At 41.1% G+C, this 206,973-nt stretch overlaps 2 protein-coding genes, 1 long non-coding RNA gene and 1 other non-coding gene across 7 annotated transcripts in view; 3 read left to right on the plus strand and 1 right to left on the minus strand.

Annotated features, from left to right (window-relative positions):
• LOC114570597 (uncharacterized) overlaps positions 1-914 on the plus strand; it is a 1,916-nt gene extending 1,002 nt beyond the window's left edge. The window contains exon 3 of the long non-coding RNA XR_003694549.1: positions 819-914. This is a non-coding gene — a long non-coding RNA (uncharacterized LOC114570597). The remainder of the gene's footprint in view (positions 1-818) is intronic.
• An 18,389-nt stretch (positions 915-19,303) lies between these two features.
• LOC114571599 (U4 spliceosomal RNA) lies at positions 19,304-19,440 on the plus strand. Its single transcript, XR_003694669.1, has one exon. It is a non-coding gene; the product is annotated as a U4 spliceosomal RNA (small nuclear RNA).
• Positions 19,441-48,674: 29,234 nt separating this feature from the next.
• Positions 48,675-195,184, plus strand: LOC114570600 (ras-specific guanine nucleotide-releasing factor RalGPS1). Of its 4 annotated transcripts, XM_028600933.1 has the most exons (20): positions 48,675-48,989; positions 62,371-62,495; positions 66,404-66,508; positions 67,700-67,750; positions 75,178-75,261; positions 82,799-82,888; positions 88,753-88,845; positions 89,186-89,312; positions 131,716-131,853; positions 132,216-132,309; positions 133,647-133,714; positions 164,548-164,674; positions 166,068-166,219; positions 166,641-166,689; positions 181,242-181,322; positions 190,085-190,190; positions 190,319-190,411; positions 191,443-191,548; positions 191,638-191,729; positions 192,617-195,184. In XM_028600933.1, the coding sequence occupies exons 2-20, from the start codon at positions 62,439-62,441 to the stop codon at positions 192,644-192,646; spliced, it is 1,743 nt and encodes a 580-aa protein (XP_028456734.1). In that variant the 5' UTR covers positions 48,675-48,989; positions 62,371-62,438; the 3' UTR covers positions 192,647-195,184. The 4 variants fall into 4 exon arrangements, with proteins under 4 accessions (XP_028456734.1, XP_028456735.1, XP_028456737.1 ...); XM_028600934.1 differs by lacking the exon at positions 82,799-82,888; XM_028600936.1 differs by lacking the exons at positions 190,085-190,190; positions 190,319-190,411; positions 191,443-191,548; positions 191,638-191,729; positions 192,617-195,184 and adding exons at positions 184,894-184,961; positions 185,711-185,788.
• Positions 91,582-111,612, minus strand: LOC114570601 (angiopoietin-related protein 2). The gene is made up of 5 exons (XM_028600937.1): positions 111,294-111,612; positions 103,930-104,859; positions 101,455-101,648; positions 97,564-97,834; positions 91,582-93,556 (listed from the first exon to the last, which is right to left on the minus strand). Exons 2-5 carry the CDS (start codon positions 104,822-104,824, stop codon positions 93,357-93,359), a joined length of 1,560 nt encoding a protein of 519 aa, XP_028456738.1. The 5' UTR covers positions 104,825-104,859; positions 111,294-111,612; the 3' UTR covers positions 91,582-93,356.
• Positions 195,185-206,973: the final 11,789 nt, after the last annotated feature.

Raw genomic sequence — 206,973 nt, forward strand, 5'->3', positions numbered from 1 at the left:
CACTTCCCCGTCAGTCAGGACCAAGATCTTACCATAATTACACTGTGCTTTCCATAAACTGCTTTAGACTATTATTTTAGTTGCAACCCCAACAGTGGTAAGATATCGTGAGAGCAAATAAATTATATAACAACATAATTCAAACCGCAACACACGGCTCAAGAAGCCGACAAATATCCCTGTACGTAATTACCTCCACTGAAAATCTATATCTTTCATAACAAGTGATCCACAGTCGTGATACACAAAACCCTGGGTTGAACCTGAAGTTACCTTGTTAATGCCAAATCTTCCGTCGTATTGCTATTGTTTTTATTAGTCATATTTATATTATTATATCTTCCTTTCTTGTTGATGAAAGTTTCTCTCTGCAAAATAATTAATTCATATGTTACACTTAAAATGATTTTACATTAAACATTTATTTCTGTAAAAATACAGATACAGTTCAGGTCAGGATCCCTCGTTCATCACGTACTGGCGATTACTTCTACTGTCAGCATTAGCTATTGATGCCCAGTGTATTGTAAAGCCTAGAGCGCCCTCTGCTGACATGCTGAGCTTAGCAGGAACAACCTCACCCATTCAAACACATGTACTCAAATGACCCTGTGACCAGACAGAGATACAGAGAAGTAATAAAATAGTTTATTTATGTTTTGATTCCTTGGGTTCTAATCAGTTCAATTATTAAAACGGGGGCTAATATTTGTCTGTCTTGTACAACACACCGGGTCACACATACATTTAGTAAATTGCTATTAAACCTTACATGTTAATAAATAAATAAATTAAAACATAATTCTTTCATTCCACAGGCTATGTGTTGTCCCTGACCCAGCAACTGCAGAAGATCACCATTCCAGAGGATCTTAGCGCTGAGCCAGTCAGAGCTCAGGTTGTTGCAACTGTTCTTATCAGACTATTTTTACTACAGTTCATATAACTACTGAACAGTAGGTTCTGTCTGAGGTTTCTGCATGTTAAAAGGAAGTTTTTACTCGCCACTGTCACACCAAATGCTTGTTCTTGGGGGAATTGTTGGGTCTCTTTAAATAAAATTGAATTTGTAAGCTTCTGTTGCCAATTGTTTCTCTGCTGTGGCCCTCACACGTCTTGGTGTTGTAAAACAGGAATTCAACTTCGGGCGGCATCCGCTCACAATGTCCACATGTGCACCTGTAGTAACAATAAACCTCAACTGAAGCATGAAACAGGAAAAGCACATCAATTGGTTTAATTCAATGAAAACAATTTGAATGCATTTGTAAACAAAAATTCACTTTAATACTTGATCTAGTGATTTCCTTCATATTCGTAAATTCTGGTACATTTTATGAAACTACAAATAAGGTCGTACTATTCGCCTTATTTTTGAACGCGGAAGTAAATATGGGTCGAACTTCTGGTTTTTGTGCGGGACTTCCGTTTCATCGCTTCCCTGGGCAACACTAACACAAAACATTACCTTAACTAAATTGGTTAACTATGTCGTGGGAACATTTCCAAAAATCGCTTAATAATCCAAATGGCAGGTCAGTGCCACACCCTCAAACTATTCATGAGTGGGAGGATGACATGAAGAAGTGGCCTCAGATCACGTATGAGGACATATTTAATTATTTTGTGTTGTCACTTGGTGCGGATGGGTCTACAATGCGCAATTATAAAAGTACAGAGGCGTATCAGTACCTTCACAGTGTAAAAGTTGGGAAGGTGTTAATCAATAACCGCATCATCAATGACCTGGTATTTATGAAGGCTGATGTTCAATCAAGCCAAAGCAAGTCTGACGTTCACTCTGCATGGATCCTGACTACATCTACCGGCACTGTTGAGACGGCCGGGTGCTCCTGTGTCGCGGGACAGGGGAAGTCCTGCAGTCACGCAGCGGCGATCTTATGGAAGGTAGGTTAATGAATTGCCTGTTAAGTTGTCTGTTTTATATACAGTGTATGGTTCAGTGTCAAAATATACTAACTTTAGCTGTTGCCTCGTTGTGATTAGATTGTCAGTTTATTTTACACAGATAGCAGTACTAAATGTTTGGGATTGAACTAACATTACAATTTGATATCAACTGAACTGTTGCCTACCTCATAATGTTTAGGTTTGAAGTTTGACACAACATTGTACCAATCTGATGTGTACTCACCGAGCTCTTGATGCAAGTTTGTCACATTAAAATAAGCTAGATTTTAGATTAGATTAAAATAGATTTACATTGAAGCTTCGAGTTTATTTCTATTTGATACCCAAACAATACAAATAAGTGCTAAAGAGCTGATGAAAACATTGGCTTCTAAAGCATTTGTTAAATAAAATTTAGTATATGACTAACATTTTTATTTTTTAATTAACAGATCGTGCACCTTTTCCAGATAAGTAAAAGTCTAATCTCTTGTTCATTGATGCTCCTTGGGTTAAGGTAAGGTCATTCAAGTTTGGGTAAATGGTATATTCTGTCAGCACACCACATTTTGGTGAACCACTTCTTCTGTGTAGGTAAGTAAGTTTCTATTTTCACCAATTCTAATTCATACCAGTCTAATTTCGAATGGCAATTTGTTTAAGTACATCATCAAGGTAAGTTGAAAAATATATTATTATATTTTCTATATAAGTATTGTGACACCAAGGACTGTAATACATTAAAAATATGCAACTGTTCTATTTAAACTTTGTTAAAGGTGCAGTTTGCAGTCTCCAAAGGTCTGACTGGATTGTCCTGCACAGATGAGCAGCGCCACTGGAACTCAGGGACACGGCGTAATTTAGTCTCCAAAAGGTTGAGCAATATATGTTTCAGGCACCACAAAGAAAGTTCTGATGTCTCTGAGAACATCCTGCCCATCTCTCCATCTCTACCGCCAACTCCTGCCTACAGCTCACATGAAGCACTGAAGATGAACTTAGAAGTCGCAAATGTTCCAGTGGGCAGCCTTCTGCACAAATGCATATCTGCTGAACCAGAGCAAATTCCAGCAGCTCCCACACAGCTCCAGCAGCCTCATAGTGAACATGGCACGGACATACAGTGCCAGAAATGCATGTCATTTCATGATATGTACATTAAATTAGATGGGGATAAATGTGCCAGTTTGGAGGGGTCCACTAAAATGCAGAGTGCCTCCCACTTGTGGTTTGATGCTGGTAAATTAAGAGTAACTGACCCTTTGTTAGGCTAGTTCCTTGGTGTTTTACTTTTTATAGCTAGTGCTCGTTTTCGTTTTACACGGGAAGGTGATGTTTTACCATTTTAATAGTAATTGTGATTATAATTAATATGTATAAAATTAAATGGCCTACAAATAATGCCATAAGTGAAATGTTTAAATTTAGTTGTTTTACCATTTTTCAGAGGTGTCAATTCCAGGTTCAGAAAGTAAAAGTCCTGCCATGTGTTTATTCCACCAATGAACTCAGCCAGCTGATTTCACTAACTAATTAGTGAAATCAGCTGGCTGAGTTCATTTTTAAAGTGAATAATTGTAATTACATTCAATGTAAACAAATGACATGAGTTAATAAATTCCATTAGTGAAATACTGTATCTTTTTGCCAGTTTATGTACATAAAATACACTTCTTTAGTTATTTACATGTGGTTAGGGCAACATCCAAAAAGGCACTGAGAGAAAGGCCTGTGTACAACACACAGCTAGTGTCATTCTTCAGGATGGCAAGGGCAAGGGGTTCTTCTCCACCATATTGTGTTTCTCTGTCGCATACATGATTCTTCTTTTGTCCTAATATGTAGGTGTGATCCATCAGTGCCTGAACCTCCCACTGAGTGTCAGCATCTTTATGCATAGGTGACTCTGACTGTGGAACGGCCTGGTCAGCTTCCTCAACACAGTGGCTGTCATCTGCCAAACAAAAGACCACATAAGCCCACAACCAGTTTAGCAAACAACATAAAGCATACCTGGACTACTTACAACTATGTTAACACCAAGCTAATAGAGCAACACCTGTATTGTGCTCATTCAAATAATCATATTGCATTACATTGCTTCCAATTTTTACAAATGCCCTGGGATAGCAGGGATGAAAAAAATACAGATATATCAATAAATATACAGAGAGAACAAACTTAAAAGACAGTTGGCTTTATGTGAGAGCATAAAGGTGAAACTCGAAATATAAGAATATGGTGCAAAAGTTCATTTATTTCAGTAATTAAACTTAAAAGGTGAAAATAATATATTATATAATGCATGTAATGAATCTATATAATATATTAGTTTCACCTTTTAAGTTTAATTACTGAAATAAATGAACTTTTGCACCATATTCTATAATTAAACATTCGTTAACTTACCTGTGTCTGCTAACCTCCTGACACGTCTCCTTGGAGTTTTTATTGGGACTTCGTAGCCCAGCCACTTTTCTGGTATCGGGTGGTCTTCTGTAGGTCTTGTGTTCACGAAATGAAAAGAACAAACATACGGTCGCTTCGGTGGTTTCTTCAAATTTAAAGCTTTTAACAACAGGCAAAGGGATTCCTCATTCTTCGGCGGCGGGTAAAGGTTGAAGGGCGCATCGCATCCACATTCAGCTCTCGTAAAACACTCCTGCTCCAAGTAAATTTTTCTTTTGTACCAGTTATTATGACACCCTCTAACTGCACAAACAATCCCGGTCTTCCTCGAAGCCATAACGATTTGTTAACTTAGTTGTTACAAAGGATTAACCGCTACGGTGAAAAGTGAGTTTAGCTAGCCAGTGAGCGGAAGCGCTTGACCGGAAGTCTCGCACAAAAATCCATCAACTGGCTGCGTTCGTATTTCCGTTAAAAATAAGGTAAATATTGTCTACCGGCGGTCCCAGGGGACCTTCATGCTGCTGACACCGCTGCCTTTTCCAGGCAACAGCGGTGCACAGAGAGCCGGGGATAAGAGTAAGTGGGCGTGTGTCAGGTAACGTTATGTGCCGTGTACTGGAACATAAACACAGACACATCACGACAGTATAATAATCACATGAAAACACATAATTCACTCTAAGTGGTTTCTGTGACTTTCAAAGGTTTAAAACCCAAAAGACGCCAAAAATACACAGCCACCATACGTTAGCCTTAGCCCTGAATAGCAACATCACTGAAGAAACACTTGTCTAACGTTAGCTGACTATGTCTAAAGCATTACATACTAAAATAAAAACACAATCAACTTACCACTCTGAAACGTCTTGCTGACCTCTTCTAAAAGAAATGAATTGGTCTTCTTCGCCTGAATCCTCTGAACTTGAGTATTCAGGCTCTAACTGGTAAGGTCTTGCAGATCTCACTGCCATGTTTATAGTAGGATTCTGATTCCAGGCCGCATTCTATGTAGATCTGTGCTTAGCCAATCAGAGCGTTCCATGTTTATCTGTGCTTAGCCAATCACAGCGTTCTGCTCTTTAGTTGTGGGCTGAACATTCCATCCAGCAGCGAATCCAAGCGTGTGTGAGAGGGGAGAAAAAGGGCTCTCAGAAAAGTTTGGGAAAATCAACCCAACTCTTTTTTTATGGGTAACACTATTAAATTAGTGTTTAATAGACACATATAAACGGTACAAATATAAGCTTAAGTGTCACCATATGGGACCTTTAACATCTTAAGATAACACAGACCGAGTTTGAAGTTGATCGGATGAAATCTCTAGGAGGAGTTCGTTAAAGTACGACATGTGGAAATGGCCAAAATCGCACTAATTTCGAACATTTAATTCAAAATGGCGGACTTCCTGTTGGGTTAAGGGTATGGCTCTAATGAAGTTTTTTGTACATCTTGACATGTTACATATGTATACCAAGTTTCGTGAGTCTACGTTAAACGCACTGCAGGGGCTCAATTTTCTTAACTTTCTAGGGGGCGCTAGCAAGCCATTTTTGTGCGCCTATTCCCGAAACCCTTAAAATACGTAAAGTTTCACCAGACTTGATGCGACCGCCAAATTTTGTGAGTTTTTGAATATATTAAGCCCCTCAAAAAGCCAATTCATTTGACAGGAAAATAATAGAATAATTCCTTCAGTTTCAATAGGGCCTTCGCCGCTGTCGGCGCTTGGGCCCTAAAAATTAACAAAACACACAAATGGTATGACCTTATCCACCTTTGAGGTCTTTTTCTTTTCTCCTTTTTTCCCCCTCTTTTTTTCCCTTCTTCCATTCCCTTCCTCTTCTTCCCCCTTTTCTTCCCTCCTTCCCTTTCCTTCCCTTTCCTGTAAATCCCTGCTCACCTCAAAGCAATATCAAATATTTTAAATGAAACAGTTATAAGAAATAAGATCATATCATAATCAAAACTTAATTATCTTCAATCATAATTCCACATGATTCACATTAATACCTCAAGTACCATACAGTGCATTCATACCTCAAGTTCACACCTCATACCTTTTTCTCTCTGTTGTCTGTGCAGTGGAGTTTAGGGCCATTAATCATTTATGTACCTGTTGTCCCAACAAATGTTCATCTTTGCTGTTGTCCAATAGGCTAGACTGCCTCTTAATGGGCCTTTTCAGAGTCTCATTATTTAGTTACAAACAAAAAAAAAGAGAGAGAGAAAGAGAAGAAAGAGAAAATTGTACAAAATGTTTGAGCTGTCAAATGAAGAGTGGAGCAAAAGTAGACTATTTCCTCTGAAATGTGGTGAAGTAAGTATCTCAAATTTCCACCAATGAACTATGCATATGTTTGTACAGTAATTGTGAGAAACTGATTTAAGCTCAGTTGTAGATGAATAAATTCCAAGTTTGTTCAGATGTCTGCATATTTTTTTTAATGTGAAAAAATGTGAGAAAATCTTGTATAACAAGTAGAAAATCTTGTAAGCCTTATATAAGTGCCACAATTACAAGCTAAGTTTCCATCCACTTGTCAATCGAATTATCTGCAGTTCGGTAAAAAAACGCATGCGAATAAAGCAGGTGAAAGTGTTTCCATCCAACAGCTTTAAAGCGAATAAAAACCTGTGCGTAATGACGTCACGTGCTGTTTTGCAATTAAATTGGTATATCGAATTGATTTGAGACATTTTAAGGTGTTTAAGGTGAAATTTGGTGATGATTGATCATTGTTTAGGTACATTAAACCACGTTAAGCTTTTTCCTCGCCATACGGCCACTGATGAAGAAAATATTAACGTGAGATAACTTCTATAATCGTTGGATTTCGATTTTGTTTTTTTGACAGGCTTAAGTGTTCATGACAAGATATGACCATGATAAATCTGGTGATAATTGATCATTGTTTAGATACATTAAACCACGTTAAGCTTTTTCACGTTAAGCGTTTTAGAATGTCCCTGTCGTAACCTTTGTTGGTCATTTCCTTCGCGAGCTCCTGATAAATGATGGTGTTTCTTAGATTTTTGCTATCTAAAATAGCTGTTATATTTTTCTGGTAAATCTCGTCTCGTTGTTTGTCCACTTACATCTGTTTTTGTTTTGCGGAAATACTGGGCGGAAATGAACTGAAACTTCTTCTTCTTTGTTTTATTGCGGGTTGCAACCATAAAATGACCTAAAACTTAATCGCAATTCATTATTTATTTGGCAAATAACGTTTCCATCAGCGTTTATCGCATAAGCCGTATATCGATCAAGAGAAAATCCGATGAGACCGAACGTATTTTCTTTGAGTCGATATTCATGAAATTCAATCGGATTTTACTGTTTCCATAAGGCATTTTTCATTCGATATCACTTAATTTGGATAAAAACGGGTCGATGGAAACATAGCTACAGATGTCAATAATACTGTTAACATTAGACATTGTTACTCTATAAAAACAAGGTTCTGAAGAGCTGTATAAACATATTTGTTGCCACCATAGCAACATACTAAAGGAATAACTTCTCCAGTGGTGCGAGCGCCTCAGAGAGTCCAGCCACTTCATGAACGCTGTTCTCCAAATCTATAGTGCGACACTTCGGGCCGTAACTGTGGCTGCTGTTCCACTCCACAACACATGTCTTACACCCGATTAGGGTTCTGCAGCATGTTGACAACATTGGCTTGTCTAAAAAAAATATGCATCCATCCATCCATCCATCTTCGTCCGCTTATCCGGTGTCAGGTCGCGGGGGGAGCAGCTCCAGCAGGGGACCCCAAACTTCCCTTTCCCGAGCAACATTAACCAGCTCCGACTGGGGGATCCCGAGGCGTTCCCAGGCCAGGTTGGAGATATAATCCCTCCACCTAGTCCTGGGTCTTCCCCGAGGCCTCCTCCCAGCTGGGCGTGCCTGGAACACCTCCCTAGGGAGGCGCCCAGGGGCATCCTTACCAGATGCCCGAACCACCTCAACTGGCTCCTTTCGACGCAAAGGAGCAGCGGCTCTCTCGAGCTCCTCACGGATGACTGAGCTTCTCACCCTATCTCTAAGGGAGACGCCAGCCACCCTCCTGAGGAAACCCATTTCGGCCGCTTGTACCCTGGATCTCGTTCTTTCGGTCATGACCCAGCCTTCATGACCATAGGTGAGGGTAGGAACGAAAACTGACCGGTAGATCGAGAGCTTTGCCTTCTGGCTCAGCTCTCTTTTCGTCACAACGGTGCGATAGATGGAATGCAATACCGCACCCGCTGCGCCGATTCTCCGACCAATCTCCCCGCTCCATTGTCCCTCACTCGCGAACAAAACCCCAAGGTACTTGAACTCCTTCACTTGGGGTAAGGACTCATTCCCTACCTGGAGAAGGCATTCCATCGGTTTCCTGCTGAGAACCATGGCCTCCGATTTAGAGGTGCTGATCCTCATCCCAACCGCTTCACACTCGGTTTGCGAACTGATCCAGTGAGTGCTGAAGGTCGCAGGCCGATGATGCCATCAGGACCACATCATCTGCAAAGAGCAGCGATGAGATCCCCAGCCCACCAAACTGCAACCCCTCCCCACCCCGACTACGCCTCGATATCCTGTCCATAAATATTACAAACAGGATTGGTGACAAAGCGCAGCCCTGGCGGAGGCCAACCCTCACCTGAAACGAGTCCGACTTACTACCGAGAACCCGGACACAGCTCTCACTTTGGTCATACAGAGATTGGATGGCCCTGAGTAGAACCCCCTCACCCCATACTCCCGCAGCACCTCCCACAGTATCTCCCGGGGGACCCGGTCATACGCCTTCTCCAAATCCACAAAACACATGTAGACCCGGTTGGGCATACTCCCAGGCTCCCTCCAGGATCCTTGCGAGAGAAGAGCTGGTCCGTTGTTCCACGACCAGGACGGAATCCGCATTGTTCCTCCTCAACCCGAGGTTCGACTATCGGCCGAACCCTCCTTTCCAGCACCTTGGAGTAGACTTTACCAGGGAGGCTGAGAAGTGTGATACCCCTATAATTGGCACACACCCTCTGGTCCCCCTTTTTAAAAAGAGGAACCACCACCCCAGTCTGCCACTCCTTTGGCACCGTCCCAGACTTCCACGCAATGTTGAAGAGGCGTGTCAACCAGGACAACCCCTCCACACCCAGAGCCTTGAGCATTTCTGGACGGATCTCATCAATCCCGGGGCTTTGCCACTGTGTAGTTGTTTGACTACATCAGTGACTTCCGCCTGGGAAATCGACGACAATCCCCGTTATCCTCCAGCTCTGCCTCTAACATAGAGGGCGTATTAGTCGGATTCAGGAGTTCCTCAAAGTGCTCCCTCCACCGCCCTATTACCTCCTCAGTGGAGGTCAACAGTGTCCCATCCTTACTGTACACAGCTTGGATGGTTCCCCGCCCCCCCTCCTGAGGTGGCGAACAGTTTTCCAGAAACACTTTGGTGCCGACCGAAAGTCCTTCTCCATGTCTTCTCCAAACTTCTCCCACACCCGCTGCTTTGCCTCTTTCACGGCAGAGGCTGCAGCCCTTCGGGCCCTTCGGTACCCTGCAACTGCCTCCGGAGTCCTCCGAGATAACATATCCCGGAAGGACTCCTTCTTCAGTCGGACGGCTTCCCTGACCACTGGTGTCCACCACGGTGTTCGTGGGTTACCGCCCCTTGAGGCACCTAAGATCCTAAGACCACAGCTCCTCCAAGCAGCTTCAGCAATGGAAACTTTGAACATTGTCCACTCGGGTTCAATGCCCCAGCCTCCACAGGGATGCACGAAAAGCTCCGCCCGAGGTGTGAGTTGAAAGTCTGTCGGACAGGGGCCTCCTCCAGACGTTCCCAATTTACCCGCACTACACGTTTGGGCTTACCAGGTCTGTCCAGAGTCTTCCCCACCCCCTGACCCAACTCACCACCAGATGGTGATCGGTTGACAGCTCTGCCCCTCTCTTCACCCGAGTGTCCAAAACATACGGCCTCAGATCAGATGAAACGATTATGAAATCGATCATTGACCTTCGGCCTAGGGTGCTCTGGTACCAGGTACACTTATGAGCATCCCTATGTTCGAACATGGTGTTCGTTATAGACAATCCATGACTAGCACAGAAGTCCAACAACAAACAACCACTCTGGTTTAGATCAGGGAGGCCGTTCCTCCCAATCACGCCTCCAGGTGTCTCCATCATTGCCCACGTGTGCGTTGAAGTCCCCAGCAGAACAATGGAGTCCCCCACTGGAGCCCCATGCAGGACTCCAGTCAAGGTCTCCAAGAAGGCCGAATACTCCGAACTCCTGTTTGGTGCATATGCACAAACAACAGTCAGAGTTTTCCCCCCCACAACCCGCAGGCGTAGGGAGGCGACCCTCTCGTCCACCGGGGTAAACTCCAACACAGCGGCGCCAGCCGGGGGCTTGTGAGTATCCCCACACCCGCCCGGCGCCTCACACCCTGGGCAACTCCGGAGAAGAAAAGAGTCCAACCCCTATCCAGGAGTATGGTTCCAGAACCGAGACTGTGCGTAGAGGTAAGCCCCACCAGATCTAACCGGTAGCGCTCCACCTCCCGCACCAGTTCCGGCTCCTTCCCCCACAGAGAGGTGACGCCCACGTCCCCAGAGCCAGCGTCTGCCGCCCGGGTCTGGTCCGTCGAGGCCCCTGACCTTCACTGCCACCCATGTGGCATCGCACCCGACCCCAACGGTTCCTCCCACAGGTGGTGGGCCCATGGGCTGGAGAGATGGGAGCCACGTAGCTTGTTCGGGCTGTGCCCGGCCGGGCTCCGTGGCAAACCCGGCCACCAGGCGCTCGCCGACGAGCCCGCCGTCTGGGCCTGGCTCCAGACGGGGGCCCCGGGCTTCCTCCGGGCAGGGTCACTCCATCTCTACCTTGCTTCTTCATTGGGGTTTTTGAACCATTCTTTGTCTGGCCCCTCACCTGAGACCACTTTGCCTTGGGAGACCCTACCAGGAGCACAAAGCTCCAGACAACACAGCCCTCAGGTTCACAGAGACACACAAACCTCTCCACCACGATAAGGTGATGGTTCACGGAGAAGAAAAAAAAAAAATGCACTTCATTTATTTTCAGTACGTAGGCCAAACCCAAACTACAATGACCAAATATAAAGTAAATCCACACAGCATGTCAAATCTAGTAAAACACAAACAAACAGAAGTGAAGTGATTTTGATCTTTCATTCCATCTTCCTAATGACCCATTGTAAAACAATAGTGACCTTTGCAGACAAGACAGGTAAAAACCATTCTTAAATAAGCTACTTCAGCCACTGAAAGAGACAGGGTATTACTGTGGAATGTGCAAATCCACTCAAATCCTTAATCATCTTCGACACTTCTTTTAGTCCCTGGGCTGCTTCGACAAACTCTTGAATGTCTGCCATAACATATTGAAGGCCGGTATCTTCTCTTCGACTGAAAAACATGACAAATGTACAATGTAACATTTAATTAGACCTTAATAATTTGTTTTTTCACACACAGCATCATGTCATCCAAAAGAAATCACATGAATGGTGTGGAAAAAATTTAAAATAAAATAATTTTCAGTTACCTCAACCTCTTCCTTTTATTGACTTGAAGCAGTTCAATCTGTGGTTCAGGCACTGTAAATACTTTCCTGGATTTTTGTGTCCAGTATGCTGACCCTGCAATTAAAAAAATAGGACATTTTATTGTTTTAACCAAATATTTGCATATTGTTTTTGATAACTTACACTACTGGTAAAATGTTTTAGAACACCCCAATTTTTTTAGTTTGTTATTGACATTTTAGCAGTTCAAGTCCAATGAATAGCTTGAAATGGTACAAAGGTAAGTGGTGAACTGCCTGAGGTTAAAAAAGTCTAGGTTACCCAAAACTGAAAAATAATGTACATTTCAGTATTTTACAAAAAGGCCTTTTTCAGGGAACAAGAAATGGGTAAACAATGTAAAGCTGTTCTGCAGCAATGGAGGTTGATCAAGCTTTGAAAGTTGGTGCTACCAATTCCTACAGGTGTTCCAACTTGTCTGGATTACTTACAACCCCCTCTGTTTGTATAAAAGTATTGTTGGAACACACTGTGGTACCGTACCCTCTTGAGCATTATTTGAACAGTATTGTACTGCAGAAAGTAGTGTGTTGCCATAAAAATGGCGGGAAAAGGGCAATTAACAATGGAAGAGAGACAGACCATCATAACACTTAAGAACGTTGGTCTTTCCTACAGAGAAATTGCGAAAGAAAGTCAAGGTGTCAGTGAATACAGTATTCTTCACCATCAAAAGGCACTTAGAAACTGGGGCAAACTCTGACAGGAAGAGGTCTGGCAGACTCAAAGCCACAACAGAATCAGAAGACAAGTTTCTGAGAGTCAACAGCTTGCGTGATAGGTGGCTCACAGGACAACAGCTTCAAGCACAGCTTAATAGTGGTCATAATAGGAAGTCTCAGTTTCAACTGTAAAGAGAAGATTACGAGCTGCAGGTTTGATAGGTCGAGTTGCAGCAAGAAAGCCATTGCTAAGACGTCAGAATAAGAAAAAGAGGCTTGCCTGGGCTAAGAAACATCATCAATGGACTACTGAAGACTGGAAGAAGGTGCTATGGACAGATGAATCAAAATTTGAAATCTTTGGTTCATCACGCAGGATTTTTGTACGCCGTCGAGTAGGTGAAAGGATGGTTCCTCAGTGTGTGACATCAACTGTCAAACATGGAGGAGGAAGCGTGATGGTCTGGGGCTGTTTTGCTGGATCCAGGGTCGGTGATATGTACAGAGTGAAAGGCAAACTGAACCAAAACGGCTACCACAGCATTTTGCAGCGTCATGCACTACCCTCTGGTAGGAGCCTAGCTGGTCAGGGGTTCATCCTACAGCAAGATAATGACCCAAAACATAAGTCCAAGCTTAGCCAGAACTACCTTAGCAAAAAAGAACAAGATGGTAAGCTTAAAAATATGGAGTGGCCAGCACAGTCACCAGACTTAAAGTGATGGTTCGGAGTAATTTCACCCTAGGGTCCTTTGCACCATGACCTAGAGCCAAACACCCCCCTAGAAGCTTTTTTCACCTGGGTCTAACATTGGGAGAGTTAGCATAGAGTAGTGTTATCAGCTGAATAGCTTATTAGCGCAGGGGCTAATGGACCCACGTTTGTATCTCGTAAATGACCCCACTAATAATAATGATACCAAACTTCTACACTAGTACAAATAGGTTATGTACTCATAAAACGATGGATTGGAAAGTTTTTCACTCTTCTTACAGCAGCAACAACAACAGCAGAGAGCAGAAGCCAGCAGGCAAGTGTTATTTACATAAACTTCTGGTGTACTTACAAACTTTCCAATCCATCGTTTTATGAGTGCATACACAAACGTGGGTCCATTAGCCCCTGCGCTAAGCTATTCAGCGGATAACGCTACTCTACGCTAATTCTCCCAATGTTAGACCCAGGTGAAAAAAGCTTCTGGGGGGGTGTTTGGCTCGAGGTCATGGTGCAAAGGACCCTAGGGTTAAATTACTCCGAACCATCACTTTAAACCCCATTGAGCTGGTTTGGGATAAACTGGACAGAAAAGTGAAAGCAAAGCAACCTACAAGTGCCACACATTTATGGGAACTTCAGCAACAGAGTTGGGAAGAACTTTCTGAAGAATATTTGATTTCCATTGTAGAAAGAATGCCACGAGTGTGTTCAGCTGTTATATATGCCAAACAAAAATGTGCGTTTGATGAGTCAAACATTTAGAATACATTTTGGTTTATAAATTGATTCCATTTCTTTTTAACTTAACCCTCAATCTCTCCTCGGTCATTTTTGTACATTTTTCTCAAGTTTTTTTTTTCATTTTGTCATAATTTTTGCTGTGTTATTGCTTATGGCATGACATTTTGTAGGAACCTTTCTTTTCAGTCAATTTTTTTAAATCCAGTGTTGTTTACTCTTACATGTCTTTTATACTTAAATGATTCATTTTGTACCCTCTGGACACATTTGTGTTATTAAATCATCATATATCAATATTTTTTTCAGTTTTTTTTCATAAATCACTTAAACAACTTCTAACTTAATCAAAACCACCAAACCTTCAATCATTTTCAGGATTTTAACCCTTTAAATGCCAGTTTATGTATTTGAAGTATGTCAGTATTTATAAAAAAAAAAATATTCATATAATGAATAATATGTAGATGGGGCTTTGGTGGTGATTAGAGGCTTGGATATGTCAAAGATAAGCAACAAAATTGATTTGATTGCCTTAGTATTTTTTATGTAGTTCCAGATACTCCCTTTGGACACCTTCGAGGCAAAAATGGCCCCATTGACTTCCATTATAACCATATGTTTTGATCTCACTGCCTTTACAGTATAAAACCATGCATTCTGTAATGTCAGCATTTCATGGTCATATTTGACATTTTTACACTATTTCACCAGATTCAACCATTTTGCCCTTGTAGGCCGATGCATGAAATCATTGTATTTTTTCTAGTTATATTATGGAGCTGTGTGTGTGTGTGTGTGTGTGTGTGTGTGTGTGTGTGTGTGTGTATATGTGTGTATGTGTGTGTGTGTGTGTGTGTGTATGTATATGTATGTGTGGGTGGGTGGGTGGGTGTATGTGTGTATGTGTGTGTGTGTGTGTGTGTGTGTAAATCTTTTAACAAACAATGATCATTTTAGTGGTGAAAAAAGCGCACCTTACTTTTGACAGTTATATTATGGAGCCGTGTGTGTGTGTGTCTGTGTGTGTGTGTGTGTGTGAGAGTGTGTGAGTGTGTGCATGCGTGCATGCATGCGTGCGTGCGTGCGTGCGTGTGTGCATGCATGCGTGTCTGTATGAGAGAGAGTTTGTGTAAATCTGTAAACAAACGATGATAATTTTAGGGTTGAAAAAAGCGCACCTTACAGTTATATTATGGAGCCATGTGTGTTTGTGTGTCTGTGTGTCTGTGTGTGTGTGCATGCGTGCGTGCGTGCATGTATGCGTGTCTGTGTGTGAGAGACAGTTTGTGTAAATCTGGGTAAAAAAAGGGCTTCTTTTGAAGGATGCATTTCATGTGTCTTTGAAGACATGCTTGAATAAAAACATTGTCTCCTGCATTTGTTGTAAACAAAACCAACTATTAGTGTGTTCATGCACCTGACTCTAGAGAAGGAGAAAGACCTGGAGCAAAGAGAAGGAGCCTTTATCTTCCAGCAAACTGCAGGACTCATCTGAAGATGACACAAGTTCCTGGAGTGTGCATCTCTGGGAACTCGCGTTATCAAAAAAAGCAAAGGGTGGCTACTTTGAGGAATCTAAAATATAAGACATGTTTTCAGTTATTTCACACTTTTTTGTTAAGTACATAATTCCATATGTGTTCATTCATAGTTTTGATGCCTTCAGGGAGAATTTACAATGTAAATAGTCATGAAAATAAAGGAAACGCATTGAATGTGTCCAAACTTTTGGCCTGTACTGTATATGTGGGTTATGAATTTTAAGAATAGGACACTATAAACAGATTTGAAGCACCCAAGAAAGCTATCAATGCAAAATGTACTTTAATATGAGAATATTTAGGTGTACTAATTCAAATGTTAAATGTGTGAACTGTTTGTGCACTAAAGTTCCTAATGTGGCTGCAGAAAAAATCATCTACACAGCAATGATTTAACACATACCCCTAGTTCCATCAGAGTCAATTATTTCGTTACCCTGACTATCTGTCAAAATAAATGACTCCTGCTGTCCAAGGGCATCTTTCACCTTACTGGTGATTGTTGCCATACAAGCCTCAAACTCTGAGAAGCGGACTGGAACCATCTTGGTGGTCTCTAGCTTTCCATTCAGGACTTCAGCAATGAAGACATTCCTGAATATTGATGGGAACAAATAATTAAAATAATTGCAGTTCCTGTAATTTGGATAGTGCACTTGGCAATATTGCAATTACGATAATATTTGTATTAATTGTTGAACCCTAATATACAGTGATAGCAATAAGCACTTAATGTAGGGCTAATAAGTTGCAGGTGCAGCAGGAACAGATGGTAAATATGCAGGATAAGGGATTACCAGTAAACAGAGTTGGACACACCTGCTCAAATAATGTAGCAAAAGAAAGTAGTAACAGTAGTGACAGCAAGATGTAGATGTTCTTTTTTCACTCACCTCAAGAAGGTTTTGATGGTGCTCCTTCACCTCAGGCCAGCCTGGCCTGAGGGAAGTGCCCCTGCAGATTTTTCCACAGTGGTGTTGTCGCCATGCACTTCATAATGACCTCTGGTGATGAGGTCAAAGCACTTGAAGTCACCATCAGGTCGGGGAAATATAGCCACGTTGGTGTCGTCCGTAAACGGTTTCCTTTTGGACCTATGACAGGAGTTCAGGATAGAACAGAAGCACCAAAATGTATATAGTCCAGCCAACTACACCGCTTTTTGTGCTTTTATTACAAAATAATATACAGTGGTGTGAAAAAGTGTTTGCCCCCTTCCTCATTTCCTGTTCCTTTGCATGTGTGTCACACTTAAGTGTTTCGGAACATCAAACCAATTTAAACAAAAGTCAAGGACAACACAAGTAAACACAAAATGCAATTTGTAAATGAAGGTGTTTATTATTAAAGGAGAAAAAAAATCCAAACCATCATGGCCCTGTGTGAAAAAGTGATTGCCCCCCTTGTTAAAACATACTATAACTGTGGTTGTCCACACCTGAGTTCAATTTCTCTAGCCACACCCAGGCCTGATTATTGCCACACCTGTTCACAATCAAGGCATCACTTAAATAGGAGCTGCTTGACACAGTAAGGTCCACCAGAAGATCCTTAAAAGCTACACATCATGCCGAGACCCAAAGAAATTCAGGAACAATTGAGAAAGAAAGTAATTGAGATCTATCAGTCTGGAAAGGGTTATAAAGCCATTTCCAAAGCTTTGGGAATCCAGCGAACCACAGTGAGAGCCATTATCCACAAATGGCGAAGACATGGAACAGTGGTGAACCTTCCCAGGAGTGGCCGGCCGCCCAAAATTACCCCAAGAGCGCAGCGACGACTCATCAAGAGGTCACAAAAGACCCCACAACAACGTCCAAAGAACTGCAGGCCTCACTTGCCTCAGTTAAGGTCAGCGTTCATGCCTCCACCATCAGGAAAAGACTGGGCAAAAAATGGCCTGCATGGCAGAGTTCCAAGGAGAAAACCACTGCTGAGCAAAAAGAACATCAAAGCTCGTCTCAATTTCTCCAGAACACATCTTGATGATCCCCAAGACTTTTGGGACAACATTCTGTGGACCGATGAGACAAAAGTGGAACTCTTTGGAAGGTGTGTGTCCAAGTATATCTGGCGTAGAAGGAACACTGCATTTCATAAAAAGAACATTATACCAACTGTAAAAAATATGGTGGTGGCAGTGTGATGGTCTGGGGCTGTTTTGCTGCTTCAGGACCTGGAAGACTTGCCGTGATAAAAGGAACTATGAATTCTGCTGTCTACCAAGAGATCCTGAAGGAGAATGTCCGACCATCTGTTCGTGTACTCAAGCTGAAACGAACTTGGGTTCTGCAGCAGGACAATGATCCTAAACACACCAGCAAGTCCACCACCGAATGGCTGAAGAAAAACAAAATGAAGACTTTGGAGTGGCCTAGCCAAAGTCCTGACCTGAATCCTATTGAGATGTTGTGGTATGACCTTAAAAAGGCCGTTCATGCTCGAAAACCCTCTAATGTAACTGAATTAGGACAATTCTGCAAAGATGAGTGGGCCAAAATTCCTCCAGGACGCTGTAAAAGCCTCATTGCACGTTATCGCAAACGCTTGGTTGCAGTTGTTGCTGCTAAGGGTGGCCCAACCAGTTATTAGGTTTAGGGGCAATCACTTTTTCACACAGGGCCATGATGGTTTGGATTTTTTTTCTTTTAATGATAAACACCTTCATTTACAAATTGCATTTTGTGTTTACTTGTGTTGTCCTTGACTATTGTTTAAATTGGTTTGATGTTCCGAAACACTTAAGTGTGACAAACATGCAAAGGAACAGGAAATGAGGAAGGGGGCAAACACTTTTTCACACCACTGTATGTATTCACATTGTAGTCACCAACATTTTCATTAGTAACTGTTATTTAATGACATATTCTCAGTGACTGCTACAAAAGCTAAAGTATAAAATAACGTTACAGCTAAAGCAGAGAACATCTTTTAGTTCAGAGCTGTTGTTTTTTTTAATCCAAAACGAGTGTGGCATGGAAATCAATGTTAACCTAAAACAAAGCAAAATAAAAACATAAAAACATCACACCAGAATCCATTCAAACACACTAATAACTTTGAAAGTTCATAAATGATAGCCGTTGGATAGATTATTACGTGCGCGCCCACGACTATTTAAACACCATAACGTTATATTATGTTGCTTTATTGCTTTAAATAAAATACATACCTGGAAAATAACTGATATCTTCTCTGAGGTCATGTCTTCAGGCTTCAGAGTAACCTCTTACTTCCACTAAAAAGCACAAAAATTTCCATTTCTGTTGCTGATTGCTACATGCTACAACATAGGCTGTTCTTGGTCATGTCAGTGTCGTTGTCCCACAAGTTAAGGTCACATCCGGGTCATGCATCTCGCGCCAAATAAAAATATAAAAATTGGATGAAACAGGGTGAAACGCTCGTTATCCATTTTTTCCATTTTTATTTTGAGTACAAAATTGTAAATGGGAAAAACAACTTGTTATCCATTCTTTCATTCTGGTTTTGGAAACGAATATTAAGGAAACAAGTCATTTATTTGTTTTTTGAGTTTTGGTTTTATTTTGAAAAACGAAAGAACGAATGGTACACAGACTTTAAGGCATTCTTTCGCAGCGGCAATTTCTGGTCCGGCTTGAGTGACAGGTGGATGCATCATGGAGACTGTGGCAAACATAGACTGAGGGCTTCATTTGCCCCACAATAGCCCCAAATTATTTTAAGGCATCCATTCGCAGTGGCAATTTCATAGTCTATGAAGTTGTACTGAGACGTGATTATTGCTGTTTGAAAACTTAACCCATATACCCCGCCGAGATGACTTGAAATATAGTCAGACAATTTTTGTTAGTCTCATGGGAGACTTTACGTTCTGTACAAATAATAAAACTAATGGCTACAAGTAACAAGTTCTTATGAATTTTTAATACCTTGATTAAATGTAATTTTCCAGTGCTCTTCAAGTTCACCACTGTACTCTCATAAGTTAACCAAATGATATAGTACTTCCAGTCATTGTGTAAGTGCCTAAACTGCAGTTCCTCGAATGGCCGCTCGAGGATGGCTCCAAAAGTGAGTCAGTCACCACTGACCTCTATGCTGAAATGCCCAAATTTACAAGGAGCATCTCGCTGCAGCCTGCGGGAAGGCGGGGCTTGACATCAAGCAACAACAGTGAAGTTTTCATGTAGTTAGCCTACTGTAGTTGGGCCCGTGTACATTTTTGTTCATTTGATTTCCGATTTTGAAACGATATCCAAATTTGGAAAATTGGTCATTTTAAAGCTTGTTAATATTGATGACAATGTGTTGTAATGGAAAACGAGCCATATTTCATGTAATTTTGCCCTCAAAAGTAGAATAGTGTGTTGTTTTGTTATCACAGACTTTCATATTAACAGCAAGAATTCAGTCTCCATTACAACCAAATGCACAAAGGGGTGAATTTGCTTTATTAACAATTAACAACAGGTGAAGCAGAAGCATACAGGTGAACCTTGAAAAATTTGAATATTGTGCAAAGTTCATTTATTTCAGTAATTCAACTTAAAAGGTGAAACTGATATATAGACTCATTACATGCAAAGAGAGATATTTCAAGCCTTTATTTGTTATAATTTTGATGATTATGGCTTACAGGTTATTAAAACCCCAAATTCAAAATCTCAGAAAATTTGAATATTGTGACAGGGTTCAATATTGTAGGCTCAAAGTGTCGCACTCTAATCCGCTAATTAATCCAATACACCTACAAAGGGTTCCTGAGCCTTTAAATGGTCTCTCAGTCTGGTTCAGTAGATCTAAGGATTTCAAAAGGTCGAACACACATACGGATGTCTATACAGTAAAATCGCTACGTGATTACCGTTATATCCGAGGGTTGAAGTTGCATTGTAACGGGCCAGTGCAAGTTGTGGCTGTGGTTCAGCTGAAGCTAACGCCGCTCTGAGCTTTTACGTTACAACAGGGGTGATTCTAGGATCTGACCTTTGGGGGTGCTCAGCCCCTAATGAAAAGTTTATAGCAGTTAAGCTAGGGGGGTTTGGGGGCATGCTCCTGTAAGATTTTTTTTTTTTTAAACCCTTAAATCATGACTTCTTGTGAGTTTTGGGGAAAGAAATCGACAGATTGAGATATGCAATTATGACAAACTATCAACAGATTCAAGGCATCTGCTGTGAAAAAAGATGGAAACTACAAAGCATGATTATTGCAGTACACATACCCAGGGGTGTTGGACTGGGGGGGGAAGGGGACTGAGTGCCCAGGGCCCTCATGTGAGGAGGGCCCAAAAATATGCTAGAATTCATAGCTTTGGCTGCAGGGAGGGGCCCATACAAAATGCCTTTCACAGGGCCCAGAATTTGGAGCTACACCCCTGCACATACCTTGAATGGTAAAATAAGCCTTAACATATTTTTTAGAAAAGATTATTCATGTTTTTTTCTGCTGTTGATTTTCAACTTTTTCATCTAATCTAATAATGCCTCTGAACCAGATGGAAAAAACACATCTCTTTTTCTTAAGAGCCTAGTCCTCCATGAAATGCATATGTAAATATAATGTCCACTTTCTCACCTGGTTCTTCCAGGTCCCTCTCTTTGTCCACTCTCTCTCAATCCTTCTCTCTCTCTCCCCATCCTCCTCTCTCCCTCTGTCTCCTTCCCTCCGTCATATCACTGACAATCACATACAAAACATTTTGTAATCAACTAGAAAATAATCTTCAAATAAAAGAGAAAATAAAACACAGTGGTCCTACCATATACATGTCTTATAGGCTACCTAGCCATTTTCTCACCTTGTTCATCTTGCTCTCTCTGCCCTTCTCCCTCTCTATTCTCCTCGCTCCTTTGTGCTGTCAACCAGAAAGCAAATGTTATCAACTAATCAACAGAGAATGCATTGTGTAGGCTACCAAAGTAGAGCTGATGAAGGTCCTGCTACTCCCGAAAAAAATGTCTTTTTTCTTTTTTTCTTTTATTTGAGCCGCTTGGGTAACTTTTTTTCATTTTGCCGTTTAGACCATTGACATAACAGAAAAGTTTAGACCGTTTAGACTCGTCTTTCTCCGTCTCTGTGTACTTCCCATTTCTCCTGTCACCGTTTGTTTATCTTTGGCGGCGCACTGTGGGACGGACTAGTCCATTTCATTGTAAAAGTAGGGGGTGCTGACCTCTCTCAGCAAGCAGGGCGCCTGCAGCTGCTGGGGGTGCTGATCTGCCAATTCCCCACACAGTGAAATGATAGAAAACAGGAAAACGCTTCGCAGCACAGAGGATTATTTATATATTTTTTTAAGTTAAGTGGCTGCCCGGTTCGCCCGTGCCAAAAACCGCCACTACTTTGAGCACTAAACGATCTCACATTATCACAATAAGGACTTTATTTTCAGGGGTGCTGAGATGATATTTAGGGGTGCTTCAGCACCCCTAAAAATAGCCTAGCGCCAACTATGCGTTACAATATAAAAGGTGTTGACCATTGACTTAGCTAGCACGCAAACAGTTAATTGATATGTCTACGAGCATGTTAGCAAACTACACCAAGAGACAAATACCGAGGAATATCGATAGAAAGCAGGGGAAACTAGTACTTTCATGCTTTTTAGCAATGGCTAATTAGCAACCTGCCTGCCATTAGATGTTAGCTTCCGAGCTAGTTAGAAACTAGCCCCAGAAGCTCATGAAAACAAGGCTTTCACCGGAGCAGTCTTACATTATTTCCGAACCACTTTTTTCGTTTCAAAATCGGAAATCAAATGAACGAAAACGTACACGGGCCCAATTACTGTAACTACATGAAAACTTCACTGTTGTTGCATGAAATGTTTGTGTTTAGTTCTATCATCTAATGTAAAACAAGAGCTTCACTACCAGGCTGCCTATGTCTGTTCGAGCGTATGGGGAGTGACGTAAGCAAAAATAAAATGACTTGAGGTCAAGCCCCGCCTTCCCGCAGACTGCAGCGAGATATACTTGAAATTTACAGCAGATGTAACTATGTTTACAGCTTAGTATAAAAAAAGGGTTTGATATCTATAGCCAATTTTCCTGTTCATGACAATGACATAGTGAGTGAACTAACCCGTTTCCAATTATTTTAAGGATTAAAGTTCTGTGTAATTGAGGGCTGGTCTGTTGTGGTTGTGGACATTTCTGTTGCTGTTTGTATCTTTATTCTGTATATTTCTATTCTCTGTTGTGCATATTTCTGTTCCTTATTCCCCTGTTCATTGTGTGTTTCGGTTTATCCTGCTTCAACTGTGTATTCTTGTTTGTATTGTGTATTCCTGTTCGTTGGTAATTATTTCTGGTTCCTGTTTTATTTTGATAGTCTGGTTTTCTGTCTTGTCTAGTTTTACTTCCTGTGTTTTCCGCCTGTCTGATTGTCCTGCCCCGCCCTGATGTGTTTCACCTGTTGTCTCACCTGTTCCTGGTTTACTCATTACCTCATGTATTTAGCCTCTGTGTTCCCTTTGCCTCTTGTCAGATTGTTTTGCGTCCTTGTGCTTTGTGACTTTGTCACAAACTGACGTTTTGTTTTGTGCCCTGGTTTTTTTAAAATCTTCCCAGCGTTCTTTTGTTCCAGTAAGTTATTCCCTGTGTGTGTATGTTTTTTTTTTTTAGTTCTAACCTTCCGCCTGCCTTCTCCCTGCATTTGGGTCCTCTTTCGCCTGTTCACAATAACATGGTCCGGTTTGAGTGACAGGTGGGTGCATCACGGAGACTGTGGCCAACATAGACTGAGGGCTTCTCGCCACACAATAACTCTAGAGAAACTATGGACCGTGTTTCATAGAGTACATGGTATTTCGCCATTCAGCCGTGACCTCATAGTGGTTATTGCTGGTTGAAAACGTAACCAATACCCCGTCGAGATGATCAAAATATAGGCCGCTGTCAAAAAATCTAAAATGACCTTCTAAGTCCTTTCCTAACAACTTATCTTTAAACCCGATGGTAGACGTCATGAAGTAAAGGAAAGATATGAAGGAGAATTTGAAAGCATCTAAAAAGAGAAGCGTGGTGTGAGGAGAATCTGACTGGCCTTACACTCGTCTGTGTAATCATGCGACAGTGGATGTTATTGACGAAAGTCTGCCAGTGAAACTACACTGTTCTGAAGGTGGACTACAGAAAGCACATCTGGATACTTCCCACCCCGTGGGTTCTTACCATTTTGTTTTATGCTCGCTCTATAAACGTGGACAACCCCATGGAAAATATTAATTCAAACACCCAGAGCTGTATTGTAACGAAGTAAAACTACTTCACTACTCTACTTAAGAACTAAAAGGCTGTATCTATTCAATTAAATTTTATTTATAGTATCAAATCATAACAAAAGTTATCTCGAGACACTTTACAGATAGAGTAGGTCTAGACCACACTCTATAAATTCCAAAACCCCAACAATTACAGTAATTCCCTCAAGAGCAAGCATTAGCAGTGGCTATGGCGACAGTGGCAAGAAAAAACTCCCTTTTAGGAAGAAACCTCGGCAGACCCAGACTCTTGGTAGGCGGTGTCTGACGGGCCGGTTGGGGGCGTGATGAACAGTGGTGATAATAGTCACATTAGAAGTCACAGTGACTTCGAAGGTTATCGTGGAAGTTCATGTCATAGCAGGGCACATCGTGTCATACTGAGTAGTGCAGTCTCCTATACCGGATCCTGACTACTCTGTGCATAGGAACATCACAGCAGGGCGTTGCGGGATGTAACGTGGCACTGGAGAGCATGGGTGGATGCTGCGGATACAGCAGGACGCAGCAGGATGCGGCCGGGAAATGCAGAGAATCATAGGGACTCCAGGGAGTAAACTCCCCAGAGCTAGATTAGTAACAAGCATTTCTGGGACAGGATGCATACAAAAGTAACAAGTAGAGATGAGAGAGCAGCTCAGTGTGTCTTAGGGAGGAACAGCCTCCCCAGCAGTCTAGAATTGTAATAGCATAACTTAAGAGAGGCAGGTTAAAGAGAGGTGCCTGGTCGGGCTAGAACTCTCCCCAACCGGATTGGGCTGTACTGGCCTGCCTCCCTCTACTCTCGCTAGATTAATTATACAGTATATAAAACTGATGACTACGAGGAGAAGCAGTGGGCCGGGTTAGGTGGACACTTCAACTCAATTTCAATTTCACTGGAAGCCAATGCAGAGAAGCTAATACAGGAGAAATATGATCTCTTCTCTTAGTTCTCGTCAGAACACGTGCTGCAGCATTCTGGATCAGTTGGAGAGTCTTAAGGGACTTATTTGGGCAACCTGATAATAAGGAATTGCAGTAATCTAGTCTAGAAGTAACGAATGCATGGACTAGTTTTTCAGCATCGTTTTGAGACAGGATATTCCTAATTTTGGCAATGTTACGAAGATGGAAAAAGGCTATTCTTGAGGTTTGTTTTAAGGGCGTTGAAGGATATATCCTGATCAAAAATAACTCCTAAATTTCTGAAAGCAGTGCTGGAGGCCAGGGTAATACCATCTAGAGTAACTATATCTTTCGAAAACAAAGTTCGGCGGTGCATTGGTCCTATCACAATAACTTCAGTTTTCTGAGTTTAACATCAGAAAATTGTGGGTCATCCAGGATTTTATATCCTGAATACACGTTTGAAGTCTTGCTAACTGACCACTTTCATCTGGCTTAATTGACAGATATAATTGGGTATCGTCTGCGTAACAGTGATAGTTAATTGAGTGTTTCCTAATAATATTACCTAGAGGAAGCATCCATCCATCCATCCATCTTCGTCCGCTTATCCGGTGTCGGGTCGCGGGGGGAGCAGCTCCAGCAGGGGACCCCAAACTTCCCTTTCCCGAGCAACATTAACCAGCTCCGACTGGGGGATCCCGAGGCGTTCCCAGGCCAGGTTGGAGATATAATCCCTCCACCTAGTCCTGGGTCTTCCCCGAGGCCTCCTCCCAGCTGGACGTGCCTGGAACACCTCCCTAGGGAGGCGCCCAGCGGGCATCCTTACCAGATGCCCAAACCACCTCAACTGGCTCCTTTCGACGCGAAGGAGCAGCGGCTCTACTCCGAGCTCCTCACGGATGACTGAGCTTCTCACCCTATCTCTAAGGGAGACGCCAGCCACCCTCCTGAGGAAACCCATTTTGGCCGCTTGTACCCTGGATCTCGTTCTTTCAGTCATGACCCAGCCTTCATGACCATAGGTGAGGGTAGGAATGAAAACTGACCAGTAGATCGAGAGCTTTGCCTTCTGGCTCAGCTCTCTTTTCGTCACAACAGTGCGATAGATTGAATGTAATACCGCACCCGCTGCGCCGATTCTCAGACCAATCTCCCGCTCCATTGTCCCCTCACTCGTGAACAAAACCCCAAGGTACTTGAACTCCTTCACTTGGGGTAAGGACTCATTCCCTACCTGGAAAAGGCATTCCATCGGTTTCCTGCTGAGAACTATGGCCTCCGATTTAGAGGTGCTCATCCTCATCCCAACCGCTTCACACTCGGCTGCGAACCGATCCAGTGAGTGCTGAAGGTCACAGACCGATGATGCCATCAGGACCACATCATCTGCAAAGAGCAGCGATGAGATCCCCAGCCCACCGAACTGCAACCCCTCCCCACCCCGACTACGCCTCGATATCCTGGCCATAAATATTACAAACAGGATTGGTGACAAAGCGCAGCCCTGGCGGAGGCCAACCCTCACCTGAAACGAGTCTGACTTACTGCCGAGAACCCCCAGCTCTCACTTTGGTCGTACAGAGATTGGATGGCCCTGAGTAGAGACCCCCTCACCCCATACTCCCGCAGCACCTCCCAAAGTATCTCCCGGGGGACCCGGTCATACGCCTTCTCCAAATCCACAAAACACATGTAGACCGGTTGGGCATACTCCCAGGCTCCCTCCAGGATCCTTGCGAGATTGAAGAGCTGGTCCGTTGTTCCACAACCAGAACGGAATCCGCATTGTTCCTCCTCAACCCGAGGTTTGACTATTGGCCGAACTCTCCTTTCCAGCACCTTGGAGTAGACTTTACCAGGGAGGCTGAGATGTGTGATACCCCTGTAATTGGCACACACCCTCTGGTCCCCCTTTTTAAAAAGGGGAACCACCACCCCAGTCTGCCACTCCTTTGGCACTGTTCCAGACTTCCACGCAATGTTGAAGAGTCGTGTCAACCAGGACAGCCCCTCCACACCCAGAGCCTTGAGCCTTTCTGGACGGATCTCATCAATCCCCGGGGCTTTGCCACTGTGGAGTTGTTTGACTACATCAGTGACTTCCGCCTGGGAAATCGACGACAATCCCCCGTTATCCTCCAGCTCTGCCTCTAACATAGAGGGCGTATTAGTCGGATTCAGGAGTTCCTCAAAGTGCTCCTTCCACCGCCCTATTACCTCTTCAGTTGAGGTCAACAGTGTCCCATCCTTACTGTACACAGCTTGGATGGTTCCCCGCTTCCCCCTCCTGAGGTGGCAAACAGTTTTCCAGAAGCACTTTGGTGCCGACCGAAAGTCCTTCTCCATGTCTTCTCCAAACTTCTCCCACACCCGCTGCTTTGCCTCTTTCACGGCAGAGGCTGCGGCCCTTCGGGCCCTTCGGGCCCTTCAGTACCCTGCAACTGCCTCCGGGATAACATATCCCGGAAAGACTCCTTCTTCAGTAGGACGGCTTCCCTGACCACCGGTGTCCACCACGGTGTTCGTGGGTTACCGCCCCTTGAGGCACCTAAGACCCTAAGACCAAAGCTCCTCGCCGCAGCTTCAGCAATGGAAACTTTGAACATTGTCCACTCGGGTTCAATGCCCCCAGCCTCCACAGGGATGCACGAAAAGCTCCGCCGGAGGTGTGAGTTGAAAGTCTGTCGGACAGGGGCTTCCTCCAGCCGTTCCCAATTTACCCGCACTACACGTTTGGGCTTACCAGGTCTGTCCAGAGTCTTCCCCCACCCCCTGACCCAACTCACCACCAGATGGTGATCGGTTGACAGCTCTGCCCCTCTCTTCACCCGAGTGTCCAAAACACACGGCCTCAGATCAGATGAAACAATTATAAAATCGATCATTGACCTTTGGCCTAGGGTGCTCTGGTACCAGGTACACTTATGAGCATCCCTATGTTTGAACATGGTGTTCGTTATAGACAGTTCATGACTAGCACAGAAGTCCAACAACAAACAACCACTCTGGTTTAGATCAGGGAGGCCGTTCCTCCCAATCACGCCTCTCCAGGTGTCTCCATCATTGCCCATGTGTGCGTTGAAGTCCCCCAGCAGAACAATGGAGTCCCCCACTGGAGCCCCATGCAGGACTCCAGTCAAGGTCTCCAAGAAGGCCGAATACTCCGAACTCCTGTTTGGTGCATATGCACAAACAACAGTCAGAGTTTTCCCCCCCACAACCCGCAGGCGTAGGGAGGCGACCCTCTCGTCCACCGGGGTAAACTCCAACGTAGCGGCGCTCAGCCGGGGGCTTGTGAGTATCCCCACACCCGCCCGGCGCCTCACACCCTGGGCAACTCCGGAGAAGAAAAGAGTCCAACCCCTATCCAGGAGTACGGTTCCAGAACCGAGACTGTGTGTAGAGGTAAGCCCCACCAGATCTAACCGGTAGTGCTCCACCTCCCGCACCAGTTCCGGCTCCTTCCCCCACAGAGAGGTGACGTTCCACGTCCCCAGAGCCAGCGTCTGCTGCCCGGGTCTGGTCCGTCGAGGCCCCTGACCTTCACTGCCACCCATGTGGCAGCGCACCCGACCCCAGCGGTTCCTCCCACAGGTGGTGGGCCCATGGGCTGGAGAGATGGGAGCCACGTAGCTTGTTCGGGCTGTGCCCGGCCGGACTCCGTGGCAAACCCGGCCACCAGGCGCTCGCCAACGAGCCCGCCGTCTGGGCCTGGCTCCAGACAGGGGCCCCGGGCTTCCTCCGGGCAGGGTCACTCCATCTCTACCTCGTTTATTCATTGGGGTTTTTGAACCATTCTTTGTCTGGCCCCTCACCTGAGACCACTTTGCCTTGGGAGACCCTACCAGGAGCACAAAGCTCCAGACAACACAGTCCTCAGGTTCACAGAGACACACAAACCTCTCCACCACGATAAGGTGATGGTTCACGGAGAAGTAGAGGAAGCATATATAAGGAAAATAGAATTGGTCCAAGCACTGAGCCTTGAGGAACGCCATGGCTAACTTTAGCGTGCTTGGAGGGTTTATCATTAACATTAACAAATTGGAATCGTTCAGAGAAATAGGACTTAAACCAGCTTAGTGCGATTCCTTTAATGCCAACTAAGTGTTCCAGTCTCTGTAACAGGATGGTATGGTCAATAGTGTCAAATGCAGCACTAAGATCTAGTAGAACAAGAATGGAGACAAATCCTTTGTCTGCAGCTGTTAGAAGGTCGTTAGTAGTTTTCACCAGTGCCGTCTCTGTGCTATGATTCTTTCTAAATCCTGATTGAAAATCATCAAATAGACTGTTGCTATGTAGAAAATCACATAACTGATTAGCAACCACCTTTTCAAGGATCTTGGATAGAAAGGGAAGGTTAGATATAGGTCTATAGTTTGCTAAGACCTCAGGATCTAGGGTGGGTTTTTTCAGAAGAGGTTTTATCACAGCAATTTTAAATGACTGCGGTACATAACCTGTTAATAAGGACATATTGATCATATCTAGTAGTGAAGTGTTTACCACGGGTAACGCTTCTTTGAGTAGCCTCGTTGGGATGGGGTCTAAGAGACAGGTAGATGGCTTAGCTGAGGATAGCTTTAACATTAATTGTTGAAGGTCTATAGGATAAAAGCAGTCTAAGTATATGTCGGGACTCGTCGTTCTTTCTAGCGGTCCTGCATTTAAAGATGAACTGTTAGAAGTTAAGGGCAAAAGATGATGAATCTTATCTCTAATTGTTATAATTTTATCATTAAAGAAGCTCATGAAGTCATCACTACTCAGTGCTAGAGGAATAGATGGCTCAGTAGAGCTGTGACTATCTGTCAGCCTGGCTACAGTGCTGAAAAGAAACCTTGGGTGTTTCTTGTTTTCTTCTATTAATGATGAGTAATAGTCTGATCTGGCTTTTCTTAGGGCCTTCCTATAGGTTTTGAGACTTTCTTGCCATTCCAAACGGGATTCTTCCACTTTGGTGGAGCACCACTTACTTTCGAGGTTTCGCGAGATTTGTTTTAATTTGCGAGTTTGGGAGTTATACCAAGGAGCTATTTTCCTTTGCTTTATCGTCTTCTTTTTGAGAGGAGCGACAGAGTCTAAGGTCGTCCGTAGGCAAGTTGTAGCACCGTCTACAAATGTATCAATTTGAGAGGGACTGAGGTTAACATAGAGGTCCTCTGTAATTTTAAGGCATGACATAGACTGGAATGCTGTAGGAATATTTTCCTTAAATTTAGCTATAGCACTGTCAGATAGGCATCTAGTGTAGAAGCTATGATCTGGTTTAGTATGGTCAGGTAGCAAGAATTCAAAAGTAATTAAAAAATGATCTGATAATACCAGATTCTGCGGAAATATTATTAAATACTCAATTTCAATACCATATGCCAGCACAAGGTCGAGGGTGTGGTTAAAACAGTGCGTCGCCTTGTGCACACTCTGACTGAAACCGATTGAATCCAGTAATGAGTTGAAAGCAGTAGTAAGGCTATTGCTGTCAATGTCCACATGGATACTAAAATCACCTACAATAAGTACTTTGTCTGATTTAAGGACTACACATGATAAAAACTTTGAGAATTCAGATAAAAATACAGAATACGGACCTGGAGCTCGGTAGACAACAACAAATATAATTGGCTGTTCTGATTTCCGTGTTGGATGTTGAAGATTAAGAACAAGGCTTTCAAAAGAGTTATAATTTAGTTTGGGTTTAGGGTTAATTAACAGGCTTGAATCAAATATGGCTTCATTTAGACTAACATATTCTTCATGGCCCAGCCAGGTTTCAGTAAGACAGAATAGATCAATTTGATTATCAGATATCAATTCATTTACTAGTACTGCTTTAGAAGACAAAGATCTGATATTTAGTAATCCACATCTAATTTTCCTATCCTTTTCTATCATTGCAGTGGTAGTTTTAATTCCAATTAGGTTGTTAAGTATTGCCCCTCTATTCACCACTTTGTGTGGTCTGTTGTTGATTATAATTGGAATAGTAGTAGTACTACATGTTACTGGAATAGTACTAGTACTACACGTTACTGGAATAATACTAGTACTACATGTTATCCTACAGAAAACATTTTCAGATTCATCCACTTGTATAGTGCTATCAGGATCAATACCTGGGGGACATGAATCTGTGATATTTTCAACATAATGTCAATACTTGCCTTTCAGTGTGGTCGTTATGTTGTCAGATAGCATCCTGGCTCCGTATCGGTTTGGGTGGAGACCATCACGCTTCAGCAGGTTGAGCATCTCCCAGAACAAGTTGAAGTTGTCGACATAGGGAATGCCCAGGGAAGTGCAGAGTGGTTCCAGCCAGGTGTGGAGCCAGAACAGTCTGGACCATCTCTCCGCACCCTTCCTGTAGGTAGGTAGAGGCCCAGAGATGACAATCCGCTTACCTGTGCCCATTAGGGTGGAGAGGAGAGTGGTGCAATCTTCCTGGAGTGCTATCGACCGTCTCTCTCTGATGTCGTTTGTGCCAACATGCACGATGACGTTGTCGACCTTGGCGTGGCGGGCGAGGATGCCGGGAAGTTTGTGCTGGATGTCACGGACCTTGGCACCAGGGAAGCAGTAGACCTTGGAGGGACCGCTAGGTAAAGGGGGAATGTGGAGGTCCCTTACCATGGAGCTTCCGATGACCAGCGTGGAGGTTGATGACTCCGAGGGGGGAGAGTCCGCCCTCAATGGGCGCGTCGACTGTGTGGATGGACCAGGATGAGCTGCGTGGGGACGTGGCAGAGAAGGGAACTCCTCGTCGTTTGTCAGAATGCTGTAGCGGTTTTCTAGTTGTAGGGGTTGGGCTGGGGCTGAGCGTTGTCTTGACTGCCTGCTCTGGTGCTTGCTTACACGCCATGGCTCAGGCTGGTGTGGAGTGGAGCTGGTCAGCAGAGCTGGCTGGGTCCTCGGCAGAAGCCGAGGAGAGACAACAGGGACAGAGGTTGTATTAGTGCGTGGTGGGGTGAGAGTATTGCAGGGCACAGTGGAATCAAAACATCCGTCAGTGTGTGTGTGGGGGGAACTTCCAATGATAATGGAGTCGAGGAACTCTTCACTTGCCTTGATCTGGTGGAGAGTCGATATTCTGGCTTCAAGTTCCACTATCTTCTGGCTGAACAGGAGGCACGAGTCACAGCCAGGTGAACAGCTGAGGGGGGGCATCGTGTAGCTTGCTAGTTTAGCTAGTAGCAACGTTGATGGAGGCCTTCTCCTAAAACCTAAAAACCTTCACAAGTCAAAATACAATGCAAGTGCTCCTGCTTGTGTTAGCAAGCTGTGGATAGCCCGTTACTGCTACCAAAATATAGAATAGATTTCCCAGGAGGCAAAATCCTGAGTGGTTCGCTTTAACTCCCGCTAGCAGGCAGGCTAACTAGCCGTTAGCACAACAAATACCTAGACGTTAGCTAACGGAGCGGAGGAAAGTTTTGCAAACAACGGAGAAACTGCGGCCAGACAGGTCCGGTTAAAATACACGGTGTAATTAGTGACTGTATTTCATTGTGGAGGACTTTAAATCGCAAGACGTTAAGCGTTAAGCGTTAAGCGTCTGTCGTTGTCGTCTGAAACAATAAACAGGAAGTACTCTACTGGAGTATTATTTTTTTCTCCTACTTCCACTTTTAATTGAGTACATATTTTCGATGAGTTTAATACTTTTTCACCGATATATTTTTTATGTGATGCATCATTACTTGTTACTGTTGTGAATTCCTCACACTATGGAGACTGTGGAGGTTACGGTGTGTGTAGTTACAAATGTTATTGATGCCATTGCTCCCACTAAAGTCAAAGCTGTCTCTGGTAAGAAAAGATCTCCATGCAGAAATGTCATATTGGTAAGAACAGAAAAAAGAGTGTCGAAAAGCAGAACGCAGGTGGCGAAAAACTAATCTCCAGGTCCACTACAACACTTAAAAAAGAGAGACTTCGCATTTATAATTTGGAACTGAGGAATGCAAGGCGGTCCTTCTTCTCTGACATTATTGCCAAAAACAATAATAACGTCACGTGCTTTGTTTGCTAAGGTCGATAGGTTAACAAACCCTCCAGTACCAGTAGCATCTGAACTTTTATCCACCAAGGCCTGCAATGATTTTGCCACTTTCTTCAAAGACAAAATTCAGAAAATTAGACAAACAGTCAGTGCTTCCATATCGAGTATAGGGTACGTGTTGTCACAGTGTCCAGGCAAAACAAATTCCAATATGACCCAATTCCATGTGATTAACCGTAAAAACCTGGAGGACATTATACAACATCTGAAAACCACCTCATGTTGCCTTGATATTCTACCAACGGGCCTTTTCAAAAATGTTTCGAATTGTTTGGCTACAGATCTTCTACAGATTATAAACACATTTCTTCTTTCAGGTATCTTCCCACAGGCCCTGAAAACTGCAGTCATCAAGCCACTCCTAAAAAAGAACAATCTAGACACGTCACTAATGAGCAACTATAGGCCGATATCAAACCTTCCATTTTTAAGTAAAATCATTGAAAAAACGTTTTTTCAACAACTCAACCTTTTCTTGTCACTAAACAACAGTTTTGATGCCTTCCAGTCGGGTTTTCGACCACACCACAGCACTGAGACAGCTCTTGTTAAAGTCTTTAATGACATCCACTTAAACACAGATAGTGGCAAAATTTCAGTCTTAGTATTACTTGATCTCAGTGCTGCATTTGATACGGTCGACCATGACATATTACTAGACCAATTGGAAAACTGGTTTGGCATTTTTGGCTCATTACTAAAGTGGTTTGAGTCTTATTTAAAGAATAGGGAATACTTTGAGTCTATAGGGAATTATACATCTGAGCATACAAATATGACGTGTGGAGTTCCCCAAGGCTCAGTTCTGGGGCCTCTCCTGTTTAACATCTACATGCTTCCACTGGCTCAAATTATGGAAAACAATAAAATAAGTTACCATAGTTATGCGGATGACACACAAATTTATATAACTTTATTGCCAGGGGACCATAGTCCAATACAACAACTGACTTAGTGCATTGAACAAATTAACAACTGGATGTGCCAGAATTTTCTTAAATTAAATGACGAAAAAACTGAGGTGGTTGTTTTTGGAGCAAAAGAGGAACGATTGAAAGTCAGCACTCAACTTCAAACAACAATGTTAAAAACAACAGACAAAGCCAGAAATCTTGGTGCAGTCACGAACTCATACCTGAATTTTAACAGCCACGTTAAGACAATTACAAAGTCAGCCTATTTCCACCTTAAAAATATATCAAGGGTTAAAGGACTTATGTCTCAGCAGGAAAAGAAAATCTTGTCCATGCTTTTATCTTCAGTAGACTTGACTACTGTAACGGTGTCTTTACAAGTCTCCCTAAAAAATCAATCAGACAGCTGCAGCAGATACAGAACGCTGCTGCTCGAGTCCTCATTAAGACCAAGAAAGTGGATCACATCACTCCAGTACTGAAGTCTCTTGAGTCTCTACACTGGCTTCCAATGTCTCAAAGAATTGATTTAAAAAAACATTTGCTGGTTTATAAATTAGTAAATGGTTTAGGGCCAAAATACATTTCTGATCTGCTGCTACACTATGACCCATCCAGACCTCTCAGGTTGTCTGGGACAGGTCTACGTGTTGTCCCCAGAGTCAGAACTAAACAGGGGGAAGCAGCATTCAGTTTTTATGCTCAACATATCTGGAACAAACTCCCAGAAAACTGCAGGTCTGCAGCAACTCTGTTCTTTTAAATCAAAGCTAAAGACCTATCTTTTTGATGTTGCCTTTCTTTAAATAACTGTTCATTTGTTATACTGAAGTTGCATTGATGACACTGTATGACACTCGATAACTGCTCTTTAATGTTTAATTTCTGCTCCTTAATGTTTAATTTCTTATATATAATATAATAATTTTATTCTTGTCTTTTATCTAGTGGTATTTTTGAACAGATAACAGACATATTTCTGAGAATTTCTCCAACGCGGATGTGACATAGATTAGAACTCAAAAAACACGGGTGTGACAATAGATTATCCATACAAGGACCACGTCTGTGAACTGGTCAGATTTAGTCTGTGAACTAGGTCAATATTTTTATTTTTATTTTATTTTTTATTTAACCTTTATTTAACCAGGAGAAATCCCATTAAGATTCAGAATCTCTTTTTCAAGGGAGTACTGGCCAAGACAGCAGTACATAAGTTCCATATTTAAAATATACAACAAAAACATACAACAGAGAACCGAAAAAGAAAACAGTCGGCAAAATAACATCATCTCCACATAATCACCAGCAGCGCTCAGTAGCAGCACATGTGCATTTAGTAGTCAAAAGGTCCTTTATCCTAATTTTAAACTGTATCAATGTTGGTAGGTAGACTAATTTAAGATGCTTCTGCAGTTGGATGAGGGTGCAAAAAATTTAAAAGCACTTTCACCGAAAACAGTTCGCATTCAGGGAACGTCATACATGATTTGCCCATATGATCGAAGATTACATTTCCCAGTGGTGACTTTAGAAGTCAAGAGAGAACATAGGTACGGAGGCAGTTTACACAATATGGCCTTAAAAAGAAAAATGTACCAACCTTTGATTGTGCAAAGAAGGCCAACTAACACTCTCATACAAGCTACAGTGATGAGTACAAAAACTAGAATTAGTTACAAATCTTAATGCTGCATGGTATACAGAGTCCAGCATTTTCAGAGAAGATTGATTTGCATGCATGTATAAAATATCCCCATAATCCAGCATTGACAGAAATGTTGCTTGTATAAGTGTTTTTCTCAGACTAAAAGAAAAACAACATTTGTTTCTATAATAGAAACCTAACTTCACTCTAAGTTTTTTTGTTAGACACTCTATATGATGCTTGAAGGACAAACTTTCTTCTAAGAAGAAGCCAAGATATTTATAGACTGTCACTCGTTCAATTACTCGCTCATCTAGAGTAATAATCTGACAAGCATCATCGGAGTTCCTTGAATTGGAGAAGCACATCATTTTAGTTTTGTCAGAGTTTAATACAAGTCTCAATTTTTGAAGATTCTTCTGAATAATGTTAAAAGCAGATTGCAGGTCCTCTGAGGCCCTTGTTAAGGGTGAGGCCGAACAATACAAAATAGTGTCATCCGGATAAAAATGACACTTTGCATTTTTTACATTCTGACACAAGTCATTTATGTAAATAGTAAATAAAATGGGCCCCAAAATGGACCCCTGAGGGACACCATTTTGTATAAGTAATAACTTTGAGGACACACCATCAACTTGCACACTTTGTGTTCGGCCACTCAAGTAGTTGCTAAACCATTTTCCAGCTTGTAAAGACATTCCAATATCCACCAATCTCTGAGACAGGACAGAGTGGTCAACTGTGTCAAACGCCTTTGACAAATCCAAAAACAACGCAGCACAATATTCTTTAGAATCAATAGCACTTATCAAATCATTTAACACTTTCATAGTGGCAGTGACAGTGCTGTGTTCTTTACGAAAACCAGACTGCACATCATTTAAAATGTTTTTTTTCTAAAACCTTGGCTAAAACAGATAACTTAGATATTGGCCTATAATTATTTGGATTTGATCGGTCACCACCCTTTAAGAAAGGAGTGACATATGCTGACTTCCATACATTAGGTATTAATCCAGTTCCAATAGTCAGGTTGAAAATGTGTGTCAAAGGTTCTGCATTATGTTCAGCAGCAATATTTAAAAAATATGGATCCAACCCATCAGGACCAAAGGATTTCTTAACATTTAACCTTCCAAGAGCATCATATACCTCCTGTGTTGCAATAGGAACAAGATCAAAATTGAAAGGTACATTTTCCCTAGACAAAGGGTAATCCTCTTGTGCCAATTGTTGTTGTGTTGCATGTTCAAACAACAACCCAGAAGCTATAAAGTGCTGGTTTAGGGAATCTAGCATCTTTTTATTATCTGTAATAAGTTTATCATTCAACTTCAATGCATTTGGCAACATAGAATCCCTAGAGTCTGAAGACAGTGATTTTATAACTTTCCAAAATATAGAAGGGTTAGCTGAACTTTCACATAATTCATTTACATAAAAATCAGATTTAGCTCTACGTATTTGAGAGACACATTTGTTTCTCAGATGCCTAAAATGTTGCCAGTCTGAGCTGCTTTTAGAGTTCTTTACTGTTGCCCAAGCAAGATCAGGGTTAGGGGGTTCCTAAGAGGAGAATGCTTATTTATAATATCCCAAAAAAGCGATTTAAAAAATTTGAATGCTATCTCGGGCTCTGGGATCAAATTTACCCTGCTCCAGTCACAAAGATTAAGATCAACTGAAAAAGCTTGTTCACAGAATGACTTAAGATTCCTCTTAATTATAATACGCGGTTTACATTTTGGTATCCTGGTATCTCTCACTCCCGCAATAACGCAGTGATCGCTCAAATCATTTGCAAAAACAGCAGTAGCTTTGAATTTCTGTGGCATATTGGTTAAAAGCAAATCAAGTGGCGTAAACTTTTCAGGATGTTTAGGATTTGGCCTAGTAGGCCAGTCTATCATTTGGGTCAAATTCGCTGAGTCACAGAAGCTTTTAAATAAATCAGATGCTGAAGTTAACCAGTCCCAATTTAAGTCACCCATTAAAACCAATTCGGTATATTTTATAGATGACAAGCAATCAGACAATAAGGACAATGTATCCTTTGGTGCAGAAGGAGGTCTATAACATCCCGCAACTGTTAAAACACAATTCTTTGATAATTTAATTTTCAATACTAGCAATTCAAATTGTTTAGGCACAGATTTAGATAATTGTACTGTTGCCTGCAAACTATACTGTTGCCTGCAAACTATTTTTTACATAGATCACCACTCCTCCACCTTTAGCACGGTGGTCAGTACGAAATATATTATACCCCTCCATATAAATATAACTATCAGGAGTGGATTTACCCAGCCATGTCTCAGATAACATCATGATTTGTCGATGTGGCCCAAATTCTAACCATGTCAATTTTTGGCAGTAGACTTCTAACATTTATGTGCACAAAACCCATACCAGACCTATTTAGAAAATCAGCAGGAGTTTGCAGCAATATCATATCGGTCACAGGACCTGGGTTAAGTTGCACATTTCCTGACATCAGTAACATAAGTGTAATAATACATTTCAATATGCGTGCATTAAGACAGTGCTTCATACAATTTTTAGCATCTCCACTCATTGTGATTTCAGGCCAAGAGTTTTTTGATGGAATAAAACAGTCACTTAGGAGGAGCAGGCTTAAAAGATGTTTAAAGTTTGCATGTTGAAAACTCATGCTCATGCCATACATCCAGCCCCCCTGACTGCCAATCAAGTCTTGTGCACAGTCAGTAACCTTTGATCGTGGTGACATGTAAAGTGCCTTTAAGGAAACATCATAGTCACTCACTAGGACCTCCCGGTGCTCCTCATTTTGCACACCACAGAACAGGATAGCTGAAGTGTCACAACGGTTAATGGTTAATGGTGGAGCAGAGGGACTCAGGCTGTAGCTGTTGGAAGCCCAGGCTATAGCTGGTAGCTAGTGGAGAGACCCAGGCTGTAGGTGGTAGCTAGTGAAGTGTAGGCCAGGCAGTAGATGGAACCCAGCGTGTAGCTGGTAGAAACCCAGGCTATAGCTGGAGTAGGAGGCCAGGCTGTAGCAGGTGGAGACCCAGGCTACAGCCGGTGCAGACAGAGCGATGCAGGTCCACCCAAAAAGTAGACGGACAAAAAGATCCAGGCAAACTCCACACTCCCAGTCCAAAAAAGATCAATAGGCCTGTGCTGCTGTTTCAGGCCAAAAACAAACCCCACAGCAGAAGATGGTTTGCAGCAGAATGGCCAAACTGATTAGGTAGAGCACATGGAGCAGGCCAACAAATCATGTAAAAATAGTTCATAAGTTGAGTAGTAGACCACAATTTTTCAAATGGCTCACACCAAGCTTTGTTGAGAGGCAAACAATATGTTAGAGAAGATGTTAAAATCCATTAAAAAACATGTTAAAACATGTTGAAACAGACAAACACTAAACAGAACAAAGGACAGGCTGCCATCTTGGATTGGGGGCGGTGTGATTGGAGGGTTTGAAGACAACGTCTGTGAACTTGTCAGATAGCCCTTTCCCTCGTAGTGTTTTGTTATATTCCGGTTTTGATCTGGGGCCTGTTTCACAAAACCAAGATAATGGATTAAGCCGGGATTTCCTGGTTATCCTGGATAAATTTAGCCTTGACTCGGTTTTACGAAAGCAGAGGCACATAAATCACCATGGAGATTTATTCTGTGCAGCTAGCCTGGTCCTGACCAGGCTAACAGCCACGATTTATTTAATCCTGGAACCTTTTCTGTTCACTCAGCAGTGGTTTTACCCTTTTCTTATCAGCCTGGATTAAAATACAACAGGTGCATATTGCTGTTCAATTAAGTACTGTTATTATTTAAAGTTGTGACCATTATTTTTTTTATAATTATAAATTTGTCATTGTTACTGTTATATTGCTGTATGAAGACTGCTGTTCTACTATCTAGTGATGTAGGCTACTGTACATTCATGTAACAACAGGGAGAGGACACCTTAATGGTTTTTGACCTTATATTTTGCCTGGGGGGAAATAAATGATGAATATACTCTGTTCCATTCATGTTTATAGTGTGCATGGAATTTATCACTTTATTATCTTTATAGTTTCTAGATTTTACAGTGCAATTTCTTCAGTGTCTTTATTTTCTATGTCCATATAATACCATAGAGCAAGGCATATAATATGTAGAGAAGGAAACTCGTCCTCTATAAAAAAATAAAAAAATGCAAGATAATAGCGGACAGACTAAATTATAGTCTAAAAATATACATTTATGAACTACTGCTCTTAAATGAAACCATTCAATGTGTCACTTGTCATTTGCAAAAACGAACACCTGTACACTTTGCATTAAAAGCGAGTAGTGGAAGTTAATATGACTTAGAAAATTAATATTTTAGCCAATGAGAGAGAGGGAGGAACAGAGTGAAAGAGATATTTACGCTTCATATTCTAGCGTTATAGAAAATGGATCTTCATGGTAAATTTCCTGAGTAACATCATCTTCTGCTTACTTTTAAGGCAAAGAGTACAATTGTTAATTTGTGCAAATGATTAGTAGCCTAATCATTGAATGGTATGATTATGATGGTTTCCATTCAGAGCAGAGGTCAGTTAATGTTTATATTTAGGCTGCTTACACATTCAGTCGGTCCGTGATCGTCTGCTGCTTTCTCTCTGTTTCAGTACAGCGGCCGTGTTATTTTCTTTTTATTCAAATAAAGTGTTTCACGTCATCATACTTCCACAAGAAGCTGCTGCTCACTCTGTATAAAGTATGTTCAATGCGTATTCTCCATTTTGGCATCAGTAAATCTGTGATCAACCTCGCGGTCTTTTGAGGAAATCCGTGGACGCGCATCTATCTGAATTAGTTCAGCCTGGCTCGACCTAGTCGCTCCTCCTCAGCCTGGCTTGGCCTTCGTGAAACGCACCAAGCCAGGATTAGACTAGGTCAAGCCTCGCTTTATCAGTTATCCTGGATTTATATATTTTGCTTTTGTGAAACAGGCCCCGGGTTGACCAAAAACGGTTCAACAACTCACTTCAGCATTTGTTTTTCCCCTCGTCGCCATCTTGCCAGTCAAGCAGCGACTTTTTGAAAACTTTTTCTTTTTGGTAAACTCTTTGTGCACAAACAATGTTCTCTGGTGAGACTTTGTGCAAAGTTTCATGTTGTGTCGAGCCTTCTTAGTGTTTTAAATATTATAGTATATAAAAGTGGTGTTTCCGTCCTAATTATGCTTACGAAAGTTTGACTCAGGTACATTCACAAAAAGATCCTAGGTGGCATTGTGGCGAGAGTTACGCTTTAAATGGACTGAATATATATTGCGCTTTGCATATTTATTGCGCTTTGTTTGCTGCTGTGCACGACGTGTATGCTTTGCCGCATTGTATGTTTTGTGTCATCGTGTTAACCTGCTTGATTTGTTGTTGTTACAAATAAGACATACCAGCTCTTTCAATTACTTTTAGTGTACAGTACATACATGATAGCCAGTACAATCAGTCATTTTAGGCAAGTCACTTGGCGGCCACCTTGCAACGTACTTTGGGCAGTTATCGGCAAGCTATTTTCCTATTTAAGTGAATGGGGAAGCATACAGGAAGAGACGGAATATGTGTAGGCTACACAGCTGCCATACTGGCTTTACAAACTAACCCCATGCATTTCTATGGATGCTGTGTCTCCCCATTAGAAAGTATCTGGGCTACAATGCAAAATTCCTGAGAAATACTGTCACATACAATGTTTATGTTGTAATGTTTATGTTTACAATGTATACATTCAAATATTATTTTTGCAATCAGTACAAATTGTATGGTCTTTTATTTCAGATGACTCCGGTCCACAAGCAAGAAAGCATTCCAGGACGGAGCATGTGTGTGGAAGCCCTGTCTGTAAGTTAACATTTATACATGCATTTAAGAAATCTGAGTTTTTTTTTTTTTTTTTTTTTTGCAATTTTCTAATGTAAGTAGTTATGCAATGGCATTTGCAAGAAACCTACCATAAATGAACTGACCAATATTCATATCTACTTTCTTTTTAGATGAGTTAAGGTACAGTGGCTTTTGCATAACTTAAATTATAACAGAACTGACTTCTCTTACAAAATGAGATTGTACAAGCTCTCCACTTTGTTCCACGTGTATAATTTGTGTTTCTATATGTTTTACAGCAACTTTTCCTGACAAGCCCGGAGGTTCGACCGGAGGTACTGCCATCCGTCGCATGCTACGGCGAGTGTCAACCAATGATGTTCTAAAACTGTATATCCTGCGGGGCAAAAAGGCAAAGAAGGTATCAGTATTATGCCTAGCTTGGCTGATAAGAGGTTTTAATTTGACTTATAACTTTACTTCATTTTGACTTCTACTCTAGCGATCTCCCAGAAAAACATCCCCGCGCTGACTGCAGCAGACGCGGAGGAATTGATTGGGCAAGGGCTGAAGTTTGCCCCACACAGACAGTAAATTGTTCTGTCAAAAATTCTTCTGTGATGTTAATTATAATCATAATAATCAAAAACTATCAATATTTGTGATCAGAATAAAAACAGGGTTGTTAGTCAGGCAATTTGTCTTGCTTTTGTTAATGTGTTTATTCTTAGTATGACATATCAAACTTTTGTTTCTTTCTTTTTAGGTCAGCTGAGAAGGACTGAGCCTTCAAAACCAGAGCTCTATTTTTTTTTTTTTTTTTGCGGAAGCAAGAGCTGTTGGCCATCTTCTACACTGCTGCCATCCTCCTGCCTCCTCTCCTCCTCCTGCCTCCTCCCCTCCTCCCATCCTACTGCCTCCTCCCCTCTGGCTACAGATCCCTGCACACAAAAACAACCAGACACAAGAACGGCTTCTTTCCCTCTGCCATCGCTCTCCTGAACTGCTGATAAGTGGGCTCATCCCCACTTTGGCCATTCATCTACACATTACATACTTTATCATTCCAATATGCATCTTGCACAATACATTTGCACTATTACTTTACACTCTACATCCTTATCTATTTTGTATTTTGTTTATTCTTCTTTGTAAATTAAAGTTTTAAATCCCATCAAGTTTGCCTGTTCATTCCTTCCTGCTAATATATAATAATTCATTCCTGCTCATGCAGACGGTTTAAAGTAATAATAAAATTAGTATCATTGTTAAAGTTTGTTAAAGGTTAGGGGAATGTAAAAAAGAACGTTAAGGGAACGTTCCCTGAAGGTTGCAACGTTAGGGGAACGTTCCATAAAGGTTACAACGTTAGGGGAATGTTAGGGGAACGTTCCATAAAGGTTACAACGTTAGGGGAATGTTAGGGGAACGTTCCATAAAGGTTACAACGTTAGGGGAACGTTCTCTAAAGGTTGCAACGTTAGGGGAACGTTCTCTAAAGGTTGTTCGATGTAACCAAAAACGAACGTTCCCAGAACGTTTAACCAACTTTCCATAATAACCAAAACACAACCAAATCTAACCTTCAGGGAACGTTCGTGCAACCAAAAACGAACGTTCCCAGAACGTTCAGGGAACCAAAAATTGTTAGCTGGGGATCTAGTTTATCTGGATGTTGCTAGCTTGCTAACTTTCCTGTACGTCACATGTTACTAGCTAGTGTGTGATAAGTTTTTTTGGGCTTTCATCGTTACTGTGCTGGAGAGGATGTTCATTTTACTTGCACAGTGTGATAATTGTACATTTTATTTCAGTATTTGTTAAAATGTGTTATTTTAAATATAATATATTTAGCTAATATTTGTTAATTCCTCTGGCTACAGACATTATTCCAAATGTATAGCCTAAAGGACATCCTTTAGGCTATACATTTGAAATAATATAAACAATATGATATTCAAACTTTTGACTGCTTTCTTTAATAACTAAATAACACAATACTTGTACTTTTACTTTCAGTACTTGAGTATCCATCCATCTTCGTCCGCTTATCCGGTGTCGGGTCGCGGGGGGAGCAGCTCCAGCAGGGGACCCCAAACTTCCCTTTCCAGTGCAACATTAACTGTAACATCCTGACTGTATGGCCCTAAAGGGACACCGTAGCAACTGGGCAATATCCCTGTACTATCGCGAGAGTCAGTGTGTGATCCAAGATGGTGGAATAAACAACACGTAGTAATGTCCAGTGTCCGTCCCAGTTTATTAAATATACTAGTTTAGCCAGTGTGCAAACCAGCAAATATTACATGGTGTCAGAAGTGGGATGTCCTTTCCGGGGCGGTGGATGATGTGGATGTTGTACTTCTGGAGCTGTAGTATCATCCTCTGTAGCCGCGGTGGTGCTGCAGCCAACGGTTTTCGAAGGATTGCTTCCAGAGGTTTGTGGTCAGACTCTACAATCACTCTCCGGCCGTACATGTACTCGTGGAAGCGCTTGCAGCCGAATAAAACTGCATACAGTTCCTTTTCTATCTAAGCGTAGTTCACTTCGGTGCTGCTGAGGGACTTGGAAGCGTAGGCAATGGGCCATGCTACAACACCGCCGCTTTGCAGATGCGTGGGACTTCACCCACACCACCACAAGCCCGCGTTACCCACAGGGCAACGGCCTTGTCGAAAAGACTGTGCAGACAGCAAAGCGCATCCTGGACAAGGCGAAAGCTGGAAACACAGACCCCTACCTCGCCCTGCTGGAGTATAGGAACACTCCAGTGGACAGTCTCGAGTCACCTGCCCAGCTTCTGATGAGCCGACGATTACGCTCCATACTCCCAGGGACCAGCAGACATCTGCAGCCACAAGTAGTACCCCAGCAAGCTGTCCAAGATAGGCGAAAAGCATGCCAACACCGCCAACAAACATATTTCAACAGAGGCACTGTCTCACCTACCTGTTGGCACACCTATCCATTTCCGTCAGGAAGATGGATCCTGGAGACCTGCAACGGTGACGCAACACGCACACACACACATAGGAGTTACCACATCCAGACAGGAGATGGACAGACTCTCCGACGCAACCGCTGGCACCTCCGCAGGAACAGAGATGCTCCAGGCACCAGAGAGACACAACAAGCAGACACACAACATGCAGACACAAAGACCAACAACACAAACACACAGCCCCCACACCCTGAACCTGCGGACCACCCGCCACCAGCAAATCCACAGCAGCCCAGCTACACAACAAGATTTGGCCGCATATCCAGGCCAAGACAAGTCCTTGACTTGTAACGTAATGTAAAGGGTGTAGGCGGATTGCTGCCCTAAAAAAAAAAAAAAAGAAAAAAAATTGTAATTCAAATATTGTTTTGTTCCTAATCACTTGCCTCTTGCCTTGAAATATGACAAAGAAGGAAAGTAAGAAAATAGAGGTGAAAGAGAAAATAAGTACTTACCTGTTATTTACCTGTTTTGAAACATAAAGTAAGTTGGTTTGCTTACCTGTTACCTACATGTCACTCGACTTGTGCAAGAAATGAGAACCTTGCTCTCTATCTTGAGCACTATTGAATCGTTTTGCACTCATGTCCCAGGCCATTTAACTGCTGCCCTTATCTGTTTACATTTATTAACTACACTAATAACCAAAGAATGTATTTTGCAGATTCCTTATATGTGCCTTCAAGCACAAGTGTTAGGTTCAAGGAATTAATATTGTGTGTGTTCGCATAATGCCATTTTCTCTTAAGAAGGGAGATGTAACATCCTGACTGTATGTCCCTAAAGGGACACCGTAGCCCCAGGGCAATATCCCTGTACTATCGCGAGAGTCGGTGTGTGATCCAAGATGGTGGAATAAACAACACGTAGTAATGTCCACTAGTTTAGCAAACCAGCAAATATTACAGCTCCGACTGGGGGATCCCGAGGCGTTCCCAGGCCAGGTTGGAGATATAATCCCTCCACCTAGTCCTGGGTCTTCCCCGAGGCCTCCCCCCAGCTGGACGTGCCTGGAACACCTCCCTAGGGAGGCACCCAGGGGGCATCCTTACCAGATGCCCGAACCACCTCAACTGGCTCCTTTCGACGCGAAGGAGCAGCGGCTCTACTCCGAGCTCCTCACGGATGACTGAGCTTCTCACCCTATCTCTAAGGGAGACGCCAGCCACCCTCCTGAGGAAACCCATTTCGGCCGCTTGTACCCTGGATCTCGTTCTTTCGGTCATGACCCAGCCTTCATGACCATAGGTGAGGGTAGGAACGAAAACTGACCGGTAGATCGAGAGCTTTGCCTTCTGGCTCAGCTCTCTTTTTTCGTCCTGGCGGTGCGATAAATTGAATGTAATACCGCACCCGCTGCGCCGATTCTCCGACCAATCTCCCGCTCCATTGTCCCCTCACTCGCGAACAAAACCCCAAGGTACTTGAACTCCTTCACTTGGGGTAAGGACTCATTCCCTACCTGGAGAAGGCATTCCATCGGTTTCCTGCTGAGAACCATGGCCTCAGATTTAGAGGTGCTGATCCTCATCCCCGCCGCTTCACTCTCTGCTGCGAACCGATCCAGTGAGTGCTGAAGGTCACAGGCCGATGATGCCATCAGGACCACATCATCTGCAAAGAGCAGCGATGAGATCCCCAGCCCACCGAACCGCAACCCCTCCCCACCCGACTACGCCTTGATATCCTGTCAATAAATATTACAAACAGGATTGGTGACAAAGCGCAGCCCTGGCGGAGGCCAACACAGCTCTCACTTTGGTCGTACAGAGATTGGATGGCCCTGAGAAGAGACCCCCCTCACCCCATACTCCCGCAGCACCTCCCACAGTATCTCCCGGGGAACCCGGTCATACGCCTTTTCCAGATCCACAAAACACATGTAGACCGGTTGGGCATACTCCCAGGCTCCCTCCAGGATCCTTGCGAGAGTGAAGAGCTGATCCGTTGTTCCACGACCAGGACGGAATCCGCATTAGTACTTGAGTAGTACATTTTAAAATAAACTACTTGCAACACTTAAGTACAAAAATTTTTGAATACTTTAGTACTTCTACTTAAGTGTTGTGCTTAAAGAGCACTTCAACTTCTACTCCAGTCACTTTTTTGATAGAGCACTTGTACTTTTACTCAAGTATGGGTCTCTAGTACTTTTATACGTGTCTACAAACACCATTAGCACAATCTTTTCACATTTGGATCACAGACGATGGAATCTGACATCCCTCTACATTACTTTACTGGAAAGAAGCCCATCATTGAAAAGGCCAGGGCATGAACTGCAGGTTGTCATGCGGCTTGCACTGACATGTTTCCCTGTCAGCTTTAGTTGGTGCTACAACCCAAAATGGCCATTGACTGCAGAAAAAGGAGTATGACACGTACTTTCAGAAACACTCTTCTGCATTTTCCTTGTCTATAGAGTGATGGTTTGTCTGCCAGTTGTCATTTTACTAATATTGTCTCTGCTCAGCTAAGCCCTGGAGCCTGTATTTCTTTATGATGTTACCCACAGTTGCTCTAGCAAGCACCTGCTTGTCTTTTTGTTCTCTTGTATTGTGGTACTTCTTTCTTAACTCTTCAACCACGGATGCATGAAGCAGCAGTTTTCTGGCCAACGGGTTTAGTTGTGTGCGAGGGGACTGGGTTTTGTCCATTAGTTTTCTTTTCACTTCTTGTATTTATCTTTTGTAGTTTTTACTTTCACCAAGGCACCTTTGAGTACTTTTATTTTTTATTTCAAGCTTCTTTCTCTGTTTAGTTTGATTGCATTGACCTTGTTGTCTGCCTAAAACACAATAAACACACATTTATATTGATTTCACTAACACTGTAACATACAACTGACAATTATTTGACATATGATCATCCATAGACCCAACCTAACCCATTATCTGAAACTCAACTTTGACATATGGTATATTATATTATATAATATTTGACTAAGAAATGTTGCCCCTACGGGAAAATAATTCACCTGTTGATTACATCCAAAGTAAGATTTCAGAGCTATAAACAACCACTTATTGCCACAAACAAATTCCATGTTTTGTGAAGGCTTTTCTATGTGATCACTTATATTTCTCATGTTTAAATATGATTTACTCCGTTTTGCTTTTTGTGAGGTAGGTTTTAGAATCTCTTTGGTTTTTATTATTTCCATTTCAGTATCACTGTTATTGTGCAAATATAAGAGTATTCTGCTCAGTCAATCAGAAGTGAGTATTCAACAGTGATACCTGGTAACTATGTCATTTTTACACTTCTGACCTTAAGGACTTTGCCACTGGTTGCAATATAAGAGGTTTTGTAGGTGAAGATGCTAGAGCTGCCCTGGCCTTTTCCATGAGCTTTGCTTCCCTCTTTTTCTTTCTCCATTTCTTCCTCTGTGCTCGCTGCTCACGCTCACTGAGGTCAGCAACTCTTTTTCTTTTCCACTTGCTGGAGTAAAGTATCTTCAGAAAAATACTTTGCTTGTCTCTCTGGATCTGCATCTCAGTTTTCTCTCCCCCCCAGCTAGCTGTTATTAAACACATTCAACTGCCAGGTAGTGAACAGCCTCAGATGTATAAGCACCAAATGTCTGGATCTGCATGTAGCCCGGAAAAAACAGGATGCATTTGTGATCTCACCAATGGAGACGCACATACGTAGATATACAGCATAAAGCAATGGCTTCAACTTGGTGAATGTGTTCTTACATGTCTGACCATGTGGTCTCACACACAAACTCACCAGGACTAAAAAGAAGCATTAACAACTCCACCTCAGTTCCCTATCGGTCTAACGGCGAGAAAGCCGCAGACCATACAGCAGCTAAGATTATAACAGCTGTTATGTGGCATCCATGACTAGTTAAATTTATACCATGGCAACTTGCAGACCAGAACACAGGCAGTGTCAAGTCAGCGTCCTGCAATTGTCTGGGGCCTACAAGGAGATGAAAATTATAAAGTGCAAAGGCTAAAATAAAATGATTAGTTTTTTCTAATTGAGATTTAAATTTAAGTATTTCCATTTAAGCTTTTCCATTTCACATTGTCAAGTTTCATATTTGATGTTTATCTTTTCTTATTACCATTGCGATTTACAATGTAATCTTTCAATTTAAGATTTCAGTTTGAGCATTTATATTTAATATGATTAGTAAAATAATATCTTTTTAATTTTCTCTTTTTATTTTCTCTTTGGACTTTCAATTTGAATTATGAATTATATATCCTTCATAGATCTAAAGGATCACCCAGTCAAACCTTGCTGGAGGACATTTTAGGAACGGACCACGGAGGAGCTGTGATGTACGAGCCTACAGGAAGCTAATGAAGGCGTCACAGATGCACCTGCGTCTGAAGGATGCTGCGCTCTGATTGGCCGGCTGATCTTAGAGGCGGGAGCTGTCTGTGGAGCCCAGCGATGATTAGGCAATACACCTGGCTGTCAACATAAGTGCGCCTACCTGTCACTTCCTGCTGTCGGGATTTATTCATTTTCACTTTTATGTTGCGACTAGAGACAATTTGGTTCGTCACAGCCATGTTTGTATGATTCCGACTAATGTATCCCGCACGGTTTGTGGACCCTGCGGACCAAACGTTGCGACCTTGGCTTCATGTTCGACTCAAAGGAGGAGTACCCCCCGGACACTGCTGTGGTTTAGTACCCCCCGGACACTGCTGTGGTTTAATCACCTCGACTCGGCTCGTGTTAAAGTGGACGCAGACTGTCGCTTGTTTGAATAAAACAGCAGCAGCGGCAGGGACGGTATCTGGCGGAGAGGTAGGCACCGCAGAGCGTTAGCATGCTGTAGCCTAATGTGTGCGGGGGGGGTGAGGCTGTTGCGGGGGGGTGAGGCTGTGCTGCGCGGACACACAGCCAGCAGCAGCAGCCGCAGCAGCAGCAGAAGGCCGGGCTCTGTGTGCTCGGGGCCGGGCTGTAGACGCCGTGTCATAGCGTGTCGTAGCTGCTTTCGTGACAGGACACTGGATGCTGACCGATACACTTTGATTCATGGCCATGGCTGCTGTGGTCACATGTGTTGTTCACGTGCACAGATGTGTGTCTGTCTGCGACACTGGACGGGGATCTCGGCTGTCGGAGCATGTTGGTGTATGGCGCAGGGCCGGCTACAGCATTTATTGGGACCTAAGTAGAAAACGCCCCCACCCCCTTCTTTCACATGTTGCCATAACCTATAGTGTTCTATAATATTATAAATTATCCTGAAAGATCAAAGACCATAGGCCTACACAATATAAATCCTATTTCTGGTATCTGTAGTAGGGCTGAACGATTTTGGAAAATTATCTAATTGCGATTTAATTTTATTTTTTTCACCAGTATTGCGGTTGCGATTTAATATGCAATTTTTTTTTTAAGCTCTTTGTCTTCTGTATTATTCAAGACAAGCAATAAATCATTGTATAGTATGAACAACACAAGATTAGATGGATTAAACAAACCGTTCTTTCCTGGAGACCAGGCCTGGATGTGATGAAAAAATTAGGTGATGCATGAATTTGTAGAGAGAGAGAGAGAGAGAGAGAAAAAAGACGTGTTGTATGCAACCAGAGCAGAGTTGGTGGAATAAGTTTTAAGTTTAAATTCAATTTCAAATTTTTCATTGAGTTTGACCAGCCAATACTGATTTTAGCCGATACCGATTTCATATTTTCTAATCACTTTACAGCACACACAAATATTTATTTTCTATCTTTTCTTTAATAGAACATTTAACATTTTGAATAGAACATAGACATTTTTTTATAGATAATCGATCGCTATAAAATAGAACTATATAAATTACTACTGGTGTGGGAAATTCACACACCTCTAAAGTGCAATGTCATGAAAGAACCATTTCCTTCTTTTCACATCCAATATCCAACAAATTTTTTTTTTTTTTTTATATTTAGCAAACTAAACTTCTGTATGTATGAAACAGGTAATTGCAATACAAAAATATATAAGTAACAAATAAAAATGGCCTTCCAGTATAAAGATATTTCTCAAAACTACACCCAGGCCTGTTTGAACGTTAACAGTAACGTTACCTGAAAACAGCGTGTAGTTCCTTTTTTTTTTAGCAAGTTTTCTTTATTTGTCATTGTGCATAAATATGAACAATACTGTTGAAGATTACTAAGTTTTTAATGTTGGTTTGGAGTAGGGCTGAAACGATTCCTCAAATAATTCGATTACAAAAAACCCTAAATGCAAAATGACTTGCCTCGAAGCTTCGTTAAATCAATGTTACCAACGTTGTATGCTGACGGACGGTATTTCCACACGGATCATTATTACTGTCGCACACCAGACGCTGCTCAGTCTGCTGCTGGCGACACATGCTCAAGGAGGTAAGCTTCGCTTCAGAACTCGAACCTCCTATGGTGCCATTTTGATCCTACAAAGAGATCACCTCCTGTTAGCATTCCATTGACTGCCATTCATTTTGACGTCACTTTGACAGCGAATAACTTTACATCTGAAGCGTTTAAAGACTATTTGTCCATTGTTTATTTCTAAAGAAACATGACAATGTATAAAAGGCTCCATTACCTTGTACTTCACGTTATGGCTCCGTAGCAGACGGTTTTGTAAAAATAGGCTAACGATTGTGTCATAACCAAGCGACTTACTGTCGCATAGTAGAGGAATTACCGTACAGTACAGGAGAAGCTTGCAGGCAGTTTAGACTTACATTAGCTGTTTAGGTTTAATTACTAATGTTAACTATCATTTTAGTTAGCAATAATTAGCCTGTGCCTATGTTATCTCCTTACATATACCTACACTCTCCGTCTCTGTAAGACTGGAAATGATTGAGATTTCTCTTGGCACAGCTACCAGAAGACTTACAACTTTCAGACAGGTTGCTCACGTCACATTTACGTTGTCTCTGTCAGTTGGAGGCTGCTCAGTAACGCTCAGCGCTCACTGGAAAAGTGCTTCTAAATCCTTCGCTGGTCTCCGTCCAGAGACACGGGTTCTGTTGGTCCATTATATACTGTCTATGCACATGCTAGAGCGTAAATAGCGAGGGGCTAAGAGAAGAGACAGACTGGAGAAAACTACAGAAAGTGTCCGAAGTTTGGAATCAGTTCAAACGTAATTGAAATGAAAACTCTGTACAGTATGTCTACTGCAAAATCAAACTAGCTTAGCATAATAATAGCACGACGTCAGTGCTTCAGCATCTTGACAGAAAACATTGAGTCTAACTTAATCCTCCATTCCATGAAGTGGACCCGACAAAAGTAAATAACAGAATCGTATGTACGATGAAACTACACCAAACACAATAACTACCAAAATCAAAGACAAGAAAATACGTAGTGGTGACCACGATCTGATCTAAAGAGCTGACGCGTTGACTATCCCTTCGGGAAAAACAGCTGATTGTTGTGCACCACGGAGAAACGGCTGATCTAATAGCATAAGTGTAACAGAGCTGTTTAGCATTGTAATCAAATATAAAAATGAAAATAGGTTTAGTATAACTAATATTTACATATAGGCCTACATACAGATCAGTCTCAGGTTGAAACTGAAAGTTAAGTTGCACAACTTAATGTAATGTTTATCTATGTTTAATGTATGAGGTTGATATTATTTGAAAAAATGTTTTCTTTAAAGAAAAAAAACAATGTAATATATAGGGCTGCCGCTATTGATTATTTTAGTAATCGAGTATTCTACCGATTATTCCATCGATTAATCGCGTAATCGGATAAGAAATACTTACGGGAAAATACGGGAAAAGCTACATTTTTATTGCCTACATTGCTTAAAATCAAATCAAATCAAAAAAGTAAACATTAAGTGCATTCAAGTGCCATTTTTAAAGAAAACATGTTTTCAAATAATATCAACCTCAAACTAAGGCATAGGCATACATTAAACATTACCTTAAGTTGTGCAACTTAACTTTCAGTTTCAACCTGAGTCTGATCTGTATATAGGCCTATATGTAAATATTAGTTATCCTAAACCTATTTTAATTTATATATTTGATTACAATGCTGAACAGCTCTGTTACACTTATGCTAGTAGATCGTTGACCAGCTGTTTCTCCGTGGAGAGAGAGAGAGAAAGTGGTGCACAACAATCAGCTGTTTTTCCGAAGGGATAGTCAACGCGTCAGCTCTTTAGATCAGATCGTGGTCACCACTACGTATTTTCTTGTCTTTGATTTTGGTAGTTATTGTGTTTGGTGTAGTTTCATCGTCCATATGACTGTGATTTACTTTTGTTGGGTCCTCTTCGTGGAATGGAGGATTAAGTTAGACTCAATGTTTTCTGTTGAGATGCTGAAGCACTGACATCGTGCTATTATCGTGCTAAGCTAGTTTGATTTTGCAGTAGACATACTGTACAGAGTTTTCGTTTCAATTACGTTTGAACAGATTGCAAACTTTGGACACTTTCTGTTGTTTTCTCCAGCCTGTCTCTTCTCTTAGCCCCTCGCTATTTACGCTCTAGCATGTGTCGCTAGCAGCAGAAATGTCTGGTTTGCGACAGTAATAATGATCCGTGCGGAAACACCGTCCGTCAGCAATACAACGTTGGTAACATTGATTTAACGAAGCTTCGAGGCAAGTCATTTTGCATCGAGGATTTTTTTTTTTGTAAAAAAATTTATTCAGGTTATTCGAGGAATTGTTTCAGCCCTAGTAATATGGCACTTGAATGCATTTAATATGTTTAGTTTTTTGAGATATGATATTGTAAGCAATGTAGGCAATAAAAATGTAGCTTTTTTCGAAAATGTAACCAAACTATTGTTTATTATTGCTCTTCAATAAAACAAGTGTTTTTTTTTTTTTTTTTTTTTTTTATCCGATCAATTGATGGAATAATCGGTAGAATACTCTATTACTAAAATAATCGAAGCTGCAGCCCTAGTTTGGAGCGGTATGCATCCCCACTAACCTGGATAGGGTTTTAAACCGTAACATTAATACAGCGGGTCGGAGGAATACAGCGTCTCCTTCAGCGGGACGTCGGCAGAGGGACGGCAGCGTTCGCTAACGTTAGCTTCTTGTCTCATCTGGGGTCTGATAAACAGTAAATGCATCAAAGTCAGTGTGCCCAACGCTATTTTTGGATAAACTATAGCTGTCATATTTCACGGAACCCGCATGAGTGCGGTTTTCATGTTCGAGTTGTTCAGCCTCAGAGGGGAGAGAGAGAGCGGCTGACTGTTCACCTGAGATCAGTAGAGCAGACGGCTCTGCAGAGCCGTGTATAATTACGACTTTATGACATTTCATAAACGGCTGAAGCTGCACATCTTCTTTTTTAAAACCAAAATAGTCCCACACAAGTGACATACTGTTTCTATTTGGGACTAAAGTTTCTGTCGAGCCTGAGGCCATTGTACAGCGGGTCAAGTTACGGCGTAGCGTTAGCGTGCCAAGTTGATGCTTTCTCTGCGTAGTGCAGACTGATTTGCTCTTGCGAGTCACGTGACCAAATCGCAGCCTTTGCGATTAGGAAATTGCATTTTAAAATATCGCAATATTATTGCAAATGCGATTAATCGTTCAGCCCTAATCTGTAGAGATTTTATCAACACAGAAAGCTGCAAAAAATACCACAGTATGATTTAAAAACTTCCTATAACAATCATAGTCTAACAAAAATAATTAGATATGCTTTATGAACTGCTGTAGGCCTATTGTGCAGAGGAACCATCTGATAAGTGACCTGATTATATAGGCCTGGACCTAAATGATAGATGATATAGTGTTTGCCTCTTTCGGGCAACTAACAGATATATATATATATATATATATATATATATATATATATATATATATAAAATAAAAATAAGCAATTTATGAAACAATTGATGGGGAAAAACAGTTCCGGAACCAGAACCGTTAAAAAAGTGGGCGGTCACTGTTGAGCTCAAATAAAGGAAAAATGACCCAAATACATTTCTTGGAAAAACAACAGCAAACTTATCGATGGGTTAATCTGGTGACTTTATAAGGGTGAGTACTCACAAGAGACAGCTTCTAAGGTGGAGAAACTGAGATACCCTGATTTTTGGTCCCTAGAATACGAACATGTGATCATACATTTCCCAAAATGCATCTCAATAGTATATTTTATTTAGACCCTCCCTGCCTGTTAAACACCCACATATTAAAGCATTTCAGACATACAAAAGCTCCTCCAGAGACACAGGCTGAGTTCTCTGTGTAAAACCAGCAGTTCAAACACTACCCTACTGTAGAGCTGGAGCAATTCCAAATGTTGCTGTACAATTAATTGTCTCAGAAATAATTGTGATTAACAATATAATTGCCTCTTTCAGTAAAACTAAAAAAATATGTATTTATTATTTAAACAAATAATGAATCCCAGGATATATCTTTTGGTTATATCACTGGTATGTGACCCAGCTAATGTAATGACACCGTGTTGTATGCATGTAGTGGACTGTGGCTGATGTGATGTGTAAGAGGGCATCTACTTTTCTCAGTAGTGGTCCTCCACACATGCAGCATTTCAGTTGCACATTAGAGGCTGTCTTAGCAATGAAAACAGCCACTCTGCTTGTAATGCTGTTCTCACAATCTCTGCCTTCTGTCCGGATTGTGTACACTGTCCGCTTGCATGTGGAACGTCTTGTGGTAGGTTCTGTACTTCAGAATATCTGAGCCAGTCTAAATTGATCACAGTTTTTCTGAATAGCTAAAACACTAAACTCCATTCTCTGAACCAAATGCTCAGTGGCCTAAACCCAATTGTTGAATCAATCGCTCTTTTGGCAAAACCCTAAACACATTCTCACTTGCTGAAACACATTTCACACTGAGATGCACTTGTGTTGCAGAATGGTTAACACGGGCTGCAAAAGTTTTTAATTGTTGTAACATCTTAAAATTGTACACACATATTTTAATGAGGTGATTAAACCAATCATAGAGAATATCAGCCAGTTCAGTGTGCACAGGAGCGTTGAATGTTAATGTCTGATTTTGCGGTTTCACCATGTTTGTTAGTGGACTGTCATGTGCTTTTCATTTAGTTTTCTTTGTTCTTTGGCCTTTTGCAGTTGGATTACTGTATTGTTCTACAAGTGCCTAATATACAGACATTCAGTATTGGAGTACTTGCACTACCTGCAGTTGTGATATACTTTTTGTTTTTATTGCAAAATGTGTTAACTATATGAATCACAGTAACACTGTTTTTTTGAGGTAATATAATAATGAATGCTCTGTAGTGTGTAGTTATTGACTGGCTGTGTGTATGATCTGAAAGCATTGTTTGATTATGCTAGCAGAGTCAGGTGTTTTGTGAATATAGTTTGATAATTTGGTTTTGTGTTTACAGTTTTGAGAAAATGGGTGAGGGTTTCAAGAAATGTATCTTAGCAATCGAGAAAACCCGTAACAGGTGTGCAGACCTTGCAGAAAACATGTGATTCAATTTTATTTATAGTATCTAATCATAATACGAGTTATCTTGAGACACTTTACAGATAGAGTAGGTCTCTCCTCAAAGTCCTCAACGACCTCCTCACCTCTGCTGGCGCCGGTTCCCTCAACATCCTCATCCTCCTCGACCTGAGTGCAGCCTTCGATACCGTGAGCCATAACATCCTGCTCACCAGACTCAAAGACCTCGGTATCGAAGGTACTGCACTCAGCTGGCTCCACTCCTACCTAGCCAACAGATCCCATTTCATCTCTCTCCACAACCACACCTCTGCCACAGCCACAGTTACTCAAAGGCGTTCCCCAAGGCTCCGTGCTCGGCCCCTCCTCTTCATCATCTACATCCTCCCTCTTGGTCAGATACTCCGCCACTTCAACCTGGACTTCCACTGCTATGCTGATGACACCCAGATCTACCTCAGCACCAAATCCCCCACAATCCTCCCTCTCCCCCATCAACTCCTGTCTGTCAGCTATTAAAACCTGGATGCAACACCACTTCCTCAAACTCAACAGCGACAAAACAGAATTCCTTCTGATCGGCTCCAAATCCACACTTAGCAAAACCAATAACCCCACTCTCACCATCGACGGCACCATTGTCTCCCCATCTCCCCAGGCCCGCAACCTTGGCGTTATCTTTGATTCCACCCTCTCCCTTGAGCCTCACATCCGTCAAGTCATTAAAGCCTCCTTCTTTCACCTCCGCAACATCGCCAAAATCAGACCCTCTCTCACCCCCCCGCTGCTGAAAGACTCATTCACGCCTTCATCTCCTCCCGACTGGACTACTGCAACTCACTTCTCCTCGGCATCAGCTCTACCAACATCAACCGACTCCAACTGGTCCAGAACTCAGCCGCCCGCCTCATTACCCGCTCCAAATCCTGGCACCACATCACTCCAGTCCTAAAACAACTCCACTGGCTTCCTATCTCCCAACGGATCACCTACAAAATCCTGGTCCTCACCTACAAAGCTCTCCACCATCTGGCCCCCTCATACCTTACTGACCTCCTCTCCCCCTACCAACCCTCACGGTCCCTCAGATCCACCTCAGCCGGTCTCCTCTCCATCCAAAAGTCCAAACTCCGCAGTTTTGGGGACAGAGCATTCTCCAGAGCAGCTCCCAGGCTCTGGAACTCCCTCCCCCAAGAGATCCGCACCTCTGAGTCCCTCACCATCTTCCAGTCCCGCCTCAAGACCCATCTCTTCAACTCTGCCTACCCATAGCCCCCCTGCCCCCCCTCCATTTTTCATCTGAATCTTGTTTTTGTTCTACTTGTTTTGTTTTGTTCTACTTGTTTTGTTATGTTTTTAATCTACCCTGCCCTGTAAAGCGACTTTGAGTCCATGAAAAGCGCTATATAAATTCAATTTATTATTATTATTATTATTAGACTAGGGCTGGGCGATATGGTTGAAAACTGTATCACGATATAAGTTTTTCATATCGGTCGATATCGATAATTATTGATATTTTTTATGACCTATTTAAAATAAGGACCAGGAGAAAAATATATTAAATTTTAAACATTTTTATTTTAAACTTAACCCTGCTCTGATTATAATCCCCTCAGTTATAAAAGCAGAAATGTCAACACAACCATGGAAAACACTCAAATAATTAAAATGTAAACAGGTCTAAAATCACAATGAACACTTAACAATTATCTCTTAACATTAAGGTGCAAAATTAAAGAATAAGTAAGAAATGCTTAATGAAGTGTCATAAAATAGTGCAAAATCTTAGCTAAATATAAGAAACCTGAGAAGGAACTATTTTCTGCAGGTTTAGTGCTAGGTTGGTAACCTGGCTTCTGGACAGTGCTCAGCATGTCTGCCTCCGTTATTTCTTTGTAGTGTTTAGTAAGGTGCTGATGCAGAGTACCTCTCCATGGTGGTCTGCTGCTTGTAGTGTTTAGTAAGGTGCTGATGCAGAGTAACTCTCCATGGTGGTCTGCTGCTTGTAGTGTTTAGTAAGGTGCTGATGCAGAGTACCTCTCCATGGTGGTCTGCTGCTTGTAGTGTTTAGTAAGGCGCTGATGCAGAGTACCTCTCCATGGTGGTCTGCTGCTTGTAGTGTTTAGTAAGGTGCTGATGCAGAGTACCTCTCCATGGTGGTCTGCTGCTTGTAGTGTTTAGTAAGGCGCTGATGCAGAGTACCTCTCCATGGTGGTCTGCTGCTTGTAGTGTTTAGTAAGGTGCTGATGCAGAGTAACTCTCCATGGTGGTCTGCTGCTTGTAGTGTTTAGTAAGGTGCTGATGCAGAGTACCTCTCCATGGTGGTCTGCTGCTTGTAGTGTTTAGTAAGGCGCTGATGCAGAGTACCTCTCCATGGTGGTCTGCTGCTTGTGCCGTGTTGCAGCTGCAAATGTTGTTGGACGTTGATGGCGAATACGGCTGTGCTCGAAAGTGTGAGCGCGGCTAAAGTGGTAAAACAAGTTTGTGGTAGTACCAGTGTTGGTGGGGACGACGGTCTGACGACATTGGTCAGACTTATAAAATCCCCAAAACTGCCATACTGACTTTTCCTGTTTAATCAATGATTTCCTCGCTCGCTGCGGCACTCACTTTCCACTCCACGCCGGTTCTGTTATTGAAGAACACGAGACAGCGATGTGGCGCAACCAAACATGATACTGTTACATGATTGGCTGTTAGAGTGTCACTCCCCACGTTGCTAGGTTGCCAGAGAGTGAGGGCCTTTGTTCATGCAACCAAACTTGATTCACAACCTCTGGTTTCTTCTGATGAAGAAAAACAAGTTATCGAACGTTTTATCGACCGCATTTTCTATTGATATTGATTGTGTCTATCGCGATACATATCGTTATCGTTTTTTCGCCCAGCCCTAGTCTAGACCACACTCTATAATTTACAAAGCCCCAACAATTACAGTAATTCCCTCAAGAGCAAGCAGCGTGACAGTGGTGAGGAAAAACTCCCTCTTGGGAAGAAACCTGGGACAGACCCAGGCTCTTGGTAGGCGGTGTCTGACGGGCCGGTTGGGGATATGATGAACAGTGGCAGTAATAGTCACGTTAATAATGGAACAGTGACTTCAAATGGTAGTCGTAGTAGTTCATGTCCTATCAGGGCGCTGCAGGGCGTTACAGGATGTAGCGTGGCCCAGCAGAGCATGGATGGACGTAGCAGGAAGCTGCAGGGTTCAGCAGGAAGTAGCAGGGTTCAGCAGGAAGCTGCAGGGTTCAGCAGGACGCAGCATGACACTGCAGGGCACCGCTGAGCTCAGCAGGGAGTGCATCAGGACCACGGCAACGGCTGCAACCAAGATCTTGGTGCAAACACTCCAAGGAAATACGCTGGGTGAAAAAACAGAGGACTCTGGGGAGTAAACTCCCCAGAAGCTAGGATTAGTAACAAGCATTTCTGGGATGTGATGCACACAAATGGTAATAGAAAGGGAGAAGAGAGAGCAGGTCAGTGTGTCAAAGGAAGGAAGGATGTCCCCCGGCAGTCTAAAACTATAACAGCGTAACTAAGAGAGACAGGTCATAGAGGAGGACAGGTAGCCTGTTTGGGCTCTCCCCTGCCGGATCGGGCTGTGCTGGCCTGCCTCCCTCTACTTTGTTATGTATTATTAATCTAACGACTATGAAGAGAAGCATGTGGGCCTGGTTAGGCGGACGCTGCAACTCCTCACTCCCTAACTATAAGCTTTATCAATAGAAGAGTTTTAAGTTCATTCTTGAATGAGGTGACAGTTTCTGCCCCCCGAACCCAGATTGGGAGCTGGTTCCATAAGAGAGGAGCCTGATAACTGAAGGCTCTGGCTCCCATTCTACTTTTAGAGACTCTAGGTACCACAAGTAACTCTGCATTCTGGGAGCGCAGTGCTCTAGTGGGACAAAAGGGTATTAGGAGCTCTTCTAGATATAATGGTGCTAGACCATTTAGAGCTTTGTAGATCAGGAGAAGGATTTTAAATTCAATCCTGGATTTTACAGGAAGCCAATGCAGAGAAGCTAATCCAGGAGAAATATGATCTCTTTTCTTAGTTCTTGTGAGAACACACGCTGCAGCATTCTGGATTTGCTGGAGAGTCTTAAGGGACTTATTTGAGCAACCTGACAGTAGGGAATTACAATAGTCCAGCCTGGAAGTAACAAATGCATGGACTAGTTTTTCAGCATAGTTTTGAGACAGGATATTCCTAATTTTGGCAATGTTACGAAGATGAAAAAAGGCTGTTCTTGAGGTTTGTTTTAGATGGGTGTTAAATGATATATCCTGATCAAAAATAACCCCTAGATTTCTGACCGTAGTGCTCCCTTCTCAAGGATCTTGGAGAGAAAGGGAAGGTTAGATATAGGTCTATAGTTTGCTAAGACCTCAGGATCGAGGGTGGGTTTTTTCAGAAGAGGTTTTATCACAGCTATTTTAAATGACTGCGGTACATAACCTGTTAATAAGGACATATTGATCATATCTAGTAATGAAGTGTTAACCACGGGTAACGCTTCTTTGAGTAGTCTCGTTGGGATGGGGTCTAAGACGGGTAGATGGCTTAGCTGAGGATATCTTTAACATTAATTGTTGAAGGTCTATAGGATAAAAGCAGTCTAAGTATATGTCGGGAATAGTTGTTCTTTCTAGCGTTCCTGCGTTTAAAGGTGAATCGTTAGAAGTGAAAACAAAGGTGATAGATTTTAGATTTTATTCAGTATGTAAGCCCAACAGGATACATTCAACATAGGAAGTGTTCTTTCATAAAGGCCAGGCCTATGTTTTAAGATAAAATGGGATCAATTAATCCATGAACGAATGATATAAATAACTTTTCTTTATTTAGCTATTGAACTGTAAAAACCTTAAATTCCAGTAGAATAGTATGACTTGTAACTTTAAGACTTGCATAAGAAAATATAATTATCATAACTTAACTTAAAGTCTGAGTAAAGACCAGCTAAGCACAGCAGAACAACAGGCCTGGAGTGAACATTATCACCACTTGATTACTGGTCAAATACTATAGTTACTTTTGGTGATGAATGAATAAATGTGTTGTTATCATTAGGGATGCACCGATCCGACTTTTTCAGTCCAGATACCGATACCGATGCCAGGGCTTTGTGTATCTGTTGATACCCGATACCGATCCGATACCGTCGCTGAATTAATAATAAACTGTATACCTTCCACCTTATACCTTCCTTCCACCATATGGAAGAGACTAAAGGCACCAGACCTTCCTAACTAAACATTACTTTCCTAACTAAGACAAAATAACATAGATGTAATGTATTGAATTCTTATTTATTTGTTATTTAAAAAACAACTGTGCATTCAAATCGGAAATATAATGTAATCAAACTTCTTAAAATAAATTTAAATAAATAATAATGGGCCATCAGTAATGGGCCACCTTTTATATAGGTTTATAATGGCTTTATTCTACTGTCAGGAGTACATAGAATATCTCAAAAACATGTTAATTTCATCATGTTCACTAAAAGCTTTTATTACTAAAGAGTTTGGCTCCACGACATTATACAATAACTTTATATGAAGGGGAATCCATGAAACAGTTACAGAAGCTAAACTATTTGTATTGTACAAACTGCAAAGTAGTAAAATAAACTCCAATAGAATGAATACACATACAAACAACTTTAACATCGTTTCCCTTTCAAAACAAAATAGTTGTAAGCTAGTTGTATAACCACTACCTTGGCCACAGGTAAGGTAGGTTGTAGTGTGGTTGTAGTGGGGGACTGAACGGAGCTCCGCTGTCAGCCTCCTTCACTGTTTGAATAACGTTAGCAGGTTGGCGGACGTATTTTAGCGAGGCGAGACATCTTTAATCCAGAGTTTTAATCATTGCTCTGAACCCGTCTTTCTCAACGGTCTGTAGCGGGACCGGAGGTGGATTGCGTTCATAATGTTGCTCCGCTGCATGCTTGAAGTGACACGTCTTTAACGTTAGCACGGCCAAGTAACGTTAGAGCGACGGGCAACAACAGTGGCTAAATTATGTCTGATTTGTTAGAAACAAAAAACTTGGGATCAACAGACGGCTCCTCTCTTGAGCACACGTTGTTCTGGTGTATCTCCGGTCTTTCTTCATCATCTAGCTAACTCTCTTCTCGGTTCTTGAATGTGCAGTAGCGACCGGAGCCTCTCCCAGCTTAACAGACTGTTATGCTACCTGGCTAGCTAGGCTAGCAGCTGTAATGTTACCCAGCATGCCATTTGGCGGTGTAGCTACATTTGTAAATGTAAAATTAGTAGTGTTAGAAACTGTTTAAGTCTCAAATTGTTATATGCTTTGGTGTTTTATCCTTTTAAAGCGAGTTAGTTGTGGGTTATTAATTGTTGTGTTATAAAGTTACTACCATGAGTGAGAAGGGTAAAAAATATAAATAAAAAACTTGGCCCGTGGATCTGTTAACTTTTCCGATCCAGCTATTTTGTCAATATCGGGGTCAATACCCGATCCAAATATCGGATCGGTGCACCCCTAGTTATCATTGGATGTATCTGTAGGTGATGAATGTTCTTCACCCCTGAACAATAATCCCCTGCGGTTCAGTATTTGTTTATATAGTATTTACTAGATTTCAGTGGAATCATTCTACTAAACTGTCCATTATATACTCACAAAAACATGTGAAAAACATTTAAAGCTAACTAAGGGAAAATGTAATGAAAACATTTTATAACCTTGTGTCTTCTGTGTCCAGGCATGGATGAGAGGTTATGTGCTCCTCTGGCACCCTGACCTGTGCATCCCAGCAGTCCCTCTGTGAGCATGTATCGCAGGAACGGGCTTTCAGATGGCACCAGCATCAATTCATTCACATCAGAGGTAAGGACAACGCATGACCGGGACCGACAGATAATTACACTGCATGTTTTACTGCTCCTTGTAGACTTACTTTAAGATAACTTTGCTTGTTGCTTTGCTCCTTGGGCGTTCTTTGTACTGCTTTGATTTAACAGACTAAGTAAAAGCAGAATAATAATTGTGATTTTTTTTTTACTCATACTGTTGAGTTGCAAAGTCGGCACGTATAGAAAATGTGAAGTTGTGTAGTTCCCTTCACCATTAGATTTGAGCATTTTTAAAGAACTTTTTAGCTTTACTTTTAAGCAGGTAAATACCATGGCATGCACAGTTCAACACAGCGTGTCATTACAAATTTAATACAACCTGACACACTACAAAGCAGTCAAACTGACCTGATACTGTACAGCTAGACCAGCTGCTGCAAAACAACAAGAAAAACGTTTATTGGCCAATATGGCTTATCCACAATCTGTGTTAAAGAACATGATTGGGGCATCTCTGTCTGGAACAGATTTTGACCTGATGATGATGCTGCATTCACATCATTAGAAATGGGATGTCCATCTGACCAGTAGTTGAGGACAAATCCTGCTCTAGAACAAAGTGTTAGATGGATGGATCAGCTTTTCTCTCCAGCTAAGGCCGGTTACACACTGCCTGCGTGGCGTGAGCGTGGCGTTTCTGTTCCGTGTCAGCTGCGTGGATTTTTCTGTCTTTACACACCAGAAACGTGTCTGACGCGGTGATGCTGCTAGCCTTGTCTGGACACATGTATGTTTCCCATTGATGAAATGAAATACCATGTTAAACATAAATATATAGCCTACTGATTTGATTACAACAAAAACGTCGGCGGTATTGACGGCAAGATAGGCTACAGAATATTTCCTTCTGTATTGACAGGTGCAATATTAGAAAATCGATTTTCTTTTTTTTTATTACGTTTATATCTGCATTTATATCAAAACCTAGAGACTTTCAAACATCAACATGTCATTTATTAATATGTATTTGTGTCTAAACGACATATAAACATCTTTTCCTATTCTATTTTGTCTGGAAACGCTGCCAACACGCTTGCATGTCGCGTGAAAAATAGGCGTCTGTTCTATTTCTAGCACGCACGCGTTTTCTGAGATGTGCGTGTCACGCAGGCAGTGTGTAAGCTCTTACCTGTTAACATGGGAGCTGAAATATAAACGGACACGCCACGCAGCTGACACGCCATCCAGTGTGTAACCGGCCTAACTCAGGGAGGCTGTGGCTCAGGTTGTAGACATAGACTGTATAATATGAATGGACAGAGCATGTGTGACGTCGTTGAGTTTGCCGTTACGGGCGCAGCCATCCTGGTTGCGGATGTGACGATTTTAGACGAGAGGGAGGAGAGAGGGAGGAGCCCTTACACTCTGACGTAACACACTTTCACTGGCAATCCCATCATAGCCCTGCCCTAAAACTTTAGATAGAATGTAGGTTTTAGGAGTTTCCACCTGCTGGAATTCAGATAGAATGCAGCTTTCATAGATATATACATGCAGCTTTAAGGAGTCTCCCCCTGCTGGTAGTAGTACTTGGTAGTAAAAACCAACTCCTGTTTTCCCCTTAATAACCCAGTGAATGACATGCAAGTCCTTTTTATTTGAAGTGTCTGCGGTTGTGGTAAAATGGTTTCAGTATTTGTATTTTGGGTCATAGTGTACATCACTAGACTGATAAACGGTGCCCTGGGGAGTTTTCTCCAAAACAGATTAGGACAGCATCCTCTCCTCAAAAGCTGACATCAACTCTGAAATCAGCCATGGCCAGACAGAGAACTATTGGCCCAACAAAACACCTGGTCTACAGAGTAGTGCTCCTCCCTATCCTGCTATATGGGTGTGAGTCATGGACCAATTACAGCAGGCACCTGAGAGCCCTGGAACAACATCACCAAAGACACCTAAGGAAAATTCTGAATATCAACTGGGAGGACAGAAATACCAACGTCAGCGTTTTGGAGAAAGCCCACAAGTTCAGTATTACCACCACAATAATGCAGCACCAACTTCGACCTGGCCATGTAATTCAAACACACTTCTCTCCAAATAGATCCTATACTCCCAGTTTAAGGAAGGTTGGCCTGCCCCTGCCGGTCCAAAGAAACACTTTTAAGGACAATGGGCCTCATTCACCAACCGTTCTTACGAAGAAATGTGTTCTTGAACCCTTCTTACGAACTTTTTACGAAGATTCTGGCATTCACTAATGTTTTCTTAACTTGGATTTGTTCTTAGCTAAGAACAAAATCTACGAACACTGAAAAGCACTCTTACGCACATTTGAGTGATGACCATTTGCTCCAAATTATTGCTTACTGCATTTTATTTAATTCTACAGTCGTTTACAATGATAGTATTGTACTGTAATGTATTTCTGATCATTTGTTGAAAAAGAAATCATATTATGCAAAAAAAACACTAACACTGCAATTTACATCAGCAATTAAACTGATTAAATCCTGCGTTATTTGGTGACTGATCGCTATTTATAGGGCCAAAATGCAGTGGTAGAATGTAACAAAGTATAAATTCGTCATAACTGTACTTGAGTACATTTTTCACGTATCTGTACTTTACTTAAGTAGACTCAATAGTGCATAGCCTACTTTTGACTTTTACTTTGTTACATTTTGCAGCAATTATCTATACTTTCTACTCCACTACATTTCTACAATGTTCCGTTACATTTTCTGATCAGTTTCCCCCCCGCCAAAACGTCTTCCTGACCGTCACACGTCTGTCTCACCAGTAAAGTTTGGTTGCCATAGATACTGTATATATGGGTTGCCATATATACTGTATATATGGGGCACCGCTGATCCAAGCCGGCTCCGGTGCTGAAGAGCCTGAGCGCAGCGCCGCTGACCCTCGGTAATACAGCCTCAGATAAAAGTGAAAATGAAAACGTTTGTTTTTATTATTCCCATTTTTAAATCATAGTTGCTATATCTATTTCTCTCCACAGCGTCGTTTACTCCTCCGCCTGGGTGTGTAAGACGCGTTCATATCTTATTTATTTGGCTGGACCTCTTCACATCTCCCCATTTGCGCTGCTTCACACACTTTATTTGCTTACTTGCATGGTTAAAGAAAATAAAACTGCCTTAAAATACATCCATGAATAAAACCAATCGCATTCCGATTCTAACAACACATTTACGTTTTATGCTGGTTAGGATAGGAACTTTTTTTAAAAGCCAGGCCTTGTTTGTGGTAATGGACGCCTTATACTTTTACTAAAGTAAATATGTCTCTGGTTATTTGTACTTTTATTTAAGTGCTGAGATTCAGTACTTCCTCCACCGCGGCTCCGACAATCTCTGAAAACCTGTCTCCCAGGAGGTGCACAGGAAGTGTCATGTCCTTATATGGGAATTTGCGGGGCGTTTCTTTATGCTAATTAGGAACAACTGGCACGCGCTTTCAGTTACGAAGACGTGGAATTCATCAATCCTAAGAACACAGATGTGAACAAATCTGCTGTTTTAAGAACACGTCATGAATCCGACGTTGACTTTTCTTCTTTCCTTCTTAAGAACATATTTAAGAGAAAACTTAGGAAGATATTGGTGAATGAGGCCCAATGTTAAGAACAGCCTAAAGAAGATGGTGATTATACTCTGGACCAAAGCGCTGAGCAGGTAGACAGACAAATCAAAGCAGCAGCACTGCCATCAGCATCATGAAGGCCTGACAGTAGCAGGGTAAAAAGACAAATTTAGGAATCTGAAGAACTGAATAAATTATGTTATGACGCACTACATTTTGCCAACTTTATTAAGACAAGGCACAGTACACAGTTAGATGTCAAATGCTCACCCTGTGGTTCCTGGCAGCTGGTTCCATAGGTATGGAGCAGTTATATGAATAATGTGTGTCTCTCAGGCCAGCAGCAGCTCGGACTCTCTGGAGGAGCCTTGCGTTGACTACGCCAAGAGCTATGATGCAGTCGTCTTTGATGTGCTGAAGGTGACGCCTGAGGAGTTTGCTGTGAGTACACTCAGTATTTGTGCAGCATACAAGACAGATCAGATCTTACCTGGAAGACCTAAGCATACTATTAGAATACGTACTCTGCAAGGCTTTCACGTGTTGAGGACAGGGAAGTTGATATTGGCTCTCTAAAGTTCACTCTTCGTGTGACAGCAGCGTTTGCCCTGTAATGCATTTTAAGAATAAATACAAAGTTGAAAAGGATGCTGTGGTGCACAGACGTTTGAACCTAAACCGCAGAATACCAAGCAGTCTGGTGTGTGTGGATATTAACTGTATGTCTTTTGCTTTGTAGCAGTCTGGTGTTGTTAACATGTATTCTAAGGGGGAGGGGAACAGTGTGTGGCACTGCAGATTATCAACATGGGTCCTGATGCCTTCAGATGTCTGCAGACATTTAATGAACTGAAGGAGAAGCTTCTCATACCGTATAAAGCAGCTGTGGACAAAAGAAGAACCACTCTGATTGTAACATTAAATGTGATCTTTTGATGCCAAATTAAATACATCTACTGGCTGGAAGGTGTTTAATTGTAATAGTTTAATTACATTTTAAGTATTTTATTATTGCTACATATTTGCTTCAAATATTTAGTCTGCTCTTGACAAAATCAGTGCCAGGTGGCATCAGAGTGAATTTGATCTAGAAACAAATCTGAGATGTCTATTATCTGCTCATCTAAGACTCAGTTTCCACCACCATAGCAAGAACTGGCTATGAACTGCCTCATTTTAATGAACCTCCCACCTCTTTGTTTCTCCTCTTCAACCTGTGTACCGGCCGTTAAAATACCACACAAATTGGCAGAGTGCACAGAATGCTGCTTGCGCTGCTTGTTGCGTTGCCATGACAATAAAGCTTTTTCCCTCTTTCTTTAGTCAATATATTTAAGTAGAAAAGTCAGAGTTGTCTTCAAGGTGGGATTTAGTATCAGTACTACTAGAACTACAGGAACTACAACTTAAGGCATTCAACCAAGGTTGTTGCCACTCAAACACTACTTGTATCCTGCAGCCTCAGACACACAACAGTCTATTGTGTTCATTGGGCCTGTGTTTGTATTCTCCCATCATTGTAATTTCATTATGTCATTCAGCTGTTGTATGCAGTGCACTATACATATACGTACCATTTGTTAATCTCCTGCATATTGACAGATAATATGGATTTCTTTCTTGTGATATTAGAGCCAAATCACCCTGATGGATGCCCCAGTCTTCAAAGCAATTCATCCAGAGGTAAGAGAGATGCATGTTGTCAGGTGGTTGGTTTCCTGAGCCTCAATTCCACTTCAAACTTTTAACACCACATTCTCACCTTGTAGGAAAGCCAGTTTCAGCTGTGGTACACTCTTAACCTCTCAGTAATGTGTTGGTGGTGTCTGTGTTATAATAATACAATAATCTTACAGTGATTGACCTCAAACTGTTTCTGAGTCATTTGCATCAGATTCCATGTACAGCGGACCCTAATCAAATCCAAAATGTTATGCAAGAAGCCCTCACAGAAGATTTCTGTTTCAAATACTTCTTATGCTGCCATTATGGCCTTTGCAACCATTGCCACTGAATGAACCCAGACTGGCCTTAGTGGTTAAACTCTTCACTGGAAACCCTGCTTACCCTCTGCTAGTCAATGCAATTCCAGTCACTGCTGTGCCCTGGAGGATTCCAACCAGAATGTAAGCAGGGAAGAGAACCAGGCAGAGATGGTAGAGACATTAGGGACTGATAATTAGATATTACCTTGATGAAGCTGTCAGAAAGTACATGGTATACAGTCCAGTTCACTCATTCAACATGGTCTCCCATATTTCTAACAACGGCTATGCTTGTCAGTGGTGAGCATTTTTTTTGTCTGTGTGACATAGTCCAGTCTCAACGTCCATGTCCAGGAGCCGTAATCCCAAAGGATCTTTTCCACCAGGGGGAGCCCCCCTACTGTAAATGTCTCTAAAGCTTCCAGATAATTCTAGTTTTCCATATCTTCTTGATGAAACCAACATACTATGTTCCATGAATGAGCCAATCTCCACTCATTGGTTGACAGAAGACCGGTAGATGGAAAAAAAGTAAAAATAAAAATATCAACTTGTCATCTGCCATCTAACACCATCTGCATGTTAATACAATTTATTTTTTTCTTTGGTTTCCCCTGCATTTTTCCATTCTATAAACCTCATGTCACTCCTGTGACAAACTGGGCTCTGGGGATATTCCCAGTTCATCAGCGCTGCAACTGCACATTTCCAAGAAGCAAAGAGTTGCACTGTATACAGACTGTAATATTCACACTTTACCTTAACTCACAATAGGCCTTAAATTAATTCATTCAAATTTTTTGTTGCGGGCGATTTAAATGAAAATAAGTAAATCGAGTTTTTGTGTAATGGCGCATTTTTGGCTCCCCAGAGCTTCCGTAGCGTTAGTTTCACATAGCAGTATGGCAAGCGACAACAACAACATCATAGCACTGTTGGGGACCAAGAAGCTGGTTAAACAGTGATTTGGCTCAGATTGAGTTGACTGGTGAGACACAGGGGAGGCAAGACAAAGGATCTTGGCCTACATGTGGATCCCAAAGCCAGTTTCACCAAACTCCTACAAGCCGCCACTTCACAAGATGGAGAAAGTGCATTCAAACACGAGGACGGCAAGGCAGACTGGTGGTGAGACAAAGAACTGCTTCACACCTGTGGCCAGGTTGCAGTTTTCCCATTGGTCGTCGGGTCCTTGAATGCACCACCCGCCACTAGGAGGCGGAGGAAGGATAAAAGCTGTCCGCGTTTGTGTTTCTTTGCTTTTCACGGTAACCCCCGGTTGCTGAAAGGAGGCACTGGTCCGGGCTAGTTAGCCAGCATCACCTCGCTGGTCGAGATTTGAGCTGGGACAACTTTATATCGGTCTGATATAAAGGGGATCCGAGGAAATACTGGCCGAAGTATTCCCTCATCTGCAGCGGGTTTAATCAGCCTGGATTCAAGAAAAGGACGGCGTTCTGCTTCTTGTTGGTCGACCTGGATTGCGTCTTGTCCCCTCTGCTTCGGGACGAAACGGATCGTTAAACTCTGGCAAGAGTTTTAACTGACAAACAACGCACACAGTAAGAGGCTTACACAGTTCTGGGCAGATATTAGAACTAGTGCGTTTTGTTTTGTTATTAATGTGCAAAGGGTTCGCTACCATTGTTGCCATTAATGTGATCTGATTTAATCATCTACTGGTCCATATGTGATTATTAATCTGTGCTGTGAATGTATAAATTGATCACTATACTCGTTGATTTATGTTGTGTTAAGTAGCTGGGTATAACTGTAATCGCTACCTGCTTAAATCACTCCTTTCACGGAGTTACTAGTTACTGTCTGCGATAGAATCGCGAAAATCAGCTGTTAGTCACTGAATTAGTTATAATGACAAAAGTTTCCCTCAGTAAGTCAAAAGTCTCAGTCTGTCCTAAACCACACGTTAGCCCAGACCTGAGTGGCTGAGGGGAACTGGGTCATTATCGATAACTAAAGATCAGAGTGCCCTTTTTTTTTCCTTTATTCTTCTTCTCTTTCTTCTCTCTCTAACACACACACACACGACACAGGCTAGCCGCGTAGCTCCCGAGCTAACGCTGTAGGCTAGTTTCACACGTGGAATCAGCTTACGTTCGGACAGAGCTAACACAGGAACTAGCTACCATACCGACTAAGCGTGCGCGTTGCCTAGCAACCCCTGGCTTCTTCAGCCCCTCCTCGTGCACGCAGCACCACTACCGCCCTCTTGAGGCCAAATAGTTTTGTGCAGCTCACAGGAGTAGCCATTTTGGGTAGTTTTGTGTTAGAAATACATGTCGACATGCCCCTCCTCTCTCACACACACACACACCCACAGACGTGTCCATTACACATGCTGCTTGGTTTTGCTTTGTTTTTGGTTGTGATATTGTAAAAAGGTATATGAGTTTATTAGTGAAGGATTATTGATTAGCCACTGATAATTGTGACGTTAATAAATCTTATTATGCTTAATTAGCAGTTGCTTGTGATTATTTGTGTACTTGTTGTAATAATTGTTGGTCAATCAGGTCCGTGTTTGGATTCACCCCTTCCTTTAATTCCTTTTTAAAGGATTACCACAGAATGAGACTGTTCCACAGTTTGATTATTGGTCCCTGACTTGCAGGGTGCCCCGTTTTTGATTGTTTGTCGATTTGATAAAGTTATTAATAACCACATTCATAACTTTATTAATATTGATAAAACCTCTTTGATAATTTGCCAATGATCAAATCTGTACCCTATAACGATCCTACAGCACACACAAAACGGCAACAGCAAGTGACAACATGGCTACCGGTGAGAGTGGGAAGTTTGTTCCCAAGAAAGGAATAAAATCATCTGTTGTTTGGAACTGGTATGGGTTTGCTGTGACCGACGTGGAGCAAGAGACCCCATGCTGCAACATTTGCCTAAAGCCCATCGCAGTCAAAGGCAGCAGCACCACAAACCTATTCCAACACCTGAAACACAGACATCCAGCCGATTATAAAAAATGCCAGTCTCTCCGAGACGAACAAAACCGCGGTGACCCACAAACCTTAGCTAAAAAACCGCTAACTGTAGCCGAATCCTTTGCACAAGGCACCGCATATGACCGGAAAGGGGCACGGTGGAGAACAATCACCGAAGCGGTCGCTTTGCACATAGCCAAAGACATGGTACCCATATATACCGTGGAGAAGACGGGGTTTATTAATTTGATTAAAACCGCATCTTACTCTTAGCAGTGCATGTTCATGCCATGTATCCCTGTATGTTGTTGCATTGTTTGGGCTAGATACAATGAAAAATGTCACTGTCTAGTTTTCCTCAGATTTGAATGTATTGTTAAAGGTGCAATATGTAATATTGTGTGTAATACTGGCAGCTAGCGGTTAAAATAGTTACTGCACTACCAATTCAAAATACTGGAGAGTCGTCTCCCCCGCCCCCTCCTGCCCAGACTCGAAGTTCACGGGGGTTGCCAGGCTGAGACCACAGCATTCACAACAATGTAGCTGGACGCTTTTCTCACATAGCCAGACATTACTCCACAGCACAGAGGAGTAGCGAACGGTAGATGCTAGTCTCACATAGCCAGACATTACTCCACAGCACAGCGGAGTAGCTAACGGTAGATGCTAGTCTCACATAGCCAGACGTTACTCCACTGCACAGCGGAGTAGCTAACGGTAGATGCTAGTCTCACATAGCCAGACATTACTCCACAGCACAGCGGAGTAGCTAACGGTAGATGCTAGTCTCACATAGCCAGACGTTACTCCACTGCACAGCGGAGTAGCTAACGGTAGATGCTAGTCTCACATAGCCAGACATTACTCCACAGCACAGCAGAGTAGCTAACGGTAGATGCTAGTCTCACATAGCCAGACATTACTCCACAGCACAGCGGAGTAGCTAACGGTAGATGCTGGCTATATTGACAGTCATAAAAGCCCGTGCTCACGTGGAGCTCTGTAACCAACTAACAGACACACTTTTTCGGCTTAAAATTACAGTATGAACCGCTAAAAACGCAACAACCTCACTGTCCTCTCCACACGCCAGTCAGGCACACTTGCTCGGCTTAGAATTACAATACGAAACGCTAAAAATACCACTACCTTGCCGACGGAACACACTTTATTGGCTTAGAATTACGGCAACAATCGCTAAACACACTGCAAACTCATAGTCCCCTCTTTCCGATTTACAGCCCCCCTCTCGTGGCTTAAAATAACTCACCGTTGTCAGCTCCAGCCGCTGAAGAGGCCACACGCTGTAAACAGCCATGGGCTGCTTGCCTGGTCCTCCCGGTAACGTTAACAGTTAGCAGGGTTAGCATGGCGGCGTTAGCCAGGACCAGTCGGGATCACTTTACTGGCTATGTCTCAATTGTTTTTGTGAGTAACCAACTCGGGTACTCTAGCTATATAATTCAATGTGAGTACACAAATGTTGAAATGACAAAAAATGCCCATCCCTAGTAGCTGTGATAAATTAGCCTGAAGCTAATGCTTACCTGTTCAGAAGAAAATAAGCCAACTCTGCGTCCTTTTGGGATCTAAGCTGTCTCCATCTTTCAAATACATCTCCAATATTTACCAGGGGGTTGTTACGTCTCTGATCACGCAACTGTTAGAAACATGCTGTTTTCTTTTTTTTATGTCATGTAGAATCTATCTCCGTTGATCCTGTTCGTTTGTTTGCTGCTTTCATGGCTGTACTACCGTTACAGCTGTAGCGCGCTGGGTTTACGTTTTACAGGTATATCTGGCAACCCGGCCTGCCTGTCAAACTGGGCCGTTGATAACAACACACAGATCAAAACATAAACATAAATTCCGTCACGGAATATAAATTTCAAAAAGATAAAATACTGAAATTAGCATTGTTGTCAGAAAAGATAGTATTTCAGTTTAACATGTTTCCTTAATATCTGATGAGGCATTGGTGTCATTTTCGGATTTATTACAGTACAAATATTACATATTGGACCTTTAATGCTTTAGAAAATGGTGCTACTCTCAAGGTGAATGTTTGTCTCCTTTTAGTCTACTACAAAGTGTGACTTAAAACACAGCTAGGACTTTGATTCCAAGAGGGTGTTTATTTATTTATTATTCATCCCAGAAATGGGGGTTACATTTGTCTTGCTTTTGATTAAATAAAAGCAAAATTTGTTTTAATTTGTCTGCCGTTTGTACTTATTGCTTTCTTTAATAAGTAGGGGGGGAATCGGAAAAAAATTGGAAATCGAAATTAAAAAATAAATAAAATCTGAGATTTTATTTTTAGGCCATATCGCCCATCCCTAACTCACAACCCCTTCAGCAGAGCATGAGAACATATATATACACAAATACAATGTTAGAAATCTCATGCGCTGCTGAAGTGTGTGTGTGTGTGTGTGTGTGTGTGTGGCAAGTTTATTTTAAATGTTCTTCCATATGAACAAAAGTGCCATAACATTTGTTCTGCAAAATAAGCATTTTGTTTATACAGTAGCAGTTAAATACAATATTTAGTGTAAATCTCAAGTTAAACAAAGTAATCAAAGCAAATACAAAATGAAAGCTTATTGCCACTGCCAGGGCATTCATGTTATCCTGTTATATATATATATATATATATATATATATATATATATATATATATATATATATATATATATATATATATATATATATATATATATATAAATAAAACTGCCCACAAAATCCTGAGCCACAATCATAACATTAAAACTGTAACTCCGAGGTAACTATGGTTACCCAGTGATGTCCAGTAGTCCCCAGTGAGAGGTACACGTTGTAAAGGGGTCTCTTTTGCGGTCCTCTCCTTTTCATACAACTGGTGTATTCTTCTTGTGATGGTGCTTCTTGAGGGACTCTCATACCTGCCGTCATTTGTTGTGATTCTTAGAATGTTTCTCAGACCGACGTCCTCCACAACACTAATGGGTCTGTAGCTCTCCACTTCGCTATGGCATCTGTTAGCTTCGCTTGCCTTTGTTAATCTATACTTCTCCCACACGCTGCATCTAACGTAGTCTGCCAACGCCTCGCACCACTGTTTGTTTCGCTGAATGATTTGCTGGTATCAACGGTGTGTATTGCATTTAAGTAATATTTCAGACTGGAAGTACTCCGGTGATAAAATGGGCAAGTTCTGTACCCTTCTACTAACCTGACTCCGCCAGATGGATTGCTTCGCATTTGCTCGGCATATCCATCTGGGAACTTTCCGTTGGAGAACTTTTGGGAAGGGGCGGAATACTGGTTATTTGATTGGATGAACCATCTGTCTATCACCTATGTTGGTGATAGACGGGCCAAATCAACCAATCAGATCCACGAAGAGTATGAAAATACAACCACAAGCCCGCCCCTGCTGCTGCAGGCAAAGCATAGCTCGTAAGCTCAGCATGCAAGCAACATGTCGGTAAAGGAGATTTGCCGTTTGTGTAACGAGAATTTAGGAATAAAAGACACCATTTCAGGTTCCTGGACCATATTCCAAAAGAAGGATCCAAGAGAAAAAAAGCATTAGCGAGCGGCTAACAGAATTAGGGCTACCGCTGGCTGATAATACTGGTTAGCTGATTGGATAAACCATCGGTCTATCACCACCTAACCCACCTCAAAACCAACGCTGATTGGCCCGGTCGTTTGGCTAACGGCTCCAAATTTTCTCCAAATTTTCTCTGCCTTTCTTTTACCGGTTCCTGTAAGCGCGGCAGCAGTCAGCACAGACTTTTACAAAATAAAAGCCTGTGAGCAACAGACTTTTACAATAATAAAAGAAATAATAAAAACTGCGTTAATGCACGATAAAATAATTGTTGGCGTTAATGAGTTAACGCGATAATAACGCGTTAACTTACACACACACACACACACACACTTTAAAACATTTTAAAATGTGAGATATATATATATATCTCACATTTTAAAATGTGTGTGTTTAAAGAAATATTCATATAAAACAAAATGCAACGTAGTTTAGGCTTTAATCAATCAGCTCGCTAAATAAATATGTGGCCCTCTCTGTGTGATGTAGTGCTAATTTTCTCTGTAGCATCATAAAGGGCATTTTATATATTAAATGAATGTAATGTGATTTTCTGATTGGCAGGAACTAGCTAGCTGCGGATGGAATGGGAAAGAGAAACACAGATTGGCACCCAACGTGGTCGCATTCACACGCAGGTTCAACCAGGTACGTCTTAACAAAATTCCTCAAGCAAATATTGAATCGCTTAATCACTCCCATGTTTTCTATGTGAAATCCTGCTAGTTTGTGAAACAGAAATTATGTATTACAACATATTTTGGTCTTAAATCTGCTCCAGTGAGACAATATGCTTATCCCATTTCTACCTTGGAGAAGAAGGTAGCAAGCATACGGTCAATTTCTTTACCTTAATCAGTGGATTGATCACAATCTAAAAAAGCTCATTAGTTATTGCTGTTGGGCTTAATCTCATTTTCACATTTAAGAGCAATTTGAATCCTTTATATCCACAGCCATGTAGAACTCAAACAGAAAAGGCAGCTGCAATGTTGCACAATGCTCATTTAAAAAGTCTGTTTTGCTGTCAGCCACCTAGTGTGTTGTTAAGTAGTCTGAGTTTAACGCCCAAAATTAATGCCAAGTAGTGTTAGCTCGCCCCTGCAGGGAGAGGGCTTTTCAGTTAAAGTTCACACTGGCTTCCAATAAACCAACTTTACAACTATAAACCACTTTCTACTAATGCACTGCACTAATCAATATTTTTATGATAACCATAGACTAAATGGTTTCCAGCAGCAGCAGTAGCAGGCAGCTGGTTTTAGTGAAAATGCTTAGATAAATCCACTGTAAAATAACTGGTAAGCAGCAGGACTGTTGCACATGTAACCACTGAAGAGGGGCCAGTACACAGGTGATATGGTCTCTCTTCCTGATACCAGCTAGTCTTGCTGTTGCATTTTGAACTAGCTAGAGGCGAGATAGGGCTGACATAGAGAGCATTGTCATAACTCTGACGCCCCCACCGCTAGCCTAGCTTAGCACAGATCCTGGAGGTAACCGGCTCCATCTAGCCTACTACTCCCAATAAGTGACATTTTCCTATTTCCATGTTGTGATTTGTATAGTCACAGCATGTACAAATAACAAGGTCACATGAGACACAGCCATCTTTTAACTGTATACATACTGGGAACTATATTGTCAGAAGGCAAAGCACTGCTACTTCTGCTCGCAGCACCTCAGTTATTCTTGAATAAATGATGTTAAAAAATGTCGGAGAATAGCGAATAGAGTTTAGAGTCTCTTACCAAGTCTGAGCCCGAACCCGAACCCACGGCCGGGTCGGGCCGACATTTCCCGCCACTATCCTCGGGCCGGGCCCTTGATCAAGTATGTTTGTTTTTTTATCATTACTTTATTAGCCTAATTGGGTGGGGAGAAAGCTATGCCATAATCATGCGCGTCTCCTCCACTCGCACGTATCACACCGGGCCTGCTGTGCTGTACAGTGTAGCTTAAGTGCAACATGGAGCTTGAAGATGTAAAGAGCAAGTTTGGAGGAAAGTTGGTGGTATGGAACCATTTTAAACAAGTTGTGGGCAGTGACAACATATTATTAGGGCCCGAGCGCTGACAGCGGCGAAGGCCCTATTGAAACTGAAGGAATTATTTTCGAGTATTTAGTGATGAACAAAGAAATTGTTGTAACTTGAGTGTACGTTGTCGACTTTTGGTCATAGCGCCCCCCGCTGGCAACAGGAAATGCGCCTTTATATGACAAACTTCATCCGATTTGCATGAAACTCAGAATGTGTGGTCTACATGTGATACTGAGCCACCCCCTATAATATGACCACGCCCACTTACTCAGGCCACGCCCCCTTTGATAACATTTGAACCGTTTAAGTTATACCCTTGTGTGACGTATCATTGAATTCAGCAGAGACTTCATTCTTCATTGGTGATGGTTTGGCCCACCCCCTAAGATTTAGCCACGCCCCCTTTCATACATGCTTACCCATCTAAGGTAGAGTCTTGTGTGAGGTATCATTAAACTCAGCAGAGACTTCCTTTTTAATTGGTGATGGTTTGACCCGCCTTATATGCTTTAGCCACGCCCCTTTTCACAGCTAATGAACCGTATGACGTAGATTCTCGTGTGAGGTATCGTTGTACTCGGCGGGGAGTTCCCTTTTCATCGTTGACGATTTGCGGCGTCTGAGTGCCGCGTGAATGCACGGTCGCAAGGAGCGGCGTCTGCCAGGTAACCACGACACGCTCAGAGGCGCGAGGGCCCGTCCATTAATTTTTTTATTTGTACTTATTTTTTTATTGAAAAAATTCATTTACAATATAAAGACTTAGACAACATGACGTTAACATCTCTCAACATACGTACAAGGCACACAGGATAGAAAGGATAACTTCAATTGTATAACAAAATATGTAAAATGAAAGCAAATAAAATACGGAAAATAAATAATTCAATAATAATCATAGTGAATCTGACTTTTGTGGTTGCTAGGGGTCCTCAAACAGGGTTTTGTTTTCCTCCATTTGGAGGTATGGATGAAAAACTTTGCCATCAATATCATATTGTTCAAAATCAAGTCAGTCTTAATGTTTCATAGTAACACCAAACACAATATTTTCTCTAGTGAGAGGAGTGAGTAGTTGGTTTTTGTTTGAGAGCCAGTCCTGTAAATCCTCCCAAAAGTCTTTGCAGTACATACAATGGAAAAACAGGTGATCAGTAGTTTCAATTTCAGTTTCACAAAAGTTACAGTTATTATGATCCACGCCGAATCGCTTTCTTAGCAGCTCGTTGGATGGATAAATATCACTCATAATTTTAAAATGGACTTATTTTGTCTTGGGGCTTACAGGATACTTGATATAGTTGTTTCTAAATTTCTTAATGTCTGATTCAGAGAACAGCTAGAGTATGGTGTTTCTGTTTGATCGTATTGGGAAGAGTATACTATTAAGATGAATACGACTTCATTTGTTTGAATTTCCCTGAGCCAGAAAATCATGACCATTAAAATGAAGTGAGGTTAGATTTAACATAACTGATTTTGTTTTGGACTAACCCTTTAAAGGGGTGATAGAATGCAAGAACCTCTAAATCCCATTGACACCTCTTTCCTCTGCAAATCTTACAATTTGAAACTGCCTCTGAAAACGGGCATATCTCAACGAACAACCGAGTTGACGTAAACTCGGTGGCTCCTTCTTATTTGGCTCTAGTCTCTACCTTTGTCACACCCCAACTTTTACATAGGCTACACCACTGATCTGAGGTCAGCTTAGTCTTCTGAATCTAGGTCATGCAGATCTCAGAAATGTTATACATTGTTCGTCCGCTATTTAACTACTAAATTCACTTCTGAGGATTTTTTGTGCGAGAAATCAACTATGTAGAGGTCAAATATGGGCCGTTTTACGAAAATGTATGGCTTGATGGCTATGGCTTGATAGCTTTGTAAGACCTTAGGGGTAGCTGTTATATAAGTGGCGTGACGAAATTCACACTGTAAATATATTATAGTTATGCCGAAAGTGTAGCTAGCTGACTAGCCGCAATCTTTAGCTACCCATAGGATTGAATGGACACTAGCAGCTAACAAAACCTCTCACATTCACAAAAATGCATTACATTGAAATCGGACACAAGCGTTAGCTTTGTAAGACCTTAGGGTAGCTGTAATATAAGTGGCGTTATGAAATTCAAACTGTAAATATACTACGGTTATGCCGGCAGCCGGCCAGCTCCGCGGAGCCTCGAGCCCCGGTTGTCCAGTAACCCAGAAACAGTGACTTTCTCCTGGGTATGGAGCCCAGCAGGCTGCTGCTGTCTCGTCAGACTGTGTGGACCTCCTGAAGTCTGACGTGTCTTACCAAATTTGTAATTAGCCATACATTTTCGTGCAACGGGCCATATTTGAGCTTTATATAGTTGATTTCTTGCATAAAAAAAGTCTCAGAAGTGAATTTAGTAATGAAACATTGCAGTGTCTGAAATATGAGACCTGCTGTCTCGTCTCCAATGTATGCATATGTGGTTCCTCAACCAATCAGCGTGCAACTCATCTAAATATTCATGAGCATACCATATTTGGAAGAAAAGCTCTTGTTCCAAATAGGGCCAAAACACAGGGATGCATAAGGACCCATAAAATAGCAATATATAGTAAATGTAGATTAATAATTTGTAATCGTTGTTTAATAGGGAAATTGGATGATAATTGTGTAATATCTTACTATCTTTACCTGGTTTTGGTATGAGTGTGATGATGCCTTGTTTCATGCTAGTGGGTAGTGACAAATCTGTTGTAGCCTCTCTGAAGACTTGGAAGAGAACATGTTTAAGCAGATCCCAAAAGTGCCTATAAAAGTTGGCTGTTAGGCCATCAGGGCCAGGAGATTTATCCAATTTTAGGTGCATGACTGCTTTGTCTAATTCTTCCATAGTAAAGTCCTCGTCACATTCTTCCTTGAATCCACTGTCAATTACGGGAATAAAATCTTTAATTTCATTGAAGAGAGTCTGAATCTGTTACAGAAAAGGATGAGCTATATAGGTTTTGATAGAATATACAGATTTCTTTTGCAATTGGTTTAGGGTCTGTGCAGTCTGTACCGTTAATTGTAAGATAGAATTCCTTTGTTGTCGTTGTCTTTCTAGTCTACAGAAGTATGCAGAATTTTTCTCACCTTCTTCAATCCATTTAGCTCTTGATCTGATAAATGCCCCACAAGTTTTTCTTTCATAAATTCTATCAAGTCTAGACTGCAAGGAAGAGTTAAATTTTGTCGTCCTCTGTTAATACTGGTTTTATGCAAATCATATGCATCTCTTTAATGGTATTTTCTTCTTCTAAGCCATCTTCTTAATGTGTTTGCTAAAGGAGATTGAATATTGGCAGATTTTATATTTTAAAAATTCCCATTTTGAGTGTATGACAATATGGAATCATTACATTACAACTAGGGCCGGGCAACGATTAAAAGTTTTAAATTGTGAATAAAAGCATGATTTCCCTGATTATCGCAATTCGCATTGTTATACGCAACAGTGTTGTAGAGTTACAAATTACTTGTCAGTTACAAGTCCCGCATTCAACATCTTCCCTATGTGATAGCACAAAAGTATTATCAAAATATACTTAAAGTACCAAAAGTAAAAGCTCATTATGCAGTGTAATACATTTTATTGGATTATATTATTGTGGCAATGCGAGTGGCCTATGACACTCGAGGAGCTAAAAATGTCCGACAACGCCAATTGGGATAGGCCCAAGACCTTTTAAAGCACACGGATTCGTTCATCAAAATCAGGGGTCACAGACAATAAAGTAATTATAAAAATATACAATTTTATTTAGTTAAACATTCTTTTAAAATGGCAATCTTTCTGTTAAAATGTAAGTGATGATTAGGAAAATAAACAAGAAACACACACAATTCAAATCAACAATCAAACATGCATAGTAAGAAAACAACAAATCAACCAAAATAAGAAAACAAAAAAACAAAAAGAAACCCACATGCAATATATACAACAGTTAATAGCCTACAATATATCCAGACCGCTTCTGTACATGTATTCAGAACGTTTTTTGTACTAGTGTCCAGGAAACTTTTACCGGACTCAAGAACAGTTTTGCCGGAATCCAGAACAGCCTCAGTGGGGGAAGAACACGCCGCGAAGTACTGGCCCTTTAATTAGTCGTGGCACCACGATAGCCCCACAGCAGCATGTATAAGGCTGCAGCCCGGTCCAGCTGTGTTGTGAAACACACCATTAAAACAGGACCGCAATGAATTTAAAGCAAACAGGCAAACACAGCAACTTACTGAATTACAGGACAGGCCGCCCTCAGACCCCGGCGGAGGCACCCACCTCGCGCACACACACAGTGGCCCACACTATAACAAATAAGACTATGTCAGATCTTGATAACGCCGAAATGGGTCGAAAGAGGGAGGCATGCAGCTTACCGAGACACCCAACGCCAGCAGCCCAGGCATACATCTACCCACACAGGGACATCCACAACCAAGACAGGGTCAGCTCTATGAAAGAATGCACATTAGTGCCACATGCACGGCGACACAGAACAAGAAAAGGCACAGATTCAAAGCGTGATTCAAAACACCCATGTCACGTGACTACGGCTAAATGAAACATCGGAGTGTTTCACAAGTGTTTCAACAGATGGCATGAATCAGCGTTTGATTGACAGGGTCGGGAACACACAATCGCACATCAGTATAAAAGTGAAGTCAACGCATCTTGACCTTGTGGGTTTTTGTGAGAGGAGTTTGATTTTGAGATAGCGGATTTTTGATGATATAGTGACATTCATAGTGCGAGTTGTTTAGTTCTATTTAGGCTTACATTTAAATTTACACATTGACTGATAGGCTAGAGACAGACAGAGTATACATAGTGACACATTAACATATTGATAGGTAGATACATATATAGATACGCAGATAGATTGATATACTGTATAGATAGAGATATATAGATATATAGATATAGATAGATAATTAGGATTGAAATATAATAAACTGTTGGGACATTCATATTTTTGAATAAAAATCTATAAAGAATTGAGACATTGTGGCTTGATTTCTTTTATTAATATTCTTTTGTCATGACCAAAATAACATTATGCCCAGTGAGGAGCCTACAGGTTACAAGCTTCACATATTAGAAAAATACAATAATAAAAAATGGCTCATTGTCAAGGTTGTTTTAGATCAACGCCTGCAAGTGACCACTAGGTGTCATCGTTGAGACGGGTGTCGGATTGTTTCGAAGCCTCGACACAATATGGCACATTTGCTTCAACAGTTTCATTGTTTCACGAAGCTTCGATCTGCCCACCACTACTGACGACCTAGGGCAGCAGCAAAAACGTAAAGCACGCCAACCCAGACACGTCTCCACAGACACCCAGCAGGTGAAGACAAACCGAACGAGTCCACACACACAGGCTTAAATAATGTCCCCGCCTCTCCCAATCAATCGGAATGAGCCCCAGGTATGCTGATCCACACTCCTGTGTGCAGATAAGAGGGAGGGGAAAAACCTCATCCAGTCACATTATGATCCAATTAATTGTATTAAATATGACTGATAATTTAAATAAAATGTTTTATTTAATTCAAGTAGCCTACTTGAACATAATTATTTTCTAGGGTTTAAAATGTTGTCAGATTTGACATTTAATGGCACATTTTTTTCCGCGTGCGGGCTGCCGTGTCCATGAGCCAGAACTTCGACAATAAATCAGTAAGTTGCTACTCAAAAAAGTTTTTCAAGGTTGGCAGGTCTGTTATACTACTAAATATGCAGTAGTGCAACTCGCCAACACCTGGAAACACATGCTAATGTGAAAATCGGTATCCCATTAATGATGCTACATAAAAATACCAGATATGCAAATAGTATTTACTTGTATGATATGACCTTTTCCAGGTATATTACACAAACTCAGTAGTCATTAGTCTACTCAGCTGGTAACCCAGTAACCTATTGTCCAGAGTTGGTCATCATGGTTATGTTGATATGCAGCGTGACCCGTACTGGGGACTGAATGTCCGTATATGTCAGCATCTGTTGCATTGCCTTTAAACAAGTCCACAACTTGATGTTAGTACAGAATCGATTATGCTACAGTTATGTGTGAGTTTCTGTATTAATATGGGTTTGTATGTTATGTTTCAGGTGAGCTTTTGGCTGGTGAGAGAAATCTTAACTGCCCAGACGCTAAAAATCCGAGCGGAAATACTGGGCCACTTTGTCAAAATAGCAAAGGTGAGTCAAAATCACTGAATACATGCTGAAGCCTTATTAAGGACAATATGAAACATATTTAGGGATATGAGTTAATTGTTAGTACTTCTTGCAAATAAGTTAAAAAGCAGAGGACAGAAACATGCTGTTAATCTCCAGGATTACAGTAGACACATGGATATGTGTTCAGCAGCTGTTGAACTCTTCACTTTGTGTTTCATGGGGTCACTGAAGTATGCTTTATACAGCTCACTGTGCCTATTCACAAACCCAGAATACATCACCATGTAGAATCACTCTGCAGTTATGGCTTCTTTCAACTAATAAGGTTGGCTGATTACATCAGATGTCACTGATATGCCAATCTCTGATGGATGCACTTTTAGCCAGATTAAAAATGATCATTGTTTCATATAACATCTGGCATCTCCTTTTCCTCTGTAGTTTAGTGGAGGTGACACACTGCAGGCTCACATGGCTGTGGGTGGAAACTGAGATAACAAATCTTAAGTTATTCTCTATTGCTGTTATTCTAACAGCTTGGGCCAATCCCGCTGGATCATGGTCTGGTCTTGGATGGATTGAAATCCCCCGCAGTAATGTAGTGAATGCAGGGCCGACTCGTTATACCCCTTTACTTGTGGGACATTATCTCCTTTCCTTTGGTAAAGGATAGTCCAGTGTATCCTATGCTAAAGGATGTAACAAAGGCAGCATTAAAGCACCTTTCCTTATCACTTAAACAATTTGAACAGCTCTTATCATGAGCCACTTAACTACTTCAGGGTCATTTCACTCCATTAGGAACCTTCCTAAGCAAAATGGACTATTGGACTGCAGCCTCTGATTGACTACAGATTGTTGTTTTTAGCGAGGGAAGGAGACACATCTGTGGTTTCTGATTATACTGATCTATATATTATGTCCATGCAATCTGGACATGTGTTTTTCAACAGAACTGCATGAAAATAAAAGCAAAATGGAGGGGAATGAATAATATATAGAGTAAGAGATAACGGTGAGTGCCATGTGACATCTGAGCAGCTGACTTAATCTGCAGCGGTACGGTAACAGCCAGGACAAACTGACCCCAAATAGAAATAACTTCATGAATTATGCTTCGCCAGATTTACAGCAAGCCACAAATAATTGTGAATTTGTTGTAGACAGTGTTTCACAAAGTTTATAAGATGTCTCTTATCTCAACAACTCCCAAACGTCTTGCTGCTTTCTCCCCAGATCGAACCTCTAAAGCAGGACATTATGTTTTTGGGTTACTTTATTTGTTAAATTTTACATGTTGACATTCCATTAAATAAGTTGTAACTGTAACCTTATTAGGACAACAGTTGAAACGGACAGTGTGAAACATATTTTGTGCTTGCAGGTAAACCTCTCATTGTAATACAGTTTCATTTATTATTCATTCAACAACTGCTCACTATAGCTTTTTTTAATAAACACAGGAGGAAACAATGGGTTTGTTGGGGACTATTTTCAGCAGCGGATTAATCCACATGTGGGGTGTGTGTGGGATGGAATCAGAATAAAGTACAGTGTGTGTGTCAGTAGATCCACTCAGTGCTGCTCTGGCTCTGCACACAGGAAGTGGCAGCATTATGAGTACGTAGTGTATGTAAGGCGTATGGATTGTAAAGTGCCATCACTTTCTCTTCTACACTCAGAAACGCTGCTTAGTTCAGCAGCTTCATCGGTGGCTGTAAACCCGCCTCCACTGCACCACCATTTCAAGGACAAATGGCTGTATAGACTATTTTTATTATGATTATGATTAGAGAGCAATAGTGGAAAGATGACAGAAAAAAGGAGAGAGAGATGCTTCAAAAGGCCGTTGGCCTGAATCAAACTGGGGACATTGCAACTCATGGATGCCATCTTAACCCAGGCATGCTTGTCTTATTTTTCTCATAGTCCTAGCATATTACAGGTGCAATATTCACAGTGCCAACAGACTGTGAACTTATTTGTTAAACCTATACCGTTTTATTATCTGTTTATTTAACCGGGACCATACAAGCAAACATAGTTACAATACAAAGCCCGTAACTGATGCGCAGCATATAGAGTTTATAGCTAGAGCTAATTCTCAACTCTTGTCCCTGGTTGGGCATTTCTAAGAACATTATAAAACAGATACATACATAAGAAAAAAAAGAAATTTAAAGGAAAAATCATAGGCATTTCTTCATACACACACACCTTCACTCACTGCACAAGGAAAATAAGGAAAAAAAAAATAGTACTAATAATAGTTAAAAATGGTTACAATTTTGATTTGCCTTTAGCCACAACTTAATGCTGGAAGTACATTTTTTGAAGTCCAATATGACCTTAATGTCAGCTGGTAATGAATTCCATAGTCTACAGCTCTTAACTGAAAAGGCAGTCTGTGCAAAGCTTGTCCTACAGTATGGTATTGTGCGGTTATGATTTGTACTGCTTCTGGTAACTCTTTGGCTGCTCTGTATTTGAATAAATCTACTAAGTGGCTCAGGTGCTAAATTATTAATACACTTAAAAATTAATTTAAGAAAACATAAATTACTAAAGCTTTCAAAGCTTAATATATTATATTTTTCAAGGATGTAACCGTGATGGGAGCGGATGGGCTTTTTATCCATAATTTTTATTGCTCGATTGTAAAGTGAACCAATAAGTTTTATTTCAGACGGAGTTGCTTGCGCCCAAACTGTCAAGCAGTATGAAATATGTGAAAAGACCATAGCATGCATGTACAGCAGGGCTGCCTGGTTTGGTATATAGTTTCTAATTAATTTGAAATAGTTTAGATTGCTTTGTATGGTTTTAGAAATTTTCTTTATATGTTTAGCAAATTTAAGTTGAGGATCTATGACCAATCAAAGATATTTAAATTCTTTTACAGATTGAATTTTTTCATTTTGTAATTCAATCTTAAATCTCTCATTTAAATCCAATTTCTTAACAGAAAAACACATGGAAACTGTTTTTGTAAAATTTAGCACCAACTGATTATGATTGAGCCACTGTCCGACATTAGCCAGACATGCAGATAGTACATCAGCTGCCAACTCTGGTGACTTAGCGGGTACATAAAGAACTGCATCATCTGCATCTGGACGCTGGCACCTGAAGAGTTCAACGCTAGATCATTAATAAAAAGGCTGAACAGTAAAGGGCCAAGTATAGAGCCCTGTGGTATGCCCATTTTGATGTTCATGATTGATGATTTTTCCTGGTCAACTTTGACACACTGTCCTCTAGCCTGAAGATACGATGCAAACCAGTATACTGCCTCCGTAGAAAAATTTAAAAAAAGACATTTTAGTTAAAAGCAAGTTATGGTTGATTGTATCGAAGGCCTTTTTAAGATCAAGAAATACTGCTCCCACCACCTCGCCCCTATCCAGGGATTTTTTCACATTTTCAATAAAACAGCAGTTTGCAATTTCAGTTGAGTAACCTGATCTGAAACCAAACTGCTGTGGGTGGAGGAACTGATTGGCTTCCAAATGGTCAACCAGTTGTGCTGCTACAACTTTCTCAATTACTTTAGATAAAATAAGCAAAATAGATATTGGCCGATAGTTACTCATAGAGTCCTGATTTCCTGATTTAAATACTGGCACAATAACTGCTTTTTTCCATCCTAGAGGAAATGTACAAGTCCTTATAGAAAGATTGACAAGACGTGTTAGTGGTTTAACTAACACAGTTCTATATTTTTTTAAAAAGCAGCTATTCATCATATAGAAATCATTTGATTTGGAATTTGACAACTTATTCAGTTGGATAATTGAAGTCTATAGGCTCAAAATCTTTTGTTAGTTCTTCTACTGAGTGCACAAAATACGAATTTAATTCACTAGCCATAATAGTATTATTACTTATGTTCTTTCCATTTATGTGAAGTTCCTTTATTCCTTTGTGTTTATTTGTTTTATTAGTCAGATTGTTTAAGTGTCTCCAGATGGAACTATTATTGCCCTTAGCCTTACCTATAAGTTGAGTATAATAGGAAGCTTTTGCTTTACGTAGTTCTAGTACCACTTTATTTCTTAAGCCTTTGTAAGTTAACAGATCAGTTTTTATTTTTTCAGAGCCAAATCTCTCTTCTTCATAAGCTTTCTGATTTCATTACTTATCCATGGTACAGTTTCTTTCTTACTACATCTTTTTTTTATTAAAAATGTATCTATTAGTCCTGAGATAGCTGTAGTCATAGAATTACAGCACTCGTCTACATCATCCACAGCCATGATGTGCTCCCAATTTAAGTTATTAAGTTCTCTTTCGAACTGCACAGTTTTAGTTTCAGGAATGATAAATGTTAATTTATCACAACCAAATTTGCCAAAATACTGTAACCGCTTTCTGGTCAGTTTTCTAACTGTCAGAATCATGTTGTGGTCTGAGAGACCTGTTATCAGATTGTACGTCCTTATTATACGTTCTGGTTTATTAGTAAACGCCATGTCAATCGGGGTCTTGGTCTGTCTTGTTATCCTAGTGGGCCCTTTAATCATTTGTAGATAATTAAATTTAGTCATGAATGTTTTTAGTTTTTGTTTGCCACTTTTTTCAGACCAATTAATGTTAAAATCACCATACCATACAGTTTCTTTATAAGAATCAAGTTGTTTAGCTACAAGACTTAATTCATCATAAAAAACAGTGTTATGTGAAGGTGGGTTATAAATAACAACAATATTAAAATTCATTGTAGGTGATAAAATTACATTCAAAGCTAGACATTCCAGAGGGGTTTTTAATTCAATTATATTGCATTTAAATTTATCTTTTATGTATATCAAAACTCCTCCCCCCTTGCCGGTATTTCTGTCCTTTCTAATACATTGATATCCAACAATGTCTATCATATTAGTTGGTACCTTACTGTGAAGCCAGGATTCTGTTAGACAAAGATAATCCAAATTTGAGCCCAAGAGGAGTACAGAAATATGATCCCTTTTGGGGATTAGGCTGCGAATGTTTAAGTGTCCACCTAGTATTCCTTTTGGTTTACACTTAACATCCCAGAGCACTCTAGCGTGATTCACAGTTTGGAAAAATAGATGTTGCTTTTGTTTTTGAACAGCACTACTGACCAAGCCATTTGAGTGCGTTAATGGCATTTTATCCGGTCCTCCACGTGAAGCAGCACGCCTCACATTAGCCATAGCTCTGTCTTCCGGCCGAAAGTCCACGCTATAATTCCACTGCACCACAGCCTCGCAATTAACAGTAGTTCCCAGTACAGTCCCCGTATATGGATCTATCAGACGGGATAACTCACCGGACTTGCCGCGGTTGGTTATACACAAGCAGTTAAGATTAAATGCACTCCGTTTTTCGGCTTGCCGCTGTTCCAGTGGTTCCTGTCTCTGAGCCTACAGCTCCCGCACCTCCGCTCCGTGTGGTTTTGGTGTAGGCAAGGGCGATGTCACCTGCGTTGCTCCACCTGTACTGAGCCCCATCTCCACCTCAGCGCTAGCCCTTTTCTCAAACGTGGTCGGTCCAGGATTGATGTGTATATCTCCAGCCAAAAGTATGAGCACCAGTATAACTTTAGACGCATACACTTTGTTCTGCCGTGAGCATAACCTGTTGGCGTTACTTCTGTCGCTCAGGCCTCTTGATGACCAGATAAAATGCAGTGTGCAATGTCCATGTCCAAACATATGCAACTTGGTTTGTTCACAACTGGTTAAGTTGGCCACATTACCCTTAAAGTTGTAAGTCCAAGCAAATAATAATAGCAAGAAAAGTTGTAAAATACAGAGGGCATGAGTGGAGCCCAACAAACCACACCTGCCCTCAGCAGCCATATTTCATCATTTGTGTCGTTCATAAAATATTGATAGAATATCTGTGTTTGTTCCCAGAAACTGTTGGAGTTGAACAACCTTCACTCTCTGGTGTCAGTGGTGTCTGCTCTGCAGAGTGCTCCCATCTTCAGACTCAGCAAAACCTGGGCGGTAAGACAACACGTCTCATTACAGTGACTGCATGTTGAATTACCACAGTAAAAAACAAAGAGCTGATGTTCAATACATGAATAACATGAATGACACACCAGTTAAAACTTTCTCACCCAATGGTGGAATGACACCCACAAACCCAGATTCTGACCAAACCCAAATTGTAGAAAAACCACAGAAACAAACCATTAGATAGGTTTCTTGAGAAATTATCACATAGACTATATTCCTTTACAGATAAACCTCTTTCTCCAACAGCCTGATTTTTAACATGGTAGTTAAGGGTCCTAATGAGAAGGACCAATCAGATGTGTGTCATTGTTCTTCTCTGTTGTAGTTGATCAGTCGGAAAGACAAGGCCACATTTGAGAAGCTCAACTATCTGACATCCAAGGAAGAGAACTACACCCGCATGAGAGAATACATCCGCTCCCTGAAGATGGTGCCCAGCATTCCTTACCTTGGTAAGTCCTCCATAGGCCTCGATAGGCCTAATCCTTCTAAAGCCAGAGGTTTCCAAGTCTCTTAACATGTTCCATGACTAGTCTTAGGCCCAGCATACAAAGATTGTTTTTACTTAAGATGGAATTGCATTCAGCACAAAACAGTCATGTAGTATACAATACCAAAGTACATGTAGTATATGTTTGTATGTTTCTACTAGGGTCACTCAGGATTTGGAGAAGAAGTCATATTGTGATTGCGATTTACAATGCTATGATTGCAATATAATGGTACCATTTTACTTCAAGGAAAATGCAGAAAATAAGCTTCTAAGATTTTGAAATGTGTATTTTTTTTATCTTGAACATACAAAGTTAAATGAGCATGAGAAAAAATACATAAACAAAAATGTTCAATACTTTTTAAATATCTTAATATTTTAGAAAATCAAATAACAAAAATATAAATTTTTGTTAAATTAATACATTGTGTATGCCCTTATAAACAATGCCATTCAAGATGGGTGTAATATAATAACTAGTGATTAACTAAATATACTTTGTACAGCCTCTTCTTAAAGTCTGCATGCTCTGAACCCCTCTATACATCTGATAGTCACGTGACCATACGCAACACTGCCTCAACACACTGACTGATCACTGGTCATCTTCATGGCCATTGTTACCACGGTAGCACGTAATACATCCATGGGGAAGCGTGATTCAGAGGGCCGATCCAACGCAGATTGACCACCGAAACATAAACCAGAGAGAATGGCAGGTGCTGAGTGGTGAAGAGAGGAGAGCGAGGGACCGCCGGTGAGCGGTGTCAGAGTTAGCAAGTGGAATGTACTGCAAAGACGAGTAAAGACCGTTAACAGAGAACAATAAAACACCAAGCTTCTTAAGACACGCTGGCTTAATCCGTTGTTAATACTGTCGGTAAAGTGAACCCCTATACAACGTGGAGATTGCAGGGCACACAGACTGTCAGGCACACTGCAGAACTTTTATTTACTCAAATCATGCAATTGTTGTGGTTATGGGTGACATGATTGCAATAAGATAATCCGTTTGTGCATTCCAGTTGTGCTCCTACAGAGCATCGTCCCTGAGATTTCAGTTTAGAGTGTCAAGCTGCACAGCCCGTGATATAAATCTAAAATATTAAATGTTGTTGAACACCTTTATCAGTTTCCCAAATACCCTGAAAAGTCCATCATGAAGTCCATCTCCGCGGGGAGGGGCGGGGCCCCCAGCTCCCGGTGCGGCTGTCAGCTGACGTGCAAATTGGTCGTCCAGTCTCACACACACACACACACACACACACACACACACACACCTCTGTAGTGAATTCTTCTCCTCCTCAGCACCTGCTCATTAATGTTATGGCTGCCATTACACAAAAATTTTGAAATAAAAGTGAAAATGCTTATTTCCCTAACTAACCTCCCTAACTTTAGTGCAACAGCTGCTGTGGTCAGTTCGATACCGCAAACAGTTCACACTGGAATCTGATATAGGCCACATTTTAAAAGGTAATGTGAACAGCCAAACAAAGAATCGGATCTGAGCAAAAAATCAGAATCAGGCATTAAGACTTGCGGTGTGAACGTAGCCTAATTGGCTGATTGTGTTTTTGCATATTTAAGTGTTCCTATTTGAATGGCATCGATACTTCAGTCACTAAACTAGCAGAAACTTCATTCACTGAGCAGATACAGTACATACCATTGCTTTCATTTTTTAAATGTGACAAACTAGTGTCAGTAGTGTTATTTCTTACTCTTTGTGAGGGTACAAATCATAAACTAACTAATGCATGACTCATGATGATGAATTAATGCAGGATGTATCATGAATTCATGTTGCTCACCGTTACCATAGGATCAAGTCACCATGACTTAATGCGATAACACTTTAACTCTTAACAGATCAGTCATGTTTGTTCACAGTTACCTCATACAAGAATCAATATGCAGCCTCTCAGAACCGTATTCATCAGAAGCAAAGCTTGTTGTCAATATAATAATGTGTTAATATTGCTGGCTGAATTGTTTAAGAACTAATGAATCACTTGTGTCGTGTTTGCATTTATTACTTGCAAGTGTAAATCTGCTGCTCTTTCAGTGCCACTCTTTGATTTGTGCTTTACTCTGTTTATCCAGTATTGGTTTTGTGGGTAGGCTACTCTCTCGTCTCTGTTGATTGTAGTACAGATGTGTGAAAGGTAAATGGCTTTGATTTCAAACAGTGGAACTGATTAAAATGAGATCACTGGAAACACAAGCAGAGTTGTATATCGTTTATTGCAATGTTGATAACATACAGACTATAAAAATGAATGTTAATAAAACCGCATATATGTACACAGAATACCTGGAACATACTGTATCTGTATCTCATACAGTGACTGATCTTGGGTAGGTAGAAGAAATTACTGAATTACTGCTTAAGTATACTGGAGCTGCTTGTACCTGGAAAACCTGCAATAAAATTGTAGTTGTTAATTCCTATATATGTTTAAAGGCTGTTATCTATTTCAAAATCTCCATATTAAATAGATGAGGTGGATCTTGTAACCTCAGTGCTGGTAACTTACAGAGCTGGAGTCAGGATGTGGTAAGCCTAGCTTAGCATAGAGACTGGAAATAGGAGGTAACAGCTAGCCAGGCTCTGCCCAAAGTATCAGATACAGAACCTCTTATTAAGCTGCAGTATCCATATACAAACGTACAAGCCTTAGATACAACTTGCCACCCTTAGCAACGGGAGATATATATAGTCCGCTCAGTTCGTAGAACCCTTCAGCTCAGACAGCTAGGAGCTAGAACACTAACGCTATGCTAGCAAGATTTTAAGTCCGTAACATTGTGTACAGTTGGCAACCAGTAAATATAATGTGACCGTGTGTTTAACAACAAGACAAGCTAGCAATCAGCCATGTCCAAAACAATATCAAAACTTTCAGGAACAATGATCTGCCGTGTATACTGTCGGCCGCAGCCTGAAGTAGCGACCTGAACAGTGAACAGGACGGGAGATAACGTTATTCGCTGTGAAACAAAGTCAGTTCAGAGTGTAACTGACTTCCTGCAGCTGGTGTGTTAGCACCATCCTGTGGTGTTCAGAGGACCAGGCCCTAAAGCACCACACAGTGTTGGAAATAACAGATTCACATTTTCTTTTTCTTCTACGTAGCACATTCATTTAGAATGGTTAACAGTCAGTTTCAACGGAACTCCTTTAGTAGGTGTCCTATATCACTTTTTATGGACACCCTGCAGAATTGAGTATTCACCCAAACCAGACCATGGTTGATCAGGATATAGTGAGGAAGATCATCTCCAAGGAGCAGTGTCTGCCACTTATCTCCCCATAAAGACCAATCAAGCATTATAGAATCATTCCAATCAACATATGGAGTTCAGTTCAGGAATCCTGCATAGTGTATTCCGTGATACAGATAGCTGTATATTCCACAGTCCTGTTATTTAGATTGGAGAAGTTGACCTGTTGAACTTTATTTGGCATGTTGAACTTTGTACTTTGTTCACATTCAATCCACTGTTTTACTAACTATTGTCAATTCTAAATATAAGATGAAATTATTAGGCAAAGGACTTTGAAAATAAATTATCTTGGGAATGTGATAGATTTACTGAAATCTTACTAGAACATTGTATCAAAAATAAATAACTAGATTTATCACCTGTAGAACTGATCCCAATATAATTAGTTATTATTTATTTATATATTTATTGAAGTTTGTGATGTGCAACAAAAGGACACACAGACCAGGAGACACGGATAAGATATTACAGCCACTTGATGTATTTCTGTGTTTGCAATGTCGCTTTATGACCCCGAACAACATACAGTAAGCAAAACCTATACCTGTAGGAGGAATATAAAAAAAAGATTTGGCATGGATCGTATTGCATCACTGTATGAGCCTTTGCAATTTGAAGCTAGATTATGAATACAAAAGAAACCAACAGGAAAAGAAGTGAAGACTGAAGATGCAATCAAGGATTCCTGCTTCAGTTTTGAATGATTAAAGTGTTAATGGAAGGTGTTTGCATTGGCTCGTATCATCATGGTCACTTTTTTCAGAGAATAAGCTCCTCCTCTGAACTCGGCCCAGTAGACCCCGTCCTGGTAACGGCTACGGTAATGCCCACCACGATACCACACGCCGTTCAGGTTGGAATGGGCACATGCATTATACCACCATCCTCCCTTCTGGTAGTGGGCACAGTTACCTGGAGACACAAGGAATCAAATCAGACTAATATTCTAGCATCTGGTTTTTTGCTGGTTCAGGGGTTAGGGTAAGGCTTGATCATTGCACCTGCATAATTGGCCTTTTTAGATGTGTTCATTACAGAACAGAAAAACTCTCCGCATGCTCCATACGGTAACCCGCCCACCCTCTCCGGGTGTGTGCACTGTCTGCATCAGTTAAAGGTGCCCTACCACAAAAAACTGTTTTTACTTTCATTTTTTTGAAATATGTTAGCTCACCCAGTTGTGCTGGGTAAAGGATGCTAATAGCCAGGCTCTCATTGGCTAGCTATTAGCCAATCAGAGTCAAGCAGCTTAGCTTGTTGAATATTAATGACAACTGGCACAAATTGAGCTGAGTCTTCCTGCAGGCTTTCTACACCACGCTAGAATGGCTTGAAACAAGGTAACCAAGGTTACAGAGTCCATGGTAGACCTTCAGACATTACCACAAAGTAATGAAATACGTGTGGCAGGTCACCTTTAATGTGTACATGCTTGTGCCAGTCACGCTCTTCTTCATGTTGGAGTTGTCATTGCTGTATAAATGCTGGACAAATCTACAGGAACACACGGCAAGACGGTTTCAGAAGAATAAAGCAGGAATGCCACATATGGTGTTTTATTGTTAAAATGTTTACCATGGCTTCATGTGGCAGTTGTCCACTTTTTTCTTCTCCTCTTTATTAATTGATTGGCTATCTGATTACTAGGGTGTTTTGGTAGGGAGGTGGTTGTGTGGCAATTGCAATGTTTCAAATTAGGGTTGTGGTAGAGCTTTGCTTCTCGGCCCAACCCAGGCTGTAATTTGTACCTTCCCCTGGATGGCAATTGGGTCAGGTTTGCGATCTTAAAGTCTGTGTAATGTCATGAATAGTATATTTGCTCTGTACCACTGTGTGTGACCGCCATCTTCTGGATAACTATTAAATTTACATGCATGGATTACTTATTTCATTTCATGTTTTACAGTTGAAATTTTGTTTTTTAATCATGCTTGGGTCCAAAACTGCTGCAATTGTTCAGGCTTGGTTCAGGTTTTGACAGAAACTATGCTTGTTCATGTGAACAAAACGAGTATTCGGGCCCTATCTTATCTCTAGTTTGTGGGTGCACATGCATGTTTGACGAGCCAAAGGAAAGAAGCATGCAATTGGCCATACCTCATTAACACAATGTTTCTATGACTCCCCACTGCAGAGCTAAATTCACTACTTCCACTGTTTTCTTTTCTCTAATCAGGCATTAACACTGGCAGGGAACTCTCCATTTCTATGCTTAGTTTCAGTTTTTTGTGCATGCACTCTGGATAAATGAATACATTTAACTCTTTCAAGTAGAAAGGCGTTTTAATCATAAATGCCAGTACAAGATATACAATAATGAGGCATTTGCAGAGTTGCCAACTTATTCCAGCCAATTCGATTTAAATAAATCAAGGTGCAGAGGTTATATATCTTCAGGCTTCCATGTGCGCTAAGTTGAGTTATGGCTAACACATTTGGATCATTGAAATTTGCCAGACATTACTCAGGTGGCTTGCTTGCCAAATTTAAACTCTGAATACATCTTGGTGTGCATGTCTTCAGTTACAGAGGAAGAGCAGAACATGGGCGTTTGGACTTGTTCTGAATGAGCAGACATTGCATTTGGCTGAGCTCGCTGGTTTATTGTTATTTGATATCAACTTGCTTAATTGATGCTGTGATCTTCCAAAAGTATAAAAGCCATTTTGTTCTGCACAATCAACAATAACATATGTAGGTTCTGAGTATTTTCAAAAACAGAATTGCAAAAGGCATATGAATTTCAAAGTTTAACCATAATAGTGTAAAATACCGCTTTACTGCTATTCAGGTATAGCCTGACTCCAGATGCCACCATCCATCTCCGTTTTGGGTTAACTCTACCAAACATTGGAAGCTGTGAAGTGCCCTAGACTGTATACCCATAGCCTCAAGTCTATTACAGGGCAGTGTTGTATCAATTCTTCATCACGGATCATAACTCAACACTGAATACAGCCAGTTATGTTTCACTTTCCCAATGAGAAAAGTGGCATATACTCTATGGGAGGCTGTGGCTCAGGTGGTAGAGCAGTCGACGGTTTGGTCTATGGCCTTGCAGTTTACATGTCAAAGTGTGTGAATGTTTATCTGATGAGCAGTTGGCAACTTGTATTCAAGTAAAATTATAATAAATACACACAATGCCATAAATCATAATAAATATATTTAAAGTGCAAAGGTGCAATAAGAGTAGAGCAGCAGCAACACATGTTCAGTTTTATATTAAAATTGATTGTCCATCACACAACAGTGTGAGTGTTAAGAAAAAAACAGGGATGGTTGGGAGTTGAGGGGCTTCACAGCCCTGGGAACAAAGGTTGCCTTTCTCCTCTGGGTTCTGCATCCTGGGCAGGGAACATAGCATGACAGGGGTCCTGCAGGATTTGGCATGCTGGTCTGAAAGTGAAAGTCAAAAGGGGACGGACATGGACTCCCACAATCCTGGAGCAAACTTTGACTACACTTTGCAGCCGGTTTCTGTTCTGGAGGCGGATTGAGTGAAACTAGGATATGAAAGAGAACCCACTGAGCAAGCGACGTCTGTGCACGTACAAAACAGGTTGCTATCCCGTCCGTCCGTCCAGGCCATGATCTGAACGTCCATTGACAGCCAGAATTAGTTGATCAATGACACTGGGAAATGATGTCCTGTCAGGTCATAATCTAGAAGTCCACTAACAGACAGAACTAAAAATAGACGTTGACGCTGGCTATAATCTGGATGTCCATTGACAACCAGAATTAGTTGATAAATAACACTGTGAAAAATACCAAAGAAAAAAGATGCCAGTTGTGGTGGAGAGACAGAGTGGCTAAGAGACAGCGTGTCTGTGTACGCATCTTTCCATGGCCATATAAAATGTAACGGGAATCTGAAAAGTATTATTACTAAGGTTAGGGTTAAAAAACATAAAACTGTTCAAACACTGAGTGTGAGATAACACTCTCAGTACCTCACACATCACATTTCTGCACTAAAGCACAACTTGCACAATGTTTATGCTACACTATTTCAGTAGGTTAAATTTTTATTTGTATATACGTTCTACATCATTCCCCGCATATATTGTTTATGTAGAGCAGAGATCTTCAACAGGTCCACAACGTGACAAACCCTATGGAGCTTACCACACGTGTGCATATTTCAACAGAGTGACAGTGTGAGTGAAGAAATAGATAGAGACAACAAAACTGAACAAATCAGAGAAGAGAAAGAAAAGTTGTGTCCTTTTCTCTTTATTTGTATATTTTATATTGTCCAACCAGTACAACATGTCCTGTTCTGTAGACATGGTCCTTATTTATATATTTATGTTGGACCAGTCCAATATGACAGTCAGTTGAAATAAACCTGTAAGACAACTTGTTTAATTTGTTATGTATCTATTTTGATGCGTTTTTCCATAACTTTTGTAATTTTACATATGTTTAAAAAATATTGAAATAATATATATATATATATATATATATAACAGCAATATCACATTTTGTCAATATCGTGCAACCCTAGTACTGACACTGAATGAGTTGAGCTTTCTCAACAGATACTGCCTCTCTGCTGGCACTTCCTTATGATCGCCTCTGTGTTGATGTAGAATAGCTGGTTGTCGAAAACTGACCCCAGATATTTGTACTCAACAAGTTCAACCGGCTCACCGTGGATGATGAAGGTGACTGCTGCAGCTTGATCCCTTTGTTTGGTGGAAAATGCTTTTACTATTTTTTTGGTCTTGTCTCGCTTTGAATGGTCATTAAGACTAGAAAAGTGCTATATAAATGCTGTCCATTTACATTACATTTATAGTATGTGGCTGGAACTTCTGTGAAGATGTATTGAATCAGATACTAATATGTTTTTGCAAGTGAAAGCCCAGCAATAGTTATAATGGCCTTCTCTTGCACTGCATTCCACTCACCTGCATAGACGTCATGGTCTTTGTCCAATGTGGTAAACTGCTTGCTGTTGTGCCAGGTAAGAGAGTCTCCAGCGTTGCCATGGTATCGGCCCACTCGCAGCCTGTAGAAGTCAGCCTCAGACTCAACACGGAAGCTGGCGTACTCTGCAAAGGTCTTGCGTCCGGTCCAGTCTTCCAGAGTCACTAGCAGCTTGTAAGTGCCCTGGTTGGTCAGCCAATAGATGTTTTCTAGGCCTAGCCAGTGTTCACCATCAATGTTTCCAAACCCTTGCTATAAAAGAAGAAGGGCGTTAAATTAATCAGGAGTGATCAATTTCTACGGTTCTTAACACATGATTTAAAGCCACAGAAATGTTCTTATTTTAAAACCAACAAGAAAGAAACCGTTTGTCGTCCCCTTGGATACAACCATGAACTTCTATCAAATAACCACCCATGTTTTCCTTGCATCTTTGAAAGACTGGTATGATGTCAGAGTGAGAGGCCAAGAGCAGTGGCATAATTGCAGGACGTGTTTAAGATCCTCTCCACCAGAGCTTAGGGTTTCTAAATCACTGGTTTCAATTACATCACACATGGGTTCCATCAGGAGGGAGACCTAGTCCCTGCCAAGTGTCAGGGTGTAATTGGCTCAAAGTGCCTTGTTGACTCATTGAGGGTGTGTTGGGGAAAGATTGGGTTGGGGGACAACTTGGAAGTAGTCTGTGCTTTGGTGAGTTTAAAGGGGTGATAGAATGATTATATAGAGTATTTCACACTGTTCCTTATGGTCTCCTAATGGGGTATGTAACATTGGTTGGGCTGAAAATGGCCTGGTTGATATTTTATTGGCCCTTATGCATCCCTGTGTTTTGGCCCTATTTCAATTCAATTCAATTTTATTTATAGTATCAAATCATAACACAAGTTATCTCGAGACACTTTATAGATAGAGTAGGTCTAGACCACACTCTATAATTTACAAAGCCCCATCAATTACAGTAATTCCCTCAAGAGCAAGCAGTGCGACAGTGGTGAGGAAAAACTCCCTCTTGGGAAGAAACCTCGGACAGACCCAGGCTCGTGTCTGACGGTGCCGGTTGGGGATGCGATGAACAGTGGCAGTAATAGTCACATTAATAATGGAACAGTGACTTCAAATGGTAGTCGTAGTAGTTCATGTCATATCAGGGCGCTGCAGGGCGTTACAGGATGTAGCGTGGCCCAGCAGAGCATGGATGGACGTAGCAGGAAGCTGCAGGGTTCAGCAGGACGCAGCATGACATTGCAGGGCACCGCTGAGCTCAGCAGGGAGTGCAGCAGGACCACGGCGACAGCTGGTCTTGGTGCCAACTTTCTCCAAGGAACATAAGGACTCCGGGAAGTAAACTCCTCAGAAGCTAGGATTAATAACAAGCATTTCTGGGACAGGATGCACACAAATGGTAATAGAAAGGGAGAGGAAAGAGCAGCTCAGTGTTTCAAAGGAAAGAAGTCCCCCGGCAGTCTAGAACTATAACAGCGTAACTAAGATAGACAGGTCATACAATATTTGTAACAAGAGCTTTTCTTCCAAATATGGTATGGTCATGAATATTTAGATGAGCTGCGCACTGATTAGTTGAGCGAATCCCCCATACACGCACATTAGAGACGCGCGCTGATTGGTTGAGCGAATCCACCATACACACACACATTAGAGACGCGCGCTGATTGGTTGAGCGAATCCCCCATACACACACATTAGAGAAGTGACAGAATCTCATATTCCAAACACTGCAATGTTTCATTACCAAATTCACTTCTGAGACTTTATTTATGCGAGAAATCAACTATATAAAGCTCAAATATGGTCCATTTTACGAAAATTGATGGCTAATTGCAAATTTGGTAAGACGTGTCGGATTTTAGGAGCTCCACACAGTCTGACGAGAAAGCGGCAGCCTGCTGGGCTCCATACCCAGGGCAAAGTCACTCTTTGTGGATTACTGCAATACTTTGTCAATAGAATTTCGTCACGCCACTTATATCACAGCTACCCCAAGGTCTTACAAAGCTAACATTGTGTCCGTTTTCAATGTAAGGCATTTTTATGAACTTCGGGCGTTTTGTTAGAAGGAGCAGCTAGCTAGCTATATGTCCCATTCAATACAATGGGAAAAGATTGCTGCTAGCTAGCTACACTTTCGGCATAACTATAGTTAATGAATATTTGTGGACTGTAAGGGTTTCGTTAGGTGCGACTGTCCCTTCAATCCTAGCTATGTGTAGCTACAAATCACGGATAGTTAGCTTCGTCTGTGAAGGAAGGCAGGCCAGGCAGCGAGGCTGCTACACAGGCAGCACTGGCCGCTGAACTCCGACACACAGTCGGACAAAATTTGCAATTAGACATACATTTTCATAAAACGGCCCATATTTGACCTCTACATAGTTGGTTTCTTACATAAAAAAGTCTCAGAAGTGAATTTAATGGTAAAATAGCAGATGAACAATGTATACAATTTCTGAGATCTGCCCGACCAAGAGTCAGAAGACTAACTCATCTCAGGTCAGTTGTGTAGCCTATGCAAATGTTGGGGCGTGACAAAGTAGAGGATAGGATTGAAGGGACACTAGCATCTAAGGAAACCCCTCATGTTCACAGAAATGCATTAAATTGAAATTGGACACAATTGTTAGCTTTATATGACCTTGGGGTAGATGTTATATAAGTGGCGTGATGAAATTCTAACTGTAAATATACTCTAGTTATGCCGGAAACTGGCAGCCGGCTAGCTCCACGGAGCCCCGGTAGTAAGTAACCGAGAAACAGTGACTTTACTGGGTATGGAGGTTGCCACTTTCTCGTCAGACTGTGTGGAGCTCCTAAAGTCCGACACGTCTTACCAAATTTGCAATTAGCCATCAATTTTCGTAAAACGACCCATATTTGAGCTTTATATAGTTGATTTCTCGCATTAAAAGGTCTCAGAAATGAATTTAATAACGAAATAGTAGACAAACAATGTATAACTTTGCAGTGTCTGAAATATGAGACCTGCTTTCTCGTCTCCAATGTGTTTCTAGGTGGTTCTGTGCGCACAGCTCATCTAAATATTCATGAGCATACCATATTTGGAAGAAAAGCTCTTGTTACAAATAGGGCCATATTCACAGGGTAGTTAAGGGCCCATAAAATAGCATTCGGGCAATTTTCAGCCCAACCAATGTTACATACCCTATTAGGAGACCTTAAAGTGATGGTTCGGAGTAATTTCCCCCTAGGGTCCTATTCGGGCATTATTAGTGGGGTCATTTACGAGATACAAACGTGGGTCCATTAGCCCCTGCGCTAAGCTATTCAGCTGATAACGCTACTCTAAGCTAACTCTCCCAATGTTAGACCTAGGTGAAAAAAGCTTCTCAGGGGGGGTGTTTGGCTCGAGGTCATGGTGCAAAGGACCCTAGGGTGAAATTACTCCGAACCATCACTTTAAGGAAAAGTATGAAATACCCTATATAATCATTCTATCACCCCTTTAATGTAGTAAGAAGATTATCCATATTGGGATGTCTTCCCTTTAAGCCACAGAATGTTAATCTTTGGCAACTAAATGTTTCGCCCTGTGCACTAGTATTTACATAACCTTGGGTTACACTACTGGTAGTAACTGGGAAACACAGCATAGTCATTGGATCATAACCATGCAACACTAAAAGCATGTCTGGTTCATGTGAATTGATTTCAGCTCTTCTGTTGCGATCTCATAGACTCACATCTTACACAATGGAGTCACCAAACTGTTCCTGTTCCACTGTAGGAGCTAAATAGCAGTTTAATTATTTCATCACAGATATAATTAGCTTCCCAGAACTATCTAGAAGGCATGTAAAACCTTATGATTCTAAGCTCAGATCCTTAAATATTACCTTGTACGTCTCCCAGTTTCTAAAGAAGTTCACAGAGCCATCCTGACGTCTCAGAATAACAGTCCAGCCACCAGGGTCGTGTCTCTGGTCACACCAAACCTGCATGAGTTGGTTGCTGTTGTCCGGTTTCACGAGGTACATACCACTGGTGATGTATCCGCCCTCCAGAGCATCGAGGCAGTCTTTGAAAGGACCTGGAAGAAAGACAAATGCTAACTAACAAAGCTGTATAATGCATTATAATCTACAAAGCCTTTAATTACTGTCATCAATATTAAAATGCTAACAACCTGTGCAAGTAACAGGCACTGCAACTTCAAATAGAATGTTGGAACATATGTATGGACAGACTGCTCCTGGAAAAGTGAAGTCATTGTTGACCATGCGTTACGTATGCCAAATATGACGAATGCTTTCCAGTGTCTGTGATGCTGGCAGCAGTAAATTGTGTGTGTGTGTGTGTGTTTCAGTAGGAAAATGTGTAGAGTTTCTGCTGTCCTGATATCCATGGGAAGCTTGTTTCCGCCATGATTAAGCCATGACAGCAAAAAGTCGCGATTGTTTTTGAGCGATAGCTGGGCCCCTTTTGTAGTGAGGGCCGATTGGCAGTAGCTTGAATCGGACTCAAGCAGCCATTGGGAGCTAGCACAGAGGAGTGTGGTAGTGTGGGAGAACTTTGGTAGGTTGGCATGCAGCCTGCAGGTTGGCGCAGGCAGACCAGCCTGTGCCAAGAGTGAGTTGCAGACTGATTAATTAGATCAATATTTTTAGCTCTACATCATTTACTTAAACCATCTTCAGTCTCAACTTAAAACATATCACAAGGAATTAAGCCTGTTGATGCACTTTTCACTTGCACCATAGATTCTTTCAAATCCGTTATTTCAGTAGCATTCCACGGTAGCTCAACTTGTATTGGTAGAGTGTGTGGCCCATAAAAAATGGTTGCTGTTATTAAATTATGACTCCATAATCGTTTTTTTTTTAATTCACTCTTCTGTAACCTGCCAAAATGACACAGGATCCAACATATGTCAGACATATACAATCAACCAGTTGCCCAAAAACCATTTCATTCAAATAATCCATCAGTCCATAACAGTCCAGAAAGCGTGCCATGTGTAGCTGTTGCGTAGTTGAAACCGATAAGCAGAATTGAAATAATATTTTTACATTTTTTTTTTTTTTTACGGGTATGCAATAAGAAGCTACTCTTTGTATGTCTGTGTCTTATTTGGTTGCATGTTTCATAAAAAAAGGATCTTTACACACATTATCAGAGTTGAATATTTCATGACAGCAGTGTTATATTTTATGTAGTCTTGATTTGGGTGTTTTCAGTGCTCATTTACATTTAAAATGGGTTGTTAATCTGGTTCTTTAAGTTAGTAGTAGCATAACATAGTCCACTTTATTCAAATAAAACTCAATTTTGCGCAAAATAGCGGATAGTGAAGATGCTGAGTGGCAAGTAGCTTTGGAAAACCGCTAGCCCCAGTGGCTGGTGAGCAAAAAAGTTAATGTCAAGCCCTGGTCCAGACCATGGTGGCTCGGACACAAAAGGCCAGATAGATTTCAATGTAATTGTGTGCGCCTGTGAATCTTGAGAATCCAGCTGCCGTGCAAGGTAAAGGTTAATTGGCAATTGTTAAATATTTTGCTCCGAGCAAAGCTGGGCAATCAGCTTCTGATAAATTGCTCACTTTAAAATGTATCATAATCTACATTTTTTAATTTAACCTTTTTATACAGGTCACAGGGCCAGATGTACTAACGCTTTTGCGCCCACTTCAGGCGTATTTGTTTCGCAACGTGCACGTAAAAGCATGGCAAGGTGTGTACAAACAGGCTGCACTGAGGTAAAAGCACATAGCACCAGTACTTAACGCTTTGCTACAGCGCATTAGTCAATACATACATTTACCCACCACTAATGCCCCAACAACACGCATCAAGCAGGATTTCTTTGACATCGCTCATTCAGTTGCGTGTTTAAATGTGCGCAATTTATGGTATAGTGGGCGGAGAAAGGCGCCGATTACCCGATGAACTGCAGGTTTGGTAAATACTACGTGAGCTGAAGTATCACAGCGTGCACTTTCTGCGGATTGGCCATGGCGCTGATAACGCAACATTCGCAAATGTACGTACATCTAGCCCACAGACCTGTTAGTGACAATACACAACATCAGCTGTAGCAGACAGATAAACAGATTACAATAGTATACACAAGACTTACTGTATACAATATTTAAATGAATGTGCCATGTAGACTTAAAACACTAAAGTACTAAAAACTTGAACAAGATTCCAAAGATACAGGCCACTGTATGCATGTTTTCAGTGAGGTATGCCAAAGTAGAGATGTTTCCCCAGCTTTGTGAAGTATTGGACAATGTATGGCCTGTGTCTGCTGCAACAATAGACCTCAGAGGAAGACATGACAGTGTCTGTGTGGTCATCAACAGTACTTACCAGAGGACTGGCTTGTAAAGCTGTATGTAGCACTTGGCATTGTGGCAGGTGGAGGTGGCAATGCTTTGGAGTTCTGGTCACTCTGTATCTCATTAGTCATGGGGTTGTTGGTGTGGCGGGTGAAGGGAGGTGGGTGATAGGGTCTGTAGCCTCCAGGAGACAATGCAGGCATCTGTAGAGGAAGCTGAGGGATGGCAGGAGGCTGTGATCGGCCCGGGCGGCTCCTGTCCTGCACCATACTGTAGGAGTATCCCCACCGCTTACAGTGCTCCTCCAGCTGCACCAGGAGAGCACTCTGGTTATCTGCGAGGGCTGACAGCTGCTTGTACTTGTGTTCCAGGTTGCGGTAGCGTGAGGCGAGCCTCCCCATCTCATTTGTGTGGTTGAGCACGCGGGTCTCCAGCTGTGAAACCTCAAGAGCATTGTCTCGTTTGCGGATAATCTCATGCAGCAGCTGCATATAGAGCTGTGTAACTCTGGAGTTCATGTTGCGGCTTTCTTTGCGCAGTAGCTTGACTTCATTGATGACCCCCCCATCTACCTCTACCAACTGCTGCAGCGCTTCAATCTGCTTTCGCTGCTTCTGCAGCTCACTGTTGAGCAGCTCCAACTCCTGCTTATTGACCCGGTTCTCCAGCAGGGCCTCTGGCTCCTTGGAGTTCACACAGATGGCCCCCTTGTTTTTCTGCTGAGGGACAATAAAGGTGTAAGAACATTTGTCTTTTTGGGAAACACTGTGGTCAACCACAGCACGTTTTTGGCGTTTTGGTGCATAGACAAACTCTCTCTCCAGGAAATCATCACTGTTTCCGATTTCCTGAGGGTCTCCCTGGAGAGAGGACTTGGGTCCAGAGAGCAGCAGGAGCACCGGCAAAACCACCACAGGGAGAATCATAGCGCAGTCCTGCTGCACCCGACACAAGGTGATTTCTGGAACAGAGGGGGAAGAGGTTATCAGTAAATGTCTTATTCTCTCACATCATTCACTGAAGTGTGTAGATGTGACTACATGTTAGTGGAGAATCCAGTCTGCAGTGTAGTTCATACATGTCAGTGTTAAACCAAAGAATTGCAGAATACCAGTGTCACTCTTGTGTGCTGAATGCATTGATGCAACACTGAGGCGAGTGTCTATACTGGTTCCTTCTGGTCTGCAAATTTCAAAGCCTTGAGCAGCAGGGCAGGGACGGGTTGGAGATCGCAGCAGGTTTGTCAAGTGGCAGTAAAGGTACAGTGTAGGTTACAGTTTGTCCATTAATAAACACTGCAGCTCCCCAATACCCGCAGAGTTTCGGTGTCAAAAGTGAATCATTCAGCAATCATTTCTCACATTTTACTACACATGATGAATCAAACAAGTATTGTTGAATATGTGACGTCACCATTGAAGGCTTGATTTGATAAAACTCTCATTGAGGCATGTCACACATTCATAATGTCCTCACTTGAACAATTCAGCAAACCTCTTGAGGAAATGTTTTCATGAGAGTTCAGATATGAGGAAATTCTGGATATATTCCAATGCATTTCAAATAGTGATTCCCCGATTGATCGACCGCCGATCATTATCGGTCGATATTTACTAAAAACTTGTGATCTGGTGCTCGGCATTAATCTCCCTTTAGCCGCAGATATACTACTACACACTTCTAGCTAAACACTCGACTGAGAGCAACAACTGCATGCCTGTGCCTGATTGGCTGTTGATGTGAAGTGAAGCCCTCCTGCGGGCGCATCTCACCCACCTTATTGGCCAGGAGCCACACGTGATTGCTTAGGAGCTTGCACGGTACTGCCAACAAAACATTAGTTGAAGAGTCGTCACCCAGCGGAGCACAGCCAGTTTAAGCTCACAGCAAAGAGTGAGAAAAAAGGCTGAAATGGCAGCACCCAAACGACAGATAGTAACACATGCAACGATTACTTATCATTTTGGTGCCTATTCTTAACTGTCATCGCCACATGATGCTCACTTTAACCCCGTAAAGACCACCCGCCTTTCTGGGGAGTCTGTCCACTGTCACTTCCATGCTTCCCATTCATTTCTGCAAGAGCAGCCGTGCTGCCGTAAACTTTGGAGAAGCTGGGTTTCCACCTCTCAAAAGCTCACCAAAATCTTTTAAACTGGCCGATTCTGCATTGCCTATTTCTTGCATAAAATCTTTTCAGAAACACATTGCAGTGAACTATTTTCGTAAAATAAGATATCGTATTCCAAATGAGCCGACATTATTGTCTGTTATGAAATCCGGGAGCAGACGCATTATTATCAATTTCACTTGTTTTTTTGCTGAGCGAGTGGTCGGAGCAGAGGAGAGTTTAAGTTTAGTAGCGAAGATATCAAGTGAATACATGGCACATAATAATGTAGGCTGAGTCCTTTGCAGTGGCCCGGGTTTGAATTCGACCTGAGGCCCTTTGCTGCGTTTCATCCCCTCTCTTTCTCTCCTTCTTTCCGGTCTATCCCTATTGAATATAGGGAAAAGCCCCAAAAAATAATCTTTAAAAAAAAAAACATGTACAGGGCACTGCTAATTTTAAGGTGACCTTCCCTGTTTCATGATGTACAGTGAAACTACTTATGGTCATAATCAGGAACATTTTGAACAGAAATCTATTGTATTATATATATTGTAATAGTATATCCAGTGACAAACCTGTGGAAACTGTTTCATCATTTTATCATATATGTACCTCCTTAGTTTAGTTTATTACAAATACTTCAGATGCATATACATCAATACAATGAATAAAAGATGTTAAGGAGAGAACCCCTCAGAGGGGCTTAATCAGGGCACGCTCCAATACACAATCCATTTAACATAGAAAGAAACTAAAATACTTTAAAAGAAATGAAATGGAAGAAAGGCCCAAACTAGATTTACATGCAATTTCAAATCAACAGAAAAAATACAAAAGGTAAAATAATATTAGGAGTTACTCAAGTGGTTTACAAAGACATCCCATAGGGATAACATTACACGGACAAAAACAAACCTTTAACAGTTTTCTTAAATTGAAAAACTTTTAGTTTTGAAAAATCTGATGGCAACGCATTCCATAGTACTGAGCCTCTGTAATTCAAACCAAACTGAAGTTGAGATGTTCGACAGATAGGAGGCCGAAGTTTGAAGTTATTTTGAGTGGCATGATAATGAAATTGATAATTGTAAAACAGGAGTATAATAACTTCTTTAGTGATCTGAATACAATTAAAGCAATCTGTAGTTGATTGACTTGATAAACTGTGAGGATGCCTGATCTTAAAAACAGAATGATTTTTATGCACACAGTAGATCACTCGTAATGCCCTTTTCTGAAGATGAAAAACAGGGACAAGTTTAGTGGGGTGAGTAGTTCCGCATACAGAGTTACAGTAGTATATGTAAGGATAAACCAAATAATAATTTAAAAGCATGGTAACCTCTGTGGTTATCATGGAACATACTTTTCCCAAGATTCCAACACTTCGTTGGCTCCGTAGGGCTCCAACAAGACATGGATTTTTAATTTCAGTAGTTTAACAGTACCTGAGGTAACACACATACTGCTACATTTTCTCCAAAAAGTACTTGCCACTGCAAATCAATTATATAAAAATGGAAGTCATGGTAGGCTGGGTTACTATTGAAACACTGCATCAGGAAGACTTTTTAGTGAGTTAGTGAGTGAAAAGTTGATATGTATACAGCGGGTAAGAAGATTACAGCAAACCCCAACATTAAGTGTCTTAAAGTACCAGTGTGCTTCATCAGAACTGCTTGTCAGATTGTGCAATAAACCCTAATTTGATCTCATGAAGTGAAAACATTGGTTATCTTTACTAAAATATATGACTAAGAAGGCTTGCTAAAGCAAATTAGTTCCCTGTTTCCAGTCTTGACTCAAAGCTCATTTATTGGCAAGCCATGTTTTGATAATGATTCTGTTTGTCTCTGGGAAAAATGCTATCACAGCATAGGAATGTTCAGTGACACAATTTTTTTTTTATGGATGGGTCGGACTTACGGACCAATTACAGGGAGTTCTGGCCTAAAGGAAAAATAACGCAGCACAATAACCCAAGTCTCTGTAGCACATGAAGAAAGGAGGAGACCAAATGTTTAGTTGGCATCTAGTCCGATGACTTCATAAAGAATTCCGACACTTTTCAATTATTTTCCAAGAGGATGAGAGAGAGAGGACGGGAGAGCAGTGCCACCGGAAGTTACGTGAAATACCTACATGCACTCTCACGCACACACACACACACACACACACACACACACACACACACACACACACACACACACACGCACACAGATGAACTGCAGGTCTGTGATAGTGCAGTCTGCATGGGTTAGGTCTGTGTGGTCATTAGACCCCCATAAGCTGAGCTCAGAGCCAGATCACCATCTGTCTGTCAGCAGACTATACGAGCAACCAGAGAACAAACCTAGCTCTCTGTGCTAGACGTCAAGAGTGATACATCTCTCTTTCTGTCTCTATTACTGGAAGTCATCGACTGTCACACACACATGCTCACCACAATTGCACATCTGCATCTGGACACGAAGGCACGAAGAGCCCTTTCAACCATGGGGGGGGTTGGCTGACTAATGAACAACATAAAGAAGTACCTGTTCAAATGATTGCAGTTCATTTCCAGTCCCTGTGTCTATCTGAAGCTGAAGGGATTGTAGCAGGAGAGCCTTTCTTTTCATCCTGAACATGCTGCCTGATGGCTCCCACATCAACCAATCAAACACCAGCGTTCTCCTGACTGTGATGTGCCACAGTTTGAGTCTTTACTTCATCACATAATTCCACTGTCAACTAACTGACTTGTGAGCAAAACCAATATTTAGCTTTACAAAAAGGAGCCATTCAGCCATTGTGCCAAGACATGACTGGACCAGAGTGTGTTGGATGGCGGTAATGCACCAACAATGACTAGCTGCTAGCTAGTGAACATGGATGTAAGACAGGTGTCACCTGGTCCAACATGCTATCCCTTGTAGCTGTTTTTGGTCTCTGTCTGTCTGTCTCTGTGTCTCTTAATGTTAACCAGGTGTGTCTGCTGTCGCACTGAAGTCTGGTTGTAAAACTGAAACATTGAGCTGAGAGAGTGCTTCTTAGAGCTGAAAAACATGATTAGAGTAGTAAATGTGACTCTTGTATAAGTACATCTATGTTCTTCCTTCTTAAATAGTCCTGGAATTTAGCTCGTTTGATCGGCCCGGTTAACCCCCCCTGATGTTAACTGAAAGGATTGAAAGCTCAGCCATCTTCAAAATGTACACGCATACGTGTCTCGAGTACCCTACCGGAATTCACTAATAAATTTGTAGCAAAGCGTGAACTGTTAGCTCTGCGCAAAGTGTGGTAAAAACATAAATAACCAAATAAATCCCCTAACCCTCTGAGACCGCAGACCCCAACCCCTATCTGCAAGATACGTGGCCACTGGCCACATCAAACGCAGCTCGTGCAAACTCCAGCCCACAATTACCCCTGCTGTTTAAAGGTACGTTGAATCAGGTCTAGTGAATTCTTATGTTAAACATGAACGGTGTTACAAAAACCCTAGAACTAGGTCTCAACCAGTTATCAGTTCTGAAATAAGCTATGTGAAAAACACACCAACCTGGTTGGAGTAATAAACAGATTATAAGCTGGACAGTCAGCATTTATCATGTTTTTCCAGACTGGTTAACTGTTAACAGTTAAACTTACATACAGTGCCCTCGAGACGAATTCAACACGGTAGCCCAGACAGCGCTAGTCTACAGCTGCTGGGTCCACCAGCCTCAGACGCAAAGTCCCCCGCTGTCCTCTGGCACCGTTGTCTGCAGCAGTCCCCAGGGCGGAGCGGCCCGTGTTGATGTTGCGTCGTCCTCCACATCCAGCTCCGGACAGAAAACTCCCACATCTGTAGCTGCACTGAAGGCGAACTCTCTCCCTCCGTGGGTCACTTTCCGTGTGGCCGGGTGGATGAGCAGGTCTGTGGAGGCCCTAGCATGTGGCTCGTGTTGTGCTCCTTCAAGCTCCCGATGCCGCTGGGTCGTGAATGCGCCGCAGTTAGGTTGCATCAGGTCACACACCACAGTTCCATTCGTCTCAAGCTTTACCCTGATGTGCTGCAGCAAGGCATTCATTTCAGTCAGCGCTCCCTTTATTGCGTTGTAAACCACCAATTCAAGCACACTTTGTTGCTTTTCCAAGACTTGAGTGATCAAGTCCTCCATGTTTGGGAATGCACTAGCATTATACACTATATTAGCCACTGCTCTGCTAGCCACCGCCATGTTTTCAAATGTTTTGTCAGAGTATGTAGCTTAGATGACAAGTGGACCTGTTTTCTTGCACTTGCAGGCAATTCACTGAGTCACTGTGATAGAAGATAAAACGATTTGGCGTCGGAGAAAAAGGAATAGACCGTATTTCAATGAAATACGGAGGTGGGTACGAGAGCCTTAGTCTTCTGCGACCATTGCGGGTGCTGGTCCGTATCCAGCTAATTTAAATAGATCACGTTACTGTATTGTGTCAACAGTTAACTTCATTTAATATTGGATGTGGAGTTTACTTTTGAACGTACACATGTTCCACCAAAACAAGTTCCTTCCTGAGACTATTTAGCAGAGCCACGTGGCTCAGTCCGGAGCTTAGCGCCACCCAAGACCATTGTGATTGGTTTAAAGAAATGCAAACAACCCAGAGCGTTTTTCTCCTATCCCAGAATGCATCTGTGGTGTAGCCAGACCTTACTCTACAGCGCTGTGAAGATAGAGCTGAACATGCAAGACTACATATATAACATGAAATATAACCATATGAAATCCTCTGCTGAAGTCAGGAAAGAGAATGGCTGAGTGTTTATAGTGGATTTGCATCATGGTTTGCATATTTCTAAACACAGAACAAGCTATGTCATATCTGCATATCAGAAAAAATAAGTATCTTTGCTTAAAGGATATCCATGAAGTATACTAATAGGTGGCAATGTTAACAAACAAGGGCATTTGATGAGTAAAGTGAATGATGAGTTGGATATGTCTGTTCCACACCAGTGTCCGAACAATCTGTGTTATTTCTGTGGACTTTCTACTCTTGCCTTTGAATACAAAGACAGTAAAAGAGTCATTGATGAGAGGGCAGCGACTGTAAGTTAAACTCATTACACCCCACTGACAGAACAAAGTCATACTGTGCAGCAAATCTTTGTTCAAACCCCATAGAACTTCAACTTTCCAACAATATCAAATCCGTCAGGCTGAAAGAATAACAAGATTACAAGGCATCTGGAATATTTCCAGCACAGAGCACAGTCCAAGTATTCAGTGTTGAGTTGAACATGAAATGAAAAAGTCAGTCCCACTCACCTCCACTTGTCTCAGCTCCCTTACACCCCCGGCCAGTCCTTAGTTGTCAGAGCCAGTCCTCATGTCCTCTGAGTTAGTCCGGTATTTAGTAAGTGGAACTTCTTCATATTGTTTCCTTTACCTGCTGTCAGAATCCATTGTCTTGGGGACATGAGATGGTTGTGTGTTTATCAGTGCCCAGGTATCCAATCATCAAGCAGCAGCAGCAGCAACCAGCCAACCTAACTCCATTCATCTGCAGCACAGGATTTTTTCTACTTTTGTCAAGTGATGAGTCATGAACTCTTAGAATCTGTTGCTCTTCCACCCGGAGACTCAACCTCCCTCTGTCTTCCTGCTATTACACGGGATTTTCTCTTTGAGTAATTAAGCAGTGAGCCATGGCCATGCCCCTTTCTCCTCCCCTTGACAACAGGGAGATCATGGAGGAATTAGACGGAGGCTCCCAGTCCCCCCACCCAAACCCTTGTCCCCTGCAGCCCCACACGGAGAGCTGGTCAGCAGCTGTATGTGCAGCGAGGTCACAGCTTTGACCTGGACGGGAAACAGGGACTCTTGACTTTACCTCTGCTTCAGAACAATAAAGTCATGGATTTACCCTGAAGGAATTTGGAGTGGCCTTCAGACTAATATGAAAGTTTATGTAGTAATGTATATTATACGTGTATTATGTGTCAAGTTTTTTAAACATATTTGTGCAAACCACAGCAGTGGTTGACATGATTGAGCCTGCATTGCTAAAACGCAACTTCTAGAGAACATCCCATTGCATAGATCCTATGTATGAATCCCAACCATGTTATCATGAAGGCTACACAGCGTTAGCTCTCAACAATTTAGCAATTTAAGGTTTCCATCCCTTCACAATATTCAACATTTGGGACGAGCCATTGTTCATGTTAAACGTGTTCCCCACTGGAAGTGCTATGAGCAGTGTTTTTGTAAGTAGGTCCCACATTTCTGTGTATCTCCTGCACTCACACATGCATATGCAAAAGATTTCCCTGCTGCTTGAACACGCCATGATGTGTAGCAATGCGCTAACAGAAACCAGTGAAGAACACTGCTGGCCTGTTTTCAACATGGTTTATGTGGAAGGAAATGCATCAACAGGGTAAATGTAATCTCTTAATTTGTTTGTATGCCACCGAAAAAGTGGAAGCTAAATATGGATTTCTTAGCAAAAATGAATTAAAATTTCAGTTAGACTTTTTCCAGGCCTCATTCAGACTCTTATGATCCCTGACTTTTAAAGGAACAGAAAATCATAGTTTTCCAGCTTGAAGTGTGTTTTCAGTCCATTATTTCTGTTCTTAAGACTGTTCCTTAGACTCTGTAAGCTGAGATGAAAGCAGGCAGGCACTGTCTATTCAGACCATTTGCAAAAGCAGAGGTGGAGTTTGGTAAAAGTTTGTTATGTTGTCATAGTAATCACTGGTTACATAACACCTGAACAACCCTTTCAATAAATATTGAGGCACTTTTGTTTTTAATTACATGTGAGGTATGACAGGACTTTATTGGTGGATTGTCTCAGAGAGGTCAGATGGGTGAGGAAGATGGTTATCTTTTGAGACATTCTGAAAAACTTTTTTCTTTAGGAATTGAGCTGCTGATTTGTGCTGTGGTTTTAGTTCCAAAAACTTTTACAGGGAAACTTCCAGATGGTTTAACGTCATGCTTGTAGCTTCAAATGAGCTGTATTCTAATCAGAAAATGGCAGACCTTTTTGAAATATTGTGGAGTAGGTGGGCTGGAGACACCAGCAACAAACTAGTGCCCGATGTGGCTTTAGTCTTTACACAGGAGAATATCATACACACATTTCTCATCATATTGTCATATTTGACAACATAATCGCTAATTCAAATCCTGAAAGGAAATATTATGATACTCATTTAAGTGCCGTCATGCAAAGTTGAAACATGCCTCAGAGCACATCCAGACGCAGCAGAGCATGATTTCATTTCTTTGTTCTGATTCTTCCTCTATGTGTCTTTTAACAAAGGGAAGGTCTTGGGACTTCTTGTATTGGCTTTTGTATGTGTTTTCCTTTCTGTACCTCATAAAGGAGGACATGCCCCAGCCTGTGACCACTCTCCAGTTTCTTTCTTCTCTATTCATGCACACAGTCTGCTCTGTTGGGCCCGATAATGACCTACAGCTACAACTGGCAGCAGCAGGTAGTCAGTGAAAAGCAGTGGGCTGTGAACTGTCTTTCCTGTTGCAGCTGCATTAAGCCACTTAAACACTTCAGCAGAGAGAAATCACTGAGTTAACTCACTGTTGTCACTCTTAAAATGGCCACCTTAACGTGGTGGAGGGTTTTGCGTGTCCCTGTGACCCTGGGAGCTGTGTTGTCGGGGGCAATAGCTCCTGGTGGGGTGGTCCCAGGACAGGGACCAAATGAAGTGTGATTCACTAATCCTATATGAATCAGCAGAAAGGGGGCTGCCGCAACTCGCCCGGAAAAGGGAAACTGGGGCTCCCTTCTGGAGCCAGACCTGGGTGAGGGGCTTGCCAGCAAACATCTAGTGACTGGGGCTTGACCCATGTTACTCAGCTGGGCACTGCCCCAAAGAGCAATATGGAGCTGTCACTCTGTGGGCCCACCCCTCACAAGGATAGGCATTGGGGTCAGGTGGATTGTGAGGCAAAGGCGGGGATCATCACAGACTGGCTAGTTAACTTGCTAGTGCACTAGCGGCCGCTATGGACTTGTGTTGGTTGTGCGAGTGGTTTCAGTAAAGTGGCTGCATGTGTCCACGACCGCAGCTGTCTGACGTGTTGAATATGTATAAGCCTCTTGGACGGTGAACTGGAACTGTGTTGCTTGATTGTCAGTTAACGGTTAATGATTGGGCTGAATGATTTTTGAAAATAATCAAATTGTAATTTTTTTCAAAAATATTGCGATTGCGATTCGATATGTGATTATAAGCTTTTCTGTATTATTCAACAAAAACTAGCAATAAATCATTGTATAGTATGTACAACACAAGATTAGATGGATTAAACCAACTGTTCTTTCCTGGAGGCCAGGTCTGGATGTGATGATGAAATTAGGTGATGCATGAATTTATATGACTGACATCTTTTATTTAACTACTTCAATCACAGTAGTATATTGAGCACTGACTAAGCCTGGTGGAAACATTCATATGAAAGTCAGAAACAAATTACACTAAAGTGCAGATTGCAGAAATATAAAAACAAATGTGGCTCTACCACACTTAGTAGTATTTAGATTATTTAATTATTATTTACATAGACATATGTAAACATGTGGATTGCACTTTTTAAACACTGTCTTTGAACTTTACTAGACAGTTAAATAAGTAAAAATATATACATCGGTGTATTTTCTTTTACAGCGCACAGAGGAGCTGCCTCCAGCCCCTCCCTCCCCTCATGAAGTTGCGTGCCGTGTGCATGACAGCGTCAACGATGCTGCACTAGCTCAGAGAGGCTATCGTTACGTTAGTAGTAGCATGCAGGTGTTGCCGTGGGATTAACTGTACTAATAAAAACGTTGAAACAACGTGGCCACGCTGCTGTGAAAGCTCCCCGAACATCATTTATCAGAGTGTGGTTGTTACCCCTCTCCGCAGCAGTCTCCTCCACTCCATATCTTTATAACGGAGCTAACCGCTAACTGGAGCTAATCATTGCCAACCGAGCCTTCAGTTCTGCGTGCCTGTATTCATTAACTGCATGTATGGACTGGAGCCCAAATAAAACCCTTACAAGTTTTAAACTACAACTCAGAGTTGTTTGAATGACAGAAATCTGCTCAAGGTACGGCGTAGCGTTAGCGTGCTGAGTTGATGCTTTCTCTGCAGAGTGCAGACTGATATGCTCTCGTGAGTCACGTGACCAAATTGCAGCCTTTGCAATTAGGAAATCGCATTTTAACATATAACGATATTATCGCAAATGCAATTAATCGTTCAGCCCTAGTTAATGATCAGTTACCGAGGGTCGGTTATGGGTTAGGAAAAAAAAAAATCTAAATTATCATCCCTTAACCAAATAACACTAGAGGAGTGTGATTACTATGAGCACTGATGCTTATTAGTTATAGATGCAGTAGGCTCTATGGGGGTTCCTTCCATTTTGCTTTTATGCATTGTTGTATATAATTGTGTACTGTCATCATAGTGAGCATATGTAAAGTTGATTAGTGTGTAATACTGATCTGAGTTCAGCATTTAACTGTTCCACTGACAAATATAGAATTATACCAAAATTATTTTTAAATAAATCGGCAGCAAAATGAGCGATGCAGGATACAGTTTGTAGCAGAAAAGATGAGCAAAAAAAAGCTACTGAAGAATATCAATAAGTATGCGAGACAATATGAGTGTCCACATTAACACATCTCACAGATGATCACATAAAAATACCTTTCATCTGTTTTTGTTTGTGTATCCATTGTGAAGCAGCAGTATTGCAGCCTGCGTCCCAGGCAGAATGACTAAATGCACTTTGCTGTGGGTCAGAGAAACCAGGACTGCAAACCGCGCACAGCTGAAACAGATTACACCCCACACTCATGTGTCTATTAGGATCACATCATCCACAAATATTTGTTAAGCATTTCGTGTTGCGTTATGGAGATGTAATATTTAGGCTGGAGCTGCCAGCACAGCTGATATCATGGACCGCCAGTACATCTTAGTGGGATTTGGGTGTAACATGAAGAGAAATGTTTTTAAGCCCAGAGTTGGGAAACAATTTCTAGTTCCTGGAGTTTTAAGCAAGATTTCATTGGAGTTTAATTTGTCTTCATGATGTCTTTGATAGGATTACAGTTACTTGCTCTAGCATCAAACACTTCATGTCCTGCATTCTCATACATTTTTAGGCACCAATTTATGGTGAAAACATCTTAAATTATGTCAAGGAAATCCCAAAATTCTGGATGCAGGTAACGATTCAAAATATAAAACTATAATGGAATATAATACAGTAAGGTGGCTTCGCATGCGGGATCTTGGCCTGGTTCCTACTACACTTGACCCCAAAGTCCAGTTTGTTTAATTAGTAAGAATAGGGCTGTCTTCTCTGAAAATTGACAGAGAGCACACACACTCGCACATACACGCAGAGGTGCAGACAGTGCAAACGGTGCAAACTAGCTACGTCGGCTCTGCAGTTTTGTTGAAGTCACGGCAATGCCGATAAAGTGGTTGCAAGTAGAGATGGCCCGATACCACTTTTTTGCTGATACCGAGTACCGATCCGATACCAGGGTGTCTTATATTTCATTATGTTTCAACAGCTGTATACTACTATCCCTGTATGGATGTTATATGATTTCTATCTTTGTTGTCGGTCTGGCTCAGGTTAAACTCTTTGTGAAACATGAACAAACACAAACAATGAATGCCCCAAAACTTTCTTTTATTCTCCAGTTTGACAGTCAGTCAAACTGGAAACGGAAAAACGGAAAAAGAACATAAATAAACTACTTTTAATGTAGATTTTCTTTAGGGCTTTATTACGTGGTATTGGATCGGTGCATAAACTCCAGTACTTCCCGATACCGATACCAGCGTTTTAGGCAGTATCGGAGCCGATACCGATACTGGTATCGGTATCGGAACATCTCTAGTTGCAAGTATGGTTACAGTTTTTAAAAACTTCATGCAGACAGCGTTTGCTGCGATATGATATTAATGGCGAGGCGAAAGCAGTCGCGGTTCTGTTGACGTTACACTTCTTCTGAGACAAGCAGCAGGCACAGTGGTTTCTGTGCCCTGGTGACTGACTGACAGGCTGAGGTATGAAGGCAAGGCTTTATTTCTACAGCACCTTTCAGCAACAAGGCAATTCAAAGTGCTTTACATGAAACATTAAAGAGCAATTCAAAACAGTCATGATGAAAACATAAAACAGGCTAAAATATACAGTACAAATACAAGAATAAAAGTTACAGTGAGTAAGAAATGAATAATTATTCAATTTAATATGTTGTAGGATTTTTAAATTTCTTTAGAGTGTAACATATTCTAATAAAATAACAATGTTCTAAGTACATAGGATGAATAGGTTTGGAATTATTTTTACAACTGAAATAATTGTTTTGTAATTACAGAGGGAAAGTACCGAAAAAAGTACCGTTGGGTACTGGAACAGAATTTCAGGTATCGATATTGGTTCAGATGCGAAAGGTACCCAATCCTAAGGGTAGTAGCCTAAATAATGCATGTTTAATTAGGGCCCGAGCGCCGACAGCGGCAAAGGCCCTATTGAAACTGAAGGAATTATTAGGCTTGTTCGAGATGAGCTGCGCCTCGCCTGTAAAGTAGACGAGAGCAGGCGGCAGCAGCCGGGGGCGGTGACAAAAATCCGCTCTCAAGTCGGACAGTTTTCTAGCTGATGCCAGCAGCCTTCAGGCTGAACAGGAAGTGACAGAAACACTGTGGTCCGATTCCGATTTAATAAAATGTTATCAGACCCATATATCAGCTCCTACACAGTCTCCAGTTGTTTTTATTATCCAATCCAATTTTATTTATAGAGCGCATTTCACAGATAAGAAACCAACAAAGCGCTTTACAAGGTACATACAAACATACATTGGGTAAAGAAAATACAGCATGACATGAGGAGAGACGAGGAGAAAAAGGCAACTCCCAGACTATGCCCCCACTAGGAGCACAGTATGGGAACAGGAAAAAAACACCTCAGCAACATAAGCACATAACCACAGACAGAGTAGCTGTCAAAATTCTCTACATGCGATCTGTTGCTGATTTTCATTAACAACACACTGTAGATGATCTGTAATCTGAACAGATTTAGTCTCTCTGACTTCTAAACATAACTATCAGCCACACTACATGTGTTCTGTTCAGAATAAGCTTTTAAATCAGACAAATAGCAGTTAAAATTCCTCCGATTCAAACTCAATAAAAGTTTCCGCCTGCCTCCGCCTGGCTCTTGCAGCTGGCTCTGCTCTACCTGCGTCTCAGAACTGCGGCCGCCTTGGTCTCGTGAGATTATCGTTGCCCACGTGTGCATGACGTCAGAGCAAGTCGGGATCAAGTCGGACACAAATCTAACTTGCACGCAACGGGCGGCGATCACCGGTGATCGATTCTGCGCAGATCTGACTCATCCCGAATGAGCCTATTCTTTCTTTCTTTTTCCCGTCAAATGAATTGGCTTTTTGAGGGGCTTAACATATTCAAAAACTCACCAAATTTGGCGGTCGCATCAAGCCTGGTGAAAATTTACGTATTTTAAGGGTTTCGCGAATAGGGGCACAAAAATGGCCTGCAGTGCGTTTAACGTAGACTCACGAAACTTGGTACACATATGTAACATGTCAAGATGTACAAATAACTTTTTTAGAGCCATACCCTAAACCCAACAGGAAGTCCGCCATTTTGAATTGAAAATTCGAAATTAGTGTGATTTTGGCCATTTCCACATGTTGTACTTTAACGAACTCCTCCTAGAGATTTCATCCGATCAACTTCAAACTCGGTCTGTGCCATCTTAAGACGTTAAAGAAACAGGTTATGAAACTGTCTCAATTTAATACTGATAGACGGCAGTGCAGCCCATCATGGACAGACAGCAGTCAGAGCTCTAGGACCGCTTCTCGCTGCGCCGACAGTCCGGCAGCATGGTCACTGGGAGAGTCCGGTACAGCCTGACTTTGCACAGTAAAACTGAGATCCCATTAGCGCTAGCAGAGTGTTCAGATCCAGTATAAAAAAAATGCATCTTAGCTGGTTTATCAGCGCCAGCCGCATATGTAAAATATATCAGTTGTGGATGAGAGGGAGATGGTGCTGGCACTGGTGATTTTCTTTTGGCGCTGGCTATAAACCTCTTTGGGGGCACCAAAACTTTCTCTATGCAGGAAAAACCCTGCAAATATTTTCACAACTGGTTTCCATGTTAACTTGCCCTCCTCAGTTGAGACTGTAAAGTTTACTAAATGTTGGCAGTAACACAGTGTGCATACATCTAGTAAACTTGGTGTATAATCATATATATGTAAATGTATAATTACTATTGAAAGCTTGCCCTGCCTTTTCCATGCCCCTCTAGCTAACAGAATGTAAAAGTCCTTAAACTGGGTAACATCTTTGATAATTTCTTATTTACTTAAGTGAGCTTACTTAAGTGAGCTCACAAACGGATATACTTTGCAATATGAAATTAACTTCTTGCAGACTGTCCTGAAAGGGGGATCCCTTGTGTGGAACATATTGGCAGCCAAAAAGGTACCAGCTGGTAGCACCACATAGACGGAAAGTCAATGTTTATGTTATTTGCATAAATCTGACAGCTGGAGTCTCTTTTGCAGTCCGTGATTTTTGTGTTTTTTTTACCCTAACAACCGCTGTACTGACTGTACAGACAATGTTGCCAGGTGCTGAAAACAATTAATTCATACAACTTTTTATTTATACTCGAGAGATCATTGAGGGGCGGCCCTCATTCACAATGACATCAAGTTACAAAGACAAAGAAAACAACACCGAGAAGGAATCAACACCATGATGAACATATTTTTTTATTTAACCTTTATTTAACCAGGTAGGCCGTTAACAACAGGTTCTCATTTACTACGGCGACCTGGCCAAAAAAAATGTAAGAGTACAAGACATTCAACATAGTACAAGAAAACAGAATACAATAGGCTACAAAGGTATAGATTAAGTAGGCAGTTTAAGTAAGTCAATGGATATGCAAAAGTGGTATGGTGATAACATAATATACATGAAATAGATGGTCTATAACACTGCTGAGATGTAGTAAAGAGTCAGAGTACAGTTAGTGCAAAATTAAATTGTGGGCAAGATAGTGATGTAGATCCAGTGATCAGTTATAACGCAGTATGTATAAATAGTCTATATGAATGCTGAGAAGTAATGAAGTCAATATACAGTTAGTGCAAGATGTAGTTAAGTTAGTGATGTGGATCAGTAATAACACGGTAAACATAAACTGTCAAAATGCTGAATATAGAAAAAGAGGCAATATACAGTTAGTGCAAATATTTGTATAGGTAGTGAGGTAGAAACATGAATAACACAGTATACATGATATAACATATGAATGTTAAATGCAGAGATGAAGTAGAGAGTCAATGTACAGTATGTGCAAAGTGTACTAGATAGTGATGTTGAACAAGCGTAGCACAATTATATATGAATAGACAGAAATATTTAAATGCTGAAATGCAGTAAAGAGTCAATATATAGTTAGTGCAGGTTGTGGTCTGAATAGCGAAATAGGTGTAGTAATGAGTGGTAGATGTACAAAAAAGAAAAAGATTGTGTGACAACAAGGTGTTGTAACAGTGGTGGGGAGAAATACAGTTTTGCATACCGGGGCAAGTGTGAGGTGCGAGGTGCAAAAGCACGTAAACAGATATCTGCAAATGTGCAAAGGGGCTTGTCAGAGACAGTGGGATAGGGTGTGCAAAAATAATACATGAAAGATGAACAATTAGCACATGCAGTGATCGGACAGGAGCTTGGTCAGACGTACTTTAAAGGTAGTTAGTGGGATAAGGGTTTTGAGCTTCAGGGTTTTTTGTAGCTTATTCAAGTCATTTGCAGCTGAGAACTGGAAGGAGTGGCGGCCAAAGGAGGTGTGCGCTTTTGGGGTGACCAAGGAGATGTAACTACTTGAGGGTAGGACTATTGTGACCAGTAAGCTTAGGTACGGCGGGACTTTGCAAAGCACGGACTTGTAAATGAGTTGGTACCAGTGAGTTAGGCGTCAAGTGTGTAGCGAGGGCCAACCAACTAATGCATAGAGGCTGCAGTGGTGGGTGTTAAGAGGGGCTCTGGTCACAAAACGTATGGCACTGTGATAGAGAACATTTTCATTTTCACCAAAGCGAGTTTGGCAGCGTGAGTGAAGGAGGCCCTGTTGCGGAATAGAAAACTGATCCTGGACTTAACTTTAGATTGAAGGTGGATTATGTTTTTGCTGGAAGGCGAGGGATCTGTCTAGCCAGACACTTAAGTATTTGTACACTGTCACATTTTCTAATTCCAACCCATCGAGCGTGGTGATGCTGATCGGATGGGCAGGGGTAGGCAGTGATCAGTTGAAAAGCATGAACTTGGTTTTGCCGGAGTTTAGAAGTAATTGGAGGTTTCAGAAGGAGTGCTGTATAGCGTAGAAGCTCTCCTGGAGGTTTGATAGCACATTATCTAATGAGGGGCCGATTATGTACAGGATTTGTGAGGGCCCGGCAGCCACGTCATTGATGTAAAGAGAGAAAAGTGTCGGCCCAATAATTGAGCCTTGTGGCACCCCCATAGAGACAGCCATAGGTCCAGACAACAGGCCCTCAGATTTAACGCCCTGGACCCTATCAGAAAAGTAGTTACGTCGTGGGAAAACCCAATGATATTGAGTCTGTCGATGAGAATATGATGGTTGGGATTCAAGATGGTTGGTAGTCTGTTTATTGACCAAGCTTTCGAAGACTTTCGAGAGACAGCGCAAGATAGATATGGGTCTATAGCAGTTTGGGTCAAGGGTGTCTCCCCCTTTGAAGAGAGGGATGACTGCGGCAGATTTCCAATCTCCAGGAATTTCTGAAGATGCGAGAGATAGGTTAAACAGGTTGGTAATGGGGGAAGCGATAATACTTGCAGATCATTTTAGGAAATAGGGGTCCAGATTGTCTAGCCCAGCTGATTTGTAAGGGTCCAGATTTTGCAACTCCCTCAGCACATCCGCAGTCAGGATTGGGGTGAAGGAGAAGCGTGGTGGGGGGTGTGGATGTGTAGCTGCGGGGGTTGTGGGACAGTTTACTGGGGGTCCGGCCGCCAGATGGAAAGCATGACTAGCTTCAGCAAAGTGCTTATTGAAGTTTTCTAATATCGTAAGCTTGTTGGTAGTAATAGTATTACCAGATTTCAAGGCCGTGGGCAGCTGGGAGGAGGTGTTCTTGTTCTCCATAGTTTTTACAGTGTCCCAGAACTTTTTTGAGTTTTTACTGCAAGAGCCAAATTTCAATTTGAAGTATTAGAAGTATTGAGCCTTAGCTGCCCGAACTGCCTGGGTGTACCGGTTCCTGGCTTCTTTAAAGAGTTACATATTATGGGGGTTGCTTGAGGCTAATGCGGTTCGCCACAGGATATTTTTATGTTGATTGAGGGCGGTCAACTCTTGGGTGAACCAGGGGCTATATCTACTTTTGGTTCTAAACTTTTTAAATGGGGTGTGCTTATTTAGGACAGAGAGGAAATCGGTTTTGAATGATATCCAGGCATCTTCCATTGTCGGAATGAGGTTAATGCTCTCCCAGGCTACAAGGTTCAGGTCAGTCAGAAATGCTTCTTCACAGAAGTGTTTTAGACAGCGTCTGACAGAGATAAGTTGTGGACGTTTGACCGCGGACCAATTACGGATGCATGCAATCGGGCAATGATCACTGAGATCCTGATTAAAGACAGCTGGGGTGTAATTAGAGGGCAGATTGTCAGTGTCAATGTGGGTGCACTTGTTTACTGATTTGAGATTGTATCTCGTGGGTTCATTTATAATTTGCGTGAGGTTGAGGGCATCAAGGTTAGCGAGTAGAGTGGCTGGGGGGTTGAGCATGTCCAGGTTTAAATCTCCTAACAATACAAATTCAGCAGTTAGATGGGGGGCGATTCATTTGCAAATGGTGTCCAGGGCCCTGCTTGGGGCTGAGGGGGTCTGTAACAAGCCACAACAGTAATAGCCTTATTCCTAGAGAGTTTGATTTTCTCAAATTGTTTGGGTGTAGACCTGGATAGAATGACTGAGCTCTGTAGGCGCTCTCTACAGTATATTGCAACACTTCCCCCTTTAGAGATTTTATCTTGACGGAAAACGTTATAGTTGAAATTTCTGAGTTATTATTGTTTCCTGAGCCAGGATTCAGATACGGCAAGAATATCAGGGTTGGCTGAATGAGCAAGCGAGGTGAATGAATCACATTTAGGAAGCAGACTTCTGATATTAAGGTGCATAAAGCCGAGATTTTTACAATTGCAGAAATCCGTAAATGAAAGCACCTGGGGAGTAGCGAAGGCACTGGGGCCTGGGTTTGGCTCTATGTCTCCTGAGGAGCAAAGGAGGAGCAGGATGAGTATGTGACCCATAGCTTTAGTTAGTGGAGTGAAAATAAAATTATGGGTTTGTGGGTGTAAATTCAGGGCCGTGAGGGAGGTGAGGGGAATGACGGGGTGAAAGGTTAATGTGGGTAAACCTAGGTATTTAGTAACAATGAAGGAGATTGAATCACTGGACAGGTAAGATAAACAACAGTCAGGTTACAATGATTGTAAACTGACTGTTACAATCATTGTTGGGTACAATGATTGTTGTCCACCTCGTGTAGGCCTGAGGACAGCGGGGGTAGCTGCTAACAGCGGCTAGATTGCTAGCTAACTAGCTCGGGGTCGGCGATGCAGAGAGAGTGTAACAAAAGTAATCCAGAAGAATAAGTCCTGTAATACAGCAACATAGTCTGGTGGTGAATGATAATCCTACCCGATTGGGCCTGAAGACAATGAACAGCAGCAGACGATGAACAGCAGCAGACGATGAACAGCAGCAGACGATGAACAGCAGCAGACGATAAGCAGCGGCTAGGCAGCTGGCTGGCTATTCCTTTGTCCTCCGGCTGTCTAGCTGGCAGCTGGCGGTCGGAGATACGGCAAAGTTCCAAAAGTAGTAGAAAGGGGTGCGCATTAATATACCGGGCGATTTGCTCAGACTGGATGCCAAATGTCCAAAAGTCACAAGTGAGTTGATTTTCTATTGTTGTATGCACAAGATATTAGCATCCTCAAGGAGCTCGTTAATAACAATGCGTCGCACGTTGACCCCAGCACTCAGTCCAAGTTATATGACATCACTCTTATAGTCCTATATCTTGATCAAAGCCACGTAGCAGCAGATGTCCCAGCATCTGGCACACGCACCTCCCTTGTAGCGATAAGTGTTTGGCACTGCGGTAGCTCTTGGTTTGCGCGACTTATAGAAACACCGTAACTTCTGGCCAGAGTTGTGGCTCATACTTTTTGCCCACCTCTTTGCTCCTGGCGGTTATTTTGAAGGAGTTGAACCGACTTTGAGCAGTGTGTCTATCTTCTGACAAATTACATCGCGACAGTTTGTCGTTACTGGCTAGTGTCTCTGAGTCTAAGTCAGAACTTTGTAGAGAAAACACTCACCATCTTAGTTTTTAAAACTCTTCTCCCAGCGCTTGTTCCAATAATGCTGCTTGTCTTCTTTTCTCTGGAGAATTCAGGCAGGGTTTGGTCTCCATAGTGACATTCCCAGGGGCATGTTTTGGACTGCTGCCCTCTTTTACAACACGGCTCCATTTAGGTGGCTGTACCACATCGCTATCTCGCTCCGCGTTTGAGGCTCTCTCCGCTACGCTGGTATCCAGAACCGAGGCTACAAGAGCCTGGGTTACACTCTCGGAACTCTGGCTTGGTGTCTCTCCTCTGTTTAGGTCAGGTTTCACAATCAAACACAAGTGTTGGGTTATATCCGCTGTTACCATGCGGACATCCTCACAGATATTTGTCTCCACACACCGCCTGTTTCATAGTTGAAATATCTATGTTTAGAAGTTGGATTTCGTTTCAAGCAAGGCTGTTGAAAGTCACAGGTGGAAGTTCGTTTAAGTAGTGGGACAGAAAGTAAGGAATGTTTTTACCAGCCTCGTTAAGTAGTTTAAAACCGCTATTAACGTCTTTTGCGGCCCTTAATGTGCTACAAAGCGTTGAGTGGCGCTTGGGCAGAGTTCAAAAAGAACTTTCTTAGAACTCTCAATCCACTCTGACCCGAACTGGTTCACCAGTAAAATAACGTCGTCCTGGATAAGAGTTTTCATTTTGACAACAAGGAAGTTTAAGAGTTCATCTTTCACAATAATGTTATCATCGACTGCATTGTAGATTTCTGGTTTTGTTGGAGGTTTACTCAGAGCAGCTGCCTCTCTACCAGCCGCCTCCGCTATCTTGACTTATCATTTACATGCTGGATGCTTAGATGCTGGAAAAGAATGAGAAACCAGATTCCATTGTGTGTTTTAAGTGACCCATTTAAAGTGAATCACAGGTTTTCAATTTCAAGACTCATCTCGACCCCTTTGACTCACTGTATAAAAGGACGGCAGGCAGCCCTCCACCTATAGAGGATTAATCATCAAGCTAATACTGAAGCAAATGCCGCCATGTTCTGTTGTAGGTACACCCATTGCCATAAACGGGTTTGGAAATATTGTTTTGTTACAGATACAGTTACGAGAACACTTAAAAAATACAGGTCCAGAAATTGTTTTAACCAAAACCATGTCCCATTGGTTGTGCTAAGTGTTGACTCTGAAGCAGCTGGCATCATAATAAGCATATATTTAAGATAATTTTTCTCTAGTTAAATAGAGACGGTGAGTCAGTTTAAACTGAAGCAAGCAGTGACATATACAAATGCAATACGAGCAATAGGAAAATCTCCAGGGATAGTCTCAGATTATAAAAATGAATCTTGTTCCCAAGCATCTTTTGTTGTGGCCAGTGTTGCAGGGTTGATATGTTGAATAATGATCGGTCCTCTTAAAGGCCACTTGGAGGAAGAACCATTAATGATCTATGTTTCATGACAAAACTTTGGGCTTTTAAGTATCTATACATATTATGGAATGTTGTGATTTCCAACTAAATTATCAAATGAAACGAAGGTGAAATGTCTTTAATTTCTTAAAACCATATATAATTATCATATATATTTATCATATATCATATATTATTATCACCAAACAATATATAGTCTTCATTTTGAAATTGTAATCCCTTACCAATGAAATAATTGTTTTAAAGAGAACTGTAGTTCCTGTGTTTTCTGTATTTACAGTGTGTTTCTAAAATCTAATATATAATATGTGTATAGTATTGTCAAGTATGTGTGTTTGTTTTCTGCATCTGTTTATGCTTTGTGACTTGTCCTGTGGTGGGCTTCCTCTGCCACCATTAACAGTACTTGACCAATCTTCTATAACTCACCACTAATTATAAATGGTTGTTAAAGTCAATAGGAAACAGAAATTAGCAGTTATCCATCTAACTTGGTTTGACAGTTTTCTGTTTATGATTCAAGGATGATGCAGTGTTTTTCTGTGACCACAAATTGATGTCAACATCAGAGGGAAGATTTGTTCCATTAAACAAGGCTAGCACAATGTGTTGCTATAGATATACAATGTGGGACAAACCTCGTTGTGTGCCCACTAATTATACTGTTAAAAGAATTCTAATTAACCAGCCAGTCAGACATGAAACACCACCAGATGGTGACTGGTAATGACACAGCAGATAGACAGTCAGGGCTTTCCACTGCTGATGTGACAGAGGATCCTTCATTGTTTTTCCGGTATATACACTGACACATTCATAGAGACAGACAAACACACTTACATCTCCATTTACAAGTTCACCTCGGTGCTGATCTTCAGTGCACTGGGCAGCTATCAAAGTGTAAAGTATACATGAGATAGATTGAAATGTGATGGTTGGAACCCCTTCCTGAGGAGGTTTGAGACACATTCCTGCTAGATGTTGAAAAGTTGTAACTGAATGCATCTTTCCTCCGCTGTACTGCCATACTAAGCATCCAAGGTCTAATGTCAGCTAAAGTTAGCCTGTTACACTGAAACAAGCCCTCCAGCAGTTTGAACAAATATGATCATATAGAAGGCACAACTGTTGTAGCACTGATCTGATCCCTGATCAGTTTGAGCTCTGAATGTGGCTGAGGGAGAGATGGGAGGGTTAGCCTGTCAACAGATTAGAAATACCATTTGTCCATGTGTTGGTGTAAGTTAAGAGGTAGCTGTTAGCTAACTAGCTGTTATTAAACACATTCAACTGCCAGTTAATGAACAGCTTCAGATGTACTATCAGCACCAATGTCTGGATCTGCATGTAGCCTGGGAAACGCATTTGTGATCCCACCAATGGAGACACATAAATATATGGAGATGTTTATACTGCGTAGTAGAGAATAAGTGAAACAGCAGAGAATAAAAGACAGCTGTTCCTACACAACATAACATACAGATGTACTAATACTAAGAAATATATTCATACGGGACAAATCACATCAAGCTATTGATGACACCATTGGAAAACGGGACAATGAGCTCTTAAATTTCTTAGCCTTTCACCTCAGGACAGATGGCAGCAGCCTGAAATCATAGGACAGCGGGGAGACTCTGACTCTGTGTAGAAGGGATACTACATCACAATTCTCTTTAGTATCTGCTTATTTTTCAAAATGAGGGACCAAAACCAGCAGATAAAAGAGAAAGTTAAAGCAGACTTGATGAATCTCGAATAAAACATTTTCAAAAAAGATGTATCCACATTAAAACTTTTCAACTTCCGATAAAAGTACATTGGCTGGTGGGCCTTAGCAAAAACCCTGTCTGTGTTGGCTCAAATGTCAGGTTATGGTGTATATGTGTACCCAGATATTTTACTATATTGTACTTAACTTCAACAGCCTGGCCATGAACAAAAACAGAAGAATTTCTTTCTTAAATCAATGATTATTTGGTATAGTTTTCCATGGAAAAGAAAGTGTCCAATGATAGTCTGTAAAAGCTACTGTAGGGGAGACCAGCGTTGGTTGTCACACGTTTTACTCTTGTGGGAATTGCTCATCATTAAAACATCTTCCAATAGTCATTCCTACGTTAAATGAAAGCTCATGACGTTGCCCTAAATTGGTATCCCTTTTATCTTCACAATGTATTTTACCAACAAGTAATAAACCTTAAAAGACACTCATCATATAATAAAAATGACAAAGTATCTCCTCATCTTAATGTTTTGTGTGTGTTCCACAAAATGACCAGTGCGGGATGACAGGACAACTATTTAATATCACATAAGCTGCCGCAGTGGCCTCTAGTGTAGCTGTAATAAGCAGTGTGACAACCAACCCCAGTCTCCCCTACAGTGCTGGAGGAAACACTGAATATATATTTGGTTAAGATGGCTGACGAGTGTTGAGATGTTTTAACATCTCGTTAGATTCAGTGCAGAAATATTGGTATTGTTGGCATTTCAACTCTTCATCTATTATATTATTTAACAATATATATATTATTATATCATTAAACAATATATAATGACTTAATTTTGAAATTGTAACCCCTTACCAATGAAATCATTCTGTTGTAAAGGTAACTTTAGTTCAGTTGGCCAGTTTTTTGTATTTACAGTGTATTTAAAAAAAAAAGTGTATAGTATTGCCAAGTATGTGTGTATGTTTTCTGCATCTGTTTATGCTTTGTGACTTGTCCTGTGGTGGGCTTCCTCTGCCACCATTAACAGTACTTAATATAACTCACCACTAATTATAAATGGTTGTTAAAGTAAATGGGAAACCAAAATTAGCAGTTTGTGAAACATTGTGACCACCAAACCCCATCACAGGGTAATAATAATTACAAATTAAAGCTGCTAGCAGCGTTGGGCGGGCCCTCGCTCCTCTGCGCGGTTATTGGCGGATGCCGCTCCTTGCGACCGTGCATTTGCGCTGCACTCAGACACTGCAAATCATCACCAATGAAAAGGGAACTCTCTGCTGAGTTCAGTGATACCTCACACAATAGTGTACATCAAACGGGTCATAAGTTATAAAAAAGGGGGCGTGACTACAGCATAGGGGGTGGGTCAAAACATCAGCAATCAAAAAGAAACTCTCTGCTGAGTTCAATGATACGTCACACAAGACTCTACCTTAAATGGTTCAAATGTTATGAAAGGGGGTGTGGCCTGAGTAAGTGGGCATGGTTATATTATAGGGGGCGGATCAGTATCACATGTAGACCACACATAAGTTTCATGTAAATTGGATGATGTTTGTCATATAAGGCAGATTTCCTGGTGCCAGCGGGGGGGCGCTATGACCAAAAGTCAATTTTGGCCTGTAGGTGTCCTCAGGCCTGGACCCTTGTCAAGCGTGAGAAATGTCTTTGTTCATCGATAAATGCTCAAAATTCTTTTAATAATTTTTCATCGTTAAGGTTTTAAGATGATACAGACCGAATTTGAAGTCGATCTAATGAAATCTCTAGGAGGAGTTCGTTAAAGTATAGCACCTTGACTTTTAGGCCTACTTCCTGTTGCCACTAGGGGGCGCTATGACTTTAAGTAAATATCGGCCTTTATTTGTCCTCAGGGTTGGACTCTTATAAATCCTGAAAAGGTTCGAGCCAGTTGGACAACGTACACTCGAGTTACACCCACTTCCTGTTTGGATGGCGAAACGCACAAAATGGCCACCCCGCCACGGCCACGCCCTATGACGAAATGTTTTTCTTTAAATAACTTTTCATCTTCAACGTCTTAAGATGGCACAGACCGAATTTGAAGTTGATGGGATGAAATCTCTAGGACAGGGGTCGGCAACCTTTTTGATATGAAGTGCCCTTTTCAAAATTTCTTGTTTATTAGTGTGCCATGTTAACATTTTTATGACATCACATTAAAATATAATATCCAGGGAATCTGTAATTTTATTCCATAGCAACATTTGATAACATTTATTTCTCATAATCAGGACCTTGTAATTATTATTATTATTATTATTATTATTATTATTATTGTATATTATTATTATTATGGAAACATGGTTTTAGTATGCAGTCCTGATTGGTGGAAAATGGGCTGACAAAAATATCACTGACAAAGAGCCTGAAGCAAAAAGTTGTGGAAAAGCCCAGCTTTAATGATGAATGGACTGATAAGCAGGTCCTGTATGCCTCATTTTCAATGAAGCGATGCTGTGGCAAAATAATAATAACATAACCAGCATCATTATCAAGAATGAAGAACACAAACATAACGATTGCATCATTCACGTGCATATTAAGTAGCCACATGTATTTGTTTTGGTCTAATAATGCATCCATATTTACCGCTCCAGCGGAGAGGATGGTTTCTTCAGACAGCTTAAGTTTATAAGAATTTGTCCAAACTTCAAGATTCCCTGCAAACTAAGAAAAATAGACTACAAACCGACAGCTTTTCTTTTAGCTTGTTTTAAATCAATGCCACCGAAATGACCAATCACACTATGACAGACTCTCCACTTAGCACCACCTGCAATGTTTAATATTAAATTAATGTAAAAAATTAACTGGCAGTCTGGCACACGTGAGTGCTCAGTATTTTTCGTGGGTGCTCAAGCTCCGGAGCCCCCACGGTATCGGCACCTATGAGGTCGGCAACTGTGAACGTTGTAATTTGGCATGCGGATGAGAGAGTGCTTCATTATTTCAACCATGATTTCAACACATCAATAACTCTCTTGCACACATATTGCCAGCGTGCCATTGGTTAAGGTCCCGCGTGCCCATGGTGGCACGCGTGCCTAAGGTTGCCAACCCCTGCCCTAAACCCTTAAAATAGGTAAATGTTCACCAGGCTTGATGGGACCGCCAATTTTGGTTCGGGCCCTATCTCATCTAAATATCATGTTTTGTGTGTGTTCTGGAGAAACACTGAATATTTATTTGATTTAGATGGCTGACGAGTGTTTAGATGTTTTAACGTCTCGCTAGATTCAGTGCAGAAATATTGGTATTGTTGGCATTTCCACTCTCATGGTTCATTTTTCATTCGTGGTTATTTGTAAGACCTGGCTCAGCTGTTTCAAGATCTGAACCAATTTGCTTGGTGTCAAATGTGGTTTTGTCTGCTGGTTGACCTGGTAACGTTGCAGATTTTGCAAAAATGTTTAGACAAAGGTGTGCAACATCTATATATTTATTTTTTAAGATTATTTCTTTGGCATTATGTCTTGATTTGCACCCATGTGGTATGCACCCTAACCCCTTGGCTCCACGTGTGTCCATCTGTCTGCCATGGCCATTCTGTATTCTGTAATATACTTTAATATATATGTATATACGGTATACTTTTTTCAAAAAGTACACTAAGCCCAGCACAGCACAGAGGTGAGGCTCAGGGTGAGTTTCCAGTCTGGTATTTAGTAACACTTAGTACAGAGTAATTAAGACAAATTGTAGGAAAGTGGTGACTCAACAGATGTTTTCCAGGTTATGTTGGACACATTGCATGTGCTCTGTGGTTTCTCCTCCTGTCCTTAGTAACAGTGCCAGAAATCAGACATGCAACGATTCAACTTAAATAAAGAGTTATCACTTTTATCATTGTTATTTTATTAACACACATATGGTTCCTGAAAGACATTGCTTGGCATATCCAAACACCACAAATATCCAAGTGAATATCCAGATTTTCGCTAACAAATTAGAAAAGTTGCTCTTAGCAATGTATGAGCACAAGTATTGTGCTTCTTCCTGTCAGTGCTGGGATAGACTCAGAGATTCTGTGCTGTGTGTGCTCTCCTCCAGGGATCTACCTGCTGGACATGATCTACATCGACTCAGCCTATCCTGCGTCAGACAGTATTATAGAGACAGAGCAGCGGACCAATCAGATGAACAACCTTCTCAGGGTCATCTCCGACCTGCAGATGTCCTGTAACTATGGTAACAAACAAGTAGATTACCTGCTTGCTTTTATCCGCATTTTGATTTCCACTGTTTTAGGCTGTCTCTGCTCTGTTCTTTGCACTTAGTTTTACTGCACACTGAGGAAGCTATGGCCAAAACGTCTGGCATTCTACTCCCCATGTGCTGAACACAAAAACTTTTAACTTAAATCCTTTAACTCGTCAACACTTGGTAACATTAGTTTTGATGAGTCCTGTACTTGATTTTGGTGGACATTCAGAACTAGTATCAGTGAGTCCATGTGTGTGTGCATGCACTCTCATTTTGTATAATGTATTTGTTTCCTAAATCCTATGTGAACTGTCAGATGTGCCTTCTCCCAACCTTTTGTTCTTCAGATTACTTGGTGACCCTGCCACATGTCCAGAAGTATCTATTGTCAGTTCGCTACATAGAGGAACTCCAGAAGTTTGTAGAAGATGACAACTTCAAGTAAGTTTGATCTCAGTGAGTGGCACTGCACGGTTACACTGCGCTAAATGTTTACAGGCATGATGATGTTTTATTTGGCTGTTGACCCTCCCCAGAGGACAAACTCTTTATTGTGGAAACTCTTCAGGTTTCTGCCAGCAGTCTAATGGCCAGATTACCAAGACTCACTAAACCAAACTCTGTCCACTTGGTCAGCACACAAGCTTTTCTCCAGCACATTGGAACATGGAGGGTGGCATGAAATTGGTGGGGATCAGTGCACAGGAAGCAGGATGGAAAAGGACAGGCAGCTGGTTCTATCAATCTCCGCAGGGAGTTCATTCATCCAGCAGGCACTAAAGACTTTCTCAGGCAGCGGCTCCGATCCTGTGCTCAGAAACATGTTTAGCTGTCTGCCATGACCCAGGGCCCACCAGGGCCTCTGGCCCCCAGCCCAGCCCCCGGCCCATGGTAAACTCTAAAAAATTCTACAGCAGTTTAATTAGTAATGGCTGGTTAAACATGAATCAGGTTATTGGGTGAATGAATCTAATCGGTGTATCATGCAGCTATGGTGAGATGGTCACATAGCATTACTGCTAACAGAACACGAGAGAAACCTGATGAAACCGCGATGAGTGTATGATGTAATGTGGACACTACACATGACAGACGGTGTTTGGTGTTGCATGGCACTCCCTTCCTGTTTTTGTTTTTTTGCCAGCTCTTTAAAAAGTCATAAACCAACTCACTAATTAATGACATGTTTATCCACAGTCCCCTCCCCCCCCCACACAATTTCAATAAATACTTTCCATATGTGGTGATGAGTGGCAGAATAACATTTACCACAGAGCCAAATACATTGGGATTATTCCACATGCAAACAGAGCATGTGCAGACTTTTCAGTTAGCATTCTCACTGACCCCAGCAGCTCAGCTTGGCTCTACCTGAATATCCGCTCTCATTAAGTCAAAGGTGTACTGACAGACTTTCAAAAGTGACCTAATTGACAGTGACATGCAGTCATAAGATACAATACCGCAAGGAATTTTATCATGTATCAAAACGATTGGGAGCCATCAGAGCCAGCGGTGAATCTCCTGGATGAGATAATGATGGACCATTATTGGCCAGTCATCTCCACAGCCAGGCTGCTAGCTGCTAACATGGCCATGTGTTTTTGTGGACACTCCTGTTGTGTGTACTGTGGGATTATTTGTTTTGTGGTTGTTGAGCGCACCAAATTGAAATGATTGAATCTTAATATCATAGCAGTAATTGTTTGATGTATCTGGACACTAGTGACTCTCAGCTGATTGGCCGTTGTGTCTCATGGAAAGCGTTTGTGTTGCAGACTGTCTCTGAAGATTGAACCTGGCAACAGTTCCCCTCGCATTGCTTCGTCTAAAGAAGACCTGGCAGGTAAGACACCCCATGGCAGAGCTACACTGATGCAATGGCCTCCCAGTGGTTTGTCCTTTAGAGGAAACAGAAAGGGAAGAGGGGGGGTGTCCCCTAGGTGTCCCCTGGGGGGGAGGATGGTCCCTTGCGGGCTCCTGTGATTTCAGATTATCAATCTGAAAGTTATCCTTGGCATCATACAGTAATCTGTAAATTGTATGCGGTTGAAATCGCAGGCTAGTAAAAGCCCAAACCAACCGGACTATCTGACCAAACGAGGTAGGTGTGAGAGCAACCTAAGAGCCTCATCATGACAGCCTAGCTGATCATCAGCATGGATTACTGTAGATAAGTATTTCTGAATAGATTAGTTACAATCAGAACAATAACTGCATCATTTGACCAATAATTTGAATCGCCATTTATTAATTCCAAATAGCCAAACTGAGCTGCTTCCTACTTCTCCAGATATTTCACATCCATCAGTACATCTAATAACTCCCAGTCTCGACCTGAGGAGGAAATCCAAGCAGATAGTTCCATCATCTCTCTGTCTTCTAAGGGGGCTTTCACACCTACTGCATTTGGTTCGGACTTTAAGACTTTTCGGTTTGATCCGAACCACAATTACAGGTGTGAAACCTCCCCCGGACCACCATCCAGACCAAACAGCCAAAATTTGGTCCGACCAAAACCGGTAGTCTCGGTCCGGATCAAGCTGAACTAAGGTCCGATTCTTTTCTAGTGTGAAAGCATTTTTGGGATGGTTCGGACTTTCGGACCAAATCCAGGAAGCTCCTTTAAAGGAACACGCCGACTTATTGGGAATTTAGCTTATTCACCGTAACCCCCAGAGTAAGACGAGTCAATACATACCCTTCTCATCTCAGTGCGTGCTGTAACGCTGTCTGACGGCTCCAGCATTAGCTTAGCCCAGCACAGATCCTGCAGGTAACTGGTTCCAACTAGCCTACTGCTCCCAATTGTGACAAAAGTGACAAAATAACGCCAACATGTTCCTATTTACACGTTGTGATTTATAGAGTCCCAGCGTGTACAAAAAACAACGTAACATGAGACACAGCCACCTTCTAACAGTAAACAAACCGGGAACTATATTCTCAGAGAGGCTTGCTGCGAGCATATCACTCCGCCCAAGTACTATATTCTTCCGCCTGAGAATATAGTTCCCAGTTTGTTTACAGTTAGAAGACGGCTTTGTCTCATGTTACGTTGTTTTTTGTACACGCTATGACTTCTACAAATCACAACATGTAAATAGGAACATGTTGGTGTTATTTTGTCACTTATTCGGAGCAGTAGGATTACTGGAACCATTACCTGCATGTTCTGCTGGCCTGATGCCGCTGGAGCCGTCAGACAGCCTTACAGCACGCACGGAGATGAGAAGGGTATGTATGGACTGGTCTAACTCTGGGAGTTACGGTGAATAAGCTAAATTCCCAATAAGTCAGGTCAGAGCTGAGTGTGTACAGTACGTGAGCGAGACAGAGAGATGGTGTCAGCGCTCAGAGCAGAGAATAAATCCGCGGTTTACTTGTTAAGTGTTAGTAAATGTACAGTGTAGGTTTCAGTTTGTCTTTGAATAGATATTGCAGCTGCTCAAGCCCCAAGTAAAGTTCCCGTGTCTCACTTCTCAACAACGCAACAAAACAAAAAGAGCGGCGGCAGCACTGCAGTATGAAACAAAAACTTTCCGAATCAAATGTTCCATCCATCCATCCATCCATCCATCTTCGTCCACTTATCCGGTGTCTGGTCGCGGGGGGAGCAGATCCAGCAGGGGACCCCAAACTTCCCTTTCCCTTTCCCAAATGTTACAGTGGAACAAAAATATGAACCTTGGTCCGGACCTTTGTTCGGGCTTCCAGGTGTGAAAGCCCCCTCAAACACCTCAAAGGAGAATTCCGGTGGATTTCAACACGTAGCTCTGTTGTTTGTAAATGTGGAGTACTGTCAGTAGCGAGAAAAACTAAACCAATCGGTGCTGCCTACACCGTGTTATCCTCCTGCTAGCGTTAGCACCCAGGAGGCTGAAACAGGGCAGGTTTTAAACGTGCTTTTAGCCTCTTAACATGTTGGAGATGTCATTACAAGAGCCTACCCATGTGGAGTGGTTCCTTCTGAGTAAACACAGTGAATCTGACCGCAGTAGATGTGAAAGAAATGCATAAAAGTTGTGCTAATTCAGGTTTAGGTGGTAGACTGTGTGCAATGGTGATAGTGCAAAAGTGAACCGTGCAGGGATTGAACAGTGCAGTAGAGTATTATTAAATATTAACTATGACTATGAAATATTAAAATAATAACATATGAACTGACTGATTCAATAAGAATAATATATAATAGGGAATAAGTTAAAAGATGTAGATGTTATGACCACAGGCCAGATTGTGTAGCAGGGCTAGACAGTCAGGTGTACAGCAGACAGAGATATAATGGTGGTAGGGGCTGAGAGAGACAGGCTCATGCTGAAAAGTCCATTTCTCCCCTTCCCCTTTGTGTGGTATTGATGAGTTGGATGGCCCTGGGGACAAAGGACCTCCTCAACCTGTCTGTAGAGCATGACAGTGACAGATGTTCTCAATGCCAATGCCAACAACAGAGCCAGCTTTCTTTACCAGCCTGTTCAGTCGCCCAGCGTCTCTCTTCTTAATGCTATACTATTTATGAAAATATTTGTGTATCTCTTTTCGGTGTTGTAGTTTGTAGACAGTCAGAAGCACTCGTCTTGCCATCTAATGACATCTCCAGCGTGTTAAGAGGCTAAAAGCACGTTTAAAACCTGCCCTGTTTCAGCCTCCTGGGTGCTAACGCTAGCAGGAGGATAACACTGTGTAGGCAGCACCGATTGGTTTAGTTTTTCTCGCTACTGACAGCTCTCCACATTTACAAACAACAGAGTTACGTGTTGAAATCCACCGGAATTCTACTTTAACCTTTCCTCATAGTTATCTCATAACTATCTTGTGATTACCAGATAGAGATTACTGATTACAGATTACTTTATGAGATAGGGAAGTCCTAATTAGAAGATGAGAGCTTTATTTTGTTCCTCAGGGAATGTAATGCCCCTCCGTACTTCACTGCCCTCAGAACTGTTTCTCATCCACACTGTGAATGAAAGCATGTGTCCTCGTGTTTTATAGTCCTGAAACGAGCAGCAAAGGCACCTGGTTGCTCTCCGACGCTGTTGTGTCTTTTTATATTCTGCTCGGTGTGTGAGGGGGATTACATGGAGTTGTGTTTTTCTGTAAATGGGTCCGCCTGGTCAGACTGAGGAAACACAGCTGAGGGAATAAAAACAGCAATAAAATGTAACTAATAATCAGCTTTATTTTAGAGAAATAAGCTCATCTAACTAATAGGCCAGTTCACTCTTTTTTTTCATCCTTTAAAGTCATGTAGAGCAAGTTAACGGCGCAGCTAACAGTCTAACAGCTGTGTCCTCAGGGACAGACCCAGCCGTCTTTCCATTGACTCATATCCCACAGGCTGGCCAGCAACATGACGGCTTTGTTTTTTAATGGTTGCTATAGAAACTACTACTCTCTCCTTCTCAATTCAATTCAATTCAGTTTGCTTTATTGGCATGAACAAAGAAAACATGTTGCCAAAGCAGTTTACAGAAAATACATATATAGTACATATGACATATTAAATAAATACAGTAGGTGTCACATATATTCTGTACTGCACTGATAGTTATACAACATACTACATTACAAAGCAGTTACATAACACAATGTAGTACTTAACAGTTTTGTACAATATAATGACTGTACAATCCTAAACCAATGTGTAATGTTGGGATCTTATAGTGGTGAGTCCCTCAGGTTGTGGCAGGCAGATCCATATTTATTTGCTATTTTGTTGGCTATTTTTCCAAAGTGTAAGTCTCTTAGTGAAGAGAATGTTTCACAGTGGAGGAAGAAGTGTATCTCTGTTTCTATCTCCTCTGTTGAGCAGTGAGCACATATACGTTCCTCTCTGGGCAGCCATGTCTGTCTGAGTCTTCCTGTCTCTACGGCCAGTTGGTGGCCACTGAGCCTGTCTCTCTCTCTCTGACCTGTCTGCCTGAGTGTTCCTGTTTCTACGGCCAGTTGGTGGTCACTGAGCCTGTCTCTCTCTCTCGCTGACATGTCTGTTTGAGTCTTCCTGTCTCTACGGCCAGTTGGTGGTCACTGAGCTTGTCTCTCTCTCTCTCTGACATGTCTGTCTGAGTCTTCCTGTCTCTATGGCCAGTTGGTGGTCACTGAGCATGTCTCTCTCTCTCTGACCTGTATGCCTGAGTGTTCCTGTTTCTACGGCCAGTTGGTGGTCACTGAGCCTGTCTCTCTCTCTCGCTGACATGTCTGTCTGAGTCTTCCTGTCTCTACGGCCAGTTGGTGGTCACTGAGCCTGTCTCTCTCTCTCTCTGACATGTCTGTCTGAGTCTTCCTGTCTCTATGGCCAGTTGGTGGTCACTGAGCCTGTCTCTCTCTCTCTGACCTGTCTGTCTGACCCACTTGGTGGTCACTGAGCCTGTCTCTCTCTCTCTGACCTGTCTGTCTGACCCACTTGGTTGTCACTGAGCCTGTCTCTCTCTCTCTGACCTGTCTGTCTGACCCACTTGGTGGTCACTGAGCCTGTATTTAGTCAGGACCCGTCTCTGCTTTAGATCTCTGACAGTGTGCAGATACTCAGCCAATTTATATTCTCTGTTAAGAGTCAAATAACAATTTAGTCTACTTTGTGTTTTTGTTTGACTTTTCCAATGTTCTAAATATTGATCTTTTGAATGAATCATAATCTGTTGTGTTGCGTTGTGTTGTTTTGAACCAGTGCTGATGGGAGCCTCATTGGTTAGCTTCACCATCAGCTGACTGAGGGCACTGTTTTCAGGATTCAGCTCTTGGGTTTTTAGTGCTTTAAAATGAAGTGTGTCTTTTTGGCTTAAATTAAGATGTGTCCAAAATGTAATAGCTCGTTTCTGTATATTTAGCAGTAATGGGAAACGTCCCAGTTCTACTCGACAGGTGTTATTTGGGGTTTTCCTTTGAACGTTTAGAATTCTTCTACAGAATTCTGTGTGTAGGGTCTCTATCGGGTGCTTGTCCCAGGAGTCATGCTCCAATCTAGTGGGTGGGCCCCAAACTTCACTTCCATAAAGTGCTATCGGTACAATTACACTATCAAATATTTTAGTCCAGATTCTAATTGGGATGTTAATGCTGAACAACTTGGTTTTTAATGCATACATTGCCCTGCATGCTTTTTCTTTAAGTGAATGTTTGGCTTTATTGAAATTCCCTGATGCAGATGTGGTCAGACCAAGGTAAGTATAATTTTGGGTGTGTTTTAATTTGGGTGTTATTCAAAGTAAAATGGTATTTGGTTTCAAGACATCTGGCCTTTTTTTGAAAGATCATAATTTGAGTTTTCTTGAAATTGACCTCCAATGCCCAGTTATGGCAGTATTCTTCCAGGATGGACAGGTTATGTTGAAGACCATCTCTTGTTGGAGACCAAAAAAAATCAGGTCATCTGCATAAAGCAGGTATTTAATCTCTGTGTCTAAGAGTGTGAGGCCTGGAGCTGCTGATCGCTGATTTCTGTACAGGTTGAATAATGCAGGACTTATACAGCATCCTTGCTTCACATCGCGTCCTTGGGTAAAATATTCTGTTCTTTGATTATTAATTTTCACAGCACATTGATTGTGCTTGTACATATATTTGATAAGGTCATACCTTGCCACCTATTCCACTTTGAAGGATTTTGAAGAAAAGTCCTTCACGCCAAATGGAGTCAAAGGCTTTTTTAAATATTTTACCTCACTTTTTTTAGGGTAGACATGTTTGTCAATTAAAGTATGTGAGGTGTATATATGATCGGAGGTTCTGTAACTTGGAAGAAAGCCAATTTGGCATTTACTAAGTATGTTTTTTTTTCTTGAATAAAGGTTAGTATCCTTGAATTTAGGATACTACAGAATATTTTCCCCAGGTTGCTGTTGACACAGATCCCGCTGTAGTCATTAAGGTCTGATTTATTTCCATTTTTGTGGATTGGGGTGATCAGCCCCTGGTTCCAGACATCAGGAAAGCAGCCAGATGTCAGCACCATGTTGAACAGTTTAACAATTGCAATTTGTAACTCGGGGGGTACTGTTTTTCAGCATTTCATTTTTTATGCAATCTGTGCCACAGGCTTTTCTTGATTTAAGAGATTTCAGTTTGTCTGTTAACTCTTTTTGTGTAATTGGATAATCTAATGGATTTTGGTTAGTTTTGATGGCAGATTCAAGATTGTCTAATTTTGATTTAATATAAATTTGGTTTATGTTCAGGTCTTCAGGTGGGATACTTTTGTAAAGGTCACTAAAGTATTTTTCCCAGATGTCTCCATCTTGTATTGCCAATTGTTGTGGCTTTGTGGTTTCTAAACTGTTCAACATGTCCCAGAACTGACCCTGGTCTACTGCGTTTTCAATCTCCTGAAGTGTTTGATTGGTATGGTGGAATTTCTTTAGTCAGGTTAGGGTTAGGGTTAACCCTAACCCTATTTAATGCAGCGTTTTGGAAGATATGGGTAATTTCTTTTGTTGCTTTGTTTACGCCTGCAGATGTATTTTGATAGTGGACTATGTTGAATGTGTTTATTGCATGTTTTATTTCATTTGAGTTCAAAGTGTGTATAAATTGTTCATCACTGTTTGAAGCCCATTTGTATGCCTGATTTAGATTGTACAGTTTACTTGGCTGTTTCTTAGTAGTATCTCTGTTTTTTTTCAAGTACATATTTATTTGGCTGTGATCTGAGAGGGGGGTCTGTGCTCGTACAGTGAAAGCACTGAATGAGGAGGGGTCCATGTCTGAGATGGCATAGTCAACTACACTTTTACCAAGAGCTGAACAGTAAGTAAAGCATCTCCTCTGAACCTCCCATGTAATATATACAGGCCTGAGGCTCTACAGAGATGCACTAACTCTTTCCCATTTCTATTTATTGTTTTGTCAGGGTTGTTCCTCATGACTGTGGTTATGGGGGTCAAAAGTGACGGTCTAAAAACATGCTTATCTCCTGTGTAGTCTATACAGTCAGATTCTGAGCCTGTTCGTGCCTTGAAGTCCCCACACAGAAGTATTTTGCCTTGGGCTAGAAACTGGCAAATCTCTGTCTGTAGAAGTCTTCGTCATTGTATGAGGACGCTGATGGAGGGGTGTATATTGCACACAGATATAAATCTACATCACAAATGCCCACGTCTTTATTAATTTTCAACCAAATGTGGTTTTTGTTTTGTTTGACCGTGCTAATGTGATTGCTTTAACCTGTTAACCCCCACCGGCCCGCCGACGGGCCGGTGGGGGTTAACAGACGTGTTCTGATGTGTTACATAATAGTATTTAACCACAAAAGTTCAAAACTTGTGTCAATATGGACATGCTGTATATCGTTTGATTCGTAAAATTCTCTGCAATTGAATCATTCAGTTCATTTTACTGAAATCATAAGCACCAAAGCATTATTCATTATCTTAGTGCTCATGCTATTTGAAAAAAAAAAAAAAAAAAAAAAAAAAAATGATGCTTCCCTACCTGTACGCTGTCCTAAACGCTCAATCCGCGTCCATTCCTGGCTTATATATATTCCTCTAGTCCGTAAGTGTCCACAGATCAAAAGGATAACAAGGTTTTTTCACAAGAATTAATCCAGGTTATGAATATTGTCCTGTAGAACCCATGCTAATTGTCCGCTAACTGTCTGCTAACCTCATTAGCCGATCTTGTTCCGTCTGAAATAATATATTTCTCCTTGCCCTGCACCGTGTTGCTGGGTATAGTTGTTTTCCTCAGGTTGCTGCCTACACAATGAAATTATCCCCACCTTTTTCTGTTAAGTTTTCACCCCGGGACAACCCCGGTCACCCAAACAAGCGCTCCCACTGTGGAGCGTCAATACGCTGCGTCATCTCTCTGAGCAGCCATCTTAGAAAAAGCTGTCATTGGCTATCAACACGTCAATCATGGCAGTTGTAGCCAATCACATTCCCTTTCCAACGGTATATAGCATGATAGGAATATCCAATGGGAACCAGTCCAAATGAATGGGTAACAGACCTAAGCCCCGCCTCCCAGAGCCAGCATGCGATACATGTGATTTATGAAAAAATATGATCAACAGTGTTTGAATGAATGTAAAAAGGTTTTTTAAGTCATTTTAAGTATTTTGTATGTTTTTTCTAATAGCATAGAAGTGAGTAAAAGCATTTAGCAACATTTGGTCACTTGGAGAAGTTTTTGAGAGGTTTTGGCACACCGGTGACACTTGTTATACCAAATACTGAAAACTCCCTAGCTCCCACTAGGTTAGGACTAGAGTTCTGAAACTTTATATAGGTCTTCTTGACAAGGTGTAGAAGGTTTGTGTTGTGTCCTGCATAGTGTGGCACAAAGTATTTTTTTGTTATTTTTTTTCAAAAATTACGTTTTTTTAGACCGGACCAAAATAACTATTTTGAACCATGTTTGAACTGCTGTAGTGTATGTTCTGTTTTAATCACATGCTAATCAAGCACATGTCTATAAAGTAGAAGAAATTAGGTTTCAAATGATGCCTCATACATGTATTTTGGCCTTACAGTTCTTCTGTTATAAGCGTTTCCCTTTGGGAACGAGAAATAGGCGAAAATCAGGCAAAAGAGGTGGATGTTAACAGGTTAAGCTAGATTAATATTCCTCCAGAGTCTCTGCCACGGTGTACTGTGCTCAGTTTAAGTGAAGGAACTGTAATTTCATTGTAGCCTGAGGGACATTGGGTGATCGTATCAGATCAACTCCACATTTCTAACAGAATTAAAATATCAACATCATTTACGTTATTCAAGAAATCAGGTTCTGTGGTCTTAAGACCAAATGTACTAGAGTACAGACCCTGAATATTCCAAAAGCTTATTTTTAAAGATTTCATTTTTGAGAGAAATGGAGAAATTCAACTAAAAACATGAACAAAACGAAACCGACGAAAAAGGCTAACCTACTGTAACCAATTACTGTGTGTGTGTGTGTGTGTGTGTGTGTGTGTGTGTGTGTGTGTGTGTGTGTGTGTGTGTGTGTGTGTGTGTGTGTGTGTGTGTGTGTGTGTGTGTGTGTGAGAGAGAGAATGTGTTATCTATGGTATCTCTGTACCTCATATTTGTAGTAATGGAGTGTGGAGCATCTCTTTGATCGCCCAGAGTTCAGACATCGGTATACTTGATTGGAGAGGGAGAGTATTGTTCATCTTAGATGGGTAGGTCATCTGTTAGTGATGATGGGGGTTGTGTTCTGTGTCTTGGTGGGGCAGGAGGGTGGGATGTAGAGTTCCTCAGACTGTCCCGTTGGTATCTGGGTGGTCTGTAGTTCCTGGGAGCAGCAGTTGGGTGGGTGGGTGGGTGGGATGGTTGGGTTTGCGACCAAGGGTAACGGTAACATCCTTCAACGTTTTGGCGAAAGTTCTTATCCCAACCCTTGTTCAGGTGTATCCCGTCATAGAGATCCCATGTTCCAATGTTTGCATGGTGAGCTATGTGGATGCACATCCCCTTGAGATTTCCATGTTGACCTCGTGGATGACATGTGCAGGGGTGTCTGTTCTGGGGAGAAGGGTAGAGATAATCACCCTGCTGTCAGGGAATTCCCTGGAGGCCCTCTCAGCCATCTTGGCCATGGCCTCAGCAGTGTCTCTGTCTAGGGTGTGAAGGTCATTGGTGCCTGTGTGCCCCACGATGTACTGGGGCCTCCCCAATGTGTCCTGTCTGAGCAGCTCCATGGCATGGCCTGTGTTTTGGCAACGTTTGGCTGTGGTGTTGAGGCCAGGGAAAAGGCGTTTGGGGTCCAGGTATTTACCATTTGAGTCCATGAGTAGGACCACCTGTACTATACTGTAATATAGGGGTTGGGCACCAGGGAGGGGGTCTTTGTCTGGGCCGGAGTCTCTGGGTGTCAGGGTTTGAGACCTGGGTAAAGGCTGTGGAAGGTGGGAACTGCTGGTGTCGGAGGGAGTTGTTGCTTTGGTAGCAAGGGAGAGGGTAGGTGTTGGGACAGCAGCATGTTTGTAGCTGGGAAGAGATTCATGGCAGCTCTTCTTCAGGACTTGCTCCCTTATCTCCTGGAGCACTTTGCTGAAGCTCAGGTCTCTGTTGGTTGCATCCTCCTTTATTTTCAGGGTCTGGGCTCTGAGTGTGGTGTTCTCCTCTTCCAGCTCGAGTATGGTCTGTGTCAGCTGTCTGAGTCTCCTCTGGGTCTCCTTCAGTTCTGTGGTGGTGACTTCACTCTCCCTACTCAGCTCTGCGATGGCCTCGTGGCTGTCCTCCTTTAGCTGGTGGAGCTCATGTCTCAGCTGTTGGGTGGTTTCAGATTCAGCGAGTCTGGCCATAGTGAGCTCCTGTGAACTCCAGCTCCAGGAGGGACAGGCTCTCTCTCAGTTGTTGAAAGAGCTTGGAGGGTGTTGGAGGGACAGGTCCAGATGGACTGGTTATGAGCTTCAGGTCTAGTTCTGTGACCTCTGGGATCATGGTGCCACCATCCGATTCCTGATCTGATCCTGTGTCTCTTCCCATAGTGATGCAGGTACTAGGTCGGTCTCTTTCAGCCTCTGCTTTCAGCTTGGGGAAGAGTTCCTCAAAGGAGTTGAGGCTTGCCTCATTTCCCTGTACTAGCACTGTACCTTTTTTAGTGTAATAAGTAATAGTGAGTAAAGGGTTGTCGGTGTTGAGGGTTTGGTCCTGACACACAGTTAAGCGGCCTCCGCGACCAATGCCTTCTTTGGCAATATGTGAGTAACTGTTACAGATGACCTGCTTCCATTTATTGATGTCATTTGTATGAAAGAGGACATTATTTTTTTATCTTTTTGTTGTTGCAGAAAATATAATCGTCAAACAGTTCTATGTTGGACAGGAGTTTTGCCTCTTTGTGTTTCTTCTTTACTTTAGCGCTGCTACAGTTAGCAGGGTATTCTACCTCTCTGCTGCATCTGTTGCTTTTTAGTTTCATCTCCATGGTAGCACTCTTTGATGGGACAATGATTTTTTTAAATTGATCCCAACTGACTCTAACTGATTCCAACTGTCAAAATGGCTAAGCTAGCCAAGTTTCTGCTGTCAAGGCCAACAAATCTCCCCTCTTCAAACAAATTTGTTTTACTTTCAGTGTAGTGTCTATGTCTTAGGTTGCTTTTCCTTTTCCTTATTTCTTTATTTTCCAGCCTCTTTTCCTACTCTCCTCCAGGTTTGTGTCAGGCTAGCGGGATTGGTTGGTTTGCTCCTTGCTGTCTTTCAGGCTTAGATTTGCTGGAGATCTTCTCTTTTTGGTGGTAAGACGGATATTTTTGTTGCAGTCCGTCTTCTTTATTCGATGTCTGTATCTCTATGTTGCTATTTGCAGGTTATTGATTTCTTCGGTTTTGTTTTTTTTTTTTTATCCAGAATTTGATTTCAAAGGTATAATTTTCAGGAGCTCATCTTGTGTGTGACCTCTCAAGATGGAATCCGGAACCTCTCTCTCTCTCTCTCTCTCTCTCTCTCTCTCTCTCTGAGAGTTTGTCTGTCTGTCTCTCTCGGTCTCTCTCTCTCTCTGTCTGTCTGACTCTCTCTCTTACTCTCTCTCTCTCTCTCTGTCTTTATCTTCAATTTCATGTTGCTTTATTGTCATGACAAAAAATTCATCTGTGTTGCCAAAGCATAAGAAAAAACATACCTATTAACAACAACAAGGAGTAACTACATCTGATATAATAATACAAATAAACAGGATAATTATGATATAAATGCAGATACTAAACAAAGTCAGTGCATGTCCCTCAAAGGGTACGTTGAAACAACAACAATAATATATATATATATATATATATATATATATATATATACACACACAGTACAGGCCAAAAGTTTGGACACACCTTCTCCTTCAATGCGTTTCCTCTTTATTTTCATGACTATTTACATTGTAGATTCTCACCGAAAGCATCCAAACTATGAATGAACACGTGGAATTATGTACTTAACAAACAAGTGTGAAATAACTGAAAACATGTCTTATATTTTAGATTCTTCAAAGTAGCCACCCTTTGCTTTTTTATTAATAAGGGAAAAAATTCCACTAATTAACCCTGACAAAGCACACCTGTGAAGTGAAAACCATTTCAGGTGACTACCTCATGAAGCTCATTGAGAGAACACCAAGGGTTTGCAGAGTTATCAAAAAAAGCAAAGGGTGGCTACTTTTGAAGAATCTAAAATATAAGACATGTTTTCAGTTATTTCACACTTTTTTGTTAAGTACATAATTCCTTATGTGTTCATTCATAGTTTTGATGCCTTCATTGAGAATCTACAATGTAAATAGTCATGAAAATAAAGAAAACGCATTGAATGAGAAGGTGTGTCCAAACTTTTGGATATATATATATATATTTTTTTTTTAAAAAGAATACAAATAAAATAATAGAAAAATAAAAATGATTATATATACAATTTTCTATTTATTTTGCCTTGTATTGTGGCAGGAGAAGACATATTTAGCTGCTAGCCATGCCGTGTTTTTATCTTCCCCTAATAGAAAAGGAAGCTTTTTGTCCTCAGTGTAGGTAGTGAAGCCTGTTATATGTTTTTCAAATTTTTGGAAATATCTTTCTCTCTCCCTTTCTTCAATTCAACTGCCACATTTTTTTATTGACAGATGTACAATAAACGTACACATGTTCCACCAAAACAAGTTCCTTCAACAGGCTTTTTTGCAGAGACTAGAGATGGGAGAAAAACATCCTCTGGTTTATTGGCATTTCTTTAAACCAATCACAATCATCTTGGGCGGTGCTAAGCTCCGGACGGAGCCACGGTGCCTCTGCTAAATAGTCTCAGGAAGGAACTTGTTTTGGTGGAACATGTGGACGTTCAAAAGTGGTTTTAGTCGTGTAACAGAAAACTCTGATTGGACAGATAGTCTAGGTAGCTGTCTGGATTTACCCTGCAGAGATCTGAGGAGCAGTTAACCATAGTCCTCACAAATCCACCGGAGGTTAGAACCCCGACACAGAGACAGAGGAAGGAGACGGGACATTCGGTCAAAATGAGTTAAATCCGGCCGAATTTTAGTCCGCAATCAGAATCAGAAATACTTTAATAATCCCAGGGGGAAATTATTTTTACCACTCCAGGTATACAAACAACAAATAAAAACAACATATATTATCAATACTTTAAACATATATAATAAAAACAAATATACAGTAATAATATATAAAATATGAAATGTACAGCGTTAATGTGCAAATAGTGCAATAAAAAAGAGAAGTGATTGTCTTTGTTTGAGATGATTACAGAGAGGGGGTGTTTGACTCTCTGAGGGAGGTGTTGTAGAGTTTAAAGGGAAATTTCACCGCTGGAAAGCTGAATATATCTTTAAATTGGGTCACTTATGTAGTAGAAATGTGAAAAGATAATTGAAATTGGTGCCTTCTAGGCCGAGATAAGCCAGAAAATGTGTTTTTGGCTCATATGGATGAAAGACACCAAATCCCAGAATGCACTTGCTTTGCTGCTGTATGAGGCCACTCCCAAGCCACGCCTACCCTTTACAGACAGACAGTGAGACGATCAACTCAACAAGTGTGTTTTATTGTCATTTCAACCATATACACGAAAAAAACATTTCACCGTGGCTCAAGTTGTGTTACACATTTAAAACATGCTTTTTTCTGGCCACAGCTGATACATTATCTGCACTTCTTTCAGCGGATTGATTGATAGCTCCAGAGTGAACAGAACTGTGTCCATGGCAACGCTCTGCTATGCATGGCAACGGTGTGTTATCCTTGGCAACGGTGTGTTATCAAGAAATAACAGACCGCATTCTACATTAGAATTCAACCAAGCCATGTAATAAAAGAAGGCTAACACATAGCTACTAGCATTAGCTCTTGGTGGGCTGTGGTATAAACATCAAGTATAAACACACCCGTACGTTTGCGTGGGATGTAGCTAGAATTGTCGTCATTTTACAGTCACAAACTCCACCAGCAGTTAGCAGTTAGTTGGATACAAATCACCCCATTTCTGCAACAGGCAGTCCGGGGTAACACAGCCCACCTCCACTAGTAGTCTTACCCGGTGACAGAGCAGCGGGCTGGATTGTCCACAGCAATGTTTCCACAACAACAAAAACACAGCACAGCCGTCTCTGAACTCGCGTTGGGAGTTTGGTTGAAGTTGGATGTTGTCCAGTTTGTTTAATGAGTGGACACTTGCAAGCAGGATTGGTGAACAGATGGCTGGCTAGCGTTAGCTTTCCACCGGCACACTCGTTCAACGCTCCCCACTGATGAGTTCTCTTTACCGGCCAGAGGCATCAAGGCACCACCGCTGGTCTCCGTGCAGGCGAAGCTCGCGTAGTGTGTGTCAGTATTGCGTCTGTAATAAAGTGTCCTGCATATTCTCCGATGTGTTCCAATGTATCCCGGTGGTACACGTGTGTGGTAGTTTGAATGCACATAATTGTTGTTCTGAAATTTCCGTCGGGATGAACAGTTTCTGCTCCTGCTGAGAAGCTAAGCGAGGATTCAAGATGGCTGACACTCGTTTTTCCTCGTCAATCTCCAGAAAAAGCCGACAGTCCAACCCCCTTTGGGCTATGCGGAAGTGGCTCCTAATACAGGCTGTAGTCTTTTGCCTCTGGGCAAAAATTGTCATTTTGCGTCATCTGAGTTTTTTTTCCAGACCCACAATACAGAGATCTCCCCTCTCAGGGGGACATGAGGGAGGGAAGCATGGTCATTCAAAAATACTACCAGGTTTCTACTTATACAAAGCTTAATGCTAATCGGTGAAGTTTCCCTTTAATGACCACAGGCAGGAAAGATTTCCTGTGGTGCATCTGGGTGAGAGGAGTCTTCTGCTGAAGGTGCTCCTCTGCTGGGCCAGTATGTCGTAGAGAGGGTGGGAGACATTATCCAAGATGGACTGAAGCCTGGACAGCATCCTCCTCTCAGCCACGATCGCCAGTGTGTCCAGCTCCTCCCCCACGACATCACCAGCCCTCCTGATCAGTTTGTTCAGTCTGTTAGTGTCTGCGACCTTCATCCCACTGCCCTTCATCCTGCATCCAACAGAGCAATCCCAGAAGTGGAACGTCGTGGATATAGACCAGATCTGCCAACATGTATGCATTTTGCGTACTCGGCACGCATTTTGACCCTTCAGTACGCTTGTACGATTCGCTGCTCTCTAGGTAAAAAGGTTTCCTAAAAATGTAGAAAATAAAGAACTTTTAAAAATAGTTCTTTTTGTAAACAAAATTATGGTAAATATTGCCATGCCATCTTAAAGGTGCAATATGTAATATTGTATGTAATACTGGCAGCTAACGGTTAAAATAGTTACTGCACTACCAATTCAAAATACTGGAGAGTCATCTCCCCCGCCCCCTCCTGCCCAGACTCAAAGTTCACGGAGGTTGCCAGGCTGAGACCGCAGCATTCACAACAATGTTGCTAGACGCTTTTCTCACATAGCCAGACATTACTCCACAGCACAGCGGAGTAGCTAACGGTAGATGCTAGTCTCACATAGCCAGACGTTACTCCACAGCACAGCGGAGTAGCTAACGGTAGATGCTAGCTATATTGACAGTCATAAAAGCCCGTGCTCACGTGGAGCTCTGTAACCAACTAACAGACACACTTTCTCGGCTTAAAATGACAGTATGAACCGCTAAAAACACAACAACCTCACTGTCCTCTCCACACGCCAGTCAGGCACACTTCCTCGGCTTAGAATTACAATACGAAACGCTAAAAATACCACTACCTTGCCGATGGAACACACTTCACTGGCTTAGAATTACGGCAACAATCGCTAAACACACTGCAAACTCACAGTCCTCTCTTTCCGATTTACAGCCCCCCTCTCGTGGCTTAAAATAACTCACCGTTGTCGGCTCCAGCCGCTGAAGAGGCTACACGCTGTAAACAGCCATGGGCTGCTTGCCTGGTCCTCCCGGTAACGTTAACAGTTAGCAGGGTTAGCATAACGGCGTTAGCCAGGACCAGTCGGGATCACTTTACTGGCTATGTCTCAATTGTTTTTGCGAGTAACCAACTCGGGTACTCTAGCTATATAATTCAATGTGAGTACACAAATGTTTAAATGACAAAAAATGCCCATCCCTAGTAGCTTTGATAAATTAGCCTGAAGCTAATGCTTACCTGTTCAGGAGAAAATAAGCCAACTCTGCGTCCTTTTGGGCTCTAAGCTGTCTCCATCTTTCAAATACATCTCTACATCGTTTTTTTTTTTTTTTTTTTTTTATGTCATGTAGAATCTATCTCCGTTGATCCTGTTGGTTTGTTTGCTGCTTTCATGGCTGTACTACCGTTACAGCTGTAGCGCGCTGGGTTTATGTTTTACAGGTATATATCTGGCAACCCGGCCTGCCTGTCAAACTGGGCCGTTGATAACAACACACAGATCAAAACATAAACATAAATTCCGTCACGGAATGTAAATTTTAAAAAGAAAAAATACTGAAATTAGCATTGTTGTCAGAAAAGATAGTATTTCAGTTTAACATGTTTCCTTAATACCTGATGAGGCATTGGTGTCATTTTTTGATTTATTACAGTACAAATATTACATATTGGACCTTTAAAAGTAAAATATAATTTCTCTCTTGTAAACAAAATAAATTATTGTAAATAAAATAAATTATTGTAAATATTGCCAAAATATAACTTGTATCCTTTGTAAACCTTTTGATCTTCCTCTCAGGGATCTTGTCCTGTCACTCTCTATGCATAAGCATTTACTCCACGTTCTTGCTAAGAAACACTAGCATGTTTACCTTTTCAGGTTTCAGGCAGGGTCTGAGGCATGTAACAATGTTTCCTCCAGAACTGAAAACTCGTTCTGATGGGGAGCTAGTGGCTGGTATGCAGAGATACTTTTTTGCCACCTCACTTAGATTGGGGAAGTGTACATGATGCTTTCCCCACCATTCCAGTGGATTTTTCTTACTATCCAGCATGGGGGACACCAAGTAGCTGCTCAGCTCTGCTTCTAGTTTTTGCTGAAGTGACACAGTGGGTGCAGTTGCAGTTGCCTCACTTCCTTTGAAAAACTTCCTAATGACCTTTTTGGCTTCTTTGCTTCTGATGAAGACGTAGAGGGCTGTGTACTCTCAGTGGTACTTTCCCTGCAGACTGCAGCTGCTGACTCCATCTCTGTTTTCACTTTCTCCTGAATGGTGGCGACATGGTGAGCGGAAATGTATGTTGTTTTAAATCTGGGATCAACAAAACTGGCGGTGTCCAGTAGCTCTTCTGTGATGGGGTCTGAGTACTTCCCCTTAAGGTATGCAAGGATGCTGGTTTTGATTGTTTTGGTCAGCTCCACGTCATCTTCCTCCTCAGCCAGCACTCGTGAATTTAGGATGTGCAGGACAGGCTTCACGAATGAAATGGTCACATAGTCTTCTCCTGACAGAGCATCTGTGAACTCCATCAATGGGGAAAGAGCTCTGTTGACAGCCTCCAAGACATCCAGGTCAGCCCAAGATGGAATAATGTGCCTTGATTTCTTATCATCAGCGAGGACCTGTGTAATGGCTTTCTTTTGCTCAAGGACCCTTGCAGTCATCATTTGCATCGATCCCCCATCTGGTGACACATCTGGTTTTTAGCTTGTGTTGCAGCAGGTTGAGCTCTTGTTGCGCCTTCCCTAATGCCTTCTTCTTCTTGCAGCTATAGGAAAAGGCACTGACTGTTTTTGCACACCCTCATTGCTCGCACCACACGTTGATCTTTCATTGCATTTTCTGAAATAAACGCACACAAAAGTATATAAGAATATTAAATTATTGATGGTTTCAGAGATTTACAAACTGTAGCTCTAACAAAATGTATACAAGAGGAGAAATGCCTTATTAATCTGATATTATTTAAGCAGTTTAATAACACATCTAAAGCTTTTTTAATTTCTACTCTAATGATGACTTAATGTAGCGTTTTGTTACATTGTAATGTGAGGTTTACATTGTTTTATTGTTGTCACAGTATTTATTTAGTGTGCTGAAGGACAATTAATATTTATATACAGCACCCCTTTAAACACATGTAACAAAGTGATTCAGCACAGAAAAGAAAAAACACAAGTCATATAAAAAACATTTAGACGTTAAAATGTATGATCTAAACCAGGGGTCGGCAACCTTTTAGATATGACTTGCCCTTTTCAAAATTTCTTGTTTATTAGTGTGCCATGTTAACATTAATTTTTTTTTATGACATCACATCAAAATGTAATATCCAGGGAATCTGTAATAATCAGGACCTTGTACTTATTATTATTATTGTATATTATTATTATGGAAACATGGTTGTAGTATGCAGTCCTGATTGGTGGAAAATGGGCTGACAAAAATATCACTGTCAAAGAGCCTGAAGCGAAAAGTTGTGGAAAAGCCCAGCTTTAATGATGAATGGACTGATAAGCAGGTCCTGTATGCCTCATTTTCAATGAAACGATGCTGTGGCAAAATAATAACACAACCAGCATCGTTATCAAAAATGAATAACACAAACATAACGATTGCGTCATTCACGTGCATATTAAGTAGCCACATGTATTTGTTTTGGTCTAATAATGCATCCATATTTACCGCTCCAGCGGAGAGGATGGTTTCTTCAGACAGCTTAAGTTTATAAGAATTTGTCCAAACTTCAAGAATCCCTGCAAACTAAGAAAAATAGACTACAAACCGACAGCTTTTCTTTTAGCTTGTTTTGTAAAAATGTGCTATTTGCAGAGTAGAGCTGTGTTTGCGTAAAACAGCGCGGTGGACAAGAGTGGACTGAGCAGACAGAGCAGATTGAAATATCGCTTTCTACATGTTAATGCCGGTGTACACAGGTGAGTGCATTGATAAGTATTGACTTTTAACTCACCAAGGTTTAATTGTAGCCGCCTTACAGTAACGAGACTAGCGTTAGTTCATCTGCCCCAGCGGCCGTTGGTAATCCTCTTTGTATTGTTCCCAGTCAGATAGATACCGTAGATAACAGGTCACGCACAGGCGCCGATTTATGTTTTCCTCCGTGGGTGCTCACACGCGCACACCCTTTAAAAAAAAAAAGTAGTCAACAATGTTTGCATTTCAGAACCTTAAGAAATAAGGTATACTAAAGCCGTAAAGTAAGGTATCTTTCAACTCAGGACAGCGCCACTTCTCACAGATAGGATTGGAGATGAGAAGTTTAATCAGCTTTGTGGGAAATTATAAATCAATGCCACCGACATGACCAATCACACAATGACAGACGCTCCACTTAGCACCACCTGCAATGTTTAATATTAAATTAATATAAAAATGAACTGGCAGTCTGGCACACGTAGGTGCTCAGTATTTTTCGTGGGTGCTCAAGCTCCGGAGCACCCACGGTATCGGCACCTATGAGGTCGGCAACTGTGAACGTTGTAATTTGGCATGCGGATGAGAGAGTGCTTCAGCATTTCAACCATGATTTCAACACATCAATAACTCTCTTGCACACATATTGCCAGCGTGCCATTGGTTAAGGTCCCGCGTGCCCATGGTGGCACGCGTGCCTAAGGTTGCCGACCCCATATCTAAACAAATAAAGAATATAGCAGCTCGTCACCACCCACAAATTCCCAACTAGATTGAATATCATAGCATTGGTGCACTTACCAATTGCCAGGTGCAGCCTGTGTCCAAAACACTGCTGCCGTGTCCATCCATTGAGCTGTGCAGCTTTGACAACATTAGCGCCGTTGTCTGTCGTAATGGCCACAAGGTTCTTTTCTGTTAGTTCCCATGCAGAAAGCATATCTCTCAGGCCCTGTGCAATCATCTCTGACGTGTGATCGACTGGAAAATATGCTGTCTCAAGCCACCTGTTGCGCAGCTTCCATTCATCGTCAATGTAGTGCAATGTAAGGCTCAAATATGGGTCCATCGTCCTACTTGAGCACAGATCAGATGTTGCTGCAAAGTGCTTAACAGACTGAAGTTCAGCAGCTACTTTTTTCCGACATGTTTGGTACATGTTGGGCAGCGCAGTTTGGGAAAAATAGTGTCGTGATTAGGCTGTAGCGATACATTAATCTCACGATACCATACATGATATTCAGCTCACGATACGATGTATATCACGATATTCAGCCAACGATACGATTTCTTATAATTCGATACACTTACATCATTTTCTGAAAGATTTAAAGGGGACCGAGTGATTTTGGTGACATCTTGTGAGTGTTCCATTTACTTGGATTTAATTAATTGAACTGAAAACATCAATTACACAATATATGTCTCTGACTGGACAGAGAGTCTACAGCAGGGATCATCAACTTCATTTTTTTCAGAATTTTTCTAAGCACTCTGGCGGCCGGACTTTCAAATAAAATAAAATAAAATGAATTTATACCTAATACGCATATTCTTTTTCCCTTTCTTACTGAATTAATGCTATTTTTTTTTTTACATGTATTCGTGTGAGCAATAAGAACATAAACATAAAGAACATAACGATCGCGTCATTCACGTGCATATTAAGTAGCTCCAGATTGTCCGCTCTAGCGGAGGGTTTGGTTTGTTCAGCCAGCAGGTTTACAAGAATTTGTCAAAATGTCCAGATTCCCGGCAACCTAAAATAAACAGTTAGACTACAAACCGACAGCTTCTGTTTTAGCTTGATTGTAAAAATTCGCTATTTGCAGAGTAGAGCTGTGTTTGCGTAAAACAGCGCGGTGGACTGAGCAGATTGAAATATGGCTTTCTACATGTTGATGCCGGTCTACACAGGTGAGTGCATTGATAAGTATTGACTTTCTACTCACGAAGGTTTACAGAAAAGAGACCAGCGTGAGTTCGTCTGCCCCAGCGGCCGTTGGTAACTCTGTATCGTTCCCAGTCAGGTGCTGCGTGTTTTAACCTTTAACACACACACATCTCGGCTCAGCTGTGTGTGTGTTTTAACGCACACACATCTCGGCTCATGCTGTGTGTGTGTTTTAACGCACACACATCTCGGCTCAGCTGTGTGTGTGTTTTAACGCACACACATCTCGGCTCAGCGGTGTGTGTGGAGCTCGGTCATTGCTGTAAAGAATCCCGGCATGTGAATAGAGATGTAAATACAGGGGGCTGGGTTTTTGCTCTAAATGTTTGAAATGATAAATAACAGAACACATTTTTTCCTCTTTACATTTTGTGAATTCATGATTATTCTGGGGGCCAGACTAAAAGCTTTGGCGGAGGCGCCAGTTGACGTTGGCTGCTCTACAGCGACACTAGCGGCTGGCGGACCAAATCGCTCTTCCTGCAACGTGAATGGGGGTAAACACGGGGGATTTGAATGGGACTTATGTATCGATACTCGCGGCATAAAAATCGATACTTTCTTGGGGAATAAAATATCGATTTATATCGCAAAATCGATAAAATTGCTCAGCCTTAGTCGCAATAGCACAGTGTATCTTCTGTCGAGTGTTTTAACGAGTTGTTTAAACCCACTGTGTTCCACCGTAGCTATGGGAGCCATGTCCTTCGCGATATAGTAACTAATGGCGTCAGTTATTTCTCTCCATTTTCTTGAATCCTTTTCATATTGTGTAGCATTTGTAAATGCGTGTGTTATTGACACCTGCTTTGTGGAGGCACTTGTTGCTGGGCGATTGTCAGCCTCTCTCTTTTTTTGAGCCATGCACTGTTCATATTCGGTAATGTGATTGCGCTCCAGGTGTTGAAATAGATTGCTCGTATTACCTTTGGTCGCTATAACAGTTTTTCTGCAGTGTTGTCGCAGACTGGACGGGGTGGAGTCGCGTGACTGAACACGCGGCGGCCGTAATATGTTTTAAGGGGAAAGTAGCCTTCATTAACACACAGTGGGCGGCCGCGGAAATATTAATAGGATTAAAAAAACGAAATAACTGACTTGGTAAAATTACGTCTGCTATAGGCTCTGAATTTCGGTTTCGATAATTTTTTGATTAATCATCCAGCCCTAGTTTCTATGCAATCTACATCTATGACGTGGATTCTGCCGCTGAGCAGTGGAGTGAAAAGCTTTTGGCCAATCAGAGCGCAGCATTTTAAACCTCCGCCCACCTGCCCATCCCTTCTTATATACTATCTATAGCTATGTTTCCATCGACCCGTTTTTATCCGAATTAAGTGATATCAAATGAAAAATGCCTTATGGAAACAGTAAAATCTGATTGAATTTCATGAATATCGACTCAAAGAAAATGTTTGGTCTCATCGGATATTCTCTTGATCGATATACGGCTTATACGATAAACGCTGATGGAAAGGTTATTTGTCAAATAAATAATGAATTGCAATTAAGTTTTAGGTCATTTATTGATTGCAACCCGCAATAAAACGAAGAAGAAGTTTCAGTTCATTTCCGCCCAGTATTTCCGCTCTGTTTGCAAAACAAAAACAGATGTAAGTGGACAAACGAGGAGACAAGATACTTTTTTAATTTAATTTACCAGAAAAATATAACAGCTATTTTAGATAGCAAACATTTAAGAAATGCCATCATTTATCAGGAGCTCGCGAAGGAAATGACCAACAAAGGTTACGACAGGGACATTCTAAAATGCTTAACCTGAAAAAGCTTAACGTGGTTTAATGTATCTAAACAACGATCAATCATCACCAGATTTATCATGGTCATATCTTGTCATGAACACTTAAGCCTGTCAAAAAAACTAAATCGAAATCCAACGATTATAGAAGTTATCTCACGTTAATGTTTTCATCAGTGGCCGTATGGCGAGGAAAAAGCTTAACGTGGTTTAATGTACCTAAACAATGATCAATCATCACCAAATTTCTCTCTCATATTACCCATCATAACCACGGAAAACTGTCAAATAATTTAACCCAATGTCCAATTATTATGGACATTATCTGACATAAAGCGTTTCTGCTTCAGGGCAGCGGAGCGGCTGGGGGTTGACTCTCCACGGTTCTCATTGGCTTTATAAGTCCCAATTTGAAAAAGTTTAACGTGGTTTAATGTACCTAAACAACGATCAATCATCACCAAAAAAATCCCCTTCTATATTGCTCATCATAACCACTTAAAACGGTCAAATCTAACCCAATGTCCAAATATTATGGACGTTATCTGACACATTAACGTGAGATAACTTCTATAATCGTTGGATTTCGATTTAGTTTTTTGACAGGCTTAAGTGTTCATGACAAGATATATGACCATGATACATCTGGTGATGATTGTTCGTTGTTTAGATATTAAACCACGTTAAGCTTTTTCATGTTAAGCGTTTTAGAATGTCCCATAAGCCGTGGGACGTCCTGCGGAGTAAATGGAAGGCGCTCAAACAGCCATACATGGCTCCGTGCCGGAGGGAAAATATAAGGCAAGTTCCACCTTTTTAATGAGCTGGATCAGATCCTCAGCCAAAGGCCCATCGGAGTTTATAAGCTCAGATCTATAAATAGCTTGGCTTCTAATATTAACAACAACAACTACTTCTGTCTAGCAAAACTTTGTTCGGAAAAGTTTGCTTGAATGTTGTGCAATTCAGTGCAAAAATGAATGGAAACACCGTAAAATGTCTCAAATCAATTCAATACACCACTTTAATCGCAAAACAGCATGTGACGTCATTACGCACAGGTTTTTATTCGCTTTAAAGCTGTTGGATGGAAACACACTTTCGCCAGCTTTATTCACTTGCGGTTTTTTACCGAACTTCAGATAATTCGTTTGACAAGTGGATGGAAACTTAGCTTATTTTAATTCAATTCAGTGCCTCAGCAAGCCAGGCTGTCCGGATAACAGTAAGCTTGCATGCCATGGTTGAACCGCCTCAAAAAAAGGTTTGGAACATAGACAGTATATATCGGAACGATTTCTTAACGGGAGAGATGGCCTTTCCTCCACATGTCCAGGCTACATCACAGAGACAGTATATAGAACCTCCTCATGCGTTCTGCACCGTGTGCAGACAGACATCGACATCAGTCACCAAGGGGCAACAAGTAACGAACACAGTCCCATCAACATGGCATCATGACTTTGCGTAAATATACATGCCACTTTCATAAAGCAAAATGAAGAATAGAAAACATTGGGTAAGGCTTATTAAAACAAAAAATAAAAAAAAATAAACGGCAGAAAAATCGCCTCACTGTGTTTTACCCATCCGCCACCCCAACCTACCTCCTTACCCAATTCCCCGTTCCTTTATACTACTCGCTACGGCGGAAATTGACTCGCAACGTAGGTCAATAGCGGCCAATTTGCGTTGATCGATTGATGCAAAAATCGATTATGCATCTTGATAACACGCAAAAACGGAATACAAATTGGTGTGACATACATACGCCAATTCATGAGATCAGTCTGGTCCCATAAACAAATACTCCCCACCCCCTGAAACATAATTATATTACAAATAAATGGATGATATGAAAAAAGCGTTCATAGTGTCCATCAGTGATGGGAGTAATTCGTTACAATTCAGTGGTTGAAATGACTGCAGAGATACATTTGCGACACAGACATTATTTTCCGGAGTTGTTTACGCTGCGTTGAAGCGAACTGTCCCGTCACTGTTCCCGTGGTCAGAACCAGAGACGGTAACTGCCAACATCTGTGTCCTGTCAGTGGCGACAGCAATGGGACCGAGCAAGATAACATGTCGGGAATTAATGTTTAGTCTTGCTACACGTAATATTACATTTTCTCAGCGGTGGAAATTAACTATAGCCGTCGGTATACTACCGGCTACTTTGATTCAATTTTAATTGGGTATTTTTCATTTTCTCCTACTTATTAGGCTACTTCTAGTCCACCCAGCCCAGTCTCATGCCAGGTCGTTATATAGTCACATTATTGTAATCTATTAAGTCGTGGACAGGTTACGTAAATGCCGTTTTTTTCGTGTGGCCATTACGAAATTGAAAGCAATGCATTTTAATGGGAATCATATTTCGTGATCCCAGAACAAAAGCGATTAGTGAGTAGTTGATAAGGCGAAAGTCCGCGTAGGGAGGTTGGTCAGGGTGGTGGACGGGCCAGAAAACACAGGACTTCCGGGGATCGCGCCCCGCGTGTAGCAGTTCCTTTGTCCCGCGTGTTGCAGTTCCTTTGACGGCGTGTCCCGTGTGTGACGGTTCCTTTCCCCGTTCTTTTTTTTTCCTAACCCCAACCGTCTTGTTATTGTGGCGTTTCATTTCCCCGTTGTGGTGTTTCATTTCCCAGTTGTTGTGTGCCCCTGCGCGGGTTGCGAGTGGCGGCCCGTCCCGTTGTTTTAGCCAGCGTGTGGTGCCTCATTTCCCCGATCGCGAGTGGCGGCCCGTCCCGTTGTTTTGGCCGGCGTGTGGCGCCTCATTTCCCCATTGTCGCGTCCCCCAGAGCAGCAGGTTCGAAAAGCGTGACCTGTACACGTTCAAAAGTCGTTGCATATACACGAAAAAAACGGCATTTACGTAACCTGTCCACGACTTAATAGATTACAATAACGTGACTATATAACGACCTGGCGTGAGAACGGGTTGAGTCCACCACAATTCAGAGTCAAGTAGGCTATTGAACGTTTTACTTAACTATTTATTTTATAGCTTTAGTTACTTTGCAGCGTCAGATTAATAATACAAAATAATATGAATAAATTATGATGTATTTCATATTTACAAGCTACCTGCCAAGAATACTTCTGCTTCTATTTTGGTGAAAGTAACTCAAAAGTAACGCAAAAGTAGTGTAAGCATTACAATTCAGAGACAATAATATTGTAATATAACTAATTACTCTCAAAGACAGTAACTAGTAATCAATAATTTATTACATTTTGGAATTAACTTGCCCAACACTGGTGTCAATAGGCTAGCCTATCACACCGTCCATCCTTGCCATTAGTTGGGGGCAGTTAGAAAAGTGGTGGAATGGCTAGAAAACTAAAAGGTTTTAGAAAGGCCAGGTGCTGATTAACATCAGATAAAGGTAACAGTTAGGCTATTTATGTGATGTGATGGCAACTGACATAATGCAATGTCACCCATGTCAAATTTGTCAAAGCGTATCTGAAAATATCTGACCCATGTTATTTATTAGCCTAGAATTGTGTCTCTGTCAGGCTTCAATCTGTGCTTTTTTTAGTAGTTGCTAGTAGTTGGTTAGACTAACAAATATATGGGCACAAAATATTGGACAGGATATAAGAAAACATTTGTATAGTAGTTTAGCAATTCATCCACTCCTCTACACAGGAATAATAATTTATTGTAATCCAGAAGGTAGTGATGAGCCAAACAATGTATTTTCAGGTGGAAGAAGTTTCCATGGGCTATGCCTCCTGTACAACAGTTTGTTTTCAATTCAGTGTTAGGAGTGATATCAGTAATTGTATAACATTTAGAGCTCTCTTCAGTGCTTATTTTCAGTCAGTCATCTCATGTCCGGTCAGTTTTATTTATTCAATTCAATTCAATTTTATTTATAGTATCAAATCATAACAAAAGTTATCTCGAGACACTTTACAGACAGAGTAGGTCTAGACCACACTCTATAAATTCCAAAACCCCAACAATTACAGTAATTCCCTCAAGAGCAAGCATTAGCAGTGGCTATTGCGACAGTGGCAAGAAAAAACTCCCTTTTAGGAAGAAACCTCGGCAGACCCAGACTCTTGGTAGGCGGTGTCTGACGGGCCGGTTGGGGGCGTGATGAACAGTGGTGATAACAGTCACATTAGAAGTCACAGTGACTTCGAAGGTTATCGTGGAAGTTCATGTCATAGCAGGGCACATCGTGTCATACTGAGTAGTGCAGTCTCCTATACCGGATCCTGACTACTCTGTGCATAGGAACATCACAGCAGGGTGTTGCGGGATGTGACGTGGCGCTGCAGAGCACGGGTGGATGCGGCGGATGCAGCAGGACGCAGCAGGAGTAAACTCCCCAGAGCTAGATTAGTAAAAAGCATTTCTTGGACAGGATGCATACAAAAGTAACAAGTAGAGATGAGAGAGCAACTCAGTATATCTTAGGGAGGAACAGCCTCCCCGGCAGTCTAGAATTGTAATAGCATAACTTAAGAGAGGCAGGTTAAAGAGAGGTGCCTGGTCGGGCTAGAACTCTCCCCAACCGGATCGGGCTGTACTGGCCTGCCTCCCTCTACTCTCGCTAGATTATTAATTATACAGTAGGGCTGGGCGATATATCGATATAAAAAATATATCGATATATTTTTAAATGAGATATGGAATTAGACCATATCGCATATATCGATATAGTTCAAATGTGATCCTTGCTCCCATAGATATATACACAGATGTCGCCTTGAGGTTCTAAACATACGTCAAAACCGCCGCCATCTTGGAACAGAGGTCCGAAGCATTCAGATCAACGCTAAAGATGCCGGACTTTTGTACTGCTTAATTATGTTCGATAGAGGAAATGAAAAGAACAAACAGCAATGAATAACATTTAACAGGTGACAATGTGTTTTATGATTATGTATGCCGCCGTCGACCAGCAACCTGAGCTCCGGCGGCAGCGGGAGGCGGAGGAGAGCTCCGTGGCCGGCCGCAGCGTCTCTTCCCCCGAAAAACACAGCTTTGCCTCGCTGCTGCGCGGTCCCCGCTGATCCAAATCGGACCAGCCAAAGACAGAGTGGTGATCGGTAGGATCTTACACGTAGTCCAGGACGACCTGTATGTCGATATCGGGCGGAAAGTTCCACTAAGTTTGCCGGCGGCAGGCGGACGGAGAGAAGCTACAGCGGGCAGCAGAGACCGTCTGCGGCTGCAGGATCTGGAGCTCAGTGCTCGTTAAAATGACATGTAACGCATAAATACATACAGAAATAAATAGTGGAGGAATGAGCCTGGACATTTCAGTCTGTTTTAAACTTCACCTTGAAGCAGAAACTCTTAGTTCAGAAGGGTGAAGTTTCCGTTTGACTCAGATCTGTGAACCGATCATAATAAATATTCTTTGTATTAACACATTAATTAGTTTCTTTGTTTTGTAGTCGATAGTTCATCTTTTAGTTTACTTAAGTGGAAGCAGTATCAAGTGGAAGAATGGGACTATAAACCTAGGCTTACAGGCATGAGGCATTACATTTTGAACAAAGTAGATTATATTAATATCAAAAGCTTAATTGACCTTTGGAACGAATCACAAATATGGAGCTTTGATTTCAAAAAAGGTACTCCTGTTATACAGTATTTAGGTTTACATTTTATTATTTGAACAGCTGAGCATTTAATCATGAACCAGGTGAAGAAACCGGTTTATTATTTATTTGATTTTGCAACTGTTTCTATGAAACTACTTGTGACATGTCATATTTGATTTTGGCTTTGACTGAACATTTGCTCTCACTTTGCGGAAAAAAATATCGGGATATATATCGTATATCGATATTCAGCCAAAATATATCGGGATATGACTTTTGGTCCATATCGCCCAGCCCTATTATACAGTATATAAAACTGATGACTACGAGGAGAAGCAGGTGGGCCGGGTTAGGCGGACGCTGCAACTCCTCACTCCTTAACTATAAGCTTTATCAAAGAGGAGGGTTTTCAGTTTACTCTTAAATGTGGTGACGGTGTCTGGCCCTCGAACCCAGACTGGGAGCTGGTTCCACAATACTGGAGCCTGATAGCTGAAGGCCCTGGCCCCCAGTCTACTTCCAGAGACTCTAGAAACCATAAGTAGCCCCGCATTCTGGGAGCGCAGTGCTCTAGTGGGACAATAAGGTACTATGAGCTCTTCTAAGTATGATGGTGCTTGACCATTTAGAGCTTTGTAAGTCAGGAGGAGGATTTTAAATTCGATCCTAGATTTCACTGGAAGCCAATGCAGAGAAGCTAATACAGGAGAAATATGATCTCTTCTCTTAGTTCTCGTCAGAACACGTGCTGCAGCATTCTGGATCAGTTGGAGAGTCTTAAGGGACTTATTTGGGCAACCTGATAATAAGGAATTGCAGTAATCTAGTCTAGAAGTAACGAATGCATGGACTAGTTTTTCAGCATTGTTTTGAGACAGGATATTCCTAATTTTGGCAATTTGTCTATTTATATAGACCAAATATAAAAAAATCACAATGTTGCCTCGAGGGCCTTTATAATCTGTAGAGCATACTACACCCTCGGTCCTTAGACACTATTCTTTGCTACTAAAGAATGTAAGGTGCGATGAAAGATTAAAATAAGAGATATATTAGTTTTGAAATGAATCCAGGTATTGGCTATGTGTAAACAGAACTCCCCATCTGGAGCTAAAACTGGGCTGGGATAGATATCTTCATTTTTATTCTTTAAACAACCTTTAGCTCAACATTTTTTAAAGATTTAAAATGTTATAATATCACCACAGAATGCTTTTTTTTGACTTGTGGCCTCATAGGTAAAGATGCCAAGAAATGATCTATCTCACTCTCCCAATGGTGGTGTTTCATAATTTGATTCATTTACAGAAATTATTGTAAATTGTGTTTACAGCTCATACTTGAAATATTTTTGCCAAACAAAATATGACAAATGAGTAACATTTAGTACAAATGAAGCTTTTGAAAGAGTGACATTATAAAGTTTGAACTTGTTGAAATCTTACAACCATTAGCGAAATGGGTTTAATGAATTTGTGTGGAAAAGGAGAGTAAACTTTGGATACTTGTGAGTTTTGAGAATAAGGTGCCATCCTGCTGAGTGCACACTTCTCCAGAAAGCATAGTCAGCGAGCCAAAGCAGCACGCGTCTTTACGAGCTGGATGAGGGGGAATGAAGGCATATTACAGCAAACTCTGTCCCACAGGGAGCACATTATCCTGCTGCCAAATTCATTCTAACTTTACCACATTATGTTTTATGATTACACAATTGCACATGTGTAAACATTTCCCTCTTGTTTGTAGCAAAGATTCTAATTTGAACAAGTTCCATAGTGCATTATCAGTGGGAATGTTTATGTCTACATTATATAGACAGACAGACAGACAGACAGACAGAGAGACAGAGTGGTTTTCAGTCAGAATAATAACACTGAATCAGTTCAGCCATCCAACAGTCCTAAGGTGAGGCTGGACTCCCCGTCCATGTGTGTACACATTCACACCATCGCTTTACAAACAAGGCATTACAACAGTAGATGAAGGCGTCGGTTCCTGATGTTATTTTATTCTCCGCCTCATTGGCTCCATCTAGTGGAGCTGATGGGAAGCATTTTAAAGAAGAGCTGACATGGGGATATGTGGAGAGAATGTGTTTTGTTTGTCTAGTGGCACCTTACAGGAGTAGCCCTCTGAAGTTTGAAATGGTACAATGACAAAAGGCATTCTATTCTCTATACATAGTCCCATTTAACATCTATTGTGTTGTCCCCATGAAAAGGAATCTCTAACACTGACAGAAGGCTGCAATAGAGGTGTCAAACGTGTTTTAGTTTTGTGACCAAAATTATTTCAGTTCAAATAGTTCTCACATACCGTATATTCCCAAATAATATTGTGTTTAATTAAATTTACACAGAATAAGATATATATATATATATATATATATATATATATATATGTGTATATATAATAATTATATATATGTGTATGTATGTATGTGTATGTAATATATATATATATATATATATATATATATATATATATATATATATATATATATATATATATATATGTGTGTGTGTGTTTGTGTTTGTGTGTGTCTCTGTCTCTCTGTCGGTCTGTCTGTCTCTCTCTCTGTCTGTCTGTCTGTCTCTCTCTCTGTCTGTCTGTGTTCCAGGTCTGTCGGCGGTATCTGCCTCTCTGAGGTATAACCGACGGCCTACCTGTCCCGATGCTTCTGTGAGGGTTCATATCGCCACCCCCCCTCCCTCTCACCACAGGAAGAGCCACAGTCTGGGAAACAAGTGAGTGTGACAGGCCTCCACACAACAATAAACTGTCCATGCCATCTGTCTAAATCCATGTTTAAGTCCAACAATTGGATGTGGCAGCCATGGGTAACTACAACAACTTTGATAAACTCATCAACTCCCTTTAGGTGGTACATGTTTCTGTATTGAAATGTCATTTATACATGTCAGGTTTAGAATCAGTCAGTGTTACAGATCTGCAGAGAATAATATCTGAGGGGGGCGAAAATATAAAATACTAAATAAATATGAATTTGTTTAAATGATTAATCAACACTCCAACAGATGTAAATTCACCCAAGTCAAGTAAAAAGCTAGTTTTCATTGGCAGTCCCTTTGCCTGATGTCATTGGGCATCCTCGAATAATTAAAAAAAAAATTACAAAATATACAATAGTTCAAAACATACAACATTGTAGGAATAAAGCATATCCAACACCGTTAAACAACATGAGGGGACAAAATCCACATGTGGATGATACAGTCAGCGTCAACATTGTTGCTTCTCAGTAAGCCATTTCTCAACGTTACACTTCGGTAACAGTTACAGGTATACACGGTGCCACCAGCAGCACATGGCAGCATTCAACGTTTCATCTTATTTTATTCCTGTAGACAAACGGTTGGCAGGCCAAGGCCCAGGGAGAGCTCTGCTCGGTGCCTCACAGATAGCCATTGATTGTAACACTTTAACAGGAAACAGCAAAGTGTTATACAGCAACAATATCCACCATATGGTACATGTAGCCATGCAAGCCACCCCAAGCAACAGAACACAGCTGATTCTGACCATTTGATGACACAAGCAGACATGCAGAGCAGCAATAAGCAGCGATAACATACGTGAGGGATAATGTAGCGCTATCCCCAGGAGGGTAAAGTCCTCACACTCGTAATCTGTATCAAATGATGAAGGAGATATCGCCTATATTATAGCTCTAATATATAAAATATGTGACTGTGCTTCTGGGCCTGATGGGCCTATGAATAGGCCGCTCATACTCCAAAAACAAAGGCCATAGAACTCTGCTGCACGGCTTTTAATGCACATTAACAAAAGAGCACACATCACACCTGTTTTAGCAGCACTTCATTGGTTACCAGTCCAGTATAGAATTCAATTTAAAATCCTGGTCATTAATTTCAGAGCCTTGCACGGTCAAGTTCCTTCATACATCTCTGATTTGATACAGCTATATACCCCCACCCGTAGTCTGAGATCATTAGGTCAGATGCTATTAGTGGTTCCCCGCACTCATTTTAAAACTAGACGGGATCGGTCATTCCAAGCAGTGGCTCCTAGGCTGTGGAATGAACTTTAATAAAGTGTGAAATAACATGTGTCTGTGCTGTGTAATGGTTGGTCCCTGGGTTGCTCTGTCCACAGCATGATGTGTCAGTACGGAATGTCCCAGAGCAGGAGTGCTACGTTTCCCATACAGAATGCACGCCACCTACTGGACGACAGCTTCTTAGAGTCTCAGAGTCCGGTCCGGAACGATCCACACAGTACTTCTGTGTCCAATGGCCTGTCATTAGGTACGTCTATCTTTAGATCCGGTTCTGTTCATGGCAGACACAATGCAGCTTTGTCTCTTCTAACCAGTTTGTGCTGTAGAAGAAAGTGTAATATCAAATAGTTATATTTTTAGGTTACTATGGTATTGTCTTTGTTTCTTCTGAATGAAGTGCCTGCTGTTTTGTATGACAGTAAGCTCTCTGTGTAAGGAGTCCACAGTAATGACTCTCCCTTCGAGTAACACTGAGGTGTTTAATCATCGGTTTGTTTCTAAAGCTAAAGTAAAGATTATTTTTCTTCAATATGGAACCTGAGTGAAGTTTTTTTCAGCAAAATACTTATTCCACACTGCTTATACTATATTTACAAATGCATGATTAACTTTACTCATTAACTCTACATGTACATTAGAATACACCTGTCCTGTGTTTTTCCTATTAGGCAGCAGTGAAAGCTCTTTGGGGGAGGAGCTGTCACCTGCAATGGAGAGGTGAGAGCCAATCATCAGATAGAAGCAGTCATTTGATCCTTTAAGGTTATATCACTTTGAAATGACATATAAAGCATGCCTAGCCTTAAAAGTGATTTTGTTCAATCTAGAGTGTGGAACCTTTACATATAAATGAACGTTACATTTAAGCCCTCATCTAACGAGTTCACACAATGCTGTTTCAGCCTATCACTGCCAGGGAAAGCTGTATGTATCTGTCAGTATAGCGACGCTGTGGGCTCTGGTGTCTGTGGAGACATTCCCATGCTGGAGCACCAGGAGGATGCCCGTACAGCTAATTTGTTCCAGAACGAGTAGTTTAACTCCACAACAAGGTGTTACATCAGCAGTGCTCTCTCACTCACAGCTCTTCACAGCCTAGCTGCTTATTCTGGCTCTCTGATTGGTTACACAGTATGTCAGTCTACCTATATTGCCCAATCCCTTTACAGGCAGGGAGGGAGGGAGGGAGGGGGGAGAGAGCACAGTGACCCCTTGTTATTATGAATCCCACTGTGACAGTGTTTGTGTCATTACTCTCGCTACCAGAGGACGGAGACAAAAGTTCGGCACAATTATTTATTTAGATAGCAACCTAAGGACAAAAAAAAAAAGTCTCTCACTTTAATCCCATTTAAACAATGTCACCACCTCAGAGTGATCATCAGTTAATCTCTATTACATCTGCAGAATCTGTAGCAACGGGACAAGATGTGGATATCGGAAGAGTTCTGGTTTCCGTTTGTAGTCAAGATTAGGATTGACCAATCATGTTTGAGCATGCTTTGGTTGCATGCAGGTAAACAGTCCATGTGGAAATCAAAAGAGACAAAACGCATTGGCCGAAATGCAATCTCAGAACCCATAGGCTATTGTCTGTCAACCATATTAGCTTTTTATTAGCTTTTTAAAAATGTACCTGCATTCATGTGCAGAGAAACAATTCGGTCATAGGCATCGTCTTTCAAGTCCTTGTCTCAAGTTGCTAATTCAATTTTATTCAATTTTATTCATAGTATCAAATCATAACAAGAGTTCTCTCAAGACACTTTACAGATAGAGTAGGTCTAGACCACACTATCATTTACAAAGACCCAACAATTCCAGTAATTCCCCCAAGAGCAAGCATTCAGTGTGACAGTGGCGAGGAAAAACTCCCTTTTAGGAAGAAACCTGGGACAGACCCAGGCTCTTGGTAGGAGGTGTCTGACGGGACTGACCCAGGCTCTTGGTAGGAGGTGTCTGACGGGACAGTCCCAGGCTCTTGGTAGGTGGTGTTTGACGGGACAGACCCAGGCTCTTGGTAGGAGGTGTCTGACGGTGCTAGTTGGGGGTGTGATGAACAGTGGCAGTAACTGTCACAATAAAGACTAGAAAATGCATTTCCTGCAGAAAATGCGTGGGAATGCTGAACAGCTGAATTGCTAAAGCTAAACTGGATGAATAGCTGAAATCCGTGAGAAGAAGTTGAAGTAGTGAGAGTAGTTGAAAAAGGGGAAATCGTTTTAATAAGTATAAACTTCATTAAAAAGTTAAAAGTTGATGCAGAAATATGAAACAAATTGTATGGAAAATCTTAAAGCTCAACGCATTGCACTGCACTGCTGAAACATCTGAAAAGTTTTCAGAGATGGAAGCTAAACTGCATTACCTAAATGAAGAGTTAAAATACATTGTTAGAAAAGCTTGAAGCTGAATTGTAATACTATCAAAGATGAAAGTTGAAATGAATTGCCTGAAAAGGCAGAAAGAAGAAATACTTTATCAGACATATACACTGCATAGAACGAAAAAGCATCAATCTAGCTGAGATGAGATGTGAAATATATTGCGTGAAAAGAATGGAGCCGAATAAGTGTAAATAGAGGAAAGAGAGAAGGGAGAAGAGAGGATAAAAGGACTAAAGAGAAGGAGAGAAAATGACAAATGCTGTGAGAAACAGATAAAAATGCAGAAAGCTGTATAGACCTTTTTCACGGCAGAGATGTTAACATGTCATAGCAGGAAAAGCACATGTATTCAAAACCATTACTGATGGCTGCATTCCAGTTAGGAGAGGCCCTGGTATTAAACCATTACTGATGGCTGCATTCCACTTAGGAGAGACCCTGGTATTAAACCAATAATGATGGCTGCATTCCACTTAGGAGAGGCCCTGGTATTAAACCATTACTGATGGCTGCATTCCACTTAGGAGAGGCCCTGGTATTAAACCCTTACTGATGGCTGCATTCCACTTAGGAGAGGCCCTGGTATTAAACCATTACTGATGGCTGCATTCCAGTTAGGAGAGGCCCTTGTATTAAACCATTACTGATGGCTGCATTCCACTTAGGAGAGGCCCTGGTATTAAACCATTACTGATGGATGCATTCCACTTAGGAGAGGCCCTGGTATTAAACCATTACTGATGGCTGCATTCCACTTAGGAGAGGTTCTGGTATTAAACCATTACTGATGGCTGCATTCCACTTAGGAGAGGTCCTGGTATTAAACCATTACTGATGGATGCATTCCAGTTAGGAGAGGTCCTGGTATTAAACCATTACTGATGGCTGCATTCCACTTAGGAGAGACCCTTGTATTAAACCATTAATGATGGCTGCATTCCACTTAGGAGAGACCCTGGTATTGGGCATGCTGACTCACTCAAATATCTTACTGGAACACTTGATGGAATTGAGCCATCGTTAAGGTTATCATTGTCAGCTGTGCTTTTCCTACTATGACAAGTCAACATGTCTGCTGTGATAAAGGTCTATTCAAGTTGACTGTCTGTGAAATGGTTGTCATGGCTTCTAAGTACCTGTGATCGTGTTTAAAAACATGTCTGTGTGTGTGTTTGTGTGTGGCTGTGTGTTTGTGTGTGGCTGTGTGTGTGTGTGTGTGTGTCTGTGTGTGTGTTTGCGTGTGTGTGTGTGACTTTGTCTGTGTTTTAGTGTGGGTCTGTGTGTGTGACTTTGTCTGTTTGAGTGTAGGTCTGTGTGTGTGTGTGTGTGTGTGTGTGTGTGTGTGTGTGTGTGTGTGTGTGTGTGTGTGTGTGTGTGTGTGTGTGTGTGTGTGTGTGTGTGTGTGTGTGTGTGTCTGTCTGTGTGTGTGTGTGGTGTGTGTCTGTGTGTGTGTTTTTGTGTGTCTGGGTGTGTGGGTGTCTGTATGTGTGTGTCTTTGTGTGTGTGTCTGCTAAACTTGATGAATAGCTTAAATCCGTAAGAATAAGTTGAAGTAGCAAGAGAGTGGTTGAAAAAGTCCAACAACATCCTGCACAGGGACACATTGATTGATGTGACACAGCAGGATTTGAACCTGTGTCCTCCACACTAATAACCTGACGCCGCCAGATGGATTGCTTCGTATTTGCTCGGCATATCCATCTGGGAACTTTCCGTTGGAGAACTTTTGGGAAGGGCGGAAATACTGGTTAGCTGATTGGATGAACCATCTGTCTATCACCTATGTTGGTGATAGACGGGCCAAATCAACCAATCAGATCCACGAAGCGTATGAAAATACAACCACAAGCCCGCCCCTGCTGCTGCAGGCAAAGCATAGCTCATTAGCTCAGCATGCAAGCAACATGTCGGTAAAGGATATTTGCCGTTTGTGTAACGAGAATTTAGGAATAAAAGGCACCATTTCAGGTTCCCGGACCACTGTCTGAAAATACTGGTTAGCTGATTGGATAAACCATCTGTCTATCACCACCTAACCCACCTCAAAACCAACGCTGATTGGCCCGGTCGTTTGGCTAACGGCTCCAAATTTTCTCTACCTCAAGATGCCAGACTGATCTGCGAGTGGAAAACTGGAGCTCGCGAGATCAGGACGGTCTCACGAGGCTACCACACTAAAGCCCTGCAGCATAACCACTGCGCTATCTTTAGATCAGACAAGCAATGTTCCTTCAGTATTTATAAAGCCTCCCTTTGATCATTAATCGCCACACCTAATGAGTGAGAGACAGTGTGAGAGAACCCTTCAAACAAGCCTTGATAAATCCACAAGAGGACATGCTATCGAAACAGCGACTTGACCGTTAGAGACACACGGCCTTTGTGAACGTATCGGTATAAAATGTATATGGATAAGCATAAAAATGTGGGCATATCAGCGATTTAAGAAAGTGGTTTGCTGTGCGTTTCGCTGGGAAATGCCAAGAAAGTTATACAGGAGAGTGAATGGAGAGAGTTGTGTTACTCTTGTCGTTTGGAAGCTCAACCAGCCAAAAGTAAAAGGCGTATCACAAAACAGAGTAGTAAGTAAGTAGACAAAAATACCTACGTTTTGATGTATAAATTGTGTATGACAAGTAGATATTGTGGGTGTGAGAGCAGTTTACAGACAAGGAACTAAGATAATTTTTTCGAAGCTTCACCCTCTAGCTATGACATCATCCACTCTAGCAAGCGCAATACACACTGTTTAATCGATAAAATTTCCTGAAATAATCACTAAACTTAACAGCTTTTTCACACTGAGCACACCCCGAATACCTGAATATTTTGTGAACAGTTTAAAGTTTGAATCACGTCTGTAGGTGGAAGAATGTAGGAGGAGATGCATTTTAAAGCAGAAGAGGATTTGAAGGCTTTGAAGCCTGCTCTCATTGACTTCAATGTTAAAAAAAAAGTGTTAAAAAGCTGAATATTTTAAAAAGTATAAATAGTAGAAAAAAAGTTGAAGAAGTCCCATCATTAGCTGAAAGAGCTGAACATTTCAAAAGTTGAATGGTTTAAATAGGTGAAAGTATGCAGAAGTCATGGAGAGCCAAAAAACGTACGGAATAATGAGAAGAAGAAAAACTAGAAAATGCATTTCCTGCAGAAAATGCGTGGGAATGCTGAATAGCTGAATTGCTAAAGCTAAACTGGTTGAATAGCTTAAATCCGTAAGAAGAAGTTGAAATAGTGAGAATAATTGAGAAAGTGGAAATCGGTTTAATAAGTATGAATTTCATTAAAAAGTTAAAAGTTTATGCTAACTGAACTGTTTGCTTTAAAGGTTGAATAATGACAAAATATGTAGAACATTGTGAGGTCTGAGTAGATTTTCTAACTGATAATGACTCATATATGCAGAAATATTAAACAAATTAATACTGTAATACTATTAAAGATGAAAGTTGAAAAGGCTGAAAGAAGAAATATTTTTATTATTATCAGATATATATACTGCATAGAACGAAAAAGCATCTATCTAGCTGAGATGAGATGTGAAATATATTAGGTGAAAAGAATGGGGCTGAACAAGAAGAAAGAGAGAGGGAGAGAAAGAGAAGAAAGGAGAGCAGGAGAGAAGAGAGAGGAGAGAAAAAGAATAAAGAGAGGAGAGAGAGAGGAAAGAGGAGAGGAAAAGAAAGGCAAGGCAGCTTTATTTGTATAGCACATTTCAGCAACAGAGCAATTCAAAGTGCTTTACATAAAACATTAAAGAGCAGTTAGAAAACAATTAAAAAACAATAATAAACAAATTAAAAACATTAAAAGACAATAATAAAATTGATAGTGCAGTATAAGAATAAAAGTTACAGTGCAGTATAAGAAATTAAAGTTAATAAAATAGATTATTTAAAGAAAAGCAACATCAAAAAGATAGGTCTTTAGCTTAGATTTAAAAGAACTGAGAGTTGCAGCAGACCTACAGGTTTCTGGGAGTTTGTTCCAGATATGTGGAGCATAAAAACTGAACGCTGCTTCCCCCTGTTTAGTTCTGACTCTGGGGACAACAAGTAGACCTGTCCCAGACCACCTGAGAGGTCTGGGTGGGTCATAGTGTAGCAGCAGATCAGAAATGTATTTTGGCCCTAAACCGTTTAGTGATTTATAAACCAGTAAAAGTATTTTGAAATCAATTCTTTGAGGCACTTGAGACTTCAGAACTGGAGTGATGTGATCCACTTTCTTGGTTTTAGTGAGGACTCGAGCAGCAGCGTTCTGAATCAGCTGCAGCTGTCTGATTGATTTTTTAGGGAGACCTGTAAAGACACCGTTACAGTAGTCAAGTCTACTGAAGATAAAAGCATGGACAAGTTTTTCCAGATCCTGCTGAGACATAAGCCCTTTAACCCTTGATATATTTTTAAGGTGATAATAGGCTGATTTTTTAATTATGTTAATGTGGCTTTTAAAATTTAGGTCTGAGTCGATGACTACATCAAGATTTCTTGCTTTGTCTGTTGTTTTTAACATTGTCGTTTGAAGCTGAGCGCTGACTTTCAATCGTTCCTCTTTTGCTCCAAAAACAACCACCTCCGTTTTTTCGTCATTTAATTTAAGAAAGTTCTGGCACATCCAATCATTAATCTGTTCAATGCACATATTTAATTGTTGTATTGGGCTATAGTTCCCTGGCAATAAGGTTATGTAAATTTGTGTGTCATCGGCATAACTATGGTAACTTATTTTGTTGTTTTCCATAATCTGAGCCAGTGGAAGCATGTAGATGTTGAACAGAAGAGGCCCCAGAACTGAGCCTTGGGGAACTCCGCACGTCATATTTGTATGCTCAGATGTATAATTACCTATAGACACAAATTAGTCCCTATTCTTTAAATAGGATTCAAACCACTTTAGTACTTTAAGACCAACCCAGTTTTCCAATCGGTCAAGCAATATGTCATGGTCTACCGTATCAAATGCAGCACGGAGATCAAGTAATACTAAGACTGGAATTTTGCCACTATCTGTGTTTAAGTGGATGTCATTAAAAACTTTAACAAGAGCTATCTCAGTGCTGTGGTGTGGTCCAAAACCTGACTGGAAGGCATCAAAACTGTTGTTTAGCGATAAGAAAAGGTTGAGTTGTTGAAAAACCAATTTTCTATGATTTTACTTAAAAATGGAAGGTTTGATATTGGCCTATAGTTTCTCATTAGTGTCGTGTCTAGATTATTCTTTTTTAGGAGTGGCTTGATGACTGCAGTTTTCAGGGCCTGTGGGAAGATAACTGAGAGCAGAGATGTGTTTACAATCTGTAGAAGATCAGAAGCCAAACAATTCGAAACATTTTTGAAAACACCCGTTGGTAGAATATCAAGGCAACAGGATGAGGTTTTCAGATGTTGTATAATGTCCTCCAGGTTTTTAAGCTTGATCGTATGAAATTGTGTCATGATGGAATTTGTTTTGTATGGAAGCACTGACTGTTTGTCTAATTTTCTGAATTTTGTCTGTGAAGAAGGAGGCAAAGTCATTGCAAGCCTTGGTAGACAACAGTTTAGATGCTATTGGTACTGGAGGGTTTGTTAATCTATCAACAGTAGCAAACAAAGCACGTGAATTATTATTGTTTCTGGCAATAATGTCAGAGAAAAAGGACCGCCTTGCATTCCTTAGTTCCATATTATAAATGCGAAGTCTCTCTTTATAAGTGTTATAATGGACCTGGAGATTAGATTTTCGCCAACTGCGTTCAGCTTTTCGACACTCTTTTTTTCTGTTCTCACAACTATAAAATTTCTCCATGGAGATCTTTCCTTACCAGAGACAGCTTTGACCTTAGTGGGAGCAATAGCATCAATAACATTTGTAATTTTACAGTTAAAATTATCTACAAGCTCAGTGACTGAGGCCCCAGTGAGGGTGGGTGTAGAGGAGAAAAGCTGAATGAATGATTCACTGGTGTTTTCAGTGATATACCGTTTTCTGATTAACTTTGTTTGAACACTTTTGGGCAGAGAGATAGTGCTGTTAAAGAAAACACAGGAATGATCAGAGAGAGCAACATCAGTCACCACAACCTTGGAAATGTTTAGACCCTTGGAGATAATCAAGTCCAGAGTGTGCCCCTTATTGTGCGTGGGCTGTGTCACATGCTGAGTCAGTCCATAGCTCTCAAAAACACAACACAGTTCTTTGGTCCCTCGGTCCTGGGGGTTGTCAACATGAATTTTGAAATTACCAGCAATAATTACATGGTCAAAGTTAATACAGATTATAGACAACAGTTCAGTAAAGTCGTCAAAGAAGTTTGCACAGTATTTAGGTGGCCTGTAGATATTTAGAAGTAGAGCTTGAGGGGAGGATCTTAGCTGAAGAGCCACATATTCAAAAGAAGCAAAATTTCCGTAAGATATTTGCGTACATTGGAATGAGTCATTAAACAAAATGGCGACTCCACCTCCTTTCTTATTCACTCACTTATTCTCACTCATAAAACTGAAGTTAGGGGGGGCTGACTCAATGAGAAAAGCAGCACTGTTATTATGGTCCAACCAGGTTTCAGTTAAAAACATAAAATCAAGATTGTGGTTGATAATAAAATCATTGATTAAAAATGATTTTTCTGCCAAAGACCTAACGTTTAGTAGTGCTAGTGTTAGTGCGTTTTCATTTTTTGGGACAGACTGTGGCTGACGAGGAATGGATGCTAAATTTGCAAAGTTTGCAGTTCCGTGCTTATTCACCATTCTTTTTCTATTACCTATCACAACATAAATTGTGGAAGAATCTAATACGTAGGGCCCAGCCCTGTCTTGGAAAAAGTCATGAGTGCTACTAGGCATGCAGCCTGGACCCGGCCCATATCAGTTAATGCTTACTGCATTTTGCACACAAGCATCCTTATCAGTTTGGGGAGAAGAAGTTAACTGCCGTCCTTGAGGGGGCAGAGGTGCCTGGCGTTTTACAATGGGAGAAGGAAGGGGGGCATACTTGGTTCCAGCATTTACCAGCTGCTTCATCTGGTCAGTGAACTCCAACATGGGGATGGGGGAAAGAGGGGAGAGCGACGTATCCTTAAAGAGGTCCTCAAAGCTTTCGTGGTTGTCAAAGGGGTTTGAGTTGTTGGACAGGTGAGAAGGGGGGTTGAGATTTCTCATCTCCGGTATTTGGTCTCCCATGGTCAAATCTTTGCTCAGGTGGGGGCTGTGGTGGCTCACTGCCGCACTTTGTTGTGTCTTCCTCTTGTTTTGGTCATCTTGTCTCGTGTCCTTGACCAAGGGAGCAGATGTGTGGTGCAGAAAGTAAAGTAGGCTAGAGGTGAACAGCTTTACTCCTGGCTTGTTAAGGAATTGTCCATCTGCTTTAAAAAGATGTCTGCAGCCACAGAAAATGTTAAAATTGTCAATGAACTGCATAGAATGGTTGTTGGTACATGCAGTTGAAAGCCATCTGTTCAGTGCCAACAGTCCGAAACTCTCAGCTCCTCCTCTGACTGGCGGTATAGGGCCACTGACAAACACCTTTGCGTTTAGGGAGCTGACTGTGTTCAGCAGATTCATAAAGTCACGATTCAGCACTTCAGACTTTTGCTTTACAACATCATTTGACCCTATATGCAGTATAATGTTCTTCACAGTTGGGTGTGCTGCTACGATATCTGGGATTCTTTGGGCCAAGTCAGACACCATGTCTTTGGGATAACAGAGTATTTTGGTGTTTTTACTGCTTTTTATATCTTTCACAGCAGAGTCACCCACAATCAGAGTTTGGGGCCCAGTCATTAGCTTTCCCTGTAGCTTTTTACTTTTAGAATTGCTCTCAGTCCTTACCCTGCTGTGTGACGATGAGACGTAATCCAGGTCATGTCCAGGGTCCTGCAGCAGAGGAGCAAATCTGTTCTCCACCTGCACACTCAGTTGTTGGGGAGGCCTTTTGTTGCTGATTTTTGCTTTTGCAGCTGTCCATGACCGTGTCCTGTACAGGGGTTGAAGAGGCGCTCTGCCTGGGTGGTAATGCAGGCCAGCCGGTCGTATCACAAATCTCAGGGCGCTGTGCCCTGCCCGTTAGTCGTCCTCCCATTTCCCAGGAAAATGATTTACTCTTAGGCTTTGCACCAAAAGAGTTCCAGGGAGGACTGCCACTTGTTGATTTATTATCCGTTCCACAGCCCTCCTGTTTCTTTGTGGTCTTGCTGGTGCTAGTTAGCCGTGTGTTAGCATGCTTTTGTCCATTGTTTTGGGTCACTGGTAAAGTGGTGTCATTTCCACATAATCCGTTCACTTCCATATTTACTTCTAACCGGTAAATTGTGGTTTCCAGAACTGCAATCTTCTGAAGGAGTTTGTAGTAGTCCTCTATGGAGAAGGGTGGCATCTTGCTGCTAATTAGCTTTAGCTACAGTCACTTTAGGACAGGCTTGAGCTATTGATAGGCCACGCTCACGCAGAAAAATATTCAAATATGACAATAGCCTACTATGTCTACAAAAAATGTATAGTCCAGTGATTTATAAGTATCCAAGAGCCGCTGCTTATAGTTTCTCTCAGAGGAAAAGCAAGATTATCAGCAGAAATATGCAAGCAGAAGCAGGAGCAAGCAATAGAGCGTCTGCACTGTAAGAAGCAGGAAGAAAGATCAAAGAGCAACTTTGACTAAAATTGACTAAAAAGGCTGAAAGTGTAAAGACTTTGTATTATTATCAACCATATCCATTGCGTAGAACAAACAAGCATGACCCTAAAGAGCTGAGAGGTGCATATATTGCCTGAAAAGAAACGGGCTATATACATGTATGAAATCACAAATGACCCTGGAGGGAGAGACAGAAGAAGGAAGGGAGAGAGGGAGAAGGAGTGATTGAAAAGGATGGAGGGAGGGAGGGAGAGACAGAGGGAGGGAGAGAAGGAGGGACGAAGACTGAAGGAAGGAAGGAGTGGAACAGAGAAGGGAGGAAGACAGAGAAAAGAGAAAGAAGGAAGGAGGGAGGCATAGAGAAAGAGAGGGAAACGGGTGGGAGGGATACAGACAGAGGGAGGGAGGGAGACACAGACAGATAAGGAGACACACAGACAGACAAACAGACAGACAGAAGTGGAACGCAAATGATATAGCCTGATGATCATAGTTAGTCTAGTTAGTTGACTCCTACAGCAAGCCTGGAGTAATCAAGTAGACTGTCTGTGAAAGGGTTGTCATGGTTACTAAGGGCCTGGGCCATGTTTATAAACATCTCTTTGATCTGATAACGATCGCACCTGGTCTTAATATGTCTCCTGTAGTACACCAGGCACTTCAGACACTGAGAGCAAGCTCTCAAACAAAGCCTCACACTGCAAAAACAATAACTGCTATCGGTCAAATGACGTCATCCTGAGCACCACAAGGACTTGTGAACGTATCGGTGTAAAATTTATATGGATAAACATAAAAATATGGGCATATCAGCGATTTAAGAAAGTGGTTCGCCGTGCGTTTCGCTGGGAAATGCCAAGAAAGTTATACAGGAGAGTGAATGGAGGGAGTTGTGTTACTCTTGTCGTTTGGAAGCTCAACCAGCCAAAAGTAAAAGGTGCCGTAAAACAGAGCAGATTGTCTGAAAGTAGACAAAAATACCTACGTTTTGATGTATAAATTGTGTATGACAAGTAGATATTGTGGGCGTGAGAGCAGTTTTTAGAGAAGGGACAAAGATAATTTTTTTAAGGCTCTGTGATGTAGCTGTGAAATCATCCACTCTAAGCTGCCCCATACACACTCATTAGAAAAGCAGAAAAATCCTGAAATGATCACTAAACTTAAACGGCTTTTTCACAAAAACTGTAAAATATATCAAAACACTGAGCACACCCCGAAAACCTGAATATTTTGTGAACAGTTTAAAGTTTGAATCACGTCTGTAGGTGGAAGAATGTAGGAGGAGATACATTTTGAAGCAGAAGAGGATTTGAAGCATGCTCTCATTGACTTCAATGTTAAAAAAAAGTGTTAAAAAGCTTAAAATTTTAAAAAGTATAAATAGAAAATAAGTTGAAGAAGTCCCATCATTAGCTGAAAGAGCTGAACATTTTAAAAGTTTAATGGTTTTAATAGCTCAAAGTATGCAGAAGTTACGCAGAGCCAAAAAAAGTACGGAATAAGAATAATAAAGAACCGAATAACAATAGGTGGAATGCTGTAGAACAGCATTCCCCCAATAATGGAACTATGACTAGAAATAGTAGTTGTAGGAGTTCATGGCATAGTAGGGCACTGCAGGGCGTTACAGGATGTAGCAGGGCACTGCAGGGTTTAGCAGGGCGTAGCAGGGCACTGCAGGACGCAGCAGAGCACTGTAGAGCATAGCAGGGTGTAGCACGGCATAGCAGGACACGGAGAAGGACCACGGCAAAAGCTGCAACCATGATAGGTGCCACCCTAATCCAAGGAAAACTGCAGGGCGAGAAAACATAAGGACTCCGGGGAAAAAGCTCCCAGAGCTAAGTTAGTAACAAGCATTTCTGGGACATGGATGCACACAGATGGAAAAAGAGAAGAGAGAGGAGCTCAATGTGTCAAAGGAAGTCCCCCGGCAGTCTAAAACTATAACAGCATAACTAAGAGCCGGTGCATGGCAAACCTGAGCCAGTTCTATAAGGGTTGGTAGATGAATCTGACGACTATGAGAAGCAGAGAAGGCTGGTCTAGGCAGACGCTGCAACTCCTCACTCCCTAACTATAAGCTTTATCGAAGAGGAGAGTTTTAAGTTTACTCTTAAAATGTGGTGACGGTGTCTGCCCCCCGACCCAGACTGGGAGCTGGTTCCACAGGAGAGGAGCCTGATAACTGAAGGCTCTGGCTCCCATTCTACTTTTAGAGACTCTAGGAATCACAAGTAACTCTGCATTCTGGGAGCGCAGTGCTCTAGTGGGACAATAAGGTACTATGAGCTCTTCAAGATATGATGGTACTAATCAGACTGTAAGCAATGGTTGTGCAAAAGTTTTTGCCTGGATATCTGCTGGCTACACCCGAACCCCCGAAATATTGGCCCTAGCCCCCAGCGGCTAAATCCTGGTCAGACCAATAGCTGATGGGTTCCGAGATTAATCATAAGCATACAGTCAGATTCTGTTCAGTCTTAGTCTTTAGCCAGGCCTTTCTCCACAGCGCTGTGTCAGTGCTCTTGCTCCAACGCTTCTTATTCTAATGCAGGGGAACAAAACGCTCTGGGTTGTTTGCATTTCTTTAAACTAATCACAATGGTCTTGGGCGGCGCTAAGCTCCGGACGCAGCAATGGGGGCTCTGCTAAATAGATAGTGGAGATAGCAGAAGGGGAAGAGAGCCTGATCTCCAACGTGTCCCTCACACACTGGAGATCTGTCTGAGAAATGTATTTCTGTGCCACTAGCTTGTATCTGTGCCTGCAGCATATTCATTGTGCATTCAATATCAATGTTTTTAAATGTTGCTAACATCCAATGTCAAGTTAATCTTATTGTATAGTGTATATCAATCTCTCCCAGCAAGAACATAGAATGGGCAGATAAAAAACAGCTGTGGTTGGACATTAGATATCTTCATGTGTGTCACTCAGTACTGTGTTTGGTTTGAATTGACGTTAGTTTACTCTGGTGGCATGAGATCCACTCAGAGACTGTATAAAAGAAGTGGACGGAGCTTCCCGGTCTGTAAAGTGAAGCCAAACATGGTGACGTAGCCAGCTGATGTTTAACTTTAACAGCCCTTCTGTGAACCAAGTGAAATAACCTTTAGTAAGATGTGTAACCTTAACTAACCTGGTTTGACATCCCGAAACACCGCCTATCAGCATATTCACGCAATTTGATAACGTGACTTTATTAAATCCGAGTTCTGCTTTGTGTTGACAAATTTATCAGAAGAACTGATTGAATTGTGGAAAGTCTGTTTAAAAATTTACATTTTAAATAACTGATGATGAGGCAAATAAAGTCAACTGTTTCTTACTATCAACTATTAACGACTCGTTAGCAGACACATTCGACGAACATGAATCAGCATAAATTGGTATTAAGTTTAGCTCCGTGTAAAGTAATAAACTTGATGATTCCCAGATAACACTTGCCTGCCTTACGACACAGGGTAAACATTTTTATAAATGCTGATTTATTAAATCGTAGTTCAACAAGTCGAGTGAAACATGATCCCGCATTAAGTGGAAGAACGCAGTAATATAGAAAAACTTTTTTTTTTGTCGTCAGATAACCAATAATGATGCACTGCCATTATTTATGGTTTAGAGATTAGTTAGGCCATCTTTGTGGTCATCTTCCCTTAATATTGTAGTGTATTTTGACATGCTTTATTAATGTTTTATGGTGTTAAAAAAGCTGTGCTTAAGAACTGGCTAGGTTTAAGTACGTTAGGTTAAGTTTAGGTAAAGATCATGGTTTGGTTTAAAGTGATTACTTGTACATCCAAATACACCAATAGATTAAGGGCTAAAAAAAACTTTAGGGAGACTGTGTATTTTCGGTCCTTCGGAACAGTGTGCTTTTGTTACTAGGATAACGGGACGTCAGACTAATGAGTTTTCGGTCCAATGGGACATTTCTCTAACTATTGGGGTTTCAGAATAATGGCCCTTCGGACCAGTAGAATGGCAACAACCAAGCTAAGTAGCTAGTGCTAGAGTTTGCTGATCATTTACTTCCAGCGTCTCGTCCAAATATGGTCACTTTTGGCTCCAAAAAAAACAAGATGGTGGCGGCTAAAATGTCAAACTCAAGGCTTGAAAACGGCAGTCCACAAAACAATGGGTGACATCACGGATGCTACGTCCACTTCTTTTATAATGCCTATGGATATACTAAACATTTCTGCTAAGGAAAAGGTTAACCCCATGAGACTGACTGTGACAATGTGTGACAAACAGGGGCCGCATGTATGCAACACTGGGCCCCAACTGGAGGGTCCCGCTTCGCAACTCCCCCCGGAGCCGCAGCTATGTTTACAGGTACAGTGAACTGTGGGAAAGTCATTATGAATTTAAATAAGAACAAACTCATCTTTATGGAGTAATAGAAGTTTGACTGTTTATCTCACCTCATCCCTTCACCTCACACTTGGTGGAAGTCAGGTGTCTTTTTCTTTACTTTTGTTATTGGGGTTCTGGCAGTCAATACATATATTTCAGTTCCATATATGGTTAGAGCCATATATGTAACTGAGTGCCATACATAATACTAAATAAGACAGAGTCAAAACAATGATAAATCAAGACAAAACCAAACGCACACTCCGCCAGGTGGCCATAATTACATTCAAATTGCTAGAATATGCTGTAGTCAGTTCCCATGTTGTTAATTGGGCAAAGACAAAGTTCAGTCCAGTTGCCGGGTTGCCATATATCCTGATGAATCCCTCAACATTGTCATGAGATGATGTCAGAGATACTTCTCATACCAATCGTCAAGCGCAAGAGTGTTCTTAGAGATCCAGAAATTGAGAATAGTCTTCCCTGCTATGTATAAGAGGATTCCAATCAATATAGCATTGTAGGCATTATTTGCACTTGAGGTGACAGTTTCAAATTATATCTAACCAAGGTAAACATTTAATCCTTCAAATCTCCCCAAAACGTTTGTATCCTTACACATTTCCGAAACATATGTAGCTATGTGCCCATTTCTGTATCACATGTAGGGCATTTAGGAGAGCCCAGACCAGCCCTGCCCCTTAATGGTGGTGTAAAATGAAGTCTATGTAATATTTAGGGCCGGAGCGCCGACAGCAGCAAAAGGCCTTATTGAAACTGAAGGAATTCTTCCTTTCCTTTCCTTTCCTTTCCTTTCCTGTCCTTTCTTCCGGCAAATGAATTGCATTTTTGAGGGGCTTAACATATTCAAAAACTCACCAAATTTGGCGGTCGCATCAAGTCTGGTGAAACTTTACGTATTTTAAGGTTCCGGGCATAGGCGCACAAAAATAGCTCGCTAGCGCCCCCTACAAAACTTAAAAAATTGAGCCTGTGCAGTACGTTTAACATAGACTCCCGAAACTTGGTACACATATGTAACATCTCAGGACGTACAAAAAATTTAATTGGAGCCATACCCTAAACCCAACAGGAAGTCTGCCATGTTGAATTGAAAGTTCAAAATTAGTGCGATTTTCATTCATGTCGTACTTTAACGAACTCCTCCTAGAGATTTCATCCGATCAACTTCAAATTTGGTCTGTGCCATCTTAAGACGTTAAACTAATGACCCGTTTCTTGTACATTATTGTGTGAGGTATCACTGAACTCAACAGAGAGTTCCGTTTTTATTGGTCATGGTTTGGCCCGCCCCCTATGTTGTAACCACGCCCCCTTCCACAACTAATGAACTGTATGACGTAGAGTCTTGTGTGAGGTATCCTTGAACTCAGAAGGGGGTTCCCTTTCCATTGGTGACGATTTGCGGTGTCTGAGTGAGCAAATGCATGGTTGCAAGCAGCGTCTGCCAGTAACCCAACGCACGCAGAGGAGCGTGGGCCCGTCCATCGCTGCTCGCAGCTTTAATTTATGATTGTTGCCCATACATCCTCTTCTATCTGACAGTCTATATCTGTCATTGCTTTTGGATGTGGTCAGTAGAATAATTAGTTTAGGCCTAAAGTTTCATAAACATGAGAGATAAATCTTCTCGGTAACACTTTATAACAACTATCCATAATTCATCATTTATTAAGCATTAGTTAACTATTAGTTAATGGTTCATTATTACTTATTAATTGTTCATACATAGTTCATCATGAGTAAAGTATTTGTTCACACAATTATAAATGGTTTGTTCATAGTAAATAAGCCTATCAGTTAATGTTTTTTTTCATCATTATTAATTAATTGTTCTTACATAATTCATCATCAGTAAAGCATTTATTCACATAGTTATAAATGGTTTGTTCATAGTAAATAAGCCTATCTTGAAAAATATGTTTGTAAGTACATGATTTATACTTAACAAATAATGACACAACCATTTATAAATGAAATAATTTTCCCATTATAAACCAGTTACTAACTATTGCTAAATGCTTTGTTCATCATTTGTAAAGCACTGCTCCTATGTTAATTCTCATGAATGAAGCATTTGTATACACACTCATAAATGGTTTGTTCATAGTAAATAAGGCTCTTGGAAGTTATGTTCATAAATAGAAGTTTGACACTTTCTAAGTATTGCAAAAACCATTAATAAATTAAATAATTTTCCCTTTATAAACTATCTACAAACTAGTAGTAATTTATTTGTTCATCATTTGTAAAGCATAGTTCCTACATTCATTCTAATCAGTAAAGCATTTGTAAATGCAGTTAGTAAATGGTTGGTCCATAGTAAGTAAGCCCATGTAAAATGTTTATCAGTATAATTTTTAATAATTCCTACATGATGCATTAACCATTTGTAGATTAATTAATTTTACCATTATCAAATAGGTACTCAGGAACGTAAACGGTTGTTTATAACTAGGAAGTTAATGATTAACAGACTATCTAGACCTACATTTGTTCATGTCTTAAATAAAATGTTATGATTTAGAATAAACTAATAGCTTGGGTGTTAACTCTGTTACAAATACTTACCAATAATGTAATCCATGATTAACTCATGAGTTACTACTGGTTAGTTAAGTATACTGTGTGAGCCCATCTAAAGTGAGTACTTTCTATGCTTTACAAACCATTTATAAATGAGTTCCAAAGGCTAACAGAACCTGGACACACACATGTATTCTATTTTGACATGCCTTCAGAAATATGCCTATGGATATTTAGTGTTAATACATCTTTAACAAGCACTTACCAACACATCAATCCATGATTAACTCATGAGTTACTAGTTAGTTAAGTATACTGTGTGAGCCCATCTAAAGTGAGCACTTTCTATGCTTTACAAACCATTTATAAATGAGTTGCAAAGGCTAGCAGATACAACAGAGACACAAGTAAAAAAAGTATTTGTAACCCTTATTACGATGTAGTAAGAATGTACATTTATGAAATAGCTTGTAGTAGTGTTATGTAGTTGATATCAATGTGAATTTGGACCAGAACCAGAAGAAAACTAGATTGTTAAGAGCCAGAGAATTGAACATCAATAAAGAGACAAGGAAACCAGGATAAAGTTTGAGAAGTGTATTAATATACACAGAAACATGGCATACACATATACAGATAAAACACAGGTATGAAAAATAACAACTAAAATAATAAAGTGCGCTCATTAAATAAACCCTTTTCAGTTCTATGAGCTCAATTGTTCTTTGATGACAAGAGTTCAGAGATGTTCAACGTTAGGGCCCATATGAGTTTGGTTTCTGTTTGTCCTACCACCATGAAGAAGGAATCCAGGGCAATCTGTATAAGTTCTGAGTCTCGATCCTGTAGCTCGCCACCCAGCCCACTGAACTGGGAATCTCTAACCCCTGGAAGACTCTGGGATCTGAAGAATCAATGTGATCCAATATCCCTCTAAGAGAAAAAGAACGACATTTATTTAATTAAATCCTATCTAATACTGGCTATGCTTTGTTGTGAATAGAACGAAAGAGAGCTGTGTCTGAATCCACTGTCGTCACGGAGTTAAAGGCAGTGAATTCCATTAAAATGGTGAGTTATTCCTTAACACTAGCTATGCCTTGAGTTCGCTAGCATCCATGCTAATCGGTGCTAATCATGGATGTATTAAGAGAACGGTGCTAATACTGTCTATTGCTAATAGTGCAAAGCTAACAGGTTAGCTAAGATGCTGTATTCATATGCTAATAGGGTAATTAGCCACAAAAGGCTAGCGGAGTACTGTGTATTGCCTGTAAAAAGGCTAATGATTCTATCTATTGGTTATGGAAAGTAATGTTGCTTTTCAACACTATTGCTAGCTGCGGGTATCTGTTGAATTTTAATTGTTTAACTGGAGTTTATGGAGAAGTAACTCAAAGAGGCTAATATTTAGTGCATTCTTTCTACTGTTACCAGTGCAGGGAGGGATAAATAAGCACGCATGTCTTAACGTTATGGGAAAATAATACAATTTGAGAGATGTTTACATGCAATTTATGCAATTATATTAAGAATAGTGTTAATGTTACTAAGGTAGGTTCCATAAAACTTGAATTAGAAATGTATTTTTTGTATAAAGGTTACAAAATAATATAAATGTACTTTTGATACCTGAAAGGGATTTATATACTTTTGATACTTAAGAGAAGAAATTTAAGAACGGTTGTACAACTGAATAGAGATTTAGATATTTCAATATGGGTTATGAAATATCACCTCATTTTATTTTCATTGTAGCCTAAGCAATTGATTTTATTACTGAATAGTAATTGAGAGAACTGATTTGGCCTTATCTACAGGTGGAGGAGGTGGAGATTTGAGAAGCGCTACGCACAGGAGGTCCGGTCCAGAGAGGGATATTGGATCACATTGATTCTTCAGATCCCAGAGTCTTCCAGGGGTTAGAGATTCCCAGTTCAGTGGGCTGGGTGGCGAGCTACAGGATCGAGACTCAGAACTTATACGGATTGCCCTGGATTCCTTCTTCATGGTGGTAGGACAAACAGAAACCAAACTCATATAGGCCCCAACGTTGAACATCTCTGAACTCTTGTCATCAAAGAACAATTGAGCTCATAGAACTGAAAAGGGTTTATTTAATGAGCGCACTTTTTTTTTAGTTGTTATTTTTCATACCTGTGTTTTATCTGTATATGTGTATGCCATGTTTCTGTGTATATTAATACACTTCTCAAACTTTATCTTGGTTTCCTAGTCTCTTTATTGATGTTCAATTCTCTGGCTCTTAACAATCTAGTTTTCTTCTGGTTCTGGTCCAAATTCACATTGATATCAACTACATAACACTACTACGAGCTATTTCATAAATGTACATTCTTACTACATCGTAATAAGGGTTACAAATACTTTTTTTACTTGTGTCTCTGTTGTATCTGCTAGCCTTTGCAACTCATTTATAAATGGTTTGTAAAGCATAGAAAGTGCTCACTTTAGATGGGCTCACACAGTATAATTAACTAACCAGTAGTAACTCATGATTTAATCATGGATTACATTATTGGTAAGTATTTGTAACACATGTGTTAACACCCAAGCTATTAGTTTAGGCCTTTTTCTAAATCATAACATTTTATTTAAGACATGAACAAATGTAGGTCTAGATAGTCCGTTAATCATTAACTTCCTAGTTATAAACAACCGTTTACGTTCCTGAGTACCTAGTTGATAATGGTAAAATTACTTAATTTACAAATGGTTAATGCATCATGTAGGAATTATTAAAAATTATACTCATAAACATTTTACATGTGCTTACTTACTATGGACCAACCATTTACTAACTGCATTTACAAATGCTTTACTGATTAGAATGAATGTAGGAACTATGCTTTACAAATGATGAACAAATAAATTACTACTAGTTTGTAGAAAGTTTATAAAGGGAAAATTATTTAATTTACTAATGGTTTTTGCAATACTTAGAAAGTGTCAAACTTCTATTTATGAACATAACTTCCAAGAACCTTATTTACTATGAACAAACCATTTATGAGTGTGTATACAAATGCTTCATTCATGAGAATTAACACAGGAGCAGTGCTTTACAAATGATGAACAAAGCATTTAGCAATAGTTAGTAACTGGTTTATAATGGGAAAATTATTTCATTTCCAAATGGTTGTTTCATTATTTGTTAAGTATAAATCATGTACTTACAAACATATTTTTCAAGATAGGCTTATTTACTATGAACAAACCATTTGTAACTATGTGAATAAATGCTTTACTGATGATGAATTATGTAAGAACAATTAATTAATAATGATGAAAAAAAACATTAACTAATAGGCTTATTTACTATGAACAAACCATTTATAATTGTGTGAACAAATACTTTACTCATGATGAACTATGTATGAACAATTAATAAGTAATAATGAGCAAACCATTAACTAATAGTTAACTAATGCTTAATAAATGATGAATTATGAATAGTTGTTATAAAGTGTTACCATCTTCTCAATATGGATTGTTTAGGAATGTGTTCTAAGAAAGACTCATTTTGAGCATGTATGTTTTTTTATATTAAATGTCGTATTTTCAGATTGTGATAGAAATGAGACTGAGAATATTTACATTTTAAGCCCTCAAATGAGTTTGTTGTTCCTCCTTCATAGATTTTACCAAGCTGGTCCAGGCCCTTCTGCCAAAGTTTCACGTTTCATTTTTTTCTCGGCTTCCTGGAATAAAATTTGGCTGTGGGCTGTACATAAATATAAATTACACAAAACAAAAACAAAAAAACTATGTACATAGCTCGAAGCTTGGCAAATGTGTTGTTTTTGTAATTTGGGTGAACTGACCCTTGAATTACAATCACAGTCTGAAACTTTATTAAAATATACTATAAAACAAGAAAAGTGAAAACGGTCTAAAAGCCAAAAGCTGGCAGGATACTTTCAGAATAAAAACTTTAGAGGACTGCTTGATTGGAACAGTCAGACATTTGGAGAAATAAGCTCGCTTGTCGTCTTTCCTAGAATCAGATGCTAACTGCTAGAACCTTCAAGGATGCCTCAATCTAAAATTGTTTATTTCCATGTATATCCAAAATACTACCATTCATATTCTTGCAGGAAAACAGTCACATCACCTTTAGGGCACACTTTAGTCCTAGATGTGTTGGTGCAGGACTCCTGGGGGGATTCTTGACAAATAGCATCTAGCAAATAGAACGTTAACTTCTAGCTCTTGTAGCTGCTCACTAGGGGTGTGCAAAACAATCTATCCGATTCAAAATTGATTCATAGAATTCCAAAAATCTATTCATATTTTTTTAAATGTAATATATATTTTTTAATTGTATGTCTACTGCAATCACATGGGAAAAGTAACTACATTTACATACTGTGAATCGTTTTTTTTGAATCGAGAATCGTTTTTGAATCGAAAATCGATTTTGAATCGAATCGTGACATTTTCTGAATCGTGCACCCCCTACTGCTCACTATGTGTTATGATGACTATGACTATACTCACTACAGTTTTTGTGTGGAAAAACCTGGTGATTGAATCTAAAGGCTGGTATTTCACCGATCAACCGCCTTTAGTTCGGTCTAAGTGTGATGAAGATTTGTAATTGCATAAATACATTATGAATTCATCCTCCATCTTTGATCGCAACCTTGACCATAGGATCATTGGCCCTTTGTTGACAGAGGTCAACAAAGGGCCAATGATTTCCCATTTCCCAAATCGATTAGATTCCAATTTACAAGGTCCCGATTCAGGGACATTTCAGTTCCAAAACCAATTTAGCTTTGATATAAAATAGATTCTCAGAGAACTTCTGCTGTAAATTGTACAAGCAAGAAGTTACACTCAGATATTTTATATAATGAACAAAGTTAATGTTTGCATTAACAATTAACCCCCAAAATGTCTGTGGTGGGGTTAGACATCCCCACCACTTTATTAAAAGATCAATTTCTGGATTTTATTAATAAGTATTAGAGATGAGAACGATACCGATACCAGTATCGTTATCGGCTCCGATACTGCCTTAAACGCTGGTATCGGTATCGGGAAGTACTGGAGTTTATGCACCGATCTGATACCACGTAATAAAGCCCTAAAGAAAATCTACGTTAAAGTAGTTTATTTAGGTTCTTTTTCCGTTATAACTGACTGTCAAACTGGAAAATAAAAGAAAGTTCTGTGTTTGTTCATGTTTCACAAAGAGTTTAACCTAAGCCAGACCGACAGCAAAGATAGAAATAATATCACATCCATACAAGGATAGTAGTATACAGCTGTTAAAACATAATAAAATATATGACACACTGGTATCGGATCGGTACTCGGTATCGGCCGATACGCAAGTTCAGGTATCGGAATCGGTATCGGGAAGCAAAAAATGGTATCGGGCCATCTCTAATAAGTATCAGATCAGAAGATGGATTTTAATTGAAGAATGGATTATTTTAACCCATCCCTAACTGCTACAGTGTGAGACTGTCACTGCAGAGGAGCTGCACATGTTTGTCTTGTGTCTGACTTATTCACATAACTATAAGAAAAGCTTTGGGAACCATAAAGTCCATGTTGGTCACCTGCATGTTCTCTCTATAAGACCATTTACTGTCATTATCATACACTGTTTTGTGATCACACCATAATCTACTCATTCCACTTTGCTCATATTGCATTTGTTTTACAAAAGTGATATGGATACCCAGAGTCTGGACTATCGTCATGTCAAATATGGCATCATCATAACAGAGATCATGTGGCCACACCCTCACATCTTGTGACTGCATTGAAATTTGGTCCATTAAGGCTGATGTCAGTGGAGAACTTGCTTCGCCTTTCATTGTTGAACATAGTTAATGCATTTTCTGCTGTCAAACCCTATAGTAGTACACTATGGGATTCGCAAAAATAAGAAAAATATACTACAACCAAGTGGCCCAGTGCTTTGTCAAGAACTACTTTTTAAGCATAAATCAGTGCAGGGACACCTAAAGGACAAGTCCACCTTCTATACTAATGAAAACCTGCATACTGCACAGCCACCACTGTCCTATCACAGAGCAGCATATTGTGTCACTCTCTGAACTCTGAGTACTTGGCAGGAATCTGTTTCACTTACTTGCTATGTTTTGTGTCTGGATCCCCCCTTGCATCTCTTCTCCGCTTCCCATCACCCTTAGCTCCTCTGCTGCCAACTCCTGCTATGGATGCAGTGAGGCCGGCAGTGTTGCTATTGAAGGACCCCTGCGAAGGAAAACGCTGCTGAAGGAGGGACGGAAGCCCAAGGTACAGAGATCTTTGATATGACTCTGTTTTCCTCAAATACAGTTGACCATGTCAGCAAATTGAAAAGGAGTTATCTGACGAGAGTGAATGAGATGTTTCAGCATACCCATTTCTTTGCTGTGTTGCAGTTATCATCGTGGAGCAGATTTTGGATCATTCTGTCTGGATCGACACTGACATTCTATGGGGCCAAAGCACTGAGGGCCTCTGAGAGGAAACATGTGAGTTTGATGCTTAAATAACTAAATGTGTGATAAACAGTGAAATGTTTTAACTCAATGCTGCTTTCAGTCTGAACGCTGCTAACATATTGTCCACATCGGAAGGATCAGTGCTGGACAAACATAAAGTTAATAAAGGTGGAGCTACAACTGTGCGTCATAATATACAGCAGCCTTTGGTGAAGGAAGTTATTTAGAGCCATGGCAACACATCAGACACAATCTCAGTGTGTCGAACATTATCATGCTTTAATTATACACCCCATAGTAGTTGTGTTTCCACTCATTCAGTGATTCAGAGTGAATGTCACCGTTGAAAAGGACAAGATTGCTGTCTAGCCATTCAATTTGTTTTCCATCAAAATATAGAATCTTGCAAAAACTACATTATTAGAATTTTTTTGATAATGCTGTAGAAAAAGTGTGCAGTAACAAGTTTATAATGTGTAAAGGAAACTCGATCTTTCCCTCACCTTAACCAAAGTGCTTTTGTTGACTAAACACAACCACAGATGGGATGTGTACCCAGGACTCTGGAGTCAAAGACCACGTTCCTGCAAAAAGACGTATGCCTGTGTCCAGGCAGCAATTACGTTTGCCAGCACAGCGTAATTGAGAAATCTATTTAGTTTATATATATGCTGCTTTGTGGAGGGGATGACTGCCAAACCAGACGTTGTTGTGTTTAGCATGCAATGACAATAAAGCATCTTATGGTAACTTATATATCAAGTCATGTCTTGCGGACAGAGTTGCTTTGCTAGATGTAAAAAATAGAGAGTTGCTTTAACTTTCTTCATGTTGTCTTCACTATCAACCATCACTGACTTGATGGAGAAAACAGCTGACCAATGACATGTCTTGTGTTGTCTTTTCCTTGTCTCCGTAGCTTGATGTCTAGTTACTTTTTTAAAGAGATGCACATCAGTCATGGTGTAGATGTGTTCTATGTCCATAGGCTCCAATCGCAGCCATTAGTTTGGACATGTTTGCTGTGAATGTGAGCTGCTGTATTCATGTGTGTGCCACAGTATAAGGCCAACCCCTGCAAGAAGGTGTGTGTGACAGGATGGATGGTGGTGCTGCCAGATGACCCAGCCAGACCCAACATCTTCCAGCTCAATGACCCAGACAAAGGTCAGCTTCACACTCCGCTCTCTGTTTTCTTTTGATCTCCCTCATTTAAATTCAGATAATCACACAACGCAATGTGTGGTACTTCACAGGCAATGTTTACAAGTTCCAGACAGGATCCAGGTTTTCAGCGATCATCTGGCATAAAAACCTGGAAGAGGCTTGTAGGAGCAGCAGACCCCAGGTATGTCCAGCACACACACTCCCCAATCTGTGTGGACCTTGAGTGAGTTTTGGTCAGACTTTTTCCTGAGACAGATGAATAGAAATGGGAATATACAGTATATGATATAGAAGCGTTCTAACCATAAAAACTGAACCGTCCTCAGAAGCAGGGAGACACGAACTTTCCACCACCTGTTTCACCACTGTGTACCATTACAAATAGATTCAAAATTAGATTTGTATTTAAAAGCATCAGCCATGTTTCTTGCTTTAAATACTTCCTGAATCAATTTACAAATATGGCCATAATGTTAGCATCATGGGTCAAAGGTGTACTGTATGATGGGATCATCAAGGAGAGCCAGCAGTGTTTCCCTCAGGAAGACATTGTATCAGTTAGGGGTAAAGTCCACTCACAAAGAACTTTAACCCAACTCTGCAGTGTTTTATTTTTTAGTTTTTTTCAGCCCCCAACTTTACTGTTTGGGTTGAGTCTCAGCACTCTCATCCACCTCATTTTCAGCAGCTGCAGCAGCTGTTTTCAGTGATGAACCCACTGTGCCCTACCTGCTACTAACAGCTAGTGAACACAGTGGAGCATTTAGCAACCTGAGAGTCAGAGCATTGGATTGACATTCGTCACCTCTAAACACATGACTCCAAATGAATGTTAATGTTGTTTTATATCTGCTAAATATATACAGTAAATAGGTTTGATAACACATAACAACTTTAGAAGGTGATAATATATAAATATAAATATCTATAAAAATCAATCAGTTAAAATTGGGTTTAAACATATACAGACACAGAATAGCCTTTTGGCTTTTGTTCATTTTTGGCAGAGCCAGCAGCTTTCCCCGTTTTTAATTTGTGTGCTAAATTTCTGTTCTTTTCGTTCAACAGATGCCAGCAAACCTCATGTCATTTGAATGAGAGCAGACCTTACACAGCGGGACATTATTGTGCCAAACCCATTTATTTGTGATGTACAGACTAAATAATGGAACACAGTGGAATGTGATGGTATCTACTGAAATGGGAGAGTCGAGAAGCATCTGACACTGTAGAAGAAGCTCTTTAATACTGGATGTGTGACTTCATATGCCAACACACTTGCTTTCTTCTTCACTAGGACTAAATGTAATGTCAACTCTGGAAAAATCCAGCCAGTGGAAGACTTTGGTGAGGTTGTCCCTTGTTACTGTCTCTAAGCGTCCTTGTTCTCTGTCATTTGTTATGTTGCTAAAAACGTGTGAGCAAGCACAACGTTTTTTGGCCACGTTGGAGTGCTGTTTGGGTGAAACGATCAGTGCACAAATGTGGACAACAGTGTCAGCTGACTGATGCTGATCTTGACTTTGCAGACCAGTGTTACACGGCCTTTAAATGGAGCTCGCATTTGTAACACAGGAAGTTAAAAAACATACCCCTGTTGTTCAATCTGTGAAACTGCTATTGCAATGTTTTTCTGCATTTCAACATTATACCAGAGTCAGAGTAGGCAACAACTTCAACGCACATCCCAACCGGAATCTGGAGCTGTGAGCATGAAAAACATCACCCTGTTTTAAAGTCTCATTACCATTAAAAATCAGCACTGCAGCAAAAAGGACAGAAGATGAGTCTTTATCACCTTTAGCCTGTGGCATACAGCTGGACTGAATTTGTTCTAAAATCTGAGTATTTATAGGTGTACAAAAACAATATGGAACCTTGAAGTTGGTTTTAAGAGCCAGAATTGTGCTCAGATGAAGAAGCAGCCCTACACCACTTCACTTGTTTCCCCCCTCGCTACCTCAGTTGGTAGTTCTCCTGTAAAAAGGGTTTGCTGATGTACATACCAATGTTTACAAATAGCAACAATTCATATTTTCTACAAAACTTAGCAGAATTTGTCAAACCCCATAGAAGTGGTACTGAACAATGTGATAATTACAATCAGTAATGCAGAAGACAGCCAGCTGTTGTCCACACCAGGATGCCAGGCAGCTGGTGGAGTCAATTTAAAGCAATTTACAATGAAGTACCAAGCTTTCAACAATCATGTGTGTGTGTAAATACTGTATTTATTTGTAAAAGAGTTTATTTTTTTGACAGTCATCAAAGGGAAGTGGTACGATTATTTACTTTAATTGGCCAGCTGCTGACTGTTGGTGGGATGCCAGCCTAAAACTTAGTTTGACTCATCATCTCCAACTGAAGGACATTGGAATAAGGGAAGACTACATCAGCATTATAACATGCTTCAAAATCAAAATGTTGAACTTAAAGGATAATTCTGCTTTATTAACTTGGATTTATAGACTATAAAAGAAGTGAACGTAGCCACGGTATCACCAACCATTGGTTTTGAAGCCTCAAGTTTAACATTTAGGCCGTCGCCATCTTGGTTTTTTGGAGCCAGAAGACCATATTGGGGGTGGAGGGTGGAGCTGTTACAGACCTACATTCTGCTTCAGCTTTTACCCATCATACTTACTGTAGTTGTGTGCACACAGTTTTCTTATGCAATAGGAAATTATTAACATTTCAGGTGCGCTCACTTTTAGTCTTAAATATAAATAAAGTGGTTTAATCATCAGGACAAACTGTTGGGTCGTTCCGACCTGTCTGATTGTCTGGTGTTCCCAGACCAAAAGCTATGAAAAAAGATCCAAGTTTTAAGAAACTGGAATAATCCTTTAAGAGTAGAACCCATAGTAACTGTCAGTCATTTATTTATGATTATCAAATGCAACGGTGGCAAAAATATTGACAAGCATTAATGAAAGCATATACTTGTCAAGTGGAATCACGTTGTTAAGAATCTGATAAATTGAAATGTTCTTTGTCTTGTTTTTTAAAACTCTTTCCTTATTGTCCTTGACTAAAACAAAGTGTGGACTACTTTTAATAGTCAGGATTTCCAATTGTAGTCCAATAGTTTCTCCAGTATTATTGTCCATCTTCAGATGAATGCAGTCATGAAGGCTCTCTTAAATACTTGCTGTTCCAGGCATTCAGTGGATTCCATTCCTTTCTGTAGGAAAATCAATTGGCAATTGGCATTTATAGGTATCAAAGTGTACTTGTGTAATAGATTACACAACTTAACCAAGTTTCTAGGGTTTGCTAATTGACTTTCAAAATCAATGGGCACCTGCTGCATTTATTTTTATTGTAACAGGAGACATATGCTATAATGTTCCTCCAACCACTAAGGAATATTAGGCTTTCTTCATAAAATGTCCACTCATCACATGTGAATGACTGAGCCTGTGTTGGTTTAGTATTTAGTATTGCAGTATTTTATTATGAACGTGTTTTGCATTGATTGACATTGTCGCATCACATTTTCAACGAGTAGAAACAAACATTTAGCTTTTTTGTCCCTCTGCTGTTGTTGTACAATAGGCTATATTCAACTTGTTTTTGTTATTTCACATGCTATTTAAAGGGTAAATCTTGTTATTAAAGAAACAGTTGAATGTGTTGAGGTAATAGCAAATGCAAATTCAGTACTAATTTCATCTGTGCATGTCCAGTATCAAGAGTTTATGCATTCAGAAGGTATTAACCCAGTGATTTTCTGGCTGTAGGCTAAAACTGCAGACTTTCAGTTTTTTCAATTTGGGGTGAACAAAAGCAAGGGTATATTCAACTTTTTTTTACTGAAAAACATGCAGAGAGGGGGTAGGTCTTTCATTCTTGCGTACTGTCTGCAGGTGTTGCTTCATGCTGCACACAACCCTGGGCCTTTCCCAATTCCCAAATTTGTACCTCCTTGACTCCTCGATCCTCGGGCTTATGACCCTGAAATCATTCTCAGCGCGCCATCTTCAAGGACGTCCCATTTCCTAAAATGCACATCGAGGAGCAAGGAGTGCGGAGGCTCCCCGGAGGAGGAGTTATAATCGAAGATACACTGATGTATCCTCTGCTGAAGTCTTTTCACCCATGCCATGTAAAGGGGAGAGAGAGAGAGAAAGAGTATATAAAGTGGTTCATCCACGGATCAAGCCGGTCAGATCTTATGAATTAACATTTGTTACCAGTGGGTGAAATAACACATAATTAATGAGGAAAATATTAACAGTTGTCTAAAATGTGAACATAGCATAACATTTGTAAGTAAATGCTACAGGTTAGCTCAGCAGCTTTTACGAAATAAGTCATAGTATAGTATGTTGAAGAAGTTTTAAAAAAAATAGTAGTATGACGAAAAAAAGTCATAGTGTAGTATGTTGAAAAAAATCAGTCATCGTATATAGTTTGCCAAAAAAAGTAATATATAGTATGAGGAAAAAAGTCATAAAAAATTGATAGTATTGTATGTCAAAAAAAGTCATAAAAAATGAATAGTGTTGTATGTCGAAAAAGGTAATAAAACAGTCATAGTAAAAGAATTCGAAAAAAGGGATACAAAGTCATGGTATAGTATGTAAAAAAAATATATATTAAAGTCATTTTATAGTGTGTAGAAAAAAGTGATAGAAAGTTATAGTATGTTGAAAAAAAGTCATAGTGTAGTATGCACTAAAATTTCTAAAAAGTTATAGTTTAGGATGTAAAAAAAGTGATAAAAAAGTCAGTATGTCATAAAAGTCATAGTATAGTATGCCAAAAAAACCTATATAGTATGATGAAAAAAAGTCATACAAATGTAATAGTATAGTAAAAGACATAGTATAGTATGTCAAAAAAGTCATAGCATAGTATGTCGAAAGAAATGATAAAAAGTCATAGTATAGGATGTTGAAAGAATGATAAAAAAAAGTCATAGTATAGTATGTCAAAAAAAGTCATTGCATAATATATCGAAAAAAAGTCATAGTATAGTATGTTGAAAAAGTGACAAAAAGTCATAGTATAGGATGTCGAAAAAAGTCAGTGTACTATGTCGAAAAAAATGTCATAGTATGTCAAAAAAAGTGATAAAAAGTTACAGTATGTCGAAAAAAGTCATTAAAAAAGTTATAGTATAATATACTATTGACTTTTTGTCACTTTTTCAACGTCTTTTTGTCACTTTTTCAACGTCGGAAAAAGTGACTAAAAGTCATAGTATAGTATGTTGAAAAAGTGACAAAAAGTCATAGTATAGGATGTCGAAAAAAGTGACAAAAAGTCATAGTATAGGATGTCGAAAAAAGTGACAAAAAGTCATAGTATAGGATGTCGAAAAAAGTCAGTGTACTATGTCGAAAAAAATGCCATAGTATAGTATGTCAAAAAAAGTGATAAAAAGTTACAGTATGTCGAAAAAAGTCATAGTGTAGTATGTTGAAAAAGTCATAAAAAAAAGTTATAGTATAGTATGTCGTAAAAATTATAAAAAAGTCATAGTATAGTATGTCCAAAAGTCTTAAAAAGTCAATAGTATATTATGTCGAAAAAAATTATAAAAAAGTCCTAGTATAATATGTCTAAAAAAGCCATAAAAAATTAATAGTATTGTATGTAAAAAATATATTAAAAAGTCAAAGTATAGTACGTCGAAAAAAGTGATTAAAAAAAGTCATAGTATAGTATGTCGAAAAAGGTGATAGAATAGTCATAGTATAGTATGTCAAAAAAAGTCCTATAGTATATCGAAAAAAGTTATAGTATGTCGAAAAAAATTATAAAAAGTTATAGTATGTCAAAAAATTTAATAGTATAGTATGTCGAAAGAATTATGAAAAAGTCATAGTATAGTATGTCAAAAAAATTATAAAAAGTTATTTCGAAAAAAGTCATAGTACAGTATGTCAAAAAAGTCATAAAAAAATCATAGAATAGTATGTTGAAAAAGTGATAAAAATGTCATAGTATAGTATGTCAAAGAAAATTATAAAAAGTCATAGTATAGTACTGTATGTCGAAAAAATTATAAAAAAGTCATAGTATAGTATGGCGAAAAGATTATAAAGTCATAGTATGTTGAAAAAGTGATAAAAAAAAATCATAGTACAGTATGTTGAAAAAAAAGTCATAGTATACTATGTCAGAAAAAGTCATAAAAAGTCATAGTATACTATTTTGAAAAAAAATGATAAAAGTCATATAGTATAACGAAAAAAGTGATAAAAAACGCAGTACAGTATAACAAAATTATAAAAAGTTATAGAATGTCGGAAAAAAAGTCAGCATAGTATGTCAAAAAAAGTGATAAAAAAGTTGTATATTTTGTCGAAAAAAATTATATAAAATCATAGTATGTCGAAAAAGTGATAAAAAAGTCATAGTACAGTATGTCGAAAAAAAGTCATAGCATACTATGTCAAAAAAGTGATAAAAAAAGTTGTATATTTTGTCGAAAAAAATTATATAAAGTCATAGTATGTCAGAAAAAGTGATAAAAAAGTCATAGTATAGGATGTCGAAAAAAGTCAGTGTACTATGTCGAAAAAAATGTCATATTATAGTATTTTGAAAAAAAAAAGATAAAAACTCATTGCATAGTATGTAAAAAAAAAAGTGATAAAAAAGTGATAATATATTTGGTCGAAAAGTTATTATATATATATATATATATATATAAGTTATATGTTGATAAAGTGATAAAAAAGTCAAAGTATAGTATGTCGAAAAAGTGATAAAAAAGTCATAATATAGTATGTCGAAAAAAATGTTAAAAAAGTCATAGTATAGTATTTCAATTTTTTTTTTTAAAAGTCATAGTATAGAATGTTGAAAAAAAAAGATAAAAAGTCATAGTATTTAAAAAAAAAAAAAAAAAAAAAACTCATTGCATAGTACGTCGAAAAAGTGATAAAAAATTCATAGTATAGTATGTCAAAACTAGAAAATTCCGGAAGAAATTTTTACAGTGTGCCTACTACTTGGTGCACATCCGAATAACACTAGCTAAGTAGATACATATGATATGTCACACTGTCACTGAGAGAGAGAGAAAGAGAGAGAGAGAGAGACACAATACGAATATGAGTCTGATGAATTTAGGATGCTTAAAGTACTGATTATTTACATGGAGTCTGGTTGATTTAGGATGCTCAAAGTACTGATTATTTACATGGAGTCTGGTGGGTTTAGCGACACAAGCCTCAGCAATTCAATATATATATAATTTGCTTACATTTTAAATAAATACAGTGTTGTTTTAATGGCGAAGTGTTAATTGTCTTAACCTTTTAGAGATATACCTTTATAAAACCTATTTAAGACCTTATGTTTACCAGAAACAGCTATGAAGTAGCTAGCGCTAAACACACCAGACTCCATTTAAAAAATAGTACTTTTAGCAAGCATAGAGACAACATATATTTTCACATGTAAATCGGTAAACTATGTTTTTATTTCAACCAACACTAGAGTTGTGATGGTGGGAAAAGTGTAGAGAAGCCCAAAAACGGCTTTTCATAGCTTTATTCGGTTTCTGTCAACTTTGAATGAAGTGTGTTTTACGATGCTTAAAGTACTGATTATTTACATGGAGTCTGGTGGGTTTAGCGATGATGTGTGTGTGTGTGTGTGTGTGTGTGTGTGTGTGTGTGGGAGAGAGAATGTGTGTGTGTGTGTGTGTGTGTGTGTGTGTGTGTGTGTGTGTGTGTGTGAGTGTGTGTGTGTGTGTGTGTGTGTGTGTGTGTGTGTGTGTGTGTGTGTGTGTGTGTGTGTGTGTGTGTGTGTGTGTGGGTGTGTGTGTGGGTGTGTGTGTGTGTGTTAGAGGAGGGAGATGTATGTTTGACAGGATGTCATGTGTGTGTGTGCGTCCCTCCCTCTTTCACTCCCTCCCTCCCTCTCTCTCTCTCCCTCTCCCTCCATCTTTCCCTCCCTCTCCCTCCCTCCCTCTCTCTCCTTCTCTCTCCCTCTCCCTCCCTCTCTATCCCTCCATCTCTCTCCCTCCTTCCTCCCTTCCTCTCTCCCTTCCTCCCTCTCTCTCTCTCCCTTCCTCCCTCTGTCTCCCTCCCTTCCTCCCTCTCTCCCTCTCCCTCTCTCCCTCTCGCTCCCTTTCACTCTCGCTCTCTCTTCCTCTTTCTCCCTCCTTCCCTCTCTCTTCCTCTTGCTACCTCCTTCTCTCCTCTCTCTCCCTCTCTCTTTCCCTCCTTCCCTCCCTCCCTCTCTCTCCCTCTCCCTTTACCTCTCTCTCTCTCTCTCTCCCCTCCCTCCCTCTCTCCCTCCATCTCCCTCCCTTCTTCCCTCTCTCTCCCTCTCTATCCCTCCCTCTCTCTCCCTCCTTCCCTTCCTCCCTCCCTCTCTCCCTTCCTTCCTCCCCCCCTCCCTTCCTTCCAGAAGTCTCCATGATAGGATATGTCTGTGTCAGAACTTGTTGCTATGGTGATTTCCACAGTGCAGGGGCAGGGAGGGGGAGACAGTGTCCATGGGTCAAACATATACATGTAATGATAATTAATACTCTTAAGTTTGTTCTGTAAGTCAAAAACCGTGGGTCCAAACGGCAAAATATTATGATCACCAGAGAGATAAAAGTCTGGCGAACGCATTTATGTGGTTTTTATGTTTGTGGTATGAAATATATGGGACACAGAGCAGGTAACAAACAGGGAACCATCTGCATCCTTCAGATACTTTTTTCAGTTTCTGTCGGCAGTTGGTATCAAGAGAGCCAAAAGTGGACGTCTGTTGGATTCCATAGTTACATGTCTGCGACTGGCCCAACATTTCCTACATTTTGACCAACTATGATGTATGAAGAGTGAAAACTGTAGGGGAGACAGCAATTTGTTTGGAAAACTTTCAGATAATCATAATGCAGCTTCACCCTCTAGCTCTCAGCATTCTCTCCCCATACAAACACAATGGAAAATCTCAACCGGTCTGAAGAACCGGTTTGATGCTTTTCCCAAAAATGTTGGCGCTTTTTTGGTCAGTTATGAAGACGTGATCAGTTATGAAGACGTGATCAGTTGTTTGCAAAACTTTCCTCCGCTCCGTTAGCTAACGTCAAGGTATTTGTTGTGCTAACGGCTAGTTAGCCTGCCTGCTAGCGGGAGTTAAAGCGAACCACTCAGGATTTTGCCTCCTGGGAAATCTATTCTATATTTTGGTAGCAGTAACGGGCTATCCACAGCTTGCTAACACAAGCAGGAGCACTTGCATTGTATTTTGACTTGTGAAGGTTTCTAGGTTTTAGGAGAAGGCCTCCATCAACGTTGCTACTAGCTAAACTAGCAAGCTACACAATGCCCCCCCTCAGCTGTTCACCTGGCTGTGACTCGTGCCTCCTGTTCAGCCAGAAGATAGTGGAACTTGAAGCCAGAATATCGACTCTCCACCAGATCAAGGCAAGTGAAGAGTTCCTCGACTCCATTATCATTGGAAGTTCCCCCCACACACAGACTGATGGATGTCTTGATTCCACTGTGCCCTGCAATACTCTCACCCCACCACGCACTAATACAACCTCTGTCCCTGTTGTCTCTCCTCGGCTTCTACCGAGGACCCAGCCAGCTCTGCTGACCAGCTCCACTCCACACCAGCCTGAGCCATGGAGTGTAAGCAAGCACCAGAGCAGGCGGTCAGGACAACGCTCAGCCCCAGCCCAACCCCTAGAACTAGAAAACCGCTACAGCATTCTGACGAACGACGAGGAGTTCCCTTCTCTGCCACGTCCCCACGCAGCTCATCCTGGTCCATCCACACAGTCGACGTGCCCATTGAGGACGGACTCTCCCCCCTCGGACTCATCAACCTCCACGCTGGTCATCGGAAGCTCCATGGTAAGGGACCTCCACATTCCCCCTTTACCTAGCGGTCCCTCCAAGGTCTACTGCTTCCCCGGTGCCAAGGTCCGTGACATCCAGCACAAACTTCCCGGCATCCTCGCCCGCCACGCCAAGGTCGACAACATTATCGTGCATGTGGGCACAAACGACATCCGAGAGAGACGGTCGATAGCACTCCAGAAAGACTTCACCACTCTCCTCTCCACCCTAATGGGCACAGGTAAGCGGATTGTCATCTCTGGGCCTCTACCTACCTACAGGAAGGGTGCGGAGAGATGGTCCAGACTGTTCTGGCTCCACACCTGGCTGGAACCACTCTGCACTTCCCTGGGCATTCCCTATGTCGACAACTTCAACTTGTTCTGGGAGATGCCCAACCTGCTGAAGCGTGATGGTCTCCACCCAAACCGACACGGAGCCAGGATGCTATCTGACAACATAACGACCACACTGACAGGCAAGTATTGACATTATGTTGAAAATATCACAGATTCATGTCCCCCAGGTATTGATCCTGATAGCACTATACAAGTGGATGAATCTGAAAATGTTTTCTGTAGGATAACATGTAGTACTAGTATTATTCCAGTAACGTGTAGTACTAGTACTATTCCAGTAACATGTAGTACTAGTACTATTCCAATTATAATCAACAACAGACCACACAAAGTGGTGAATAGAGGGGCAATACTTAACAACCTAATTGGAATTAAAACTACCACTGCAATGATAGAAAAGGATAGGAAAATTAGATGTGGATTACTAAATATCAGATCTTTGTCTTCTAAAGCAGTACTAGTAAATGAATTGATATCTGATAATAAAATTGATCTATTCTGTCTTACTGAAACCTGGCTGGGCCATGAAGAATATGTTAGTCTAAATGAAGCCACCCCTCCCAGTCATATTAATACTCAAATTCCTAGAGGCTCAGGCCGAGGAGGGGGAGTTGCAGCCATATTTGATTCAAGCCTGTTAATTAACCCTAAACCCAAACTAAATTATAACTCTTTCGAAAGCCTTGTTCTTAATCTTCAACATCCAACACGGAAATCAGTACAGCCAATTATATTTGTTGTTGTCTACCGAGGTCCGTATTCTGAATTTTTATCATGTGTAGTCCTTAAATCAGACAAAGTACTTATTGTAGGTGATTTTAATATCCATGTGGACGTTGACAGCAATAGCCTTACTACTTTCAACTCATTACTGGATTCAATCGGTTTCAGTCAGAGTGTGCACAAGGCGACGCACTGTTTTAACCACACCCTCGACCTTAACATAACAGAGGACCTCTATGTTAACCTCAGTCCCTCTCAAATTGATACATTTGTAGACGGTGCTACAACTTGCCTACGGACGACCTTAGACTCTGTCGCTCCTCTCAAAAAGAAGACGATAAAGCAAAGGAAAATAGCTCCTTGGTATAACTCCCAAACTCGCAAATTAAAACAAATCTCGCGAAACCTCAAAAGTAAGTGGCGCTCCACCAAAGTGGAAGAATCCCGTTTGGAATGGCAAGAAAGTCTCAAAACCTATAGGAAGGCCCTAAGAAAAGCCAGATCAGACTATTACTCATCATTAAAAGAAGAAAACAAGAACAACCCAAGGTTTCTTTTCAGCACTGTAGCCAGGCTGACAGATAGTCACAGCTCTACTGAGCCATCTATTCCTCTAGCACTGAGTAGTGATGACTTCATGAGCTTCTTTAATGATAAAATTATAACAATTAGAGATAAAATTCATCATCTTTTGCCCTTAACTTCTAACAGTTCATCTTTAAATGCAGGACCGCTAGAAAGAACGACGACTCCCGACATATACTTGGACTGCTTTTATCCTATAGACCTTCAACAATTAATGGTAAAGATATCCTCAGCTAAGCCATCTACCTGTCTCTATCCCAACGAGGCTACTCAAAGAAGCGTTACCCGTGGTAAACACTTCACTACTAGATATGATCAATATGTCCTTATTAACAGGTTATGTACCGCAGTCATTTAAAATTGCTGTGATAAAACCTCTTCTGAAAAAACCCACCCTAGATCCTGAGGTCTTAGCAAACTATAGACCTATATCTAACCTTCCCTTTCTGTCCAAGATCCTTGAGAAGGTGGTTGTTAATCAGTTATGTGATTTTCTACATAGCAACAGTCTATTTGATGATTTTCAATCAGGATTTAGAAAGAATCATAGCACAGAGACGGCACTGGTGAAAATTACTAATGACCTTCTAACAGCTGCAGACAAAGGATTTGTCTCCATTCTTGTTCTACTAGATCTTAGTGCTGCATTTGACACTATTGACCATACAATCCTGTTACAGAGACTGGAACACTTAGTTGGCATTAAAGGAATCGCACTAAGCTGGTTTAAGTCCTATTTCTCTGAACGATCCCAATTTGTTAATGTTAATGATAAACCCTCCAAGCACGCTAAAGTTAGCCATGGCGTTCCTCAAGGCTCAGTGCTTGGACCAATTCTATTTTCCTTATATATGCTTCCTCTAGGTAATATTATTAGGAAACACTCAATTAACTATCACTGTTACGCAGACGATACCCAATTATATCTGTCAATTAAGCCAGATGAAAGTGGTCAGTTAGCAAGACTTCAAACGTGTATTGAGGATATAAAATCCTGGATGACCCACAATTTCCTGATGTTAAACTCAGACAAAACTGAAGTTATTGTGATAGGACCAACGCACCGCCGAACTTCGTTTTCGAAAGATATAGTTACTCTGGATGGTATTACCCTGGCCTCCAGCACTGCTGTCAGAAATCTAGAAAGTTATTTTTGATCAGGATATATCCTTCAACGCCCACTTAAAACAAACCTCAAGAATAGCCTTTTTCCATCTTCGTAAAATTAGGAATATCCTGTCTCAAAACGATGCTGAAAAACTAGTCCATGCATTCGTTACTTCTAGACTAGATTACTGCATTTCCTTATTATCAGGTGGCCCAAATAAGTCCATTAAGACTCTCCAACTGATCCAGAATGCTGCAGCACGTGTTCTGACGAGAACTAAGAGAAGAGATCATATTTCTCCTGTATTAGCTTCTCTGCATTGGCTTCCAGTGAAATCTAGGATCGAATTTAAAATCCTCCTCCTGACTTACAAAGCTCTAAATGGTCAAGCACCATCATACTTAGAAGAGCTCATAGTACCTTATTGTCCCACTAGAGCACTGCACTCCCGGAATGCGGGGCTACTTGTGGTTCCTAGAGTCTCTGGAAGTAGAGTGGGGGCCAGGGCCTTCAGCTATCAGGCTCCAGTATTGTGGAACCAGCTCCCAGTCTGGGTTCGAGGGCCAGACACCGTCACCACATTTAAGAGTAAACTGAAAACCCTCCTCTTTGATAAAGCTTATAGTTAGGGAACGAGGAGTTGAAGCATCCACCTAACCCGGCCCACTGCATCTCCTCGTAGTCATCAGTTTTATATACTGTATAATTAATAATCTAGCGAGAGTAGAGGGAGGCAGGCCAGTACAGCCCGATCCGGTTGGGGAGAGTTCTAGCCCGACCAGGCACCTCTCTTTAACCTGCCTCTCTTAAGTTATGCTATTACAATTCTAGACTGCCGGGGAGGCTGTTCCTCCCTAAGACACACTGAGCTGCTCTCTCATCTCTACTTGTTACTTTTGTATGCATCCTGAGAAATGCTTGTTACTAATCTAGCTCTGGGGAGTTTACTCCCGGAGTCCTATATTTTTCTTCGCAGAGCTATGCTCTGCGATTCTCTGCATTTCCCGGCCGCATCCTGCTGCGTCCTGCTGCATCCGCCGCATCCACCCGTGCTCTGCAGCGCCACGCTACATCCCGCAACGCCCTGCTGTGATGTTCCTATGCACAGAGTAGTCAGGATCCGGTATAGGAGACTGCACTACTCAGTATTACACGATGTGCCCTGCTATGACATGAACTTCCATGATAACCTTCGAAGTCACTGTGACTTCTAATGTGACTATTATCACCACTGTTCATCACGCCCCCAACCGGCCCGTCAGACACCGCCTACCAAGAGTCTGGGTCTGCCGAGGTTTCTTCCTAAAAGGGAGTTTTTTCTTGCCACTGTCGCAATAGCCACTGCTAATGCTTGCTCTTGAGGGAATTACTGTAATTGTTGGGGTTTTGGAATTTATAGAGTGTGGTCTAGACCTACTCTATCTGTAAAGTGTCTCGAGATAACTTTTGTTATGATTTGATACTATAAATAAATTGAATTGAATTGAATTAATGAAGACGTGACCAGTGATGAAGACGTGATCAGTGATGAAGACGTGATCAATAATGAAGACGTGATCAGTGATGAAGACGTGACCAGTGATGAAGACGTGACCAGTGATGAAGACGTGACCAGTGATGAAGAAGTGATCAGTGATGAAGACGTGATCAGATCAGTGATGAAGATGTGACCAGTGATGAAGATGTGATCAGTGATGAAGACGTGATGAGTGATAAAGACAAGATGAGTTCCAAAGTGTTGAGAGCCTCAGATGAGGTGGTGAACACCTTTTGTCCAACAGTACTGTCCCGCTCCAGGGAAGCACTGTGTGTCTAAGTTAGGGTTTGACTTTGGTGCATGCCGGTTAAATGTTACTAACTGTGACTAACTTGGCTACCATTGCTTCAAAGCTAATAAACTCGTTAACATGCTAATAATGCTAACGTATGACGTAAAATAAAATAATATATCACTCACGAAAGAACTGGAGCATGGACTTCTGGGGTCTATGCTCTTCTGGGGTCTGTTAGCACAAATAAACCAAATAAACCTGCAGCGAGCCACATCATGGGTCGGATATCTTCATAAAACATTCTCCGAAAAGCACAAACATGGCCGGGAGATCAAGTGGAGCTTTGGGGGAAGATCCTGGACGCAGCCTACCAGCGCTGCAGTGCTTGAACGTGGGTGTGGCCATGCCCAGTCAAACCCACCAATAGGAATTCCTATCTAAGCCATTTTTGACTCGCAAAACTTTAGACTCAAAACTTTTAGACTTGCAAACAAAACTTTTTCACTCACAAGCCAAACTTTTAGATTCAAAAGCAAAAGTTTTTGTGATGCAAAAAGACATACTTGGTTTTTGATTGCAGTGAGAGAAATATGCTCTCAAACCTTTATTTTTTTTGCTTGGGTTATAAAGAAACAAAAATAACTCCATATTTTACTTTTTCTCTTAAATAAAATCAGTTTAATAAACTATACATGTCTGATTCTTCCTTTCCAGTCTGGCCCTTAGTGAAAGTCAGTCTGACAGCCCTGCTCACACGTGGAGATAAGCTTTTCAAGGCTGGATTCACCATGCTAGGCCAAACTTCCCCAACAGAGTGTGTGTGTGTGTGTGTGTGTGTGTGTGTGTGTGTGTGTGTGTGTGTGTGTGTGTGTGTGTGTGTGTTAAAACTGTAATCGCCAACAACCAGCCCTGATGGTGGCGCTGAGGGCAGGGTCACTGATAGTGGCACCACGATATGTAAAATGAACGTGCACAACAGATTTCCTTATGGAAATATGTTGGTCACAGGCAAACAGATGGAGGGAGGACGGAGGCAATCACAGGCTCCAGAAGCTGCTCCTCCTGCTGC

The sequence above is a fragment of the Perca flavescens genome, chromosome 16 (assembly GCF_004354835.1).
Source record: "Perca flavescens isolate YP-PL-M2 chromosome 16, PFLA_1.0, whole genome shotgun sequence".
In the NCBI taxonomy this organism is placed as follows: domain Eukaryota; kingdom Metazoa; phylum Chordata; class Actinopteri; order Perciformes; family Percidae; genus Perca; species Perca flavescens.

What these genes read in the sequence shown, in the direction of transcription:
- LOC114570601 (XM_028600937.1), bottom strand. Translation starts at nt 104,824, where the DNA reads ATGATTCTCCCTGTGGTGGTTTTGCCGGTGCTCCTGCTGCTCTCTGGA. An exon ending in GAAACTGGGAGACGTACAAG is followed by an intron (nt 97,835 to 101,454) that starts GTAATATTTAAG and finishes CTTCTTTTATAG; the next exon opens with CAAGGGTTTGGAAACATTGA. An exon ending in AGACCATGACGTCTATGCAG is followed by an intron (nt 93,557 to 97,563) that starts GTGAGTGGAATG and finishes TTGTGTCTCCAG; the next exon opens with GTAACTGTGCCCACTACCAG.
- LOC114570600 (XM_028600933.1), top strand. Translation starts at nt 62,439, where the DNA reads ATGTATCGCAGGAACGGGCTTTCAGATGGCACCAGCATCAATTCATTC. An exon ending in GCAGATGTCCTGTAACTATG is followed by an intron (nt 131,854 to 132,215) that starts GTAACAAACAAG and finishes TTTGTTCTTCAG; the next exon opens with ATTACTTGGTGACCCTGCCA. An exon ending in GTAGGAGCAGCAGACCCCAG is followed by an intron (nt 191,730 to 192,616) that starts GTATGTCCAGCA and finishes TTCGTTCAACAG; the next exon opens with ATGCCAGCAAACCTCATGTC.